Genomic DNA, 288,358 nt, shown 5'->3' on the forward strand with positions numbered 1-288,358 from the left:
AAAACCTCCTAGTTTAAGAAGAGCTGCAACTTGTAACCTGTGCAAATAAAAAGACAGGTAACTGAAAATAGGCCATACCACAAGCTCTTCTGACAAGTGGAGCAAACAAGATTCAGCAAATTTTGACCAACTTGTACATTTTAACAGACTTCCAAATATCTAAAAACACTTGCTCATTCATGTGGAAAAACTTAACTGTCAAGTGGTGATTGCAGTCAAAATGACAAGCCATCTCTAATAAAAAACATTTATTGACAATTTTCATCGTAAACATAACATTATCATGCTTTACTTGGTCCTGCTCAGGAAAGATATTCAAAATCATGCAATAATTAGAAGTTTTTTTTTATTTTTAAAAAGGAGTCTTTCAACCTTGGTCTATTAATCATTCCCACACAGGAATAACAACTGTAGAAAGGCTGTGTATGTTGCCGAGCATGTATCCATCATTCGCAACAAAAATCCAATCTGTAATATCACAACAGCAATTCAAATTATTAAGACAAATTAACACTGATGAAGGAAATGTCCATAAAATAGAATAAATACGAGTTAGGAAACATGTGACAAGAACATAAAAATGGATTCTAATGAAAATTTACACAGGAACAGAATGTGAAGACATAGCTGTTCCAAATAAAACTGCACATAGTGACATACATGCATACATTTTATATATATATATATATATATATATATATATATATGTATGTCACTATGTATATATAGTTCAACAGAGCTCACAGATCTTGCACTTTTCTTTTATCAGTATACACCAAATATAATGTCACTGCAGTCCAACGAAGTTTCATGATGCACTGCAAATAGTCATCTTATAATCCCAGTTAAATAGAAGAATTTTAACATGCACAATTACATTTTCGGTGGTGGTGGTGGAGGAATTGTTGGTGGAGCCTGTGTCATCCACTGACTGTACATCATTGCTTGTTTCTTCAGATCAGTAACATTTCCTTGACCTCCAACTGGTTTTATCTGTGACTGCTGCTGTCCACCTGCTGTTCCATTCATATTTTGGGCCTGCCCACCATAGCCATTCATTTGAGATCCACCTGCACTGTAGCCATTATTGTTGTAACTTTTCTGACTTCCAAACTGTTGCGGTGGTTTACTGTAACCGCCTTGCTGACTGCCCATATTCTGATTACCATATTGTGGTGGCTTATTAAAACCCATCTGTTGAGTGCTGGAATTCTGGTTGTTAAACTGAGGCTTACCGGTGAAGCTACCCTGCTGATTACTTGAATTTTGGTTGTTAAACTGAGGCTTATTGCCAAATCCACCCTGTCGACTGCCTGTATTGCCAAAGCCCTGTGTTGTGTTTCCAAATCCTTTCTGGTGACCACTAGCACCACTAAATCCCCCTTGATTAAATCCTCCTCTTCCACCTCCACCTGCAATGATTAAGAATGGAAACGATGAGTTGTCAACTTTAAACGGATTTATTCATGAAAGAATTTGTAACTGTTTATAAGACTTTAACTGTATGCTTTTCCCAGCAATTCCTGCGCACTAAAGACACCTGTAAACATTCAAACCAATCTAGCTAGATACCAATTTTCTGATCTCGTTTAGGAATACATTCACTCCTGGGGAAAACTACCTCTGAAATGAAATTAGTTCACTGCTTTCTCCAGCAAGTTATCTGCAGCTAGAGTAACACAAGTCTGAATCAGTAAATGCGGACTCATGCTTCACCTTGACAATAAATAGGAGACTACCAACTCCAAAAATTCCACCATATATATCCAAGATATTTAATTTAAAACTCTGAAGAATTATTGTATTGGATCAGAAATATTAGTGAGAATGAAAGAATTTGTAATCATCTAAACCAGAGTTCACAGATATCTGCCACCTCACCCATTGTGTCAAGATTCCTGATGAAAGTATTCTATGGACTGGTCTTGTAGCAATACACAAAATACAGAGAATTCGAAGTTCCAAAAGGCACCTATATGCAACTGGTGCTTTTGTTTACTGGCAGACGTTTTCAATACTTACAACAAACGAGGTTGATTAATGACGAATGTTTATGTGCAATATCTTAGATTTGTTATAATTTTTTTCTTGTACTTGTCGAGTTCCATTAATTCTTATCTAGTAATCAAGTTGAAATATTAGAGTTCTCTATATCCAAATATACCAAGCCAACAACTTCTTCATAGCAAAGCACACACCAACAACAATACTAGTACCATAGTGATAGATGGTTTTAAAAGTGTTCATCCAGAAACAAGTGTGAATGGTGGACAGATGGAACATGACGAGCACTGTGAACACCTGACCTGGGACTGTCTATGCAACTTGTTTGGTTTTTCACACCACAATAACAAGTTTCGGTGCCTTGCACAATGACACCATGGTGGCCAACCCAGAATAGAATAAATAACAGAATTTCAAAGTTAACCAATGAACCACAATGGTTCATGCCTCCAACAGTCCTATGTAGGCACTACAGAATGGTTGACTTGGCAGATCTCTGAACATGGGATAAATGACCCTTGGTCTTGAATTGGACGATTATTAGTCATACTATAACCATGAGCTCTCATCATTAGAGTGTAGAATCTATAGGTTTCTTTATTACCTTAGAAGAAAGGTATTCACAAAGCATGTCAAGGAACTTGCTCTGGAATCAATTTTTTCACCAAGACATTTCTGTCAAGCCAAAACTTTAACCAAAAATCAATAGGCCTTTTCATATCGCAAGAGCAAGCCCTCCAAAAACTTTAGTCAAGACACTAAAGCTGTTTTGCAAAAAGTTTTCTGAGAGAGAGAGAGAGTACGTTACATTTGCCTACTACTAATGGCATCATATTTATATAAATCCTACAGCCCTTCATGCGAAGACTCTTTTCCATCCATTTTTATAGTAGGTTAAAATACAATGGATAAAAGGCCACATGAACTCCATCTCACCTTGTGGCCAGGCAATTTTGCAAAAGGACAATAATAGTGGCCAAATTTATATATATATATATATATATATACACACACACACACACATATATATACCTATATATATATACATACATACATACATACATACATACATACATACACACACACATATACCTATATATATATATATGCCATAAAAAGCCGACTTGTACACCAACGTAAAAGTTATTATTCTGGACCAGACTATTGCTGTACACAGCTTGTCTCGGAGGCAGGTAACGCAAATTGAGCTCAACAATTAAGGGTTTACGCAACCTACCTAAGATGCATGGCTAGTTTATCTTTCAAAATATTATGCACATCAAGGTCAAAATTTCATTTTTTATTTTGGATTGGGGCTATACAACACAACAACAAAAGTAGGTTATTTAGTGCTGGGGGCCATTAGTCAAGTGTCTTGCCTAAGGAAACAGCCAACTCAGGCAGGTCCAATGACAGGTTTGACAACTGAACCCTTGTGGTCTGGAGTCCAGCATGACAACCACTGAGCCATTAGAACCACTGCATTTTCCAGCAGAGATGTAATCAATATATGAAAGAGTGACATGTAATACAGACCTATGTGCATATACAGACACTGCAAGAGAAACTACTGCATAAAATATATATTGGAGTTTGAAAGTTTAATCCAGTTGTACTCTGTATTATACCCATCTTCAGCTGCAATTATTTCGTGCATCAAATCCAAGAATAAAGTGGTTTTTTTGGACCATACTGCTCTGCACAAATTAATAAAGGCTCTTTCTGAGAAGCCAAGATCATGCTAATAGTTTATCTTCTTCCCAACTACACTAATATCACGGCAGATAGAAATTAGAACAGTTTATGGGTAATTACGTGAATACTGAATACTTCAAGTTTTGTGGTACATTTGACCTCGAACTTAAGAGTCTTGCATCAACACAATCAACCAAAATTTTGCCCAATGTTTGTGAGCCATATCTCGTCATAGCATCACACAAAAGTTTATCTAAATTAATGTACATTGTCTTGATACCCATTATATTTACATCTGTTAAGCTATCGCAAAATTTCTAGATGTTGCAGTACATAAACTGACTGCAAACTTTCAAAAATTATTTTTTTGCATAATCATTTTTTCTGGTCAATCTCAAGGATTTTCAGATTCTGTGAAATCTCAGACAATGAATTAAGATTTTTTGGAATCCTTCGAGTGAACTTGAACTGTGACACCAAATAAAATTTTCACATCAACTACACTTCAGTCTTCAAAGTTCAAGTATTTTTCTCAAAGTTTCAACCCTATCTGCCCAGATTTTCCTATGGCTGTGAATCAAATCAGGTTAAGGCACCACAATAACCTTGTGCTCCTTCACCCTGCATTTTTCCACTTTCATAGCTGGAGGAACCCGAGGGTTTTCCAAATCTGGACCCAACACGCGAGCCACTGTCTCTGTCAGATCCAATCCCACCTCTGCTATCCCGTCCACCCCTGTCTCGTCCGCTTCCACCGTATCCTCGACCAAAACGATCACCACCACCATACCTGCTGCGACCTGAAAACAAAGGGTAAGTCTGCTTTGCAAATACTGCATACAACTCAAAACTGGTTTCAAGAGGTTACTAACGGTCAAAACTGAGTAATCATCTTCTGATCTATGGAGAAGAGTTTGTGGTGTGTATTAAAATACTTTATCATTTATTTTCACTGGGCTCTATTTTCATGGTTTTGTATTTTATAAAAGCATTTTTGTGGGTACTTAATTTTGTGGTTTTGCTGTCAAAGTATGTATATCAGTAGGTATTTAATTTCACTGTTTAATCTCTACAAATACTCAAAATAAATACAAAAGAATAAAACTATGCTGACGCAAACGGCAGTCACTTTAATGTTTAAAACAGCACCACCACCTGTACGAGCACAAATCAAAGACTTGGAAAGTTCAATACTTACACCGTACTTACGACCAAGTGAAGTAATCAGTCGAAGCCAACAACACTAGAACAATACTTCCATCTCTATGAGCACAAATAAAATCCTGTAAGATTAATCGCTTTCGCTATATTTATGTTCGAGTGCTCAACATCAAAGGAAGCAGACACAGCCAACAACACTAAGCCAATTGGTTATTAAAGTATCTCTTACTCAAACCGCTGTCCATCAAGTTGCACCATCAGTATTACACGTGTTTAGTGCCCACCAAAGTGCAAAATGCTAACTAACGAAAGACAGTGGAATCACTCCTTTGTCCCTGCCTCTTGTACAGACTGATTTCAACCACCAGTTTAACAGTAAATAAAGATAAAAGTCACACTCCCACCAGTAGTATGCTAAACAGGTCATGGATGCCATTACGGAAAAAGATGTTACTGGCGACGATCAGTGCACAGTATTAGTAAACCTTACAACCAAATTAATCAAGCCAATTCACACTGAATGGATAACTGCCGCTCAGGCGACAATGAGTGAAAGATAGGACCTAATTATCAGTGGTATTGAGAAAGTTGGACTTGTTTAATTCGGCAATTTAGGATTATTTACCCGAGAAGCATTTGAGTCCCATGAGACTTGACTGACATGTTGATATAGTGGCTTTGTCCAAAAAAGTATGAGCTTTAATACTCTGCTGTAATTACTGTATATGCATAGTGTTTCATTAAAAACAGTGTTTCAAGAAATAGTTTTAGTATTTTACAGGATTGTTGTTCTTTTGGATTAAAATTGCATCGATAAAATGAAACGTGCTTTCAGAAGGATTGATTTGAATAAGTATTAATTTTCATACAGTTTTATTTTTTCTTTCATTTGCAGCATTAGTAATGTTTGAATGCGTATGCCTTTTCTCTATTTTCTACCTATCCTTACTTACCTCACATCAGTTTAAGGCAGTGAGTAAAATTACAGCTATCTGATACCTTATCGAACGTATCCACTGATTCTTGTTTCAAAAGGTTAAAATTAAAAATAAAACATTTAGAAGCTACTCAATTACCAGATTACAGTACTGACCATGATGTATCAAATACTAGTAGCCATGTTAGTCTCTAGGAATGAAACGCTAAGAGAACAGGGTGGGGGTGATCCACATCATATGTGGCTCATTTTTCACTGGGGATTTAAATTTGTGGTTCGGGGCAACAACAAAAACCATGAAAATTGTCCCCCCACCCACCCCAATGCTACTACAGTACTGAATTTCAACGAGAAAAAAGCTATTCTTAGGAAGCCCCCATCCCTGATACATAGTTAGGTAGAAGCCGTCTTTTCTAAAATACGGTCAGTGGGATTAATGGGATGTAAATAAAACCGAGAAAATAAACAATTTTTTTTAGAAGATGGATATACTGAAAAAGCTTAATCAATATACGTTTACACGCAAGGCATAATTTAGTGAAAAAAAAAAGCGTAATGGTTGGCATGTATGGTACTGCACTCCTTTTATCTTTTATATCTAGTTTTGCCAGACAATGCCTCTCTAAAAAATGAAAAAAAAAATGGTAAAAAGCTAACAATTTTATCGAATTACATCCCTTGGTAATTCAATACCCATTAAATAAAACTAAATATAAACTAGTAAAAGAATAAAAAGGTTAATAGTCTACACTGAAAACCATCTGGGTCAAAATAGTCAAGTAGAGGAATTAATTTTACACTGCATTTTTAAGTAGAAATCAACTATATAATATTGGAGAAGAGATGGCAATACATACCTCTTCCAAGAAACTTTGCACTATCTGCCAACTGTGCCAGTTTTGGATTTACAACTTGGCTAGCCTCCTTCAATACCTCAATGAGGTCCCTTGCTTGCTTGCTGTTATTGGGTGTAAAGAAAGTGTATGCAGTTCCTGTGTGAGTACTACGCCCTGTTCTGCCAATTCTGTGCACATAATCCTCCGAGCTGTTGGGGTAATCGAAGTTGATCACAAATTTGATGTCCTCCACATCTACATTATGGAAAATAAAAATGCAGAAACAACTAGCATTGGCTCACGACTGTAATTTGTTGCCAAATTATTGAAATCTGCAATAAAAATATATCACCATCAATGCACACTCCCCTATTTATCACCGATCATTCAACAATACAAGGCCTGGGTCTTCATGGTTACAGATTACTTTACAGAACATTACATTTCAGAATTGAGTCTGGATACATAGTGATCATAATACTTAAGTAAAGGAAAAACAATGAACATTGCCATTACATTCATGCAATTTTCACACCTCTACAAGAAACGGTTAATTTCTCATTTCATGCTGATACATGTAATTGGCAATGGATTGCCTTTTTTTTAAGCAGCATACATCACAAGTTCCATTTACCATTATAAACCAATTGTATAAAGGTGCAAATGTGTAAGGCTTTCATACAACAATGTCACAACTTGTAGTCAACAATGCAGGAGTAACAAAAACAAAACTAAAAATCTTCGTTGTGAAAAAGAAGAAAACTAGTTTAAATTTCATCACCTTGATGACCTAAAGCAAGTCTCTGACAGCACTGTAGGTGCCTATATTTCAGATTTTATTTTTATTAACAAATATGCATTCTCCATTTCAGACTTACCTTTCAATTGATAAAAAGACTGAGCAATGGAATATTATCAAAAACATGTGAAAAGTATGTAAACACATCTTAACATCATGGTTACAGCTTTATATAGAAGCTTCCCAGGCCCTTTCTTCAATACCTAATGTAAACTAATAGTAGGGAGCATGCATCTGCGGTACATACTGAGTGGCGTTCCTGACTGCTTTTCATTTTGTTGTGTAACTGTCCTCGACTTAACAGGTCAAGAAGCATGATCAGGAAAATATATTCCAAGTTATTTTTGCTCTTGCTTTTTCTAAAACTTGTTAAATTCTAGGATACACCTCCATGGATAAAGCAGTCCTTGATCATTTCACAACTCAGCAAAAGTGACAACATCCAGTGTACTATGGTAAGATATCCGACAGTTTCTCTCCTGAGGCAGGCCTTTCTCCGACATGACACCATAAATGGACATCTTAAGTGAGGGTGGCAAGGCAAGTAACCAGTCTATCAGCATTTTGTTGCAAATGTTTATGCAGATAAATACTATCTTCAACAAAATCTTCAGTAGGTGGTCTGGCTGCACGTCAAAATGGTCACTCAACTAACGAACTGTGTAAGCATATACTGATTCGCAAGATAGTCACAAAAATAAACCTAAATTGAGCCTTTTTTCCCAATCCTTTCATGCCTGCTTCCTGGCATGAGCTGCTACTCGCCCAAATGTTTGACACAAGGGCATTATATTCATCAGTAAGCATATGTAAAGTTTGTTTAAAGAACAAATTAAACATTCACCTTGTGCTCAACAAAATATCACCGGCAGTCTCCGAGAACATACTACAATATTCTCTGCCATAACACAGCAACAAGGTTTGATAGGTATACAAGTGTTCAAAAATGACCAATAAATTGCTTAACTGAGGCATAAACAGAGAATGAATGGCTTCAAAGATGAAAATAGCAAAAATTATGTTGTTCTCCATATATTAATAAAAGAAAAACCTATTGTAAATTATGATTGTGACGTACAAGATTTGCGCTTAGAATTCTTATTTTTACACAATTCATTAAAGTTGTGCACCACCATCTCAACCTAGTCCCTCTCCAATGCATACTTACAGTGCAAGTTTACATAGAGGGCAGGTTTTAGCGACCACCTATACGAAACTGTTGCAGCTCCTTACTAGCTGCGGCATTCAATCAATTACAAAATGCATCTCCCTCTCTTAGTTACCCAGTTGGTCATGCCGGTATAGCCTGCCGCATTCAAGCTGTCTTTATCAAGCTAGTAACAAGAAAAATGAAAGAAAGTTAATAATGTGCAAATATTAACAAAGACATATCTCTGATGAAACATTGCAATATTTTGAATTTGCTGCAAAAAAGAATTCACATGTGGAGAAATTTATATGGAATCCAAGATTCTTCTCTAAAATTATGATATTTATATATAAGTTTTTAAAGTACTAATACTGATTATTTAATGGCAGTTCCCATATGGGTCTCATCAAAACACTTGAAAATGTTACTTATCCAATGGTAATACCCATATCTTCAACAGTTTCAAGCAACAAAAGCTAAAATAATTTTGTACTAAAATACAGACATATACTGCAAAAGCTTTATGCATTCTGCTAAAAAAAAGTCAACAAAGTAATTATTTTTAACACAAGTATGGCACTTTAGCACTTCAAGCTTTGTCTAATCAATACTGATTTATAAGTAAATTTTAAAATTACATTTAAAAAACTGTACACAAGATATAAACCCTATTCTACATACTTACCCTAACCATATCACAGACAAGAAAACTATACAAACCTAAACCTCGAGATGCTACATCAGTGGCAATCAGAATGGGACATTTTCCAGACCGAAATTCTGCAAAAAAAACAAGTGGTTTTCCTATACTAGAATACTTTTCCGTGCAACAGATTTGTAACATCTTGAAAGACCAAGCCAACTGGCAAGCTAAACACATTTTTATAAACACAATATTCACTCAATGAAAAATAATTTTTACTCTATACAAGTGAAGCTCTAGTTTTATGTTGAGCTTCTGATGTAAAAGATTTAGATTCCAAATTTCTGCCATTATCAAGTAACTTAAAACAACTTAGAAGATATAAATAATCCAAGAATGATGCTTCCTCTTTGACAGATCTCAAGCTAGAATTTTTTAAATATTTTTTTAATACATCAGTCAAATATCTTACCTGCAAGAACCCAATCTCTCTCTGGTTGAGATTTGTCACCATGAATAGACATCACTGGCCACCTATCAAATGTAAATATAAAGTTCATTTATATGCTGCCAGGATTTTAATTTGTTCATAATGGGTCAGGTAGTCCTTGAACTTTATAAAGTTTGCATGATCTATTGGTTCAAGTAAACACAGGCAAAAGTACAAGCTTTACAGGCTACATGACTATGATAAATTAACAGTATATACTGCACAGAGTATACTAGTATATGTGCAACTTTAAATATGCGAGACTTATCACACATCACTGCTCTGAAAGTACACAAATTCATAAATAAAAAAAAATGCCTTTGTGCACCCTGACAGCATCTCTAACAATTTTCTTTAGCATAATGCATCTTCTTGTAACTGCCAAAGACCTTACACATGTTCTGAGGCTGATTTACATGTACACTGATCAAAACCATTAGGCAGGGGCACATCTATGGCATTCAACGGTGCAGTCAAAATATACAACTGGTTCAAATGTTAATTCAAGGGACAAGGATGCACCATTTGTTGTGAAGTGATCCTGCATGGCATGAGATGTAAATACACGATATATAATTAAATCCAGTTTCATTCAACATGTTCAATTGGTAAAGTTATACTCTAGCAAAGTATTTAAGTCACTAAATTCTTCCCCTTACTAATAAGCTTAGATTTCAAAGATACAACACGTGTTAATCAAACAAGTATAAAACTTTCCATTTACCCCAGAGTCAAACAAAAATGGGTTAACTTACCCCTCTCTTTTCATGCGTCTAGCAAGGTCGTCAGCTTTCCTCTTGGTTTCCACGAACAACAAGGTCTTATTTTCCTTTTCCTGCATTATTTCCTCCAAAAGTTTGATCAATCTAGAAATAAAGTTTTCATATTTAATTAAGCATGACATACCTCAGAACAAAAAATACACAAACTACATTTCCTCAAGGGGTCCAAGATGTTTTTGGGTGATCTTCAAAACTCTCTCAAATCTAAAGAACTGGTTGAAATCTGCACATCTCGGCCTATCTTTATGCTCTTTGATTGTAAATTTACTTCTTTCCCCTATGAACCCTCAAATATTGGATTTTTATTTCCACAACTTTTTATTACAATTGCAGTATGTTCTTGAGATCAATGAATACATTTCCAAAATTAGCATGGTTAAATTTATGTTTTTAAACTTGTTATGATTCAAGGTCCTCAAGATCACATTTTTCTTGAATTGACCAAATCATTTTTTTTCTGTGGAGAGTCAGGATTATGTGTGACACATATACCAGACTGTCCTACATAAAACAGAACAATTTATTAGATTGGGATACAATTACCAATTCAAACGAGTCTTCTTTATCACATCTACTTACTTGTAGTCTTTTTCAGGCTCATTGCAGACATCAACAATCTGCAAAATGTTGTGACTGGCAGCTAGAGAGAGTGCTCCAATGTTGATCTGTATGTAGTCCTTAAGGAAATCCTCTGCTAAACCCTTTACTTCCTTGGGCCATGTGGCACTCCACATCAAGGTCTGTCTATCAGGCTGAAGAAGATAGTATCATTCACTAGAATTGCACAAGTCCTTGAATGCTCTTCCAGAAATAAAACAATTAATTTAAAAAGCACTGTTTAAGTATTCTATTCAGGCACTGATAGGGCATGGTCCAATTGGGCAATCAGACCAATAGTAACTGTGACACCGGAATCCAGTTTTCTTTATCATGCAAGTGCAAGCCAACCTAAAATTTAGTCAAGGAACTTGCTTTATTACAAATTATTCTTCAAAAGAAACATTTTTATATGTACCAAATCAAGAGGCCCAGAGCGGCCGAGTGGTCTAAAGCGCTCTCCTTACAGATCACGGCCATCTCACATCTGCCTACGTGGGTTCAAGTCTAGTGGGTAGGTGAGAAAGCTTGCCAGTAGCTTCTCATGGGTCAGTGGTTCTTCCTCCACCATTAATACTGGCCACCATGCATAGCCTATCGTGTGCTGAAAAATGGCATTAAACCCCAGAACAACAATAATCCCAATATCAAAGGGTCTGTTCTATAAAAGTGCAAAATCTCCAGAATACATGGTTTAAAGTACAGGTTTCACTTCTTTTTAAAAAGTTTTTCTTTCTTTCAGTCAGCATTGACATTCAACCTTGTTGACACCAAAATCAACAGCCTTCATTATTAACAAGTCTATGTCGTCCACATGCTGAAGTAAAGATACACTGTCAAAAGCTGGACATTTTTCATCCAGTGAACACTGACCTCCAACCCCAAAAGTACAGATCTCAGCTATCTCAATGCAAGCTATCCAAAAAATTTCAGTCCAGATTGACTGAAAATGAGAGTAAATGTCTGGAGATGCAATGTGATTATGGGTGTGATGATGATGAAGAGGTGTTTGATGGCTCTGAACCATAGGAATTGTGCATTTCACATGTTTTTGTTCTGGATGAAACTCTTAGATCCAAAGAGACTTATTTCATTTTCTGGGGGAGATGTGGACCCACCAAAGTGTTAAAAAGCTCCAATAAGATCTGGAATACTTCTATCTAACCATCTAACGAGGTACATAAATAACTGCCTGTGAATTTTACTCATTTTACCTTTTTGCACCTTTATTTTAATAGTTACAAGTTGGAAATTTTAATGCAAAATTAGAATCACCCAATTATATCGCTAATTAGTCATGCAACGCAACTTTTAACCTTTATTTTGATACGTAATCCAGCCCGACATCTTTAAAATTGGCATAGTCATGTTATTTCAAAATCAACAAGTCGTTTTACTTTACAAATCCAAAGTTACTTAGTGATGAAAGGGTTACAGCAACATTTTCATGAAGGAACAACCAACTTTCAACAAGATGTTGGATACAATGTTTTAGGACTTTCTTCAAATACTCCATAATGCATGTACATATGGCTAAATAGTGTGCAATAAGTAGTAGGTTTGAACCTAAAATCACCCCAATTGTATCGCCATCTCTGCAAAGTTGTACCATCTGTAAAGGTTGGCGATTTCACTTGATCAGATTGTGATAGTAGTGGGCACTTACCTACATGGGAATTTCACTCCAGAACAAGCAGCACACTGCATTTCATTGAAAGTGTCCTCTTGTATAGAACACACAAAGGATACAAGTGCCTTTTGCAAATCTTACCACAAAATAGTTTGAACGAAATGTCAACTGTATATGGGTACAGAACTTGTTAGACCTTGTATGCTCCTCAAATCTTCAACCAATAAAGTAAAAAATAACTGTGCTCACTCTGACTTGTTCCAAAATTTTCCTGATCTGAGGTTCAAACCCCATATCCAACATTCTGTCAGCTTCATCCAACACCAGGTACGAAGTTCTCATCAGGTTAGTCTTTCCAGCCTCAAGAAGATCTATTAATCGACCGGGTGTGGCAATACAGATTTCAGCACCTGGAAGAGAAAATATTGACATCTGCAAATTGACATAAAATCATTCTACCCTAGTATTTAGGAAATACAAATTTTAAAATTGACCGATTCCTTCCTCTTGCTGTAATAGTATGTCTAGTCCAATTTGAATTTATGTATGTAAAATGGATTTAAAAGAATTATGCTCTACTGTCCAAACAAGATTTTCAGGAATTCCAGACACGGCCAAATAAAAAACATGGTTATGGTTACCCAACCAACCCTAGTTTACAGTTGACATTACCAATTTAAATGTTGCAAAAAATGTTGATACATCTTTCTTAAATCTATTCAACTTGGTTGCTCTGGCATCTATACTGGCCATAAGACCTGTACCCTTTAGTTTTCAGAAATAGGACAGCATTAGAAGGTTTTTGGTGAAATTCAAGAAAACATGAAAGATTTTCAATATTCATTTTGGCAGCCATCCACTAGGTCAGATTGGAATTAATTTCTGGACCATGTAGTTATTGCATTTAAAATTCTTGTGAAAACCACATGCAGATAGGACATGACATTCATCAGGAGTTGCAACATGGTTTTCAAAATGGTTCTATGGTAGCCATATTGAATTTCATATTGGCACAATTGTTTACAACAAATTAATCACCATAAATCCTTAATGAAAATTTATGTTGATAGGACTTTCAATTCAGAAGGTGTAACAACAAAATAAAAAGATTTTCAAGATGGGAACACAAAACAGTTGCGTATTACCTCTGTCCAAGTCTCTGATCTGTGGACCCTTGGGAGCACCTCCATACACACAAACATTGCGGATTTGTGATGATCGACCAAACATTGTAGCCACCTCCTGAACCTGTTGTGCCAACTCTCTGGTAGGGACCAAAACCAAACACTGAAAGATAAAATAATTTGGTAATAACTGTTTCACAGAAAAACTACTTGCTTACATGCTGGGGATGTCACAAGGACTAGATGCAATTACTTTTTACTTGTGCATTTATTTAGAACCACAGGTAAAAGTTTAACATTGGACAAAGCAAAATGTGACATGGTTTATCACAAATAAATTCTGAAGTGCAGACAGCAAAAAATCATAAAACAGTACTTTATATGCCTGACCCATGATTATTTTCTATGTAGGCACCAGCAGCACATCCCAGATTAGGAAATCTCTGACCAACGAATTGTGATGACTATGTTCTTAAAACCCAAAGCAATTGGTTCCTAACATGGCCTATAGCTATGTACTAAAACTAATTGTATTGTTTGGTTTCGTCACTATTACCTTGAAACTGAAGCCAACTATCCCAATATATGTATGTGCTGAGATGAACTGAGTATAGTGTATGTATTATATTCTAATGGAAATTACTACATACAGAAAAAGGTACAGCTATTGACACCAAGGTAGCACCAACTTCTGTTATATTAGTCCTTGGACACTTGGAAGAAATATTTTGCAGACAGAATAAATAAACACAAAGAATTTGGGGATTATTTGAGGAAGAACTGGAAGAAACTTGTAGACTGCTTCATTATATAGAATAAACATATACCAATAAAAGAATTCCTCCAGGAACTTAATAACCTGCATCCAGCTATAAAATTCACAAAAGAATGAAGTGAATGAAACATTCCATGCCTGGAAATTCTTGTCGAACTATATGAAACACACGTTATTAGTGATATTTAAAGTAAAATAACTGATACACAATGATCTCAACTTCAAAGCATGTCATGCAAACCATATAAAAGTGAACATTCATTTTAACCTTGCATCAAGAGTGTTGACAAATGTAAAGAATAAACACACACAGAAACAATGACTGGCAGAGTAACAGCAACATCTTCAGAGGCAAAATTACCAACCAAGGAATACACACAAAGCAAAAAAAGGATCAATCAAGGGAAATACATGAAAAACATCGAATCCATCATCAAATGGAATTCTTTTAATTACAACATATAGTCCTAGGAATAGAAATATACACATGGTATGAACATGTGAACAATTTACTCAAACAGCGAAAAAGAAAAAGTCTTGGAAACATTCTGAAACAAATTCGAACAACATCTAAATTTGACTTCATTGAAAGAGGCACAAGTAACCAAATGTGGTACAGGTAGATGCAATACTTGTCGAACTATATGAAACGCACGTTATTAGTGATATTTAAAGTAAAATAACTGATACACAATGATCTCAACTTCAAAGCATGTCATGCAAACCATATAAAAGTGAACATTCATTTTAACCTTGCATCAAGAGTGTTGACAAATGTAAAGAATAAACACACACAGAAACAATGACTGGCAGAGTAACAGCAACATCTTCAGAGGCAAAATTACCAACCAAGGAATACACACAAAGCAAAAAAAGGATCAATCAAGGGAAATACATGAAAAACATCGAATCCATCATCAAATGGAATTCTTTTAATTACAACATATAGTCCTAGGAATAGAAATATACACATGGTATGAACATGTGAACAATTTACTCAAACAGTGAAAAAGAAAAAAAGTCTTGGAAACATTCTGAAACAAATTCGAACAACATCTAAATTTGACTTCATTGAAAGAGGCACAAGTAACCAAATGTGGTACAGGTAGATGCAATACTTGTTCAAATACAATATATGTAAACTCAATAAAATTAAAATATGGTAGAAGTCAAACATGAATTGCAATTCAAGAAATGTGATTTATCCACTAATGTGTGTGAAGTGTGAAACTTTTTACATAGACAAAAAATGAAATAAGCGAATGAAAGTACATAGCAAACAAACAGAAGAACTCTTAAAGTCAATAAATATATACATAATTGTTCATGAGGAAACTTTGAAGTCTTTCCCTTATGTTAAGTTTTAACTAATGGCGATTCTTCAATTGAAGAAAGAAGCTAATTGACAAGTACTATAAACACAGACTGCAATAACTTCAGCGAATTCTTTATAAAGATTAAATTGCGATTATTGGTACAATGTATAATATATTTTCATATCATATGACTTAATAACTTTCCAAGATTTTAATTTTTATGAATCCAATTTTACATATTCCACCCACCACCATCAGACAGCATAGACCTAATATACATTAACTATTTTGCTGTTTTCACTTCACAACAATCTTTCCCAATGGACACTATCACTATATACAATAGTAAAAAGCTTCAATGAAAATGGACAAGAGTGGTATTATTATTGGTACTTACAATTGGTCCATCACCTCTCTCCAGGTAAGGTTGGTGATTGATATGGACAATGGCTGGCAAAATGAACTGTTGAAAAGAAATAAACATCAATTTAAAAGAACTCCAATGGAGAAATAATGCTACTCTTAACTGTAAATTTTGAATGAAAATAGCTTGATGCATACAAGCCACCACCCCCATTATCAAGTAATTATATTTATTACAAGTGGCAAAAGAGATTAATCTGAGCATAAAAAGTACAACCTACATCTTGCACGCCAGAATTACAGCATGTATGAAAAGAAACTTACTTTTGCTACTAACCTGATTCTTCAGCTGGTCAAAATTTCGTTTACTAAATCCATATTGATTAGAACCAGAATACAATCACAAAATATTCTAAAAATTATATCCCTTCAGCACACTTTAACTAGTTTAAACTCTGAATCATTGTGAACTGAAATTCTACAATGAGCATAATCATGTGCTCAGTGCTACATTATATTACTCTCATATTCTTCGTTCTAATGTGTTGATTTGTTCTTTTTCTGACCTTACATATATTCTGAAGCTTGGACAAACTATCTGCTTCAATGTTTTCTGTCAATAACATCTGCAACTTGCATTTTGAAGCATTTTGCTCAACATCTGGCACCATTTTCTTAAAAAGACATGGACTGGTCCACTAAGTAGCTTATCAAACTAACGAACCAGTGAGGCAAATTTTACATCTGAAGAAACTCTTACACTTACTATTTATTTGTTAAAGTAACAAAAAGCGTATTCAATACACAGTCAAGCGTAATTCATAATTTGTGGGGAAAAAGGTTCATGATTATGCCAAAAACATAATGGTTGGCATGTATGCTAATAGGTTAGAATATTCCAAATTGCACCAACATTCAGCACCATTGGTCCAGATGATCCTCGAGACTGTTCAATTGACTTGTATATGAATAATTGCACATTTTGGTTAGCTGTTTTATCCTTTCATCCATGCAAAATTACAAGCCAAGTCCAACATAAAAAGGTTTGTATGTCTGGGCTCTTTTGGTCTATAAATTTCTGTTATTTTTTTCTTCAAGTTCTTGTTGAAATGATCTATAGTAACAGCAACCATATTCAATGGCAGAACAGCATCAAACCTGAACTGCCTTCTAGCTAGGACACTTCTGTCAAATTCTGCTAAGCAGTTATGTCAAGTTGTTCAAGCGTCTTCTATTTAATTTAATGAAATCTGTATGCCTATATGCAACGATGCATTTAGACAAATGATGTCGAGTATGTATGTATTATGTTAACAACACATTGGTACAATCTTGGCTATACAGTGAATACTAGGAGTAGGTTATTCCAGAATGGTGCAAACAACCTCTAATCAATATACAACATTAATCAACCTGACGATTCTGCACAACAATTTTGATGGGATACCAATAGGATGGAACCCACAAAATATACAAGGAAAATGAATATTTTCAAATAAATGTTCATTTTCCATCAATTTACTAGCATCTAGATATCAGGAAGCATTCACATCCCCTCTATCAGGGACATTCACCCTCTGAACCACATTTTTTAGACTAGCCCACAACATTTACCCTAATGGAACCTCAGCACAACCGACGGAAGATTGCCAATTTTTTTTTATTTTAAACTTCAAAACTCCCTAAGTCAAGATGCTGAAAACTAAGTTCAAGTGGGTTAATTAGGCACCAATTTGCATGTTTCTATTAAATGTTACACAATGGCATCTATATCACTATTTCAAAGCTCAAGTACAAAAAGACAAACATAGTAGCTTTAGAGTTTCTCTTTTCAACAAGGCACACTGAGAAACAAAATCGGCACATCAAAAAAAAAAAACAACAAAGTCACAAACATTTCACATCAACGAGACTGAGATGGCACTTACTGATGCAGTTTTTCCAGATCCTGTTTGTGCTATTCCCACCATATCTCGACCTGACAAAGCAGTTGGCCAGCCAAAAGCCTGAATTGCTGTAGGTGCAGTCCAGTCACTCTGTCTGATGACATCATTCACATAATCTGAATAACAATGTAATTCACTAAAATTTAACAACCTATTAGGATTAGGAACATTTAAAATATGATAAAAAGAAGACACAAACCAAACAGAAATAGAGTGTGGTTATGGCAGGGTTGATAAATATTTCCCCAACAAACTTGTACAGGACAAATAGCTTTAAAAGAAATCACTTGTCCCATCTACATTTTCACTTCTCCAACTTTTCTTCTTGTCAACTGTATTCAATGAGGTATGCATTTGAACCCTTTACCTCATGCAAGCGCCTTTGGACACCTCTACTCCATTCGCATGGAAGCACCTTTTGATGTCTGCTGTAAACCTCAGCCATTTTAAGCCGGTTTTTGTAGTGCCACCTTCAGGTAAAAACCCCTATTAAATACTACATTCATTTCTGTGAATGACAATTACATCAGATCACGTAGTCACTGTTTCTGATCTGATCGATATCTGCTATTTAAAGTAACTGGTTCATAATCTCCACTCTCCAAAATGGAGGTCGTAGATTTCATTCAGTATTTACGAAGTTTTCACGATTAGAATCACAACTATGAAAGCTTCAGTAATTTAGGTAAAGGCTCTGATATTGATGTAGACAGCAATTGTTTTTTTTTATTATAAATTATCAAATTCAGATGACTTAGTGATGTAGACGCTGACAAAAAAACTTGTAAATTTAGAGTATGAGAAATGGCAGCTATGACTGGTCATGTGGTCTCGATGACTTGAAGGTGAACAAGTTCTCGAGAGATTTTAAAAGCACAAAAAATTACTCCATGAAAAATAATTACACAGCTGTAACAATCGGACTTTACTCTTAAATTCTTCCAGACATAATAGATGTGTACCAAAAATGTAAAATGGTTAAAATTGCTGTTAAACTAACAAACATTACACTGCTTAACAGTTAACAGACAGGCCTATGCGTCTGGAGTCGAATAGGTAACAGGTGTTCTATTTACAGCGCGCTGCACTGGGCAACTATGCTCTATGAGGTAAAGGGATAATCAATAGAAGCAAAATATTTTTAAGTATTTCAAGATATTTTCCTTCAAAGGGCAAAGAGAAAAAAAGGGACTATCATTGTATCTAGTGGTTTCTTGCTCCCTTATGGTAGCATTAACATTTCCATCAGCAAGCTCAGAAACTAAGAAGTAGTCTAGCATACCGCAATATTTTTCAAAAAGTAATCTAGATTATCTATCAACTTTTTAAGTATTTTGTGTTAGTTTCCGTTTTGTTTTAGGTTCAATCTTTTTCATTTTCTGTTCAGTCTTTTATTCATCCCCCACTTTGATGGGTATCCTGTGTTTAGGTTATTTACAGCGATATTTAATAAATTTTTTTAAAAAATTCTTAATTATTAAAAAGTTTCTAAAAGTCACAGTTTGTGTTGCTGTCTCAACTGCATCATGTGAGCAAGGGTTCAGAATTGAAACAAAATAAAGATTGGGTTCATATACTCTTCCACCTGCATGATCTGCTACAACTGGTTGATAATGGGCCACCAGCAGAGAATTACAATCCCAGTCAAGCCACCAACAAATGCTACTTCACGGCTACAGGCCAAAATCAAGCGGGCGGACATACAAGCTTGCAGTGGCTGATTTATAAGTAAAATGTTTTTATAAAAACTACAATTATTGTTGAAAAAATGAAAGGAAACCAAGATTTTTATTATTAAAACAAAGACAAATAATATCAGTTTTTTTGGTTTACATTTACCTATTATATATTCGACATTGATAGTTGTAATCCTCCCCCCTCATCCATTATTGGCATTCCTTGTCATAACAACCTGCTAGTTATTCATATCTACAATTTCCATGGGTTGAGCAAGAATATAAATACAATTACTGGAATTAAAACTTTCCCATACTTCTTCCAAAACTTTGTAAATTGCCCTCAGCTGTTGTTTTAAGTAGCACCAAGTTCATCGCCATTCTAATCATGAAGACACCACAGCATTTCAATCTCAGAAAATGGTTTTCCAAAGTGAGCAATGGAGAAGGCCATGTTAAGAGTTTGCATTTTATAACATTTTTCATTTCATTCGTGTCCAATTTTTAATGACATTTCTCAGTGGAGTATTTGCAACTCAAACTTGAGGGATTTTCTGTGCACTGGCTGACTAATGTGTTGCATATATTGTACAAGACAGGCTTTAGGAGGTCCAAATTTATTATGAGATGTGACTTGATGAAATCCTGAATTTGTCAGTTCCATAAACAGACTAAATCCATGCCAGCTTGGAATATTATTTGCAACAAGTGCAAAACATCTTTTCTTTGCAGTCTCTGAATTCAAAACCATGGATAATTATCAACCAAATGTAGCTCAAAATTTCTACACCTCGTGGTCATGTTACATTTCATATTTGTTTCCTGTCAAAGTCTGGCTCAAGTTTCTTTCTTTTGAGAAATATTCATCAATATTCAGGCTTGGTGGCAGTCGTATGTTTTATTCCTCTATATTTACATTAATTTTCCTACTTTTAATCTTCCTTATGGCCATCCTTGCTAAAATAATTTATTAAACTTGTTTTATCCAAATAGAAAAGATCAATTTGACAAATGGTCACAAACATTCTGCGATTTGAAGGCAAATACAAACTGCTCCTAGTGTAATCAATTTGCTTCAAACAGAAACAATTTCTAACAGGAGTCTATCCTCTCTGGTCATCTTTGAAGACCTCCTGCCATTTCACCAGTTATACAGTAAATGGACGCATCAGTAAAGTGCTTTCAATAATTTAATTACACAGAATCTAGATTCAAATCAAAAGAATTATCCACTTGCAAGCATCTGGGTCGAATAAACTCTCGGTCATTTAAAAAAACTGCCAATTAATCATACTGAATCTGTTTTGTTTGGTAGAACAGTATGGTTGCTTGGCCCAATATGCAGTCAAGCAGTGATAGAACTTACAAGTTACCAATGGCCACTTATCAAAGGATGCGAATGTGGAGACTTGTTCAAATGAAGTATTCACTATGCAAGTTGGGTATAATTGTCCAGATAAAAGTTGATAAAAGTGAAATTAATGCTTGGGCAACTCATCTTACAAAAAAGAATATAAAAAATGGCAGGTCACTACAGCAAAGGGATACCACTCGATCTTATCAAATTACTGAACTGATCCAAATAATGATACATTTTCCTCCGGAAACCAGTTGAGCAAAAATGTAGCTGTCTGCTGATCATGAATTTGTCAAAATCTTTATCAAACAAAAAAGAAATATAAATGCATGATTTTTTTAAAGACCATCTCAAATTCAATAAATTTACAAGCTTGTAACAACCATGCCTGCACATGAACTAGGTGCCACGACAAAGGATTGTTTTGGTACACTTTTGCATAACGAGTTAATATACAACATGCACCTTAAATTTTTCGCCAAATACCATGCATGCAATTGGAACAATCAAATTATTTTATACATGTATATATTCCAAATACAAAGATAAGAAAACGATACATCGACAAGTAGTTACTTGGGAGGAATGGAGGTTTAAGTTGGGTCCAAATGCAACAATTGCTGAAACCTGGGCAAGTAGAATGCTATTGAAAATTACCATGCCAGAACAAACAAAATTTGTAGCAGTTTACAGAAGTTCCCTAAGGAATTTTCAAAATAATCGTGGCCATAGAGGATGCCAAATAGGAAGGTAGCCATACAGGATGTCAAATAGGAACTATTTGAAAAAAGGTAAAGTCTTCTTCGTGCCTGCATGATAATTTTAAAATTTAGTCATATTCAGCTTTTTAAGCTGTTCAAAAAGCAATTTTCAGTACATTAATATTCATTATGGCTTGAATAATATTCAAAAATATTTACGACATTACAGTAAATATGACAAATTTTAATTCCTATCATGCTTTACAAATTTCAATCTGTATCATGCTCCAACCATATCTCTGGAAAACATATCATTGGCATATACAACGTTAAAGCCTAAAAAATTTCTCAAATCCAAGTCTTATTCAGACATTTCACAGGGATCAGGAGATGTTCAATTAACAGAGTGTGACAGAACGAACCTCCCAAAAAGGAAGTGGTAGTAATAAATCATAATAAATCTCCCTGATGTGAAAAGAGCATCAGGCCAAGTGTGTGGTGGTAGGATGTATTTTCCATATCTAGGGAAAATGGAAATGTTCAAGGCCAACTTAATACACTTGTATTACCTGGGAAATTCGCCTCATCAAATTCTAAAATAGGATTTGGCATATTTCTTCCATGCAATGTCACCTGCTTCTCGTGCTTAAAGGCTTCAATCTCCATCTGTAATTGATCAGAAAATAAACTAGACCATTCAGTACATGGGTGATAATTTGGTTTAGTCATGAACTCAGTTAGCCTTAGAATCTATAAAATAATTCTCATGTAATGAAGTCTCAAATAATTTTTACATATCTCTAAATCCAGCTCACCAAGGTCTGGAAAGAAAACAAAAAAAAAAAACATTACAGCTTTCAGTAGCCATTCCACATAAACAGTTCAATGTACACAACCTAAACAAACACAAAAATGATCTCAAACTATAAGGTCAATTGGGTTTAGCTTTCAAAAGTCCCTCACAAAAGTGTGGACATACAAGGCACTAGATCTGCACCACTGTCATACATATGTACTTTCATATTACTGTTTAACAGCAGCTCAGCACACTGATGGCTATATGGTACAAATTACAAATAATAATCACAAAAACTACAGGTCAAGAATTGTTTTCAAGAAGAAAAAAAACTCTTCATTGCAAAGTTTAAAAACTAATTCATAATAATCTGATGAAGAGAAGCTATCACAATAGTTTCAAGATGGCAACTATGGCGGATTCAAATGAGGTTCTGAATGACACCTTTTCACATCAGGACCAAGCAGGAATCAAATATTTCAGTGAAACCCTATGCCACTCAAATCATCGGCGGAACATCAATTGATGCACCCCAATATTATGTTTTGCCGACAAACAAAAAAAACACAAAGGTTTGGCCTAAATAATGTCACCAGTACGTAAATTGACGCATCTCAATATTGTGATTTGTTCATTAACACAAAATTAAGGTTTGGTCCAACTACTCTAATGGCTAGATTACCATTCTTCCAAACAGTGCAATCATGCACACATCAGTATCTTACACTAATGTTATCATAATACATAGGGTTACAACTGAGTGTGGAGCCTGGAGCTGACCGTAAGTGACCTGTAACAGTCACATTTGTAGCAACAGAATGTTAGAACCGTATACTCACCACACCCAAGAAAGAGGCAGAAAATAAACACTTATTTTTTAAAATATTCTCGTGATAAACTTATTTTATGTGCACTTTGTCAACAACTATTTCCATTCACTCAGTTGTATGCCTTGCATTGTAATGGTAAAAAAAATTAAAACAGATCCAAAACAAACAAAATTAGCTTTTGGACTGTTTATGACCGATCAATAATAGATTTGCTACTAAACCAATGGAGCCTTCATTATCCAAAGATGAGACAAATGAGACTTTTTTTTTTGTTGCCTTAACGACTTGCACGAAGCCATTTGTAGATAAAACACTGCTCTCCCCCACCCCATAAATTGATTTTTGCATCTAATTGAGCATTTTATTTAATACAGACAAATAAAGTCTTTCAAAACCAATTCTGTCAAGAAGACCTTTCATTTTGACTAGCAGTAAGAATTCTTCATCTTAGTGGAAAGGCACCATTTTCATTGCAATCCTTCCAACAGCAGTAGTGACCAGAAACATGCAAACGCACCATGGACAGCAGGCAGTATATCCCCTAGGGGTGCAAGACTGATCAACAACCCCCCCCCCCAATGGAGGTCTCTGATGCACAAATGAGGGTAAAGGCAAACAATGGCAGTTAAAAGACCATCAAACAACTCCAATGGTTCATGAACATTATAGTCAAAATGAACTGCTATTTCATCAAGTTACAAGATAATTAAAAAAGGAATATACAAAAGTGTGAAAGTACTTACTGGTGATCTGTTGACAACCTTTGGGTGTTCTACATAAAAATTCTTCTCAAGTTTTGCCAACTTTTCTACATCCCACTTTGGCTTCCGCAACCTCTGCCCAGGCTGATCATTTTTTGACAGTTTTCCACGACCAAAGGTGCTTCCGCCAAATCCTCCTCCACCACTGCCAAACCCACCTCCTGGCCGACTTCCAAAGCGACTACCACCACCTCTGGAACCTCCTCTACCACGATCACTTCCAAACCTACATTATTGAAAAAACGTGAGCGTGAGTATCTTGTAGAATATCAATTCAATAGTGTTCTCCGTGGTATAGCAATGTTAGGGACCAGATTCGCACTGCTAAAAGAAACCACTATAAAGCTGAGGGGCTTTGGCTTTCTACCAGACTCGCTATTTGTAAATTAATCTATGAAGCCGCCAAGAAGAACGTCACATAGTCCATGCAGCGAAATCAGCACACTACAGTAATAAGATCATGAAAAGTTCCAGCAGCAAAGAGCTCTTCGATATTACTAACAAGCTAATGTCAAGGAACAAATGCACATCACTTCCAACTACCTTCTCTCTAGCCAACACTCCCGACATGTTTGCAAATTCCTTCCATGACAACATACAAACCATTAGCAGGTTCCCATGCTTTTCTAAATATAAGGACGAAATTAATTTCTTCAAGGTTAACGTATGTCCATTCTGAATGGAATTAAAGAACATTTTGGATTATAAAACATGCATTTTCCAAATCTGAAGATGTTTCTCTTTCAAGACACTCGAAAACATGTCAGAAAAGATGATCATGCATAAAACCACAAAATAAGTTGCACTATATTCCTACAAATTGGCATTTAAAGCCATTTCAAGGTACAGAATACAAATTCTAACTTTACTTTGCTGACCTGCATTATGTTGCTACGTGGAAACAACATGAGCATAAATTATTTTGTTTCATTTCAAACCTTTAATTTTAAAGAATTCTAGAGCAATATATGTGCATGTTGTACAAAGTAAACATTTCCTTCCACAGTATGAAAAAAAAACAAAGGCAAAGTATCAGAATCTTATCTTGTAACGAAAAAAGTTTAACCCTAAGTTATGTATGCCAATAAAATCTCAAGATTTTTCAACCAACCTTAGTTAAAGACATTTACAAAACGGTTGATTTAAATTTTGACAAAGACCTTTAAAATTATATATCGTTACATAAACAAGGACTGCATTTTCTGTAAAACCAACTTTTCTTCTTGTTCAATATACCAGTCCCAAAACCAGTACTGATACATGGGTTCCTATCGTTTCTTAATATATAATAAAAAGGACAACAATTTCCCATTTCTTCTAGGTTCTATTTAAGATCTGAAACTAATACTTCAAGCTACATGTCACTGTGTAATAATTCCGCACCAAAGTTCAGCTTAAGAGATTTGACATTTTTCTAATCCGGTTTCCACTGAATATTCCATTTTTTCACATTTGGACATTTAGGATGGAGTGTGGGTTCAGTGCAATTACATACCAAAAATTTTGAATTTGACACCACCATAAGATAGCTTACTAGTGGGCGTCGCAAATTTAAACTAAATCGATAGGAGAATTATTTATTTTCTCAAAAATGGCAAGTATTATATTCGTTATATCATTAATCTGCTGACAGACCAGACGAAACTCGGCATAAATGAAACCTGACCCGGTACTCACCATTTGCGTTAATAGTCACATTTTACAACTCTCAAACGAAAGTCGAATAGTCATGTGATATCAAGAACAAACTCCTTTTTAATGTTGTCGTACAAAATTTCAATTAAATTAAATGACAAGGTAGTCACGTGATACAACAAAACTCCGGAAGTAGGTCTTGGAATAAATATAGAGAATTTTGTGCTCTTTCATATTATTATTACAACCAGTATACGACTTATTCAATATTTTTCTACAATATATGAAAATGAAGGTTGTGAGATTCTGTGTGCTTGTGCGGCTAGCAATCGAAATCGCTAGTACCTGCTCAAATTTCATCAACCCATTAGTTTTATGGTCTTTCAGCAGATTAAAGACGATGATTTTAATACATGCAATTTCTGAGAAAATAATTTTCATACAGATGTTATGCAGGTATAACTCGATTTAACGTTTACGTTTGCTAGCCCATCTACTAAGCGACTATGCTTTAATGCCACAATGTTCTCCTATTGTGATGCTAGACTGGTTTTCATACCTTCCATATCAAAAAACGATACGGATATCAAACTGTGTGTGAAACAAAAAGTCTACAAGACGAATATAATCCACTTTGCATTTGTATTGTCTCAACAAATATATTTATGTCAAGCATCCAAATCACCCATACTGCAACCACCTAATATTCTTTTTAGAACTCGATAAATTTAACTCGTGATCAGTTCAGTTACGACTCAATTACATAACTGTTTCGGATGTCAAGTTGTGGAAGAAAATTCCAGGGGGTTTTCACCGACTTTCGTCAATATTTGCAAAATTCAAGGACTTTTCATGGTCGGGAAAAACAATTACCACTTCTCCCGACTGGGGGAACCCTGCATTAGATAAGCTTGATAACACAAATTCAAGCCCCCAAAAAGCCATTATTAGCCACCCTATTGATAAAAAGAATGTATTTGTCATACTACCCAATGGATTTATAAAGTCACTGACTTTACCTTTTCACAACTAATGCAAGTATCCATTCTCTGTCTTTGACCATTACGTCCTTCAACAATATCCAAATAGAGTCTGGCAAGCCTTATTTAGAAAACGAGTCCCAGCGAAAGTCTCACGTTACCTGTCATGGCGAGGTTAGTGTAACCATGCCAATTTATTTTATCGTGTACTGGTTTAATAAATTCAAAATAAGCCAAACTTCTAAAATAACGTGATTATACTTATGTAGCAGGTTTCTACACCATTCGTTTTTCCGACTTTAGTGAATTTTCTGGGCATTATATCGGACGAGTTCATAGCCTCAACCACAACACATCAAGTTGAGGCTACGACAATGTAGCTATATCCATACATGCCAACCCATGGTGAGGAAAAAGTAAACCAAGTGGAAAAAATGAGTGTCAAATGGAATACTGTCATCTCATTGCTTAAAAGAAAATGACGTCCTCCATTTCTTTATAACTTATTTTCAGTTCGAAAATGAGAGGGTAGTATTCCATTCAGTGCGTTGTTTTTGCATATTAAGCGGTTGTGATCAGGACCAGGTCGAGCGGTACCGTGGGAAAATGATTAAGATATTATGCAAACTTTTGATAGGGATACAGTGGAATGCCCGAGCTAAATATCGGTACCAAATTTTTTTAGCTACTCAATGCATAGCTTGAAATATCAGCATTCTTAAATAGTTCGCGCGAGCAAGGTGTCCTTCCTTGTAGTTATTATATAGTACACGTCAATTGTAAGCAACGATACGAGCCCCTGCGTCAGAACGGGTCATGAGGTTCCGAGGTATTTTTGTCACTATTTTTTTCTTCTTCAGATTTTTTTCTTCGAACAGTGGTATTTAGAGACTGTCCGGGTAAAACGTCGCACTCAAAATCCCGATAAACGATTTTGACTAGGTGACCAATACTAAATAAATAAAATAAACAAAGTCATAAAAACTAAATGATGGCTAACAAGTGTATAAGATTGTTTAAAAAATTCGCACAGATGTATATAATGAAAAAGATGCTATAAAATGTCCAGCTTGTTAGAGAGACCAAGAAACTCCGTCGCCATTTTGAATTAATTTGATCATGAAAAACAAATTTACACCTGTCTCGTATTATCTAAATTAAAAGTTTTGTTACCCTTTTCTTTCTGATCTTCCAGATGAATCAAACATTCGGTCTCTATGTGCCATTTTGTGTTTTTCAAGAGTTTGGTATGATTGTGTTTCAAGAGCTCGTGTCGTCGACTATACTTCTAGGTTCCACGCCAGGAAAAGGGCTTGTCAAAAGAATGACGTCATAATATTAATCCGCAAAGTTATATTAAACTCTAAAGTTCTTTATAACTATTTTTTTTGTCATATTTGCTCGTTTCTTATTATAACAGTTTAAATAACTTCCTCTAAATAACCAAAATATATAATATAACACCAGAAAAAGGTATATTTGATGTCTGAACTATTTTTTTATGAGGAAGCATATGCACTTCGCAGGTATACGTCTTAGTCTGGTACCTAACTATAAATTTCTATTCAATGCATAAGTTTTAAAGATGATGGAACCAGACTAACATACGGGTCCGTTTCGCAAATTTATGCTGTTTGCCTCGAGGGGAATTTCACTCATCCCTCATAACACGCACTGTATCATATAAGCACAATCCTTGAACCCAGCGATGTCCAATGAGATTCAATCAATCACATGTTCATAGGCGATGACACACTCCCGATAGGCTGAGTAATAATCGATTAGCGTGGTAGAAGAAAAAGCTGACTTAAATAGTTTAAGCAGTATAAATATATATCTGTATTATTATTTATCGTAACGTTAGAATAAAATCTGCTATCTGGTGCCAGACAAAAGTAAAGTTCTAAAAATTGCTCATCAAGACATCGAGATTCCACCTGGCTTGAACTTTTGAACTTTGAACTTCTTTGTTACTGAGAACCATGTCAAGAAGAAATGAAAGCGGTACAAAACAATAAACAACGAAGTCAAATGATGAAGAACATAGCAACAATTGAAACAAGTAGTATATTTTTCAGCATCAAGTCGAAGATATATAGTTGCAACAAAAAAGTTCAAGATATTATTCCTGTAGAAACAGCCATGTAAAATTATGTAACCTCAACACTTTTCTGGTTTTCGTTTTGTTTTTATTTTCTTTGTTTGGTCTTGGGGGGGGGGGGGTCTCGGATCTTTCTTTTGCGTTTGCCTTTGAAAAAGACTAACTTAAAGTCGAAAGAGCTGAGCCCGTAAAAATAAAAATAAAAACGTCACACGGTTCATGTAGGCATTCAACACTGATTATCTCAGTAATGGGTGTCATTGTTTACAATTTAGGTGGCAATTATTCACTTCATTTGGATTCGTATACATCCACATTCCTTTTTAGAAGGTCATTATTTAGACGCCCCAGTTGGTGCATACGGCAAAATCAATGTTAAAGTACGTGGACATTTTTGGGACGAAATGAACCTAAAGGTGCGACCCAAAACAATTCGGATTAATTGTCGCGTGCTGTGATGTCACAATCAAAGCTACGCATATTTATAAACAAATTCGTACTATCCTCGATAGTGACGATTCCGCTCGACGCGCTCTTATTTTGACCCAATGGCCACCATTGTAAAAGTCCGTTGCTATTGATAATTTTCAGCTGGAAGTTTCTTGGTGACAGTTAAAATACAGAGCATTCAATAATCAGGATTGAATAGACTTTCATTAAAGAAAATTTTAGCTTTAAATTTAAACAAAAATTATATTTAATTTAAAATGAGTAAATGCACATACATGACCCATGTGACTTGTTAGAAACTAGTCGTTGGCAGTTCATTGCATTTATCTCATTCGATCCTTGACACACGCAATATCTTGATGGATCCATTGCATTTGAAAGGACTGTTATTCGCCATATGATTGTATTTTCTAATATATATATATATATATATATATAGAGAGAGAGAGAGAGAGAGAGAGAGAGAGATTGGAAAATTATTATTGTTATTATTTAAAACGGTTTACCAACGTTTCGAGCTATAGTAAAAGTCATATAGGTCATGTGTACGTTCAACATCGATTATTTCAGTAATGGATGTCATTTTATTATATTAATATACATACCTTTTAATGACAGTTATTCACTTTATTTGGATCCTCATACATCAATATTCCTTGGGAAGGTTATTATTTATTTACATACCCCGAGAAGTACCTTCGGCAAAATTAATGTTAAAGTACTTTAACATCTTTGGACGAGATCGACGTCCAGGTGTCATACAGTACAATCAGGAATGAATGTCGCGCTCTGTGATGTCACAATGAAAGCTACGTATGTTGATAAACGAATTAAACTTCCAAAAATAATCGCACGACCCTATATTGTGCAGATTAGACTAGACGTACTCTTTTCTTGACCCGGTTTAGTAGTACTTGGCCACCACTGTGAAGGTCCACAGCGATCAATATGTTTCGCCTTGAGGTTTCTTGATGACAGTTAAGGTGCAGAGTCGTCAGTGATCATGATTATATAGACTTCGATTAAACAAAATTAGCATTAAATTGAAAAACAAATTAATTTAAGATCAGTTATTGTGCATACATGACCTGTACGACTTTACTATAAGCCATTTCTTCGTCATCTTCTATCTGCCTGTAAAGTCCAATTTCAACTGGATTTCACAAAGCTGATAACATCAAGTTCAAGACCATATACAGAAACTGTTATATGCATGTTTTTTTGTTCTTCGAAATGCAGAACTATGAAATTGCAGACTTTTTATAACAGCTCATTAGATTATTGTATCTGATAGGATTTGGGGTTTTGATGTAGAAATGTCGTTCTAAAAGAGCGGAGGTCTACCTATTGGTCTAGTTGAGACAGTAACCAAATCTATAAGATATATAAAACCGTCATTTTCGCTTTTTTAAGTTCATATGCATATTTACATATATGAATCAATATTTAATAACTAGCACGATTTCTCCGATCCGGCCGCTCGTATGAAAATGCCCTTCGCAAATATAACAAATTCTTCAATTAAATCAATACGGAACCACAAGGAACAGTTTCTTCTGGCTCTCTCAATGTTGAAAAAATAGAAATATTCTTTATTTGGTTTGTGAGTTATATATAATCGGAGTTTACATAGGTATACAATAAATGACTGTCGTAATAATTCATATGCCAAACTCACCAGAACTGTGAATGCGACGTCTGGTAACGATTCATGAGAGATAATTCGAAAAATCGCGAATACTGGAATGTTCCAAGGTGGCAGGGGATACTTTCGTAAATTAGCCCCTTGCAAATTTATTAACAAGGCTTTGAGGCATGTACATGTCATGTAGTCACTGCACAGTATGTAGCCAGTGCAATACCAAGAGTCGGCAAGGAGCAGCAGGGGGGGCGAATCGGACATTTTGTCCAATCGTTATTTTGCTTAATTATTACTTTCTGCACTCAGCGGATCCGGTGTAGTCAGCGCCTGGTAAAAAAAAAACGACGTCGGTCCATCTTACACGATGGTGACGTCATTTGGTTTAATATACGTTCTGCACTCAGCGATCCCCAGCGTCGTCAGCGTCCGGTAAGCACAGCGACGACCGCGTCGATGTCATTCCCCCCCCTGCTGCTAAGAAGTTATTTACAATGATCTTACAAATAGAGTAACCACTTACTCCTCCTCTTGTAGATCTTTTGCCTCGCGGTTTCGTTGGTTGAATATCCTTTTGGACCATTCGATGATATATTCCTCGTCGGCATCAATGTGTTTTCTGGACTCGTCAATTATGCTATCTAGACGCTCTGGTTCTGGTAACCAGACTTCAGTCTGCGCCCGGTATGATATAATCGCGTCACTGACAATCAACGAAACTAGCATGCTACAATCAATCATATACCGTAGCAGCGCTATTGGCAGCCACTTCTTTTCAGCCATGTGTCTACCGATCCAAATATAGCAACAGCGATGAAGTCCTGCTGCGAATTCAAATGATACTATGCGAGCGAATCCGGTTAAATCAAAATCAGGCAGCGGCCCATTAATAGCAACACGAGTCATTTCATGTCTGGGGTGTCCAAATCGTTTGAAATACTCAGCGGCGGATCCATACCCGAGAAAACTCGCTGGATAACAGGCAACCATATCAACGGAAATCATAGCGTCGCGGTTGTATTCAGTGTTCCATAGTCCACCGTGATAGTATTCCAAACAACTGGATTGTATATCCGGTAGAAATTCCTTGCGCGTTGGTCTCCACGCATTTTTCCTTGCTGCAACATGAGCCGCAACCGATGGAATCGTAAAACAATTTGTTAGCAGTTGTTCATCATGCTCTTCAAATTCCATGGCGGTTTTTTTCATCTTGTTGTGAAACGCTTCAGTGCGATATAATTCACCGTTTGGTCTTACAAACTGATCAAAGGTATCCATGTCGTTTTCAGCGCTGCGAAGTAACCACACTGATACAGGGTCATCTTTACACAAGCAAGCAATAGCATCAAATAGTTTCCTCTCCGCGAGAAAACCATCCCGTATAAATTCCCCCGGGATATACTTTACTGTTCTATCCCGTGGAAATATTGTGACCGCGGGCGTCCACGCGTGTTCGTTATGATCAATAATTTTGATTGGGGCTCCCTTTGATTTGTACTTTGATTCGTATAATACTTCACCGGTTATCGTTGTAACGGTTATTGGAAATCTCAGCGACGTTTCTAATTTTGCTATGTCGCTGATGGTTGCTCCTCGCTCGCGCACTGTCTTCTCCCATTGGTTTATTTTGCTACGTCGTAAATCGGTCAGTTTATTTCCTCGACACGCATTTGTAAAATGCTCTATTACTCGTTCTGCTACACAATTTATCCCCGTTGACTGTTTCATCGGCGCTAGTTTTCCGATATCAGGTTTCTTATTTAACGGGTATATTCCATAGACAACTGCTGTTTCAGGATACGCTCGTTCATAGTATGGTCTGTCAACTCCGGTTAACAGCCCTGGCTTGGAGTCGCGGCTAACAATGACTGTTTTCTTATCGCTGAGAACCGGTTCAAATTTATCACGTATGATCCAATTACCTGATTCCACCCGGACAATGAATTTTACTCTGAAGAAATATCTTTTACCGTCAAGTTGTGATATTATCGTTGCTGCGCGGTTGTCGTTCATGGTAGCATCAACAACGCCATCAATTCGAAATGTTGACCAACTATGAGATGCACCATCACGCTTGAATTCATTGATACAGTCGCGTATTTTATTCAACAGGGTTCTATCGTTTATTAACGCTTTTGGTGCGTCCTTGAGGACTCTATCGAGATTGAACTTAATATTTTTCCAGGGCTTAATTGCTGCTAATCTCTCAAACTCTTCCATATAATTAAAACAAGTATTTAAATGAAAGAATATAGTATAATGAATCACTGCAAATGGTTGATGATTGGGTCGACAACCCCGTGCAATAAATCATGTAGAGGTGAATTCTGCGGGTATCATTTACAAAGCGTTCGTAATGGTTCTCTTGGCCCCCTACCGTGCTTGGTTTGCCACGTTGGTGTAAGAGGAAAATCGCAGTTGTGTATCAATTGTGGCGGAAAGCGATACAGAGAGTTAAAACGCTAATTACGACAAGCGAATAAAAAACGCCGTCATTGACCCCACCGCAGACTTCGTCATCAAAACTCCTCAGGACTACATTGCAAGGTTTATAATTAAACCAAATAATGAATTAGACAAGTAGTATTATTATACAAATGAACCAAGAATTTCAGCCGCATCCTGTGCTCGTTAATTACGAGGCATCTCGCGACGGCGTTGTTAGAAATTGTAGACTGAAGAAGCCGGTTGGTACCGTAAATAATCACGGGTATTTGGTGTTTGGTGCCGGGAAAAAAAGCTATTACGTTCATAGAATAATCTATGAAGCGTTTAACGGATTGATCAACGACGGTCTTGTTATTGATCACATTGATGGATGTCCTCAAAATAACAGACTGTGTAATCTGCAAGCCATCTCTCAGAGTGAAAATAGTAAAAAAGGCGGAACTGGTAAATACTCAAAGAAAGCAAAGAGTGTAAAATCATTTGATACAACAACACACGAAGAAAAAACTTTTCAGTCAATGAATGAAGCCAGTAGATATTTTGATATTTGTATGCCCTCAGTACGAAAAGTAGCAGAACGAGTATATCAAACAGCGATCTCAAAAAAGACGGGTTACAGAATTCGATTTTCATATATAACATCAAAGGGAGATAACTCGTTTTGTGATAGCGTCGCATGACAAGAGTTACGTCCCTTGAAGTCCAATTAATGTTACGATTAATTAATCATTTTACGATGAAAACTAATGAAATACACGCTGTTATCTAACAGCTGTATTCTTTTTTTTAATGTTTTATTCAAATATTTGGTTTCATTTAAATGCTGTGAAACACCATTAATAAGTATTCAAGGATTTAACGATTCAAGGGAATTCAAATTACACACACCTTGTGACTGATGCGGTTGTATTAGTCACCTTATATATAAGACGACTCGTTATAAGCCTGGGGCTTTCGAAAGCCGATTCGATCAATCAAAACTAACCCACGTGGTTGTCTTTTGTTCACAATCATGCAACCGGGTTAATTTAATTGGGTTGCTTTTGATTGGTCGAATCAGCCGTAGAGTTCCGCCCCGTCGTTTTATGTTTGTGCTGTCTTGTGCCGTCCCATCATCCCATACCATAATATCATCTACGTCATTGTTTATATACCTACAATCTGCCACAACACTCGAGTGGAGATTTACGGCATTGTATCATCCTTAAAAACGGGTCAAAAAATGACCCCAATAATTTTATTAAAATTTTTGATATTAGAAATAAGATGTTTTATAAGAATATGAATATCGAAGACATCAATAATATATTAACCGAGATTTTAAAATTAAAAAATCAAGGAATTGAATTATCTGATAAGCTTGATAACCAAAAAATATTGTCCGATTATGAAATTATTAACGAGCAATCAAAGAAAGGTCGATATACCTTGCCACGCGAGTATTCTTTTATAAAGCGATTACAATATACGATCAATGAAAACTTGTATGGCAATGACGTAAATGCATTTATTGGACTATTTACTGCCGTTGAGACAGTACGAAAAAAACTCGGACAGGCTTTTGAACGACGTTGAGAAATCTCTAATAAAATTAAAAACATTAGAAGGATTATAGACGAAAACTCCCTGGAGCCCCTGGGACATATCCCCGACACACTCGGCGGGAAATTAGAAATTACGGAGCAATTGCAATAATGGTAGGCGAATCACTTACTACTCGGCTAGCCAGAGAGCGGCTAGTAGCGCTTAAAAAGTTCATACCGTTACGAGACAGGGTTCGAAAACAACTACAAACGCGGCAACAACTACAAACTGATTTTGCTGTTGGAAGCGAACAGCTCTTTGCTCCGGTAACTAAAGCGACCAAAGATGTTACGGCGGCAACTGTGCCCGTCCTCGGTGCGCTTGAAAAGATAGCGGCTCAGACCGAGCAAACAAAAAAGTCTCTGGAAACACTCCCTGCGAAAATAGCGGCTGCTACAACACGGAGGCCGCCACCACTCGCTATAACCGAACCACAAGAACCTTATGTTACAATGGCCGACGAGGAAGAACTAGGCGCCACCGCAAGAGAACCAGAAGAAGAAATACCGGAGGAAATACCGAAAGAAATACCGGAAGAAATACGGAAAGAGGGGAATATACCCCGTAATGTTCTTAAAAAGTCCGCAATAGATCAAATTAGAGACATCGACAGCGACGAAGAATTAATTAATTTTGTTGTTACAACATCACCTAAGAGCCTTCGAGATGAGTATATCAATGAAGGTTACAAGAAAAAAATAACCTCGACGGAGAACTGGACAAGAATAGTGTATTTAGCGAGTAAATATAAAGATGCATTACCACATCGTGGTGATCCCGATTACGACAAATTCCTCGAGAAAGTTAAGAGTAGAACACCAAAAAAAGGAAAAGGATACTCTGTTGGTAAAGAATCCTACGGCGTTACCTGTCCTGGTAGTGTTCTCAGTGATATATCACGGCTGGAAATACTAATCGGAGGAAAACGAGCCGGAAATAACTCTCCGGAAATAATCAGTGAGGCCGCTGATATTTGCAAGCGGTTATTTACGGGCGGTATTATGGACATTAATGCATATTGAACGCTCATAGACGAGTTAGTGGATGATTAAAAAAATTATCGTTTTGTTAATTTTTGACCGTTTTTTGCCATTTTTTGAGGGCAAAAACCCCAGGAAATCATTTAGAGAAAATCGATGTTTTTCTGAAAAATCGAGAAAAAAACGACTATAGGCAACAAAAAACGACCAAAAATCAAGAAAAAACCAGAAAAAACCGGATTTTTATCGAGGGCAAAAACCCAAGGAAATTTTGATAAAATTTATTCCGGTTTTTGATTCGGTGGGGGGGGGGGGTGATCACAATCACTGGTGATCACAATCATTAATTGGAAAACTGGTGTTTTTATAATAAGGATGATTATACACTACAACCACGATAAACCAGTACTCGTCTACGTGGTAAACTCGCGATTACCTGTTTACCGCGCATGGTACGGAGACGGTCTCGGTAGCACCATTGCGGGGTTATTTACAAGAATGGCTCCAAAAGTGGCGCCGTTAGCCAAACAATTAGGAATGAAGGCTATTGATGTTATTCGTGATAAGGGAATCAGCGCTATTGGAGATGTTGCCGGAAAGGCGCTTTCTGCAGCACGAGACAAACTAATGTCGTTGGTAAAATCCAAAGGATTTTCACGAAAACCACCGGTGATGCCATCAACGACAGTGATGCCTGCAAATGTCAGTAAAGTAATAAATAACGCCGTGGAAGAAAAACTAGCGTCGTTGGTAAACAATAATCAAGATGACATCGCAAACATAATAGCGGGAAGTGGTTTAAAACCACGACAAAATTCGAAGAATTTAAAACGACGACGATGATTTAGATGCATCAGCGTATTATTAAATAAAATGTTTAAACGAACAGCTGACCCGGCGTTTGATATGGACGCACCAGTGCACAAGGATGATTCTGTCCGTAATTATCAATTTTATTCCTATCATGCAGTACAACCCAACATACGATCGCGAATTGAACTTCAAGTCCATGATACCAGTAAATATTTTTTACCGTGTGAAGCGTTTATTGAAATCGAAGGAGAACTTGTAACAGAGGCCGATACTCCTGCTGTACCAGCACCGTATCCAGATGGTACCAAAGTTGGCTTAATCAATAACGGCGTAATGGCGCTATTTGAGAGCGCAAAATATCTCATTGATGGAAGAGAGATCGAGTCTATAGAACGCGATGTTGATGTGGCTACAACAATAATCGGGCTAGCAAGATATTCCGACGATTATACAAGATCAGCGGGTCCATCTATGATGTTTGCAAAGGATACTAGAAACACTGCTGGAAACTCGCAATTTGTGGTAAGACGACCAAGAAATAATGCTAATAACGCTGATGCTGATGTTGAGAATATGATTATAAACAGCGATCCTAATTTTAACATCGGAGCTGCAACACGCATATCAATGTTAACAGGGCCGCGTAGATCTTTCTCATGCGCGATTCCACTGCATCATATATTTGGATTTTGTAGGAACGTGCGAAAAGTTATCTACGGAGCAAAGCATACCGTGGTGCTTGTGCGAAAAGGTGATGATAGAAATGCAATTTGGAGGATTCCAGCGGATCTTGCGAATCCAAATAATGACTCTGGTAAAGTCGTTTTAACTAAAATATTATTGTGGATGCCAGTAATGACTCCATCCATTACCACAGAGGCACGATTGCTATCCTTTATGGAGCAGGGAGGAAAATCATTACTAAGTTGGCTAACAACAACAACAGATACTAAGCAATCAAATATCAATGGTATATTCACATGGAACCTGGCATCACAACAAGGCATTTCGGCTCCGCGTCATATATTTGTTGCGTTGCAGGATATGACAAGAGTTGATAATCAACTATCCAGCCATATGATATTTGATCGATTAGGCGTTACTGACGTCTCGCTGAGAATAAACGGACAGCAGGAACCATCTGAGGATATACAACTTAATTACGGTCAAAACCATATTGCACGCGTGTACCATCGGTTGCTGTCGTATATGAGTCGTGATCAAAACGTCGACACTGGTTTGCAAATATCACAACATGATTTCAAAGAACTATATCCGATCTATTACTTTTCGCTGGAACATCTTGATTTAACAAGACAATCCGTCGTTGATATACACTTCCGAGCTAATGTAACTCGCGGCGTTATTGCCGATTATAGAGCGGTTGCTGTCATTCTCAGCGATAAATCAATGCTGTTGGAAGGCGTTGGTGGACAAATGAGAATCGTTGATTTTCCAGTGGAAAACATGTAATTGAAAACATAAACGCGTTTACAATAAAATGTCGTATAGTGTCGTCAGTGTAGAGTTGACTGATGGTCAAGTCAAGAAATTACGATCAAAGTCGGCTAAACAATGTGGAACCACAATAACGCTGAAGCCGTCACAGATGGCAGGTGGTAATCATAAGATATCGTTGACGGCGCGTCAAATAAAACATTTCAATAATGCGATGAAGAATAAAAAGGGTATTCAAATAGATTTCTCGGCCGCAGCGATTAAAAACATGGAAAAGACTGGTGGGATATTTCCGTTGTTAGCTGCGATTCCAGCGTTGATTGCCGCAGCGGCCCCAGCAGTGGCGAAGGCGGCGGCGTTAGGAGCCGTTGGTACCGCGGCGGGAATGGCATTGAAGAAGGCAACCGGGAAAGGCTATAAAAAAAAACGACCCGTAGCCGGAAAGGGTCTAAGACTACCGGGAACCCCGTATTCATGGTACTCGGGGAAGGGTCTAAGACTACCGGGAACCGTTTATTAACTCAAGAGTCAATGACTCCAATGTCTAATTTTGATTTAATAGATGCCGCAAACGCGTTAGCGATAAAAAACTTCAGAGGTGTTTTCATGAGGGATCAATTACCGACAAAACCAAGGAATATTGAAACCGGTATAATTAACCTCGATAAATCCTCCGGAGCGGGAACTCATTGGGTTGCATACGCAATTGATCCGCGTGCGATCGTCTATTTTGATTCATACGGGTTAGCCCCGCCAAACGAGTTCATGCGGTATATCCGGGCGTGTTCAGCCCCGGTTTTTTATTCCACGCTGCCAACACAACAATTAAGTGACCCACCGATATGCGGCCGTGAAGTATTGAACGTACTCGCGGCGATTTCATCATCGCGGAAACCACCTCATGTGGTTGTAAACGAATACACTAGTGGGGTCGTAGAGGCCCGGCGGGTTAATTAGAAACGCTGTTTTTTTTTACAATAATAATGATTGATATCTGGGGACGACCGGTTTCGGCGCTGAAAAAGCCCACGGAAACGCTCGCCACCGATGACATAAAAAAACTAATCGAGGATGAAATCGCTGATACGTTAAATTTAACCAGTGTTGACCCGGGCGAAATAGTTGTATTTCAAGACCGCCAGGGTAAACTGAAATCCAGTAATGTGTCGCTGAATGACGTTTTAACACGAAATAATGATGCCTCCGAGGACACTATCGCGCTGTATACCGGCGACGGACGACTTAAATCAGGTGAATCCATCTTGACGATAAATGGAAAAATAAGTACACTTGACAACAATTATATATCCGTGTCGAATTTGTTAAAAAATACTATTTCGGAGTTTACAACGCTGTCGGGCCAATTTTACACGTTACGAAAAAATTTTAACAGGGCTGATAACGCCATTGATAAATTCTTTGGTAAAAAAAATACCAAACCGGAAGAAATTACAATAACTATAAATAATATCACTGCGTATGGACAGGAAATAGAAACAATCAAAAATGATGTTGAAACGAACAAAAGGAATGTAGACGCATATAGAGAGGAAATAAGAACAATCAAAATTGATGTTTCAGCGAACAAAGGGAATATAGACGCGTATGGACGGATAATAGAAACAATCTTCGTTAATGTTTCATCGATCATAAATAATGTAGACGCGCATACAGGGGAAATAGTAACAATCAAAACAGATGTTACAGCGAACAAAAAAAGTATAGACGCGCATACACAGGAAATAGGAACAATCAAAACTGATGTTACAGCGATTAAAGACAGACTACCGGAAATGACAAAAATAAAAATCCCTCATGAAAACACCATCAACACAGTATACACGATTCATCATGAATCATTCGATTGGACTCCTACGAATAATATAATAAGTATCACCGCAACTGTTAAGGGTATTTATCGATTGACATTGATTTCAGCGATGCAGTTTAATATATCATTGTCGAGTTCATCTGAGTTTAACAATACAATATCAACAATCATTGACAAGAATGCAACCGAACGGTTTATAATTAAAGCCGTTGATAGCAGTCTATTTAGGGCAAACATTACATGGTATGTGGAATTTGTAGCGGATCTAAGTAATTAAAAACACTAGCTCTTTTAAAATAAAAATGACCACCAAGGTAATTGAATCAGAGGTATCACCGACGTCACATCAATATCGATTCAATACCGTAAAAGAATTTGAAAACGCTTTCCGAACAATACCGTGTAAAAATAAAAAAATACCGTCGAAAAATAACCACCATCGACGCGGTCGTGTACTCGGTGTCAGGTATAGTAGCCGGTACCGGTGTTATTTTATCCACGGTGACCATGATGGCCCCGATCGCTGTTCCAATCGCTATCTCCGCGGCGACAACAATTGCTGGAGTCGCCAACGCAATCACTAGAAAGATATCATCGTGTGCTCAGAAAAAACTCAGCGAGTATACAGTTCGCCACCAAATAGTATCCGACGCGTACTCGAAATTATCCGGGTTTATCTCGTTGGCGATAGATAATTCGTTTATATCCGATGCTGAATTCTCCACGATGGTCCAGTTGTATGACTCCGCGATGTCAAAAATCGAGGATTTTCAACTGGAAGCTGGAAACCACGTGGCTGAAACAACTTCAATGGGCTTAAAACATTCTCCTGAAACAACTTCAATGGGCTTAAAACAAGCAGGTTGTTAATATTCGGTGTTGAAATTAAACACTAGAAACGACGAATAATAATAATGTCGCTGAACCCCGAAGGGTTTCAATTGCTTCAACGGATCGCGGAGAACACCACTCCGGTACAAACAAGTATGATATCGATAACGTCAACGAAGCCAGAATTCAGTGTAAACTTCCCTTCTCCGATTCCAGTGAAGGAAATAGCGCTGGCAAAATTGCGAGTATATCACAGTTGGCCTAATATCCGAGCGGAAGCATTTAACGGACAACAACCTAATAACTCGCTGGTTTTTGCATGGACAAATAAACCCGATGGGACCCCAGACTGGAATGAGGTTACAATACCAACTGGGTCATACCAAGTAGAACAAATCAATAAAGAATTCCAACGCAGGATAAAATCGATCACAGGAAAAGAATCAAAAATCGCTCTTACGGTTCATGAACCGACGTTATCGTCGACGATTGAAATAAGCACACCGGGGTATATGGTTGATATTTATAACAGTTCAATAAGAACCATACTAGGTTGGCCCGAGAATCCACCTAATGAAATCCCCGCGGATTTGCACACGAATGCGCAATCGTATCATGAAATTAATCCCAGTTATCGAGATAATTTGTCTATTATAAAAAGCACGTTATTACCCAGTTGGTTTTTATTTCAAAACAGGAATATCATGCAGTGGTTTTTTCAGTATAAGGAAACTCCTGAATCGCAAGTCATATTAACAGTTATTTTAAATGATATCACTAATGCTTTTATCGAGATTAATCATTATTACCAATTGCAACTAGAACAACTACGGAAAACAAAAGCACGAAAACACGTTGAGGTGTTAAATCAACTTATATCAGACATGGAATATATCAATGAACGAATCGTTAAAATGATATCCGATAACAGCGATGGTAATAAACAAAAATTCCTAACCGAGTATAATATCACAGAAGCCGATTTACCCGATTTCAAGTTTCCAGAATACAACGCGCCAGAACTAAGAAAGTCTCTTAATGATTTTCTCGGTCCATTAATTATCCTCAAACACGATAACGGAGATGGTGGTATGCATATTGCTCCATACAACGTAAATATCGCATCGGTGATAGCAACCAATCTAGTGTGTGATGTTATCGAAGGGAGTTACCAGGTAAATACCAAGCAATCAAATCAAGCTCAACAGGGGTATATCCTTTATTCATTTTCACCAACAGCCCCTCCCGGATTCTTAATCGTTGAGAGCCCAATTAATCCGGTCTATATGCGATGCCATAATCGGTTTTTAACGAGAATTAATTTTAGACTTACCGATCAGTCAAATAACCTAATTGATCTACAAGAGGAGGAGTTAGTGGTTACTCTATTTGTAAGATCATTGTAAATAACTTCTTAGCAGCAGGGGGGGAATAACATCGACGCGGTCGTCGCTGTGCTTACCGGACGCTGACGACGCTGGGGATCGCTGAGTGCAGAACGTATATTAAACCAAATGACGTCACCATCGTGTAAGATGGACCGACGTCGTTTTTTTTTTACCAGGCGCTGACTACACCGGATCCGCTGAGTGCAGAAAGTAATAATTAAGCAAAATAACGATTGGACAAAATGTCCGATTCGCCCCCCCCCTGCTGCTCAAGGAACCAAAGCTAGCCACTTATAGTAGTAAACATGTTGGCTCAAGGCAAGTAGAATATCTCAAAAGCTGCCTGGATGAAAACTATTTTGAACTGCATCAAGTTATTAAGTACACAATGTTTTTCCAAATTATCACACAGGGAATGGGCTTGTCTTTGTACTGTGAGCATCACGTGCTCTCAAAAATGGCCTTCGGACATGAAAAATGCGTGTATTTTGCTTTATTATAAGTATTCAAAAATATGCACCTTTTTACCTCACTCATTTGTTTTATATTTGTATGAATTTTTATATTGATGTATTGAACATTAAATTTGTGCATAAAAACTGTCCCTTGCACCCCAATATTCGCAGGTACCGTCTGGTTATTCCTATGCACAGTAATGTTATAACCCTGTTTTTTTAGATGGTCAAAGCATGTTTTCTCTGTACAAAAAAATTATAAAACCCGGTTTCTCCCATCGTTTACTTTGAAAAACTAGGTTTAAAGACTAGCCTGCTTTTAATAATAATAATAATAATAATAATAATAATAATTATTATTATTATTATTATTATTATTATTATTATTATTTTCTGAGAATAATAATACATAATTATTTTAAGGACACAAATGCGACTAAAATATATAAATATAACTGCTTACTACAGTGTCTGACACTCTTACGTAATTGTGGAGCTGGAGTTGTTGGTGGGGTTGATTGGCGGGTTGTACTTTCTTACAAGGTGTCGGTTTAGTTGGTTCTCGTTATCTAGAGGGTGATCTCCCTCGGTGTTGTTGCCCGGATCGAGTAAATATTAATAAAAAAGTGTGAAACTTATGGATGGAATAAATAGAGATCTGAGCAGGTATATATAAACAGAATGACACGAACCCCCGAACAGGAAATACAACAGTTTAATCAATTACATAAACAACTGTGATAACACGTTACATTAGGAAGATACACTTCTCTTTTGATATAAATCATTCACCGAATTTCAAACACAAATATACTTAAATAAATAGCCGATCTGTTTTAAATGATAGAACTGGTTTATCATAGAATCGAGTGAACAGTCAAATCATTGCCTTGCACAACTTCATAACCTGCTTATTTCCGGTTCACTCCAACGTCACTGTGGCTGTTTTTCTTGGTCCTTTCGTTTTTTTCTTCTCCAAACTCTCTATTGTCTCGCCTTTTTCGGCCCTTACACTTTGTGTGAGTTGGTTGATACGTAAGTACGTAGATACTTGGACAAGTAGGTACGTGGATATGTTGGTGGAGTTATTTCCCCTTTCAAACTAAACGGAGAAGCAACCTAAATCTTCTCTCAGATATCCTACTGGGAATAGATCATAACTCCCCACTCGTTATGTCAGATATCGTCCTATCGGAATTCAAACAGATACCAAAAGCTATCTGGTCAAGCCAAATATGGCAGACCATAAACAAACCTAGTTACATAAGATTAATGGACATAGAACACAATTAATTTTACTATATGTTCTCTACATTTGTTTCTCAATACTGACCTTTCCACTGTGTGCCAATCAATACAAATCCTATGTTAATCTAAAATATCTTCAAAGATGACTTCACGGTGAAGTTCTTGTCAAGGGTTGACCTGCATTTTCTTGAGAGGCTGGACAGTCAACAGAGCAGCATGTAAACAGAACACAGATTTCACTTCGGATCATCACCAAGGCCTTATTACTCACCGAAATACACACGGAACACCAACCCTGAGCTCATATTATCAAGAATAAACAATTACCTTTAAATCCCTACAAAAAAGCATAAATATAACTCTTCTATCACCACCAAAATGAGAGAGGAAAAAATGTTCTAAAAATAGACTAGAACTACATTTGTGGGTACTGAACTGGATGTACTAATTGTGACCTGATTCCTAATGTACTTCCTAGCGGCTATTTCATCATTGACTCACATTAACATCACACGAGACATAACACTTTTTTCTCGTCTCAATTACACAAATGAATGAATGAAATTCATTATATGTCTTAACTACGTTATTTTCAGCGAATACACACATTCAAGTCTTTAGCATGCATGAAATCTCACTTCAAGGCTTACAACGTTAATTTCAGTCAATACGCACTCAAGTCTTTATCATACGTGAAATCATCTAAGATCGGAGAATTCACACAGATTCTCGTAACTCATATCAACTAAATTAATGCATGAAATTCTTAGAATACATGATTCCTATAACAATCAAGACGACAAATTCAAACAATGCGTCAAACTTATGTAAAGAAGATCATTGTACGAATTCATATACTCATATCAAGAAAATTGATTTCAGATTTAAACAGATAAATTGATGCAAATATAACCAAATCAATTCAAGCAAATAATTATATTGGTATCAATTAATTACACGAGATTGACGCAAATACCTTGTGCTTTTAAGCTTTGCTCGCTTCTACCGCCAGAATTAAGTCAGTCGGCTTTCCATATATCCGGTCCCTCGGATAAATGTTTTACGACATAATTTCTTCTAAATTCAATCTTGGAGTGTCCTTTACTTTTTTTCCGCTTGCAGAAAAACGTAGACTGACTATATTTTGCGATGGGGACATTTTAAAACCAAGAAATGTCGCGCGGGAAACACGCCCTTTATTTAGCGTAACCAATCAGGATTAAATATATCTACCACCTATTATAACTAGGTGCCAAAATTGCAGTCAGTCTGACTTCTAAAATTACAAATAACTAATTCTGGACAATCTCAACTTGGACATTTTCGATACAAAGATCGAAGTTAACCTTTTCCTTCCAACCTGTCTGACTGGTAAATAAACGAAGGCATAATTAAGAATCACTTCCTCTCACGACACAGATTTAAAAAGCATAGCAGTATAGCGATTTAACAGGCATATGTCCCCACATATCTAATTAATTGTTCTCTTTCCCAAATTAATGTGCTCTTTATAGATCGACAGAAATTGGCACCCTTACCGTAATCAAAAAATAAACATAGACACATATACATATATTAGATTAAAACTTGCGTACGATATACATGCAGACTTGGGAAAAAGGTTGGTTGTGGGGGGTATTCAAGATAGTATCTCTATTTGTATCAGAAGAAATATATATATATATATATATATATATATATATATATATATATATATATATATATATATATATATATATATATATATATATATATATATATATATATATATTAGGTATTAGAGGTTTCAAAGAACCGTTGCTATCGCACAATGAAGCACTATTTTAAAACGTAACTGTCAAAGAAATAATAATTAATGTTTAACAATTACGGCATTTTGAAGTTAGAAATCAAACTATTATTTCTTACATCAGTATACATGAACAAGAAATTCTCATTAGTCTTAACCTAAAGAAAGCCGCTGGACCCAATCATGTCAGTCACAAACTGTTAACACGATAGGTGAAGAAATATCCGTGCCCTTGCAAGAATTATAAAGAAATATCCGTGCCCTTGCAAGAATTAATCAATAAAACAGTTTAAACCATTGTGTTCCCTGAACAGTGAAAGCTCTCATGTCATGCTAAAAAGAACTCTTGTCATCTAATTATTGACCGATTTCTGTAACGAGATATGTGTCCAAGGTTTTTCAAAGAATTATATTAAGACATGTGTAAAAAAAATCGCATGAAAAGGATGTGAGATATAAAAATAAATCTAGATTTCTACAAAGACGTTCAATAACTCTTGCACAGATTGAACTTTATCACAAAATATGTTTTTCTCTTGATTCGAATTAAATCACGCGTTTAACTTTCATTGATTACGGTAAAGATTTCGTGTAGAGTATGGATTAAATGGTTACGTTTTAAGTTATGGAATGCCTCATCTTTATTGCCTAGGCATTTATGTATTACTTCTGACATCTTTAATTTCTCAACGGTGCGTAACGAGCCTCGTGTGCGGAGCATATGGTAGGCCGTAGTACCGGATTACTTTAGGGGGCACTCAACAGACAGTATGATTTTCTGAGTGAGTGAAAGGTGGGAAGTGTCGAATTTTGAATTACAGAAAATTTTAAAGTTGAATGCATTTAGCAATTAAAGTCTTATCGCAGTTAGGCCAGAAAGGTCTTTGTGAAAGGTTACTTCGAACTTTCTTCTTTCCTCTTCCCCCATGTCAGTGTAAACTTCAAAGGAACAATATTTCCGACCCAGAGAAATTGACCAGGGTATCTTAACACGGTCCTTAGAAAGTAAACATTCGAGCTACCAACCCTTACCGATTGGTAGGAACTTATGTCCACTTATCATATTTTCAAAGACAAATGGTCACGCACTGTCGTACACAGATTCTGAGCTGTCTAAATCTGATGAAAGAAATTATTTCTTTGGGAAAGATTAGGGACCACCGCCTACGATTGGGTACACTAAATTAGGGCGTATACTTTAGAGCAATCTGACTTTAAAGTGACGACCCTAATCGAAATTTTTTAGTCTGGAAATTTCCTAGAAGAGGAAACTTTGTCTCGACTCCGTGGAAGCCTAATATTAGTGCTTTCCTCGTGAAACAAGAAAAGGGACCAGTTTGTCGTCGTGTAAAAAAAGCATGTTTAGTGTTAGGACGCACAAGTCCTGAAGGAAAGAAAAACAAAATACAGCGACAAGGTACGCAATTTTAGTTTCACGTAATATTCTATTATTTGATTGCTTGATTTATGCAAATGTGTTTGCTATGAATAGGTTTCCATATTATGTATCGTTTATTCAATTCATGGAAATATGTTGATGCAAGAGTTATTATGCAATATATTTTATTCAATTTCATGGAAAGTGTTAATGATAGAATTGTTATGCAATTTACCTTTTTAATTATACAGTTATAATTTCATTGGTAGAATTGACTGCATGCGATCCAAATGTTCATATGTGCAGGATTTCATATGGTTATATGAAGTAACTTTCTTTGTTATTAGGATGATACAGATCATCGTGAGTTAATGATAATTACCTAATTATATATGATTTTGTAAAGCTTGGATAATCTTATAGTTATGGAATGTCATGAGTTACATTTCTTTTGAATTTCATGCAATAGTAATCGAACATGTAGTATCATATGTAAATTAATACGGTAATAATTAGTAGTCGTTCACGTGGTAATTTAAGACTTGCCGCTGGAAAGCGAGGTCAATATCCTACCGTACTAAGTCAGAATTTACGCGGTGTGTGTATAGAAACATCCTCTGAATAACTTTAAGTGAATTGTATGTACCTTTAAATAATAGGTATACAGTACTATGGGGTAAATTTGTCCTTTAAGGAACAGCTTTCTGTGAGAAGGACGAGACAGTTTGAAGACAGGAGTACGGGGAAAGAAAGAAAGACGAGGCCAGAATAAAAGGACCAAGAAGTCCATGAAGGGGCAGAACCTAGAGTTTAGGAAGGATGAACTAGGAGACGTTGATATACCGTCAAAGTGAATGAAGGTGATGCAATCAGTCGTGGATATTGCGCTCTTTTCACCTCTCGTTATGATGATGTAATAAATCCAAATTGGACACACCAGTTAAATTCTACTTATATAATATAACTCGAATTTGAATTGCCGGTATTAATTTGTTCTAATTAAATTTGTTATTTTCTTGTCAAAGGGGGCTCGTATTGTTTTTTTTAAAATTTATTCCCAGTATTCTCGCTTAGTTCTCTTTTGAAATTCCATTCTTCTTTCACTCCCGCCGGGCTATAATATCGAGGGAGGTCATCCTCTGGATAACGCCATCAAAAGCTAATTAACCACCCCTCTTACTAAGTGGGCGACGTTACAAAAAGTGTAAGGCCAAGTTGTGTGCAATTCAAGACTGAATACTGGAGAGAATTCTGGAATACCTCTATGTTACTTTCATGTACTGTGGTTGAAATTTCTTTAGATATTGTACCTGTGGAAACCGTACGTGATCTAAGCACAGACCGAACTAAAACATGGCTTCTCCAATGTGTTCGAAAATATCAACCTTGGATACAATCCAGCAAAATGGGGAAATCAAATTTTGCCAGATTAGTAGTCTTCTGAAAGGGTAATGAACCAAGTACAAAATATGTACAAAGGAAACAAAATTATCGGCTCTTTTTTTTCTCCCCTTTATTAAAATTTACCACTTAAATCCAGGAAGTGAAAATGACAAAGGAGCTAGCATTGTTTAAAGTGTACATCTAAACTAAAACCAAGCTGTACAGTATACACTAAAACCCACGTGGCAACCATCAAACATACATCAAAATAAAACAAATTAAAAGTTCTTCTGTTAATACCTAAAATATACAAGTTATTTTTTTAAATAGCCAGTATAACCAATGAGAAAAATCTGTTAAATTCTTTTCTTTAAAGGTATGCGAAACACGAAACCGAAGTGTCACATAAGACACGGAACTAGTGAATGTATGTCTATAGCTGCCAATCGGACAACCTCGACTGTTTAATCAAGGATTGACCGAGAAGTTTTAAATGCATCGAAGTTTCTGCTAGATGGTTGGAATTAAAGTCACTTTCAGGTGGCTGACTGAAATTTTCCACGATTTCACAATTAACACACGAACTTTAGTATCCAAATTTCACTATTCTTATGGAGATATACTTCTTAATGGTATAAATCCAACTTATTCCAGAAGTTTCACTTCTGACACCATGTTATGTTTTGCTCAACAACACAAAACAATGGTTTAGTCTAATTACTTTAATGGCTAGATTACAACTGACCAAAACAGAGAAAACACGCGCGCACTAGTTTCTCACGCTAAGGCATAAGGCATATGGGGTTAGAACTGAGTGAGAGCCTGGAGCTGACCTTGGGTGACCTGTAACTGTCGGACCATTTGGAGAGCAGCAGGGAGGGTGAACCGACCTGCGTTTTTTTTTTTAGAAGAGATTTCTTTGAAAATAAAACTTCATACGAAAAAAAAAAATGAAAAATACAAGGTCAATAACGCAAAACCGAAGCCTCTAACTAAAACCTAGAGTTTATCTAATTGGGTTAGCTCATGTTGTTACTTCATTTTTGTCGTTCGTGTTTTCAAATTTGTACGTGTTTTTGGTTACCCGTCGGCCACTCTGGGCGCACCCTCACTGCTGCTGTTTAGATAAAGAATTTGAATTAAGAATTATTATAATGTCTCTTAATCCCAGAGGTGAATCAAGAAATGATTTCTAAATAATTTAGAGATGAAACAAAAGAAAATCATATAAATGAAATAATACGACGAGTCCAAAATTATTCTAAATAAGAGTTAGATAAAGCAAATCGACTTATAAAGATACTGATGAGAAATCTAAATATAATGAAAAACTAATGTCTTTTCTAACCAAAGATTTTATCAAGACCTATACGACATCGCGACCGAGGATCGTGTAAATTTATTGTTATCAATCCGTGTGGAGTAGCTTGTGCTTTTGAAAAGGAATTTTTGAACTTAATCATGTCTATATCCCCGGAACACCAAGTTTGATGAGTGTTTTGCAAAGTATATGTATCAATTCCATTATACACAACTAAAAGATTATAGTTATCTCTGATTACTTTAGGTATTTGTGTATATCGCTGAGTAACATAGATCACGTGTGTTTTTATGTCTGCGTCGAGACAATATTTTAGCTGGATTTGATGTTTGTCCAGCATCACATCATCGTATACTACTAAATTATTAATAAATCCACTGAGGTCTTCTACAGATGGGGCTTTATAAATATCGGTTATAAAATCAATAATATCGTTGCTATCCTCGTCCAACAATTCTGCGTTTTCATTAAAAACTGTAAGCACATCGTAGCATCTATGATCATGTACGGATGGTGCCACAAAATATATCTTATCCCACTTGTGCCATCTCATTATGAGATTAAGTAATAATTGCGTCTTACCAGACCCAGCTGGACCTATGATAATTGCTCTGATAGAATTTGGTTTTTATATTCATATGTATATTCCTTTTTTAGTAGGTTTAACCTCCTATAAATGTCTATTAATTTGTGTTTTGATATTAGATTTTCCAGTCCTTGTTTAAAAAGTTTGTCATTAGGTGTTAGTTCTGTCGTTCTATCAATGTTCTCTCCCACCCAATTAAAATCTCCCTCTAAAATCAAATTATCCATGGAGTAGCCATATTTATACCTGTAAATATTTTCTATAAACTGCTGTTTTTTATTTCTATTTGCTGGAAGGTACACATTTATTAAATTATATTTTTCTATACTTATATGTATCATCCTCCGTTTGAAAAAGTCCCCTTCATCATCTCTTTCCCAACTTATATCCCTTCTGTTTTTTTAAATTATAGTTGCTACCTCTCCCCGTATATAATCATCTACATAATTGTTTGTCAGTACTATAGCGTTTAGTTTGATTTCTATCATATCGTATAGTTCTTTGGTAAGATTATTGTGGGTTTCTTGTATGAAGATAATATTATATTCGGTTTCTTTTATTAGTTTGATGACCTTTTCCCAAGCTAATCCATTTATATTGACTGATACTATTCAGAAGTTTAATTCTTCCATTTTTCCTATCTTGCCAGGTTGCAGGATGGATATTTTCTGTTTCTCTATGTCGATTTCTATTTTTGTCATTTCCCACACAGGGACATCATTTCAACTTTTTTCGAGGTGGGTGTGCAAAACTTGATGTGGGTGGGTGGGCAAAACTTGACGGGCTTGTTAATTTTTGTATATAGGCTACAGCAATTTTACAGCACATGCAAATTTTTTTGTGGGGGGGGGCAAATGCTACTGCCCCACCCATGATGTCCCTGTCCCCACATCACTTCCATTTTCTTTGTCACTGTCCTGGTCAGTTTCACTGTCTGTCTCGTTTCCAAAGTTTCTCCCTCTATCAGGAGTTTATCCCCCTTCTTTTTTTCAAAGCCTATATGCTGGCGTTTTATCTGGCGTAATCCCTGTTTGGGAGACTTGATTCCCCTTTGCCTCAAACGGTGAACTTTCAAGTTCTTGCGAGGAACTTCAGACAGATAGTTATCTTTATTTTTTTGTTTCGAAGTTTTGGCACCGGTATAGACGCTAGGGGCTGAAAGCCTATTAGGTCTACTGGGGCCTTCTTCTGCTGGGTGTGTGTGTGTCTTTTTCCTCTTGATCTGGGGAACTTCCCTCTTCCCCCAGCAAGGGGCCCTGAGTGGCTGAGTGGTCTAAAGCGCTCTTCGTTACGGATCACTGCCATCTCACCTCTGTCTGTGTGGGTTTGAGTCTCGGATTCGGCTAATGTGGGCATGTGAGAAAGCTTGCCAGTAGCTTCTCATGGGTCGTTGGTTCATTCAGGTGTTTTCCCGGGTTCTTCCTTCACCATTAATACTGGCTCCCATGTATAGCCTATCATGTGCTGAAAAATGGCATTAAACCCTACAACAACAACAACTTCCCCCAGCAGATTAAGGAGATAGAATGGATTTTTCTCCAATAGATGTCCCTCATTACCATCATTTATTGTCTTTGTGCCTTTCCCATCTTGTTTGGACTGAGGAAGTTGTCCCATTCAAGATTTTTTTTATTGAGGTGTCATCTTTGTTCTCCATTATTGCCATCAGGTCAATACCGGGGACTTGGATGTTGTAGGTGCTATCTGTGGTGTGCTCTACACTGTGTTGGCTTCCCCCATGTTGGCAACACCTATGTTTGTTTCTTGTATTTCTTTGGGCACTTCCCCCTTTTGGTTTATGTTTCCATCATTTATGACATTTTGTGGTATGCCTTCTTGTTTACTATTCTCTATTAGTTTGTTTATTTCTTTCTTTAACCCATCACTTTCTTTTGTATTCAAGTTGGTGATTTTATTTGCAGCCTTGGCTGCATATGTTGCCACTACAGGTTGATTTTTGCAGTCATTTGGACCATGACCAACCTGTTTGCAATGGGGGCAGAGTCTGTCCATCTTGCATCCCCATTTTGTCTTGAGGAAAAAGTCCATAACATAGAAGTAGGTGTGTTTTTTTCCCACCCCTTCTTTGAGGACTGTAATAATCCTAACTCCTGACTTAACGTTCCTAAACTCCCATATTGTAGCCATTTTGCTAGCTCTTACTTGTGTTTTTAGTTTCTTTCACTGCTGTTTATTTCAAGAGGGAGCCCAGAGACAAATATGTCTATTACTCTGGCTTCACCCTCTCTTATTATTTGTGGGGCAATTGCCACTCTTGCCTTTAGCCCCTTTACCTCTAATTCCGGAGTGTCTAAAATTAGGGTTTACATGTTTTTGGGGTAGATGATAAATTTGTTTCTCGCCCTCATTTTGTAATCCGTCAATTCCATTTATGTAAATTCCTTGTGTTTTTAGTGCCATTAAAATCTCTGACTGTCTCTATCATTCTGGTATATCACCAAAGTCAATGATCTGGCATCCCAGGGGTGGGGTGGAAGGCTATAAGCCTTTGATATTCTCCATTCAGCTCTAACTTTGTACTGAAAAAAGCATTCAGCTTGGTTCCACTGGGTTGGACTACTTGTGCCATGTTGAGTTCCTTGTGTCAGAGTAGAGCTCACTACTAAGTTGAAAATAACTTTGATTAACAGTGTTCATGGATTATATTTAGTTCACTTGTTTACACTCTTGCATACAGCAATAAAGATTAAACATAAAAAAGAAAATGAAAGAAAAAGATAAAAGAAATTAAGAAGAAAATAAAAGAAAAAGGGAAAAGAGAGAATTGAAGAAAAAAATTTGAATATTAGGGACAGTGTGTGTTCAAACTTAATAGTCTGTTTTGTTTGTGCCATGGCAAAATGATAACACTTTCCTTCTTAAGAATGAGCATCAGAATGGCTGGTTTCTTCCTTTTTTTAATGAATAAAGACAAAAGATAAATGACTCCAGCATTAACAGACAACATAGCAATTATATGCTCAAAGCTTTTCTTTCCCCATTTACAGTTTCAGTACCTTGTTTCATTCACAAGCTGACATTTGTCAGCTATTTAGGTCAGCAATAACAGATCAACTGGGGCTCTTGTTAAACACTGGGCCTGTGCTGGGTTCCAAACTACTGCATACTCATATCTTTGTGGACAAAGTAAAAATTAGTTTTACCGCATAAACAAAAAAGACACCATTCTCATGGTAGCCATTTATTAATTTTGCAATCTAAATAACTAGATAATTAAAAGAAAAATATAAAAAATCAGTTCATTATAAGTAGATGAATAAAAAATTACATTGTATTCGTAAGTCTGCAATAGATCTTACATTTATACATGTACACATTACTAATAATATAATATAGTATGCATTTAGGTTATCTATTCAGCATTATGTAGGGAAAAATATAATAATTAATCTTTTTCCACTTTTAAGATTATTTCCTATGGCAGGGATGGGCAAAAGACACCCAACAGACCGGATCACTATTGATTTCTTAAAATCTTCATTAAAATTGACACTGACTATACCTGCAACTGGATTGTGTAATTGCAGAGCTGGGTCTTAAACTTGACAATTTTTGGAAAATTTGTATATCTGCCGATAAATAACTACTGGCCTTTAGGGCAACGCCGTTGTTGTTTTTGGCAGGGTACAAATTAAAATCTACGAAAAGTTTCAGAAGAATAAATTAAACCAACATATTTACAGTCCAATAAAATGGGCTTGGTTTTGGTTTGTTTTACATTGTACATCCATATAAGATTATTTAGGGACCCAATATTTAATTTTCAAGAGTGCTTGGGGTGTTTTGTGGGGAAAAAATGTGAGTCACTCAGTTACCGTGAACAAATATAATTCTTGTATTAATTTAAAGAAACTATTGTACACACTTTATTAGTTTACACATTTTTCATTATTTAGAGATAAAAAGTGAAAAATTTATCCTGTTTCAAAAGATTGCACTCCCCCCATGTCACCTCTAAACGTGTTTGGGCCTACATTCATAAAACTTAAAAGCTGACCACTACATGTTTGCCCCCCCCCACTCAATAATTCTATGGGCATTTCTGACCCAACCCTAGAAAACACAATAATTGGACCCCATGCCAAAGTAATTGGTATAAAATGTGTCTTGCCCCAGTAAGTGATTTGGGCAGATTTGATGGTAGGTAGGATTGAAATTTGCATTCATTTTGGTCACAGGCCAGTGTGAAAATAATAAAAACCCACTGAGCCACTGGTATTTGCACAATGGGTACCAGCCTGGTCTGACAATTATTAATTACCTTTGGGTCAGACTGCTCCGGTGGCCTAGTGGTTAAAGCGTCTGCCTCAGATGCTGGAATTCGCCGGTTCAAACCCCAGCTGAGTCATACCAAAGACTTATAAAAATGGTACTAATAGCTGCCTCGCTAGACGCCCAGCACTAAGAGGGAATTGTTAGGACTGGTCGGTCTGTTATCAGGATAGTGTTACTGGGTGGGACATCATGCTACATGTCTGTAGCATTATCATGTCCCAGTTCTAGACATCACTATTAACTTCCACGGAACATCCCTCAAATCCTTGTATTTTATGACCAACACTATATTTTTATTACAAAACCACAAGTATAAATATAAACAAATATGCACACATGCACAATACTGATTTGAAACTAAATGAAGACAATTTGTATGTGTACTAAAAGCTGGATGAAAATAGGACAAAAAGAAAGTGATATTATAGTAATATGAACTTCAGTTTCAGTTTCAATTAAAGTGAAAATAACATATTACATTAGTGATTCCAGGGCCCTGATTAATCTTCAGATAAGTCCCAAACTGATAAAACATGTGTCTTTAAGTAATGATTCACATATATAGAACAATTTGATTGCTCATCATTTTATTGGATTTTCACATGCAGTAATTCAGTTTTATGTGAAGTTGGATATAGATGTCAAGTCAGTTGGTTCACACAGGTACTCGCATGGGTTAAAGAACTTACATTCAGCTATCAATATAATACAAAATTACTATAATTAATACAAAACTACAATTAGTGCATCTAAAAAATAGCCATACCTTGAATCAGCATATAAAGATACTTTAAAATATGTTAGTACAATATAGCAAAATCAATTGCAGGTCCCATTGAATTGTTCATTTTATCAAGGCATTTATAATAATAAGGTGATCTAACCCTATGCCTTAAGGGTCCAGCATGTGTGTTTGATATACAGTAATAACATGGAACAACTGTATGTCCAGGTTACAATGAAGATTTAGGCTGGTTCAGTAGCAAAGTTGTAGCATTTAACAACTATGTATTAGTTACAACGAAGATTTAGGCTGGTTCAGTAGCAAAGTTGTAGCATTTAACAACTATGTATCAGTTACAATGAAGATTTAGGCTGGTTCAATAGCAAAGTTATAGCATTTAACAACTATGTATCAGTTACAATGAAGATTTAGGCTGCTTCAGTAGCAAAGTTGTAGCATTTACATGTATCAGTTACAATGAAGATTTAGGCTGGTTCAGTAGCAAAGTTGTAGCATCTAACAACTATGTATCAGTTACAATGAAGATTTAGGCTGGTTCATTAGTAAAGTTATAGCATTTAACAACTATGTATCAGTTACAATGAAGGTTTAGGCTGGTTCAGTAGCAAAGTTATAGCATGGAACATCTGTATATACATATTACAGTGAAGATTTAGGCATGATCAGTAGCAAAGTTATAGCATTTAACAACTATGTATCAGTTACAATGAAGATTTAGGCTGGTTCAGTAGCAAAGTTATAGCATGGAACAACTATATATACAAGTTACAGTGAAGATCATCAACAAAGTTATACCATAGAACAACTGTATATACATATTACAGTGAAGATTTAGGCATGATCAGTAGCAAAGTTACAGCATGGAACAACTATATATACAAGTTACAGTGAAGATCATCAACAAAGTTATACCATGGAACAACTGTATATACATATTACAATGAAGATTTAGGCAAGATCAGTAGCAAAGTTATAGCTTGGAACAACTGTATATACAAGTTACAGTGAAGATTTAGGCAGGATCAGCAACAAAGTTATTGCATGGAACAACTATATGTACACAGTACAAAAGACCTCACATGTTATTGCCCAAAAGTTTGAAATAAAATGTAAAATGTATATTATAGCATTAGCATATTCAATAGATATAAACATGCTTTACCTTGGTATATCTAAAATGTCAGGTTTTTATTTGACCATAAAACCATTAAAATGATCTAAAAACAAGAGCAACAATGTGATTATAAAATTTTGGTAAATACAATGAAAACTCTGTCAAAGTAACACTGTTGCAGTATACAGTTAATGTTCACATGTACAGTTAACTGATTTAGGCTCAGCCCTAGTGCAAGGTGAATGAGGCAACCACCTTGGGCCCTAAGCTTTCAGGAAATCAACTCAGCAATGCAATTTTTTTGCTTGGGACCCTGCGATCATCGCTTGCTGCCTTGGGTCCCACATGCTGCCTTTGGCCCCGCACATCCTAGGGCCTGGCCTGAACTGATTTGAAACATTGTTTGAAGAAAATGCTGAAAACTATCCAAACAATACTTACAATTTAAAGCAGATTTTAAAAAAAAGGAAATTTAATCATCTTCTTTTGTAATAGTGAAACATTGTCAGCTTGATCACATTCTGACCTGAAATTTTGAAATTGTATTGTTTCTGTTATTTGTTTCAAAACTCAAAAGTATTGAAAAATAATTAAAGTAATGATTGGAAAAAGTAGAGCATTTGGTATGTCTTGATACAAGTATAGCATCCTAGATCTTGTTACAAGCAGTAATACACTGGTCGATCAGAGAAATAGGTCTTGCCCTCACATCAGTGTGGTGTTTAAAGTGTGGAACTGACTACAGCTGTCCTATATGGTTTATATTAAAAAGCAATGGTCTAAACAGAAAAATCCCTCACATCAGTGTATTTAAGGTGTGAAACCCACTATGGCTGTCCAATATGGTTTATATTAAAAAGCAATGGTCTAAACAGAAAAATCCCTCACATCAGTGTATTTAAGGTTTGCAAACCACTATGGCTGTCCTATATGGTTTATGTTAAAATGGAATAGTCTAAGTAGAGAAAAAGCAAGAGTAATATGACATTAAAAATGCACAAAGACTGAGAATTTCATGGAAAAGTGAAGCCTCTAAAATGCTTAATTTCACAGTGGAGAGTGTGTTTCAAGTTCACCATCCTTACTTCTGAACTCATTCCAACACTAATTACTCTCTAGTCTAATCCAGCTTGCATCTGTTTCTATGAACAATTTCATGCAACACCACAAGAAGTGATTTCATAAAGGTCACTCATAAATTGAACCCAAATGATCCCTCTATTTTTAGAGGCAATGATTTGTTTTGAGTAAATGAGATAAGACTATACTTTGGTTCTGATAATGTCTTACAAACATCTGGTATCCAATTTTGAAGATTTTCAAAAATGTGATGACCAAGAAATGCCTCAAACAACAGGCCACATGACATATAGTGTAGCTTAAAAATGAAACTGCAGGTTAATTTTCATGTTGACACATCAAGTTAAACATGGATTGTTGTCTTCATGCTGACAATAACAGTGACATGCTCAAGGTGCAGACAGACAGTAAGATGGTGCTATCACACATTTACTTCATGCCAGTTTTGTTCACATCTGAAAGAAAACAATCAGACAAAATGTCAGACCAGTGAAGTATTCACTTTCTCAAAATTGGAACTACTGTTAAAATATGAGCTTACATACACATTTTCTTTACACAGAACCATTAATAATTGTTAGAGACGGAACAGATGTACCATACATCTTTGATGACAAGACAGGCCTTTAGGCACAGCATAAACCCATGCTCTCTTAAAATTTCTAACAAACTGTATGGTGGGTCAGAGTCATTCAAACATAAATCCACCTCAACTGTGAGTCCTCATTTGTATTTAATGGTAGAGGCATGCATTGATGAAAGAAATAAGTACCATTTCATTCAGTCAGTACTAAGCTGTTCCATTTTTTTGGTATCAATTAAAGAAAATATCCTGATTAATATTTTGGTTTCAGTTTAATTTATATGCCTCTCAACTCACACTTTGACTTTAGTGGTCTCTGTTTCTGTCTTTTCCATTGAAAGTTCCTCTTTGTCAGGGCTTTAACCAATACCATGGCTGCTCTTACCCACGATTTTCAGCCAAAAGCATCCAATATCAGCCAGGCAATGGAGACATATGCAGAAATTACAAAAATCATATAACTGTGTTTCTGTTGAAGACTTGTAGCAGAAAAGAAATGTTTTGCTATACAATGCAATACATTTGTTCTTATTCAGGTGACTGGTATACATGTTTGATTTATACAGCAAAGCCACATTGGGATAAAAATTGTGGCTTGTTTATGGAGGTACTGGTTTTGGAAAGGTTTGTTGCATTTCATTGTCTTTATTTTGAAAACCTTCAATATATCTATTACCCACATAACTGTCATATAATTTAAACAATGTAACCGAGTCATATGTGTGTATGTGTGTGTCTGTATGTGAGAAAATGTAGTTATTCAAATTTTTTGTTTATTAAGTAGTTATTCGTTGAATAAAACCCTGGCAAAGAGGCTTGCTCTTCTGGCAAAGAAAAGATTTATTCTTTGGATTTACCGGGACTCAAGGTTACAGATCAATATCTCTGGGACCTGTAGTTTTGTAAGTGGCTGATGCTAGATGTCTGGAAGCAGCATTTTCTATGGCCTTTTTCTAAATGTGATTATCTGTCATAGATTTTTACTAGTTCATCATAATGAGAAATCAGAATGAAGACTTTGCTTGTACAAATTTGTAGTCATTGCAGAGCAAGACCAATCAGTACAAGAGTTCCATAAATATATGGCAAAAGTAATAGTATGATAATGTAACCATCATTCGGATTTTCGGACACTGGCAAGGAAAAAATTTAAGTTCATACCAAGGCAGTATTCTTTGCAAGGCTCTGTGCAAATAGTTTTTCTCTTTTCTTACATCCTCAGACCAACTTCATAATTAATATATAAACCTTAGACACTGGAAATTTAATAAAATTTCTTGAAAAGACAAACGTAATGTGATTCATTGGTACTTGAGGAAATTGCTGGGGAACAGCATACAAAATGAATGAAGCAGCTCATTAGATACATGTCAGAAGTGTAAAATTTCTAACTACAATAGGCAATTAGTTGAGAAAAGCAAACAGGGCATGCATGGCACATACAAATTTAAAGCCAATACCAATTCTTTAGTTGTGACAAAAGCAGATAGTAACTAGGTATAAGCGAGTAACAGAAATCTGATAGACTTCTAAATTAAATGTTAACAGATGTTTGTTATTAATTACTAATGTGAAATTATGATGCTTTAAAAAAATTGTAAATGGAAATATTAACATCTGTAAATATGTACAAGGTGGATTTTAAATAAGCTTTTAAACATGCTGATAAAAGGGGGAGAATTTTAATCCTTAATATCAGTATAGAACTGGGATTATAATTTCTTCATGCCTTTACATAAAAGAAGATATTTACCATGTATACATACTAAGATTTTTGTTTTGTAACATAGGAACTCATTTATCACTACTTTGGGTGGACAGGCACATTTAACCTAAATTTCATTTCTAGTAGAATTTGTAGTCATTATGCTTGTCATGTAAGTTTTACCTAATGCATGCTGAAGATATAATAAATCACATAATTATATTGGTAATTTTTGTGACCCACAGAATCATACAGCATTACTCATTGAATACTCATTTTATGAATGCAGTTAAGTGATATTCCACTCATCTTATCATGTGATACTTCCAAAGATTGGCACATTGTATTATTAAATGTGTTGCATAAACTTTAATAAATGTAGTTAAATGATATCCCACTCATCTTATCATGTGATACCTCCAAAAGATTGGCACATTGTATTATTAAATGTGTTGCATAAACTTTGATGAATGTAGTTAAATGATATCCCACTCATCTTATCATGTGATACTTCCAAAAGATTGGCACATTGTATTATTAAATGTGTTGCATAAACTTTGATGAATGTAGTTAAATGATATCCCACTCATCTTATCATGTGATACTTCCAACGATTGGCACATTGTATTATTAAATGTGTTGCATAAACTTTGATGAATGTAGTTAAATGATATCCCACTCATCTTATCATGTGATACTTCCAACGATTGGCACATTGTATTATTAAATGTGTTGTGCATAAACTTTGATGAATGTAGTTTAAGGTTCCTATTTATGCCATAGCTTAAAAAACTTTGTATTACTCAGTGACACAGCCAGATAACTTTATGCAACCTTGCTTGATGACCTTGTCAGACGTTAAATCACAATGTGACATGCAGTATCAATGACACAACATTATGGAGTGTGTGTGTGTTTTAGATTTTTAACATAGCTTTAACAAATTTTAATCATATCATTATGATATCTCAGTGTGGCAGTTTATGATGATGTCTAGCACTGGGCATCATGCTGCAGACATGTAGCATTATGTCCCACTCAGTCACATTATCCATACCAGGCTGACCAGTCCTAACACTAACCTCTTAATGCTGAACACTAAGTGAGGCAATTTCAAGTACCATTTTTATAAGCATTTGGTATGACTCTGCCAGGGATTGAATCCATGATTTCCCACATCTAAGACTGATGCTCTAACCACTCGAGCCACCGGAGCAGTCCACAACATTTCGGCATTTATAAATTTGAACATTATGTGATAATAAAATAGAAGTATCGTATATACTTGGTTATAAGTCTGACTGCAAACTGCACTGACCGAGATATGCCATTGCATAAATGTGCCAGCAGATCTGGGTCTATGCAGTCTTATTAGGAGTAATCAGTAAAACAAACATTACAGACCATGATCTGACTGCACATTATATGAAATCACATAATGATCAATGTAGTTTGCAGTTGGACTTTTGACTTATAAGCTAGTATATGCAGTAATGCAAGTGGAAACTTACACCTTAAGAAGCTTTATATTTTAAATGGCAAGATGATTATCAGTGCTGCAGTCTTGTTCATCCATCATTTTTTGTTATTCATAATTGGAAATCAAACAGTCCATTTAACAGTTTAAACTTGGAAATATCTTTCATCCACAGTACAATGCTAATGACATGACTACCACTTCTCCAGACCATTCATCACAAGGACCAAGGGAATGCACCCTAATATATATCATTTATAATGGGTACCCGGGGTATCTGAGTGTTCTAAGGATCTTGTCTTTAAAGATCATGGCCATAACGCCACTGTCCATGTCAGGGATTAAGTCTTGGTCTGGTTAACATTGGGTGTATAAAAAAGCTTGCCAGCAGCTTCTCACAAGTTGGTGGTTCTTCCTGTGGGCTTCCCCAGTTCTTCCTCCACCAAACATACTGACTGCCATGTATAGCCTGAAATTGCTGAAAATGCAATTAAACCCACAGAAACCAAACCAAATCATTTATCCTATTAAAAAAAAATATCAGTTACCCAGACAACCAATTATCTGGATAAAATCCACATCTCATAATGGGTCCTGATAAAAAACTGGTGTGTTATTGTATAATTCTGTTTTTATTGTTGTATCACAGCAACAGTCGGATAGTTTAAGTTCAGCTAACAAAATTAGACTACTGGTCTAACCAGTGGATGCCTAAGTTAGACAAATGTCTCTAGTTTGCTGGAAAAGACGTACAATACAATGTTTCCAGGCAAAATATGCATATTTTCTTATCATAACATAAGTCACTGAACCATTGGGGGAAAAGAATAACAAAAACTAGTCTGGTTAAATTGGCTTCTTTATCACGATTGCTATGAAAAACAAAATTAACGTGACACTTACGTTCCATGGATTTTATGGAAATCAAACTTTACATACACACAGCATGATTATAAGTGTTTTGGAAAAATGCTTCCACTCCTTGTACACTAAATTTAGATGAATATTTACTAAACAAAGCAGCTGCAAGTGTATAAATATACATGTATATAATTATATTAGGTGTTAGTAGATCAATACAAGCAAATTAAATGAGCACTGTGTTCCTGCTACCAAGTAAAGCTTTTTCATATACAGTGCATACAATGTATAAGGCGCACATTTAAAGCAACTGTTCACAATAATATCAAATAAACATGTACCAGCACATGATTTTTAGTCATGATCAATGCACGGCTATAAGCCTACAGCTTTATATGCTGTAGCATTATCAATGAACGGCTATAAGTCTACAGCTTTATATGCTGTAGCATTATCAAAACTGCTGAACATATTTTGTGACCCAAATGCATTACATGTGGCAGTATAAAATAAAATATTCTGGGTGATTTGCAGAACACTCCATAGAATTTGTTTGTTTCTAGGGTCAACACAGAACATCTAAGTGAATATATGTAACATTAATGCATGTAGTTATAAACTATCAGATCAATGACAAAATCTGTCATACTGATATTATTTTTTTTTTTTTTAATTGCAAAACTTTGACTCCAGCTTGCACTACTGTACAAGTTTGCATTATGTAAAACAAATATTTTACAGTTTCAGTTAAGTAACAGAAGGTACAAGTTTCAACCAATTCATATAACTTAAAATTACACTTTAACTATGCAACAGTAGTTAAGACTTTGATAATGTAACCTGATTAAAATCAGGTCTCCAGGTCCTACATAAAGATGACAGACACCAATAGAAATCCATGTTTAGGTGACTTTTGGAATTTCCAGTCCACTTAGTTTTAGTATCCTATCAGATAAAGGATTACAAATTCATCTTAGGTGGAGTTATTGCTAGTAATTATATGTTCCAAATGACGTGTGTTACTTTCAGAAATCTGAAAGTTCTGATTTGACTGGTGAACCACAAGGTAAATAGAACACGACCTCTTGTTGGTGTCCATCAGATCTCCACGTTGGGCTGCAGATATCTGATTTTAATCAGGTTTATAATAATGATACCCTGTAGTGAAAAAGCAAGGGCAAAGATATTTAAGGTACATGGAACATCCGATTTATAAATGTGTGGTCGCTTTTCTGGTTATCTGTGCAACTCCCAATAATGTGTACCTGATTTTGTCATATTTCAACACAATGTGTACCTGGTTTGTCTTGCATCCATTAATTTTGTATGATGTTATGTAGTCATTTTTTTCCCATGTGGCTTGTTATTAACAATGGAAATAATGATACAAGTCTACTAGAAGAAAGAAGAGACTCCCTGGGCAAAAGTTTTAGTAATGTACATGGGCTGATAGTCATGCTGACATTTGTATACTGTCATATTTTGTTTGGCTAAAGAAAGCACATTGTAAAAATTGAAATATACTGTATTTATCTGTGTACACCAAACACACTCAACTGCACACTGCAGAGATATAAACCTGCAAGCACATTATGTGATAGAAGTTCGGAGTCTGTTACTTTGTAGAATGAAGAGTATAAACCATGCTCTGGATCTATGCTTCTTGCAGATGTATATGCATCATAGACAAATACAAAATACAGAATATACTAGTGTACAAGTTAGACAAAATGCAAAACAAAGACCAAAATCTGCCAATGCATAACTGCAAACTAAACACATCCAGAATTGCTGCCAAATTATGCAATGGTAGATCATATTGTATGCACCTGGATTCAACTTATATGCATGCATATATAGTAACCTTGTCAAAGGGTACAACAATTTGGTTTTATAAAGCCACAACACATCTTATTTGTTTCAACTTATATGCATGCATATATAGTAACCTTGTCAAAGGGTACAACAATTTGGTTTTATAAAGCCACAACACATCTTATTTGTTTCAACTTATATGCATGCATATATAGTAACCTTGTCAAAGGGTACAACAATTTGGTTTTATAAAGCCACAACACATCTTATTCTTGCTATGAGTAGAAGGCATTAAATCCAGACACAAAATTCCTGACCTCTACAGAACAGTCCAGCAACTATAATGGTGATTGGATAAAGCAGGGACTATTTGCTCTTTTTTAAAAAATATGCAAAAGAACAAATTTCATCTGTGTAATTAACACTTGTGCAACAAGTGTCAATGTTAAACCTATCTCTTACAATCAAAAGTAATTCAATAACAAGTCATCAACAGATGGAACAGTGTAAATATTTCTGTTATTGGCATTGTGATTGTTAATTCAAATATCTTCTAATTATTAACACCAACATAATGTAAATACTGTAAAAGCTGACAAATTACCCAGCATACAAAATATCTTGATCATACTCATTTCATTAACATAGTTTAAGATTACGACCTTGGCATTTATTCCATTTAAAACATGAGGAACACAAAGTAATGTGATAGAGTTTGTATATCTAGCGCAAGTATTTCGAAGATAAAAACCAATTAAATAAAAGATGCTGATGATAAGTAAATTAAAAGAATGAGTTGCAGCTCTGCAAAACTGGAACTGACCGATATTTTGAGTTATATATATCGACCAGATTACTGATATATACACACACCATGGAATGCTTAAGACATTTAATCTTGTTGATTAAAAGATTTTGTACACTGTATTTGGATCTGGACTCTTTGTGCATAAAATAAATAACAAACATATCATATCAATCCAAAGCAAGTGCCCCATGATATAATAGTATCAGAACCACCACATATTCTATTTGATAGTCGCAACAGTATTTATAATTTTCAGCATTAACATTTCGGAAGATAAAAATTCCATTTCTTACTTCACATGCTGGGGAACACAGTTGATGAGTTTTTGTATTCTTGCTAATTATCTACTTACTCCACTAATCTAATTAAGATACAAGATTTAGCATGCATACTGTTAGGATACATATCTGATAACAGGTCTGGAGATGGTTAAGTTTTCCAACATTTATACATCTTGCACTTTAAAGATGAAATACATGCACTCATATAAATTAAAAAAACTTATGTCTTCCAAATCTTACATGTACTGAATTTGATCAATGTTACAGAAATATTGACTTGCATTTGACATATTTTCCTCCACAAAAGCAACTACAATAAAGGAAAACAATGAGGATAAAATAGGAAAAGATTAAATATATATTAAATTTAGAGTCTATGTAAACTGAGTTCACAGATATGATAATTTTTTAAATAAATATTTAGGCTTTAAATACTGTTCATGCATAGAGGCATGATTTTATAAAAGTTTCCAGTAATTAATATCTTAAACCTACAAAAATATTAATAGGATTAAAGTAAGCCATTTACAGGATAGGAAATTTAAATCTAAACACAACCCTCCCTCACCAGAAGGCTTTTCATTATTTCACCATTACTATTATAAGGTGATTACAGTAATAGATTTCATTTCATTATGTAGTGTTAATATTATATGTGTAATCTACTTCACTATAAGGCAGTTTCACTAAATGGTGGTATACTCGATGGCTCCCATGGACAGCATTATAATGAGGGAGTACTGTATCATATAGTTCACTTTATGGTGGTCTCACTATAAGACAGTATACTCTATAGCCCTCATGGACAGTGTTATAATGAGGGTTTACTGAATCATATAGTTCATTATAAGGTGGTCTCACTATACAACAGTATACTCTATGGATCTCTTAGTGTTATAATAAGGGGGTACTGTAAAGAATTAGGGAATGTGGAATAATAATTAACCCAAGGGCAAGTAGATCATTTAATAGAAGGATATTTATATATTTACATTACCTACATATGCAATATGTACTGAAACAGATGTCACCATAATGACCAATTATAATATATATATATATATATTAGCATCTACTGGCACATGTATCTAAGAAATGGACATATACTAAATAATGGCCAAATCTATATTATTCACATTATATACATGTGCAAGTACATAATTGTGTACGTATTGAACTCTAATAGAAAACATTATAAACTGGTATCAATGTTCACTTTACAGAAAGAATTATGTGTAAATATAAAACTATGCAAAAGAAATCAATACATGGGTGCTAACCATTAAAAGCCTTAAAAAAAACTGGAAATTGAGAGAATCCGTGTCACTGAGACCACCCTCACTTTGACCAATAATCACAAGTGACTTACTTTCAATACACAAAAATGGATAAGAGTAAATACCATACCTATTACTTGGTATATAGCATTAAAGTTATATTTTGATGATACACTAATGCGGTATAACATCTCCACATATCACAATATACATACTACAGTACATGGAAACTACATACAAGCCAAGTCCAACTGCAAACTGCATTTACCCCGATCTGTCACAGCATAATGTGATATCAGATCTATGTGTGCAATTTGTTTTAGGAGTAATCAGTAAAACAAAAAGCAACAGAGACACTGATCTGTGGGCACATTATGCAATGGCAGATCAGGGTCAATGTTGTTTGGACCTGGCTTGTCTACTAGTATAAAGAGTATGAAATTTATTAGAACCCCACCCCCACCCCCAAAAAAACCAAGAAAGTTGTTGGATTTGCAGACTGAGTTAACTAAAAATGTTTGTGATGAAACTAATTAATTTATGTGATTAATACTGACATTAAAATACTGCACTATACATTCATTTTAACAGACTGAAAGCAAGTCTTATCTACTAAAGTTAGATGACAGTTTAATGTTCTGTCCTAAGAGTTACAAATCTTGTTATTTTTATTAATGAAATATCATACTCCTTTGTTTATGTATTGTCATTTTTAATGATGAACTGTCAGACTGTAGTGATTATATACTGTTGTTTTTTACTGACAAAATTTCAAACTCCTGTCATTATATACAGTAAAGACAAAAGTCAATAAGTTGTTTGTAAATAACCCAGCTGTGAATAATAACTCAGATCTACAGTTGTATAATGCAACAAGCAGACCTGCATCTGTGCTATTTGTTCTTCTTACAATACAGAGCATGATCTGTCAGTGTATTATGTGCTGTTTACATTAGGGTGAGAGTCTATGTGGGTAAATCCAGACACAGAAGCATGTTTGTGTATTAATTTGTGGTCCTAGGAACCAAGTTTTCAAGAGTACCATCACTATTATACAGTTGGTACCTTTTAATAAATTCTTTTCTTACTTTCATAAACATTATTCTGAATTCTGATTAGCTGAACAGGTCACATATTCTCTATGAGATAATGGTTTCTTTACTATGATTCAAGGTCTGCAAGAAAGACATTAGGCTTGCAAGGGGATGATATGAAAGTAATAAAACAATTATGGCTTTTGCTTGCATAATACATTGTAAGCTAGGAAATATAGATACTGGCCTGTCTCACACTGTCCAATATTGTATTTCACAGCTTAATAAAACAATGTATTTAACTCAACAAATGCACTTAATTGTAAAGTCTTAAATTAAATGTCACTAATTTTAATTTTAGAGAATTTCTCTGGTTTAATATTATCAGGAAGGTACTAAATGAAGTTTGAAGTATAAATAAAATAAAACCAAAATAGCTATAGAATACAAAAATTAAATTGAATTAGCCATAGTTTACAAAAGTTAAGACTTTATTCATTATATAAAATCTAATATAAATGTAAATGATTGTAATTATTTAAGTAAATCAAAAAGAAAATCACGACAGTCATTAAATAGTTAGAATTTTCTCTATTCCTCTTGATAACTGTCAGTATTAAAAGTTTCATTTGAAATGTATGGGTAGGTAGAAACAGGCCAAAATAAAGGGCACAAGGAAAGATGGCTGGATGAATGAAGATATGTCAAAAATGTTTAATAATTATATTACAAGTGAAGTATATTCAATAAGTTTATGAACAGAAAACTTGCATTTAGTCATCATCTGATGCCACCCTGTCATTACATTCAGCATGACATCAGTGACTTGGTATCAATCATCATGCCACCCTATCCTTACATTCAGCATGACATCACTGACTTGGTATCAACCATTATGCCACCCTGTCATTACATTCAGCATGACATCAGTGACTTGGTATCAACTGTCATGTGACCCTGTCATTACATTCAGCATGACATCAGTGACTTGGTATCAACCGTCATGTAACCCTGTCATTACATTCAGCATGACATCAGTGACTTGGTATCAACCATCATGTGACTCTGTCATTACATTCAGCATGACATCAGGGACTTGGTATCAACCATCATGCCACCCTGTCATTACATTCAGCATGACATCAGGGACTTGGTATCAACCATCATGTGACCCTGTCATTACATTCAGCATGACATCAGGGACTTGGTATCAACCATCATGCCACCCTGTCATTACATTCAGCATGACATCAGGGACTTGGTATCAACCATCATGTGACCCTGTCATTACATTCAGCATGACATCAGGGACTTGGTATCAACCATCATGCCACCCTGTCATTACATTCAGCATGACATCAGGGACTTGGTATCAACCATTATGTGACCCTGTCATTACATTCAGCATGACATCAGGGACTTGGTATCAACCATCATGCCACCCTGTCATTACATTCAGCATGACATCAGTGAATTGGTATCAACCATCATGTGACCCTGTCATTACATTCAGCATGACATCAGTGACTTGGTATCAACTGTCATGTGACCCTGTCATTACATTCAGCATGACATCAGTGACTTGGTATCAACCATCATGTGACCCTGTCATTACATTCAGCATGACATCAGTGACTTGGTATCAACCGTCATGTGACTCTGTCATTACATTCAGCATGACATCAGAGACTTGGTATCAACCATCATGCCACCCTGTCATTACATTCAGCATGACATCAGGGACTTGGTATCAACCATCATGTGACCCTGTCATTACATTCAGCATGACATCAGGGACTTGGTATCAACCATCATGCCACCCTGTCATTACATTCAGCATGACATCAGGGACTTGGTATCAACCATCATGCCACCCTGTTATTACATTCAGCATGACATCAGGGACTTGGTATCAACCATCATGCCACCCTGTCATTACATTCAGCATGACATCAGTGAATTGGTATCAACCATCATGTGACCCTGTCATTACATTCAGCATGACATCAGTGACTTGGTATCAACTGTCATGTGACCCTGTCATTACATTCAGCATGACATCAGTGACTTGGTATCAACCATCATGTGACCCTGTCATTACATTCAGCATGACATCAGTGACTTGGTATCAACCGTCATGTGACTCTGTCATTATATTCAGCATGACATCAGTGACTTGGTATCAACCATCATGTGGGCCACTCCCGTGTTTGCATGAAAAGATGACCTAACATTTCCCCAAAGATGACTTCTAGTGATGTAACCAAATAAGAAGTAATACATTCAAGTGCATTGGAGGTCCATGGTGCATGTGTCATTATACTTTGTGCTGACAGCTAAGAAAATCAGCCTAAAGAAGATGGTGATTGGGGAGTCAAGCTCAAGACAGTAAAGCTATTACATAAGAGGATAAGACATGATTGTTGCGAGCAATCATGTTGGTTTTGAAACCCCTAAAAAATTATACAGTGTTGTCCAACTCATAATGGTTTCTGGCAGCAAAGAGTAGTCTGAATATCATGAAATGCTCAGTAATACAATAGATGGGAGCTGAAAAAAATATTTTAGAGCCATGATATCTGGCATATACCCAAGAATTGAACCCTATCAGTATTTTTTTACAGGGAATTCTGTCACCACCATCCACCCAAGGCCAACATGCACGTAACTAATTTTTCCTTACTCCCATACTTGATCAGTGCCTAGATGAAGATGATGTTATTAGTACTATACTTTATTCTATGATTTAGGTATAATGATGCATCATATAATTTTAGTGATGAAATAAATGATGTAATGTATCTTGTATTTTGAATATAAAATTTTCCTCTACATACAGTTTTCAAATTCATGAGGTAGAGAAAAAGAGAGAGAAAGAGGGACCTTGATATACAATGTAGCAATCCTCACTGCAGAACTCCCATTCTGTTTCATTACATATCTGGCAGACCTACCAACTCAAGTATAAAGTATATCCAAACTAAATTGCAATATTCTAATACTCTTTATAAAAATATGAATATAATTTGATTAAATACAAAACTCTATCCTAATCTTTGCTTTGAGGTACTACACTAGGCAAATGGGTCACAATGCACTCAGATCACTAATGAAGAAGGCAGCTAAAAATGTGGGCTTGCAGAACAATATCACCAATTACACCATTCATATGATCACTGTGACAATTTTATCCAAAGCAAGGAGCCCTTCAACCAAAACTTGGCAGAAAATAGGCCAGAAGAATACATTATCTATCATTACATACAATTTCCAATTAAGCTTCAAGAATCATAAGTCATATTCTTCCATTCTTTTCCATACTTCTATGCAATATGCTCCATCTAACCTGGCTACCACCATGACAGACAACAAATAAACAGGCCATGCCTTATGAGAAGCAACAAACAATCTTTATTTCTACAACTGCACCTTTAATTTCAATTATAATACACACTTCACAGTGTCATCATCAGTAGATTTGTTTTCTGGATTTCAAAATCATGTAATTGTTGTTTCTTTTTACTCAGCCCTTATACCATATATGAACATCTCCAAGGAACCATAGTATAGTAAATTACTGTACTGTAGATCTAAACTAGTTTCATTCATGAAAAATATGAGAATTAAAATTTTTGGGACAAATTTCAAAAGTTTTCTTGCATTTTTATTTTAAGACAAATAAAAATAATAAACAATTTTTTTCTTTCAAAGTATACAAGAAAACAGCTACTGAATGAGTACTGAGAAATGCTGTGACCTTGCTTGCATGTGTTTTCTGTAATAGGATTGGAAAAAGTGGGGACCGTAGGTAGGTCAGACTAGATGTAAAAATTTAATTCACAAAAATATATATATTTTTCAATTGCTATAATGTAATGAGCATAATTGTTTTATTTTGTTACTGTAAATGAGAGCAAGGATATTGTTTTCAAGCTGCTTGAGAGCTGGAACATTTTTAAAAATAAAAATAGAAGATAACCTTCCTCCCCCCCCATAATGATTTCACGCAAACAGTGCAGAGCTAAATCTACCACTTCACAATGTGAAGCCAGCTTGGGGTCTACACTGTTCACATTTCAATATACATTATAAATGGAACATCAGTCTAATCTTTTGAGCTAGTTTTAATTGTATATAAGTGTAAACTTGAGTGATCAGTCATCCGACCTAGGAATAAAATATCAAAATTAGTTCTGGTCATTAGAATAAAGACAAACGGTTCACAATTTTTGTAAAAATGTGATCATGAGGCTGACAACACAGGAAACATCCCATGATTTAAACTGGGTCCATATAAAAATGGAAAGGAAACTAAGTAGCTATGGCAAATAAAAATATGATTTTTTTTACAATTATACTGCTGGGAAGAAATAAATGTTACCTTTTTCAACTTGAAAGGGAGACAAAATTAAAAAAAGTGAATTTTGCAAGTCTGTGGAGATAATCTGCGCAAGCTGTATGAAAAAGAATGTATGCCAGCAACTTTAGTTTCTAAACATTCTGAAAAAGTGGAAAATAAAGCAAGCAAGGAGATTTTAAAACAACTTTACCTGCGAAGATACCAACTTTGCAAAGTCTTAGTCAAGTAAAAATTCCAAAGAATTTTATGTCTCATTTGCTCCACTGAGGCATATTCCAAATACCCAGTGAAGTCACATAAGCATGAAAAAGTATGTCACTGTGACCTCCTTTTGCATATAGCATGCACAGCCCTCCACGATGAGCGTACCCATCAAGATTTATGACTTTACATGCAACAGTACTGAAGAAATAGCTAATATAAAAAGTAAACATTGACACATGTCATATACAAAAACAATTCTGATTGAAAGTAACATCTTTGAATCAAGCATGTTTTGAAGGCAAGATTTAAAAAATTACAACATACTATGATATATTTGTATGTGCATAAAGTGCAGCCTACTGAAAAAAGCAAAGCCTCATCCAATAGTCACAGTAGATAAAGGTTATGCTATTTATTCATCTATGATTTAAAGAAAAGAGCCAGACCATGGCACAGCAAGCAATGGTAGATCTAAATCTATGCTGTAAGCAAAACAATACAGACACTGATCTACTGGCACGTCAAGCAATTATAGATCTGAATTTCTGCTATTCACATTCGGTGCATCTAATCAGCTGAACAAATAATATGGTAGCTGATCTGCTTGCACATTATACATAAAGAAAAGCCCAAATTAACCCCCAGCAAAATGTAAATTTGAAAACAGTGACAATGAACATTCAGATGCCCATGTCAGTATGCCTTTTTCTTAGATCACATCATGACATCACTGGTGATGTCACAAGTTAAAGTTATTTAACCTGTTATATATAGGTTAAGTGTAATACGGGTAAATTTATCTAGGTAACACAGAAGTTATATTATCAGAGATTTCAGTAAATTCTGTCCCGTCTGATCTGCCGTTTTCCAGAAAATAAATATAGCCACTGCATACTGATGAATTATTTATAAACACATTCATTGATAGAGGATATCTACATTTTTGAATAGATATAAGGAAATATTTTACAGTATACTGCAAACATACAAAATATTTCTAATTCATGAATGAAATATTTCCTTTATCTACAAAAGATGTTGATTTCTTTTTATTATTCATTCTTTTTACAGGCAAAAACCTTTGACGTACATGGATTTTTTCCTCTACTCTGTCAGTGTAGTTAATGGCTGCATTACTATATTGATAAACAGAAGTTCTGATATTTTACAATAATTTAGGACAGAGACTTTTTACAAATTTAGATTGTAATATAATGCACAAAATGTGTATTTTCTAAAACTAATGACTATTTTCATACTAAAATGAAGAGATTTTTTATTTTCTGACATATTTCTTGTGTAGATGCAGTGACCATTGCTGGGGCAGGGGTACTGTAGAAACATGACAGAACGGTCCAATAGTCTTCAGAACGTAACATAATTAAACAACAGATTTAAGTGATTGTGAGTGTACTTGTAAGTAATTTTTTTCTAGTTTTGTATATTTCTGCATTCTTTCATAGATTTTTGTTTATTAGCAAGCTGGCAGCCTATTTCAGTAACAGACACTGCACTCAAATTTAAACTGTCACTCAATTTTGGTTTACAATTGACACCAATCAATGTTTGATTTCTCCATTGTTTCAGACATGAGTATGATTGTGATGACAATCAAAATCACTACTAAAACAATTGTATTACTATATGTAAGTTTTGGTGAAAATGTGTTCCATCTGTAGTTTAGTGTAACAGGAATAATGTATGTGTGACATAGAATAATGAAAGGCAATACGTCATATAAATTTTGTCACTGACAATAATGAAAGGCAATATATCATATAAATTTAGTCACTGACAATTTGTATGATTCATGTGGAAAACTAATTTAAAAAACAGATAATACTTGAGGCCTACTTTTTGTTGTTTGGTGTTCATTTTTAGGCATTCCTGATGGCACCTTCTCATTGATTACACAGATTTATACTAGAGGGTCAACTGTGTTGACCCATTTTAAGATCTATTCATTTTGATGGGAGAGGAAGGGTCGGAGAGAAAAGGAAAAGAATTAAAAAATTAAATAAGCCTAATATGGAAATACAGGTTGAATATAACACGAAAGGGCAGATATACTTCCAAAATAGAAAAAGAAAGTAGTTCCAAACATCACAGTGCCACTTTGGTGATAAAAGTGGTATTGCCACTGTGGCAAGGTAACTTTTCTCCCACTGATATATTTCAGCATGTCATTAAGAGATATTATAAGATACTATTTATTTTAAACAATAAGAAGATACTGATTTGTTGCCTGATGCCATGTACTGGTAAAAATGTATAGTTTTCCATTTTGTATTTGTTATGTTTAACTTTCATATTATCTATTCATTGATAAATTTGTCCAGTTTCATATATTTTAAAAATATAATCTCTTACACAAATTTAGTATAGAATCTTGTTGTATATTTTCTGCTTTTCTTATGATTTAACAAAAAATTAATTTCCGATGCATAAAAACACTGCTGTAAATTATTATTCAACTATTCAGATAATTTTTTAATGAAGATCTTGATGGGAAATAACCATAAAAATGATGTTGATACAAATATATGCATTGATGTACATACTCTAATCATGCAGTCAATAAGGTGCAAAAGAAGCGTTAATGCAAAAAGAAGCTGAAAGACAATTCATTTTATGGTTTGATAGTGTACACCAGAAAGTATCCACATGCAAATTATCCAGATTCTTTACTTGTTTACTCGTTTATCCTAATGGATAGTTTCTTGGACTTGAACCTATTTCATTATATCATGATTATTACTCCGAGCAATCAAAGACTAATGTTTTCTGTCAAGTCTAGATGATTTTAACATTTGACTATACTTAAGAAATTATTCCATTGCTTTAAAGATTCTGATTTTGAGAATTTTGTTCTCTCATCCTAAATGAAAATATACAAGACATTCCTAAAAATGGATGCATGAACTGTTTTTGGTATTAGTATGAAATCAATCAAAAGTACTGAATCACCAAACTAATCAATGCCATGTGAGACCAGTATCAAATACATGAATAACTCTAAAACATGACAGTAATGCTGCTAAAATGTGCATTTTTCTGACAAATATAAATTCATAAGCTATAACTTCAACCTGTCTATATTCATCCATTATAAGCACATACAGTGAGTAACATAGTACATTGTACAGACAGTGTGTAACATAGTACATAGTATGGAGAAGTTAACAAAGCATAGTAAGATCATGGATAATAAGAAAAGTTCTGTTAGTGAATCGGTTTAATAAGCCTCTTCACCATGACACCATTTTAATGAGACAGAAATTAAATCTTTAACTCCATATGCTGATGAAAGAAGAATCAAATTGCAAACCATTGTGTATCATTCCATTATCAAAGGTGTTAAAGGTTTTACCTTGCGCAGTCTGGCAAATCTTTCTGTAATGTAACCAGCATTCAGAATTAAAATGTATCAATCTCAGTTCACTGCTAGCAATGTTTCATGATAAAAAATGTTTTTATATAGGTCTGTCAGCCAAGATTACTCAAAAAAATGTATCATACTTATAGCATCATTGTATGTTAGATAATCCCAAAAAGAGAAACACACATTCAAGTGTTTGAATTTCTACCACCTATTGTGTTATCTCCCAAACATCTCAACCAAATGCATGCTTGCCCAATCCAGCCCCATAACAGACAAGGTCTGCTGTTCCATGCAATACTTTATTACCAAGCTTCATTCCAACTGCACATTCATCTCTTGTAAACTGGAAGGAGCTTTTTATCAGCGTATTTTTCTACAATATATGTTAGTAAATTTAATGAAATATACAATGCAAAATATATTCACTATATTTTGTGAGGTACCAATTTTTGTGGATTTTGTGGCTGCTACAAACAATGGATTTAAAAACAGAAGAAACAGTGATTTCCCAAACAACAAATTTAAGTCCTGATTGAAATGCAATTTTTCACAAAACCACAAAATTTGATATCCAGGATAATAAAAAGAGCTGCAGGATACATTTGGCTGAATATGTTGTTAGACAGCCTGTTCATGAATGCAAGTCTAAACTTACAATCTAACAACATTTGAGTATATAAAAAAATGGATGAGAACCATACACTCTGCTATAAAGATCAACAAAAATGTGGCTGAGAGGACGGATGTCTCTTGTCGATAGTCATCCAATTATATATCTAAAATGTTGTTTTTTTTAAATGGAAAAAAGGTCTGACAAAACAATAATTATTCAAAATGCCTCCATTATCCAAACCTTGATTATTGTAACCAAGATTATGTCTCCTCAATGGAGTCTCCACCTTTTGCAGCTGATGCTCTGAAATACTCTCAAGTCTGTCAACAAGTTTGGATAATGGGAGTTCTACTGTAACACTATAGCACACATTTTAAATCAATCACAAAGGACTGAATTTTTTAAAATGGGAATACATTTTTGTGGTTTTATGTACCAAAATAAGGATATCTGGTACTATATAAATTCTTAAAAGGTCTTACTGGTTCCACAGATGAATCATTGTTCATCAGCTCTCTAAATTCATGGTTCTAGCAATGACTAAATCCACAAAATATTGGTACTCAAGAAAAAGAAGTAAATTCACTGCAGTGCACACACTGCTTTCTTGATAAATTGATATGAATCAAGGACTTTATACTGCTTATGCATTTTTGGTTTTTGTATTATGATTAAAAGTTAGAATGAGTACAGCTTGCTATTTATTAGACAGATAAATCTCTCATGATAACAAGAGTTTCATTCTGATGGTTGATAATAACTGTCAACATAAAACTTGTTATCAATACAGATTTATTGGACTAACTTTTTGCATACAGAAACGACTATTTATTGGCAAGTTCTTATCATATGGATGATACTGGGAGATTGTTTTTCAAAAGTTTCCATCTTTAAAGCATATGAAATACATGAAGCACTTGATTCAATATTATATTCATCAAAATATGATGAACAATGAGCAGTAGATACAGCTCTTGCATGAGGATATCATGATATAACTGTCAATTTAGCTCTTGTGTCAGGATATCATGATATAATATTCAATTTAGCTCTTGTGTCAGAATATCATGATACAACTGTCAATTTAGCTCTTGTGTCAGGATATCATAATATATCAGTCAATTTAGCTCTTGTGTCAGGATATCATGATATAATAGTCAATTTAGCTCTTGTGTCAGGATATCATGATATAATAGTCAATTTAGCTCTTGTGTCAGGATATCATGATATAATAGTCAATTTAGCTCTTGTGTCAGAATATCATGATACAACTGTCAATTTAGCTCTTGTGTCAGGATATCATGATATAATAGTCAATTTAGCTCTTGTGTCAGGATATCATGACATATTATACATTATTCATAAGAAAGTTAGTTATAGCACTTATAATTCCAAGAAATATCAGCATTAAAAATCTAAAAGACATGAAGGAAGCAAAATAATTGCACAAAATAAATGTTAAACTATTACTGGAGATATTATAAAACAGACTAAGCATATCATAGGTGTTGAAATAAATGCTGTGTAGTCCACAGAAGAATACTTACAGAGATCACAGGAAAGATTATTAATGGAGATCAGTTACTACACATGATTCTGGTTGATCAAGGTGGCATGCCATATATACCTGCTAATAAGTCCAATTTAAACAAACAAAGACCTTGATCTGCTGGTGCATTATGCAACAGCAGATCAGTTTATATTGTTTTGTTGTATTAATTATTACTAACTGCATAGACCCAATCTGACTAGATTTTTAAGTGAGTACATACAGTACATTTAGTTATTTTACTGCTATACTAGTTTGAAAGTATGATTCTTACAATAATTTAAAAAATTAATTCCCTGCTAGGAACAACAGAATTAAAACATAGAAATCTTGTGATTGCAAGAAGAGACACAAAGTTAATCAAAAATGTAGGTTTTTAGCCACAGGTTGTCTTCACTTTTGGCTATTCTTTATGCATATGTTCAAAGAAAACAAACTTCTACCCAATTCAAAATGCACTGCCCAAGCAGGAAAGAAAAACATATGTGTGATAAAAATGGAAATTAGAAAGCTTCTTAGGAATATCAAGGGTTAAGCTTTTAATCAAAGAGATACAGTAAGTTTACAGGAATATGCTTTGGGTGGAGTAGCATGGTAGCATTAGAGAGAGCTATGGCTACAAGAGAGCAAATTTATAATAAAATATGTAAATCACAGACTAAATTCAAGATAAATGTACTCCTAAGATTAATCACTGAGGATGTTTACAAATGTGTCTCCTCAACTATAGCATTTTCATGAGGAGGGGGTGGTGGTGGTGGCATTGGCCGAGGGGGTCGGGCGATACTTTGACGATTAATGTTTGGTGAAGCAAGCTTATCTTGTGATAAGAGTTGATCAACTATTTGTGACCCAGGGGAACTATCTTGTTCACCCTCAGAAGTTCGTTGGCTACCTTGGTTTTCGTTGCCTGGTTGGCCCAGAAATAGACTGCCTGAAACTGCAACTGGTGCTCCAGTTGATGCAGACCGGTGATGACCTGGGACTATAGGAGGTGGAACCTTTGGCCTCTCTGGGTGACCATGGTGTTGACGATCTAAGGTGCCTGCTGAATATGACTGTGTTCCTTGAAGGTTGCTGTCTTTCGGAAGTGTGGGATACAACTTTTCAGGAGGAACTGATCGTTTATCAGGGGGCATAGTTTTAATTTTCTCTGGTTGTGCTGCAGTATTTGCTGCTCCTTGGCTCTCTGTCACTGGCACACCAACAACCTGCCGAGGCCAGGTTTGAAACTGCTGTGAGTTTGGTTTTACAGAAGCTGTTACAGCCACAGAAAATGGTCGATCAGGGGGCGGTGGTGGGGCTGGTTTCCGTATTTGGCGTCTCATAGTTGGCAACAAATCAGGCTCACTGTGAAACAAGAAATTGATAAACTGCATGTAAAGATGCTAGTATGTAGGATTTCAAGATTTTTCTATGAGCTTTAATCTACATATTAAAAAAGAATCATTACATACCATACAGAAGTCTCATCTGGATGATTAGCCCCACTATTAAGACAGATGGGTTTCTGTTTTCATTACTATTTGTGTGTGTGTGTGTGTGTGTGTGTGTGTGTGTGATCAAAAAGAACTATTTTACAGAATTTAATGCATGCTTGTATATCAGGAAGAAATGATTAGATTCTGGTGCTTATTCACCAACAAATTCTTGAGTATTACTGTATTAATTATCACTAAATAACCTGAATTCAATATTTTTGTGGGGTACTAATTTTGGTGGATTTATTGTTAGCTACGAACCACAAATTCAGTACGACCCCTTATCCCAATCAAGGAAATTAAATACCACTGAAAATGCTATTTTCACACCTAAAAATGTATACTCTTTAAAGTAAATGAACTGACTGACAGTGTCATGTGTTAAGAAAATATATAGTTTTAGTTACTCTGCCTACTTTGGCTACCTCTAGAAGAGCTGGACTAGATTAAGGATGAAGTAGATTCTGCCCATAAAAAATGAACAAAGAAGCCCACATCAAAGGAAGCCACCACCCCCACCCAATAAATTCTGTTTGAGCTGCAGTATGAAACATTTCTACTGAGTTTACCAAAATTAGATCAACCATTCCAGAGAAGAAGTCTATAGGTTTCCTACCAATTTGCAAATTCTAAAAGTGTATGACCTAAGAAACATTTGTAACATATTTCATAAAAATTGGCTTAACCATTCTGGAAAAGATTTTGCTATGGAAGATGCTGTTGCAGGGGGGATTACCCCAGATAAACATTTGATAGAGCAAACCCTAAGAAACATTCCTATTAAATTGTATAAACACTGACTTAGCCATTCCAGAGAAGTCAAAAACAGAAGTTTTGGTAATGGTAACGGTGAAACTAATCTCAATTAAATAATTAATATTTATTATTATTACAATTCTTTCATTTAACTGGGCACTACTCCTCTGTCCATGGTGAATTCTCTCCTCGAATTAGTGTGTGTGTGTGTGTGATTTGCATTGCTAACATAGCTTTAACAATGTCTGCGGTGAGGCAGTTTATATGATGTCTATCACTGAGGCATCATGTCAGAGACATGTAGCATATTTTACCCAGTAATATTATACTGACACAGGCTAACCTCTTAATGCTTAGCACTTAGCAAGGCAGCTGTGAAGACCATTTTTCATAAGTCTTTGTTATGACTTGGCCAGGGTTTGCACATGTGATCTCCTGCACCCGAGGTGGATGGTCTAACCACTAGGCCACTGGAGCGGTCCAGAACCAGAGGATAGACCATGGGCAGTAAGAACAAACCTAAGAAACAATACTGACAGCAGAGGTTAATTTTCCTTGTCATGCCAAGCAAGTCTCAAGAAAGAAACAAGAAACATGGAGGAATTTGCTGATTTTATAAGTGACTTTATCTTTCCATGCCAGAAATTGTATACATGGTTAAATGGTGGGGAACTAATTGGTTTCCAAGTCATGACCCATGGGCTGTGTCCCTGTGGTTGTGTAGAGATGCAGGGGTATAAAAAGATTCAGCGGTAATGTTGGTTTAGAAAGAAACCTAACTGTCTGTTTATACATTATTCAAAAGATAAAAGCACATGTCATGACAAATGAGCATTTATTTATATCAAAATAGGAAATAATTAGTCGGTGATATCTGACCTCTCATGATAATACAATGTTTCCCACTTCACTTGTAAAATATTTCTACTAAAAAACATTGATATTCTCCATAAATTAAGAATAATGCAACAGTATCTAATTCTGTAACTTAAACTCTTAAACTGACTTTTGGCAGTTTGAGCCCTGCTTGCAGTTTTCACTATGACAAAAGCATTATTCAAGTTGCTGAAATCAACATTCAGACCCCTCCATTATAAAAATGTTAATTTTGAGAGACAAAGTGTTACTCTAGATATGGAACTATTACTTGAAACTGACAAATGTAACCTCTCGATTTGTCGGAATAGTTTAGAATAATATCTAGAGTCGAGTAAAGTTGCGTGATGGAGGTACCAGATACATGATGAAAAGCAGCCAACTAAATGACAAACTCAGCGACAGAAAATTCTACTGATAAAAACTTTCTGATGTTACACTTGGCTGAACAACAAATATGCCAAACTAAATGAAGACAGCAAAATGTCTGCTTGCCACACCTATTTTCTTAATGTGAATAAGACTCATATTTGCCCGAGTTCATTTGTATTTGAGTTAAGGTAACTGTTGGGTTTGTTGGCTACTGATTGATCAATTTAAGATAAGAGCTTCATAACTACAGGTAGCAATGTATGATAAGATGCTTTTAACAAATTCTGAACAAAACTTGATGATTTTTGCATCAGTTTACATCAAAGATTTCTCATCTGGCAAAGTGTTGCATTTTAGGAAATTGTAGGATCTGTAAGTTTGTCATTCACTTACTTATAGCATCAGACAGTTCTTAACAAGTCAAATAAATGGACAAGTACAGTGGTCCCTCCTTATACTGGGGTAGGTTCAATATCAAAACTACCAAAGACTGAGCCCAAATATGGCAACCATGACCAGACCCATGTCATGCATCACCACAGAGTGATCCCAAATATAACACCCATAACCAGACCAATGCCACATGTTACATATATTTGATTAATTTATATTTGATTTAATTTATTTGTTTGTAAGTTTTAAAATCTTTTATTTTTAATTTCATTATATATCAAAATAATGTAGTTTTGTTTACTAGGAACTCAATACTTTTCCAGAAAATAATTTGACCTTGACTGGTTATTTGTAAACACCTAAAGCTGACCTAGTTCCCGACCTTAATTCAGAAATCAGTGAGAGAAGTAAACAACTTTTTATTTTTATTTTATACTTAGAGTATAATGATTGGTTCTTGTCCAGGTCATACTGGGACTACATGCTTTTATACGTAAATACTTCTCGAAGATTCTGGAAAGTTGACCCTCATCTGGGAATTTGTTTTGCGTTTCGAGTTACTGTATAATCACTGTTTATAGAGATTTTTGTCACCTGGGATTTTAAACACTGGGATGTAAAGGTATTTCTTTTGTTGTGTCATTTTGGGAATTACATTTTATTTTTCATTCAGATTATTTCGATTCTAAAGGATAATTCTTTTTCCTGGAGAATTTGAGTGCTCATACAGAAGTCTTGGACAAAGACATTTCATTCAATTTTATTGGGAAATTCAAAACCAGATTATTGTTTGTGAAAAACAAAGAAATGTAGACATTCCAACACCAAAAAAGGATACAGTATAGATCAATGCCTTCCATTTTGGATTTTTCATCGGTACTTGAATTCATTAAAACATTTCATTACTAGGACTTCTAAAATTTAATTTGTGGATTATTCTTGGATTATTTTTGGATTTGAATCTTAAAACAGTATGTTCTTATTTTTTTCATTTTTAAAGTATTTTTCCAGGGAAATTATTTGTTAAATTTTTCAAAGCTTGTTGTTTTCACCCTTTCTTGTGTTACTGTTTATTCGAGCCTAAACAAATAACATAAGACATATTTCAGTCCATAGAGTGATCCAAAATATGGCACCAATAACCAGACCCATGGCATGTATCAGACCAGAGTAATCCCAAATATGGCACCAATAACCAGACCCATGCCATGTATCAGACCATAGAGTAATCCAAAATATGGCAGCAATCACCAGACCCATGCCATATATCAGACCATAGAGTAATCCCAAATATGGCACCAATAACCAGACCCATGCCATGTATCAGACCATAGAGTAATCCCAAATATGGCACCAATAACCAGACCCATGCCATGTATCAGACAAATAGAGTAATCCCAAATATGGCACAAATTACCAGACCCATGCCATGTATCAGACCAGACTGATCCCAAATATGGCACCAATAACCAGACCCATGTCATGTATCAGACCATAGAGTAATCCCAAATATGGCACAAATCACTAGACCCATGCCATGTATCAGACCATAGAGTAATTCCAAATATGGCACCAATCACCAGACCTATGCCATGTATCAGACCATAGAGTAATTCCAAATATGGCACCAATCACTAAAGACTACAGATTGATCCCAAACATGCCACAAATCACCAGACCCTTGCCATGTACCAGACCACAGACTGATCACAAATATGGCACCAATAACCAGACCCATGCCATGTACTAGACCATACTTTTACTTAGGTACTTGTAATGAGGGACTACTATGCTGTATTAATGCACTTCGAGACAGCTGTTTTGAGAGGTTACCTATCAGCCAGTGGAGCCTGGTTGAGATTATTACTGCTACCGGACAGTGATCCTGGCGGTGAGGGTGTTGTAATGACTGGAACTGTTTGCCCTGGACTGGTTGCCTCATGATCAGCATAAGATGGGGTCCCCTGTGATGATGAACTCGTTCTATCTGACACTGACTGGTTCGAGGCAGTTCTTTCCAGTTTTGAATGGTCATAAGACTGGTCATTCTGAGAATCTTTCTTTGTTACAGGGCTAGTGACTTCTGAATACATTGTGCAAGAAAACTCAACTTCTGAAAGAAGAAAAAAAAAAATTCTTTCAGAAAAGAGAGGGAATACTCCTTTATAAACAACCATCAAAAAAGAAGTTATCAAATGCTTGTTTCCAAACAATCATAAAAAAGAAGTATATCTTTGATACTGAAGAAGTTATAGATTGTTGGAATAAAAACTATCTCAGCTTTTTGGGTACTGCAACCAAAATATTTTGGCATGATTCATTTTTTAAGGTTGTTTTTTAAAGCCTTGAAATGCAGACATTTTCATGGAAACATATTCTTGATTCTGGCCATTGTCAATTAATAAGAAAATTTTGATAAAGTTTGTCTGAATTCGTTTTTAAAATGGTCCTATATGAACAAATCAAATGTGACATTCACTGCACCTCCAGGACAAGTGTTAGTTGTCTTTGAAATTGTCTAGAGCACCAAAAACCTGTTTGAATATTTCAAGTTCTCTCTGTATTGCAAGGCTTCATATGGGTATGTGGGACAATGGCCCATTAAGAGTGCTCATTTGTTTTGTTTTTTATCTAAGGAAATACTACCAAATCAATGGCAAATTTCAGCTATGGTTATTTCAATAGTTTTATTTCTTTTATGTGAATACTACCATCCATGTAATTGATTCAGAAGTACTTTTTGGCTGAATACACTGTTAGGTCACCTTAGGTAACATATATTCAACAGTAATCCATCATACAGGATTAATTGCATGGACCCTAAGCTACTGAAGAATATACATTGTCAAGAAGTTGTGTTCTGTATTCCAACATTCCACAAGCAATCATCATTAAATAAAACAATAAGACACAAGAGTGCCTATAATTTTGTCATACACTGCCTCATTAATAAAACAATAAGACACAACATGAATGCCTATTACTTGTTATACACTGCCTCATTAATAAAACAATAAGACACAACAAGAATGTCTATTACCTGTCATACACTGTCTCATTAATAAAATAATAAGACACAACAAGAATTTCTATTATTATATGCTCATTTTTTTCTCCATTAACTTTACATTATCAGAATCATTAAATATTTTACAATATTGAACTCACGCATACTTCATATTGCACTCATAAAGGAACTACTTTCTATTGTAATAAACAATGGATGCAGATGCCAGAACTTTTGATTTGTAAACAAACCATGTACACTCACATAGTAGGCGCTTTATGTTTTGGTTGATTAAATTTCTTTTTTAATGAGCTAAAGCAGACGTTTCACGGACTGCATCATACCAGCTGCTTTGCTACACTGTGTGTGTGTGATTTGGATTTTTAACAAGGTTTAGCAATTTTTCAGTCATATTGCTATGATGTCTGCAGTGTGGCAGTTTATAGTGATGTCTTGCACTGGGGCATCATGCCACAGACATGTAGCATGATGTCCCACCCAGTCACATTATCCTGACACCAGGCTGACCAGTCCTAACACTAACCTCTTAATGCTGAGTGCCAAGCAAGGCAGCTGTTAGTACCATTTTTATAAGCCTATGGTATGACTTGGCCGGGGATCAAACCCACCTCCTACTGTCTTTGCTACATTCTGCATTAACTTTTTTGATACAATGTTTTGGATTTAGGCAGGCAATAGACACTAGATTTCATAAAATTGCTGGGTTCCTACAAATAACATGCAAGTGACAAGGCATAATCTGTCTTCTTTAGCTGGTAATAAGAATGGCAAAACATATACTTACAGTTTTACATCCTGAATTTCCTCAAAATGAACTTTCTTAGTTCTGCAAATTCAAATTACATGTGCCATGTCATGGGTTCTCAAGCTCGATTACACATTTCAAAACTGTACTGTTATTTTGACTATATTCCAAGTGTAATTTCATCCTCCTTACTGCACTCAAAATGAAATAAACATTAAATTCTATAGTGTCTTTTTGATAATTGCAACTGAAAAATTTCATATTTTTCCCACATTATGATTTCAAACATTCAAAGACAGAACAGAAACACTTACAGATGTCTACATGCTTCTCCCTTGCTGCTCCAATCCAATTTATTTTATGTAGAATTGGCACAGATGAATTCAGTCCATAATCACGAAATTTTGTAGAATCAACAAAAATATCAAAATCTATTCATTCCAGATCAAATGGAAAAGTCATTGCAATGTGCATTCATTTAAAATATGACTCCAAATTTCAACTTTAAGTAGAATAAAAAACCATTTTCCTACAAAAGTTTTGTCTAGCATGTGACTAAGTTGAAATTTATCTGGGCAGAGTTACGTGCACATTTATTATGTTGTTGTGTAATGATGAATCTGTGCCTGTGTATTTAGTTTGGAATACGGCAAACATTCAGTTACTTTGTTTTGTGTAGTCTATTTTTATTACATAATTAAGCCTTAGGTAGAATAAGAAAATGAGCATATAATAAAAAGGTTACTGCATCTGTACAGGAAAATATGAACTTTTTTTTGTCGTACAGTGTCACTGCACTTGCAAGGTCATGCAGTATTTCCATCCGAAAAACTTGTTCATATTTTGCCATACAAATACAGTAACCTATAATTACTGGCCATACACTGCCTCATTAATAAAACAATAAGACACAACAAGAGTGCCTAGTACTTATCATACATACACTGCCTCACCAATAAAACAGTAAGACACAACAAGAGTGTCTATAATTTGTATACACTGATCATATACTCCTGATAAATGCTATGTGCTCTCGTTTTAATCCATAACTTTACAGATGTTAAATCCCCGTTTCTGGAAGTATCAGTAGATATACCAATCAAATCACAGTAACTGCATATATTTTGGCCAGTGGTTATTTACATCAGAACATATTATAGCCTATCCACTGATGATCAGAAAAACACCTAGGAATACTAATACCACTGTCCATACATGTGCCTTTTTACCAAATGATGTCATGTACACATTGCAAACCATCATAGTTTTCAGTACAGGTAAATCTAATCTTTATTTTTTACCTAAACATTCTACATTTTCTTTTTTCAAGCATGAACTCAATATTACTGATTTTCTGCAAATAAATCAATAATGGTATCATAATAATTTGGTTCTATGTTGCCAAGCTTGCTTTAGCAACTGAGAAAGTTTTCCACCATTTTCTGGCAATATCCCCTCTTGAATGCTATATCACTCAACCATTTTGCAGAAAAGCCATAAGATGTTCCAAATGTGGTTCCCTATTGACAATGGTGACCTTTTTCTTTAAATGTGTCCTTTTGTTTCCTCCACTTACGAGAATACTCCACGCTTGAACATGAGCAATCAAGAGAAATTAATATAATTTCATAAGAACTTGTAAATCAATATCAGGTAAATAAAGTTTAATTAATTTTAACATGTTAAAATAATGTCTACTAATCTTTCAGAAAATATACATAAGTTATCTGAACAAACAGATTATAATCAGTTATTCCATACCTCATCTCTTTGAAGCTTCTCACAATTTCTAGCAGTCAAAGTAAATGTTAATTATAATTTGGAAAATAAATTCAAACTAAAACGATCTAGAATTACAAAATGACAGCAACTGTGACAGGCTCAATAAGCACCAAACAGAAAAAATAAGATTCTTTCCTATTACAGCAAAGCAGTGGTACTATATGGAGTAAAAAAAAAAAGACTTTATTTTTAAATCACTATTCATGAAATATGCTGAAGCTATTATCATTGTGTACCTCAAGCCCAAATTTACTGAGTGGAAGTCAAACGTTTTGAGTAACTTAGTGGTAACAGCAAGAATGAACACTATTAAAAACATAGTTCATACACTTCAGTAATTACCTTAACTGCTACAGCTGAGGTCTTATATGAAATGCATGTCATAAACTCTTTGAATGCCCACATGTTTACATGTACTACACACAGTTAACCTGTTGATGTACAATGTATACTCATTAATATTACCACTGAATAATCATATTTATTTCTACATTCAACTGCAATGGTCGGAAAGGGGTAGACTAGGATGTATAAAGCAAAAATCTATGAGGTCATACGCTAAACATAAATACTTAACCTATGTTAGTCAAGCATAAAAATATTAATCATAGTGACCCGTTATAAGCATATAAGACTTCAAGAGATTTCTCCACTTATTCAGTTTTGTGATTTTAACATAAACAGTGCCCAACAAACACAAAATTTCGACAAAGTCACTGAAGCATAAAATATGTCATATTGACTTCTTTTTGCAATAAGGATGAAGTACTTATCAAGATAAATCCCCATTATTTCAAGACTCTAGGTAGGATAGTATGCATACACCATCTTGAACTAAATTTAAAAAAAACAAACATAACCAAAGTCAATGAAAGGGAAATAGGTTAATATAGGTTGGAGATGGGGTGGGGTGCTTTTAGTTGTTGTTATATTGGTGTGGTACTAAAAGACATGCACAACATCATCAAATATCATGATTCAAGCATGACAATGTCTGAAAAATGAATATATGGTCAAATTTAACTTAAGTCAGTGAATTGTATAAAAAAAGGTATATAATGACCTACTTTTGCAATGAGGATGATTCCTCCTACCAAACTGTATTATTCCAGATAAGAATAGTATGTATATAGCATGAAAATAAAATGTGATCATGATATAATCATAAAAACTAAGCCAGTAAAATGTATAAAATGTTAAGTTGCAGTTACCTTCTTAAGTTGTAATTAACAGAGATTCATAAAAACAACTAGTTTAGTAATTCTAATATGCCAGTGAAGCATCAATTATAGGTCACAGTGATATACTTTTGGGATTATTTTAAAGTACTCATCAAGATGAATCTCCAACTTTCATCATTTCAGGTATAACAGTGAGCATTCTGGGAGCTGAATAACTATGTGGTCATGAGTTAAACACCTAAGATTAACTTAAGCCAGTAAATGTGCAATGCAAGTCAGTTACTCTCCCTTGACGTATGGGTGTGGTAAACAATAAGGATGAATATTATCGTCTATCTTAATGATTCTAGCATGAACAGTGCTTGAAAAAATTAACTTAAATTATAAAATTCAAACAATGTCAGTGAAGCATGAAATATGGTGACAGTAACCTACTATTGTAATGAGGGTATAGTATGTATTAAGAAACATCCTCTCACAAAGTTTAATAATTTCAGGCATACCAGTATGTATTACAAGTGCTTCAAACCTATGTGGTCATGAACTAAACTTAAAAATTATAACTAAGCCAGCACAATGCAAAATGTAGACCCAGTGACATTTTTTTTGCAAGGGAGTGGCACTGTCTGAGACTCATACAATTATTTAGACTGATGATTATAAAATGAACAGTGCTTCAAAAATAAACTTAAAAGAAGATGCATTCCATCACCATGTTTTATGATTCCTGGTAGTAAACGATTTGGTCAGAGCTAAACACAAAATCTGTAACACTTATGTACAAATAATGTGTATGTACAAAGAAACCCCCTTAGCACTCAATAACTGGGGTGGGTACTGTGAAACCCACTCCAAACTGTTTCTTTGGACCAAAGAAGAAACAATACTGTAGGTTCAGCAAGGACGTCCAGTGCTGATGTATCCACTAATGCCAATAACAAGACTATTACATCAGCTATTCTCTACTGCACAGCGATGACTGAAAATGAAAAACTGTTGGTGATCTGTAATAGCACTGGCATTGCTTGATTAATGCCATGTGTGTACAAATTGAATTTAAAATAAACTGATTCTGGTTGCAACATGGGAAATTAAGTCAGAGTGGAATACAATTTAAGCATAAAATCCGAACAATAAAAGTATGTTCAAAATGCAATACTTTAATTATCAAATTGATTTAATGTGTACAGTGAAACAGTCACTGTTCAACATCTTAAATTATCTTCAATTATAATTTCAGTTGAAAAATTTAACAGAATTAATTTTAACACAGGAATGGTGAAAGTTTTCAAATGTGCTTAATAACAATTTTAAAAATCACCATAAATCTTCTTAAATGTGTCCTACCCATTATACAAAAAACTCGAAATTACATCTACCTATAATATGATTCAATAAAAATATTCAATGCAGCAACTGACACAAGAAGAATCCAGTCTCAATGATCTGGACTTGTAACCTCTAATGAATTGTTATTTTATCCCTTGGATGACCTGTGTACATAGTCTGATAGAAATAGATTTCAACATTTTAAAAAAAAACCAAAATTTCAGCACAAAGTTGAAGTTGGATAAAAGACAGCAGATGAAAGATAATGATGTAATTGCAACATTTTTTGCTGACAAGTCACAAAAACAAAAACCAAGCAAATTCTGGGAACTGATGTCCCCAGCTTTTCTTAAGAGCAGGGAAGTGTATTTCTGCATTTGAAAGGACTAGGTGACAACTGAGCTAAGGTACATTTGTTAGGAAAACAATACTGATGAAACAGAACACTGATGATGCAAACCAGGTGAGATCTCATCAACACAAAGCTGAATACAAAATCTGTGTCCTACATTCAGCAGCCATAGCTACTCTTAAATGATCACACTAGAAACTGATAATTATGTCCTGCATAAGTTATAAAAATACACAGATGCATATAATTTTCTTGAAATGCAACAAAAACAACTAAGGAAATTCTTGAGAAGTAGTAAAAGAGGGATGGTCTAACAATTAGATACCACAGCTATGTTAAATGATGAAGCAGACCAAATGCAATATCAACAAAGCTGCATTCCAAGAGAGTTACTGTGCTGAAAAGCAAGCTCGCCGCTCCAGTCAAAATGAATTAAGCCTGGTGATGAGGTACTGATGCAACTGACAATCAACTCAAATGTGGTCTCATTAATATCAAGCTGCCCACTCAGTTTATTTAAAATCCAACATGGGAGTCATTCATTTACACAACAAAAGTAGCTGAGTCTGACAGTCAAGGACCATAAATCTGTAAATGACACAGAATGCTTATGGCTGAAATCAGGCATGGTCTCACAAATATCTAGCTGCATTTCAAATTTGGTGAAAACCTAAATTAAACCAACAGAGTTAAATGTGCAGAAATGAAAATGATAACAAAAGGCTATAACCTTGCCAAATAACGACGTGTAAAGCTCATAATCATTTTGAGTCAAGATCCTATCAATATTTAGTGTTGAAATCCTATCATAAATCAAGCAGAAGTAGACCTGCCAACCAGGGGCTATAACTCTGCTTTAAGACAGTGATGTAGAATGCTCACCATCAAACTCAGCCAAGGCCTAATCATTATCAAGCTGACTACAAAATTTGGTTAGAGTATAAAGCTAACTAAGGACGTTGTAGTGCAAAAAAAAGTGTGAGGATATATGATAAAGGGCTAATACTGTGCTAAACAATGATACAGAGCACTAACCAAATTATTAAACTGAAATAAAAGTGGGTGGCTGTTGTTTTGGGGTTTAATGCCATTTTTTAGCACATGGTAAGCTGTACATGGCAGCCAGCATTACTGGTGGAGGAAGACCCTGGGTAGACTCTGGTAAGAACCACCAACCCATGGGAAGCTAATACTTACCCACACTGACTGAGCTAAAGAATCGAACCCATGCATACAGAGGTTAGATGGCAGTGATTGGTGAAAGCATTCACTTTAGACCACTCTGCCATTCAGGGTCCCTAAAAGTGGGTGGATCTGACAATCCAGAGCAAAAACTCTGCTAAATGTAGAACATTGAAAATTAAGGTCTCATCATAAATATCTAGCTTGCAAACTGAATTTGGATGAAATAAAAAAAAAAGCAGTTAATGAGCAACAATAGAAGTGGACGAGTCTTACTGTTACAACCTGGGGTTACACCTCTACTAACAATGTGAAACGCTGACAATTGAATTTGGATAAAAACTCATGAATTTCAAGCTATAGACCAAAATTTGATTTAAATCAAATAATAATCAAGGGAGTTAATGTGTGGAAATGAAAGTGTGATGGATGGTAGGATGGAGAGACAGACAGGCTCAATACAATGCCCCCCTTTTGAGCAAAAAAGATCAGTACACATGTGCAAAAATCAAATGCAGATACCCAACCAATGCAGCAAATAAAATATTGATGCCTCTGAACTTTATTTTATGTGGGTCTATCTATCTATATACCTGAAATTAATATGTTACATTCATTGTAATAATGATCTATATATAAATATCTGAAATCAAATGAAAATGAACAGAACACATTAGTATAAAGATGGAAAAACAAGGTAAAGCCACTACAGAACTAAAACTTTATTTCAAATGATTATATGAACAATACATGTATAGTTTCATGCAAATTCCCAGCTTTCCCATCATGCATTGCAACAAAAGCAGCTGTCCTCCTATGACAAAGCAGAGCTACTTCAGGCAGTGAATTCCCAAACCAGAAAAACGATCCAAGGCCATGCTGATAATATGAATGGCAGAATATGAAAATATGAATCCACTTGTCGGAAATGAATATAGCAAGATAATGTCCATATGTAAAGTTTGAGAAATAAATTCCAATAGTAATTTTCAAAGGAGGTGGGGTGAGGGCTTAAACCATTTCTCACATAATTATGTTGGGAAGCAAGCTAAGGGTCAGGGTGCAGGCATGTACTCAACTGGGGAAGACCTCCAAACCTTGAGAAGTAATAATTCCAGGGAAAGGAAAAACCTAGCCTTCAGTTTGTTTCCATTTACATATGAGGTTATGAAAAAATGCACTACTGCATTTCTTTTGAGTTCATTATACTCACAAATTGAAAAACAAAGATATAATGACATTTAACATTTTTACAGTTTTAGGTTATATTATAAATTTCAGGTCTTCCAAGCACATCCTGTTATTTGAAAAATAAGATGATTGTAAGAAGAAATATTATCTGCTTTCTTCGCCACCAAATATCAATGACCTAAGTATATAAATTTGAATAGAAGGTTAGAATTTCTTACACAATTCTTACCTTAAATTTCTCCAAAACACTTCAAAAAGTTAAGAAAAATAAATAAAAAAAGCAAGAGAAAAACAAACCTTTTAAAAATATTTTTTGTAACTTAACTGTTCCATGGTTAAGCACAGAAAGACAACTTAAAATTAAAAATACATTTTACTGGGTAAAAAAATGCACTCAAGAAAAAGCAATCATATATAATCTCATCTGCCATCTTAAATTGGATTTTATATTTAAAAAAAGCTATGCAAGACATGTTTCTGATTGAGAAGAATTAAAAAAGAACAACAATTTTACTCAAAATAGAGTCAAGTTTGCAGAAAAAATTATGTCTCAGGACTTTCCTATACTGAAAAAGATAGAAAACTGCAGACTAGGTATTGACATTCTGCCAAATACTGAACACTGTTGAAAAACAAGGGATGTTTTTTTATGGAGAACTTCATACAAAAGGGTATGCTCCTATAGAGAACTGCAAACAGTATACTGACCCTGACCATGACCTTGAGGCTGCCTGTCACCTCCTATGACCCCTGCACTGCTTCCCATCATGCCTTTGTTACTATTGGTAACCTGTCTCTGCTGAAACTGGTCATCCCACATCGCCCTCACTTTTGTGAGATAATCAGGCCATGATCCATCACCAAGGGAGTGAAGAGCGAATGCTGTGTCATATACATCAGAGTGAATACTTTTTGGTGGAGTTACAGGTGCAGATGGGAGAGGACACAGTCTATTATGAATGTTATTCTGATTTTTATGTCTGTCCATGGGGTTAAACTTGATGATAGGGTTAGTAGTATTAGCAGTGTTAAAGTTACTAAATGATCTCACAGATTCAGGTGAGGATGATTTAAAGGTCGATGAATCACCTTCAGTGTCAGGTTCACAGTTGGCTACATCAACTTTATTTGTAGCTTCACTCAGGGAGGAGACAGAAGATTTAGGGGTGATATCAGATGATGGAAAACTATCTGGCCCACTGGAAATATCAGTCTGCAATGTAAGTGACACCATAGCAGCTGGCAGAAGTGCTTCACATAACTGGTTGGTCATGGAATTTCCACTGCTCTTTTTGACCATGGGTGTGGCCTGCACATGACCTGTTGCTTCCTGGTCTGGTGTTCTGGTTTGATTGATTCCTCCATGTGGAGGGGCACTGCCTCGAGTGGTCATGTGAAAATCAATTTCTGCTCAATGCCAAAAAAGACAGAGTGTTTAACTGTTAATGACAACTATATGACATCAAAGACTTACAATGACTATGAAAGTGGAAAAATCTATAAATAGTTCTTACATAAATCACATAAACATTATCAACATACAAAAAAATGAGAACAGTTTCTGAGAAACCTACACCAAGGAAAATGAATATATATACACACAATATATACCATTCCATAAAATTACTCATGGTGGCTTAATCTTTATCATAATGGGATACATGCAATTAGTAATTATAAAGGGTATCAATTGTTGTAACATAATTCCAACCTGTAGGAGGCCTAAATGGGATAATTGCTGAATCCTTCCATTTACAGTAAATGTTAAACATATACTAAGTAAATACATGTAATACTTAAATGTCTCTGAATTACCTTTGCAATAATATTGTATTCTTAAAACAGTTCTACATAAATCTTCATATAATGAAATCACACACACACACACACAATTTATGTAATACACATTAAAATGAACAATATCAATACAAGATGTGTAATTATCTCTTTGCTATATATACAGTGGTCTCCCTATTAAAAGACCACCCTTTCTGGACCTAGAAGGTGGCCATTCTATCTAAAGGGGCAATCACAATGATGTGAGTTGTAATTAAACGTAAGGTGTGTTTTGGATTTTAGAAAATGAAGTTTAACAATTTTAGTTGCATCATTATGATGTCTGCAGTGTGGCAGTTTATAGTGATGTCTAGCACTGGGGCATCATGCCACAGACATGTAGCATCATGTCCTCCCCAGTCACATCATCCTAACACCAGCCCAATCAGTCCTAACACTAACCTCTTAATGCTGAGTGCCAAGCGAGGCAGCTGCAATAACCATTTTGATAAGTCTTTGGTATCACTCAGTTGGGGTTCAAACCCCCAACCTCCCCCATCTGTGGTGGATGCTCTAACCACTTGGGCTACCAGAGCAGTCATATCAATTAAGAAAGATGTTAACTAATGAAATGGGATCCGTGTCATAAAATTTATATTAATGTTATTTTAAATAATTATGAAATTAACTGCATTAAAAAAAACCATTACAAAACCTTGTAAATTAAATCAGGGTACAAATGTCTGTCTGTAACTATCACTCTCTATCCATTCCATTCTCCCACTGATGCAGAATATACAATTAATGATGTTTATTTTAATAAATTTGTGTCAAATTTATCAGCAGTGATCAAAGAATATACAACTGATGATGTTTATTTTAATAAATATATGTCAAATGTATCAGCAGCGATCAAAGGCTCTCCTTGTTTAGCTGACTGCTGATGAAATTTATAACCTTTCAAATTATTACTTCACAGCCAAGCATCCCCCTTCTAAATTAATTTCTATCTCTTACACAAATTACTCAGAGTTAACAATGGAAGTGGACTTATATTGTGATATATACTTTTCCAGATGCAAGCATATATCTATTTCCATGACTGTACAAGCAACTGTGTAGCGGAAACTGAAAGTAAAAATGCATGTAATCACTTGAACCTAAAAATAAGCTCACTATGACTTGCGTTTGGTACGGTTGTACAGTAAACCTCAGACTGTATGTACAAATCAATTTTCATGTCTGTAGGGATAATAGTGTCTAAGATAAACAGTGTTAAACATAAAATGTGCAGATTTGCTAACACTAACCATGAGGCTGATGCCAATGGATGAATATGACACTAGCTATAGCATAAGTTCTCCTGCACTTAGTACAATCAACAATGTTTCACATATAGAATCCAATGAATTTATTAATTTGATGTTAGTTTTGACACATTTCACAATTATTAAAAGACAAAATATCCTCATTTGGAGAATGCATTCATGCCATTATTTCAATCAAATGATAAAGAAGCAGATGTCTTGGTGAAATCTTTGGCATAAAGAAAATGCAACCACAGAGTATTGGCAATTCTCCATGCTGCTCATGATGGCTGTGGAAAATCCCAGTATAAATGTATAGCTTGCAGCTCAGTTTGCAGAAAAAAGTACATGTATGTCTTTGCAGCTTCTGGTTCCTATGCCATACTCCTCTATCTCTTGGAACAAATACAGGCAAATCTAGTGAAAATTATGTTATTAATGTTCATAGCCACCTAGGTAACAGTGAGATACATAAGATTTCATACACAGTCATACCAGACTGGTTTACATTCTGAACTTTGCATACCGCACATGATTGTGAGCTGCAAGTCATAGAAAACAAGCCATAATGACTTTGTGGACAGTCATCATTTTGGTGAGGCTAACCAGTCTTAATTTCTTAATTCTGTTTGAGACATATCTCTTTAGTTGCCTAGAGCTACGAGAATACTCTGCCTAGTCAATTGTATACCTATTTACATACTCACCTCCAGGGAAGAACCAATCGGCATGCATGATTATCAACTCAATGAGATTACTTAGTACTCCAGTTGTGGCCATGTTTGGGCTGAAAGAAGCAGAAAATAAAATTTTCATAGAAACTTACGATGTCATATTTATGTCTGATTTATTTATATTATACAGCCCAATGTCATGAGTTATCTCTTGTATGCTAAATATGGAATGTCTCATTTTTAAACAGGTTATTCTCTCTGTCTCTGTCTTTGTCCCTCTCTCCCTCAGTAATCAGCAATATTGATGTCTTCATTCAAAATTGTTGAGCAAATGCATACTTAACGTGCATTTACAAAAAAATTCATCAAGAACAATTTGCTCAAAATCGTTCAATCCCTTACAGGGCTAATGGAGCCAATTGCTGTAAATATTCTAAACCCTGTCCATATCATGTTTGTCAAGCTTTATGTAGATATCAAAGAAAAACTTAATGTACCTTAGCTCAATCTGCAAGCTTAGAGACAGTTATCTGTTTAATAGTCATATGGGTGGACATGATCCATACCATGAAAGAATGTTGATTTTTGTGATTGAGACAAAATATCATTTTTTTTGTATTTGAATACTCAGTTTTTGAATTTCATCAAAACTGTATTTACCTAAATATCTTTATGTATATCCTTTAGAGGAAAAATTACAATCTGCTCTGCAACGTACATGTAAATGTAAACTGAAATCAAATTTTTATTATATGCATTTATACCTGAAAAGAAACTTTGTAATATACACTCAGATGAATAATAACCATTTACCTAATTATTTATGTATATATTTTTATATATCACTGACATGCTTATTATTTCTAGATGTTACTTGCATTGTAAAATTTAGACCAGTGGCCTACATTTCCTCAGAAACAATTTTATGAATTAGTCTATTTGTAAATAATCCACTGGTCCTAATGAATAAGATACATGCCATTCAAATCATATGATACACATGACTGATGGAAAATCTCTGTAGGTCCAAGACCATAAGGGCTGATGCAATGGTCCAACATTCCTTGCTGTTATTTTTTATTGCTTCTCTTAAACAACTTTCAGGACAGTCATCACTATTTGATCTTGAGGTAAAGTTGGTCCTGAATCCATCCATTCATGTCATACCTTATTTGCCACATTAGTGTTGTTGGTGAAAAACTGATGCAACTTGAACCATGTAAACATTTTTTAGAAAAAGAAAGTTAAGTAGACTAATAAAGAGCTGACACATTGTTGCCTGCTTTATTAAAACTTGTGCTGAGGTGTCACAAAACAGCACTACATACCTTAATGAAACCGATACTCATCTGAACTCTAACATGGCGATCAACAAAAAGAAATCTTGTTGACAGGAATGGTAACAGTGATTTATAATAAACATACCTTGACAGGAATGGTAACAGTGATTTTTACTAAACATACCTTGACAGGAATGGCAACAGTGATTTTTACTAAACATCCCTTGACAGGAATGGTAACTGATTTATACTAAACATCCCTTGACAGGAATGGTAACTGATTTATACTAAACATCCCTTGACAGGAATGGTAACAGTGATTTATACTAAACATCCCTTGGCAGGAATGGTAACAGTGATTTATACTAAACATCCCTTGACAGGAATGGTAACAGTGATTTTTACTAAACATACCTTGCAATATGTCCTGAATAAAAATAGCTCAGATCTGATCTCCAGAAGTCTTTGCTGAGAATGAGTTCGAAAATCAGACCAAATTGACCACCAGGTCATGACAAAAGTCAATGCTTACATTTTTGTAATTCACTGAGCTTATGAACACGGTGATATGTACATATATAAATGAAACTTGACCAGACTTTGTTTTTATTTGTTTTTAATAAATATGTTAATACTCAGCACTTTGACATGTATTTTTAATCAAAGGTCTTGACTTAGGTTTTTATCTGCAACCGTTTAGAAGCATGATAAATAATAAAAAAACCATACATTTTTATCAAACCCAAGTTTATTGATACATATGAAGAAAATAATCAACTGTTTTAAATGAACTTTGGAACAACAAATTTTCTAAGATAACAAAATATCTTCCACATTACCAAAATAATTTCTTTTGTCCATTTGCAAACTTTATACCAAAATAATGAATTATAAGATCACAAAATACTGGAAACAGTTAACTGAAATTAATGACCAAACAGCAAATTATCTTCTTAGCGTATTGCCCTGGTATACGCCCTGGTATACTTACTTATGCATGCCTGTTTTCTCTGATTCAAATTATAACATTTTCTCAAATTCAAATTAAAACAATGAACAGTATTTAGGAGTTGCTCTTCCCCTGTTCACATTCCTTGCCCCACTGGTAGCTATTTAGACCTCAGTAAAAATAAGTTATTTAATGTAATGACTAATTTTTCTCCATCCACAGTCACTACTCAGAATGAGTTTTATTAGCTAATAATTAAAATGTCTCATCCTGATAGTGGCAAGTTTGCCATTCTCTGGTGAAATTTTGTCTTTCCTGAAGAAATTATCCATCAAGTTACTGCCCTGCACATATGGAGACTACCTCTAAATATGATTCTCATTTTGCCATATATGTGTCAAATAAACTTTTCAAACTTGGACCTCTGATATACATTACAGAGACAGTTCTAACTTGAAATACAAATGACTACATGTCAGAAAATGTATCCTCTATTATTGATATTTTAGAATTGGTAAGCAGAAGTTTTGCAAGTGTAAAATGCCAATGTTTTTTTTATTAAAAAAATCCCCCAAATTTTGAAAATCTTATTAGGTTATCCATATTTAAATACAAATATGCCAAACAATCTGTTCATCTTGAGTGGTTTATGATTGGTTTAATTGTGCTAAACAAGATTTATATCAAAAATGTTTTAAAATTTTCAAAAATTGTCTGAAAATCTGATCAGGTTATTTAAATGTAAATATGAATACAAGCATGCCTACTAAATTATATTTGTCTACCTTTTTGTACTTTTTTGCTTAATTGTCCTATAAACCTTTTTTTTTTAAAGTCTAAGTGTGCAAAGTTAAATAATGTGTAATCTAATTCTTTCAACAACATATCAATAAAAAATAAGCCTGCTGCCTATGGCTTCCATTTAATGATGCTAAAAAGCTGTTTGTTAAAAGGTAAGGCCAAATAAAAAAATATGTGTGGTTCTGGTTACAATGGAACAAAATTAGGGTCAGTACAAACTGGTTTTTTTTTGTTTGTCTAGAGGGATTTAAATTAAGCATAAACTTTGAAAATAAGTGACATTGGCATCCTGATTTAAGTATAATCATATTTACATATCTTTGTAACTAGTTTTTTTTAAAAAGATTTTTAAAAACAATTTTCATTGTCCAAAAAAAGTAGAGTTGGCAGGACAAAATGGGGTGAGTCATGTAACCAGACCCATGCATATCTTTTTATTTGGCCAAAATGTCCAAAATGTCATAGAAAATGCATAAAAAAGAAGAAAAATTGCTGTAATGGCCTGAAAATCTAACCACTGATCAAGTGTTAAAATTTCATGGCTCTAATTTATTAGTTTTTGTACTACCATACTAAAATGGATTCAGGACAGACATGTGCAAAGACAGATAGATTGATGCAAAGATGGAGAGCAGCAGAACAGTATGCTCTCTTCTGTTACTGCATATAGAACATAATCTACCAAATCTTTAACTTTGACTACTATATATATTTGCTTACAAGTCAAATTCAACTGCAAACAAGATAGACCCTGATCTGCCATCACATAAAAATGAGGCAGATTAGGGTGCATGTTGTTTGTTCTATTTACTACTACTACTAACAAATTACAAAGACCCAGATCTGCCAGCACATTATGCAATGGCAAATCTTGGTTTGTGCAGTTTGCAACTGGACTGGACTTATAAGTGAGTATATGTGATACTAGTATACTTATATCAGCTTTTGTCCTTTAATAATGATTCTTGTCTAACCCATTTAATCTGGAAGTTATGGCTTAATCAAAACAACAAAGATGTAAGCACTGAACAGCTACTGTCTTAGTTTTGCTTTCTCAGTTTCATGTCAGTATTAACATAAGACATAAGCACATGTACACAGCAAAATGAAATGTTAATTAAAGCAATGATCCTATTTCAATTTGTTCTGTTTGCTAAATTACCATATATACATGCTTATAAGTGTGGTCCAACTGCAAACAATGATGACCTTGATGTGCTGTCGTACAATGTGCTGGCAGATCTGGGTCTATTTTGTTCTACTGATCACTCCTAACAAACTGCAATGACCCAGATCTGGCAGCATTGTATGAATAGGTAAATCTGGGTCTATGCAGTCTACTGTTGGACCTGACTTACAGGCAATTATACATGTAACAATTGTAAGATTTATTTTCTGTACTTACAGGGAAATCATCCAGTTTCCTTTTTATAAATGGTATTCCTTAAAGCAACCAGACAAAAAAAGAAACTTTATAGGCATTACTTTTCGAATCCAGAAAATAAAAATCTAACTGGATACACTAAAACCTTGCTTATTTTTCTGTTTTTGTATGTGCCTAGGTGCAAACTTAAAAAGAAAAAAACTTTTTCTGGTTTTCATGGCACTTCAACACAAGTGGGTTACTTAGAGATGAGGCCCAAGAGCACACCATGGCAAACATATCTGATAGTAGGATCTCAACCTCTACCCTTCTGGGTGTGAGGCCTGCATGATATGAACTGAGTCCCCTTGGCTCTATCAGATAAATGAGAGTTTGAGTTGTACTGAATTGGCATGTTCATGGGACACATTTGTGGTGTTCATACAGTGATCACTCTTAAATATAAGATCCAGAACAGTCTATAAATAAAGATACTTTCTTTCTTACCCTGTTTCCCCTTGGGACCAGATTAAATTAGGTCCTATCACGATGGCTATGTTACTTGGTGTCATTTTGTTCACATCTGATCTCTCAGCTAACTTGGATAAGAATTTAATCAAATATCTGAAAAACAAAAAAATTGCAAACTGAAAACTGATTACCATCACTATATACCTCCTTGTGGCACAGAGGTGAGTTTATATTATACACAGATAATCTTCCACATGTGAAAGTAGGCAAAATTTGAAAATCTAACCAATGTTGACAAGCCTTGGCACTAGTACAAAATATAAAACATTTAGGTTAAATTTTCCTATCCTTCTATACATATGGGGAAAATTACTTTTCTCAGCCACCATAAACATCACTTTTATGTGTCCAGCATTCTATATATGGACAAAAGCTGTATTTTATTGGATATTTTACTTGTAATTACAGATTTAATGAGGACACCTTTTCCTATTACTAATATGAAAGTTATGTCTGTAAAGTAATAACTATGAAAATAACCTGTGATTGATGTTGATTTGTACAAGTTTCTGTTCATACCTGGGACAACCAGTCACCACTGTCTGACTAAGGGTAAAATTCCAGTAAAAATAGAAATCTCATGAATAAGCAGCTTTATTTCCATGCTTGTCTCAGTCATATATTTCTCATCTACACTGGCCCTTGTGCCTGATAATTTCTTTACTTCTGCCCCAATGATGTCACTGTCTCTGCTGTCCATTTCTCATCTACCCTGGCCCTTGTGGCTGCTAATTCCTTTACTTCTGCCCCAAGGAGGTCAATGTCTCTGCTGTCCATTTCTCATCTACCCTGGCCCTTGTGCCTGCTAATTCCTTTACTCCTGCCCCAAGGAGGTCAATGTCTCTGCTGTCCATTTCTCATCTACCCTGGCCCTTGTGCCTGCTAATTCCTTTATTTCTGCCCCAAGGAGGTCAATGTCTCTGCTATCCATTTCTCATCTACCCTGGCCCTTGTGCCTGCTAATTCCTTTACTCCTGCACCAATAAGGTCAATGTCTCTGCTGTCCATTTCTCATCAACCCTGGCCCTTGTGCCTGCTAATTCCTTTATTTCTGCCCCAAGGAGGTCAATGTCTCTGCTATCCATTTCTCATCTACCCTGGCCCTTGTGCCTGCTAATTCCTTTACTCCTGCCCCAATGAGGTCAATGTCTCTGCTATCCATTTCTCATCAACCCTGGCCCTTGTGCTTGCTAATTCCTTTACTCCTGCCCCAATGAGGTCAATGTCTCTGCTATCCATTTCTCATCAACCCTGGCCCTTGTGCCTGCTAATTCCTTTACTCCTGCCCCAATGAGGTCAATGTCTCTGCTGTCCATTTCTCATCTACCCTGGCCCTTGTGCCTGCTAATTCCTTTATTTCTGCCCCAAGGAGGTCAATGTCTCTGCTATCCATTTCTCATCTACCCTGGCCCTTGTGCTTGCTAATTCCTTTACTCCTGCCCCAATGATGTCAATGTCTCTGCTGTCCATTTCTCATTTACCCTGGCCCTTGTGCCTGCTAATTCCTTTACTCCTGCCCCAATGAGGTCAATGTCTCTGCTATCCATTTCTCATCAACCCTGGCCCTTGTGCCTGCTAATTCCTTTACTCCTGCCCCAATGAGGTCAATGTCTCTGCTATCCATTTCTCATCTACCCTGGCCCTTGTGCCTGCTAATTCCTTTACTCCTGCCCCAATGAGGTCAATGTCTCTGCTGTCCATTTCTCATCTACCCTGGCCCTTGTGCCTGCTAATTCCTTTATTTCTGCCCCAAGGAGGTCAATGTCTCTGCTGTCCATTTCTCATCTACCCTGGCCCTTGTGCCTGCTAATTCCTTTATTTCTGCCCCAAGGAGGTCAATGTCTCTGCTATCCATTTCTCATCTACCCTGGCCCTTGTGCCTGCTAATTCCTTTACTCCTGCCCCAATGAGGTCAATGTCTCTGCTATCCATTTCTCATCAACCCTGGCCCTTGTGCTTGCTAATTCCTTTACTCCTGCCCCAATGAGGTCAATGTCTCTGCTATCCATTTCTCATCTACCCTGGCCCTTGTGCCTGCTAATTCCTTTACTCCTGCCCCAATGAGGTCAATGTCTCTGCTGTCCATTTCTCATCTACCCTGGCCCTTGTGCCTGCTAATTCCTTTACTCCTGCCCCAATGAGGTCAATGTCTCTGCTATCCATTTCTCATCTACCCTGGCCCTTGTGCCTGCTAATTCCTTTACTCCTGCCCCAATGAGGTCAATGTCTCTGCTGTCCATTTCTCATCTACCCTGACCCTTGTGCCTGCTAATTCCTTTACTCCTGCCCCAAGGAGGTCAATGTCTCTGCTGTCCATTTCTCATCTACCCTGGCCCTTGTGCCTGCTAATTCCTTTACTCCTGCACCAATAAGGTCAATGTCTCTGCCGTCCATTTCTCATCTACCCTGGCCCTTGTGCCTGCTAATTCCTTTACTCCTGCCCCAATGATGTCAATGTCTCTGCTGTCCATTTCTCATTTACCCTGGCCCTTGTGCCTGCTAATTCCTTTACTCCTGCCCCAATGAGGTCAATGTCTCTGCTGTCCATTTCTCATCTACCCTGGCACTTGTGCCTGATAATTCCTTTACTCATGCCCCAAGGAGGTCAATGCCTCTGCTGTCCATTTCTCATCTACCCTGGCCCTTGTGCCTGCTAATTCCTTTACTCCTGCCCCAATGAGGTCAATGCCTCTGCTGTCCATTTCTCATCTACCCTGGCCCTTGTGCCTGCTAATTCCTTTACTCCTGCCCCAATGAGGTCAATGCCTCTGCTGTCCACTTCTCATCTACCCTGGCCCTTGTGCCTGCTAATTCCTTTACTCCTGCCCCAAGGAGGTCAATGTCTCTGCTATCCATTTCTCATCAACCCTAGCCCTTGTGCCTGTTGGATCAATAGCTTTGGCCACAAGGAGCTAAATCTCTCAGTTGTCCATTTCTCATCTACCCTGGTCCTTCTGCCTACTAGATCTTTAACTCTGAAGTCTCAACCTCCAATAAGATAGGAGTTGCATGCCATAAGGAATACAATAATAAGTAATGGGACACATCTTAAAACTGATTTCTTTCAATTTTGCTTCAATCAAATTAAAAAACACATTTCCACAGCAAGATATTATGAATATCACACATAAAAATAGATCAACAGGTGCTTTTTGATTGATACACTAATTTTCTAAAATTGTATACAAACTTCCCCCCCAAAAATTTGATTTACAGTAACTTGGTAAATAAAATGTTTCTAAAATTTAATATATATCCTACCTAAAATTATTATAATTAGGCTTTGGCAGTTTATCAATAACACTCCATAGAGCTTGAAGTCTTTGGTCTTGTGGCCTGAAAAAACAAACAAAACATAACCTTGTTTAGATACTTTTCTAATTAAAAATACATGAAAATAGTAGAATGATTCAATAAAATATGTTACAAATTGCCTTCAGTAGAAACCATATTACATTTTGTAAAGAGTTCTAAAGATTTTGTGTAATAAACAAGGGTTAGAGATTTCACAAATCACACAAATGTAACGATTTTATATTATTCATAATTTTATATCATGTTAATATTGTGACATATGATTTTTATTATATGACAATACTGTCGTAAACTATTTCTTGACCCCAGTGATACAACAATGAATTTATTTTGCAACAGAATCTAAGGAAACTTCTAAAAAAAAACTGAACAGGTTTGATGACAGTGCTTATCATTACTTCGAGGAAATACGCCACAACTACAACCACCAAAAAGAGACTTGTTCATTTGTACCAACATCGCACACCAGTTGAATGTGGTAGAATGTACTTAACCTAGCATCATGAATGGAAGAATGTAGAACTTCTGAAAATAAATGTAAATTAGAAATACTCCTAAAATATATCTAATGCTCTGATAATCAACATGTCATCTAGTAACTGAAAACTATGTTGGAGTCACAAGAGTCACATGTGGAATAACTGCTGCAGGACTAATCATTGACTTACAAGTGCTCAACAATGATAACTATGATGATAAGTAATGATAATGCTGATCAGGATGATGACAATGATGATGACAACAACAATAACAATTATGGGAATGTATACCTAAATGTTTCATAACAGGTACACTGTATACATGATGGAAGCTTTTAAAAAAATGATACATTTAAAGACTTACAAAGAACTGAGCATGTTTTTGTGGCTCTGAATTGTAAAAACTGATGCACACTCAACACAATAAGCAACAATGATCCTTTGATTGGTCATCCGATTCTGGGACTATTTTATGGCACATAAGTGTGGGATTCATGCTGATTTTTACAACACCACAAAAAAATAAATACTAAAAAAAAACATACATGATACTGAGAATCCTTACCTGTTTACTTTACATTAATTTTTCAACATTGAGAATTTCATCCTAAATTTTCAGTCCTAAAATACACTTTGCAGATATGTCCAAGATGGCAACAAATAGCATTTTCTTCATGTGTAACAACTGTACATAGAACTAGCCGTCATCGCTAAATACGTCAGATGATTCAAGCTAAGCATAAATAACTGACAGCTGAGGATTCATAATTAGTTAGCAATTTTATCTGACAGTTGCCCTTTTTTTTGCAAGAATTCTCATGGAAAAAATCTGTAGTCACCTACAAACATAAAAGGTGGAAGTAAGCTCTCTGAAATTGGCTAAACAGACAAAAAATCATAACATTCAGTGAAACTGACAACCCAGTAAGTGAGAATGGAATACAATTTCTTCAAGCAAGACAGTGTAGTGTAACTTTATTAGTTGTAAACAGTGTGAAAAAAAAAAATATATATATATATATATATATATATGTAGTTTTGCACCCAATATTTATGCCACAGCACTGGTGCAGGAAAAATCTGAATTCTCCTTGATCAGGAAATATGCAAGCGATTCTTTTTAAACACACAGAAGAATAAGATCTGTGTTTGCAAAACTGCAGATCAAAATCGTCTATGTGAAAAAAAAGTTATAAAATTTAGAATAATTTAACAAATACCTATAATGGAATTAAAATCTAATCAGGTCATCTACAAATGTATACAAACATGCACACATTTGTCTACCTCAAGGTTTTTTGTTGCTTAATTGTGCTAACAAGGTTGTCATGAAGAAAAGTCCAGTTTCAAAAGGTTTAAAAGTCGTGTAAGGCATGTTCCAGTAAAACATACTTGGGAACACATGGAAGGCACTTTAACATGGAGATACAATTCAGAGTTCTGTATTTTTTTCATATGAACTTTCTGAGTAATCAGAGTACCCTGGTATACATATTTTTTTTAAACTTTCTTCCCTGGGTATTGTGTATGTTTAAGTGGAACACCCCTTTAAAAAAAACTTGAAAAAATATCAACAGTTGCAAGAAATTCTAATAAGGTCACCAACATAGGAAAAAATATGTCCACACAATTTCAATTTGCCAACCTCAAGTAGTTTTTGTTTAACTGTCTTAACAAGGTTTTTGTAATTAAAACATATCCAAGTCCAAATGTGTAAAAAAATATATCAATTGCTGCCTAAAACTGCAAATAGGTCATTAATATATGGATAAAAATATGCCAGTCAAATTTCAGTTGTCTACATTTAGAGATTTTTGCACAGTCTCACTGTCATGGTGGACAGACTTGGCAAAATATCAAGATGATGTTGAAAGTAGTGTGGGCATAAAAATGAGACTATACCAAAATATTACAATATATTACATCTTATAAAAATGTAACTTACTTCTGGCAGACAGCCAAAAATTCTGAATAAAGATCAAAGGTCAGCAAAGGTTCAGGAAGCTCACGTAAGTATTGTTTGAGAGCACCTGTAAAAATGTAATATTTTACATAAAAATCATGAAACAAGCAAATTCTTTGAAGATTATAATTCATCACAAAAAGCAAGAATTATAAAAAAAATTCAATGGCTGCATATACAACAATAATTTCAGTTCATGTAAATTTAAAAATATTTTTCACCTAATGGTATTTGTGCATTTAATTTTGTCAAATAATAATGTTCAAAAGAGGAAATTATGATAAAACAAGCATCATGTTGAAATCTTTCAACTCATGTTGTTTTGGTTTTTAGTACATGATAGGCTATACATGACAGCCAGTATATTTGGTGGAGGAAGAACACAGAAAATTTCTGGAAAGAACCATCAATACCAAGGGAAGCTACTGACATGCTTTCTCACATACCCATGTTAGCTGCACCTTAGACTGTGACTTACATGGACAGAGCGGAAATGTCAGTGATCTGTAAAGGCAAATGCCACTTGGCTATCCAGCTCATAAGGTCATACATTTGAATCACCAATTCAAGTACAATGGTTTAATTTAGGTCACAGGGTCCATAGTGGTACCATATTATTTCTGGAACAACATTACAATGAAGGGTGTTATATCAAGGGAGACCTTAATAGATTTAAAAGCAAAAATGCACAGCTTCTGTGAAATGCTAGGTCTTGGAAGAGAATCATGCTTTAATGTATGGTGTTTTACCATTAAAAAACTTCACACAAAATCCAAATAGTGTTGTTGACCGATCCCTTACTATCAGCAAATGCAGGTATGACAATGTATACATTTCCTCAAATAGTTAATCAATCTAAATTGTAACATATCAAACTTAGTCTGGCTCAGATGAAGATCATTTTACAGAAAATCAAATTTTGTTTATGGTAGTTTATATTAATTAAATATCAGCCACATAGTAATTTTACTGATGCCGCATCTTTACACATCTGTTTACACATTTCCCAGATCTGTGTTATTAGCTGCACATTACTGCAGTCTCACAATCATAAAGGAATTAAGCTGTGAATTATATTGCATGTGTTTTCAGCATTAAACATGGTTATATATTTATAATCATAAAGTGCTGATTTCATCTTCTAATTGTTGCATTATGTATCATAGGGTCAACACACAGCAGTCAGTTCAATTTTCACTGGCAGTCACAAGTTCAAACTATTTTACTTGCAATTTGGAGTACTGCAAATTCCAATACTCTTTTTACTTACCTGCTACTGTATGTTGATCAAGGTCTTCAATTTCTAATATGTCTATTCCAGCATCAATTGAGGCCTGTAATAATAACCACAGATTCAACTGCATTAGTTTCAATGAAAAAGCCATTGAAATCCATCACAGTACCAAAATGAGAAAGTGAATAAAGATATCATACATAGTTATCTTATTTCAAATGATTTGTCACAATATGGGAAAGTTTTAAAATATAAGGAAAGTTTTGAGGCCCAAAGAATACAAGCATTAGCATTCCAGAAAGCCCGAAGGCTATGCTATATTTAATTCATTGTTTGAGTGTGGGGAAAAAAGGTACTTATGTAAAGACATGACTCACCTCACCAACAGGACTACATTTGGAGCAACCATCAATATAAAAAATGGTATGGAGGACAGATGCCAAGCCAATGGATGTCAACAGTCTTGCAAACAGATATGCAATGACAGCTAATTCAGGCTGGTTTAGACAGATTCGAGCCCAATACCTTCTGGCCGTTAGCCTAGGCTAATGACCAAGCCATTATTGGAAGGAAGGAAATAGTGATATTGGTTGAATTCTTGTCTAAGTACATTCTTATCACAAAAAATTCCAGATTTTTAACGTTATTTTTGGTGCCATAAAAGGAGATGAACCTGTTGCCAAAATCATTAAAAAAAATATCTATACTACTTCATTAATACATTTTGTCCTCAAATATCATGTGAGTGAACAGTATCCTTGCAACCTATGTTTCTTTCCCACATATAAATTTTTCGTCAGTCATCTTTCAGCCTGTTTAAATTTATGGTTTTATTCTGTGAGTCAATGTGTTAAGTCCACCTATGATCTTCAGTAACAAGTCTCATCAAATTTTTCTCCTTTAAAACATGCTGAAAAAATCATTCCCATGCTTAATTGTTTAGTAAGGCATTAAGTTCACTGCCATTAAAGAGCCTCATTTGTTCCAAACTTTGACCACCTAGACCTACCCGTTACATTCAATTAGAGGTGCCTTAGCAATCTAGATTTTAATTACATTTATTCAATAAAGTGTAGTTTTATTGTTATCAACAGAAAAGTACTGTTGCCCCATGCAAGCAAACATTTGCAGAATTGTCCCTGTGGACACACATTTGATATCTTGACAGAAGATAATTTTTGTAACCATATAACACATATGCAAATTTTATATATGTTCTTGTTTGCGCCCACCACTAACGAGCTGAAAAATGAAGGCAAAATGTGTAAGTTAGACCAACTGACATTTCTGTCACGATAAAACTTTAGGTTATCACTTAATAGTAACACAAAATGCCATTATATGCATCTTTAAACAAAATTAATGTTCAAATGTCAATTTCTATTTGCGTGGGCGATTGTATTTTCTTCTTCTGTTTTGGTTGCATTTTGAGGCATTCTTTAGTGAAAATAACAATTGGAATATCTGGACAAAAAGCAGATAAATATAGAAGTACATTGAGGAATATGTTCACAGCAATAAAAAAAGAAGCAGCTTAATGTACTATTTATTAGTAAAATGGTCTGTTACAATGGAATAATGGTAAGAAATAAAATCTCTTAGTATTTTTTCATTACCTGATCATATTAAGTTGCATTTATTATCTACATGTATATTCTAATCTTCTATTATTTAAAATATAATGGCATTCAGGCAAGCAGGACTGGTCGGCCTGATGTCAGGATAATGTGACTGGGTGGGATGCTACATGTCTGTGGCATGATGCACCAGTGCTAGACATCACTATAAACTGCCACACTGCAGACATTGTAGCAATATGACTGAAAATTGTTAAAGCTAGGATAAAAATCTAAATCACACACATACAGATGCAAGCAGGTTAGTGTCAGGACTGGTCAGCCTGGAGTCAGGATGAGATTCTGGGTGGGACATGATGCCACATATCTGGTTGGGTGGATGGAGTTTTAATAGCAGTTGATAGACACTGATGGGTATATCTTGCCAAGGAAGTGGAAGCTAAGTGCCTTTCCCAATGATACACAGAGACAGACAGCCCAGACAGTGGCTTAGGAAAGTATCATACCCACAACCCTAAGATTATGAACCAGATGCTCTACCAACAAAGCAACCATGCTCACCCACCCCACCCGCCCCAGTGAATTAGTGGGTCCATAAGTCATAAAGATGTGGCATGTGTCTCACGTAAACTGAATTTGGAAAGAGTATTCTTGGCAATTTTCATAAGGCCTCTGCTCAACTGTCAAAAAAATATGGTTATACAAACCCTAACAGGCAAGGTCAGTTGTCATATGAGACTTGGTCAGTTTTAGGTCATAATGATTTATCTGCTTTATCTGTAAAGAGGGAATTGTATTAAACTGGATGCCTCTCTATACATCAGAGGAAAGATATGCCTATACATGAATTTGGGGTATCATACACATGTATATATCCATCAATATTTGATTATAAGCATCTGTGACGAGATAGAGAGATGTATGTATGTATGTGAATGACCCTAATAGAAAAATGTGGTAGTGATGGTCCTTTTGGGGCATATCCTTAGTACTTTGCCAGTGTTGCTGCATTCTGAGTGCCCTGTACATATTTATTTTTGTTTTTATTTATCAATGTGATTTGTATATGTGTGTTGCATATATAATACATGTCTGAGTAGGCAAACATACAAACTGAAATCTTGTCAGTACCAGGCAACAATGTCAACCATAGTTGCTGCATTATTTCAGATTAAACGATAAATGAATAAACTGATTGCTAGCCTAAAATCGGGTATAAATTACATTTATCCTCAAGTATGCTGCTCCTCTGAATAAAAACAAAACAGATGTTCCACAGTCGATGTCATATCTGACGGCGCGTCCTGGTACATGTTTGAGAGTTTATAAATTCTTCTTCTGAATGGATTCCTAATCAATGTAAAAGAAAAACATTCTCTGACATTTATTAGACCTGAAAGTTTCTTTATTTCCTTGTTTCATCATCAAATTGAACATTAAACAATTTGTGTACAGTGGAATCCTGCTATAACGCGATAATTGGGGTAATAAAAATTGGATTGCGTTAATATCGGGGTCATGTTAATGCATTGTTTTACAGTATTTTACTTTTTTCTGAGCACAACTCATTGGCACATATACATGTATTTATGTCTATGTATATGATGAATAGGGTATCAACACCGTTTACTATTGTGCCGTCGTGGCATGCAGTTCATCTATAATGCATGTAATTCCATTGAAAAATTGCACACAGATTTATAATATTCAATAATTTTTTCCCCAGATCATTGTGTCTGAATTCAACCTCTATTATACAGCATGAACAGTATCAACACCATTTACTTGCCATCTGATATCATACCGTCACAGCTTGCAATTAATCCATAATATATGTAATTCCATTGCAAAAACTGCATACATATTTAAACTATTTAATAATTTTGTCACATATCATTATCTGTCTGAATTCAATGGAAAAAATTAACAGCAAAATTAGGTTAAGAAAGACAAAGCATGTGTATGGTTCATTTCGTTCCAGGGTCTATGAACAGCGTCTGTACAAATTCAAACAACGAAAATTTTCTCATATGCTTTTCCGTGCACATTTATCCATTGCAAATTTCCAATAATTAATGCTTGTATGACTATTCATTTGAATCACTACAGCAAGAATAATTAACAATCAACACATGCTTTCAGCGTGCATATAACTTTTACTTCAGATTTTGTGAATATCAAAAGAAACGTGTGAAAACTACTATACTAATCATTGCGCAAAGTGCAGAGAATGACTTTTGGCATAACACTTCAAGAACCTGGTGAAACTGTGAAATTTCAGAAGCTACGCCACGATCATATTATATTAAAATTCATATGTGAACTCTTCCCCAAAATGATAATAAAAACATTTTACACACTATTTCTCGTACTTGAAAAAAAAATTCTACCCCGGTACGAGAAAAATACATGTATTTAAAATTTCAGAAACCACGACATGATCATATTAAATTTGAATTCATATGCGATCTCTTCCCCATTATGATAATACATTTTTTATACACTATTTTATGTCCTTTGAAGATTTTTTTTCTTCCCTCAAATGAATATACGAAATTTTGGAAGCCACGCCACAACCGCATTATATCCGAATTTGCATTATAGCAGGGCACATTATAGCGGGGTTGCACTGTACGAGTATTCAAGGCTTGGTTTTATGTTCAATTTTCTGAGGGAGGTTATGCTGCAATTTTCTTTTGAACTTGCAGATTTATCTTTCTTTAACTTAAGTCATTCTTTTTAACCAATACATTTCATGTAATATTTTTTACTTTGATACATCAGAGCAGGAATAGTTTTTAAAAGTATTTATGACCCCGATTTTTTTGCTGACATCAAATTGGTCAAGTGACAGTAATGACCTTGATGAATTAATAGTGGGATGAGGGAGTGGGTGGGGTACGCCTGAAGCAAATACATTTTCTAATAATCTGTTTTACTTTTGTTTTCCTTCCCATCATTCAGGATATCATATAAAATAAGAAACTGGCACCTGTCCTCTCATTGTCTTTGCAATGAATATTTCAAATCTGAAACCCTCAATATGTAACAAAACCATACTGCTAATATACTCTCTCTTTCATAAAAACAAAAAAAGTTTCCAATTTTGTGATCATTGACCAATATAAGAAATAATTTTATCAAAATGGTAATAAAATGAAGTACAATGCAAGCTTTTACCCACTGATACGTACACGAAACTTCTCTGATCACTGATGTTCTGAAAATTTGGTTTTGGTTCTTAACTATACCATAGAGCAACTTACACCTATTGCTACCACATAAAAGAGCTGTGCGGCTTTTGGGTATTTATTTGTGGTAAAGAAAACCAACTATTATTCTGTGGCAATCAAGAAAGACATTGTTATGATTAGTCGTTGTTTAACATAAATATAGCTGTTTAAACAAAACTGAAAATAGGTGTCAGAGGTAATCAACTGTACTCAGTGTCAATATATACATTATTTCAAAATAAACAGACATATTTCTACATACTATCATTGATTATAAGGCTTACTGTATGCAAATGCTGAATTTTAGATATATCTCCTTCTGAAGCTATTTTCAAGGGGGCATGTTAGTGATATTGTCTATAATCCAAGAAAATAGGTTCCACAACAGAGAATAACAACCAGTGGCTCTTTAATGGTCAAATTTCTTTGTTAAAAGCATTCCTGGATAAGAATGAAATACATATTTTGGGAAGAGAGAGGGCCTCTTTTATATACACTTGATTCACAGGAATCTGATTGGGAGCCAAAATTGTCCCTTATCGAACCATGTCCAATATAAGTTGTCAGTTATTATTGTTATAGCCACTGAGTGTCTCTCATGGCTTTAATTTGATGGTGACATTTTATCCCAGGGGATTTTTATGGATGCAAAGAGAACAGAGTATTGTACTGAGTGGTCAAAATTTCTTCCCTGTTAGCCAGTAAAATTTTTACAAAATATAACAGTGATTAAGATCCATCAAAATGCAAAGTTTCTTCTGTGTAGGGTCGAAACAATGTATGATTGGCCTAGACTTAATAGAGTTAAGGGATACTGAAAATCTAACAAAATGCAAAGTTTCTTCTGTGTAGGGTCGAAACAATGTATGATTGGCCTAGACTTAATAGAGTTAAGGGATACTGAAAATCTAACAAAATGCAAAGTTTCTTCTGTGTAGGGTCGAAACAATGTATGATTGGCCTAGACTTAATAGAGTTAAGGGATACTGAAAATCTAACAAACAAATTACTGAAAATACAAACCTCATTCAAAGTTTTGGTACAGCTGAGTTACCTTATCGAGATGCATCCAAATATAAATTTTCATACATATAGGCAAAACAGGGTCAAAAATACTGAGGGTATAGGGAATGAATAGCCAAAAATACACAAGTCTCTAAAGTGTACAAATTACAAGTGACTCTGTTTTGGAATGAATGAGTGACTTTTGTTGAGATGTACTGACATACCAATTTTCACCAGTGAAAGTGAAATTTGGTCCACTGAAGTGAAATGAAAACTGAAAATACTTCAGGTCTCTCAGGTATTAAAAATAACTAAGTTCTAATAACATTTGGTTACTCTCGGAGATGCTTCTTACATACCAATTTTCACGGATTTTCGAAAAAAAGTCAGGATGATCCCAAGAAAACTGGGATAAGCGGCAGGTCTTTAAACAACATTTTAAATCTAGACTAAAGTTCTGTTTGCTGAAATCAGGTCCTGCTTTGGTAAGAATCTCTGTGAATACAGGTCATGCCACATTTGGCTGTATGTCCATGTTTGGCTGTTAAAATGCCAAAAGGTTCTGCTATAAAGCATTATCCTCATCTCCAACTTCTGTAAGACCCATGTCATGCTATGACGTGCACCTTTTAAATGGATACGGGAGGTTGTGGGTTTGAACCTCAGCCAAGTTATACCAAAGACTTATAAAAATGGTACAATCAGCTGCCTCATTTAGCACTCAGCATTAAGGGGTTAGTGTTAGGACTGGTCGGCATTGTGTCAGGATAATGTGACTATGTGGGACATGATGCTACATGTCTGCTACATGATGCCCCGGTGCTACATCATGATAAACTGCCACCATGCTACATTAAAAATCCAGATCACACACACACACATTTTTTAAAAGGATGTAGCTCAGAAACATATAGCAGGGCATGAGTTGCTAAATTGGACTTGACTTCTTCCTCAGCTCCTGTGCTTACTGAACAGCATTTTGTTACCTTTTCAGCACTCACTACTGCTTTCAATTAATGTCAGACAGACTTTTATTCTTTGTTATCTGATTCCATTACTTTGATTTTCACTCTCTCTCTTTTGTTATTTTCAATCAGATTTAATATTCAATAAATACTGTTGCTAATTTTCACATGCAAATATTTGTCATGGACTTGTAGATATAAAAGTAATGATACATAAGTGACCTGTTAAAAAAAATATCCACTCTGGTTTTTGTTTCTCTGCATTCTGCCTCTGTCACAATCATAGGAAAGACAATACCTGTATTTCTGAACTCAGAACCCTCATGACAATTAGCTACTTGCTTTTACCTTAAGCTTCTTCACCCTGGAGGCAATGCCAGCTATCCTGAATAGTCCCTGTAAAGGATAAAAGTGTTAATTGATATAAATTATGGATAAAATTCATGTAGCATAAAACCTGCTTTAAAGGACTCTCTCTAATAAGAACTACTGCCAAAAATTACAGTCATAACACCCCATGATAATTTCCATCATTATGTATGTAAGACAAATTTCCAATCTGACATATTTAGAATGCCTGATAATAACTAATTTTCAATTTATTTCCAATAATTTCACTTACACAATTAATGAAAATAATTCATTAGTGGATTAATAGTCACAAGATAGCTGTAATAGCTACAATATTCTGCCAGAACAACAAATATGTGGGTGATGCTTATTTACTCATGTCATCTTCACTGATAATACAGCTTTAAGTTTCATCCATTGTGCCATGGTTTTTTCACTATTTCTCATCACATATATAATACACATTTTACACTCTCATGAAGTTAAGCGTAATTGCTTTGCTAACCAAATATAATTACTGAGTTTTTATTGTAAGACTTGAATAATTGCTATGCTGATCCAAGATAATTACTGTATTTTAATGTAAGACTTTTTTTAACTTCTATGCTAACCCAAGATAATTTCTGTATTTATTGTATGACTTGAATAACTGCTATTCTAACCCATGATAATTACTGAGTATTATACTGTATGACTTGAATAACTGCTATTCTAACCCATGATAATTACTGAGTATTATATTGTAAAACTTGAATACTATGCCATCCCATGCTAATCCAAGATAAAAATTACTGTATTTATGACTTGAATTGGTAAAAAAGTTCATGCTCAGCTTGCCTGATAGCAATAAAAAGTTTTCTAGTTAAATACAAAACCCCATTTGCTATTTATTGGGGAAAATAAAATTTGTGATATTAAGATGCAAATTTAGGAATCTTCTAAGATATCCTTCTATATACTGAATAGCTATGTTCCTTGCTTAATAATTTTCCTTTAAAGATAAGCTAACTTTACTCTAAGTATACCTGGTATAAAAGCAATAATACATTGGTGATTTAAAAATAGTGTCAGTTTTATATATTGGTAAAACTTGAAATTAATAAAAGTATTACTTTGATATTATATAACAGAATGTGGGTTGGATAAATTCAAAAACAATATACATATACCTCTGTTGCACACAAGAAGGCACGATAGTTCATAAAGCATTTACAAGATACAGTCAACTCTGCTTATATGTACAGCCTCGAGACCAGACCCAAGCGATGCATGTAACGGAGTATGCATTTAAGCGGAATTCATGTATATTTACAATTTATATGTACTTGTAAAATAGAAAATCATACAAACATGTTGTTGCAGAAGGTTTGCAAGTTACTTGGTAAAAAAGTCTGTAACTGATTTTTGAACACAGACGGTGCAGCCAATCTGGTGGACAATAGTCTGCAAGTTATAAAATCTTTCATACGATTCGCACCTCTTTGCTTCCAGAAACACTTTAATAGTGTCAAGACTTTTAATGGCAGTAGCAAAGTTTGGTGGCAGGACAGACAAATCATTGGTAGACTCCTCCACATCTTCTGAATCTGAATCCTTTTCTTCTTGCTGGACATTTGAACAGATATCAGCATCTGTTTTTTCTTCACTCTGACACTTTTCAAGAATCTTTTCCTTATTTTTCAGAATTCTCGATATCGCACTTTGACTAACACCAAACAACTGTGTAATCGATGACTGACTTTCTTTATTATCTAACTTCTTTATCACTTCCACACAATCCACCAATGAAAATGTCTTACATGTGCGCTTAGCCATTTTAGATTTGGTCACTGGGTTGAATTTACATTGCTTTCTTCAGGAGTTGTACAAGAAACTTGATCCGATGTAGGGTTAGGACTAGGCCGCCAGCCAACTAGGAATTTGTTGAGATTACTGTGGTCATCTGACCGCTGCCAGCTGGCAATAATTTCTAGCTAGCTCTAGAGCCAGTGCACCGGCCTTAATAACGCCTTAGCTGATGAGCGTAGGGGTTGGCCGGGGTACCAGTCTACAATTTTCTACAATCTTTGGGATAGCAGTTTACACGTATACAGCCTTAACCTCCACTTTAGATGTCTGGACCATGTTTATGCAATTAAGCAGTGTCAAATACGTATAAAGTCAATGGTTGAGACCAGCAAATTGTATGCAATTAAACGATTTATGCATTTGACCAATATGCATTTATCCAATATTAATTACTATGCATATTAATGAAGGAAAAATGGGACCATACTTTTGCTATGCACTTACGTGATCTGTGCAATTAAGCGATATGCATTTAAGTGGAGCCGACTGTAATCCACAGATTATATACTTATCAAAAATAATGAAATCAAAGTGAGCACGATATTTATCAAGGACAGTATATTCTCTAGAATACTGGTTTGCTTACTAAAATCATAAACTATTAAAACCATAACTTATTAAAACTCAGTTATTTGCACAAATTTTGACTTAATAACATAGTGAATCTATTGTATTTTCAAAAACTGAATGAAGCTAAAATATTCTTATTAAAAGCATTATTAATTTATGATTATCAAAGTGGACTTATTTTGAAGGCTGAAACTTCTAAACTATACCATTCTTCAATTTTTTTTATTTCTAAGGAAAACTATTTTATATACCTCTTCATCTAGGCCTGTTTCTAACAAGTAACATATACACTCCTCCAGTACCAGTGCTATGTCCCTTCCTGTCACCCGCAGATGTTCCTCGAGGGATGTCCCATAGACTGGTTTGCTAGGATTACAGTCCAAAACTGCCTTCATTTTAGGTATTACATCCTGAAGTATTTGCAATGCCTTTTTGTGATAATTTTCTTGGGCTTCCAATAACTGAAAAGAACAAAGAAAATTAAAAAAAAAACCACTTAGTAGTAAATACAGTTTTTTTAAAAATAGATGAGAAAATGTATAGTACTTTCAAGCTGAAATTAACAGAAACTGACCTAAACTGTGTTTGTGTTTGATTTGGATTTTTAACATAGCTTTAACAATTTTTCAGTCATATCGCTATGATGTCTTCAGTGTGGCAGTTTATAGTGATATCTAGCACTGGGGCATCATGCCGCAGACATGTAGCATATGTCACACCCAGTCACATTATCCTGACACCAGGCTGACCAGTCCTAAGACTAACCTCTTCATGCTGAGCACCTAGCGAGGCAGATGCTAGTACCATTTTTATTAGTCTTCAAACCTGCGACCTCCCACCTCCGAGGCAGACACTCTAACCACTATGCCACCAGAGCGGTTGACGTAAAGTTATTCAAACTTAATTCAGATCTGTGTGTACAGTAGATCATTAAAAGTAATTTTACCTTTAAAGTGAATGACTATTTTTAGATTGTTGTCACAGCTATATTGGATGAAGTGATGCAAATTTAAGTGCATCTCTTATCTTTATAATTTTAAATATTAAAGAAAAAACATGCTGTTGTAGAGATTTTGAGTAATGAAGGTGGCTATCAAACTAAAGACTTTGGAATACTGAAACATCAAAATGCCCTTAGTTTCCAACATGTAAAGTGCAATTCATCATCTGTATTCTACTTTGGTAATTTGTGAAAACAATGTATTGTGTGATATCATAAAAACAAGTTCCAAAATTCCCATCCATGACAAAAATTATTGCAGGCTTCTCTTTCCAAAACTAAAGAATTTATAAATGCCTGTTTCTTTACTTTGGCAATGTGTCAATGCAACAGAGATGCAGCCACAAATATGATGCAGGGCAAGGTCATGTATCAACACATTAAGTTTTTCAAAATTAAATGCATGGATGGACATAAGTGACACTATATATGGCATGGGCAAAAACAATTCAATAAAATTTGTCACAAATTATTCATTTATTCAAATTTAACAGTGAGTAAAATACAGTATTATTTCAAAATAGATGTTTTAAAACTTACTCTTAAAAATTTCAACATTCAAAGAACACTCACCTGGGTAGATGACATATGCCATCTGGTGTAAGTTTGAAACATCTCCATGTCAGGATGTTTTTGCCAAGTTTGATCAAATTCCACTCAGCAGTTTTGGAGAAATCATTTAAAGCTTTTTTTATTTTTAGTAACAGTGGCCATATTTCAAGGGGGTTAGGATAATTTATAAAAATTTGAAAGGTCTTCATGCCAGGAAATTGTGTGTCAGGTTCACTCCAATTCCATTCAACAATTTCAGAGAAAAGGTCTTTCTATTTTTTAAGACAAAAGCCATATTTCATGGCAGATTTGCATCAAGTGTTCAAATTCTGAAAGGTCTAAGTACCAGCACGTATTCTATCAAATATTATCAAATTTTATTCACTAATATTTAGAAGTCATTTAAAGTTCTTTTCTTATTTTTTTAAAATGGTGGCCTTATTTAATAGGTGATCAACACCATTTGTACAGAACTGAAAGCACTCTATGCCAGAATGTTTTCTGCCATATTTAGTCAAATTCTGCTCAGTGATTTTTGAAAAGCTGTTTATATTTTTTTTTATTTATCAACAGCAGCCATATTTCATAGTGGATTGGTATCTTTTTTTTAAAAAAAAGACCTTCACATCTGTGCAAAATTTTATTGAAACTGGCCTGATGTTTTTTTTAGAAGTTTAAAACTGCAATTGTTGACAGATGTACAAAGCATGACAGGCACTAGGACATGCCATAAAATCACTTGGCTTTAAATACATGTGAACCAAAATTTATGAAAACATTATTTTGTTGTTTTTCTTTCTTTTCTTTCTGAAGATTATAAACGTTTTACTCTAAGGCCAGGATATCCCCACTTATGGTTACAAACAAAATTTACTTACAGCAAGGAGCTTTTGGCTGCGTTCTGGCTCTTTGGCAATAAACTTGAACATCTCTGTAGCAAGGGCATCCTGAAAGCAAAAAGCTGACGCTGCTTGGTGGTCACTCACCATAATGCACTTCATTATACCAGACACCCTCTTATAATATGAGCATATACATAGAGACCATGAATTTGTTTATTTTCCATTATTTTTGCCACATGCTTTATTTCAGTTTAATTTAGCTCTTGGCTAGTGAGCAATAATAATAATAATGTGATTTCATGCAATTAAATACCCTATTTTTGTGTTTTTATGCACTATGTTGACACAGTCTTGTTGGAACATCCCTCAGAATGAAGTTCCCTCACTTATAATATGGTTCAAGTTTATGGTTCCCAGGATTAGCATTAAAACAAGATGAATGATATATTATATTATTATACTTCTTTTATGCAAAACCCTCTTTCAATGGTTGGACAATCAGATAGTAAAATATGTCTTCCTTGTCTCAAATGCAAGCTATCTATAGTTTGATCAAAGTAAATAATAAAAAAACTGGAGATATCATGCATAAACTATGTTGCTTCCTACAGCCACTGTGACCTTGACATTGACCTTTTTGAATGTCCTTAATCAATAGTTGTGTGTGTGTGTGTGTGTGTGTGTGTGTGTGTGTGTGTGTGTGTGTGTGTGTGTGTGTGTGTGTATATGTGTGTGATTTGCTTTTTAACGTAGCTTTAATGCTTTTTCAGTCATATCACTATGATGTCTGCAGTGTGACAGTTTATAGTGATGTCTAGCACTGGGGCATCATGTCACAGACATGTGGCATATTGTCCCACCCAGTCACATTATCCTGACACCAGCCTGACCAGTCCTAAGACTAACCTCTTAATGTTGGGTGCCAAGCGAGGCAGCTGCTGGTACCATTTTTGTAAGTCTTTGGTATGACTTGGCCGGGGATCGAACCCACAACCTCCCACATCTGAGATGGATGCTCTAACCACTAGGCCATTGGAGCGGTATAATCAATAGTTGTCTTTATTATCATGAATGCAACAAAAAAATACAAGTTTCATTTAAGGTCCCTGGTATATAAGTCAAATTATTGTGTGGAGTTTAGTTTTCTTTTCTGCTGTATCTTTGACCTTTTGAGACAAGAAAATAATTAGGTTTATTTCTTATCCTAAATGCAAGCTAACTGCACAGTTTTATAACAGTAGATGGTTCAGAACTCAATTTTTGTGTAGAAATTAAAGAGGGAACAGAATGGAAAGGTCAACACCATAATATGATATGTTCCACATCATGGCTGGTGTATTAAAAAGGGATCAGTAATTTACAATGTAACTTCCTATAATGGTTATTAGCCCCTAAACAGTTATCTCCCTTAGACAGCCTAATTTGATCCAATCGATGGGTCACAGCTTAAAATGAGGCTGCATATACTTTGGTAAGGCAACATTTTAAAATCTATCTTACATTTCAGATTAAGGTATGAAGATATTACCATTATATTTTCTTTCTTTATTCTTACACTCAAACAAGAACATAACACAAAGTCTGTGTATTTCAAGACATACCCTTGTCGTATCAGCAGTTCTGGACAAGTTCTGAATTCACAGGGACAAATAATACCTAAGCTGAACCCATGATTTGCCAACAGTCATTTTATAGGATGAAAATTATGTTCAAAGAAACGTCACTAAATTGAGCTCAACTTATATTAGGCACCCTGTTGCACGACTACAGTAGGGATGATTTTGCAATATTAGTTAGGGCTGCCCGGTGACTGCAAATGGTGGCCCCCATGATTTATATTTTGAAATATCTCAAATGAAACTTTGTGTTTTTTGCTTCCCAGAACATTCCTCTCATTCCATTCATATCCATTACAAGTGTTACTGAATCTGAACTAACTGCCTTACCAGAGACCATCCAACTCATGCAACAGCTGAGCAACGCAGTACATTTGTTCATAATATCTCAGAGTCCATGTTGGGCCTTTATATCTAGATGAAATTACTCTCTCACTAGAATAGGTTAAGCTGGCATAAAGGGTGCAGGGAGTTCAAAATGGCCACTTCATGCCAATGGTTTTGCATATTTTCATGCCAGATTATTAAAATTATTTGGACGCTCTAACCACTAGGCCACCGGAGCGGTACACCCCTCAAGAATGGCCACCCCTGTAACGTGACCAGTGGCCAGCATATTAGTACCAAAATGTAAAATGTTCCCCTCACAAGCAGCCACTTTTTATTTCAAATCTGTCCTGAACACATAATTAATTCATATCGTAATGTAAGTAATCAGATTATCTCTACTGTTGATACCTGTCTCCCAATGTCAGGTTTCCGTTACTGAAAGAAGTGTTGGGTAATGTACATGTAACTCTATGATTAATATTATATCATTTTCTATACAAGCTGACATTTACAGGAAATGGGCTCAGCAATGTTGTGATAGAGTTTTGGGCTTCACATATCTGTCGAGTTCTTCTCTTTGATGATTACAACTGGACATAATTGTCAAGATCACAACATGGTCAGCATAGGCTAAATATAGATTTTGTGGATTAACACACACAGAGAAATTAACCTTGAACAAAACAGGGTACCAGACAAAGATTGAAAAATCATGTGGCAATACATCTATCGCTTCCTTTATGAAGATGGCATTTTGTCCACTCTACAACAGTTTCATCTGCATAATTAAATTGCATACAGTTAGCAACATCCAAATAAATTATTACCAAACATTAACATGTCATCACATAAATGGAGACATATTACTTTAGAAAAAAGTCAGTTATTCTACTCAACGACATCGGGGTTGGGGACAGGGAACTTGCCAAACAATCTTATGTAGAAAAGACTAGAATAAAACAATTTTATGCTGAAAAGACTCAAATAAACAACATCGTAACCGATAAGGAGATTATTCAGCAGCAGCTGGAAAATGGAGCAAATGGAAAGAAAATTATATATGTACCAAGATTTAAATGACGTTTCTGAATGTTGCAAACTTGAGAAACACAGGCTAGATTCCAAATTTTCTCCCCTGTCCATTCATAGTTTTAACTTTACTGTCTACAATCATATGGGAGATAATATGACCTTCTTATCCTCTTCTCTGTTAAATACCATCCATTAACAATAGCTCTTGGATCAAACTTTACACATTTCTTGATAACAAGGAATTTTAATGCAGGTAGCAAGTTAAAATTTTTGCTTTTTTAAACTGCTATTTTTGACCCATAAATGCATGAGTAGCAATGACAGAATCAAGACTTTTCCTGCAAAAATAATCCTCAAAAGTTAAAACATGTTACCAACCTTTGCCTGATCTACTTTATTTTTTGCTTCTTCTAATTCGTCTTTAATTGTGTCAGCTTTAGCAGAGGCAGTTGTCATATTTACACCTGGGACTTGTGTCTGTCGAACTGCATTGTGCCATCTACAAAGGAAAAACAAAATGATTACTTGTAAACATGAATCACTTGCTGACACAAGCACATCTAGAGTACCTAACAGTTTACAGGCTGGTATGGAGGATTGATATCAAGGTTATGGGAGTTTAGTACCCTGAATAAAGATATACCAAAAATAAATGGGCAAAACTTTTTTATTCCCCGTCAACTTTGTTGGCAACGGGATAAAAATAAGTGATGGGTGGGCAAATGGCAAAATCAATTTTGCCATAAACAGGCATTAAATTTCAATCATAACAAAATTTCATTGAACTATCTCAAATTCACATCTAAATATTATACAAAAAAGATGATCACCAGCATACAAGGTGTAGTAATTGAACAGGATACACATATCCTTCATAAGCAAGTGTCCTTTGAACAGAAGCATCTACTGAGAGCTCTCTATATGCAATGGTGTACTTTCCCACGACAACAAATATCGTAACCTGAGAAGTCAAGGCACTTCACATTATGAATATAATATTGAATTACCCTCCAATATCGCAGTGATTTGAAATAAAAAAATTAACTTTAAAAATGCAGACATGAAAAAGAAAACGTGGGGAAGATAACTGCAAAAAACAGTTACAAAAGCCCCATTCAAAGGAATACCCTGATTTGGATGTTTTTGAAGCTTATTTAAAATATGAACGTGTTTCACTGCCCACTGTATCATGGACAAGTCGAATGCACTGTACCTAGCACTGATTGGAAAACTGGCCTGGCATATAAACATCACAAAAATAAATCCAGAAATAATTTCAACTAAATTATGTTTTGTGCCATAATGTGGAAGTTGTCTTTGAAAAATGAAATAAAATGTTAATATCAGCTAAATTACAATATTAAAGAAATAGAGTAATACCATATGTACTCGCTCATAAGTCAATTTAAACTGCTAACAACAAAGATCCTGATCTGCTGTAACATAATGCAGTCCTGCAGATCTGGGTCTATTGTGTTTGTTCTACTGATTACTCCTAAAAAAATGCACAGACCCACATCTACCAGTGCATTATGAGATGGCAGATCTGGGTCTGTGAAGTTAGTGGATGGACTCATTATCTAAGTGAGTACGTATGGGAGTTACAGAAAGCTTGGTATGCAGTTTTATTTAGATATACTAATTTTTTTTCTTCAAAGATCACTCTTTTTGGGCTTGAATTCAACATTTCAGGAACATAAAGAAACTATTAGGTCTTTACAACCCCAGCCCCCCCCCCCCAGTCTAGAAACTTGGTATATATGCATTATGAAGTTTTGTAATTGAGCTTCCTTGTTAAAAAAATTTTTCTAAGAACTAAATAGACTAAGTAAACAATTTAATACAGCAAGTAAATGAGAAAGTTTACTCATTGTTTGAAGTTACTGTATATGTAAAAGAGGTCATACAGTGCAGAAATAAGTAGTATTAGCCCATGTGAAGTAAGTGTCCTTTTTTAAAAAAAATGTACATGCATCTACTTAAGAAAGTTTGTTCATTGTTTTATGATAAAGTTTGATGTCCTTGGCCCTTGTGGGGCATGCTTCAATTATTTAACAAACAATAGTACATTTGTTCAAAAGACAGTAAGTACAGTTCTTTGATGTCAAGAAAGTGGCTTATATGATTCTATCCTGAAACTTTCAAATTTAAATGTAGATCCTGCTCACAAAAAATGAAAACTCTACATCCAGGGTGCTGTGCAAAATGACAACACATTTCAACAGTTTGCAAAGGCAAACTGTGAGAAAAATAATCACATGTTATAACTGACTTCATTTAACATATAAGAAGGGAATCCACCACAGTGGTTTCTCCCCAGATGGCCAGACCATTGTGTGTCATCAGGCCCAAAGTGCCTAAGCAAGAGGCCCATATGGGCCTCATATCATTCACCAGGATTACACAGTGAAACAGTTGACCATTTCACTAAGCTAGCTCATGTAGCACTGTAAAAATACAACCAATGTAAACAATCTCCATAACTTTATATTATTTTGATTTTACCTATTTTACTAAATCATGTTAAAACACCTTCTAAAGATAAAGGCATAATTAATATGCACCATCAGATCACCTCTGCATTATATGCCATCTTGACGTATCAGTCCCTAACCCTCCACCTCTATCTGCTACTAAGAGAAACCTCTGTATGATAAATAGAACCAAACTAATGCATGACATCCGAGAAAACCTAACAACTTGCTTACCTCCTACAACAGAACAACTCGATAACTGTCTGCACTCATTGCTCGACAAACATGCCCCAGCTACCAAGTGCAGAGTATCAATTCAAAAGTGTTCTCCATGGTATAGCAGTGTTGGGAACCAGCTTCGCACTGCTAAAAGAGACCGCCGTAAAGCTGAAAGGCTCTGACTTTCCACCAGACTCACTATTCATAAGGAAATCTATGAAGCCACTAAGAAGAATGTCACAAATATAGTCCATGCAGCAAAATCAGCCCACTACACTACTAAGATCATGGAAAGTTCCAGCTGCAAAGTGCTCTTCGAGATTACTAACAAGCTGATGTCAAGGAACAAATCTACACCACTTCCAACTACCTTCTCTCCAGTCGACCTTCCGCAAATTTCTTCCGTGACAAAGTACAAACCATTAGAGGCAAGCCTGACACCACAATTTCAATTGACTCATTGTCACCATACAGATGGGATACAGAATTTGAGCAGCAACCATTAGCAGCATTTGAACCTGTCTCTATGGATTTCATACGTACAATCCTGATGAAGAGTGCACCAAAGTCATGTGATCCAATTCCAACATCACTGCTGCTTGAGTGCTTAGATCCAGTATTGCCTTCACTAACTGATGTTATTAATACTTCTCTCTCATCATGGGAATTCCCATCATTTTTCAAAACTGCCATTGTAAAGCCTCTGCTGAAGAAACCAACACTAGACCATAATGATTTAAAGAACTACCGCCCAGTTTCTAATCTCCCATTCATATCAAAAATCTTAGAAAAGGTTGTTCTATCCCAGCTTGTACCTCATCTAAATTCAAACAGTCTTTTCAGCAATGTACAATCTGCATATCACCCTTGCCAAAGTGCTGAAACTACTCTTCTAAAAGTAGTTAATGACATTCTCTCTGCTTTGGATAGTGGAAAGATCACAGTCCTCACCCTCCTTGATTTGTCCACAACATTTGACACAATAGACCATGACATATTACTTCACCATATCCAGCATGTATTTGGCATTCATGATACAGCCTTACTGTGGTTCAAGTCCTACTTGGTCAACAGGACACAAATTGTGTCTGCAAATGGAATACACTCCAGCCCAGTTGATCTATGTTGTGGTGTTCCACAGGGGTCTGTTCTTGGACCTGTTCTCTTCAATTTATACACTCAGTCACTCTCAAGTGTCATAGATCATCATCCAGTGTCTCATCAATTGTACGCTGATGACACCCAAATATACAAATCTAGTCACCCAACTGAAGTTGATGCTACCATCCAAGGTGTAGTGAGGTGCATTTCTGATGTGAAATCATGAATGACATGCAACAAGCTGCAGATGAATGATGATAAAACTGAGGCCATTCTGATTACAACAAAGACTTTCTCATTCACATCCTTTACCTCAAACAACAAATATCAGCAACACCAACATTAAATTCACACAATCATTACGAAACCTAGGTGTTTGAACATATGCAAGGCTGCATATCTTGAGCTGAGATGCATCAGCTCCATTCACAAATATCTTTCAGTTGATGCCATTAAAACACTTGTGTGTTCATCAGTACTTTCAAGACTAGACTATTGTAACTCAATTCTGTCTGGTTCAACTCAATATCTACTCCAAAAACTTCAAAACACAGCTGCTCGGATCATACTTAGAGTACCATGATCAGTGCACACCTTCCCGCTGCTCTGTACCCTACACTGGCTATCCATTCGATCCAGAATCAAACACAAAATTTGTTCTCTGTGCTACGTTTCACTGACGGACTCTAGTCCAACATACCTATCTGACCTCATCCATGTGTACACACCAGCAAGATACTTAGGCTACTCTTCTGACAATCATATACTCGTTATTCCAAGTATGAAAACAAAGTCATATGGACAGCGTTCTTTTGCATACCAGGGCCCAGCAACGTGGAATGAATTGCCCACTGAACTTAGACACAAAGACACAGTGATCACAATCAAGAGTGCTCTCAAAACTCACTTATTTCGACTGCAAGAACAAACTTAAAGACCTAATAATATTTCCTACCTTAAATATTCTCAGCAAGTTTTTTCTATGTTTTCTGATTTCATGGTGTTTGTGTTTGTAATCATATCATTATATGTTTTTTTATCTTATAGGTGTTGTCTAATGTTGTAAAGCTCTTTGAGCTTCTAAAGATTAGGTGCTATACAAAGTCCTCATTATTATTATTATTATTATTATTATCTTTTGCAATCTAAGACCTCAAAGATCTTGATAATATAAACACATTTACCAAGTTTTACAGAAACTGGATGACAGATACAATCTCTGGATTTAGAAAGGTAACAAGCTCTGCCAATTTGATGCAGTGTATCTCATTCATATACATATATCTCTCTTATTACAAAACCTATCTATGACAATCATACAATAAGTTTATTTACCAAGGTGTAGCAAAATCCAACTGGAATTCACTCTCACGAGTGGTAACAATATCAGCCAATCAGATACATGATCACGAGTGGTAACAAGTTCAGCCAATCAGATACATGATCACGAGTGGTAACAAGTTCAGCCAATCAGATACATGATTACCTCATTAATATGCATAGATCTTGCTCAGTATCACATGAATCCAACATCTTAATAATATCTAAAACTGGGTCAGAAATATACTTGCTGGATGACAAGCTAAGCCAATCAGATGCAAAATACTCAAACAAGATTTTGATAACATAGGTCTATTTGCCAAGTTTAATCAAAATCCTATCAAAAATACAGTTTCGGGAGTAGTGTAAAAAACAACTCTGCAAATCAGATACAAGATCACCGAGTCAATACTATGCAGAGGTCTTGCTCAAAGTAAAAATGATCTTCACAATGCTAGTCTATTTACCAAGTTGGATGAAAACTGGGTCAGAAATACAATCTTTCAGGAGGTAAGAAACTAAGTCAATCATATGCTTGATCTTATTATTACATGGATAAATCTTGCTCATCTTGTTGACACAAGCATACTGACAAGAGTTTGACAGTATCATAAATGGAGTCTCTAAAGTAAACACATGATCAGCAAATCAAATGCAGAATCACCTCATTAATATGCATGGATCTTGTTCATACATGTAGTCATCCAAGATCCTGGTGATTTTATATTATTTTAAATTTCTGATCAAAGTTGGATCAGAAATACAGTCTCTAGAGTGGTAACAAGTTCAGCCAATCATGCAAGATAACCCATGATAACTCAATGCATTATCAAATTCATGCAAGATTTTAATCATATAAGATTATATTCAAAGACTGATCAAAATCAGATAAAATATATGGCTTCCAGAGTGGCAACAACCTCAGCCAATCAGATGCAGGATCAATTCATTAATATGCATGGATCTTGATCATTATTGTCCAAGATCTTTATGATATAAGCATCTATTCCAAGTTTGATCAAAACAGGATCAGAAATACAGCCTCCAGCGTAGTAAAGCTCAACCAGTTTTATGCAAGATGACCTCATTAATATGCAGGGATCTCACTCATTATCTAACTCATTTGAGCTCCTGAAGAATTAAGCAATTATTCCAAGTTCGTTAGATTATAGAGTGGAAAAATGTTAGCAAATCAGATGGAAAATCACCTCATTAAGATTCATGGAGCTCAATCATTATCAAACTCATCTAATATCTTGATATAAACTCATATTTCAAGTCTGAAGTAAATTGGATAAACAATATGGCTTCCTGAGTTGTAACAAGCTCTGCCAATCAGATGCAAGATCACATCAATAGTATGTGTGGATCTTATTCATTATCTAACTCATTTGTGATCTTCATAATATAAACATATTCCAAATGTGATCAAAATCTGATCATAAATTTGTTTTCAGAGTAGTAACAAGCTCAGCCAATCAGATGCAAGATTACCAATTTAATATGCATAAATCTTGTCCATTATCTAATGTGTGTGTTTGTGTATGTGCATGTGTGTGATTTAGATTTCAATGTAGCTTTAACAATTTTAGTCATATTGCTATGATGTCTGCAGTTTGGCAGTTTATAGTGATGTCTTACATTCCAAGTTTTATCAATACTGAATCTAAAATTTTACCTTCAGATTGGTAACAAGCTCAGTCAATAAGATGCAAGATCACCTCAGTAGTATGTGTGGATCTTGTTCATTATAAAAAATTCACAAAACTTTGTCATTTCATCGACTGATCGAAAGGTTCTAACCTGATTGTCATAAAGGGTTCCACACTCTGTTAACTTGTTGGTATTTCAAATCAAACAGAAGTTTCTTCAGCAACATGGTTGCCATATTTGCTTGGGCCAGTCTATGTTTTAAAGCAACAGATATAATGTAGTTCAACATCTTTAATGATCTCAATAATTCTGCAAAATCTGGAGTTAATCTCTTGGAGCATACATATATGTACAAAAGTTCCTCCTATTTATTTGTTAAATTTATCTTAGAAATATTATAACTAGACATTGCAGATATTGAATGCAGAAAACAATTTTTACTGAAACAGACTATTCTAGAAATCAGAAAGGGACAGTGAGCAGTCTGTCTGCTTGTTTACATCAGGAGCTACCATTTGCGTTTAAACGCCTATGAGTCCACAGTAGCCCTTGGCAACAATCAGGTTATAAATCAGTAAATGAAAGGACTAAGTTTTGTGTATTTTTTTTATCCTTGCTTATTGTTTTTGAAATCAGTAGGGTGGTACAAACAAACCGTTGGGTGTGCAAATACATTAATTAACATCAACCCAAAACAGTAACAACTGTATTGCACCAACAAGGCTCATGAAGGAAGTACTCTGCATGTTTTAATAATTCTCCAAATAATCAGTGCAAAAAGTGCACAACATCACAGTTTCCCCTGGGTCATACTTCAACCATTTGTGTTCATTTTTCCATCCTTTCTTGTATTGTCTTAGTCTCTTCTCTTTTTATTTGTAATTACACTCTCTTGTCATTGGATAATTGCTGCCATTTCAGTGGCAGCTGTGTACCTTGCAAATACTTTCATGTGTTTCCAATTCCACATCACAATTCTCTGAAAATGTTTATCAACAACAGTATAAAAATACATTGTTTGGTATGATTCTGGATTGTTTGTTGAGTCAGTGACTACAACCATTTCTGACTGGTCAGTGTCAGTATTCACCTGAGACCTTGTACCTTTGGTTATCATTAGTAATGAATTTGGTACCTGCAGGCAGTACAATAGGCTAGCTCCACATATGCTAATACTGTTTTCACATTAAATTACTTGATGAGTGGATGAGTGATTTAGCACCTGTCCATTTGCACCATAAGCCTATATTGTACCTCATTAAGTGTAGGATGCTGATGGGTACTCAGTTAACACAATAACCATTAAACGGAATTCCAACTCATGACTACTTCTTAACTGTTATACCAGTGACAATCAGCAATTTTCACTCCTAAAAACGGATCATGATGGCTGGGTTTTAGAGGTATGTCAGCAAAATGGCTGTACACTGTAGTGGATAAATATTAATCTTGAGCCCTGAAAAAAGCACATAAGTGAGAAGTGAAAAGTGCTAGCATTCAGCTCAAAGTATCATTAAGGACACTTCAAAACTCTGCCATTAACCCATTTTTGTTTGCAAGGAATATCCTATGTCCCTGGATTTGACAAACTTCAAATGAATCAACTTGTACACTGTTGTACATAAATCTGCAGCCAGCATTAGGGCAAGTAACATCAATTCACACAGAAAACAAGTTTACCAGGAAAATCACAGAAAGAAACCTAACTTAGCATTCACAAGGCTGTTTTTAGTTTACAGTAGTTTAGTAATGGAAGTTTTCTTCTCAATGGCTAAAAGAATTCCATGAAAATTATGATGATACTGTATTAATAATTTTTTTTTACATATAAGCAAAATATTTGATCTAGGTTGTGAACTATTTTTAAAAATTAAACATACAATGTTGGTTGCAGAACATCTGTTGCTTGAATGAACAGTGTTAAAACTAAAAAAAATGGATTTCTTAAATCATTACATTCAAAGTGTATATGGGGACAAAAATATTGAGTCAAACGAGAAAGGTTCTTTTGACAATTTCTTATCATTCTTACCACTATCTAAAAATAATGTAACTAGGTCAAGCTATAACTAATATCAATATTTGTTGAATTCTGAGAGGAAATTACAAAAATTACTGTTGAAATACAGCTGCAAATTTTCCATCAGACAAAAGAGTGAAATACTTTGATAGCAATAAGAAAAACAAGGGTAACAGCACATTATATGCCGGTCATATGGATTCTTGCTTATAAGTCAAATCAAACTACAAACAACAAAGATCCCAGATCAGGATCTATGTTATATGTTCTACTGATTTCTCCTAATAAACTATGTAAATGAACATTCATGTGTATGTCAGCTGCTGAGAAACATTCTAATAAGTCTGGTTAAAGCCGGATCAGCAGATTTTAAAAAGAAGATATGACAGATGACGGATGCATGGTAGTCATATAGAATATCAGATCGGCACACATTTAGTTGTTGTTGTTGTAGGGTTTAACGCCATTTTTCAGCACAAGATAGGCTATACATGGCGGCCAGTATAACTGGTGGAGGAAGAACCCTGGAAAACCCAGGGAAGAACCACCAACCCACGCGGCACACATTTAGGACCAACCAGATGTTATAAGAAGTTTTCTAATGAAAATCTCATGCTGATATGACTAGTAGTTCAGTACAACAGGCAGTGACAAAATTTTTTCAAGACGGCTATTATGGGGACAATACATGATGTCAAACTGGCACTATTTTCATTTAGGTCTAACTAGACATCATTAGAAGTCTTTTAATGAAAAACCCATGTTGATATGAAGGTCAAGAAGTAATATTAAGACTCTGGTGGCCATGATAGCTGTCAAGGTAGCATCAATTTCATTTAGGACAACTAAATATCAGAAAAAGCCTTCTGGCAGAAACATGCCAATATTAATTTTATTCAGGAGGAGTAGCAATAACATCATTTCAAGATGGCTGCTTTAGTGGTTATACTGTACATCAGATTGGTACCAATTTCATTTAGGACCACTCAGACACCATGCAAATTTTTGTGGTGAAACCCCCATGTTAGTATTACAATCTATTCTGCAGGAGAAGTATTAAGAACTTCAAAATGACATTATGGCAGAGAAAGTGGGCATTCAAGTGGAACTATTTTTATTTAGGACCAACTAGGCATCATATAAAGTCTTCTAGTGAAAAATCCATTTCCACATGACTTTCCTATCAGCAGAAGAAGCAATAACAAGATTTACAAGATGGCTGCAGTGGGAGGTACTGGACATCTGATCAGCACCATTTTCGTTTAAGACCAAACAAAACATATTGATGGAGAATAAAAAAAAATATTAAAAGCAGCAACCTGACAGCAGTGGCACTCTCTTCATGTTACCTCTAGTACCATCAGGCATGGAGAGGACTGATGATGTTGAGATATCACAAGAAGTCTTGTAGTGAAAACATAATGTGTTATAAGTCCAAAAGTTTCAGAAGGGGAACAATAATAAGATATTTCATGATGGCTGATATACTGGCTACATGGGATGTTTGAGTAGCACCAGTTTTATTTACAACCAACATGACCTTGTGATGTATGTGTTTGTAAAGTTTCATAGCACTCAAGGAAGTAGTTTAGAAGAAGCCTCAGTAACAAATAAACAAACTCATGCTAAGGGACTGACAACAGATGACATACAACAGACAACAGGCAATCCCACAGGTTCTTCCTTTCTATGACCAGTAGAGATAAAATGAAAGCATACTACAGATCCCGTGCTTTTGTTTCTTCTATGCTGAACAATGCATTTTGTTCTGGATGGTCATGATTAAAGAAAAACATTTTAAGAGTAGTTTAATAATAAACTACGTATCTAAGTTCATATTCTTCATCAACACTACTACTACTACTACTAATAATAATAATAATAATTATTACAATGATGATAATAATGAGAGTGGTGATACTACTACTTCTACTTGTGAAAGAAAAAGCAATTTTTGAAGGAAAAAAAAAACCTGTCACAGAACACATTAATAGACTGGCTTCATGTGACAAGCCATCAGAAAATCCTGTCAAAAATTCAGCATATAAGAACCACTGACCACTGGGAAGCCACTGGCAAACTTTTTCAAGTAACTACATTAACCAAGCCAAGACTTGAACTTACATGGACAGAGGTGAAATGTCAGTGATCTATAAAGGTGAATTTATTAAACCATTCAGACATCCTGGGCCCTTAAATTGTCATGGGTGATAACTATATCTAAAATGGAGTTGACAAGACAACACAAAAGAAAGACACATCTAGATTTTGCCACAATATACACACACTACTGCATCAGATCATGCTGAAAAGTTCTTGCGCTAGGCTAATTACAAGGATTTGTCATCATGGATATTCTGCAGTTGATCAAAAAAGGGCAATAACTCTATCAAATATAGATCTGAAATGATCAAACCATTAAAATGCACACTGACATTTAATAGGCAATTCACCCACAGAAAACAATGGTTACTATTGGGCTCCAGTCTCTCAAACTGCAGCCCAAAACTTTAGATATGTAACAAGCTAGAAAGAAAAGGTTACTTTCAGTTTTATTATTTTCAAACTCTTACTGGGGAGGCATGGTAAGTAAGTTGATTCAGCATAATCCAAAGGTTGCAGGTTCAATACCCACACAGACCAGCCCAGGTCAGCTGCCTTGGTGTGACATTAGGAAAGGCACTTAACTTGCATTTCCTTAGTATGATATAGCCAATATGATTCAAAAGGCCAACAGCATTTACTGATTTGAAAGATAATAACAAAAAGGACTGACGTTTTTCTCTCATATTTTCATTATTATGAATGGGAAACTGTTGTTAAATCAAATAGTACCTATTACATGTTGACAGATAAAGACTGACCACTGATACCAGAAGTGTAAAATATTGGACGAGCATCTGTCATGTTAATCTGTGCCACACAAATTTTAACAAAATATCATTTCAGTCTGTCCAGTCATTTTGCACCATTACGACATTACGACTTAGTTGAAACTGATCAAAGAAATTTACAAGAGCATATATTCATGCAAGAAAATGTAAATAGTCACAGGTCGAGCAGATATTTTTCCCACTGTAAAGAATTCCAGGATCTAAATTCTAAGATACACAATTGTGGGATACTTGCGTATGCTATAAAAAAAACTGAACAACTCTGCAAATAATTATACATAACTTGCAAATCAATGACTATTGACAGATAACTAGATTTATTGCTGACTGATACAATGACTATTGACTTATAACTAGATAGGTCTGATTTATCATGACAAAAAAATACCAAAATGTACAATAACTTTTTTCTGAAAAGTTGTTTTCTGCATGCAAAGATGGATCCAATGACATAGCATAGACTGTTAAACTATATGACATGCTCCCTATATGTATTAAAAAAACTTGTACATTTATTATTCCATGCTTGTTTTCCCTCCACATTCATCCTCTTCATTTTTCACTAGATGGGGTACCCCCCTCCAAATCATCCCTCCCCCCATTCAGATATTACAGAGATGCTGTAATTCTGACACATAATACTGACAAAACTGGGATTAATCCTAAAAATTTATCTGCCAGATATGGTTTTCTATGAACAAAAAGACAAATGACTTGAATAAAAATCTACCCTAGTCCAAAGGCTGTGGCAAAACAGTTGGATCAATATCCTGCCTAAAAGTGGTCTGTCATTTCTATTAGCCATAGTTCTTTTAACAATTCTAGATACTGACAAAGAGAATACTCAATGCAAATCTCTTTCATCAACTGATTATACTGGAGAAGCATACCTGCTTTTGGCAGAATCCATGTCAAGGGTGACTTTGTTCAGGTGTTTCTTCAGTTTAGCTATTGCAGGTATATCAGTCTGTGAATAGCAATACAACTAATTATTAAATTCATGTTACAGCAATCAATTTAGTTCATTGTAAAATACAGGTTTATTTTTGCTCTGTAAATTATATCACAAGCCAAATTAACATTGATAATTTGAAATTAAATACAGTCTTTCCTGCCACCCTCTTTAAAAATAGATGGGACAAACTAGGGATAATCTTTTTTAAAACGTAGTGTAATAGTAGGAGAAAATAGAGAAATTTTATAGGTAAAATAACATAAAATTTATGTACATTATACAAAAATAAAACCTTTGCTTGCCTCAACTTTGTAAACTTGAACAAAGGCATCTACTTATTAATATGCTATCTTCTTAAATAATCACCTCCATATTATTGAAAACTTATATGAATTCGCTTTGCTGGTCATGCAGTAATTGATTTTCAACACAAAACTGAAAAACATGCATGGCCATCTGAAATGGAAATGTTAGAAGTCTGACATAAGGAAATAAAAAGAATGAAAAACCATGGCTGATGTCAGATTCGGCCAATGTGGGTATGTGAGAAAGCTTGCCAGTAACTTCTCGAGGGTCAGTGGTTCTTTCCGGGGATTTCCCAAGTTCTTCCTCCACCATTAATACTGGCCGCCATGTATAGCCTATCTTGTGCTGAATAATGGCATTAAACCCTACAACAGCAACAACCATGGCTGATGGAGATCTCTGTTTTACTCTATTACATCTGCCAACCCTGATGAGACCATCTAAGTAAGGCAGTTCATTTTTTTCCCCATAAGTTTGTCACAGATGTCAGTAAGGGTGGTATTTGAAACATGCGGCGACAGTAAACATTATGTTCAACTAAAAAGTTTGTAAAGTACATGTAGCCCTTATTTACCACTAGTACAGTTGCACAAACTTCAAGTCCAAAACCCTATGCAATTCAATCAATGGCTTGTTGGTATTTCTTGAATTGACATAATTCTTGAAATATTTTTCCATTTCACATGATGAGGGCAATCATATCTCCTGCCACGAGACATATTCAATTTAACACATGATGTCCAATAAATGTAATTGTGTCCCTTCCTACTTTTATCCACAAGAATCTCAATATTCCTTTTCATTCTTCTGTTCTGATTATTAACACTTTTAATGAGGCATATTTTCCGTTTTACCTTCAAAATGCATCACATACTGGACACCATTTTTAAAAATACACTATAATCAACAGTTTTGGTCAAGTAGATGCTCTGCATGAAAAAATATCTGTTGTTTTAAGCATATGGGTACTGCTGTAAAGTTAGTCTGATTGCCTGACTAATTCCAGCAATTTTAATATGAAACCTAGATCCAAATCAAACATGGATGAACCAATTATCCAGATTTTTCGGCAACAGTCATTTTTCAGTAGTTTTTGGTTTTATATGGCAAGTCTGTATTTTAAGGGTCATTTTCATAAGACTTATGGCAAAATCATAAGGGTAGGCAGGTCAGAACTCTAAGATCAAATATTAAAATAAGAGTCCCTTGAAGTGACTGACAGTCTACTGTGCAAAAAGAATTTCCAGGAATTCAAGATAAGACCATTTCTTTTTTTACAGCTGAGTGTTGAAACCATCTCTGATATTCTTCACTGATAACAAGAATTTCAAATTAGTTGATGTTGTGGAGATAGTGGATGTCAGATTGGCACCATTATAAAATTTGGATAAAGTAGACATCATTAGAAGTCTTTAGGTTAAAAAATCAGTCGTAGTAATTAAACATTAATTACAGAATTATATGGCAGCCATATTGGAGGTATGACTGATAAAATTTTCATTTAGGATCAACTAAGTATCATAATAAATACCTCGGTGAAAACCCCCATGTCAATACAACTTTCTCATCAGCAGGAGTTACAATAAGAAGATTTTCAAGATGGCTGGCATTATGGCCATACTGAACTTAGGATCAGCATCAGCTGTGTTTATGAACAACTAGATATCATAAGAAGACCTTCAGTGAAAACTCCATCCCGATATGACCAGCCATGCAGCTGGAGTTAACAAGTTTTTCAATATGACCACTGTGGCAGTTATACTGGACCCATACTGGCAAAAAATTTCATTTGGGCTTGCCTATACATAATCTAAAGTCTTTTAGTGAAAACTCCATGCTGGTAAGACCATCCATTCAGGAGTAATAACAATATTTTCCAAATGGCTGCTGTGGCTGCAATTTTGGTCATCAGACCAGTACAGTTACATTTAAGACCAATTAGACATAATGAGAAAGTCTTTTAGTGAAAACCCAATGTTGATATGACAATCTATTTAGGAGAAGTAGCGATATATATTTTTTTTGGGGGGGGTTGTTAAAACTCATTTAAATCATGCAGTACTTACCCATTGCTATTATGCAGCTTATTACTTTTTTGTTTAACAAATTCTCATCCATTCAATGTGAAAACCAACACACACACAGAGTGGAGAATTGTCAAAGACATAGGTGTACTTGTGCATCTGCTACGCCTGCGCAGAAACAGTCTTTTTTTTCTCTATAGTCAACAGTATGCTAGAACATCCAAGCAGGGCATTCAGTAAGAGTGATGGATAAGTATTGCATAATTAAAATAATTTTCACCCACCTCTCAAAAGACTGCATTTTAATAGCAGAAATATGTTACCCATCGCTATTATGTAGTTGAATTTGTCAGGTAGGTTGATGCTTTAAAACTGAGCAAAATGAGAGAAAAATGGAAAGTACGAACCATTACAGGAAGAGATTCAGTTTACAAATTGTTGGGATCTCTGGGCCACATGTTGTGTTGCAACTATAAGCCCCAGCAAAAAAATTACTACTCTTGTTGTGCTAATGAGTGGAGGTAAAAGGAGAAGAAAGTAGCACAGGATCATCAAATGCTACCTTTGTGATGTCCAACTGGGATAGGTCAGTGAGGCTGTAATAGTTCAAACTGCATTGGGTTCATTAAGATAGAAACACAGTGGCCTAACTCAGCATAATAGCCTATCTTGATCATCTCCACCACAGATTTAACTGGGAATCTTTATAGGTGATGGAGCTACTGAACATAAGCAATATTTGGCTAAAAATCCCTCTTGACAAAGGAGATAAAAGGATTCATAATTCCCACTAAAATAAAGACAGCCTCTGTTTACAGAAAAAGCATGAATATTGTTGCTTTTTCTCGAAGATGCTAGCATGAGTAAAAAAAACAGTACATCTGAGCAAAAGACAGGTCTCAATAGCTCAAAATACTTAATATGATAGGCAAGATGCTGAACCATGACTGCTGGGTCTACAGTGGGATGATGAGAATGACCTGAAGAGTGAAATTTCTGACTCTTGCAAAGCTTAAAGTAGCAGACAGGTTGCTGGAAGTCATATGCAAGTAGTCTATCCAACTGATGGCTGCAGTTGTCTACTGCCCACACTCCCTGAGTGTGTGTTTCGGATTTTTAATGTAGCTTTAAAAAATTTCAGTCATATCTGCAGTGTGACATTTTATAGTGATGTCTAGCACTGGGAAATCATGCTGCATACAGGACCAGTCTTAACACAAACCTCTTAATGCTGAGCACCAAGCCAGGTAGCTGCTAGGACCTTTTTATAAGTCTGACTCAGCTGGAAATAGGTGACAGGAGATGCATAGATGGGAAGCCTGTTGTTAAGCCCTGTCACAAACAGGTCTGATTGATTCCACTAATATGTTCTTCTTTCCTGGAATGTGGCAGACTAGGAGAGTGATAGTCTTCAAGGTGGCACAGCAGAAGAGGTTCCAGTCCACCATGCAAAGAGAAGGAGCTTGTCAGCCTCCCTGATATCATAGAGATGCTACAACAGATGTGTTGTCTGAGGAGATCATGACACATGGAACCCTTACTCTCTCAATGCACCAGTACTACAGTAAAGATAATGCTTTAATTTCTAGGTTGCTGATATAGAGGGATGATTCATCCGGTGTCCAAAGACCCTGGAGAATTATGCCCTCTGGCCCTATGAGCATCCCAACTGAAATTGGACATGTCAGCAAATAGGAATAGGGCTTGGGTGTATGCATGGGGACCAGTCCAGAAACTGTCCCTGATTCATCCACTAGTGCAAATGATGAAGAAACATTGGTACTTGGGGGTGATGGGGTTGGTAGAGAATCTCTGTGCTTTCCACCTTGCCAGAAGGAGGAATTGTAGAGGTCACATACATAGTCATCCTAGGGGAAACAAGTCAGTAGTGGCTTTCTTGGTTCCCAGTAGGCAAACAGAGAAAGGTGTCTCTTCGTAGTGCCTTTAAAGTGCCAGAATTCAATATATTGGCTCCAGTTGAATTTAGACCAAGTTTTGGTTCATTAGGAAGTTCATCCCCAAGTCCTAAGTTAGAACAAGTTCTGTCTACTTGAGGTTGAGCAGAAGATCCATTTGATTTACCACAGACCAATAACAGAAAAGATCCTGATGAATGGACTGAGTACGGTGGAGCAAGTAATCATCAAAATACTGCTGAATCAGTGTTCCCAGTAATTAGAGGTATGCCACTATTACTTCCAGGTGAAGACTCAGGGTGTGAAAGAGATTCAGAATGACAGAACCCAGAAATGAAAAGCATCCTGGTCTAAGCAAAATTGGAGGTATTTATGGTACAGTGGGACTATTGGGATGTGTAAATAGGCATTCTGAAGATCCATGGAGACCACCAATCTGATGATAGGATGTGGAAGACTGATTATTTGGAACATTCTCAACTACCCCCATCTGCAAAGGGTGTGCGCCTTCTCCATCAATTTCACCAGACTGGACTTGATAGAGGGGATTGTTCCCAAACTGGAGTCACTAACCCTCACTCATGATACAAAATACCCAACCATCATCTGTGAAGCTCAACTATAGCACAGAAAAGAGACCTAGACAAGCATCTATAAGGATGTTTGGGAGATTGATGCACGGCAGGAGAGGGTTTGGGTACCTTTGGTTCCCCCCACCTTTCTTTGGGGAGGGTTAAAGAGCTTCATTTTAGTGGTCTGCAGCATCTAATTCCTAAGTGCCATGAACCTGACTGGCATGGAGGTCTAGTCTGAGGTTGAGTGCTTGATTGGGGCTGCATCTGTTTAAAATCTTGGCAGACTGTCCCTGAGGGGCTGCATCTGTTTGAAACACTTGGCAGACTGTCCTTGAGGGTAAGTTGCATTTCCACATTTCCTCGTCAATTGTGATGGCCAGGAATTGTTGTGAAGGACTGATGTTGATGATCCAGCAAGTCTTGAGAAGCAATGTAAAAATGAATCCCCTGGAAGAGGGTCTTGGCTTCAAATGCATCAGTCCTTAGGAGGTCTTTACTATGGTTTAGCAAGATCAAGGAAGAGTCCAAAGCAATGTCACTGTGGAGATGCAGAAATTCCAGCAATGATGCCATTGCAAGAGAAGACACATATCTGAATGTCTTAGACACACACTTCCAGCACTCCTTTTAAGGTAGTTACATTCAAAGATGTAGTTGCGAAGATGCCAGAATATGAAGCTATGGTGATGAGTAACCTGGCTTTCTGTTCCATGGCTTCAATCATTTTTATGGGAAGGCATGCCCAAGCTCCCACTGAAATACCCAATTTTCTCTTTCTTTGGATGAACCAGAGTCCAACAGAGGAGGGTTAGCAGACCACTTCAGGTGAAGTACATGATAACTGGCAGTAGACACCTTGGGTCTCAACATCGAGGAAAAATTTCCTCAATCATGGAGGAATGAGGAAGAAATGGAATGGATCTTCTTGTACTGTGTGCCAGTTGGTCTGGGCACAAATTGATCACAGTGTCACCCACTGTGATCAATTTGTGCCCAGACCAACAGTGTCACCCACTGTGATCAATTTGTGCCCAGACCAACTGGCACACAGTACAAGAAGATCCATTCCATTTTGGAATACATCTCTGGTGCAACTTTGACCAGACCATATTTCTTCCTCATTCCTCCATGATTGAGGAAATTTTTCAGATGTTTGCTGCAGGCCAAAAATGTCACTCTGCAACATTGAAGCCTGTGCATTTCCTTCCTCGATGTTGAGACCCAAGGTGTCTACTGCCAGTTATCATGTACTTCACCTGAAGTGGTCTGCTAACCCTCCTCTGTTGGACTCTGGTTCATCCAAAGAAAGAGAAAATTTTGGAACACATCTCTGGTGCAACTTTGACCGTAGGTAAGAAGTGGTAGACTTTATTTATCACCATGTCAAAGGACCAGACCTCAACTTCATTATCCAACTTAGAGGATGGCATGAGTCTGGTAGGTGTCAGTGGCACTCCCTCTACTTCAAATGCCTGTTGGAGTCAACAAGGATAAAGAGGACATCATCATCAACTAGCATACTCTGAATCAGGGATTGTTGGGCATCAGAGAGGGCCACATCCCATAATTCAGAGTGGTCAGGAGTGGGGAGACATGATCATCTGTCTGCTGTGGGTGATGTGAAACCTCTAGCCTTTCAATTGGATGTGATGTGGTAAGGAGGTTATGGCAACACACCAGCTCACCACCTCAGCTTGTGGATAAAGCCTAGTAGCCCACATGAGGCTCATAACCTATCTCCATACTGTGAGGCCACTGAGTGATAATCAGAGAATACTTCATCCTCAGCTCATTCATTCTTCAGAATGGGTGCAGTGCTAATCATTCCCATCTGATGTGTGCAGCATGCTACCTTTAAAATACTGGGAGTAGTGAACATTCAGTCCTTCCTTCAGAAGGGACCTCAAATGCCACAGAGGAATATGGTCCCATAAACTTCTGGGACCCTGAAGTGCTGAGCTTAAGAACTAATCTTCTTACAGTGCATCTTGTGGCTATGTAAGGCAAAAAGTGCAATCATTCCTGCATGGATACTTTGAACATGTGAGGCAGTCTGGGTGAGTGTCCCAAGGGCCCTTCTTGAGGCCATACTTTCAAACTGTCTCAGAATTGTTCTCTGAAATAGATGTTATATCTGGAAGAGAAAAATAATAACAATGTTATTTGTTCCAGGCAAAACTCACCTGTTTGTATGTACTGTGTGTTATATACACCTCAGTGTCTTTGCACAAGGTAAATGTGTGTGTGTGTGATCTGGATTTTTAACGTAGCTTTAACAAAATTTCAGTCATATCGCTACGATGTCTGCAGTGTGACAGTTTATAGTGATATCTAGCACTGGGGCATCATGCCGCAGACATGTAGCATGATGTCCCACCCAGTCACATTATCCTGACACCAGGCTGACCAGTCCTAACACTAACCTCTTAATGCTGAGCGCCAAGCGAGGCAGCTGTTAGTACCATTTTTGTAAGTCTTGGTGTGACTCGGCTGGGGATCGAACCCAAGACCTCCTGCATCCGAGGCAGACACTCTAATCACTAGGCCACTGGAGCAGTTACAAGGTAAATGATTGTTCTCTGAATTAAAATTAATTGATAGAGAACAATAATAAATAATAATAACAATGTTTTATATTTTTTAAATGTGGAACTCACGTGTATGAATGTACCACATGCTATATACACACCAGTGTAATTGCACTTCAGTTGTTTGTACTGTGTACCAAATACACCCTCATGTATACACAATGGTTAATAAAGAATTAATCAGAACAACTACTGATCTTCTAACTCTCCTTCCTTTTAATAAGGAAGATGTTTATTTAACATTTTGGAACTCAAGGGGCAATGCAGATGCATACAATAACAATGTGATGCATAATGCATGGATTAAAGTAAAATGGTGTAATAGGCCAATAACAATGATTACTTATTAATGAAATTATGAATTTCCATTAAATGTTTTGGTTGGGCTTAAGTTGTCTTATAACTTAAGACATAAGACCTACCCATGAACCAACTGTATTTGAAAAATAAGTGTACCCTAACCCTAAAAGGTGGAATACAATGTTTTAACCCCAAAAGACCATTCCAAAAACTAATTACTGAAAAATGCCTGGGCTTAGCAACATAAGAACAGAAGATGAGATGGATGATTGTAACACTTGATGAAATACTGATGAAGGGAGAACCAAACATGCTTTAAACTCACAAAGGCAATTTTTCTCTGGTCATGATTAAACAACAGAAACTATTAACTTGGTGTTCTTAAAAAAAGATGACTGTTTCTGTGCATATGCTGCATATGGATGAGTGCAGATATGTCTTGGACAATTCTCCACTCAGTGGAAGGATGTATTCATACTGAACAGATGAGATTTTTCAACATGAAAAAGTAATAAGATATGTAATAGTGATGCATAATGTACTGCTGCTATTAAAAACTCAATTTTCAAGATGGCCAATGTGGTAGCCATATTGGATCTGTGAGCTGCTCGATTTTCATCTACAACCAACTTAACTTTTTAATATACATGAGCAATTTAAAAAGAGCTTTCAATACTCTGGTACAGTTCTGTGGAACAAGCTTCCACTACATGCAAAATCTGCTGAAAATATTAGAGTATTTAAGAAGAGATATCATGAGCATGTATGTATTTCTAATAGATAATGGAATTTAGTATTTTAATACTAGACATGTTAAAATAAACAGTAATTATTGCTATCTTCATATAATGTGCATTGTTATAGTCTCCTTAAGACAGCCTCAAGGGAGAATAGTCCTTGACTAATGAGTCACCTGCTATAAATAAAGCATTATTATTATTATTGTTATTATTATTACTAGGCCATGGTATGAATGTGAATGTAAAGTTTCGTGCCAATCCTCCTAATTGTTTAGAAGGAGTGGCAATAACACACTTGTACTAATGGATGGATGATGGACAACAGGTCATCCCACAAGCTCTTTTGTGCTATGACCAGTAAAGCTAATGTCTAAAAGTAACAGCATAAACAAGAATTTTTAGATCTGGAACGAAGAATTCTTATATATTTGCCAGTAGTAGAGCATCAACAGATGTAGAAATAATCAAATATGGCAACTGTACACATGATGTTGATGGACTTGCACTCTGTGATATTTTTCACTTAATGATTACATGTTTATTTATTCATGAACATTTAAGCAACTGAAAAATAAAACTTTGTATTAAAAGTTAAGTTTCTTAACAATAAAATGTATTTTCTTTCTAAACTCAAAGTAAAACAGAATAACTAAGAAATCTATGAGATTTTGTTTTAGCATTTCCAAAGTTGTACCAGTCAAGACCACCTTTGTCTGACGTAAAACATTTCAAATCAAGTACCAATGAAAGCTATTTTTAGGCTGATTTGAGCAAAACCTTCAACACAAGCTTGCTCCTCTCCCTCCAGTTAGAAATGATACTTGGAGGGTGTAAGTTTATTAACAAAATATCTTGACTTTCAGCACACCAAAAAGGCACAATGTAATTATTTTAAGTTACTTTTCAGCCAAGTAAGTGGTTTTTCCAGTTGTCATCTTCAGATTTTTCTATCTTTAGTAAAAATGACTATATCTGACATCAGGACAAAGATGAATGCTTACATCTAAAGTTTGTTCAAGTGGTTCAATCACATTTTTCTCGACTTCTATCTCATATTCAAGCTGTTTCAGGGCCAGACTGTATTGGCAGTCACCACACAACCGAAACATCTGCCTAGAAAGTAAAGATAACAATTCTTATATAAACTGTAATATTTCAGTCGAATGAGCATGCATATATATTTCATTCTAAACATTTTTAAAGTACCCTGATGTCTCTTCCACTCTATCTTGAAATAAAATGCCTGGAACCTTTATATATGGCTAAGTTCACATACTTTAAGTGCTACAGGTTAAAATTTTGGGATTGAGTTTTAGATTAGCACAGAGATATTTAATGAAATATTGTGAATGCCTTTAAATTTGTTGGTATCAGATTTCATAATCTGGTTAAATGTACATATCTGTTTGTACTTAAATGTGTGAACTTGTCAATTAAGAAAGATCAATGAGCAATGATATATGTACCCCTGGAAATGATTATACCATCATTCCCCGTTTTTGAGTAAACAAGAATAATCACTTAGCATAAATGCAGAGATCTGAGTCAAAGATGATGCCAAAATTCTTCTGCATGTATGTAAAAGCAAACAAGCTTAATTCTAAGGCTGTAATTAGGTTTATGAGTGTTTTAAAGATCACTATAAAAACATAAAACTAATGACAAATGGTGATTAGGTGCAAAAACAAAGCCAATGACAACAAAACAGGCTGAGTTTCATTTCTCTGAACTATCACAATATCACTGACATTGGTCAAAGAGGGGGAAAGTTTAAGTAATATCTCTTTTTCGGCCTGCCTGACTCTAAGGAGATCTCTGTTTGCAGACGGGATTCTGATGCCATGTGAACTCATTACATGTCTTGATGTCCAAAAATCATACTTTTATGCCAGCCACATGTACAGAACCTCCAAATTTATTGTCAACAAATCATGTTTTCATCAGTGGGATATGCTTAGCTAACTACACTGAAGCAATCAACACAATGTGGTTTATTTCCACAAATGATGCAGTACCAGTTTGAAAGGATATGATTAAAACAGGCTTCAAGAAAGTGGAATTGATCTGCTGATATTTTATTCAGCAATTAGTTACATGCATAAAATATAATTAGTAACAACAATATTGATTTATGAGGTGAAAAACATGTTATATCAATATAGTGATAAAAGGAAAAGAGCTCAGTTGGATTAATGATCACAACTATTTTACAACAACAGAAATAAGCATATCTAAAAAAATAAAGCCTTCATATTGTCTTGTAACAAACGATATGCACACATGCAGCAATGAATATAAACAAAGGAAACTTGTGACTTTTCTAACCATCCCCTCTAAATCAAATTGAGTTATCTCTTATTTTCAGCTGTTTAAAATAACATATCAAGCCAGTGACACTCTTGTTCAAGTATATTATTTTATAGTAACTTGATGGCAATTAGGGAATAATGTTAATCACCTGCAGCATGGAATGCTGTAACTTAGCAGAATTTGTTTCTCTGTTGATTAGCATTGTAAAGAGGCACTGTATGTACTTGCTTATCAGTTAAGTAAAACTAAAAAACATAGATCCTGATCTGACATTACATAATGTGCTGGCAGATCTGGATCTGTGCAATCTCGCAGTTGGACTCAACTTACAAGTGAGTTATATGGTAGTGCTGTTTTCTGATAAAATAAATACTGGTTCTAGACTTACCCCATGACTTCATCTGGATCAAGAATGTTGGCAGATTCAATCAAGCTATGGCTTAAAACAGCCTCAGAGAGTTTTTTCTGCAAAAGAAAAATCATTTCAATCAACACATATTTTGGTTTGCTTACAGCAAATGAAAAGCAGAGCATGGAATTTTGAAAATAAGTAGTTCCTTCAGGGTTTCCCACCTTTTGTCCAGTTTAACTTCATCTCCTTTTATAAACTTAACTGCCATCCAAACCAACATCAACTTTTCAAGTAGATCCAGCAACTTTCAGTGTTTTGAGACACTCCTGATCCAAGTACCACAATAACCCTTCCTCTCATCTTAAACTTCTTTATTACACCTCTTCCTCATTTCAGCACACCTGGATAACTCACAACACCACTTATAATGTGTGGGGGCAGGTGCTAATCCCCTTTTTGTCTCACAGAAAACATCAAACAATACCAGTTAGCTTTCTATTTTCTGAACATGAAATAACTGCAATCAACATTATAAAATGAAAATCGCTTGTCTAATTTGTTGATGGATGCAGTTAGTGCCTGGAAATTCTGGAATCAACATCATCAAATTAGCAACCTGTATGAATGAAAATCTAGGTTATGCTTAACTGTAGTAACACTGTAGGAAATAAATACAGATTAAATAAGTCTTGACAAATGAAACTGTTATTAAGTCTTATCAAAGAAAAATTTATGTTTCAGTCTTTCTTTTAATACAGTCTCTGATATGCCATCCTGAAATGTGTCAATCAACTGTCAAAACCATGAGAATTATTTAAATGCCAACTATGTTTTGATCAGCAACTTGTAGAAGTGTTTGTTGCATTTTGTACAATCAATTAAAAGCAGATCTGTTTCATATTACATGTACCACATTAATTACATCTTTGTATCAAATCAAGTAAAGGGGAAGAATAAAAAAGTTAAAAGGCATGCAAATCCCACCTGCATATGAGCTAGTTGTCTGTCATTTAGGCTGACCAATCAAACAATTTTAAATACTATTATGTAAATAACATCTTTAAAGTATAATACATTAATAGTGGCTTTCAGAATCATTTGCAAATGTGATCAAAAATAGCAAGGTAAGCAAAAAGCATGCTCAGTGTGTGAAAGCCTCATTTCAATGGAATTGTTCGTCATAGAGATGCAAAATCCAAATACTGCAATGAACTAATAATTTTAAAACTCAGAAGTTTGCTCAAGGATTATCATTCATTTTGTTATTAAATTATCATTCATTTTGTGATGACATTATCATTCATTTTGTGATGGGATTATCATTCATTTTGTGACGACATTATCATTCATTTTTTCATGGCATTATCATTCATTTTGTGATGGCATTATCATTCATTTTGTGATGACATTATCATTCATTTTGTGATGACATTATCATTCATTTTGTGATGGCACTATCATTCATTTTGTGATGGCATTATCATTCATTTTGTGATGGCACTATCATTCATTTTGTGATGGCATTATCATTCATTTTGTGATGACATTATCATTCATTTTGTGATGACATTATCATTCATTTTGTGATGGCACTATCGTTCATTTTGTGACGGCATTATCATTTGTTTTGTGATGGCATTATCATTTGTTTTGTGATGACATTATCATTCATTTTGTGATGACATTTTCATTCATTCTGTGATGACATTATCATTCATTTGTGATGGCATTATCATTCATTTTGTGACGGCATTATCATTTGTTTTGTGATGGCATTATCATTTGTTTTGTGATGACATTATCATTCATTTTGTGATGACATTTTCATTCATTCTGTGATGACATTATCATTCATTTGTGATGACATTATCATTCATTTGTGATGACATTATCATTCATTCTGTGATGACATTTTCATTCATTCTGTGATGACATTATCATTCATTCTGTGATGACATTTTCATTCATTTGTGATGGCATTATCATTCATTCTGTGATGACATTATCATTCATTCTGTGATGACATTATCATTCATTTGTGATGACATTATCATTCATTTTGTGATGGCATTATCATTCATTTTGTGATGGCATTATCATTCATTTTGTTGATGGCATTATCATTCATTTTGTGATGGCATTATCATTTGTTTTGTGATGACATTATCATTCATTTTGTGATGACATTTTCATTCATTTTGTGATGACATTATCATTCATTTTGTGATGACATTATCATTCATTCTGTGATGACATTATCATTTATTTTGTGATGACATTATCATTCATTTGAGATAATATTACAGCATCAATATTATTGCCAAAAGAATGACAAAAAAAATGAAGATCTGATGTAAAGCTGTACCAATGTGAATTTTTGCCAATTATGCCGATACCACATATAGCCGATTATTAAAATTGCCGATACCGATTATGAGACTGATTATTTCATTATTTGTTTTATAACAATGACTGGTTCAGAAACATAACCCTATCAGTGTAATGCAAGCAGGTATTTTGCTGTGTGAGTTATAACAAGGTTGTTTATGCGGCAAGTGAATTTGAACTTCTATACAAAAACAAACAGAAACCCGATAAGAAGTACATTGCTATTTATAGAAAACAATGATCACACAAACATAAAACTTGAAAAACTTTGAAACTAACACTGATAAAACTTATGGTTTGCCAATTCAAGATATAAATGAATGAAAATGTATTAAGCTAGTCTTTTAACTTACGTTCAATGATGCTGGTTACAAGTACTAGATTTCAATAAATGACTAAAGAATATTAATAACGATAGCCCAATAATAATTAAAATTAATAATACACATACTTTAAGACTCAAGTTAGATGTCACTGTTCGCTGGCTGCAGCTAATACTGAAAGCCTAGTGGAGGTACTTTGTATTTAAGCAACAGTAACATTTCTCCCTTCTTGCCAAGTAAAAATCTACAGTGATCAGAAAATATTTGGCCTTGCCACTAAACAGCTGCTTGCTCGGAACGCTTGAAGCTGGTGTAGACAAATAGCATCTAGCTAATTTGGCAAAGTAGGGGAACTGAAATCTGTGAGTGTTCCATCTGCTGTATATGTCTTCTTCTTGTGGCAACAGAGGGCTGGCCTGATACAATTCAAGCATCACATCACCAGCGTCATCCACGTGGGTTGTTTCATTGATGGTATGGATAGATTTATCACAGGCCACAGAAAACAAATCCCAGACATGCGACGTTGATGCCCCAGTGGCATTTGTATCAGTTGCAGCTTTTCTTTTTTTGGTCGGGAGGTTCCTCCTGCTTGTCAACTGATGCAACTATGATGCATTCTGCTCTAAACCATTCTTTGGATCTGGTCACAAGTAATTCTTCACTGAATAGGTGAATTGTGGATCCAAGATGGTGGCCAAGACATGCTTATGGTTGTTGCTGGCAGTGTCAGCAAAGCGTGTGTTCTGTGACATCAACATATCATGGTGCATTGTCTGAATACCTTGATTTGCTTCATGCTCTCTAGCCAGCAACATTCTGAGCATTTTCAGCATAGGAAGAACGATGGATACTGACATCTGGCTATCACTTACTTCCCTGGTGAGGCCCTGAGTGGCCGAGTGGTCTAAAGTGCTCTCTGTCACGGATCACTGCCATCTCACCTCTGTCTGCGTGGGTTCGAGTCTCGGATTCGGCCAATGTGGGTATGTGAGAAAGCTTGCCAGTAGCTTCTTGTGGGTCGGTGGTTCTTCCCTGGGTTTTCCTGGGTTCTTCCTCCACCATTAATACTGGCCGCCATGCATAGCCTATTGTGTGCTGAAAATGGCATTAAACCCCACAACAACAACTTACTACCTTGGTAATGTCCACGAATGGGCCTAATGTATCCACAATATTGTTAATCAAGACCCACTGTTGAGCGGTTAGGCTAGGCAGGTCATACAGAGTAGTGTAAGCCCCCAAAACTTGTTTTTGTTCATATAATGAAACCAACATATTGTATGTAGAATTCCAGCAAGTCTGGACATCCTGGATGAGTTTCTTATGGGCAATGCCAATGTTTCCTGCTGCTCTTCAAGCTGCTGTTGTGCCAGGATGGAGTGCTGGAACTTGCAGACTATGGATCGTGAGATAGCCAAAACATTTTTGACATCAAGTTGCAACAGAATGCCATCATTTACAACGAGCTACAGCGTGTCTGCAAAACAGCTGATGTTGTCGATTTCAGCCAGTCACATTGCTTTAACCATGTTTGCACCGCCGTCACACACAAGAACATGGATATATGTTTTGGGAATGTTGTATTCTTTGCATAATTTGTCCAGTTTGCTTGCCAAATATTATCCTGCGTGTGATTCATCGAGAAACATTGCTAAAATCACCTGTTTCTGCTGAAATATTTCGTCAGCCAATGTGCCATAAGACTCAAGGCTACACCAATGGACGAGTGTGACCATGCATCAGAGGTGAAACTAAGGTCAGATTGGGCAGAAACTAAATCATGCACCTTGCTTTGTGTCACCTTATGCATATCAGGTATCAAAGATATGGAAAAGTACTTCCGTCTTGGAATTTTATAGCGTTGTTCTGCCTTGGCCAACAGACATCAAAATCCAATGTCTTCAACAACAGAAAATGGTTGCACATCTACTGCCATGAACTCTGCAATAGCTTTGTGCCAACGAAAAGCTCTCAGGTCATCAAATGCAAATGGCTAGTCAGAATACGAGGAGTTGCTGCAGCTGCTGAGGTTAACTGCGCAGCATCCTTTTCTTTTCTATCTGCAAGAAACAGGCCATGTTCGACGATGTGCTTACAGCTCAAGTGCTGGAAAAGACTTGATGTCATATAGTTTTCAGAATCCTGTCCACCTCTGGACATGCATTCTTTGCAAAGTGTGCAATTTGCTTTGGACTCGTTGACTGCATTTACTTTGAAGTAATTCCAGACTAAACTGTTTTGAGTTCAACATTTTGCATGGCTTCGTAGTATATTTAACAGTGGACAATCGCTAGTCAATATTAATAATCCAATTGATTCGCGCTCTTGAAACAATGTTTTAAATCAAGTAAGTTAGTACTAAGTTGTCCATGTGGCTGGATGGATGCATGCACCATGCTGAGAGTCATGCGCTGAAGCAGCTCAGCAGCTGGGTATCGAGGGGTAATGTCACTGGCACTGGCATGACAGGATCAATGCTGCATAATATTTGTATGTCAGTTTTCAGCTGCTTCAGCATCCGACCACTAATCATTGATTAGCAGCATTGCAGTACAAGCTAAATAACAGATTAACTAAAGTGAGTCATAGTTTCATAGTAGTTGGAAATTTTGCTAGCTATCTAATCTGCTGAGCTATCTGCTAATGTATATGCTGCAAGTTCAACAGCCACACAAGGCGACATTTACTGGTTGGCTTCTGTGACTGGGATGAGTGCATGAATGGTATTGATAATTTGTTGTGTGTAGACATCAGAAGTAGTTTACAGCAAGTGTGTTAAAAAGTATTTACTTAAAAAATATATTGTCTTTCAATTAACTCCCAAATCAAATGTTTATTCCTTAATTTCCACAATGTCCCTTAAAAAAATTACTCTAGTTTTGTTCTGAATCAACAATTAAACTAAAATGAATCCATATTCAAATTCAAAAAGCAATGACATTCTAGGGAAACTTCTCTAAGAAATGTTTAAAACAATCCTTCAAAGATAGGTCATCTTGAAAATAAATGTATTTTATGCAGAAAAGCGAACAACTTCAAAAGAAAAAAGCTAGTTATTGAAAGTTATTCCCAATGTGATTATAAAATGTGTTTTCAACCATACAGCCACCCACTTACCCACTCTATCTTCACAGTCAATGTCCACCACTTTCTTAATTTTTCAGTGGTAGCACAGTAACTCATGGCATCACTTATGCTGCAGTCAGTGTTTTGAGACCTCACTGTGTGTGAGTACATGTAATTGAGGGAGCATTGTAACATGCTACCATTTAATATAATACATGAGCATTGTTTTTGAAGGGTTTAGAGAAGAGGAATACAGTAACCATGGAGTCCTGGCCTGGAGACCATAGAGTAAATATGGAATCCTGGTCTGCAAATCATATAGCAACTATGGAGTCTTGGTCTAGAGACCATGCAGTAACCATGGAGTCTTGATCTGGAGATCATACAGTAACTATGTAGTCCTGGCCTGGAGACCATGCAGCAACTATGGAGTCCTGACACAGAGATCATACAATAACCATGGAGTCCTGGCCTGCAGACCATACAGTAACCATGGAGCCCTGGCCTGGAGAACATACAGTAACTATGGAAAATTTGTCTGGAGATCATACAGTAACCATGGAGTCTAGGTCTCGAGACCATACAGTAACCATGGAGTCCTGACATGGAGATCACACAGTAACCATGAAGTTCTACAGTAACCATGAATTCCCGACCTGTAGATCATACAGTAAATATGGAGTCTTGGCCTGGAGACCATACAGTAAGTATTGAGTCCTGACCTGCAGATCATACAGTAACTTTGAAGTCTTGGTCTGGAGACCATACAGTAACTATGCAGTCCTGGTCTGGAGACCATACAGTAACTATGCAGTCCTGGTCTGGAAACCATACAGCAACTATGGAGTCCTGGCCTTGAGACCATACAGTAATCATGGAGTCTTGGTCTGGAGACTATACAGTAACTATGGAGTCAAGGTCAGGAGATCATACAATACCTGCGTTTGGATATGAGATTTTGTTTCAACCAGTCACAAATGACTTAACTTTTGAAAGGTTGTTCATAACTGATGTTGGAAACTCAATCACACACTGAAGTTTGAGGATCTCCTCCAGGACTGAAAACTAACATACAAGACAATTATGAGGCATACATAGATAATGAAGTTTTCTGGAAGCTTGTCTCATCTCTTTAGTATACAAAAAGGCAAAGATATATCACATAGTGTGATTATTCAACTTTCTAAAGATCCTGAAATTTATCCTTATATCAAGTGTATAATTTTATTCACTGCACTGGCAATACCAACTATGTATTCTTTTAGGTTCATTACTGGCATTCACTTCTTTCAAATGTAGCCTCAACATGCCATAATATGCTAATTTGTTGTTGTTGTAGGGTTTAATGCCATTTTTCAGCACAAGATAGGCTTTACATGGCAGTCAGTATAAACAGTGGAGGAAAAACCTGGGAAAACCCCAGAAAGAACCACCTACCCATGAGAAGCTACTGGCAAGCTTTCTCACATACCCACATTGGCTGAACCTGAGACTTGAACCCTCGCAGACAGAGGTGAGATTGCAGTGATTCACAATGGTGAGTGCTTTAGACCACTTGGCCACTCAGAGCCCCATGCTAATTTGAAAGTAGCAATTTAGATAACTCTCTACCCAAAAGATCTGCAAGAACATTGGGAATGTGGCTTTATTTGACTGGAGCGAGCTGTGTGCATTTATCACACTATAGGTAGACTGAGCCTTAAGAATGCCAGTGATGTTGATCAACATCAGCTGGCCCATAATTCAACATAATAGGTAGGATTGGCTTCATTACTGACCGTATGCTGTCCTATTCTGATGGCATAGTTCAATTCCTTATGTTGGAAGTGGGTTATAGGTTCAGTATACTATAAAACCAGTCCCTGTTGCACCATGTAAGATGACATCTGAGGTGCATACTTACAAGGGGTTTGCCATTTTCAAGTCTGCTATTTCTGTAATGCTCTCCAAGTCAGCCACTCGACCAGACAGCAAGAACATTTGAACACTAGTTTGTCTCTGCTGATTAGGATGTCAATAAATGCTGGAATACTGGACCAAGCTTTTGACAGAGACGGAGGAGAAGAGTGATACTATGGTGAGATATAGAAAAGATGATGGAGCTTGTGAACATGTCTTTGTGAATGTGGCAATGCTGATGACTCCTGTGCCGAAATGGAGAAGACAGTCTAAAAGAGTGGTACATCATGCTCACAGAATAAACTTATTGTGATCAGATCACTATGCATGTGTTCCCTTTGAGTGACAAATTACTTTGTGAACTGTGGCACTAAATTGGAAACAGGGTGATTTGAGTGACATGTGGCTTATCCAAGAAAGTGCCTTGTGGTGTGGAGTAGGAATCCAAATGAATACATTACCATATATACTTGCTTATAAGTTACGTCCAAACTGCAAACTGCACAAATGGCAAATCTGGGTCTATGCAATTTGTTAGGAGTAATCAGGAGAAGAAATAACAGAGACCCTAATCTGCCTGTGCATTATTCCAATGGTCTATGTTTTCTGTTGGGCTTGACTTATAAGCAAGAATATATGATAGGTAAGAATTTGGACTTAACAAATATTTTATTATTTTTAGTGTGTTTTAATATCTGAAATGATAAATACAGAAAAAGCTGTAATGTTAACATGCATAACTGGCTTAGTTTAGTTTACTGTTGTACCAAGTAAACGAAATTGCACATGGATTTCAGTGTCATGGGAACAACCTATTCCAATTAAATTATATACTTCCACATCTTAACCCTGGTAGTGTGGAAGCCATATATTTACGGATGACATCATCTGGTTGTGTCTGTGAGAACCATATATTTATGGTCAAACCTCACCTAGCTCTTTGTGCAGATACCATTTTTTTTTATGGCACAGGACAGCGATGTCTATGGATGTCCAATCTAGGCCAATCATTAATCATGTGCTAATAATAACAGGGAGACAGCATATGTAATTGTCTTGACAGTCGCGGCTCTGCATCACTGTAACAGAACATCAGTGAAACAAATATTCAAACAGACTTATTTGCCCAGGAAAGTCTGTTGTCAACAGTGGATGTTGATGTAAACAATACAGTGGCTGTTAAGTAGCTGCAGTCTCGCCGCTGTCCCATACCCAGTTGGCGCTGATTACTGTATATATGTATGGGATAGTCCAAATTAGAATAAAGTTTATTAGGGCTTTGTGTAGAGTAATAAATAGCAATACACAGTCTTCCAAATTTTGAGAATTAATCTTCTGCAGGAATATACCATGTGTTGATACGAAAGTGCTCTGACAATATTGTATTGCATGTTGATATACAAGTGCTATGACATGGCCATGCCATTCAGTAACAACTTTAAAGTTATACTATATTGAGCTTAAACTATATAGTAGCTAAGTTTATCAACATGTCTGTCATGTACAGAGCCTTTTCTTATATTGGGTGATACATTGTATCATCAAGAATGAGAACTGTATGAGCTTGAAAGGGAACAACCATTCATTTTACGGGGGGGGGGTCGACTCCAACATATTTCTTCCTTGCCTATCAAAAAAACAAAAAAACAAAAATCACAATATTTATATTGCATTATACAGTTCATTTTGCTCTGCTATTCTATCTCTCCCTCTCTCTCAACAATCAAGTAGGAAAAGAAATGGACGAGAAAGTGAGAGAGATTCACTTCTTAATTAAACTCACTCTTATGACAGCAATGTGAAATGTATGTGACTTTGAAATCTAATAACCAAGACCTTCATCCAATATCTGAACTTTCAACCTAGTATAAATTTTTTCTTTTTTTCCCTTTGTCAGTTTGTTTTAACAGAGCTAGTTTCCGAGGTAGGCCAATGAACATAAAAAGAAAAATTTATATTTGTTTCATTTACATGATGTGATGAAATAATAAGAGTCCAGTGCAGTCGATAACAAACATGCAGATAGATTTTGTGTTAGTTATTACATTTGTACATGTACAGAGATACTTGTATTCATCAAATTTATTCTTGCAACCAAAAGTAATTGCTTATAATAGTAATAATAATAATAATAATGAGGACTTTGTATAGCACCTAATCTTTAGAAGCTCTAAGCGCTTTACAACATTAGACAATACCTATAACATAAAAAACATATAATGATATTATTACAACAAAAAACACCATGAAATTAGAAAACATAAAAAACATGCTGAAAATATGTAAGACATCTGCCGTTCAACAATTTTCAAATGAGATAACTAGTTTTCCATCAGTTTGACTTCATTGCATAAACAGTATTCTCTTCACCCTAAAACATGACAAATATAATTGTTCTACATTACGATAATTATTATTTTACCTTCATAATCAAAGCAACTTGATAACATTGAGTTCTTTGAACAATGAATGCTGTATTTAGTTGGATAAAAGATTATGCCAACAATATTATTTTAAACAGTTTTTTAAACCTTTCAAACAATAACATTAATTTTTGGTTGCTATGGCAACCAAAGTAAATTTATAATAATTTATCATTTTCAGTGTGATTACTATTTGTTCCTTATCAATGAACTATATAAGTGAATAGAATCATATTTTATATGGATAAAATTTTGGAATAATAACAACATAAATATTGTACCATCTAAATATTGTACCATACTGAAATGTGGAGACATGTTTGAAAGTTAAGTTTTAAATGACCTATCACCACTTGTCAATCATGCTGATCAATTAACCAATCAGCGAGTGTAAATTAAACACACCTCCAGGCATTGCTTACATCCACTCTTTTCCTCCGACATGCTGCCTGTAGCAAAAATGAATTGATTATGATAAGTATTTCAAAAAAATTGGATGATTTTTTTGATTTATTGATTGATAAGGGAAAGAAGTCAAGGGGAGCTTGTAATTCTGACTGTCGATATCCAGATCGTCTGAGTGGAGAAATTTTAATGGATAAAGACTTTTTTTTGTGGTCGTGTGTATGATTAACTGAATATAGAAACAATTTATGGCAATTTTACAACATGTTTGTTTGCGTAAAAATATGTAGGAAAGCATGTCCCATCGATGTCCTGAAGGGAAAAAATTGAAATTGAAAAATACATGAAAAAAAAAATGTTTCTAGAATATGGGTGGAGAATCCCCCAACTTCTGGGCTGTGATGTATATTATTTTTCTTGTATTGGAAGCACTGAACCCCAGACTGTGTTATTTTAAAGTTCAAAAATGTACACTTTACTGTTGGTTTGTCCCAAAAACAATGATTTATCGTCTTGATCTTTCAGACACTTGAGTGACTCTTTAGGAGAGATGGGGATATAATAATGTAATAATAAAGAAATACAAAAAACAACGGTTTCAGATAATAATCGTCCAATATATTAATCGTGCATTTACAAAGTTACATTAACAGACAACACTGATCTAAATTCCATCTGACGAACATAGTAGAACTTTAAAATTATTATTTACAACAGTATACTTCTAAAGAGTAATTATTTACGATTTTTTTATTAAGTTTTTATTCATTTACTTCCATGGCAGCATGAACAAAAGCCAGATAAAATTAATAAGGATAAGATTATATACTAAATACATTAGAATCTTTTGAGGCGAATTTCCTTGCACACGAATAAGTTCTCAAGCAGCTTTAAAATTGATTTTTATTATTTACTAAAATAAAACACTTAGGTTATTACAATACGAATGTGAACTACGAATATAAATATAGTCTACTACAGTATAATTTATGCAACTTTGTAATTTTACATTGTTAAGAATAATACAAATCATTTTCAATAACATTTCACTTAAGCAGAAACATTTCTTTGCCAAGTACTGCATGTTTGTTGGAGGTTAGCAGGGCATCATGTCACAGGTTTTGGTAGGTGGAGCAATCTATCATCTCGCATAAGGTAAATTATCAAGCATAGGCCTAAAATTAATGAACTGAGGATATTTAATATGTAGAAACAAATTAACTGTCCATGTACACATTCAAAATAACTGTATTTGATGGAAAAGTATACACTATATTCAATTTTTTTTGGTCAAAAATTAATTTTCCACCCATTTTCTCTATTTGGTTGCTATGGTAACCATGAACACATTAATTTCACCGACATTTTTAGTGTTTGCAATCTGCATGCATATATGCATCTCTCTGTATTATTTCACAGCAATCTGATTATAAATACTAGTTTGGCAGTTGTTATATGGATTTGGCCCAAAAAGTCTGTAATGTTCTGAAATAATTCACCATACATAGAGAGGGCAGTTAGAAACAAAACAGCACTGGTTTCAAGGTCATCCCAAAACAATACAGCACTACCAGGGTTAAGACAACAGTTCAGTAAGATTCTTCCATTACTTTTTTCTTAAAGTATGGATGATTTTCATATCAAATGGGACATCACCTGGAAAAACATCAGGTTGATTTACTGATCTGGTTGACAGAAATCTACTGAACTATTTACCTTTGAAAAACATATCTGCTAACAGAACCTTGGATTAGTAATGGTGTTTTTTTAAGAGATGCCATTTCGACTCCATAAGCCACTGCAGTTTCCTATAGTTACTATAGATCTTAAATGAGTATCATAGAAGCATGTCCAGGGCAGTAAGTCCAGTAACATTATAAAACTTTTCCATCATATACATATTGTGGAAGTAAGAAACACTCTCATGATGATCCTCAGAATGTTCTACTCAATTGTCAGGTATATTTAACAATGACTTGTCTTAAAGACTAAATAATGTCACAATAAAAGGTAAAAGAGTTGTAGTAAGTGAAGCAACTGCCAAGCTAAGCAAGGTATGGCATACACTCTGTAAATAATTGACATAAAATAGCTGTCAGGTGTAGATCTTCTGCAAGCCAAAGGAAAGGATGAGCTTCTAATCAATTTGATGAAACAGAATTATTTTTGGTTGCTGTTTACTGTGTATACATTTAAAAATTTTGGTCAAAATGTTGCAGCCTTAATACAGAAACTTACATTTGTCTTTATTCATCTAAAACTTATCCAACAAGCTAATAATTTCCCTTTAAAGCCTGAACAAACACTAAAATCATGAAATGCATTGCATTAACTTTACATGATATGAGCATTCATTTATATGGTCCTATATACAGCAGTTATGTACCAGTCTCTTTTCATAGTCAGGTCCAGTGCCCTGAAGAGTGCATGCAATTTTCTTGACTGTTGTGGTGGTGACATTCTTGATTTGATCAACCTGTTTTTCCACCAAAATGAGGTCATCTGACAAAACCTCCGACTTCTCAGCTCTGCCAAAAAAATAAAAAAATAAAAATAATAATAGTGATAATAATAATAATGTTCATAACAGCTGAAACCTCTTTATTGTAATATCGATTACATTTCCTGAGAACACTAAACACTAAGATACTTCAGCATGTAATCTATTGCTGCCCTGACAATATTTTTTTTAAAGATTGTGCTAATTCTTTAGTACCAGTAAAATACTGAAATGTCACTGAGGGCTCATCTTTGAAACTGGCAAATGTTATCTTCAATGAAGTTTAGTGCTGAATATACATCATATTTTGATGATGAGATTATGTAAATTTACCTCCTTGTAACAAAGGTTTTAAAACTGCCTGCCTTCCCAAAGCCAGTTATATATTAAAATATTGATATGTCCTTGTAACTTCCAGCTATTTTTGATTGTTTGTTTTCACTCTTGTTTTTTTTTCTGTTAGGATAACCAAGTGAATAGCTTAATGCAGGGTCTATTCTAAAACACAGAATCTGAAGACAATCCTTCCATCACAATCTACAAAAAGGGGGAAATAAAAGAGTGGAATGATCTAAATAAAGGAGGAATGTAACGAGTAGTAACAGTAATAGTAGTTGCAGCCTCAGCACAATAATGACTCATTGCCCTTGCAAAATTGAGTTCCTGAAATTATGAACAGTTCGTGAACAATATGAACTATTCTTCAACTTCAGTTTTTGAACAGTTCATGAATAACTTAAAGAACAAACAAAAAAAGCCATTCAAGAACAATAATATAACCTACCAGTAAGAGTTCAATAACTGTTCTTGAATGACTTCATGAACATATCAAGAACAGTTAATGTACTAAAATAAATTTAAATAGTTCATAAAAACTCATGAAAAGTTCTTTAAAGATTTCTGGAATATGTCAAGAACAGTGAAAGAACTAAAACAAGGGCAGTCAAAATTCATGAAAGTTTTAAGACAGGATTATGATAATAGTTGGAACAGTTTAAACATACACAGCTGCAGCTGAAATAACTGAAACCTAATAAAATGTATGTTCTCTGATTTTGAATGCTCCATGATTCAATGAAAGAGGCTACTTTTCATTTTAACTGGAAGCTCACTAACTGTTTTAACATTATTTAAAATGAAACCAGGCAATTATAAAACCAGAGAATGTCTAAAAAAGTTAAATGCATATCCTCACAACTTGTAATTTTTGACGATTTGGGGTTACAAGGTCACTACAGGTTTGATTTATCAATAAATTAGACATTATAAATTTAAGGACACCCTGGGTTAATCATATTCATGTTTCTACTATGGGCAAAGATGTATAGATTTTTATTTTTTGTAGTTTTTCACCTGTGTACATTTTTGTACACAACAATGCCAGACTGATCCAATTTTATTGAATGGGAAATTGACAGAATTACTGCACTTTGTATCGGGGAAACCAAAACTTGTTAAGTTTGTAAAGTAGGATATTTGTTTTAAACAAACATATCTTGCAAATCAAACATTCATATTTTCTTCTTCTGTTAATTGAAATTTATTTGTTTTGCTGCTGGAACAGTCAATAGTACAGTTTCATCAGCAGTACCATATTTTACTATCTAAATCAAGGAGATGCCTGAATTGCATGGCTAATGGGCTATACTGGTTATTAGTAAATATCTACATAAATAGATATTTTCCATTCTTTGATTTTTATAAAATTTCAATAAGTCTTTTAATGAAATCAGATATTGTTTCTTGTGAAGCTGCATTAATAAATCAATATTAGTATTTGCAACACAGAGGTCAAGCCAACAGATCATGCTTTACATCGCAGAAATAGTCGAGGTTGTTCTGAATGATGGTTGGAGATGCAGTTGGTCAATTCGAAATCAAATGCAAGCTATGCTCTTTACAAAACACTAAAAAAAAAATGGATTCGTTCATAGAAGGTTGAAAATGCTGTTTTGGTATTACAATGAAAGAAACTGATCAATACAATCTGTCACTACATTACTGAAGCCATGCCATGATGAGTACAGGACAGAAAATTTCATAATGGCAAACTTTTAAAGGAAACCAAACCATGTGGCCATTGCGGGAATTGCAGGTAAACTATTTTTATCATAAAATAGGCCTAACTATAGACCCTTTCATGATTACTGCCAGTCTGTGATTCTGACTGGTAAAATAGCAAGATTTTATGTAAAAATGAAAACGTCATAGTCCTAAGTGATTGTTTTTTGACATCTTTTTGCGTGAAAAGGTATTGGTCATAACATCAAGGGAAAATAAACAACTATCCTTTTATTAAATTTACAATAATTTTTTCTCTCTGAATTATCCATAAATTGTTGTAGAACGTATGTTCATAAAATATTCACAAAATGCACATGAACATTCAACATTTCATGAATGGTTAATGCACATTAAATGGCCAAATTTTCAAGAATTTAAGTTCATGAATTGTTCAGCAATATTAGTTCATGAACCTATGTTCTAGAACTTATGTTCTAGAATATGTAAACAATATCATTTTGGATAAATAGGCCATTTAATGTTCATAAACTGCTCAAGAAATGTTCATTTGCATTTTATGAACAGTTCAATAACGTGTATTCTAGAACAATTCATTGACAGTTCAAGAATTGTTCATATTTTCACAGGGGTGGTGATAACGAAAAGTAAAATTAAAAAAAAATGTAAATATAGACTGCACACAAATTTATGAAGATAACGCTTCCAAATAAAATTAGACATGAAGTACATAAAGCTGTGAAATGTGTAAAAAGTAAAAGATAATGGTAACAAATATAAAATCCATAAAACATATAATCAAAATTTAAACAAATGTCCCTCACAAAGTACAAGATTCTGCCAGTTGGTACATCATAATACAGTTTCATCACGCAGTTCACACAAAATTACTCCTGTCTGACATGGTATAAGTCAAAACACTTGACACAAAATTACTTCTGTCTGACAAGGTATAAGTCAAAACACTTGACACAAAATTACTTCTGTCTGACAAGGTATAAGTCAAAACACTTGACATGAATGTGTTCCACTGTCAGTGGGCATTGGCTTGGTATGCACCATGGCTGAGGCTCAACTTTCATAAGGTATGCAAGGTCAGGTATGTATGTCCAATACATGATTAGCTTGATATCAAGTCATCTCTCCAATTTGTTCTATACGAGGGAATCCACTCTCCAATAGTGAGTTTAATGTTATTATGTCTGTGACATTTTCATTCTCATATTTTCACAAGTATGAAGAACATGCTGATTCATGCAATATTGAAGACAGTATACGGAATCTTAAATTTGAAACCAGATGACTGCAGGAGAGTTTTCATTACCTAAACTGCATTTTCATTACCCTTTACACCAATGTGACTAGGCAGACAACAGTACAGAATACTTTTCCCAGACTGAATGAGAAATCCTATTTCTTTAATATCGATGCATCAATGCCACTCTGATAAATTAAATACATCAAGATAAATGATAATACAATCTTTCTGCAAAAAAATGGCATGAAAAGTCTTTTATTTTATTAACAACAAAATTAGAGAATATATCATGTTCTTTGCACACAGTCAGAGTTCATATGAAAATTTTATATCAACATTACTTTCATAAAATTCCATACAGTTCTTGATGCAATACCAGGAAGTCGGAAAAACACTATTAGAAACACAAGGAAGTTAGATATGCACTACATGAAAAAATAAATCTTCTCAGGAAGCAGGAAAAAAAACTAAATTTTTTTTTAAGGTTATACACGTGTTAAATAAACAGACTTACATTTCAAATAAAAACTATTCACATGAAGATTGGGAATCAATATTGCCTCCCCTTCTGCACTAATGTGGACACTGGACTTGAGAGTTTTCAATAAAAAGTTCTCCAAGGAATTCTGTATACCAATAGGAGATTGTTTAAATGAAAATCTCTCAATCATCCCTATGTACTTTTTCATTTTTTGGGATCTCATTTTATTAAAATAATACATATAAATCTGTCATTTTTTGGGATCTCATTTTATTAAAATAATACATATAAATCTGTCATACTGATTATATTTAACAAAAGATACCATATTATTTGGAATTAGAAATCCAACAGAACAGGAGATCATTAATGTATGCTTCATTTGTAGGAAAAAAGTTCATGTATACTTGAAAAATTAATAATTGCATTTCACGTTTTGTGGCTTGCATAGAACCAATCAAATCTGATAAACGTCTAGAACTATATGGTACATATTTGTATACTTCAGCAAGGCCAGAAAATGTAATGGATGGTGGGAAAAGACTAGCAGCAGAGACAGCTTTTCAGTAATTAGTTATGTCACAAACATATGTGTATGCAGGTTTATGAGTGTATTGCATATATCTGTTTATAACTGTATCATATATATATATATATATATATATATATATATATATATATATATATAGACACACACACATGTATATAGTACTAATCTCTGAATTGATACATGATTATACTTTGACCAAATAAACAAAAATGTTCATGTAATATTTGGAATATTAATGGGCTATCAGCTTTCATTGTGGAAATGAAATCCGAAAGGATAATGAAATTTGTTTTTGAGAAAGTTCAACATATTTAAAAAGCATTTAATATAGCAGTAATTTCTGTCAGAGCTTCAACTTGGTCTCCTTCTTTTAAACCATCTGTACACAGGGATGTATGGCTCCAATCAAAGACTTATTTTTAAATTTACTCTGAAAAAAGGCTTATAGAGGACTTCTTGTTTTGGCAATTGTCAAGTATTATTTTGGGAAGTTCTGATAACTATGGAGGTGACTTGGGAAGACTGAATTTTACAATATTTGCAAAACCGATATTGGCAGCTTCTAAGTGCCAACAAGTGGAATGAAATTTAGTTTCTGAGTGTACAATGTCTGGAAACTGGACCTAAAGACGACATCATGTGGGGTTGGATGGATTAGAAGACTCTATGGTAACATACTGATGAGCCAATTTCATTTCTGAAGGAGAAGTTCCAAATGCACCCAGACAGTCTAAGTCCCTGATTGTATTAATCGAATGAAGCATGACCCATACAATCATGCCATAGTATAGTTTAGATCTTATTAATGACACGTATAACCTGAGCAAGACCATCTGATCAGCTCCTCAATCTGTTTTGCCATGATTAGTATTAAATCCAGGGCATTTTTTACATTTGTCCCTGGCATATCTAATATGTCTAATACATGGAAGAAAAGTTATTTTTATTGTTGAAAAAGCCAACAAAGTTGCTCTCCTCCATAACTGGAATATGACAACAATTGAGACTGAGAGCTTTGGATCATCATGAATATGGTGCGATCAGCAGAATTTTAACATGTTTTCTTCTGCCCTTTTCTGAATTCTATTTAAGTTGAGCTGTAGTTGGCAGTCATTACTATGCATAATCTTTGATCTATAACAGATTTGAAGGTTTAACTTGACAATATGCTGCCCTAACATACACCCATCTCCTGAGGATAGCTTTCAGAAAGGGTGCTGCTTATCTTAAGTCTGCCTACCTAACTGAAGTTTCTGTCTTTTAAAAACCTGGAGATAAAGTTGTGAAGGCGTCCACTCAAACATAGGTGGATGGGTTGATTTGGACCATTCTAGGTTGGGGTTCTAGTATCACCATTGCTTCTTGCCAGGACTGAGAAAAGTCACCAGTTCCCAACTTGTATTGAAAATGTTTAGTACTGTATTTAGTACAGTGTCCGGTAAGTGTTTCAGAAATTTTGGTGGATATCATCTGGGAAGTATCATGGGCTCAATCCAGAAAGTCTTATTACACTCTGACAGTAAAAGGTTTATGGTAATCTTCAGCATTAGCAGATCTGAATCTTAGTGGAACCTTTTCATTTGGGTTTCGGACAAAGAGGACAGTTTTTAGAATAATTCTCTTCTGAGAAGTTTTTCTAAAATGATTCAACCAAAGTATTGGAGATTTTATTGTGCATTTTGTGACCATTTCATCAGAGTCCTTTATAAGTTTGATGCAGTAGCTTGTAATTTTGACACTGATTTTACATTCCTTATTTCAAACTGACTAGAAGATGAACAAGAGTTAAACCTAGAAACATAGGATCTTCATGTTTTCCTCTATTGATAAAATGAACTTTAGCTTGGTATATATTCAGTTTTCACTTGTAGGATTGGCCACAGTCTGTAAAGTAGTAGTGAGGTTAATTTGGCTGTGAGGAGATTTGTTACAGTGGTGTGATAGACACTCCTCCAGCAGCCTCATCAGTATTTCTTGAAAATCTGCTCTATTTGGTGAAGTTTGCAAGATTAATTCCATCACATTCTTTTCAAAAGATGTATTGAACAGATACTGCATTTGATTTCAATTAGAAATCAATTTCATAAATATCCGTCTTTGACCCTCATCAATTCCATTGTATTATGGTGTCAAACATATTCATGAAAAGTGGTGTAAGTACTTTCCAAGCTATAATATCAGTAGTCTCTCCAGTATCGACTGGTGCCAGTGGTCTCTCCAGTATCGACTGGTGCCAGTGGTCTCTCCAGTATCGACTGGTGCCAGTGGTCTCTCCAGTATCGACTGGTGCCAGTGGTCTCTCCAGTATCGACTGGTGCCAGTGGTCTGCAGCTCTTCTGGTGGACCAGATTTAACTAGTTCCTCCTTACGAGAGTTGGGAATCTTCCGTGGCACATTGATTCTATGTCCACAAGAACCAATGGTTTGCTGCACTTTTTGGTGGCTGGATTTTTGTGGTTTTTCATCTCTAGCATTAGGTGTCCTAATTGCTACACTATCATACTGATTATTTGAGGTATCTAATTCGCTATTATTTTGGGTAGCTAATAGCATGAGTTTTGATGGTGTCAATTTAGTGAATCTTGGGTTCACCTAGTGGCCATATTATGTTTTGTCTGGGTAAAGACAGCATTTGTGGAAGATTTCCTTTCCACTTCATGTGTACTAGCATAGGATTTGCCAGTTAGCTTCAGAAAGCTGGTGCATTTTTCATGTTTTACATTTGGATCTCAGGGCAGTCTCAGGAGTACAAGAAATGGTCTGCCTGGCAATTTTTTATCCGAGGTTTTCTGAGCTGGACAATCCACTGTGACCCTTCTGCCACATCTTGGACAGGTGGTTTTCTCTTGCAAGCATCTCTGTAGCTGCCATATTACTGTCAGATAAAACACTGCAATGGATTAGGAATGAAAGGCTTGACAGGGTCATTCCAGAACCCTTTGATCAAGTGACACAGTCAAACATATGCCATGCAGCATATGTTCATTCACTTCACTTGTGATACATTATGAGAGCTGTGATAGTAAAGCATCTCAGCCAAACTGTGGGCAGCCAAATCACTAGATCGAACTACACCTCTTGACAAGCTGAGAGACTTGTCTTGAAATACCTCAATGGGTATCTCCACAAACTGCTTTCAGCAAAGTGGATTATGGTTTTTTTTCCACGCTGAGGTGCTACTGCTATCATAAAAGGTGATATCATTGTTAGTTTTTGTTTCTCATTTTGGAGTCAGTGATAAAAAAGTCTTAGCCAATTTCCCTGACTCAGAGGAGTTTCTTCATCCATCTTGCTGGCTGCATTATTCCTTGTCCTTCAGAGACCAGGTCAAACTTTAATCGTTCAAGTATTGGTTGGTTTTCCCACAATGTCAGATTACTTTTTTGTTGACTAAGCTCCCCACCCACCTTTGCACTCAACAAGAAGACATAAATTTATGCTCATTTATTACATTTCTCCTGTCAGGAAAAAATGGGTATATTAAGCTAAGAAGAAACTTTACTCAACTGACTCTTGTCTCTGCCCTCAGAAGCTATGTCCTTTGTAAGGTTTTGCGAGCAAAAATATATTGATTAATCGTAAAGATCACTTTTAAACTGTATTTAAACTGAATATCTTTAACATAGCCTCTAGCCAAAGTAGTGTGTTGCATTGAAATAGTAACCATCAGCCTCTCCTCCACTCAAGTACGATGATCTTATTCTCCAACAACACAGGATTAAATACACAGCAAGCAGGTTGACTCCACTCAGTCACCTAATATGACATGCTGTATGGACACATCAGGCCTATTCTACAAGGGGAGTGGGGATTTAATGAAGAAACAAATGTAAGGCTTGAGAATATATTTCCATGCATTTGGTTGACTTGGGGCGAAATGGGGGATTAAAACAAAAAAATGACTGTAGCATGAATCCTGCTACAACAAGTCCTAGAAGAGACACACCCCCCATTAAACTCCAGTAAGGTGCCAGCAGATCTGAGTCTATGCTGTTTACTGATGGTTGCACATACATGTATAATGGAAATGAGTAAATATGGCATCTACTATAAATCTATGCATTAGTATAGAACAGTATTTGAATGTTCAAGCTTTGAAAATTATTTGGGAAAAAGGTATCTTTCAAGTTGTTAATACACGATTTCCATCACTGGGGCCCCGAGTGGCCAAGTGGTCTAAAGCGCTCTCCATTACGGATCACTGCCGTCTCACCTCTGTCTGCATGGGTTCGAGTCTTGGATTCGGCCAATGTGGGTATGTGAGAAAGCTTGCTAGTAGCTTCTCGTGGGTCGGTGGTTATTTCCGGTGTTTTCCCGGGTTCTTCCTCCACCATTAATACTGGCCGCCATGTATATTCTATCGTGTGCAGAAAAATGGCGTTAAATCCCACAACAACAACAACAATTTCCATCACTCTTTGAATGATTCTGAAAATGAATGTCCTGGGCCACATTTAAAAACTATGAGTCCTATATACAAAAAAAAACTGTTGAACTAAATCAGTGTTCTTATTATAAACCAAAAACAATGTAAATTATGGTTCCTCTGTGCAGGCATCTCTTTTTCTGCCTATGTATCCTGGAATTAATCTTTCCTTTTTGCCTAACAAGTCAAAAACTCTTAACCTCTCAAAACATAACTCCGTTCTCGCATGAATCAGGAATATCTTTACGCAAACAGTATTTCGCCAATTTAGAGTATTTAACTTTTGCTCACACTATATAGCCCTGATTATACTCAAGTGCTTTTAAATTTCACTTCATTGCACCCATGGCCCACTTCCAGGTATTCTATGTCTGGCTAATACAACTGCAAGACCACCGTCCCCAGTCTGGGAACCTACATGTATGCCCTATATACATGTAAAATAGATCTGCAGATCTGATACAGAATATTTAACTTTGGTACTGTACTATATAGCAAGGATTGTAATGTGTTATTAACCCTATACATACATTGTAAGTCAACAGTTCAGGGTCTATTCAGGGTCTATCTTGTTTATTTAGAATAATAAAAGTGCTAGCGTGACAGTAGGTCTGAGTCTGTGACAGGGGTAGGCAAAATACAGCCTGGCAGGTGATCTAGTTTTATCCGTTGATTTACATCATATGGTGTGGCCTTAAATGTGACCTATCTGACCCACACCCTGGAGGAAGTTGCCCATGCCCCGTCTATACTTATTGCAGCTTGGTGTGTGTTAAACACTGAAAGATTTGTTACAATCAATAAAAATCACATTAATGAGGATGAAAATATAAGTGTATATCTCAGAAAAGCCTATCTCATAAATGTATAGTTAACTGTTAACAAGAACTCAGAGGTTGGATGTTTTCTTGTCATAGTTGAGAGAAGCAGTACATCTTTGAAGAAAAACAGTGACTAGGAATAAATTAGACATCAGACAATGATTCAGACAGTGTAATTCAATCAAATTACAAGGAAACAATGCAATGAATTGATATACATCTCTCAACTGTATCGGGTCAGTGTTCATTATTGACTGCAGTATATATGGCAGACTACAAGGTTCTTTTTACTGGTGGCACCTATATGCAATAAATATTTTTTTAAATACAAACAATCCAACACATGCAGTCAAAATGAGTGTTGTGTATAAAATGACACATCATTGTGGAGTCTACCAGTATTTTGTAATAAGGTGATAAAACAGGCACAGTTTCCTAACAGCTGTAAAAGTAGAAATACATCTTACTACATGTATCTTTGTCTGCTAAAGTGTGTGTGTGATTAGGATTTTTAACATAGCTTTAACAATTTTTCAGTGGTATCGCTACAATGTCTGCAGTTTGGCAGTTTTATAGTGATGTCTAGCGCTGGGGCATCATGCTGCAGACACATAGCATGATGTCCCACCCAGTCACATTATCCTGACACCAGGCTGACCAGTCCTAACACTAACCTCTTAATGCTGAGCGCTTAGTACCATTTTTGTAAGTCTTTGGTATGACTTGGCCGGGGTTCAAACCCACGACATACCGCTTCCAAGGCGGACGTTCTAACCACTAGGCCACTGGAGAGGTTTGTCTGCTAAATGAAAGATGGGAAGATGGAAATTAATTACGTTTTGAAAATGAATCAATTATTTGCTTCATTATATCGATTTTAATGAATCATCCTATACCAGATCATTTTCTAATTTGTTTAAACAATATTTATTCAAGAAAACAATGTCACATATAATTCAAAACAATGCAATATCTTGGGATTCATTATAAACTTGACAGCTGATTAAAAACTATGTACCCTGTTACAAATGAATTATAAAAATCCTTAAGGACTACTGACTTAAAGTCAATTGATTGCTAAAATAAACATAGTAATAAACTGAAAAATATGCAAAGAGCTTTGGTTGTGATCCATGTATTAGTATGAAATATGTCTTGATAATGTTATGAAGATTTGCACTGCCAGAACATTTAATCTGATGAATATCTGCAATGCCAGAATATTTAATTTTATGAATATTTGCAATGCCAGAACATTTAATTTTATGAAAATTTGCACTGGCAGAATATTTAATTTTATAAAGATTTGCAATGCCAGAACATTTAATTTTATGAAAATTTGCACTGCCTGAATATTTAATTTTATAAAGATTTGTACTGGCAGAACATTTAATTTCATAATGATTTGCACTGGCAGAATATTTAATTTTATGAAGTTTGCACTGGCAGAATATTTAATTTTATGAATATTTGAAATGCCAGAACATTTAATTTTATGAAGATTTGCACTGGCAGAATATTTAATTTTATAATGATCTGCACTAAATACACAAGTGCAGATTCATCATTATACATGTACAACAACATTATTAATGCGCACATAATTTTGAAAGAAAATGGCATGTATAGTTAAACTGAAAATTGGAGTCATATTGTGACTGAATGCGCATTGCAACAACTTTTCCATTTGATCTGGAATGAACAGATTTTGGTATTTTTGTTGATTCTATGAAATTTCCTGAATATGGACTGGATTTGTGTGTGACAATTCCACATGAAATAAATCGGATTGAAGAAGCGAGGGAGAAGCATGTTGACATCTGCAAATGTGTTTCTGTTTCTGCCAATGAATGTTTGAAATCATAATGTGAGAAAAATATGAAGTCTTTCAATTGCAATTATCAAAACGACGCTATGGAATTTAATGCTTATTTCATTTTGAGTGCAGTAAGGACGATGTAATTGCACTTGGAAGATATTCAAAATTACAACACAATTTCGAAATGTGTAATCAAGATTGAGAACCTATGACATGGCTCATTTAATTTGGATTTGCTGAACTAAGAAAGTACATCTTTGAGGAAATTCAGGATGTAAAACTGTAAGTATATTTTTTGCCATTCTTATTACCAGCTAAAGTAGACATATGCCTTTTCACTTACATGTTATTTGTAAGGATCGAGTCTGGCATCTACTCTATATCTAGCCTAAATCCGAAACATTGTATCAAAAATATTAACGCTGAATGTGCCAAAAGCAACTGGTCTGTGGCAGTCCACAAAACATTTGCTTTAGTTCATTCAGATAAAAATTTAATCAACCAAAATGTAAAGCATCTGCTACACGAGTGTACATGATTTGTTTACAAAGTAGTTCCTAATACACTATTGAGCACACATGTCCTGCACGTGAGTGCAATATGAAGGTGTGCAATATCGTAAAATACTGAATGATTCTGACAATGTAAAGTTAATGGAGAAAAAAAATGAGCATATAATAATAATTCATTTTATAAAGATTTGCACTGACAGATTATTTAATTTGATAAAGATTTCCTATGCCAGAATATTTAATTTTATAATGATTTGAGTTACCAGAATATTTAACTTTATAAAGATTTGCACTGCCAGAATATTTAATTTTATGAAGATATGCACTGCCTGAATATTTAATTTTACGAAGATTTGCACTGCCTGAATATTTAATTTTATGAAGATTTGCACTGCCTGAATATTTAATTTTTATGAAGATTTGCACTGCCTGAATATTTAATTTTTATGAAGATTTGCAATGCCAGAATATTTAATTTTATAAAGATTTGCAATGCAAGAATATTTAATTTTATAAAGATTTGCACTGACAGAATATTTAATTTTATAAAGATTTGCACCGACAGAATATTTAATTTTATAAAGATTTGAATTGATGAATCATTTATGTATTAATATCATCAGTTTACAGAACCGCTAAAAAATAATATCTTAATCCTAAGTTTATACGGCAATGTGAAAAGAACAAAATGTATAAGCATAATAGATAGTTTAGCTGTCCTGACATTCTAATAGAAAGTCTTGAACTCTTTTGACATTAAAATTGAAAGTGCTTATCTGTTTTGACATTCAAATAGAAAGTCTTGAACTGTTTTGACATTCAAATAGATTTAAGTAAGATCAACTTCTACACCGACACTGGTTGTTTTGGATCACTTCAAGGAGTGTACGCTCTCCATTGTTCTCCAGCCATAGGGGTAAGTGTTAAATTTATATTTCATTTGATATGCGAAGCTAATTCGGTTTGTAATGTCTTATCGCGTAATAATTCATTTATTACAACGCAGATTTGAACTTTGAATTACAAATCACTATTAGAGGTTAATGTATTAGCATATGTCTAGAGATTTTACAGAAACTATTATGACCAGTTTGGTTTTATTGTAGCTGATTGTGACTATGACTAGAGCTGACCAGAGTTGACTAGAGCTGTCTAGAGCTATCTGAAGCTGTCTGGAGACTCCAGAGTATTTAAGGTTGCGTGCTGTAGATACGTACGTACGTACGTACGTATGTATGTATGTATGTATGTATGTATGTATGTAAGTATGTCTGAGCCATGGACGTAGACGTAGCTAATTCAAAAGGGGCCTGTATGCTGTCTGTACGTGTGTATACATATGACTGTACATGTGGTGGATCCATGAACGGTGCGAGCGGCCAATAAGAATGTGGGCCAAGCCAAGAAATCGTGCGACTGTACAAGGGGTCTAGAAGCATTCATTTGGTTCAATTGTTGTTCCAACTGGGTGCATTTTTATGTTCATAAGATCATTTTGAATCTTAGTTGTGTTCCAAGAGATTATGTGAATCTCTCTTATAGTTTATAACATTATTTGGAAACACATTTGAATATCATAAGATTATTTTGAATCTTAATCGGAGTCCATACTTGAGATTATGTGAATCTCTCTTGTAGTGCATAATACTGTTTGAAATGTATCTGCAGTCCATGAGGTTTCTTGGATCTGTATTTCATACTGAATTCATATTTTTGGTTTATGTTCAATGTGTGCATGTTTGTGTAGAGTGATTGGGTCAATCGTATGTTGAGAGCATGAGAGAATCATTGTATTATTACATCATATATTTTTCTTTATTATTTCATTTCATAAATTTCCATCTTTCACACATTGTGTTTGTCTTATTCATTTAGTCCAAAAACACACTCGGTTTGTATTCTGCGACAGTTTTGTCATTCTAAGAGAAAGTGTTTAGCTGTTTTGACATGCCAACATGAACAGTATCCAATGTCAGAAAGATGAATAAATCATTATTTGAACTATTCATTTGTTGTAGCTGAGCGGTAAGTAACATACAATGTGATTATTATGCAAATGAGGCTCCCACTACACACCCAGATCATAAGGCTGATTTACTGAAAAAGCCAGAAGTTTATGCATGGTATGTGTTTTATAAACCACACTGCTCTTTCATTTCATCATTGGCACTGGAAATAAATTTATCATTTAATAAGTAAAAGAATTTAATGAGTAAAAGAAGTACATGCAACAGTGCTTTGGTGTTATTTATTTGGACACACAAATTTGGGAAAATGAGTGGTAATAGAATTATTTTGAATTTGCATAGAATAATTAAACCATTGCTTTTGAAAACCACTTGACAAACAGTGTACACAAGATACATTAATATTGATATTTCTGAGGAACCTGAAAAATGCAATAAACTTAACTTAATAAACTCATTTTTGATACTTCAAATTTTCAAATTATGGATAAGAAAAGAGCAGTTGTTACAGACAACATCTCAGTTACTATCTTTCATAATGGAGGAGATAAACTAATGTTTAACCTAATTTAAAATGGGAAATGTAGGAAATATAAATTAGTTTCCAAGAGATACCTTTAACAGCTAACACTAGTCAGTAACCGAGATAAGCACAGCTAGGTTTCTAACCTGTGGGAAAATTCACTGCTGCTGTGCCTTAGATTTTACTGTTCAATGTACCATTGGAACCTCATTTGTATTTTAAATGGGGATAGATGTTACCTGGCAGCTATCTTATGTTTTCGATGCTTGTGTTATACACAGGTAAAGGATATTAGTTATATCATGTTTTAATGATGGCTATATAAAAATACAATAATCAAAAAGGTAACATACATTCTTGTGTACAAGTCCGATCCAACTGTACAAACTGCACAGACACTCACAGATTTGCTATCTCTAATTTACTAATCTGAAGGCTTTCATTGTCTAAAAAAATGTGATCCTAGCAGAAGATATTAATAAGAAAATTCAACTTATGAAAGGTTTTGAGCAAATTTCTACCTCCATTATCCCCATCTCCCAGCCCAATGCGTATTTGTAGTTACTGATATCTCAGATTCAACAATAAACTTCATCCCATCTTCCCCACACCAACCCCTTTTATAGGACATCTAGATTCTCAAAGTTGTGGATGAAATGTAGCTTGGGGAAGGGGCTAAAACTAATTTAGTTATGAATTATTACATTGCTATCACTTTTCCTGGTGCTAGTCCCTAGTCTAAAGTGAAAATTCATTCTTCCAATTTGCAACTGGACGTCTTGAACAAAAACAACACATTTCCAGCTCAACACCTTGGTCACTTCCATTCATTCAAAATATTATCTTTAACTTGGACAAGACAAAAGAACTCCAGAGCGAGGAGGGAAGAGAGAATCCAGTAATAACAACTGGTATTGCATAATTAGTTTTACCCCCACCTGAAAAAATGTAACATCATATTTCAGGTATTATTTATACATGAAAAAAAATATAAATATATAATTTGTAACAAATTAATTATCATATTTGGGGAAGAGACAGGATACTACTTTACACTGGAAGATGATTCATCTGAGTACATACTGGACTGATAGAGTCAGGCCTAATGCATAAATCCTCTGTTTCTGGTACACTACTGGAGAGAGGCAAAATGAGGAGGTGAAATAGAGCATACCACCAGGCAACTTTCTTGACATCATACACAGCGGATTTATTTTTTAAAAACAAAGATGCAGCATTAGCCCAAACTTCATGTACCTTGATTCTGATGAAGGAAAGACAGTAAACGAGTGAGAAGCTCTTCGATAGTCAAACTAATCTACCTAGAAATTGTGGTTGATGAGATATTAGCGGAAGCTCTGAGAGGAAGACAAACTACCAACCATTGCTTTTTTCCTTTTGTTAGTCAAATAGAAATATAATGCACCAAGCAAAAGTCCTTCTTGATTATCCCTTGCACAAATGTGATTCAGACTAGGGTAACTGGTTAAGGATCTATTGACAATACCGTATATAAGCTGAATAATTTAGGAAAAAATAAAAACCTGGAAGACAGGCAGTATCTGCATGACTAGGTCTAAACTTAAATTTTCTTGTTGACTACCAGTATATAAATACTGTAGATCGCCAAAGACGAGATCGCATGCAAAACCTTAACCCCCATGACCTCCTCTATTGAAACCAAATGTGACTATGGCCATCCCTTCAAATGTAGTAAAAATAACAAGATTTTCAATATGGCTGAACTTATGGGTCATGCACTTGTTAATGTTTAACCCATTCTGTGGGTAGGTGGGTGTCGGCTTATATGTGAATGGATTATACATGAGTATATATGGTAGCTGATTCTTGGTCAGAAAGCATAGCTGGCACAAAAGAAAGACTGAATCGCAGTTCCCACTGAAATGAAGGAAACCCTTTTTACAGGTAAGGCATGGATTTCATCCCTTCTGGCTGATGCTAATGAAAGAAGGAAGACTATGCACTCTGCATTTTAAACCTTATAGGTCAAATGCATCCTAATTTGTGTGATGCAGTTCACAACCCTGCTCAAAAATTAATATTCATGGATAAATAATTGGATATGAGCCAGGCATAAAGGTGGAGCATCTATGGACTACTGTGCATGAGGGACCCTCATGCTCCGTCAGCATATCCCTCCTTAGTAATAACCCCCTGGAGTAATCGACCAACTCATCATGACTGTTGGACCATGACTATTGGCACCACATCAGTGTTATCTGGGTGAAACAGGGTGATGTCCTGGGTCTGTGAAGAACTTTAGGGATTTTCTTGAAAGGTGTGACAATGAAGGCAAAAGGATAATCTCACTTCAAACTACCACCACTATCCCATGCACTCTGATCTGTTAGTGGGGAGACATACAGTAGCAGTTTGTTGTTGAGACTTGACACAAACAAGTCTACCAATGAATTTGCCCAAAGATGAAAATGACTCGATGCTACCAACTGAGTCTCTAGACCATTCATAATATCTAAAGATGCATGGTATTACCAGTATACCAGTGTACCGTGGTAATATTTTCCAGTGGTACAACCAAATTGCTGATGAATCTCTTTATGACTTAAAGGATAATAACATTATGTTTTCATTTTTCATGATGAAATAACTTCACAAATTAACTTGCGTTTTACAAAATGGCTGTATGTGTCACATATTAATTTTGAATATTACAAATATAATTTTATTACATACCCATTACTTGGCTGATCTGGAATGCAATAGAGATATTAAAATCTGTGATCCTTATTGCATACTAAAAATTCCATATCACACACAGAGACTGGAACTACTTTTACTTTTAAAACTTGAAATATTAAATAATAGTCCACTTATAAAATATCCAGAATTATTTATTGCTATACATTTTCAATTATTCAAAAATGTCTACAGACATTTCTAATTTTAAGAAATGCAGTCAAATCTGGTTAAAATGGACAGTTTTGTCACTGTGAATAAGAGTACAACGGACAGTGACAAGCAGTTAAAGTGAATTTCACAGTATGAGATAGTTGAGGTGGACAACAACATCTTGGACAAAGTGCTTTACATTGATTTCTCATATGTTGCCAGTGTGCACTATTATAATAATTTTGTAGCTAGTACATTATAACTTTAGTATCAACACCTTCTATTTTTTTTATCAATAGACTCAAAAATGTCAGCATGATGTTTTTTTAACAGTATCAGCTACAGTGTATGCTTAATCATCCCACTTTAGTTATAGCTTTTAGACTGCAACTTAAACAACAGTTAAACATAGCAAACTCAAGTCCTATGAGGTGTTGGCCATTTAATTATTGGGATGGGGGTGCGGTAGGACCACAATTCTCTTTCAAACTGAAATATTTTATTTTATTCTTTTCACAATTAATATCCTTTTTCCAAATAATATCATGGATATAATATGGTGTTATGTTGTTATAAATCAGAGCAAATTTGTTTTCCCAACTACTGACAGACAGAAATTAAACAAAAAAGTGTCAGGCCCCTGCCCCAGAACATTGAACTGTTTGTCCTTAATACTGTAGTTGGATTCTCACAGTGACTTCATCCAAAACTGTCCATCGAAGGAGGTTCCATTCTTCCAAGAAGCACATCAGATACCATTATCACTGTGTTGTTGTCCATGATGACCATAACAATATGACTTCCAAGACTGATGCACTCTGTAGGTTGGTGATACGTAGAGAAGAGTCCTGCTTGAATCAAAAGCCCTGAAAGATTATCCCCTCTGGTACAGGTGAGCATCCCACGTGAATCTGAGGTGTTGGTATACAGGAAGCAGTGAATTAAGTTCTGTAGCATGTATCAGAACTCCAGCCAGAAAACTGTCCTGATTTATCCACAGCTAAAATGGTGAAGAATATGAATTCCAAAATAATCCAAGTTGAATGGAGGGGGGGTCCTTGTTTGATATCCAATTTGCTAGCAGCAGAAACTGGAAAAGCTGCATCTTAAGTCTTCATAGGTGAATTAGATCCACTGCCATGTTCAGGTTCCACAACAGTGAGAGGTACAAGCAATGAGGTCATCTCAAACAACCGTTGTGAGAGACAGTATCTGTATGATCATGTCAAGAGAAACACAAGCCATCTGTTGATATGTGAAGAAATTAAGTTATGTAGGGGAAATTCTGACTTCTCCTGATTAGAAATTCAACCCAGGCAAGCCCGTCTTCTATTCGAGTGACAAGTCTCCGAATAAGATCTGTGTGAGAATGTGTATGAACCAATCAGTGATCTTAATAAATCTGCTGTACCTCTAGAAATGCTGCTAGGAATTGCATAAACCGGGGAGGTCCTCCACTTGTATCGTGTGTGGGTGGGGGACAATATATAATTTTCATTCATGTAAACAAATGGTATTCATATTTCTTTCAAACTTTATGTATTCAAGTTTAAATGATTATACTCACATGAATTTAGTCCTCAATTAATGCACCATATATATACATGACACAGAATTATCTAAACAATAATTTTGGTTTGTTTAACATATTTCCAATCCTTTCATAACAGAAGCCTTACTTATATAATCAAATGTCAACAAATATAAACCCAAACCAAAAATGCAATATTGTTATACTGAAGGTACAACTTTTAATCTGAGCATAGTGCAAGTGAAATGTGACAGCCAGTTGTCTTTTTAACCATTTCTTTACAACAATATAAGTATTTTATGACCTGTTTCTACTCTGTGCATTTGTTTTTATTAAATTCTAAAGTAAAAGCTAAAATAATGGCGGTGAAAAAAATTGGGTATCAAAATGAATTGTTCAAGCATCCTCGATTTAAAGCAATAGTAAAGATTATTTTTAAGTCAGTTCAAATAAGATGAATTGATCTGCAACAGATATTGGCATACAACATTCCATTATCTTTTTCAATGCAGGTTTTCTTTGAACACATTCAGCTAAATTCCACGGTAAAACTTGATCATAAAATCTCTTTTAAACTGTAACATCAGAAATATTTCAAGCAGCATATTGTAAAATGCTAATTTCTATCCATTGTCAATGAAAATTAGATTCACTTAATTTACCAAGGGGTGTCTTAGTTGCAGAGGTCTGGGGATTTACCCCAGCAACTTTGCTGATAGCTAATACCTATATTCAGTAAATTAAATGTTTCTGAAGTAAAAAAATTATAAAACTTATACATATTGTAAAACATATTTTTTAAATGAACTCATTTCCATAAGTAATAAAAAAACTGCCATTTTCAAAGCTATTTCGATGTCAATTCACTATTGTAATTACGGTGTCATAAAGATTCCACGCTTGTCAGATTTACTCGAATCTATGAATGAAAATGCTTGTGGACAAATTATTATTAATTTATCACCATGCACCTGGCTGATTTCATTAAATTCATAATTTAATTTTTAAAACTCAATCTAAAATTGAAAGAAGAAAAGCAAAAACACAAGTTTAAAGATGATCCATGTTCTTGGAAATATGTCATGAGATTACATGTTGTTCAAGTTAAATTACCAAAAATTGTAACAGTAATGCATCTGTTCATACATGTGTTGGCTGTACCAATAACAAGATATGAACTAGCAGAACTTGTTATAGATCAAATTCTTGTGTACTCAAATGCCTTTGACCTGCCTTCTGGAGATGAGCTTGAAGAAGATGATGATGATGAAGATGATTGCTTTTTCTCAAGCAAGCCCCTAGTCATGACTTTTTTTCAATGTGTTTGTTGTTTGAAAATTGGGGGGAAAAAAATCATGATTGTTAAAAAAAAATTACAATAGAATTATTTAGTTTTAGATCTGTTAAAAAATAGCCTTTTTATACCAAATATTCATGTCAAATTCTTTCCAATATTTTCCAAAAAATGATTATTTGCTTTCAGAATATATTGATTTTGCCCCCTGCAATTCTCTGAAAATCATTTTCAACAGAGGACTTTGCCCCTGGGCCCTCAGATGTGTTGGTACTGTCTCTGCAACTCTTGCAGGAGGAGGTGCCCCAGACCTCCTCCAAGTTTCTGTGAAAAACCTCTCTGTATGTGTACAGACACACACACACACACACACACACACACACACTCAAACTTATCAATGTGTATGTTATTTTAATATGAAGTTGTGTAGGTGTTTTCCTAAGTGTGTGTCTATGTTTGTGACAAAGTGAGTCAATAGAATTGAAAGAAATATGAACTGGAGATGAGTTTCACTTGCTAAAAATGCTTTTTCAATATGTAGCCAATATTCAACTTTATTGCATAATGAGTAATATAAAAGGATCAGTGGTTTTTACTGGAATTTTCCCTCTTCCAGTTATATTGGTCACCATGTATAGCCTATCACGTGCTGAAAAAATGACATTATTCCCACAGCAACAAATGAGCAATGGAGCTATTTCCACCTTTTTATAGTGATTCTACAACTTTTTGTTTTACTTCTTAAGTTCATTATAAATTAAACAAGGATAGAAACATTAAAGTAGTAATAAGTGGAAAGTAGATATGCAGAAATATGTTTATAAACACATAAGAAAAGTTTTCATGACATTCTAAAAATTGTGTTATTATGGTTTAATCGTAATGAATGTGGGGTCCGAAAATTGTGTTAGGTTTAATGAAAATGAATGTGATCCTGCAAATATTTTTCTCTACTTTTCAAGTTCACTCTAACTTAACCATGAATAGAAACATGAAAGCAGAAATAAGTAGAGACTGAAAAGCAGAACAAAGTTTATAAACATGTATGAAACAGTTTCATTGACATTCTAAAAAATTTGTTAAGGTTTATTCAAAATAAATGCGAGGTCAGGCAAAAGGTAGGCATACTCATTTACTCAAATGACTGCATTCAAATGTGACCTGCTATGTTTCATTCTTTATCCTAATTAAAAGTGCAATTACAAAAATGTTTTGGGGCCCCAAGTGACTGAGTGGTCTAAAGCGCTCACCATTCCAGATCACTGTTGTCTCATTTCTGTCTGTGTGGGTTCAAGTCTCAGGCTCGGCTAAAGTGGGTACATAAGAAAGATTGCCAGTAGCTACTTGTGGGTCAGTGTTTTTTTTGGAGTTTTCTAGAGTTCTTCCTCCACTAGTTATACTGGCCACCATGTATAGCCTATCTTGTGCTGAAAAATGGTGTTAAACCCTGTAACACAAATGTTTGCAGCATAATCATGACTTTTTTTTCCAGAGCATCCATTTTCATTAAATTATTTGGGACCAAATTCTTCTGAAAAATTATAAAAACAAAGTTTCGATTTCACACGCCCATTCACTTCAGTTACAGAAACTACGCAAAGTAGTATACATGAAAGAGTTCAGACGAGACTTGTATCTTTCATGGATGCATCTCCATTGAAAATAACTATGTATAGTTGCAAAAGCTGGTACTTCACTATGTATATCCTACACCTGATTCCGTGGTTTTGCATGTTCATGAGAATGATAACCTCTGTATTATTGTAATACAGCAATAATAAACCTATTATTATTAACTATAAAATAAAACTTGCCCACCTTCCAAGGTTTTGGTCAGCAATTTGCTTCACCCTCAGGAAGTTCTTCCTTATATTCTCTTTTTTAAACATTTTTATGGTTAAAATTGTTTCATTATAACAGTGTCCAATTTCCCGTATGACAGCATCATATGATCTTCTATTGTTTTCTTGTTTATGATGCTACATTATTTAATTATCGACCAAAACGCTTAAAGACGGAAGTAAAGACACCGTACCGGAAATAAGGGCAACCGTACGCATGTTTTATAAAATACAATTTCATTGGTCATTGTTTCTATGTTTAGCTAATCAATAAACCTGACACAGTGTTCTAGGAAATGGCTGACTTTATAGCCAGCGTGCTTCAATCCGCTGCTGAAAAGGAGGCAAAATATAAAACTATCGAAGTTGTTAAAGATATTGATGTGGACATTGACGAAGGAAATCTTTTAGTATCAGACACAAACCCGTTTGATCTTAAAAAATTTCGGTACTTATTGAGGTTTCAATTTGTATGGTTATTTTGCCAAAACAATTTGAATTATAACATGTTTTCGAGGAAGTGTCGCACTTCTTGAGAGGCTGAGAAATGCTTAAATATTCAATTTAGATGATTCTTCGATCTTGAATTGTTGAACTATTGGTGCATAACTTGTTTTGGTGTTTTTTGTGTTGTTTTATTTCAGCAAAGACAGAAGCACAATTTGCACACATCTGCAAGTCCTACAACATAAGACGTATCACATGATATTTTTGTTTTGATGCTACGTCTTATTTCCTAAATAACGGTCTTGTGTAGCCTGCTCCCAAGTAGACAGGAGAACGAAAGATAACATTTTCAGGAATATCTCATTAGCAACCTCAGTCATTTTTCTGATATTGAAATAACTGCAAACACTTGATTTCTTCATGTACAGCCTGACTATACATCCCCGTTTTTTTGTAAACCCCCCACCACCACTACCGATTTCAATAATAGAAAACTTTAGTGTGATAAAAAAGTGCAAGGAACTTAGTCAATTCATTCACTGATTTATAATTTCTAACCCGACTGAGTAGAGTGGCCCTAACACCATCAACGTCTGTGCGTTTCATGCTTAACAGAAGTTTTCAGTATAATAGGTGGACATGCAGGAGATCAATTTCCAGTTCCTGGACAAGTCCATTTTCAGCAAAGGGGTGTGTGCACGATACATACATATGTTGTCTACTTCCGATATTTACATTGTTGAATAGAATGATGACAAAAAAATTTGCCTTTCACGTGGATTTAACAAGCAGTTTAATTTTTATGTTCATTTGTGCAAAGGCAAAAGGATATAATTCCAAACTCTCAATGTTCTGGTAATTTACAGAATTATCCGGCAGTTACTGAATAGGATGAACTAAGTTATTATGTTGTCAGATGGAAATAAAATAACCCATAGTGTACACAATATGGCACAATGTTAGTATGGAAAGTCTGTTAAGCATGAAAGGTAAAGGGGATGCCAGTATTAGTACCAATCTGGTCACAGTCAATTTAGAAATTATAAATCAGTGATTTAATTGACTTAGTTATGTTCACTTTTTATCACATTAAACGTTTTCATTATTGAAATTGGTAGGGGTACAAACAAACTGGGATGTATAATAAGACTATAGATCTGTTTGACATCATTCCAAAACAGTTTAATTTTAAAAAATATCTGTTAGAAAAAAGTTATGCAACTTTTAAGTTCCAAAATATTTACAAATTTCTAGAATTTGTTTCTTATATAAATGTATTTAGATTATGTGGCAGTCATGCAACCGAAGTAAAATGTTCTTTCCATAAAAAAATGTTATAACTTTCTTTTTTGGGGAGATATTATTATTAAATTTGATATTCTGGTTGCATTTTTTCTGCTGAATTCATTATCTCATTAAATCTCTTGTCTGACTTCAGTATTTTCATTCATAAGTGAAAAGCTTATAAACAATTCAGAACTTTTATGACATTCAACTTAATACAAATATATCACATTAACAATAGCTCCAATGTATGTAAAACATCTTCAAAAACAAAAAAAATGTAATGTTTATTCATAATTATAATTGTCATTGAAACAATGTTGCAAGACCTAATTTCATGAATAGAATTCATGTTGGTTTCCTTTTCTAAATCCTGTGATATTATATTTAGCTCCTTGCAGAATGGACCAGGGAATGCTGCCATCTTTCACTTAGAACTAATGTTTCACTATCATATACCTGCAAAATAAATTATCACTTTCAGACTTTGTATTTTTTTTTTGTATTTTGAAAACATTGATCCTATCAAATGTTATCAATGCATTGGGAATTTAAGAACCCACTTTAAGTGTGCATGTAGTTACTTTGCTACGCTCGTCAAAGTAAAAAAACCAGTCATACTGTAACTTTGCATTTGTCTGATAGTGATGCAATTTTTTTATCATTTCATCAGACAGTGTCCCATTACAAAATTTAAACAAATGCAGTAACACAATGAATATAAAGTTGAACATATTTTAAAACTGATGACAGTTTGTCGTTCAGATTATTACAGCATCGACAACTTGAGCCTATTTATAGTGGATGAAAATCTAGGCTTTGCATGTTCATTTTGAGACTATTCTATCTAACCATACAACAAGCGTTAATATGATAAAAACTATTTTTTAAAAATCATTTTAGCATGTTCTTCTAGCAAACCAATTTGTACGAAGTTAATAATAAGTTTCATTCTTAAACATCAGTTGTGTAAACGTTAACATCATTATCAGCTGTTAGAAATTTCAGATATGGCATACAATGTCGACACGAGGAGATTCAAATGTTTTACAAATTTAATGCTCTTTATGATTGGTTTATAAACGTTTCTGATATATAAATTTGGTAGCAAAATAAAGCTTGGAACAGGCCGATTTTGATGATGTATGATGCATTTTTTTAAATTGCCAAACTTTTGGTCAAATCTGCATAAAGTTTGAGGGATTATTTCTTTGTGTAGGAATATCATAGAAACATGCCACAACCACTGATCAAATTGTTTACATCTCCTCTGATTGGATTGAAAATATAATGAATATTCATGAAGTTTTAATAACCCGCATTTTGTAACAAAGAAGATAGGTATCATGTGACCATGGCATAATCAGCGCTTAATTTAAAAGGACTTGTGAAATCTGTTACTTTTGATGTTCATAATGTACTAATTCCATTAATATAGTCAAATATAAAAAGAAAACATGCCCATTATAGATAATTTTATTTGCTTTTACAATTTGATGCTGCAATGAAAATTCTACACTTGGTCAACAGTTTCATCAGATTTCCAGGTAAACTGTACATGGTAGACTGGGGTTACTAATCTCACACACTGCAGCCCGTATAGATGCTCTTTCACAAATTTAAATCTAATTGATTATACCACAGGAGTCTGATGTTTTATCAATAAAGTACGACGAAATCTCTGACAACATTAAATCACCTTATCAGTACTATAAATGAACACAAGGAGTGCAGGCATGACAACAACTCTCCGCTCAATTCAACTTTTCTCATGCATCTTAAATAGCTTCAGAATCGCAAGAAGACTGAAAACTACCCATATCCATTCAAAAGACAGTGACATACCAATGCATAACTCTCGGAAAACCATTACATGATTCCAATCTGGTGAATTAACCTTTATTTTCACCATTATGATCACAAACCCTTTCTAGCAAAATCCGTTTGACAGAAGTAGCCCATTCTACCATGGGCTGAATAATATCATGAAAGTATTTTCACAATATAAAATGTTTAATTTGCTTTGCATTTCAGATTGTATTATTTGGTAATTTTATATAAATTTCCAGAACAGAAATATGTAATTAAAGTTTGGATGGTAGAAATAATGGTTGATGACATCATCACACTTCAAATATTAAAGCCTAGACAGATACTGAACCCAGTAGATTTAAAAATGTGTTTGATTGACTGTGTAGAGGTTGCCACCTGGTAAGATCATTTGTTGTTTGTATTGAGGTTTTTTCATAACAAAAAATAATAGTGAAGAAGAAAAAATGATGTACTATTTATTATGATGATGATGATAATGATAGAGGGGAAAAAAAATAGGAAATGAAAAAAGCTGATACTTTATACCACTGATTAACCATTGATGATGATGGTGATGTTTGTGTGTGTGTGAGAGAGACATACAGACAGACATATGAGGCCGGTAACTCAAAATACTAAAATTATCAGGATTAATTTGTATACAATGCGAGGACAGTCTGAAAGCTATCAGCAACTGCATGTATTTGCAGAGTAAGGTCATTTTTTTACAACTTTTGAAGATATTAGTAATATAATACTGTAAATAACATTTTCATGTTGCATTCATTATTCTGAGCAAATTCAACTAATCGATTGATTCTGCACTATTAATTTTCTTGTACTAAAAAATAACACTGATTCTGTGCTGTGTTTGGTAGGATTATTAGACCTTAACTCATACTGCAGGGTAGAAACTGGTAGAATGGTCTACTTCCATCTGGTGGATTCTGCTAGAAAGGGTTTGTGACCATAATGGTAAAAATAAAGGTTAATTCGCCTGATTGGATTCATGTGATGGTCATCTGAGAGTTATGCATTAGTAGTTTACTGTATTTTGAATGGATATGTGTAGTTTTTCAGTCTTCTTGCAATTCTGGAGCAATAAAATATGTGTGAGAAAAGTCGAATTAATTAGATGGTTAGGATCACGCTTGCATTCCTTGTGTTCATTTATAGTTGTTGTTATAGGGTTTAACGCCATTTTTCGGCACAAGATAGGCTATACATGGCGGCCAGTATTAATGGTGGAGGAAGAACCAGGAAAACCCCGGAAAGAACCACCGACCCACGAGAAGCTACCGGCAAGCTTTCTCACATATCCACATTTGCCGAGCCTTGGACTCGAACCCACGCAGACAGGGGTGAGATGGCAGTGATCCATGACGGACAGCGCTTTAGACCACTCGGCCACTCGAGGCCCCTGTTCGTTTATAGTACCAATAAGGTGATTTCATGTCAGAGATTTCGTCATACTTTATTGATAAAATGTCAGACTCCAGTGATTATACTTACTTTGCTATCTTTATCCTAATGGAATCAAAATCTGACAGCAACAAATTGACTCATGTTCTGTTTAGCTGGTTGGAATGTTGTGGAAACTAGGAATGCCTAAATTGGATTAGGTTATATTATTAGAATGTACAGATGCAGTCATTTTTTTATTTTTGTTGCAGGTAGTAGAATATACTTTGTTAATCATCTTAAGTCGGTAATATTGTACCACCAGGATTTTTTGATATTTGTTAAAATATAAATTAATTTTTATATCTGATGAAACATTCCTCTATTTTTTTTTTCAGGTCAAATAAAGAAGACTTTTTCAAGAACCTTGCAAGAGATAACACACAGCTACTGATAAACAGAATCTGGCAGGTAAAATTTCGCAAATGCAAGATTTATTATGAGCAATCACCTTTGGAGTACAATGATTCACCTATTTATTAGCAACCCCATCTTTTATATTGAAATAACTGCAAAGACTTGATTTCTTCATATAGATCTGTTTAACAGCATTCCAAAACAGTTTGATATTTTAAAATATCTCGATTAGAAAAAACTTATGCAACTTTTAAGTTCCAAATATTTACAAATTTCTAGAATTTGTGTCTTTTATAAATGTATTCAGATTATGTGGCAGTCATGCAACCGAAGTAAAATGTTCTTTCCATAAAAAATGTTATAACTTTCTTTTTTGGGGAGATATTATTATGAAATATGATATTCTGATTGCATTTTTCCTGCTGAATTAATTGCTGTCATTAAATCTCTTGTCTGACTTCAATCTTTTCATTTATAAATGAAAAGCATATAAACTTTTCGCAATTTTTATGACATTTAACTTAATACAAGTACATCACATTAGCAATAGTTCATATGTATGTAAAACAACTTCAGAAACAAAAAAATGCAATATTTATTCATAATTGTCATTGAAACAATGTTGCAAGACCTATAATATGAATAAGATTCAAGTTGGTTTCATCTTCTAAGTCCTGTGATGTTATATTTAGCTTCTTGCAGAATGGACCAGAGAATGCTGCCATCTTTCACTTAGAACTAATGTTTCAATATCATATACCTGCAAAATAATTTATCACTTTCAGACTTTGTATTAATTTGTTTTGTATTTTGAAAACATTATTGATCCTATAAAATGTTATAAAATTGCATTGGGAATTTATAAACCCACTTTAAGGGTTTTGCATAGTTACTTTGCTACACTCGCCAAAGTATAAAAAAAAAAAACATTGTCATATCGAAACTTTGCATTTGTCTGATAGTGATGCAATTTTTTATCATTATTTCATCAGACAATGTCCCATTTCAAATCTAATTTATGCAATAACATAATGCATATAAGGTTGAACATATTTTAAAACTGATTACCGTTTGTCAGTTCAGATATTTACAGCAATGGCAACTTGAACCTATTTATAATGAATGAAAATCTAGGCTTTGCATGTTCATTTTATGACTATATTGTCTAAACCATAAAACAAGCGTTGATACGATAAAAACTGTTTTAAAAAATCATTTTAGCATGTTCTTCTGGCACACCAATTTGTACGAAATTAATAATAAGTTTGGTTTTGAAACATCATTGTGTGAAAGTTAACATCGTTATCAGCTGTTAGAAAATTCAAGTATGGTCGACAATATCAACACAATGGAGATTAAAAAGTTTTACAAATTCAATGCTTGTTTATAAACGTGTCCAGTATGTAAATTTGGTAGCAAAATAATGCTTGGAATATGCCAATTATGATGATATTTGATGCATTTATTTAAATTGCCAAACTTTTGCTCAAACTGTGTAAAGTTTGAGGTATTATTTCTTTGTGTAAGAATATCATAGGAACGTGCTACAACCACTGACTGAATTGTTTACATCTCCTCTGAATGGCTTGAAAATTTTATGAATATTCATGAAGTTTTAGTGACCCGCATGATCAGCGCTTATTTTCAATGACACGTGAAATCTGTTACTTTTGATGGTTATAAAGTAATAATTCCATTAATATAGAGTCCAATATAAAAAGAAAACGTGCCCGTTATAGTTAACCATAGTGGTACTTGATATAATGTAGCTAAAACCTAACATTGGGAAACTGACATCAGTAGAGATAATCGGATTACTTAGCTTACCTTGGTTTTGGATACCTATTAAAATAAAATTTGGCCACTTGTTAGAGGTCAGTTTGACATTTTTGCCAAAAAAATGCTTGCCACATGCTGGATCAGAGGGGTAGCTGTCTGTGAGGGGTACTTTTATACACAGACAAGCCGGTACTCAGAAAACTGGCCATGAAGAGGAAGTAGCCACTGATGAGGGTGCTGTATAAGATAGGGATCACTGTAGTGTGTATAATATATCCAGATCTTTGGTAATGACAAAAGTTAGACACAGATATTTGCAAATATTTTACATGAATTGATCTAATTTTTCATGAAATATCAAAAATTGAGTTAAATGTTTGCCAGGACAATTCAGGATATCCTTATGTTTGAAGTAAGCTGCAGTCTTTAATTATTTATAAAAGCTTAAGATGGCGGAAGTTGCAAGTGAGTTACTTGATCTTAGACTAAAGTGAACTATTAAGTATAATTACCAAATGTAATCACAATACTATTCATTTATTGTACATTATTAGAAATATTTATTCACATTTGTGTGTTTCATAGTTGAAATCATAAAGTAGTTGTGTGCATCTTTTCCAGATTGAATGAATGACTACACTGCACCAACTATAAGTAGTAATACTTATGAAAGAACCATGATGTAAAATGAAAAACAAATGCATGTGCTGTTTGATACCATGTGAAAGCATTTTACTTCCAATAAAGCTGACTTGCTTTAAAAAAGCACTCACACACATGCACACACATACACCCATGCACACACATACATGTACACACACACACACACTCCAGTAATATCAGACTTCATTTTATAACAGCTGGTATATGACCAATAATTCATTTCCAATGGGTGTCTTTTATTTTCAACCGTACCCATCAAAGAAATTCCATGAGTTGTTTTTATTAACAATTGTCACCTTGTCACATTGACTTTGGGAGTCTGCAAGCTCAGCACATATTGGAGCTCAGGAGATGCTTGTGGCTGGGATAGGACTTGGGTCTACAAATCCCAATTACATACAGTTTAATTAAATGTATTAAGTTAAAAGATAAATATTTATTTCCTGTGGTCAAAACTCACTTCAAATAGTAAATAGTCACATTTTCACATGTGCTTGACCAGTAGCAAGGTGGACCTTGACATTGACTACAGGATGGAAATGATAGACCTATATGGTTTGAAATAAGGGATAAATAGATAAAAGAAACTGCACAATTATGTAAAAGAAGAATGTGGTACATACAGACACTAAAGAAAGGTGCTAATATATGGAAAGATCACAGAGTATATAACTTGCATAACATTATAAAGCATAACAAACTGAAAACTCTCTTTCTCTCTCTCGTGTCCTTGGCCACAGCAACAGAAGGATTTGTAAAGTCATGTACATTTTTGGCATTTCTTGCTGTGCAGAAACAGATTGTGACTATTGAAATAGCACCCAGAAAAACATTGTCAAAACATTTTGGTACCAAATGCATGAGAGCAAGGCACTTAATAACCTCATGGAGGTCAAGGGCTATAATAGTACATGCCAACCATTACGCTTTTTCACTAAATTACACCTTACACGTAACTGTATTCGGATTACGGGTTTTCGTTATATCCCCCTCTAAAAAAAATTAATAATATGTTTTCTTATTTTTATTAACATCCCATTAATCCCACAGACCGTATTCTAGAAAAGATGGCTTCTGTGTAACTATGGCATAAGAGTACGCTTGCCCGAAGCCTTGCATGCACTTTCCTAACAGTATTATATTCTATTTATAGCAGCTACCCTATTTCAGATAAACATGCTGGTTTCTACTTTTGACCTCGGTTTCTATTTATAGTAGCTGTATGCCTTAGTTAGGAGAGAACAGACTGGTTTTCTAACTTTTAATCTTTGCTTGCAGATTATTTGTTCTAATTCATATCTGGTACAGAACCATCTGTAGGTATTTGACGCTAAAAGTCAAGTCAGATTTATTCTAGTCGATGCATGTGTTAGAGCAAAAATATTTTTCAAATAATTTCACAGATGGATTAGGAAAAGACGAAAAACTGATTCAGAGATGAATACATGAATTACACAATACAGTATTCTATTCTAGGGCAGCTTTGCGCCCCTTGCAGGCTACGTGGAAAGGATTTTAATATTGGTCATGGTGGTAAAACAAAGAAACCTTGAATTAGCTAGTTTTACTAACTCCAATATGAAAGTAACTTCTTTTTTACAGCAGAACTCAATTGCGGACACAAGTATTATAAATGCATAGGCGTTATCTACCGAGTACTTCATAGAACATGGACTACCCCTAGTGGTAGAAGACTACATTGGTCTTTTGTTCAAATGAATGTTTCCTGATTCCAAAATTGCAGAAAATATGTATGTATGTGCAAGAACAAAATCATCTAATATTGTTAGGTATTTAGCAGAAGATACTTCACTTAAAATTGTAGAAGCCATGAAAATTTGGCCGTTTAGTATTGCAACAGGCAGGAGTAGTGATTATGATAAAAAGTTATACCCAGTCTTTGTAAGAGACTTGGACAACGAAAAGGGCGAAGTCAGAGTGCTCTTCTTTCATTACCAAAATTAACAGTGATTTCACTGGAGAAAACATTTTTTTTATTTGCTTGATAATTCTTTGAATAAACATAAGTTGGCAGAACTGTATGGGGTTTTCAGCTGATAATGCATCAGTGATGACTGAAATTCGTAAAGGAGTTGCATTCTATATTTTCAAAAATGTCTCCATCACTGTTTATATCAGGTTGTCTCTATGATATGATGCACCATGCTGCAGGAAAGGCTGCTGATAAATTAGAATGAGAACTCCTGAAGTATCAAGTTGGCACTCTACCTGACAATGTACTTCATGCAGACAGAGTTGATTTTTTTAATCTTATTTCCCAGCTAAAAGACCCAATAACTGTAAGATATCAATTTCCTCTTGTTTGTCAGGTTATGAAAGGAATATTGGTTCTTTGCTATTCTAACGCTGACTGTGAGAGATTGTTCAGTATTATTAACAAAAATAAAACTGAATTCAGATCCAGGTTCTGTACTTAGTGCTCTAGCCTCTACTGGTGTGCAAAACAATCATAGTCTCAGCTGGTACAAAGTGTTTGGAATGCAATATGAGAGTCTGTTGCTTTTTAAAGCTCAAAGTTATATATACGAAAACTTGAAGCAGTAATTGATGTAAAATGTCCAGAGGGATAAATAAATCATGTTGTACATATGCTTATTGAATTCTTTTATGTTATATGTGGATTACTCTTTTTCTGCTCAGATTACTATTTTTGTTCACTTGGAGTACACTTTTTCCTCGCCAGGGGTTGGCATGTATGATAGTATTATGGAGACCAAAGCACATAATAGCATCATGGAGGCCAGAGGCTATAATAGTGTCATGGAGGTCAAGGTACGTAATAGTATCATGGAGGCCAGGGGCTGTAATATTATCATGGAGGCCAAAGACTATAATAGTATTATGGAGACCAAAGCACATAATAGCATCATGGAGGCCAAAGGCTATAATAGCATCATGGAGGCCAAGGCACATACTAGTATCTTGGAGGCCAAGGTACGTAATAGTATCATGGAGGCCAAAGGCTATAATAGTATCATGGAGACCAAAGGCTATAATGGTATCATGGAGACCAAAGGCTATAATGGTATCATGGAGGCCAAAGGCTATAATAGTATCATGGAGACCAAAGGCTATAATGGTATCATGGAGGCCAAAGGCTATAATAGTATCATGGAGACCAAAGGCTATAATGGTATCATGGAGGCCAAAGGCTATAATGGTATCATGGAGGCCAAAGGCTATAATGGTATCATGGAGGCCAAAGGCTATAATGGTATCATGGAGGCCAAAGGCTATAATGGTATCGTGGAGGCCAAAGGCTATATTAGTATCTGGAAACGAAGGGGTATAATAGAATCATAAGAGGAGTTCAAGACTGCCTGAACATTTTCATTACTGGTGTTTTTTTTTTCCTTTAATGTAATGTCAGGTCACAATGATATCAGAGTTCTAGATTGATCCGTAAACACTTTCGCTGTATATTGGGTCTAATTACTTTTTATACAGGATTGTTTGGTTTCCTTAAACTTTTCTTTTTTAACTTTTTAGTATGCCATTTCTTTTACAGTTGCCAACAGAAAAAGCAGATGATGTTATAGTGGCAAAGGTAATTATCAACAGTACCAGGCATGGTGGTGGCTTTAAAAATAGTTGTTGCCCAACAAAAATGTCAACCTCAGTATTTTATTGCCAATTTTCAAAAAATGTCACCATTTTCATAATACAGTACTATCCAATTATCTTGACATCCTCGGGACCAAGGTAATATTGTTGACTTTAGCGGATGTTTAGATAAGTAGGGGGAGGGGCTGAAAATAAATTGAAATTTAAGATACAAGTGAAATTTTTTAGAGATGAACTGTCGTCAGTGACTGGGGGAAAAAATGGAAATTTTTATTAAATGAAGACAACTCATCTGAAATACACTTGTATATTGATAACTTACATTTGTGTAGTGCACTCTACAATGTGTTAAATAATATGCATATGAAAAATCCATGAATTCGAGTATTCGATCATATCTTAGAAAATTCATGTATCAGTCAAATCCCTTTTGAAAACAACTAAAATGTATATAAAAAATGTTTGTCCTCATTTGATATATATCCCATTGTTAACAGACATGTTTTCCAAAACAATTCACTCTGATATTTATTATCCTAGTAGCATGTGGTTGTATAGTTCATGCTACTTGTACATGTACTTAAATTGCCCTCGATTTTGGTCAGCCAGAGACAACTACCATGATGCCCAGACTACCAAGGGAATGAGGCTATATATAGGGAAATGAAAACGTGAACATATTAAAAAGTTTCACATTCTTGCTAGATGTCCCACCTTCATTTAACTCAATGGCCAGGTATCAAAATAATAGAACTTTAATTTGGGTTTTAAACCACCATTGGTAGCAATCATAAGCTTGATCTTTTTTGTTGCAAACAGGAAACTTTCACAGCATATTAAAGATGTTCCAATCACTATGAAAAATGAAACAATGCTTTTATTTATTATTGTTGCCGACTTTCTTTGATAAAAGGTCTTTGTCTTACTTTGATGAAGGTTTTTGTATTATTGAAGGCGCCGCTAAAGGCACTCTTTGAAGGACGAAACGAGTCCCCATTTATTATTTCTGTGGCAACATCAAATAATTGTAAATTATTGACGGAGACAGAACTTTTTCTCTTCATTTGCTTAGTGTATATACAGAACGATCGATGCTTCAAAGGTAATCAGATTTCTTTGAAGTTTTGCCAAAACTATTTTTTTCTGGTAGGTTTTTCAAAAAGAAACAAAATTGTCATTGTCAGGTAGATTGTAGTCATTCAGTTCCTGCCTTCAGAGGTGGTCGATTGTAGCTAGTCAGATAGCATGACTATTTGGGTTATATTACAGCACATAGTACTAATGCCAGACATCAGCATAAGTGATTATGAAATAACAATGTTGTGTTAGGGTCGTTTGTCAATATGAACAAAGGATTTGTTTATGTAACAGTAAATTCCAGTGCAGATTTCTAACCAAGTTTATGGCTTTTCCTGTGATGATGCCTTTGAATTTCTCAACTCCAAACCCAAGATTTTGTTTACAGCCAAAAATGTTAATGATATAAATATCGCCAAATGGTATATTTTATTGCCAGTAAGGAAAAATTTGTGACATTGGCAAAGTCCTTTACAATCCCTGCAGTGCAAAGTCAAAACCTATCTGTCTAGAATTCTCAGGTGACACAGAAATTTACTTATTAATGGAGGTATGGGCTGTACTAGACTTCATTGGAATCCTTTCCAAACTTTAGCTTAGCTAAATGATAGTACCAAGATGGCAACACCAAAGTTGGGACAAGTCAGGGACTATTGTCATTAACTGGAAATTTCATCAGTAATCTAATTAATTATTTTTATCATTTAAGTGGTCAATTAGTCAAGCTTGTCCTTATGGACAGTTAGCAAATCAAAGATTATTAAAGACTTATAATGGTACAATAAAAGGCATTATGTGGTAAAATATATGTAATTATTTAACAGTTATGAGCAGTGACTTAACAGATGATGAAAGTGAATCACCTACCTGCACAAGTGTGAATAGACTCCATGTTAGCTGAATTTTCTTTATCAAAGCCATTGGACAGTTGTGTTCAGTAGACCACACATGAAATGGCCATTCATACTTTATGACATTATTCAGTCAATCCAGATGACTGATTGCCTGGACAAAATCTGTTTACCTCTGGATAATCAATGTTTTACTCTGTTTGTGTGTGTTGACTTTACTAGAATATTTCTTTAGGGGTAGACATTGATAATAGCTTCAGAAGCAGATTTTAAAAACAGCAATTTGGATGACAGTTATTCTCTGGGGTTTTATTACCTCATTACAGTACCTCTATGGACCGCTCTGGTGGCCTAGTGGTTAGAGCATCACTATAAACTGTCACACTGCAGATATTGTAGTGATATGACTGAAAAATTGTTAAAGCTACGTTAAAAATCCAATCACACACATACACGGTATCTCTGTGATGACATGATAGAAATAATTGTTCTGTTTTATTGTTTGTATCTTTTGTCTATGTCAAGAGGGGCCAACATTCTAAAGTTTAAATGTTATAAGGGGCCATCATTTTATAAGGCAGTATGACATTAGTCCGAATTTATTTTCTGCATGATGATTTAAATTGCTGCTGGTGAATAATAATAGCTTCACAGAGAAGATATAAAATATCTTCATTACTTTCTTATTATCTTAACAACATTTTGTTCAAGGTGTATTAACAAAAGAGAAGCTTTTTCTTTGTCCTTATCAAAAATATGGAAACTTTTACTATTATTTGCATTTGTATTATTTCAGCTTCCAGAGCCAAAGACAAAAATACCACGAGAAAAACCAGTAAGTTCTTTTTACAATCTCCTGGACAAATAATCTTTCAGAAGACAATATTCATTTATTTATCCCTCTTTCTATCATTCTTCTCAGATTTCTTTTCCTTTAATAACAGCTTTTGCCTATGTCAGTTTAACAATCATGTTTCATCAAAAGAAAAATCTGAATTGGTACAAACTAAGACCATAATTTTCATCAGATAGAAGCCATATTTTTTTGCCAAAAGATGAATGGGTACAATGTATGCAGCTGAAGTGGGCAATCTGTCCTTTCTCCTGCAGCTCCTGTTATGTAGTGAAAGTTCCATTCCAGTAATTTATTGGAAGGAGAAAAAAATCTCATAAATAACTTATATCCTCACTTTCTGAGTCTAGTCCAACTGCAAACAACATAGACCCTAGTCTTCTATCATATAACCCAGCAGTAGATCATGGTCCTTCTTTGTTTTATTCATTATTCCTAATAAACTACATGCACCCAGATCTGCCAGTACATTACACAGTGGCAGGTCTGTTTCTGTGTTGTTTGTTCTATTCATTACTCCTAACAAACTACACAAAAACAGATATGCCAGTACATTATGCATTGGCAGATCTGGGTTAGTGCTGTTTGGCCGAGTACATATGGTAGATTAAACTAAATCAGATATTGGTGCAACAGTTCACTTAATTTATTTATAAATTATGATGGTAAGTCTTGGGACACCCTTATTTTTTTTTAATGACCTTTAAAAGTAAAGTATATACATGAAATTAAAGCAATTTTTTCATGTACTATGTAAGTCATTGGAAACAGACATTTTTGCACTAATTAATTTACATCTTTTATTGATCATAACATCAGATGGAAACAAATATCATTTATTTGAAAAGTCAATAAATATATATAATTGTCCAGTTTTGGTATTTCTGCTTAATTCAGATATGTACAATTTGATCAGACAATTACGAGAACAGAGCATTATCAGGATATTGTATCCTTTTATTAGAACATTTGCATTTTGTACTCTAGTTTATTGTCAGTTTTAGTTCATTAAAATTGTCTAAAGTCACCAGTGTGATTAGGTGGGAAGGGTGCCTTGTAATGTAAATTCATAACTCATTCATATATGATACTAGTATGACAGCAACGAAAATAGTGTCTGGTTTAACACTTACATTAATTAAGCATGTTTACTTCATGGCATGACCGTGTGTACATGGAAGATTTTAACTTGTGCTGAATGAAGTATTAAATAGGAATCAAATCATATGCATGAAACTTAAATAATATCTCTAAAATATCAGAAAGAAAATTGAAAATAATGCTTTGAAAAGAAATGTAATATTAAACACTGGTAATTTGATTTAATGTTATGAACCTTAAATATATGAATGTTTACTTAGCTACAGTAATCATGCTAATATTTTGGAGGCAAAAGGCAATTACCAGACAAAATTCCCTACTTACCCAGTTTCAGGTTTAAACAATTATTTGGCATGGATTGCTGTAAGAAAACAAAAGACAAACCAACCAATTATAAACAAATGAGAAATGGAAACCAGCAGCTTGCCAGTGTGGAAAATTACAATTTTGTTAAGGTGAAACAAAACTAAAGTGTATCAGTGATGATCTTTGTCAACCTGTATTCATAATTTTAACCTATTTTATTATCTTTCTTTCTTGAATATATGACAGTTACATGAACATATCAGTTACGTGAACATATGTTGGTTATGTGCCTTGTATATTGAAATTGGTATGTCTTTTGATATAGATTACATCACTTTATAGGATCGCTTATATCACTGACAAAAGCAACTCTTCAGAATGGGGATCAAAATAAAGCAAGATCTATGTATAATATCCTTTGGGACTAAACAAGGCTATAAGTGACACTAATACTTTATGCTTGTTTTTTCTCTCTATCATTACTGATCTCACAACACATTGATTTAGGTACTGACTGGAATCAACAGTTACTGGATACAATATAAATATGTGTAAACTGAAACAATATAAAATGTTCTATAATAAAACATTTTCCAGAATGGTTCAGGTAATACAAACAAATGTGAAAGATGAGATTTTATTGCAATAATCAAATTCAATTAACAAATAACCGAGACCTTTTAATAACTAAAAAGATATAAATAAAAAATGTTGGATGGGGTTGGAGGTTTATTTTTAGCTGGGTCTTTAAATTCATGGATTGAAGCAGCCATGAAATCCACTAAAAATAAAGAAACAGAAAAATGATGATGGATTAAATGTCAGAATTATAGATTAATAAATGACACAATATGCTTATGTCGCTAAGATTTGTTGTATGCCATCAAACATCATGTCATTCCTTTTCCATCCATGCATACAGCCATCCATCTTTCTCTCAGTCATCAACATTTGCTGGTTTGGCCACTAACGTTGGAACAGTTGAAGAGTTTTTCAGGAAATTCTGAACAAGTATATGCCATTACTAGATTTGTATAACTTGCCATAACTTGAACTAGGTTATGGCAATGGAAGATGCAGTTTTGTAACTTATGTCTTTGTCTTAGGCATAACTGAAGGTATGTTAATGAACTTTTAGCCAATTATATATCAGGTGTTGATGATGTGTTGCATATAATAGCCGTGCTCTCTGCCTCAAGGGTTAAGATCACAGCAAAGGAAACTCAAACTCAAACTTTTATACTTGTCTGGGGTTTTGACTTTTGAACTGCTGAAGATATTTTAATGGCATTTTAAATAGTTATATATCATTATTAGGCGTTGTGTCATATACCATAACGATGCCTTCTACCTTGGGGTCAAGGCAATGCAAGGAAAAAAATAAATCAATACCCACTGTAATTGTATTGATACAAGTTTAAACAGTTGTTATTTTAATGAAACTTTAGCCTTTTATGTTGACTTTGACATTGTATCGCCTGTTCAGTAAAAAAAAACAACAAATACCGTAAGGTCAAGGTCACAGAATGGGATAATAAAGTCAGTGACCTATGTGTTTGTTCAGGCTGTTCCATTTTAATCACTAGAGATATTTTTAATAATCTACCCAGGTCCAGATTTATCAGAAATTAGGCAAATCCCAAGTTTGGAGTTCAAGATCATTAGTAATGAAAAAAGTCCTGAGATGGTTGTATCATGTTCTGTTTGTGGTACTCTTTATTATTACCATGAAAAACTCTAATTATAACACAATGGCCGGGGTCCACAGAGTGGGACTGTCCTATGTACCATACCATGCAGTAAGCAAACAAGTCAGTTAACTGACGGAAGTGAGGCATGCTTATCCCCTTGGCTCTATAAAAGTGGGATGGCATAATAGGAATGGGCCCAAAACTACATGCTTTATTGGCACGGTTAATATCTATAAAATCATTGCTTATTAAATGAGAAATAGTTAAAACAGACAGCATATTTAATATTTTACTTTATTGCAAGACCATGCATTAGTACATACCGTACATTAATAGGATGTGCATATCTGTAGCATGATTTTTTTATAGTTAAATTATCAACATTTGTACAAACCAATCTCATTGCATCTGTAAAAGTGAATCCATAATAATTCCATTGTAAAAATGCACAGAGAAGTATAATTTGTAGTCACTTTGACAAGTTGTATCTAAATTCAGTGCATACACACAAAAAATGGAAAATTACATAAGGAAACATGAAGCACAAGTAAAGTTCTGTGTATCTGCATATGTAAGTCCGCAGGTTTATTAAGTGGTGTTGGTATAAATTTCATACTGCTTGAATATTCTCTGCTACAAATTAGAACTTTAAAAAATTATTGAAAGCATAGATCTCTTTTTTTACTAGAAGCATGCAGAGATGCGCAGTAGTGTACTGACAGTGCTTTTTTTTTAATTTATTTAAAATTTGATCAATTTTCAATGGCTTCCTGCTACAGAATTGTGCTGGCTTAGTGGTCTGAAACATAGGGATTGCACTGGGCTTCGCCAGTGTCGCAAATTGCGATTTGTTTCCCTTATTGGTGACAAAATATTATCTGGCGATTTTTTTGGGGTGACAACATTTTTGGCTGTTAAAAATTGTGCATACGGTCTTGGGTTTGGAGTGGAGAAATTCAAAAACACCATGCTAGGAAGCTGCAAACTTGGATATAAAATTGCACTGGAATCTATTGTTCCATAGACAAATCCTTTGTTCATATTGACACACCACCCTTACACGGTGTTGTTATATCAAAATCCATGTATGCTAATGTCTGGCCTTAGTACTGTATGCCGTAATATAACCAAAATATTCGTGCTACCTGACCAGCTACAATCGACCACCTCTGAAGGCAGGAATAGGAATGACTACATTCAACAAGACATGGCAATATTTTTTTCTTTTTGAAAAATATACCAGAAAAAAAAAGTAGTTTTGCTGAAACTGCAAAGAAAACTGATTACCTTTGAATCATTCTGTATATATACTAAGCAAATGGAGAGAAAAAAATTATATCTTCAATTATTTGATGTTGCCACAGCAATAACAAACGGGCATTTGTTTGGTTCTTCAAAGATGGCCTTTAGTGGTGCCTTCAGCATGTGCACCTTCATCAAAGCAAGCCAAAGACCTTTGTTGAGATAAATGGATCGTACTGAATTATGAAAGTGTTGACAGTTTTTTAAAATTGGCAACTTAAATATTGAGGTTGGTGGGTTTTTTTGGGCGACAACTTTTTAAAGCCAGCGCCAACCCTGAAAGCACTCACCATTACGGATCATTCCCATCTCATTGCTATCTGCATGGGTTCAAGTCTAGGGTTCGGCCAATGTGGGTATGTGAGAAAGCTTGCCAGTTGCTTCTCATGGGTCATTGGTTCTTTCTGGGGTTTTTCCCGGGTTCTTCCTCCACCATTTATACTTGTGCTGAAAAATGGCATTAAACCCTACAACAACAACAACTGAATTGTGCTTGTTTAACACTGAACTTCATCATTTCCAGGGCTTCAGGCTTTTCTCTAACAGTAAAAGCTATAAGTATATGTGTATGATTATCCTTTGTAAATACCGGTACCCAATAATTAACACTTTGCACTTTGGCACCTGTTTGTTTGAATGACTACACAAAAATAATTGTTAATGAACAATGCATTCATTTTTATATGGAGTTGATGATATTATTTCACTGGTTATTTGAGTGCTTATCAATTGTCTAACAACACCATCAAGCCATGTGCACATGCTGGTGGCTTTCATTTCTTTGATAATTTTTAAATCATTGCCCCATAATTTGAACAACCTTTAGCTGTGGGCTTGACTTTGATGATTAGCAGTTATTTTAATTGAACAAGTTATAAATTCACATGAGAATCTTTTTTCACCCACTGCATTGTTGTTTGATGCTTGATTCTTTATGCCAGTTGAGCAAACATCTGTCACCTTACATCTTGCCAGATTATTAAATCAAAATCTTGTTTATTTTTGGCACAAAAGTTTGCAGTACTTCAAGACATCAGTGAAATTATTACAGAATTTCAGGTGCCACACCACAACCACGCTGTATTTGAATTCATGTTATAACAAAGTGTGTTATAGTGGGATTTTCAGCCTGTTCTCTCTATCATTTTGGTGAGATCTTATAAGAGTGCTCGTCTCAGCACTGGCATAATATTAAAATAGAATATGCTCATTAGGAAAAAACAAACTTTTGGGGTAAGTCATGAGTTTTTGTAGCCTCCTGTTAGTGGTGAAGAAGCATCTTAGTAGTTATTAGAAAGATTTATTGATGAAGTTGAAGTTGGTATATATGTAAAGAATCCCTTTAACATGTTCTTTTTTCAGCAGATTTATCAGTTTCTGAACAACTCATGTATTGCTGGTTTACATGTCTTTTTGTATATTTCAATGTAAGATTCCTAAAGCCAAACATGTCACAAGATGGGAGCACTATGCCAGATTGAAGGGCATTGCCAAGAGGAAGAAAGGAAGGATGGAGTGGGATGAACAAGCTAAGGTAAATAGCCCAAATTGACTCATTTTTGTCTCATCTGCATAAACAAGGTGAGATAGTTGAAAAATATCCCTGATGTCTTTTATCACACAAAAACCAACACCATTGCATTGAGATATGATGTTTAGTGTTAGTGTTGTCCATTCAACCTGCCACCTAGTCTGTCTTTTGGAAAGGCCCTTTACTTCCATTTCCTGAAAGTAAATGATGTTTCTTTGATAATACCAGCCCAGTCATAATACAGTCACACCTTTCTTTGAACTTCCCTCAGTTGCATCCCTTTTGAGTATCCATCTCTGCTTCAGTCACTGTATCCAAGGGGAGACTACTTTTATCTGATTTCCTGGTTAAACAAGCAGATTACACCTCTCCCTCGATAACTTGCGCACAACAGGGTCCACAAACATAGACTGCACTGTAAGTGAGGCACGAGTTACCAAGTGACCTCCAAAAATTGAAAAAAAAATCGCTTTGACATCTGGAAAATCGTGGTGGGTGGGTAGCGGCATTAGGGAACTGGGCTGTTTAATGACTGAATCCTCATTTTACAATCACATCGGTAATAATTTTTAATAATAGGCTTTTTTGTAATGAAGTTGTTCATTATTCTGTTTAAATAACATTTATTTTCAAAATGTCCAACATATGAAAGATCGTTCCAACTGGTTTCAACAACCATCACGTGTACACAAAAAAATCAGTGTATTACGTCACTGCTTTTTGTTTTCTTGATGAGTCTGGTTCCCATAATTGTGTTTAATATTATCCTGCCAAATCGAGAGTCTCTGAGCATGGAACTAGACTATCTGTTGATACACCACCAAACAAGATTCCTTTTTTTTCAAAAACACGTGACATATATTTCCTGTACATCAAAACTAAATTTTTTTTATTGTTCAGTTAGTACAGTATTGATGTCGTGATTCATTTGAAAGTATTAATGAAACTTCTTATCATCCTTGAGGATAGCTCTAAGTGCCAGTTCAAGAATTCTCTGAAACTCTCTTGCCCACAATGGTTCGTATCTGTGAAATCAAGCTCTTTATTTTACAAAGTATTCATTTTGCTTGGCTGCCTTGTTATCTTTGATAACAGTTTTGAAAGAGTTGGGTAATTTAAGGTAGTTTATGTTACATACACAATAATATTTATAAGTGTTTGATTGATCAAATGAAGTGAGTTCACCCAACATACAAGGGCCACTAGATTTTAAGTTTGTAGGATTTTGGTGCCTTTTAACTTTTCTTTTATTCCACCTCCTTTATTTGAGTTAAAAGACATACTTAACATGGTAATACAATGGAGGCCAGCTTTTAATTCATTGCAACAATACAACAAATACTTCCGGAAGTCAGTTATCAAAACACAGTCGGCACTTAATTAGGTTCTCAGAGAAACACTTGCAGTCATAGTTGTTACGGTAGATTGATGCATTTTACATTTAGTTACAAGAGGACACATTTCATTTATGACAATTACATTTAAAAGGAACTAAAAGATAGAACTAGAACACAAATTTCAATTGATAAAAAAATTATTTAAATTTTGTTTTTTTTATTAAAGTACTGCCTCCACATGGCGTAAGTGACATTTTCATTGATCTAGCATTTTCTACGATAAAATGAGCGATATATCAAAGTTTCCGTTACCAATTTTGATCACGATTTTCTTCATATTCAACAAATATGGATCAATTTTTGGGGTATTTTCTGGTTTAAAAAATGGGAGCCATGCCTGACCCTGAGTTATAAGTGAGTTCGCGAGTTATCAGGGTGCAAGTTATTGAGGGATTGGTGTATATTGGACCATTGTTGCTAAACCAACTTGAGATGATTGCATTGTTTTATTTGGGTAGGCTGGATTTTTGAGGTTGTTACTGTACTCTTACTGAACCATGAGCAAGTAAGTATTATCAAATAAACATCTTTTACCCATTTTTTTTTTCTCATTTAATTATGGATAGTCAAACTTAGTATGTGAGTATATGTTGATGATATGAAGCAAGTTTGGTGATTTTCTATCCACTACATCAGGATCATGGCCAGAGACCTCAATATAGCTTTTTATACTGCACTTTTCTTGTGTACATGTTAACTTAAACATCTGCACTTGTCTTGTGTACATGTTAACTTAAACATCAGCATTTGTCTTGTGTACATGTTAACTTAAACATCAGCATTTGTCTTGTGTACATGTTAACTTAAACATAAGCATTTGTCTTGTGTACATGTTAACTTAAACATCTGCATTTGTCTTGTGTACATGTTAACTTAAACATCTGCATTTGTCGTGTGTACATGTTAACTTTAACATATGCATTTGTCTTGTATACATGTTAACTTAAACATATAGAAAAAAAATTATTTTTATATTTGGTTATGTTGGAGTTTCTCAGGAATATCTGAAATCATTTCAACACTAAGAAATTATCAGGGATACAAGAATGGAAGAAACAGAATTCTCATGAATTCTTCTACATTTTTTTGCAGTAGAGGGTGTTCTAACTGATTTAAAGGTTTGTTACTGGGGCATTTGCATTTCACTGGCTGTTGATCTGACAAAAATTCTGTTTTCAGGAGTACTTTGGTCCCCAATTTTGAAATGCCCATCAGTAGCAAGGTTACCCCCTGGTCAGAGGTCATCTTGACTGACACCAGCATAAGATATATCTATATCATTTTGTCCTCTCAAGAGAGGTTACCTTGTTGTTAAGGAGCATAGTAAACTGCTGGATTAAATACATTCCTTGCCATGCATGACAGACACTAATTTATCAATATTTGCAGGAATGGAGACCTAGATGGGGATACAAACGAGCTAATGATGAAACTAAGGACTGGTTCATAGAAATTCCTGACAATGCTGGTATGCTCTGCAGTGTCATATTTTTTCTTTATAAAGTCGAAAATGTTTGTTTTCTTTATCAATATCTGTATTTCCATATATATGTGCTTATAAGACAGGTCCAGTTGGAAACTGCACAGACCCAGATCTGCCATCACATAATGCTTCAGCAGATCTGGGTTTGTGCAGTGTGTGAGGAGTAACCAGTAGAACAGACAATAAAGCCCCTGATATGCATACACATTCCAACTTATAAGTGACCACACCAGTGGCCTAGTGATTGGAGCATCTGCCTTGGATGTGGGAGGTCGCAGATTCAATCCCCAGCTGAGTCATATCAAAGACTTATAAAAATGTTACTGACACCTGCCTTGCTTGGTGCTCAACATTAAGAAGTTAATGTTAGGACTGGTCAGCCTGGTGTCAGGATAATGTGACTGGGTGGGACAGGATGCTACATGTCTGTGGCATGATGCTCCATTGTAGACATCACTATAAACTGCCACAGTGCAGACATCTAAGCGATATGACTGAATTTTTTTAAAGCTATGTTAAAAATCCAAATTACACACACACATACAAGTTACAAGTGAGTATATACAGTCCATGCGCATAGAATGCTCCTGTGGCCTAGTGGTTAGAGTGTCTGCCTCTGATGGGGGAGTTCACGAGTTTGAACCCCAGGTGAGTCATATCGAAGACTTATAAAAATGGTACCACCAGCTGCCTTGCTAGGTGCTCAGCATTAAGAGGTTAGTGTTAGTACTGTTTGGCCTGATGTCAGGATAATGTAACTGGGTGGAACATTATGCTACATGTCTGTGATATGATGCCTAAGTGCTAGACGTCACTATAAACTGCTACACTGCAGACATCATAGCATTTTGACTGAAAAATTGTTATAGCTACATATAAATATCCAAATCACACACAAGTAAGGTTTATTCTTTTCCTAGGAACTGATTTTTTTTATTATAATGGGCAGAAAACACAGCCAAGTGATGTTTGAAGGTATCTTTTATTTTGTGATTTTTTTAATATAATGTATAGCATTGCTCTATTAATTTCAACAAAATTTCACTGGGATTGACTTTTAAAATTATTTGCAATTACTTAATTATGTAGGTAAATTATCTGAAGTATCAGTTTGGGGATAAACTTATTTCAGTCATTGTATGGTGCATGGTTATAGTAGTTTTCAGTGGGATATTCTTTGACTGGAAATGTGTTAACTAGCAAAGTTATATAGCAAATTGAAATTGCAGATTTTTAGCGGTAATGTTAGCTGTTTGCAATTTTTTGTTTTTTTTTCTCTGTGTTTTATGTACATTCATAGAGAAATATATGAGCAGTAACATAATTCTCTCTCCTAAATCAAGGTAAGAGTGCGCACACATAGAAATAAAAAAGAAAAATATTAAGTTCAAAGTTGCTTTTTAAACATGATTGTATTGCATAATAGGTTGATATCTACTGTGTCACTGTATTTCTTGCCCTGCCTTACTATTTTTTCCCCGAGTGGCTGAGTGGTCTAAAGCGCCGTCCGGTAACTTCTCGTTGGTCGGTGGTTCTTTCCAGGGTTTTCTTGGGTTCTTCCTCCACCATTAATGCTGGCCACCATGTAAAGCCTATCATGTGCTGAAAAATGGCGTTAAGCCCAACAACAACAACCATTTTTTCATTGGAAGGTGTAGGCAACTCTGCCACATGTTTTTGGTACTCGCTGTGAAGCACCTCTGCAGAGATACCACTTTGGAGCCGTCTAAGGTCTTGCTTGATTACATCAAGAACCTTTTGGGGACTGCACCACTTGAGGCAGAGACACTCCTCGCAGGTCTTATCCTGTCTGTAGTATCACAGCATTTAAGAAACCAGCAATACCAATCCCTAAGCGTGACTCCAGGCCCAATGAAACTGGCCAGGAAGCACAGAAACCCTAACCAATGACAGTGACATGTTCCTTAGGTCCTGACTTATACCTTGGCCATATGATTCAGTGATATTCTCGATCTGTTGATAAACCCAGGAAATTGAATTGCTAGGCACAGTCGTGTCTGTGCTGGGGATGATTAAGATAGGCTTTGCCCAGTTGGGGCCCTAATAGTTTTTTTTTTTTTGGTCATTCACAACTATGTATAGAAGAAACTGTTGAGATCCCCACACTATAAATGTACAGGTGATGCTTGATTTATGCACTTTCAATTTAATGCCATTTAATTGAAAAAATAACATTTAATTTGCATAACTGCTCATTTTTATGCCATCACTGGCAGCATGTGCTGTGACTCACATGCAGTTCATAAACATGCATTTACATTACCATGCATACCAACCATTATGCTTTTGGCATAATCATTATGCTTCTTTTCACCAAATTATGTTTTCCACTAAACGGTAAATGGATTACACTTTTCTTCTACATTAAAAAATTGAATTGGGGCCCCGAGTGACCGAGTGGTCTAAAGCGCTCTTCGTTACGGATCACTGCCATCTCACCTCTGTCTGCGGCGGTTCGAGTCTAGGATTCAGCCAATGTGGGTATGTGAGAAAGCTTGCCAGTAGCTTATCCTGGGTCGGTGGTTCTTTCTGGTGTTTTCCCGGGTTCTTCCTCCACCATTAATACTGGCCGCCATGTATAGCCTATCGTGTGCTGAAAAATGGCGTTAAACCCCACAACAACAACAACAACAAAAAAAAATTGAATTAAAATAAAGCAATAAAAAGTTTTTTTTTCTTTAGTTTTTATTGTCATCATTAAGATCGCTTTCCTTATTTGCTATTTATAGCAACTGTATATGACCCCTTTCCAAGAAAACTGATGGGTATCTTCAAAAGTGAACTTTCTGTAACAAATTTATTCCATTGATATGCTGGTTAATTAGTGGACCAGGGTATAATTTTAAAGAAATAGCACCAGATGTTGAGTGAAACACTTTCTGGTATGAGTTGTGGATGTTATATGATGGAAAATATTAGAGTAGATGGATCTTTTCAAACTTCAAAAAAACATGTCAGATCAGAAAAAGGGACAGATCAACACTGCTTTACAAACTATTAAAGAAGAATATGAGAGTAATGTAAATTAGCACTCAGAGCACCTCAACATGATCATTGCAGGATTCCAGTTCACGATCATTCAGCAAAGGTTACTCATGTAGACTAGTTGAAGTGAGTGCAGAATATAAATAATTTTTCTGTATATATTATATTTGTATTCTGGTTCTAATCCATATGGCATTTGCCCTTTGTGACAAGAATTTTTACCAGCTACTAAACCAGGTTAGTAGTAAAAATGTATCTTTTTCATACATGCTTTTTTTTATGGCAATTAATATAAAAATTACGTTTTTTACACTCAAATTATGCTTTTTTGCCACTTAATAATAACAGTAATACACTTATACCTCTCGGGAGGTTGGCATGTATGCATTACTTTTGTTTACACCGTAACTTGAGGAATGCATTTATAGCATCAATCAAGCAAGGACTGGTATATACAATTACTGTGAATAACAAGACTGATTTTCATTGTTTATATATCTGAGGAGATTGTCACATGTTCAAAATAATGCAGTTATGCTGTTTTTAATACAATAAACCAGACCCTTATGAGGACCAGTTTGAGAAGAGAAAGAAGGAGAAGAAAGAAAGAACTGCCAAGAATGAGCTCCAGAGGTTGAGAAACATAGCTCGAGCACAGAAAATGAAAGGTAAGATCTGGGCTTGATTTTGAAAGGAAAGAGTACATTAGTTTTAAAATCATGGATGTAGTATGTTTGTGTACATGGTAATAATATCATTTTAAATTTAAGCATTGTTGTTTTGTTTTTTTTGTCTTGAAAACACATGTGAAATTAATGTAATAGATCATTATACAGTGGTGTATGATAGGAAAATCTCACCCAAGGTGCCATAATTTGTGGTCAGAAATAAACATTTGCCTATTTTCTCCCCATGAATTACAAACCTGAGAATTATTTTTCTTATTCCTGGTTGCAAAACATTGGGTTTTAAACCAAATTTGACTCAATTGGTAAATTTATTTGCTTTAAAAAATCAAAAGTAAAACATCTATTGAAATGCTTTGATTTTCAGAAATGGCATACTAGATCTGGTTTAACTGAAATATAAATACAGAAGTGTGCTTCATTACATCGCATTTTTTCTGTGTAGCATCAGTTCAGAGTCTAATTTTTCCAAAATGTTTGATCTCTAGTAGAGATAGTGTCATATTTAAGCCAACACTGTTCAGTTTGACGATTCTCTTTATCAGAGACGGCATCAGATTCAAGTCTACACTGATCCTAACTCTTGGATCTCTGGTAGCAGTAGTATGAGATTTAAGCCAACACTGTTCAAAATTGTATGAATCTCTTTCATAGAAATAACACATATGCAGGCCTTTTGTTTTGTAAAATACAGGACAGCTGTGAACAGCTCTCCTGGTAGTGTTGAGTATAGTTATTCACTCTCCTCAAATTATTAAAATATTAAAGTTACAAGTCACAATTTCTTCTCCATCCGTCTTGTTTGTATTGTATCCAAATACATGAACATTCCATCTTTGAAATGTGAGCCACCTAACTGTATTGCCTTCATATCTTTTTAGCTGATGACATTTTGGTATTTATAAGTGCAAAGCAAGTGATAGCAGTTAACATAAATGTCAGCAAAGAAAAATTGCACATTCAAAAAATAAACGCTGGTTTTATATGATGATGTCACCAAATAAGCTAAACTGTTAGGAGTAATAATGAGTCATCCTTAAGCTAAACGTTTTAATGACTTTTTTTGTCATCATCATTTATGACATATGACATCATACATCACAATGGCAGAACCTGTAAACATATCAGTATTTATGAAAGGCAACTGCCATTAAGTATAGGATGAAAATTGTACCCTCAGAAAATATCGGGAAATCTTTGGTTTGAACAATAAAGTCGGAGAGGGTTATGAATCGCTCTCTTGGAAGCAATTTTAAGGAGCATGATGGCACGGGAGAGTGATTATATTCCTGGATAGAAGTCTACTCTGTAGTTTAATTGATGGATCTCTCACAGAGATATCAGTTTTACTCTTTTATTGTTCATAACTGATTTCTCTGTTCACAATTTATGGATAGCAGAGATAGCATGAGATCTAAGTCTGCTTTGTTCTTCATTGAAGTATCTTGCAGAGAAAGCATGTGTTTGTGCCTTCACTGTTCATAATTGATAGATTTCTATTAGACCTGAGCCAACACTGTTCACAGTTGATAGATTTCTGTTAGAGATTGCATCTGACCTAAACAAACATTGTTCATAATTGATGGATCTTCATAGTAGAGATTGCATCAGGTCTGTGCCTGTACTATTCTCATGTGATTTATCTTCATAGCAGAGATAACATAGCCTGTACTATTCTCAGGTGATTTATCATTATAGTAGAGATGGCATATCCTGTACTGTTCTCATGTGATTTATCTTCATAGCAGAGATAACATAGCCTGTACTATTCTCATGTGATTTATCTTCATAGCAGAGATAGCATAGCCTGTACTGTTCTCATGTGATTTATCTTCATAGCACAGATAGCATAGCCTGTACTGTTCTCATGTGATTTATCTTCATAGCAGAGATAACATAGCCTTCACTATTCTCGGGTGATTTATCTTCATAGCAAAGATAGCACAGCCTGTACTGTTCTCAGGTGATTTATCTTCATAGCAGAGATAACATAGCCAGCACTGTTCTCAGGTGATTTATCTTTATAGCAGAGATAGCATCAGGTCTGAGCCTGTACTAATCTCATGTGATTTATCTTCATAGCAAAGATAGCTGCATGTACTCATTTGACTTAATTTCAGTCAAATTCAGAATCTTTGTTATGGCAAAACATCCATTTAAAATAAATACAATCCTTTCTTAGTATATAATGAGATTTTGACCAAACAATTGATGGCATCACATCAGAGCCTACAGATCAGAGTTCAAATGAATCTCCAGTGCAAAGGTAGCACCAATTCTGATTTATTTCACAGTTGATGGTTTGACATATCAGATCCAAGCCTTCACTATTCCAGTTGCTGGAGTTTCAAAGCAGAGATAGCATCAGATGCGAGTCTTTACTGTTCACAATTCATGAATCTCCTTAACAGAAATATCTCCACCGAATAATTATCATAGCCATTGATGTAAAATTCAGTCTTTATTATTCCATTTAAAGTATAATCAGTTATTAGTACAGTGGTGACTCTATTACCTTCCCACTTTTGTATAAGTATCAAAGCGACAAGTGATCAAGGCTGGTGAATGATCAAGATTAATCTGATAGACAAGTAGATAATAGGTGCAGGTAAATTCAACCAGGTGATTGCTAAAAAAATGATACATAGGTCAATAAAATAAATTTTAATAAAATTATGCTTCTTACATATTTACAGAGATTTTTATAAGGCAATGATTTTACTTTTAATTAATCTAATTACACGTGCAGCGGTCCTTGTTGCTAGCATTTTGTTACTGGCTGTTATCACGAATGGTCTTAAAGACAGTCAACCTAGATAGTGTCTAGCTGTAAGCACTGTGCCATGCACTTTTGATTTCTCTAGATAACTTGAAACCAGGTTCAGATGATACTAATCACCGCTGCAGGAGGCATTCAGTAATTGATATCACTAATTGAATATATTGTTTCACTGACAAACATGCCATATGTTTGAGGTTTGAAATCATTATAAATCATTTTTATATTGATTAGGCTTGGTAGATTTCAGATAATGATGGTGGCAAATGAAAGGAAAATTAGTGAGTGAAATCAATTGGACATTCAGGTTTTAGAAGTAATTGAAGATGCTGAGAGATTGGGGACAAGAAATCAGGGGAGCATTGTATGTACTGAAAATGGCAGAAAAATGGGATGATACATTTATAAGTTGTGACAGTTGACTTTGTGTGTGTTAAATAGTTGCTAGCATGAAAGTGCAAGAGCTGTCCCAACACATTGGTGACAAGCTCTCAGCCTGGCTGTAATTATGCAATTCTCACAAATAGGCATTGTCAGTGGACCAATGTTTTTGGTGTAATCTGATTAAAGTTTGCTGATGGGTAGGTGGGGTCAGTGTTTCATCAATTGCCTGCATACAAATTGGTAAATACAGTATGTGTAATTTTGCAGTCCCTGGTGTAGGGCTTACTCCTACAGAAAACCCCTCCAAGGAGCATCTAGGGAAGGCCCTTGCTATGGCCAAAAAGTCTACTGCTTCAATAGGAAAGTTTACTGAGACACTACCAATGGAAAAAACATCAAAATATGCAGGCAAAAAGAGGAAGGTGAGTTGATCATCACATAATTATTTATATAAGCTTTTCTTTCTTTGCTGAAACAGATTTTTTTTATGTAATCTTATTTTGTTTTGCACTTGTAAAATTTCACTTACCTTCGTCTGAAACAAATAGCACTGAGAGAGGTAAACAGCAAATTGAACAGGCTCTTTTTAATTGAACAGGCACTTTTTAAATAAGAATAGTGATAAATTAAAGAATGTATGGACATGCTCACAAAAAGAAGTTTTGATCTTTGGTAAAATTTTAAATTGAATGGAGAGGATTTATGATAAATGTGGTAATTAGAGACAAAGATGAGATTTATTTATGTTCTTTGAAGATAACTAGATAAAATGTTAATGCTTTGTCTCTTTTGATCATTTTTTAAAAATTAATTGCACTGGTTTTTTTTATAGCTCAACTAACCATAAGATCACGTGAGTTTATGATATTGCCTTGGATCTATCATTCATTGTGTGGCCATCAGCAAATGACTATTCTAGATTTTCTCTCAAGCACCACTGGATCAATTTTGACTTCATTGGCAGAAAGCTTGTTTCTTTGAAGAGATTAAAACTTTTTACTAATGGTGTCCAACTGCTATCATATATGACTGTCATTACTAAAACATAGGAAGAAAAATGTTAAAAGACTTTGTTCTCCAAAATTTGTCAGAAAGAATCCTGGGATGAGGAACTCTCCAGTACTTACAAATGATGCCAAACCTCTTTTAGATATGGTTGCTATTACTAACAGTAGAAGAATCCATACATCATTTGTCAGTAATTGGTCTCCTCAGCTTTTTGTCAAACCCAAACCAGTTTCGGATGGACAAATGACACAGAGCATCATGGCATAAATGCTTGTCATATTTGTTTTTATTAAGCCAATCTCAAAACCTCGTAAAGGAATTTGACCACCACTTAACAGAAACATCTTGGCATGAAGATCATTAGAATTCATACAAATAATGCTGATCTACCATTGAAACCTTAATGATGCATGAACTTGAGTAGAGTGCCTTGCCCAATGACACCATGGTAACCATCCCTACCTTATCCATTGGTAGAATTCAAATATGCACCCATTTGATCATGAATCTGGCACACTAACCACTGATCCACCGTGGCTCTTACCTCCATTCTGTAGTCTCATATGACTTGCCTGATATACATCCCAGGGACTACAGGGGGTCACTGAATAAAATGTTACCATGTCTGGCATGAAGAACTTTCAGGTTCATACAAATAATAATGCCAGTCTGCTATCAGATATGGACACAAAATTATAGAAAAAAACTTTAAATGACTTCTTTCCAGATTTTGTTTGGTTTGGTGTTTTACCCATTTCCAGAAGTATTGTTGCTGAGGTTTTAGCTATACTGGTCATAGACCAAAAGAGCTTATGGGACTGCTTTTTCATCGTCTATCTGTCTGTTAGCACAATTTTGATATCACAAGTTGGTCCTAAATGATAATGGTGCAGATCTGACATCCAGTATGGCCAACACAACAATCAGTTTGAAAATTGTTATTGGTCAAGAATGTAAATCCTTTTGAAGGACTCCTATTTAAAGTAAATGTTTGCAGCAACCAAAAATTATACCAAAATGTGTTCCTCACATTAAAATCATGAATGCCAATGTAAAAGCCATAAATAATGAAAATAAATCAGTAGTCATAGTAAGAGACTGAACATCATTTTATTCAAAGAAAGATTACAACTTTTCCAGAAAGAAAATAATACTTCCTTGAATCATATGTACTAACATAATTTCTTTTCTTTTTGGTTCTGCAGTTTGAACCCAATTATGGAGATATCAAGAAGGAAACAAGTAAGCAGTTGGAAATTTTGAAGAATCTTCACCGTGACCAGCCTGTTGTAGATGTAAATAAAGCATCCAACTTGGTAATGAACCAGGAAGATACAAACAGGTAAAATATTTAATTTCTCATGTGGCAGTGTTGATAAAACCTTAAATACAGTCATTGTACATCTCATATTACTCTAGTGTTGCACCAGATCTCGATTTCACAAAAGGAAAGGGTTAAATCAGCAGTATCCTAATGCATTTCTAGCCATAATCTCAATTTTCTTATCATTTCCTTTTTTCTAAATATCAAACTTGTATCCTGCTGGACTGTTACATACCATAAGGTGGAACATGTTATTAACTATTACCAATTTTGTTTCCACATAATAACTCCATTTCTCCACCATCTAGTTACCAAATTTTATAACCCTATAAAATTTGAGGCCAAAAGGTAAAAGGTCATGGTTACCATGGTGAAATGAAGAAAAACGATTTACACACAGAACCATAAGTCCACCACCATCTACAGTTTGCAAACATTATAGATGGTTTGCACTTGGAGGTAAGGGAGAGCCCTATTAATTTTTTTAGTCCAAAGGTCAAGGTCATTATTGTTTAATGAGTAAAATGGTTTTAACACAGTAATGTTAGTTCAACAGCACATAATGGATACAGTCTTTATGAACAGCTTACACTTGGGTTAAAGAAGAAGCCTTTTGATTTTGAGGTCAGTGGTCAAGGGCACTGGCTGAAATAATTAAAAAAAACTAGTTTGTGCTGAATAACATTAGTTCTGCATCACAGACTTAGACCAGACTTTGTGGATGGCTTGTACTTGGAATAAGGAAGAAGTGTATTGATTTGGGGATCAAATGTTAAGGTCACTGATTGAAAGAATAAAAATTGTTTTGCACAAAATTGTTAGTTATCTACATGGAAGACTATTAAGTATGGTTCTTGTATATAATGTGCCATTCACAGGACTCTAGTTATCTTTAGTAAACCAAATTTGACAGTTACTATCCCTTTTTACTCTGATGTTCTACCCTACATATATATTAACTATGACATCCACACCCCAAGGACACATTTTTGCAATGCATTAAAATGGCTGAGATTTTATGCAATGCAGCTTGGAAAGGAGGTATCTTGATTTAATCCTGTCTAGCTTAGCTGGCTGGCTGTTCATATGCATGTACTTCTGTGTGTCCATCTGGCCATCATGAACTCTAGCAGAACTGCACAAAAACTACTTGGTGAAGACAAATTAAATTTGGTACATATGTTTTATGCAAATGCAGATAACCTGATTAGATTTTCCAACCTATAAAGCATTTTTGCTGTTTTTTTTTTTTTTTAAATTGAACTATACTCTTTGTTGAATATCTTATTAGAACAAATGAGCAAAAACCATTTGTTATAGATAAGTAAAATTTGGCTGGCATGTTGTTAGTACATTTTCATAATTGTTTTTTGTTTAAACCACCAAAGCAATTATTCTGTATATTTTATAACATAGATTTTACAGGTTAATACCTTGTTTGAGGATTGTTCAAAAACATAGGCAAATAAAGTGTGTGTGCTTTTGTGTGTCTGTCCATGCTTGCTTAAAGTGTAAGTACCACATTTTACCTGGAATGATGTCTAAGTTCATACTGCAAAATGGTAACTGTTGTTCTTCTCTTGTATTAGGGCAAAGTGGAAGAAGGAAAATCCCTTTGGGCCAAAGAAGAGCGGTAAAAGGAGTAAAATGGGAGGCAGGGGTTATTACAAAGGAGGGGGCAATGCAAAGAAGGGCAAAGGAGGAGGGAATATAAAAGGTGGAAGATGATATTTTTTCAATAAATAATGTGTATAAATAAATGTCCTTGTTTTTGCATGTTACCCTTTTTTGCATCAGATGATAGCAAGTTATAATTGTTCTGCCAGCAGTAACAAGAGTGTCAGCAGTCATTGTCGTGTAATGTCATGTAACTTATTAAGGCTGACATAAAGATGGCTGTTGCTACACTGAGATTGGTTACAGTGAAGACTTATTTTTCATGCACGAGGATACACAGATAATATAGATGTCAGTTTTGAGTTGAGTACAAGGTTACACAGACAATATGTCTAAGTTTGAATCTGAGTTTAAATTTTTTTGTTTAGCTCACCTGGCCATAATGTCAGATGAGCTTGTAGCATGTCCCTCTATCAACAATTGATTATTACCACTCTAGAGACCATATTTCATATCCATTTTTCATCCAACTTGTAATATGGGCTTATTTTGTCTTAAAATGCCTTACAAGCATAATACATTATGAGTATATTCACTGCCACGCAAATCAAAGGCTGCAGATTAGATTGATTTGCTTATAATGTTGATAACAATTTACATAAATATATTTTACTTTTGAAAGCCATTTGTTAACAGAACCTTTGATCAGTAGCATTTTCATTTAACGAAACACATTTTCACATTTTTAAGCCTCTGATTAATTTCAAAATAGTTGCGCATCCTTTAAAAGCATTTACATGCATATGTCTATGCCTTTTCCTATACAAATATTATTTCTCTTTGTATTTACAAATAAACAATTCCTGGTTGCATTATCAGTTTTTAACATCATCAACATTTAAGTAGTAATTCAAAACAGTATCACAATGATCCTATAAGACGTACAGCAAGTGAACAATGGCAGGTTGATCTAGATCTAGGTAGAATATGGCAGGATAATCTAGGTATGGCATGCAGAATATAAGAGCTTTTATCTGTTCACTAAGCCTAATGGGAAGATGGGGGGAAATGCTGAGTTTTCATTATTGTGAACCATTTACATGTTTTAAAATTTTGGTAAACTTTGTAGACTTAATTGGGTGCATTTATGGTCAGTTTGGCTTGAGACACTACCTGCCAGCAAAACAAGATATGACACAGTCTCAGTCTAGTTCTTAACTCCTTAGACATGATACAGGGATCAATTTTCTTGGTTCCAGACCTCATACACAGATATGTACCCAGTCACAATAGTTCCAGCACTGGCTTTGACCTGGACACCAATTATATCAGTTTTATCCTGCACTGGAATTGGGTAGAGTGATCTATTTGCCCACTCTACCCAGTCCTGGTTTTAAAGCACAACACTTGGCACCCAGCCATAAAGTTAAAAGTACCAACAATCCCAGGAAAGATCACCCTTGCTTGTACCAGGGTAAGTCTATGTTGACTGCATATTTTACTGCTGGACTGGATGGGTTTCTGTATGATGTATGTACTGTTGACAAAATCATAAATGCAGACATGGGGAGAAGCATCAACAGTGATGGCATCTTGAGTCTGCATCCTTAATCATGCATTTCCTCACCCTCTCATTCAAAGCCAGTTTGGCAATAATCCAGGAACAAAACATTATCGCATATGTGAAGTCATTCATGCTACCCAGGAACAGATCAATGGAAACATAGCAAACAGACACTCAATAGTTCCATCTCAAGTATGAGCTCAGTTATGACTTGGTATAGGCTGTGGTTCCTGGACACCAGATCCTGAACTATAGGTGGTGCATTTCATATAGTGAATGCCTGGAAATAACCATGTCCCAGCATTTCATATAGTGAATGCCTGGAAATAACCATGTCCCAGCATTTCATATAGTGAATGCCTGGAAATAACCATGTCCCAACATTTCATGTAGTGAATGCCTGGAAATAACCATGTCTCAACATTTCATTAGTGAATGCCTGGCAATAACCATGTCCCAACATTTCATATAGTGAATGCCTGGAAATAACCATGTCCAAACATAAAAAGTCTAACATCTTATGTTCACTGTCCCATACAGCCTGTTGTGCCTGCTCAGTTGCTGTACCCCTCACTTGCAGGCAGTACTGTACCCCACTCAAAGATTAACTCTCACAAGCACAGTTTTCTTGTTTTGATCTGAGAATGTCCACAGAAGGCTCACCACAGTTAGATCCAAGAGTTTTTCTTGCTTCTACCAACATAGCTCAGTCTGTTTATGAGTCACCTAAAACCTCGCTTCCATTATCTGTTGGTCTCTTAGCGAAGAAAGACAAGCCATCCTTCAGGCAGCTACCACAGTCCAGACATTTTGCTGACATACGTTGTTGTTTTTAAAGGACACTTCAATATCCAAGTCTCAACAGGCCTTTCTTATTGCACTGGCAACTTTTTGTATTATTAATCCACTCGGCTACAAGACACAACTAATCAACCATTTGCCTTGTCATCCCAGTTGTCGGACCAGAGACTAGAACCTTCCTCACTATATAGGAACCAGAACTGGTTCCTCACCATACAACAGCTGCTTCAGAATGTTGTAGCAGTAGGTTCCGTGTTTGACTTGATTACCATGGGTATTTTTCTGCAATATGAACATTGCCGCAGCTGATGCTCACACTTGAAAACAGTCTGTGGTATGGCCTGTGTGCTAACATTGAAGTTCAAGACTTGATTTCACAGTGCCATGGCTGTATCTGATACTCTTCATCTTGCACAAAGAATGTGCTGTATATTTATCCTACAGAAAACTTTAAAACCATTTATAGATCACAACTGGTTGCATAAAAACAAAATTTTATTGACGAACAACCCAGAGCCCCACTTCTTTCCTAGGAGAAATCACAGGTTGCATCTATAGTACAAGTCACATGGGTCATATATGCACATTTACTCATTTTAAATTAAATATAATTAAATATTATTATTTATTATTAATTATTAATTATTAAATTAAATATAAATTGTTCTTTTAAAATTTTACAATAATTTTCTTTAGCCAAAGTCTATTCAATCCTGATTACTGAATGCTCTGCACCATAACTGTCACCAGGAAACTTTCAGACGAAAATTATCTATCGCTGTGGACTTTTACAATGGTGCATAGCTGCCAACCCTCACGAATTTGGTGTGAATTTCATGACTTTTTCAGCGATTCACGAATTCACGCCATTAGCCAAAAATTCATGAATTTTCCAATCCTCAATTATTTTAAATCTTCAATAAAATAACCGATTTCCCGTTAAGCGCTAGTCGTGATATTCGCAGTTGCCAAAACGGTCCGGTACTGCTGGTCACGATATTAGTAGATCTACAGCCGATTAGTAGTTTGCCCGGTAGCAAGCATTTTAGCCTATTTTAATCTATATGTATAAGAGTAGTTTTACAAATGCTTTTGAGAGAAATTGGGGCCTAACCGGAAATTTGCTCCGCGCATGCGTCAAAACACTGATTTGAGTTACCATTCAGCATCGCATGTAAGATCTTGAAAGTGTCTTCACCACCAAGGAAAAAGAAATGTATTACTCAAAAAGTGAAGTTTAATTTGGAATATATAAAAAATTGGCTGTGCATTCTGCCATTAAACATTGATATTCATTCATGCATTTTGCACTCTGTGTGCCATCGCAGAGACGATGTGAGGAAGAATGTCGGTTGCAAAAAACACGCAGAAGTTGGGAAAATTAGGAATTCGCAGATTTCAGCTCTGGAATATTTTAAACCATTGGCGGAAGACCTGCAGGCTACCAACACTGAAGCATTATTTGTGAGTTTTCTTGTTGAACACAATCTACCTTTATCAACTGGAGACCATGCTAAACATTTGTTCTGACAAATGTTCCCGGACTCGAAAATCACTTCCAAATTTTCCTGTGGAAGAACCAGAAATGCTGCAGCTCCTGTTCATTCCTCCCAGCAACAGTGACAGCGAAAGAGTATTTTCTTTAGTGAGGAAAAATTAGACAGACTTTAGGGCCTCCTTAACTGCAGAAAATTTGTCAGCAATTTTAGTCCCCAAGATCAATCAGCAGGCAAGAAGTCGGAACTGTTTAGAAAACAAATTTACGATCAAGCAGTTGAGGAAGTTCAAGTCTGCCACAGTATCATGTCTTGATAAATAGATATTTCTGCATATATGTAGTGTTTTATTTTTATTTTGCGAACTTGATATAGTGTAGTATTGATGGTCGGAGTGGATGGAGTGGTCAGAGTAGATGGAGTTATTGTCATGGCCTTTTTCACGAATTCATGTCCAAATTCACGACTTTTTATCCCTGTTTTCACTAATTGTGAGCCTGGAAGTTTGGTAGCTATGATGGTGGCCATGTACTAAACTTGGGTCAAAATGAGAGCATGTCAGGTTGAATCATTTATCAATATATGTAACTTTCATTGTGACATACAGCACGCTACATTAAATCCAGATTGTACTGGATCACACCTTTCATCCAAAAATGTCCACGTACTTGAATATTGATTTTGCCATATACACCTTTTGGAGTGTCTAAATAATGACCTTCCAAAGTAATATGGATGTACATGAATCCAAATGAAGTGAATACTTGCCACTAAAAGGTATGTAGAATCAAACTGTAAAAAATGACACCCATTACTGAATTAGTGTTGAATGCTTATATGACCCTTATGACTTGTATTATAGGATACTCAATCATGAAAATCTACCCAGAATTAAAGATTTCCCACAATACATTAAATTCTATGTGGAAAAAGGTGTGCAGAAAAAGAATTGTGCTCATCATATTGTAGAGAGTAATGTGTACATATATTTTTATTTACATGTAAAAATCTCTTTCACTATCAAAGGATATGCAGTCCTTGTTTAGTTGTGAATCATCATCACATTTTCTGTGTCACATGATCAGTTATGATTGGTTACTAAGAGAGGTCAGAAGAGTAGATGTTGGATGCTGAGGGTACCTTAACAGAACAGTGCATTTATTGGCAAAACCAACTCAAGCTCTGATACTTTTTCATTCCTCCAGCAGTAAAACTATAATAACAATGCAGATGTTTGTATCAATAGGCACAGTGGCAGTGAACAAACAAATCCTCGAGCTAATCTTGCATCAGACAATGCTAGTGATGATTTGCCTAAAGATGGTGGTGCTGACACTAAGGGTTTGACACAGCATCAAGAAAAATAAAATGCTCTTTCGATTCCGACTGGGAAAAAGATCGATCATGGCTGGAAATAGATGAGGATAATGAGATGCTTTCATTTGTGAAAAATCTGGCATAGAAAATACTTCACTCTTGGAAATATTATTTTTAGTATCAATCCTTGATCGACTCATTGAATTACCCACTCACAATTGGGCAATTCAGGATTGAAACTAAGTAAAGATCTTAATTCTACATGCATGACAGCTACATACGATAAAAGGATGGACAGAGTGACACAATTTGCAATCTATGGATTGCTTTTTTAATGGTAAGGGTGTAGAGAAAATATTAATATTACAGAACATAAAACTTCAGATTTTAAGTGTTATGCTGTAATATGCAGATCACATTATATGCTTGTAATGTTATTCCTCTGTTTTAATATGTTGAGGTTTTACTGGGAGGACCTTCTTATCACTGTTTTGGCCCCCTGCAGATTCAGTGGGAGAAAGGCACACATGTACCAAATCCTAGGTACTACCCTGAAATATAACCAAATTTGTATCAAAATTGAAGTCAGAGATGACATATATTAGTCTTGACCTCAAAGAGCTTGCATCGCCTAAGGGTCTGTTAGACTTGTTTTGGATATACACTAGCAATACAACAGGCTACCATCCTTGGTTGTATTAGCAGCCTTGTAGTGATATGGGTTAGTCTACTTCACTGGACTTAGGGCAGGGATTTTTATTTTATCTTCTCCAAAATGCACACATGCATAAACCATGTACTTACCTAACATATTTCTAACATGAGATTCAAATCTACTTCATATAAACTAAAAGACTTGAGACAGGGGCCACTCAAAGGTAAATTCCTCCTAAAATCTATTAAATTATCATTATCAGGTAACATGCCAGCATAAGAAACCCCTTTTGGAAGTAGAATGTGTTTCTTTGTTAATACTTACCCTATTGGAATATGGATACACCCTTCATGCAGTTTTTCACTCACAGAGCATGCAAATCTCCTTCAGTAGTAACTGACGAACTGAAGGGATTTTTTAATCGACATCGACCTTGGCAAGCAGATGGCATTATAACATTTTTATTGCTAATACATGCCTGGGAGTGCTGGATTTTCAAGGTAGTGCATGTACTTCTTATGTATTATGATTGGCTAAGTATTATCAAAGAAAGACATTTATTTCAAAACTTGGCATCATCAGGATCAAGACTGCTCCAGTGGCCTATGTGGCTAGAGCATCAACCTTTGATGCAGGAGGTTGCGGGTTTGAACCTGCGCCAAATCTTACCAAAATACATAAAAATGGTACTAGAAGCTTCCTCATTTGGTGCTCAGCATTAAGAGGGTAGTGTTAAGACTGGTTGGCCTGGTGTCGGGATAATGTGACTGGGTGAGACATGATGCTATATGTCTGCTGCATGATGCCCCAATTCTAGACATCACTGTTAAAGCTACGTTAAAACTCCAAATCACACACACACACCTCATCAGGATCTCGTACAAGTTCAGTAATGAGCGATATCTACACATAGTGATTAGAAGATCCTGCTTCTTATTGGCAGAGCTTGTTAACCCTTTCTAGGCCATGTTTGTGATTTGGATTTTGATAAAACTTGGATGGAGTTATAACAAGATCTCAGATGAGTTCGATAAATGAGCAAGATTTGTACAAATTAACAAAACAATTTTCATGTGTTTGATAGGTCGAGTATGTTACGTCTTCTGAGATGATATTTGTATCCAGTTCTGAAAATTGACTTTCAGCATCTTTGAATAAGTGATGTCATGAGCAAAAACCATATTAATTAATGATACATATTAATTAATGATACATTCAACTGAGAGAACTTGTTACCACTCCATTGACTATTTTAAACTGACTTTGATCAGACTCAGTAAATATGCATTTATCATCAAGATGTCTGTCAGTTTTTATTGTAAACAATTTATTTACATATTAATGTAATTTCTTTGCATTTGATTGGCAGAGTTGCTCATCACTCAAGGGTCTACTTCTTGCCTGATTGAACCTGGTAAAAAAAAGCTGATATTAAAATGATGGACATGCATATAACCTGTGTAGATTAATGAGGTAATCTTGCATGCATATAACCTGTGTAGATTAATGAGGTAATCTTGCGTTTGATTTTCTGAGCTTAATCAGTCTTCATAAATAGGCTTATATCGTCAGGGTAATAGAAGAGGATGGTTGTGAGCAAGATCAACCTAAGGTATTCTTGCATCACATTGACAGCTTGTCAACATTCTAGCAGCTATTTCTGATCAAATTTTTTGTCAGTGTTAATTAAGATAAAGATCTACACAAATATGTGAGACAGTTTTGTATAATAAGCAAAATGTATGAAAATATTGTTACAAGCCAGGGGTCTTTACTTGACGGAGCAGTGTAAAACCCTGGCACAATTCCCGCTAGAAGTCATAAGTTTGCCCAAAATTTCCAATCCAGGCACATTTTACCAGTACTACAGCTGCGATACATTAGCCACCATGGCGACATAAACGGTATCTGCTAAGTCCCTTCTTGTTGATCCTATTGCGTAATTTACAGGTTTCCTACCGTAAATACTGCCACTGCTGTCGCGTTACCAAATGTACACCACTAGATTTTAATAGGGACTCACTCGGGTATTCAAGGGACACTCATTCGGTTTTGACCAGAATTCACTACTAGTAAACCATGGCATCATGGAAACTCACTAACACTTCACTCCGTGACGTTTGCGCCTAGTAAATGGCTAATTATTTAGGGCCAAGGAATATTTCCATTGCACTGAAATCCAATAATCAGACAAATAATCACAAAGAATTCCTTAAAACGGGGCGATATAAGCAAATGGGGATACTCCAAATGTATTACAATATCTAACTATACCCATCACAAACGGTGATTCCCAATTCAGCTCGTATGGAAAAAAACTTGCATGTGACCTCGAAAGGCAGGTGACTATTATATACAGGACATTTACATAAGAAATTTGTCTGAGGGGTTGGGGAAATATGGCAGTAGTAGTGAAAGGGGTCACTTTACGGACAATGGGAATTAGCATTACAGGGACCACTGGGTCACTTTACGGACAATGGAAATTTAACATGGCGAAAAATCGTGGGTCACTTTACGGACAAGGGGAATTAACATGGGAATAAATCGTGGGTCACTCTACGGACAAGGGGAATTTAACATGGCGATAAATCGTGGGTCACTCTACGGACAAGGGGAATTTAACATGGGATTTTTTTTTTTTAAATTTTTTGAAAAAAGGGGTAGGCAATTCAAAGACTATCTCTTTTCGAGAAATATGGCTGGCCCTGAAAAGGGCCTTTGGGTTTTCTTCTTCTTCTAATTTCTTCTTTTTCTCCACCAAGTTCTTATTTTATCTCGTACACTCTTTTTCTTCTTTTTCTCTCCTCCTCTTCTTTCTTCTCTTCCTCCTTCTCTTCTTTCTTCCTCTTCTCATTTTCTTCTTCTTTTTCAATTTTTTCGTTCCATTTTGTGACGATCGTCGATAAATACCTATGTATCTATAATCAGCTGAAATTCCTATGAAATCCCACTATCTATTTATAGCTCCAACTTGTGGGTTTTTCCTTTGGAAAATCCCACTATCTTTTTATAGCCTCAGATTGAGTGACGTTCCTGTTTATGAATTCTAGTATATATGTATAGCTACAAAATGTGGAAATCCCCAAGTCGATATTTATAGTCTCGAAATTTCCAGCGTCAGTGACGTCACTGTACTGAACACTAGGGATAAAATATCAACAGTGTTGCAAGTGGCTGACCTGAATACGCGCTACTGTAGGTAGGTAGGTAGAGTGTATCTGATAGGGATAAAGTGAGTTTTATACGGACAAACAGAGACCAATACACACACCCACACAACGTACGCGCGCGCACACACACACACACACACACAAACACACACACACACACACAACGTACGCGCGCCGACATACTCACACACACACACACATACTCACACACACACACACACACACACACAACGTACGCGCGCAGACATGCTCACACACACACACATAAACACACACACTATAAAATAGATAAAATTAGTAACTACTTACAATATCAACTTCTGTGACGATCGTCGATAAATACCTATGTATCTATAATCAGCTGAAATTCCTATAAAATCCCACTATCTATTTATAGCTCCAACTTGTGGGTTTTTCCTTTGGAAAATCCCACTATCTTTTTATAGCCTCAGCTTGAGTGACGTTCCTGTTTATGAATTCTAGTATATATGTATAGCTACAAAATGTGGAAATCCCCAAGTCGATATTTATAGTCTCGAAATTTCCAGCGTCAGTGACGTCACTGTACTGAACACTAGGGATAAAATATCAACAGTGTTGCAAGTGGCTGACCTGAATACGCGCTACTGTAGGTAGGTAGGTAGAGTGTATCTGATAGGGATAAAGTGAGTTTTATACGGACAAACAGAGATCAATACACACACCCACACAACGTACGCGCGCGCACACACACACACACAAACACACACACACACAACGTACGCGCGCCAACATACACACACACACATACTCACACACACACACACACACACACCGTACGCGCGCAGACATACACACACACATACACACACACACACACACAACGTACGCGCGCAGACATACTCACACACACACACATAAACACACACACTATAAAATAGATAAAATTAGTAACTACTTACAATATCAACTTCTGTGACGATCGTCGATAAATACCTATGTATCTATAATCAGCTGAAATTCCTATGAAATCCCACTATCTATTTATAGCTCCAACTTGTGGGTTTTTCCTTTGGAAAATCCCACTATCTTTTTATAGCCTCAGCTTGAGTGACGTTCCTGTTTATGAATTCTAGTATATATGTATAGCTACAAAATGTGGAAATCCCCAAGTCGATATTTATAGTCTCGAAATTTCCAGCGTCAGTGACGTCACTGTACTGAACACTAGGGATAAAATATCAACAGTGTTGCAAGTGGCTGACATGAATACGCGCTACTGCAGGTAGGTAGGTAGAGTGTATCTGATAGGGATAAAGTGAGTTTTATACGGACAAACAGAGACCAATACACACACCCACACAACGTACGCGCGCGCACACACACACACACACACACACACAAACACACACACAACGTACGCGCGCCGACATACTCACACACACACACATACTCACACACACACACACACACAACGTACGCGCGCAGACATACACACACACACACACACAACGTACGCGCGCAGACATACTCACACACACACACACATAAACACACACACTATAAAATAGATAAAATTAGTAACTACTTACAATATCAACTTCTGTGACGATCGTCGATAAATACCTATGTATCTATAATCAGCTGAAATTCCTATGAAATCCCACTATCTATTTATAGCTCCAACTTGTGGGTTTTTCCTTTGGAAAATCCCACTATCTTTTTATAGCCTCAGCTTGAGTGACGTTCCTGTTTATGAATTCTAGTATATATGTATAGCTACAAAATGTGGAAATCCCCAAGTCGATATTTATAGTCTCGAAATTTCCAGCGTCAGTAACGTCACTGTACTGAACACTAGGGATAAAATATCAACAGTGTTGCAAGTGGCTGACCTGAATACGCGCTACTGTAGGTAGGTAGGTAGTGTGTATCTGATAGGGATAAAGTGAGTTTTATACGGACAAACAGAGACCAATACACACACCCACACAACGTACGCGCGCGCACACACACACACACACAAACACACAAACACACACACACACACACAACGTACGCGCGCCGACATACTCACACACACACACATACTCACACACACACACACACACACAACGTACGCGCGCAGACATACTCACACACACACACACACACACACAACGTACGCGCGCAGACATACTCACACACACACACACATAAACACACACACTATAAAATAGATAAAATTAGTAACTACTTACAATATCAACTTCTGTGACGATCGTCGATAAATACCTATGTATCTATAATCAGCTGAAATTCCTATGAAATCCCACTATCTATTTATAGCTCCAACTTGTGGGTTTTTCCTTTGGAAAATCCCACTATCTTTTTATAGCCTCAGCTTGAGTGACGTTCCTGTTTATGAATTCTAGTATATATGTATAGCTACAAAATGTGGAAATCCCCAAGTCGATATTTATAGTCTCGAAATTTCCAGCGTCAGTGACGTCACTGTACTGAACACTAGGGATAAATATCAACAGTGTTGCAAGTGGCTGACCTGAATGCACGCTACTGCAGGTAGGTAGGTAGAGTGTATCTGATAGGGATAAAGTGAGTTTTATACTGACAAACAGAGACCAATACACACACCCACACAACGTACGCGCGCAGACACACACACACACACACATACACACACACACACATACAGAGGGAAGAGGAAAAAACAAACCCCAAATATACTATCAACACAGAAGGGAGATGATACAAACCCCAAATAAACTATCCACACAAACGTACGCGAACGCATACAAACCCCAAATATACTATCAACACAGAAGGGAGATGGTACAAACCCCAAATAAACTATCCACACAAACGTACGCGAACGCATACAAACCCCAAATATACTATCAACACAGAGTGAAGAAGTAAAAGATTTTTGAAAGCACCTAAGCCCTCACCTGCAATGACCAACTCTGCCAAACACCTACACCCCACCCCACCCCCACTCCCAACACTACAAAACCCATTTAACCCGTTATTTTATGGCATCAGTGTGTGATTTAGGAAACATCAAGACACAAAATAATGGAGGAATAGACTGACTATTGTTTACCGACTTGCATGCCTAAAGAGCGTGCGTGAAGGAAAACATCCTTCCATTTCAATTCTAACTAAAACATGATCCAGAGGGATAGAGATAGGTGAAAGGGCACAATTTCATAAAGTGTGAGTAGAAAACAAAACACGCCATCCTTATTATACAATGTCAAGACCAAGAGACACTTACGTGTTCTTTCTGGTCTATTCTCTTTTAGAAGGTAGTATGAAATTTCACATCAGGGCCAACGCATCGGCTCACATTGTCAATTTTTCCATTTCCATGTCTTTACTGGCACAAGTTCTTCATCATCTTCAATTTCTTCTTCTTCTGAATCCCTCTTCTCTGTTTCGTCTTGTTTTTGTTTATTCTCTTTTCTCGTAGGGCACTCTGAATTCCAGTGTCCTTTCTCCTGACAACGATATTCGGTATCTTGACTTTTGTCTCTCTTTCTTAGACGAAGCAGGTATTCTGGAGACAAATACCCATTTACCTTTGCAGATATAGCAAACTTCATTAGCACTTACACACTTTCGTATGACTCTCATCAAATCAACGACCAAAAGAGTAAGTTTTGTTGCCACTTTCGCATGTGAATTATGCTTTCGTATGACTTTTAGCAAATATTTGACCAGCAGGTCGATCTGTGCTGACTCTTCCATCTTTGATCGTTTGAGAGCGGAATGAATACTCTGACGCTAAGACACTCTCCTTATATACAGAGACCTGCTGCGTATGAAACCTAGTCAAATGTAATTTTGCAATAAGATGAAACGATTTCATTGAGGAAGTAAAAGGCAATGATGTACCGTATCGCCTCACACAAAACCTGAAGTGTTAGTTCAAATCCGTGTCAGCGATTTCGAAGACGACATAACTGGGCTTTAATCAATGCTCTCCATTTCTGCCACAAAACCACGAGTCCTGATTCACGCCAAAAGAAATTTCGTTCGGTCCATAAAAAATAGTATCACATCTGAGAAACGCAAAAACGAACTTCCAGAAAACTGAGAACGACGGCTTACACCTACAACGTAAATGTATGAGTTCAAGTAGTGCGTAAAACTTAGTCAAATTAAATTTTTATAGTCAAGACGAAACGATCTCTTTTCGAAGAAGAAAGCAGACACCAAACGACAATGGCGATCCGTGTCACACAACACTTTTCAAAATGTGTATGATCAGAGGTTTATTTAGCGATCTGCACGGTTAAATTAAATGTTGATGTATTTTGCAATAAGACGGACACAATTTCCATGGGATCGCCCATGGTACGATTGTTCGTGCATTAGTTTAATTTTTAAAAATATTTTTTTTATATAAATCGCCTATAGGATAGACCCAGTAAAGCATGGCCATTCTCGTCACTGTCTGAATAGCTACTCAAGTCAATTCGAAGCGAACGCGGTAAGAAAATAAGTATAGCCAATGAAATGGCTTACAACGGGTGATGCATTGTTTTGTTCTAGGACTGTGTGGCATAATAATCCCTATGTTCTTGCGTTGTTACCATTACAGTGCAGACACTGAAATGTGAACTTACAAGCCCTCTTTGTGTGTGTGTGTGTTGTACCATTTCCTCTTACCACATCAAAATACTGAGCGTCACAGTATTGGTTCGCGTTTTCAAGCTGACCATTTTTTTATATCTCACTTAAACATTTCGACATAAACACTCACACTCACATCGGTAGAATCAGAACAGACGTGTTACAGTATTGAGGGGCATGTTATCTTTTTTTTTCAAACCAATAAATTTGGGGTTTGTATGAAGTAAAGAACCGAAAGTACAGTGAAACTCAAGGATGATGACCCAATCTGTCTGCCTATTGATGCATGTATTTACTTAAGAAGAAATATGACCTCTAAAACACAAAGAGATACGGCAAGCATGATTAGATTAAACACAACGATGTTTTTCCTTCACGCCTGTGTAATTTAGAGTTTCAATCGTCTTTGAACACAAACTTGGTCTCCTTTTGTAGGGCTTGAAATAATAAAAAAAAGCTGAAAAATCTTAAGCACTTTGCTATAGATAATTTCATCAACAGACTAAACAACATAAATACCGTTACAACAATAGAAAACCTTAAATCTTCTATCAAAAAGAAATGCATGAAAAAAATTAAAGATTAACGATAACTAACCAATGAAACCGAATTTAACAAAGGCAATGACATGTGAAGAAATGCCTCTCACTTTGGAAAGGTAGGCGAATGTACTCTGTCATGCACCATCAACTTGAAAAAAAATTATAAACAGAAAGAAACCTGAATTCAAAATTCAGTTGTTTTTTTTCTTCAAAATTATTTCGTTTCTTTTTTCTTTTTTTTTTGGAACAAATCTAAGCACTAATATAGAGTGGAAAAGGGAAAATGCACATACAAGCTTTGATATTTCTGAAAAAATGAGGGGATATTCCTAACGCTCATAACCACCTATATATGCTTGGACTTGTCTGTGACTTATCCACAAAACAAGATGTACATATTTCTGATCAAGCTGCAAGTGTGTGCGTGTTTTTGAAAATGGTAAAAACTTGGATATACAATTTTCTCGTGACACTTATAAAGTGAAGAGTCTGTGCAAGTGTCAAAAGCCAAAGTCATATAAGTTTTGTATTTTGTACGGCTTGTAAAGATTTCCACTTTAGGAAATGTGAAGTATCACAAGTTATTATCACAAACAGAAGTGGAACATAGGGGCTTGCAAGAAAGAAAATAACCCAGACAGTTGGTGTCATCAAGAGTGCTAGAGACGGTACCCGAACTTGCTTGCTTGCTTACTTGAATTAAAGTGATTTTCGCTCTAATGGAGCATGTATCACTGGTTTAATAACGCACCGCGTGATTTTTAATTACTCCTGGGGAAGGAAAGAGAGCCTCATCCCCCAGGCTTTTATGTACTCACAGACTATTTTTAAATTTAGCCACTCAGGTGTAGGACTAACTAGTCCTTAACAACCTGACTGAAAGGCTTTACACATGAGTGGGAATTGTCTCACCACACACTCATTTTTCTGTCCGAGCGTGGTAAAGGAGGAAAAAGGTGCTCAGCAAGACAGCCATAGATGTTAAGTACTCACCAAAACGCTAGCCCGTACTTATTTCAAATCAAGTCCTGTTTTTGCTAATCGACAATAATAAGTACCAATAATGTGTTAACCACCTGTGCAATTAGTTCAAATCTAACGAGTCTGTTAAATTTCCTACTTCCTAACATATCTGTCTAATATTAGTACTTAGTGTACATAAAAATAGCCATACTGATCTTATTTTAAATTATTATGTCTAAGCGACATATACCAGTTTGGTCACTGTTAGGTTTAAAAAGTTAAGTTTGTTGCAGTGTTCCAATGGGTCAAGTTTGTTTCGAGAATAGTTTAGTCAAGGAGGGATACCAAGCCAAATATGGTTCCCTATTTAATAAAAAGCAATCTTTTGGAGCCCTAAAAAAAAGTCTGTTTTTTCTGTTAGAAGGTAACACGTCTCTCTTTTGCTTTCACGTTCTTTCCCGCACTCCTAGTCACATGATTCTTGATAACAGGAAATGCGTAGCCATGATGGGCGGTAATGTAAGCAGCGGCTTCTACGAGTTGACTGAGGGGGTATCCAGTGTAGGTTTGTCTGTAGAATTGGGGAAGAACTCTGACCCCTAATCCCCATTGAGAAGGTCTTGGTCTAAAGGTGTCTAGAGATCTGTAGGCAACGTATTGTATGGCTCTAATAAACTGCCCTGCTATATTGACGTCATACAATGCTTGATCTAGCCCCATTTCGGTGTACTTTTCAACTAGTGTCAGCGTCCCCCTCCTCCTCCTCAACCGCCTCAATTTCTTTTTTCTGGTTCTGATACTAATTCTTCAGATAGTTTCAAATCCGCCGCTATGGTGTCTGTCGCTGTTATTGTTGTTGTGGTTGTTATTTCAGCTGAGATTGCCTGTAGTATCGGAGTGAGAAAAGAACGTAGCGCCTCCGATAATTACATTTGAGTTTGCCATACCGTTTGTCTAAGATAATTGGACCTTTGTTTTGCCACCACTCTTTCCGGGACGGGTTGTTTGTTAGGTATAGTCGGCTGTTGACTAGATGTTATTTGTGTTCTCGAGGTGGGTGGAGTGCTAACTGGCTAGGTCTGCATTTCTTGCTCCCGCTGCTGTTGTGTATATTTCTTCCCTCCACACCGAGTTCTGGACCTAATTATTTTAATTTCGTTGTACCCGAACTTACATTATCCATATTATCACCAACAAAAAAAAAACAAAAAAAAAAAAAACGCACAGACCTAAAAGAAACATTCACTCACTTTTTTACAGAATATTACTATTTTTAAAATTTTGATAATCGACGGAAACGAACAACTTAGAGTCACACTTTCTAACCAAGATAAAGAAATCATGTGCTGATAGACTCACTTTTGTATTTTTTCTTCTAACTGACTAACATATCATAGGCAATGGAATGTTATTTCTTTTCGAGAGTATGGGGTAGCCCTGAAATTTTTTGGGAACTTGAAGCTATGGCGATCGCTTAGGTTATAAGATGGCGGCCTCCTCTGACGACAGGCTTTCTCATAGGATAAGGTCTGCTTCTTCGGAAAAGAGAAGAAGAACTCTTTGGTGTCGATACGACAATCGACAAAGCCTCTGTCAGGTTCATGCTGCTGCTGTTGCAACTCTCTCTGCCGTTTATGAAGTCTGTACTTCTCCATCCATTCTTCTTTCTCCTTCTTGAATTCCTCCTTGAAGAGCTCTTCTTTCAGGTCTTCAGTGACTTTCAACATTATGCTATTGTCTATCTCTTCAGGTCTCGGTATCAGACTTGTCATGACCCTATGCAAATTCACATAGGCTTCGTGCAACTTGGCTAATCTTGAGCACATCTTCGTAGGAAGATAAGTTAACAATGGATGGGCAGACTGGAGACTGCCCCGTTTTTATGGTCAAAGCGCGGACGTGAAGGAAAACATTACTACACGGTTTTCGAGCCGGAACGTTCAAATTGTGTTATGGGAGGGATAGAGAGAAGTCAAAGAGCATGAATCAAGATTCTTATAACCAAACAAACCACAAAGGCACTTTTTTTCTTCAAAACACAACATTTTTTTATTCATACTAACAAACAACTCTAACATTTTTTAACAATAATCTAACACTATAACATCAAACATTTTTTTCAAATACCAAACGTTTTTTTAATTCACACTCTACTTTAAACAGGGCTGACAACGTTGTGAATGAAATTGTGATTTCCACTGTTGGAAATCATTAGGCCATTGATGGACACTACGTTTCCTAGTTAGAGACAAAAGATAAGCATACTGGTCACAAAACCATCGATCTACTTTCACATCGTTTCTTGAAGAAGAACGAGGATCGAAATGAGTCACTAAATGTTCTAAGGAATAGCCCAGGCTGCGATGATGCAGAAAATACACACAGTACTGTTCACACACCAAGGAATCTGTGCCTTGTAATTTCACATTATTGAATCGGGTGGTCTGAGCATTTCTTCTCATAAAGTCGATGATATCGTCTTCCAAAGGGGGCAATCCGTACGAATCGAAATATTTCACACATCCTTCTTGAGGAAAGTAAACGGCTACCCAGTGGGTTCCTGGGAGATGACTGTCGTCCGTGTTGATCACGTAAGCTTGATGGTCTTTAGGTTTGCGATGAGGGAGTTCATCTTTAGCACAGACGACAGGATTCCAAGAAGCCGTATACGAACTGTGGTTCAAAAGGTAATAAAGTTCTCAGGTATCCATTTTTTGTTTTTTTTCTTAAGTCATCAATTCGATCCTGACATTCTGCTTGAAAATGTCTGACAAGTAATCGTTTTCTTCGCCTTGTCTCCCAACTCTGATCCAACAGAGCTTCGATGCGATGGATCTCTTGAGTTGTTAATGGAGGACAATAATGTTCACGCAAGCCTTTATACCACTGTTGTAACACGTCTTCTTCCGAGATGAGACTCCAAGCTTCGTCCAGATATTCGTCCAATTTTTCTTCTTGACTCAGCATTAGCATTTATCGTGTTGAATTTGACTGGGATGATCGTTATGACATCCATAGCAATCTTTCTTGATCAATTCCTTAATTTTTTTCTGTCAAGACTATAGCATAACAGGAAACTATATGTGATTCTTGTTCTGGCCATCTAGACTTCATCATGATGACTTCTTCGTCTTTGTCTTGGGGTTCTCCTTCCTCAGGATCTTCACATTCCATGTCCAAAGAATCCCTACTATACAAACATTGATAAAAGTCTTCCATGACTTCTAATAGTGTAGAATGACTTCTCTCAAACTGTTGGCTTATATCGTATTGTCCAATTCAGCATACAGGAGGACGTTCACCGTATTATCTGCGCGTAGATTTTCTGCAAACTGAAATTCCACACGGATCTGGCCGGATTTTATAGGGTGAAAATGTCACTCGTCGCTGTCTTGACTTACAATTCGTTAGAGAACCGTTTTCGAAAATGGAGTTTCACTGTAACTTTCCCTTTGGAGAAGGGAATATTTTGTCCCAGATCTCCTTTTATAGCAATGTTGACAGTGTCTAAATACGACTTACTGACGGGTAAATAGTGAGGATGTACAAATTCACGGTGTACGTGATAGGTGTTTGCACCTTCCTGGTCATTGTTTGTGGTACTATCCACTTTGAAAGGAATGACACGCAGTAACGGCACAGAGGTGTGTCCCACCACGTTGTACTCCACCACATCGGAATACACAAAGATCAAATTAAGTCCTTGGTTCAGTTCTACCGGGTTTCCAAAAGCTCTGTAAAAATCCATATTACTTTTGATCTTGGGGCTCATATTGTTTGCGACCATTTCTGCATGTCCACCCAAAATTTCAAACAAACTAACATTGAACCTGAGGGACAATGTGTCCGTATCTTGAAATTTGATCACGAGACGATGAGCCACTTTATGGTACTCAATCTTCACACTTTTTTTGGCTCTGTTCAGTGCTTTGCCAAAGGCTAAGTTGAACCTGTCCGCAATAGTGTCCACCAAATGTTCACCACTAAAATAATAACCTGAAGGAATTTTCAAGGTGTAGATAATGAAGGCTGGATGGCTGGCTGCTCTTGTGTTCCCTAAAAACCCGATTTTGTTGATTTCTTCCTCCAATTGGGCATTCAGGATTTCCACCTCGAAAGTGTTTTGCTTTTCGGTGATGTTTTTGATTTGTGTTGGGTGAATGATTTCCACTAAAGCCACTTCCCAATGGGCTTCGTGATCTAACTGGATGGTCTGAGGTAATTTGACCGTGTAACAGCACAACGTGTTGTTGGGAAACACCTCCATGGAACTGTCACTGGGTAAGGTTAAGTAAAATTGGCTGTTATTGCTCATAATTCCAGAGTTTTGTGGCTCTCCGAGGCGATACTGGAAGTCAGAGGAGTGTCTCCGCCCAAAATGGAGTTGTTGTTGGAGTGGTGGCTGGCACTGACACTGGACACAAGGTTCCCGTGGTTCCCGTTCGAGGAGAATTTCAGGGAGGGATTGGGAAGCAGGTAATCGATGTAACTGCTCAATACAATGGTCCACAATTGTTTGTCTCCTTGTTGCAAACTCAAATTGGCGATGGCTGCCCCGATGACACAATACACCACGAAGATTTGGCAGAAAAAGACGATTTGCGTTTTAGGCACACGTTCTCCACACTACACCCACAAGGGTTGTTTTTGTAAATCTTGCAGAGAAGAATTGGGTGAAGGAGTGATCGCAGTAGCTGAATCTGTGTGAAAGGGAATGATGGTCACTTCTTTTTATAGTCGATGACGTGCGAAGCGTCGATCCAAGAATGATAACTGGTCGGATATCCTTTCCAACGTACTTTGACTTCTTTGACGTCGTTTGCCCACTTTACGGTTTCTGCCAGTTAGCACTCCACCCACCTCGAGAACACAAATAACATCTAGTCAACAGCCGACTATACCTAACAAACAACCCGTCCCGGAAAGAGTGGTGGCAAAACAAAGGTCCAATTATCTTAGACAAACGGTATGGCAAACTCAAATGTAATTATCGGAGGCGCTACGTTCTTTTCTCACTCCGATACTACAGGCAATCTCAGCTGAAATAACAACCACAACAACAATAACAGCGACAGACACCATAGCGGCGGATTTGAAACTATCTGAAGAATTAGTATCAGAACCAGAAAAAAGAAATTGAGGCGGTTGAGGAGGAGGAGGGGGACGCTGACACTCGTTGAAAAGTACACCGAAATGGGGCTAGATCAAGCATTGTATGACGTCAATATAGCAGGGCAGTTTATTAGAGCCATACAATACGTTGCCTACAGATCTCTAGACACCTTTAGACCAAGACCTTCTCAATGGGGATTAAGGGTCAGAGTTCTTCCCCAATTCTACAGACAAACCTACACTGGATACCCCCTCAGTCAACTCGTAGAAGCCGCTGCTTACATTACCGCCCATCATGGCTACGCATTTCCTGATATCAAGAATCATGTGACTAGGAGTGCGGGAAAGAACGTGAAAGCAAAAGAGAGACGTGTTACCTTCTAACAGAAAAAACAGACTTTTTTTAGGGCTCCAAAAGATTGCTTTTTATTAAATAGGGAACCATATTTGGCTTGGTATCCCTCCTTGACTAAACTATTCTCGAAACAAACTTGACCCATTGGAACACTGCAACAAACTTAACTTTTTAAACCTAACAGTGACCAAACTGGTATATGTCGCTTAGACATAATAATTTAAAATAAGATCAGTATGGCTATTTTTATGTACACTAAGTACTAATATTAGACAGATATGTTAGGAAGTAGGAAATTTAACAGACTCGTTAGATTTGAACTAATTGCACAGGTGGTTAACACATTATTGGTACTTATTATTGTCGATTAGCAAAAACAGGACTTGATTTGAAATAAGTACGGGCTAGCGTTTTGGTGAGTACTTAACATCTATGGCTGTCTTGCTGAGCACCTTTTTCCTCCTTTACCACGCTCGGACAGAAAAATGAGTGTGTGGTGAGACAATTCCCACTCATGTGTAAAGCCTTTCAGTCAGGTTGTTAAGGACTAGTTAGTCCTACACCTGAGTGGCTAAATTTAAAAATAGTCTGTGAGTACATAAAAGCCTGGGGGATGAGGCTCTCTTTCCTTCCCCAGGAGTAATTAAAAATCACGCGGTGCGTTATTAAACCAGTGATACATGCTCCATTAGAGCGAAAATCACTTTAATTCAAGTAAGCAAGCAAGCAAGTTCGGGTACCGTCTCTAGCACTCTTGATGACACCAACTGTCTGGGTTATTTTCTTTCTTGCAAGCCCCTATGTTCCACTTCTGTTTGTGATAATAACTTGTGATACTTCACATTTCCTAAAGTGGAAATCTTTACAAGCCGTACAAAATACAAAACTTATATGACTTTGGCTTTTGACACTTGCACAGACTCTTCACTTTATAAGTGTCACGAGAAAATTGTATATCCAAGTTTTTACCATTTTCAAAAACACGCACACACTTGCAGCTTGACCAGAAATATGTACATCTTGTTTTGTGGATAAGTCACAGACAAGTCCAAGCATATATAGGTGGTTATGAGCGTTAGGAATATCCCCTCATTTTTTCAGAAATATCAAAGCTTGTATGTGCATTTTCCCTTTTCCACTCTATATTAGTGCTTAGATTTGTTCCAAAAAAAAAAGAAAAAAGAAACGAAATAATTTTGAAGAAAAAAAACAACTGAATTTTGAATTCAGGTTTCTTTCTGTTTATAATTTTTTTTCAAGTTGATGGTGCATGACAGAGTACATTCGCCTACCTTTCCAAAGTGAGAGGCATTTCTTCACATGTCATTGCCTTTGTTAAATTCGGTTTCATTGGTTAGTTATCGTTAATCTTTAATTTTTTTCATGCATTTCTTTTTGATAGAAGATTTAAGGTTTTCTATTGTTGTAACGGTATTTATGTTGTTTAGTCTGTTGATGAAATTATCTATAGCAAAGTGCTTAAGATTTTTCAGCTTTTTTTTATTATTTCAAGCCCTACAAAAGGAGACCAAGTTTGTGTTCAAAGACGATTGAAACTCTAAATTACACAGGCGTGAAGGAAAAACATCGTTGTGTTTAATCTAATCATGCTTGCCGTATCTCTTTGTGTTTTAGAGGTCATATTTCTTCTTAAGTAAATACATGCATCAATAGGCAGACAGATTGGGTCATCATCCTTGAGTTTCACTGTACTTTCGGTTCTTTACTTCATACAAACCCCAAATTTATTGGTTTGAAAAAAAAAGATAACATGCCCCTCAATACTGTAACACGTCTGTTCTGATTCTACCGATGTGAGTGTGAGTGTTTATGTCGAAATGTTTAAGTGAGATATAAAAAAATGGTCAGCTTGAAAACGCGAACCAATACTGTGACGCTCAGTATTTTGATGTGGTAAGAGGAAATGGTACAACACACACACACACAAAGAGGGCTTGTAAGTTCACATTTCAGTGTCTGCACTGTAATGGTAACAACGCAAGAACATAGGGATTATTATGCCACACAGTCCTAGAACAAAACAATGCATCACCCGTTGTAAGCCATTTCATTGGCTATACTTATTTTCTTACCGCGTTCGCTTCGAATTGACTTGAGTAGCTATTCAGACAGTGACGAGAATGGCCATGCTTTACTGGGTCTATCCTATAGGCGATTTATATAAAAAAAATATTTTTAAAAATTAAACTAATGCACGAACAATCGTACCATGGGCGATCCCATGGAAATTGTGTCCGTCTTATTGCAAAATACATCAACATTTAATTTAACCGTGCAGATCGCTAAATAAACCTCTGATCATACACATTTTGAAAAGTGTTGTGTGACACGGATCGCCATTGTCGTTTGGTGTCTGCTTTCTTCTTCGAAAAGAGATCGTTTCGTCTTGACTATAAAAATTTAATTTGACTAAGTTTTACGCACTACTTGAACTCATACATTTACGTTGTAGGTGTAAGCCGTCGTTCTCAGTTTTCTGGAAGTTCGTTTTTGCGTTTCTCAGATGTGATACTATTTTTTATGGACCGAACGAAATTTCTTTTGGCATGAATCAGGACTCGTGGTTTTGTGGCAGAAATGGAGAGCATTGATTAAAGCCCAGTTATGTCGTCTTCGAAATCGCTGACACGGATTTGAACTAACACTTCAGGTTTTGTGTGAGGCGATACGGTACATCATTGCCTTTTACTTCCTCAATGAAATCGTTTCATCTTATTGCAAAATTACATTTGACTAGGTTTCATACGCAGCAGGTCTCTGTATATAAGGAGAGTGTCTTAGCGTCAGAGTATTCATTCCGCTCTCAAACGATCAAAGATGGAAGAGTCAGCACAGATCGACCTGCTGGTCAAATATTTGCTAAAAGTCATACGAAAGCATAATTCACATGCGAAAGTGGCAACAAAACTTACTCTTTTGGTCGTTGATTTGATGAGAGTCATACGAAAGTGTGTAAGTGCTAATGAAGTTTGCTATATCTGCAAAGGTAAATGGGTATTTGTCTCCAGAATACCTGCTTCGTCTAAGAAAGAGAGACAAAAGTCAAGATACCGAATATCGTTGTCAGGAGAAAGGACACTGGAATTCAGAGTGCCCTACGAGAAAAGAGAATAAACAAAAACAAGACGAAACAGAGAAGAGGGATTCAGAAGAAGAAGAAATTGAAGATGATGAAGAACTTGTGCCAGTAAAGACATGGAAATGGAAAAATTGACAATGTGAGCCGATGCGTTGGCCCTGATGTGAAATTTCATACTACCTTCTAAAAGAGAATAGACCAGAAAGAACACGTAAGTGTCTCTTGGTCTTGACATTGTATAATAAGGATGGCGTGTTTTGTTTTCTACTCACACTTTATGAAATTGTGCCCTTTCACCTATCTCTATCCCTCTGGATCATGTTTTAGTTAGAATTGAAATGGAAGGATGTTTTCCTTCACGCACGCTCTTTAGGCATGCAAGTCGGTAAACAATAGTCAGTCTATTCCTCCATTATTTTGTGTCTTGATGTTTCCTAAATCACACACTGATGCCATAAAATAACGGGTTAAATGGGTTTTGTAGTGTTGGGAGTGGGGGTGGGGTGGGGTGTAGGTGTTTGGCAGAGTTGGTCATTGCAGGTGAGGGCTTAGGTGCTTTCAAAAATCTTTTACTTCTTCACTCTGTGTTGATAGTATATTTGGGGTTTGTATGCGTTCGCGTACGTTTGTGTGGATAGTTTATTTGGGGTTTGTACCATCTCCCTTCTGTGTTGATAGTATATTTGGGGTTTGTATGCGTTCGCGTACGTTTGTGTGGATAGTTTATTTGGGGTTTGTATCATCTCCCTTCTGTGTTGATAGTATATTTGGGGTTTGTTTTTTCCTCTTCCCTCTGTATGTGTGTGTGTGTGTATGTGTGTGTGTGTGTGTGTCTGCGCGCGTACGTTGTGTGGGTGTGTGTATTGGTCTCTGTTTGTCAGTATAAAACTCACTTTATCCCTATCAGATACACTCTACCTACCTACCTGCAGTAGCGTGCATTCAGGTCAGCCACTTGCAACACTGTTGATATTTATCCCTAGTGTTCAGTACAGTGACGTCACTGACGCTGGAAATTTCGAGACTATAAATATCGACTTGGGGATTTCCACATTTTGTAGCTATACATATATACTAGAATTCATAAACAGGAACGTCACTCAAGCTGAGGCTATAAAAAGATAGTGGGATTTTCCAAAGGAAAAACCCACAAGTTGGAGCTATAAATAGATAGTGGGATTTCATAGGAATTTCAGCTGATTATAGATACATAGGTATTTATCGACGATCGTCACAGAAGTTGATATTGTAAGTAGTTACTAATTTTATCTATTTTATAGTGTGTGTGTTTATGTGTGTGTGTGTGTGAGTATGTCTGCGCGCGTACGTTGTGTGTGTGTGTGTGTGTGTGTGAGTATGTCTGCGCGCGTACGTTGTGTGTGTGTGTGTGTGTGTGAGTATGTGTGTGTGTGTGAGTATGTCGGCGCGCGTACGTTGTGTGTGTGTGTGTGTGTTTGTGTGTTTGTGTGTGTGTGTGTGTGCGCGCGCGTACGTTGTGTGGGTGTGTGTATTGGTCTCTGTTTGTCCGTATAAAACTCACTTTATCCCTATCAGATACACACTACCTACCTACCTACAGTAGCGCGTATTCAGGTCAGCCACTTGCAACACTGTTGATATTTTATCCCTAGTGTTCAGTACAGTGACGTTACTGACGCTGGAAATTTCGAGACTATAAATATCGACTTGGGGATTTCCACATTTTGTAGCTATACATATATACTAGAATTCATAAACAGGAACGTCACTCAAGCTGAGGCTATAAAAAGATAGTGGGATTTTCCAAAGGAAAAACCCACAAGTTGGAGCTATAAATAGATAGTGGGATTTTATAGGAATTTCAGCTGATTATAGATACATAGGTATTTATCGACGATCGTCACAGAAGTTGATATTGTAAGTAGTTACTAATTTTATCTATTTTATAGTGTGTGTGTTTATGTGTGTGTGTGTGAGTATGTCTGCGCGCGTACGTTGTGTGTGTGTGTGTGTGTGTGTGTGAGTATGTGTGTGTGTGTGTGAGTATGTCGGCGCGCGTACGTTGTGTGTGTGTGTGTGTGTTTGTGTGTGTGTGTGTGTGTGTGCGCGCGCGTACGTTGTGTGGGTGTGTGTATTGGTCTCTGTTTGTCCGTATAAAACTCACTTTATCCCTATCAGATACACTCTACCTACCTACCTGCAGTAGCGCGTATTCAGGTCAGCCACTTGCAACACTGTTGATATTTTATCCCTAGTGTTCAGTACAGTGACGTCACTGACGCTGGAAATTTCGAGACTATAAATATCGACTTGGGGATTTCCACATTTTGTAGCTATACATATATACTAGAATTCATAAACAGGAACGTCACTCAATCTGAGGCTATAAAAAGATAGTGGGATTTTCCAAAGGAAAAACCCACAAGTTGGAGCTATAAATAGATAGTGGGATTTCATAGGAATTTCAGCTGATTATAGATACATAGGTATTTATCGACGATCGTCACAAAATGGAACGAAAAAATTGAAAAAGAAGAAGAAAATGAGAAGAGGAAGAAAGAAGAGAAGGAGGAAGAGAAGAAAGAAGAGGAGGAGAGAAAAAGAAGAAAAAGAGTGTACGAGATAAAATAAGAACTTGGTGGAGAAAAAGAAGAAATTAGAAGAAGAAGAAGAAAACCCAAAGGCCCTTTTCAGGGCCAGCCATATTTCTCGAAAAGAGATAGTCTTTGAATTGCCTACCCCTTTTTTAAAAAAATTTTTAAAAAAAAAATCCCATGTTAAATTCCCCTTGTCCGTAGAGTGACCCACGATTTATCGCCATGTTAAATTCCCCTTGTCCGTAGAGTGACCCACGATTTATTCCCATGTTAATTCCCCTTGTCCGTAAAGTGACCCACGATTTTTCGCCATGTTAAATTTCCATTGTCCGTAAAGTGACCCAGGGGTCCCTGTAATGCTAATTCCCATTGTCCGTAAAGTGACCCCTTTCACTACTGGCAGTTATGAGCAGGTGACCACTCATTAAAAGGTACAGTTCAGACATCTTTCTCTCTCTCTCCAGACACACGCATACACACACACACACACACACACACACACACAAATATGTCTTTGTAAACCCTTCAGTTTTGTTTGCAGACTGATGCGTTCGCTGTCCGTGCCCCCACACATTTACGCATAGTCTGCCAAAAGCCACGCTTGCTTAAGCAAATCTGGCATTAGGTCCATCACCGATATCATCTGTGCCTGACATTGTATTGCATAGATATATGAACTTGTGAACTGCAAGAAGGGTTTTGCCATTTGCTGTGACGGTAGGTTCTGTGTAAGACATGTATGGTACATGTTGGAGAATCACCTATGTCCTTTTGATAGTGGTCGTTAGATCAGACTTGTAGCAAGCTGAAGGGAAATGGCCCATGCTCTGTTGTATGTCAGACTCAGATTTGGCACTAAGCGAACAGTCGTCAGCAAACAGGAGATCACGAACATGCACGTTTTACGTGTAACGTTGTCCTTGTCTGTATTCTCACCAGATTTAAGAGCTTGCCATCAGTCTGGTATCTGTCAGTCCCATTTTCACTGTTTCAAAATGCATAAGTAAGTATGGCAGTGAACATCATACTCAAGAAGGTCGGGTCAGCACACAGCCTTGCTTGACTCCAACGATGACTGGAGATAGTTCAGCTGACTTGCCGTTGTCAACGCCACGAGCGAACAAGCCATCATGGAACTGCAGAGTGTGTACCTACCTACCTACCTACGCTTTTTTTGTTACGCTTTAATGTCACTGTCTGAAGAAAGGCTTGTTTTCTTTTCTTCACCACTGATAGCTTTATGGACTGATTTCAATGACATATGAAGAGAATGCTACAGCTGTCAATTCATTGTATTCCACGACAACATGAAATTCTACAGAATGAGAGTTGTCAAGAGTGTTCCAGGGCAACTCCATCCCGCGCGACTGCATTGAACTTAATGACCCAATAGCTATATTACCTTCTGTTTGCCGGCGACGGGCCTATCTATGTTCAATGCCTTACAGGTAGTATAAATTATACTGACAACAGTATGCTCTTTATTTCGATCAAATATCAAGTATTGTAATTTATACTTCAGGTATAGCTACTATTTATGAGATCTTGAAATTGTTTAGCTCCGGCCTCGACAAACTGCCGTAACTGTGAGGCAAACTTAACAGACCCTTTATGTGCAATATAACAAACGATGCTGACCATTTTGGCATTGACACAACAGTAGAACCTCCTAATCAAAACTGGCCATCAGTAAAAGTGGTAATACTTTAAAGGTGGTTTCATTTGACAGGATAGGTTTTATCTTCTGCGTTGTAAATGAGAATAAACAAACACGAAACCCTTCAGGAAATGATCTTTGGTGAGCGAATGGTATTTACTTGGTGTTGGAACGGTCTTTATTTAGTGTGAGAGTGGTCTTTATCGGGCGCAGTCACTGTGTAAGGTTTTGCATTACAACTATTCAGAACACGATAGTTACTTCATGTAGACAAAGGTTTGAATGAATTGTTTTAAAAAAATAAAATAATAAGACCAATATGCAATGAAATTCCTTTTAAATATATAAAAACGATGCCCATGAACCAACCAATATGGCTGCTGACACTAAAAAAAAAATTTAAAAAATGTTTAAACGATTATGTTCTTTGTCTATTCCATTTCCCTGAAGTTGGACATTTCTGACATTTGTCTATTCAATTTCCCTCGAGCAAGACGTTGCAGAATTTTAGAAGTACGGAAACTGGGTTTTTAATTCCTTCCATTTGTTCGACGTTCGTCGTAACACACACACACACACACACACACACACACACACATATATATATATATATATATATATATATATATATATATATATATATATATATATATATATATATATATATATATATAAAGACAGTAAGCGATGCAGATCAATGAAGCAGTAAAATATTGTTCAGGCCGAACAGGGTAATGGATATTGTAATACAATATTTTATATTATAAATTAAAATTAAAATGGCAACAGATGCAATAGTGTGACTATGTAAGCCACAGGAGTGCCATACACCATACAAATTATATCTACTTTTATGAATATCAAGAAAGCCAGGTGCGTGTCAAACAGGTAAAGTAATTTTAAAAGGACGCTAACTGTTCACTAACGCAGCCTTGACTTTAAATGTGACAAGACTGTGAAAATTTAATCATGGAGAGGGCTACATAATACGCCACCTTACAGGTATTCTGCGTGCAGGACTTGTGTGCAGCCACCCAACCCCGTGTCGTAGTCATCATTCTGTGCAACGAAGACAAGATCCAGTGAAAACCATATCTTCATTATTACCCATATACGCTACCACATATCCAGTGGCGTCACTATGGCTGGTGTCACCCAGTGCGGTAACTCATGGCGTCACTCCCATGGACCTCCTTCATGCAGAAAACTTCAAAAATTTTATAGAAAATTATTTTGATGACACCCCCCTCCCATGGTGTCACCTGGTGCGGTCCGCCTCCCCCCCCCCCCCACCCCGTGACGCCACTGCACGTATTATCAATAATTTGCTATAAGAAGAACCGATTGACAAAATATATACATTATGCTGCAATACTTTGTGACACATTCAGTCGTAAATATTCTTATCATGATAAGGTTAATGTTCGGGACACCTCAAATAAAAGGGGCACTTTCCTTGGCGTGTAAGATCTTGTGTCATTGTCTTTTTCATTACTTATTTTTGATAATGCATATTTATGAACACAATAAAATCTTGTCGCAGCGCAGACAGTCAAGGGTGAAACTGGATCGTAATTGATTTTCACCCGTGGCCTACCATGATGAGTAAAACTTAGGTCTGTTGTTACAAAAGATTATGTTCCACATCAATTGGATGCATGTAATATGTGCAAAATCAATAAGGTAGCAAATCGCGTCGACCTGTGTTTACGTGTCCAATTGTAAATGCACAAACTCAAATACTGACTTTATTAACAACCTGGAAGCTAAATAGCTTCTATTTAATGCCTTGGAATACTGACCATGCGGCTCTACGGAAAAAAGAAATTTTTTTTATTTCTCCTTGTTTTGGCTGGATTTATCGTTATTATGGCGTCATCGTTGTGCTGGACACTGGGTAAGTGTGCAAGTAAATATTTCTTGAGCTCACTGAGAAAAAAAGATCCAATATCCATTTATCTTTAGTTCTTTAGCTTGTTTGTAGATAATTAGATAGCTAGATTGTATATGAGTGATAGGCAAGCTGATTTCACAGTAGACTTGTAATAGATGCGACTTGTAATGAAGAGTAAATAATTTAAAACGACATAAAACAAACACACATTTAAATAAAGAAACATATTGGAATAGGTATATACCTTTTATATTCTCTGCTCCAAGAAATATAACGCAAGCGGGGTATATGTTTGACATTATCATCTCCAAGAAATATAACGCAAACGGGGTATATGTTTGACATTATCATCTCCAAGAAATATAACGCAAGCGGGGTATATGTTTGACATTATCATCTCCAAGAAATATAACGCAAGCGGGGTATATATTTGACATTATCATCTCCAAGAAATATAACGCAAGCGGGGTATATGTTTGACATTATCATCTCCAAGAAATATAATACTAAAGGTTAATATATTTTAAATTGTCAGCTTGTAGAAACGTAATGCAAGAGGGAAATAGGTTTTAAATTTTCAGCTCCAAGAAACACAATGCAAGATTGATACAAGGTTGATATTGACAGCTCCAAGAAGTATAATGTAAGATGGGTACATGGTTGACACTGTCAGCTATGAGAAACATAATGCAAGATGGATGCATGGTTGACATTGTCAGCTACGCGAAGCATAATGTAAGATTGATACAAGGTTGACATTGTCAGCTCCAAGAAGTATAATGCAAGATGGAGACTTGGTTGACACTGTCAGCTACAGGGAACATAATGCAAGATTGATACATGGTTGACATTGTCAGCTACAAGGAACATAATGCAAGATTGATACATTGAGCCAAGAAGTATAATGCAAGCTGAAAACTTGGTTGATACTGTCAGCTACAAGAAACACAATGCAACATTGATACAAGGCTGATATTGTAAGCTACAAGAAGTATAATGCAAGATTGGTACATAGTTGACAATGTTAGCTCTTAGAAACATAATGCAAGATTGATACAAGGCTGACATTGTCAGCTACAAGAAGTATAATGCAAAATTGATACATGGTTGACATTGTCAGCTACGAGAAGTATAATGCAAGATTGATACATGGTCGACATTGTCGGGTACAAGAAACATAATGCAAGACTTGATATATAGTTGGCATTTTTAGCTGAAAGAAGCACAATGCAAGATGGATACATAGTCGTGTCAGCTACAAAGTAAAAGAGAGATCTGAACAGTTAAACATTATTATAAAGGAATTTCAAAAATAGTTAATATCAATATATCAAGTGATTGATTTCTTTTTTGTGTTTGTGTGTTTGTTCATTAGTTTGCTCTGAGAAACGTTAACTTTGTATGAGAACCTTCATACCTCATATTTCTTTCATTTATGACTACGTTTTTCACGCAAATGACTACATTCATCATATCTTAACAATACTATCATTATTTCGGGGACCAGGCACGCAATTCATTTCTGGATCATCAATTTCAACTTGCTTTCCTATATAAATGTGCATTAGAGTGTATTTTTATACAATTTTTTTAGTGAAAGTGACTATTGTGTCTTCAAAAGTAAAATAGAGGCTAAGACAACACAAGTACCTGCTTATTTTTTGTTAGTAATAGCAGATTATCTAATTGCGTACGAGAATTAGCAATAAGTGTAGTGATTGATAATGTAGTCATTTAAGAGGTAATTCCCTATGTGCATGTGGCGATGGTCTATAAAATGCATACCATTACATATGTACTCGCAAATAATATATTGAACAGCATAGGAAATTGATTCCAAATCTACATCAGCGACTACAAGTAATTTGCTGTACGGATCATCTGATTTTACAATGTTACGACTCTATCGTCCTAAGCTAAATTATAGAAAGAAGCAAAACAAATAAGTATTGTAAATCGTAACAAATAATTTAATTAGCAAAGTTATAAATGAAAATGTGAGAGGAACTTACAGTAATGTCAAGTAATTCCAAAATAGGTCTGGAAAAAGTTATATTAAAGTCCAAAAGAATGAAAAATGACATAAATTTCAGAACCGGAAATGTACTGGTCCGCCAAGAATCTTGACGTTGTCAAAATGGCGTTGTCCAGAACTCCTTTGAATAATTCACAACAGTTTCAGAATAATGTTATAGTCCACTGAGCACTTTCTTTTTCCACTGACTAAGCCTGACAAATGCTTTTACTCTCAAACAATATCTAAATACAACATAAAACAGTTCTGCGAACTTGATTTTACGACAAGAATACAAGAAAGCAGAACAATAAGACTGCCCAGTCCGAGCTACTTTTATATAGGCGAGAAGGCTAAAACGTGCATATCATCATTAATACTTATGTGAGAAATTACAAATTTCCAACATCGTAGAAGAACTCACATGATTTAAACATTCCAATGGGAATTTACTTAATTCTTCTAAGGTACCTCCTGACCGACCTGTCCAATGGGAAAAGACCGAATCTCGTAAACATATTTACTAATAATTCTTAGTAACTGTCAAGACCTAGCGTCTGTTTATGAATCCTATGCAATTTTAGGTTCTTTAATATTTTAAACCTAGATCCTATGCACGTACGCCAAATCCAGCTATTGATAATTACTACATTTTACAGTAATGAATAAAAGTTACAAAAATTAGACAAAATCATGTACCAGGAGTTACAGAAAATATAGATATACATAGCAACTACGAATGTTATTTTTTCCTTTTCTGACTTTTGTTCCAAACATACATTTTAGACACGGAAACACTTTATATAATTAAAGAGTACTCAAAATTTGATATCCATACTCAATTAATTATTGCCATTTTGATAAATAAAGACATGGTGTTCTTAATTCTTACCTACTGTTCAGTTTCTCCTTCGGATGCGGGAGGTCGTGGGTTCGATCCCCGGCCGAGTCATACCAAAGACTTACAAAAATGGTACTAACAGCTGCCTCGCTTGGCGCTCAGCATTAAGAGGTTAGTGTTAGGACTGGTCGGCCTGGTGTCAGGATAATGTGACTGGGTGGGACATCGTGCTACATGTCTGCGGCATGATGCCCCAGTGCTAGACATCACTATAAACTGCCGCTCTGCAGACATCGTAGCGATATGACTGAAAAATTGTTAAAGCTACGTTAAAAAATTCCAAATCACACACACACACACACAAAGTTTCTCCTTTAATCAGTAATGCATTCATCGCGATAGTGCATAGTAGCCACTAGATAATACATAATGTGGGACTATTTCAATGGAAATGAACCACTAGATAAAAATTAATTATAAACTATTTCGGTGCAAAGAAACCACTAGATAAGAATATGAGACTATTTCGGTGCAGAAAGAAAACCAATAGGAAATAATTTCAGACTACTTCGGTGCAAAGAACCACTAGATAAGAATTTTGAGACTATTTCGGTGTAAATTAGCCAGTAGGAAAGAATTTGGGACTGTTTGATAAATAGAGACTTTATTTCCCTCAAAAAGCAGCACACACTCGGCGAATAAGACACGATTTTCTTGTAAAAATGAACAAAGTGCTCAGAACAGATTTTTTCTCGCTTATTCCTGAGGAAGGTTAGCAAGATTTGTTTTCCTAGGATCTTTGTCCAATTATTTTAAAAAATTTCTTTTTACAAATATCCCTACGACTTTTATATGCTTTTTCCTACTGTTACTACTGCATATGGATTATTATCTCTATTGGTACTTTACAAACATATTAAAATTGGCTAATTTAATTATTATATGGGATAAAGTAAGGAATATTTACGTTATATTTAGACGATGTTGTTTATTGTCTATAAAATTGCATTGCAAAGGATACTAAGCACCTTTTAGTTTTCAAACATTACTGTCACTTCAAGAATCTGTATCGGCGATAGCCTTTTTGGCGACTGATTAAGTTGTTGTTGTTGTTGTAGGGTTTAACGCCATTTTTCAGCACACGATAGGCTATACATTGCGGCCAGTATTAATGGTGGAGGAAGAACCCGGAAAACCCCGGAAAGAACCACCGACCCACGAGAAGCTACTGGCAAGCTTTCTCACATACGCATATTGGCCGAATCCGAGACTCGAACCCACACAGACAGAGGTGAGATGGCAGTGATCCGTAACGGAGAGCGCTTTAGACCACTCGGCCACTCGGGGCCCCGAATGATTAAGTAAACGATGCATAATGTCTTACGCGAAAGGTTAATGTCTTACAGTGGAAGTTAATATCTTATGGGAAAGACTAATGTCTTACATAAAAGATTTGTGCCCTTTGAACTGAACGTATATGGTCTTTTGAACGAAAACAAAAAGATATATACAAGAAACAGTCCAAAATTCCCACCTAGTTGGTAACTTCGCATCGGAAATTGCAGTAAAAAACTGTTTTTTGAGTTCCAGTAATGATTTGTTTGCGTTCCTCCGTATCTCTATAGTAAGAGATTGTACGTGGTGATTATTGAGGAACTTTAAATGGAGTATTATTCGTTATTAAGTCAGTGACAGTAAACTTTAATTTGAGATACCTTGCCTTTAATGTCCACAATATGTCTACGGTAATTAAGACGATTTGTACCTAAATTGTCAGAAAGAAATAGATGTTAAAAAAAAACGAAATGATTCAGTAAAGAAAAACGGGATAATTAAAAATACCAGTGTTTATATTATTTAAATTGTTTTAAATATATTAAGAAATCAGATTTTTAACATTTGGTTCTGCTATTTTGTGCTCATTGTTACGACTGCTGTGGTCATCAACTCAGTAACAGAAAGAAGCAAAAAGAAACGAAACCAACAAGTTTAATAAAAATGAACAAACTATTTCCCTAAGTTATAAAGAGAAATTTTAAGAGAAAGCGTGGCAAATTAAATCCCAAATAATCCTAAATGTCTAACACAAATCCAAAAGGTTTAGAGTATTCCCAATCCTAAATGCTCTATCACAAGTCCAAAAGTTTGGGATGTTCAGAATAAATTCAGATACTCAATGTGCTGATCTGCCAATATTCTCGATTGTACCGATGGTATTGGCATATCATAATTATATAATCCAGAATGGCTTTAAAAGAATTTTAACAAATCCCAAATTATCATTTTATTTCAAAAAGTTAATGAGCACTTTTTAATTCCAAGGAATACTTTAAATATATAATTCTTCTCAAATTATACCTGAACACAAAAGTAAATGATTATACAGACTGAACTTAAAACAGTAATGAATAATTTTTTTACAAAAAACTCTTTATACAGACTGTCACCTGACCTATGAAGCAATATTATTTTCTGGAAAACTTCACTAACTTGTATAAAAGGTCAGGATTCTAGAACATTCTAAATTCATAAATAAGGTTCGGTCTTGAATTCAAATCGAAGTAAACATTTTTTTTAAAAATGACAAAAGTCAGCTAGGCCATAACTCACTCTCAGTCATCGACAAAGATAAAGCACACAAACTATATATCCATAACATCAAATAAGCTAAAGTTTTCAGACAAGCTGACATACTGACTATTGTTGAAAAATAACCAGCTCTATCCGGTATAAAATTATATACATCTTTGAAACATTTATTCCAACACAAATCATTTGCAGATGCGTTTCGCATTCAAAGGGTTATGAACTGCAAAAGTACAAATAGTGAAATGCATTTACTTATCATTCAGATAAACAATGGCGTACTCCTCACTAATAAAGAGCTTGGTTGTACAGGACAATACTCTTCAGAAATGTTTAAGTACCCCTTATATTTTTTCTAGTCCTAGCGATATTTAAGATCGAATTATAAGGTCGAAAATCTATATTCATTTATTTTATATATGCTTTTACCTTTCAGGATATTCAATACCGAATTATTTTGTCTACGTTCCTACATGTTGACTTATGGGGCCGACGATTCAATTTTCGATAGGGGCGTGGGTCTAGGATTATTTTGACAAAATTTCAGGGGCCACAAATAGCTCTTAAATTACTCTTGCTCTTATCTGAAGAAAAAATAAGAACTAATTATGTTGATTTAAAAGGAAAAGGTCCTTTAAAATCCCCGTCATTAGCTTCGCCGCGCCCCGTCCCCCACTTCCACCTCCCAATTAAATGATCGGTTCCTATAAGTATAGATTTCAAGAAAAATAGGGAAAGGGGAAGTTTAAAATTTTAATTTTGGTGTTCAAATACAATGCAAGTACATGAGATTCGCGCATTCTTGTTTAACAATATTTATGACTGTCTTGCCCACTAAACAGCTTCACAAAAGCACCTGATATCGTGACATCGTTCGCATTAGCAATGCCGTTCCCATTCTAAAGGCACCTTGCTCAGTTGACTGATTTCTTTATGGGTGTCGCTAAAAGATCGAAATTGAAAGGATATACCCACCAAAATCAACAAGATGAATAGAAATTAATCCTTTTTCCAGGGTATACAAGGTAAAGAAAAATATCTTAATGGAGGAGAGAACTTAGTTATTCATTTTGTAAAAAATTAATGTTCATTTAATATTTTCATTTAGAAGATGAGCTTTGGAAGGTAAATGCATCATATATCTGAAGACTGTTACAGCTAACCACGACATGGGACAGCTGCAATTTATAGCAGGATGACATGCTAATCCTTTGCTTTTTCTTATATACAAGGATTAAACATACCACTGTCAACTTTATTTACATACAAAAACGGAACCGGTGTTATTTGAGAGCGTTGTGGAGTTTACAACCCCATAAGAATCTTAGGCCCAGCTTACGCCCTTTCTATGCGTTCAAGACAGCACAAAACGAAACGGACAAATCAGTAGTCAGATCGACAAATGGACAAACAAATACATAAATACTTACCTAGTTATGTCCCCAATTGAACCAGTAAGGGGCGACAGCTGATGCAAAACTGTAGAAAGTGCATCCGCAGAATAACACTGCTGAAATCAATGTCACAAATATTTATTAGAACAAGCATGGCATAATTTGTTTCGATAATATTTGACCTTGCACAAAACGATATATATATATATATATATATATATATATATATATATATATATATATATGTATATGTATATGTATATATCTATATATATATATGTATATATATGTATATATCTATATATATATATGTATATATCTATATATATATGTATATATCTATATATATATATGTATATATATGTATATATATGTATATATGTATATATATGTATATATATGTATATATATGTATATATATGTATATATATATATATATATATATATATATATATATATATATATATATATATATATATATATGTATATATATGTATATATATGTATATATATATGTATATATATGTATATATATATGTATATATATATATATATATATATATATATATATATATATATATATATATATATATATATATATATATATATATATATATATATATATATATATATATATACATGCTTTGAGAAACGAGTCCATTTCAACCATTTGTAACTTTCGTAACTTTCTTGGACTATTTCTTACTTTCTACTTTTTGTAGTTTGGACAAATGTGGGTAAGAGGCACACATCCATACAGATGTACATGCAGAACAGGAAAGAAACTTCGAAAATAATGTCTTGATGTCACATTTGTGCTCATAACTAAAAATGGCACAGATGTTTAGAATCTGTGAACATACACAAGATACATTATTTTTTCCAATAATACTTTACAGTATACAAAATAGTACCACACTCCTTACACGCTGTGTTATTTATTAGCTTGTTTCTTCGTCTGAAATTAGTTCTCTTTATTAAAGATGATAAGCTTGGTAAGTAGTGAAAGGGGTCACCCTAGCGACAATGGGAATTAGCATTACAGAGATCCCTGGGTCACTCTAGCGACAATGGAAATTTAACATGGGAAAAAACCCTGGGTCACTCTAGCGACAAGGGAAATTAACATGGGAAAAAACCCTGGGTCACTCTAGCGACAAGGGAAATTAACATGGGAATAAATCGTGGGTCACTCTAGCGACAAGGGAAATTAACATGGGAATAAATCGTGGGTCTGTCTAGCGACAAGGGAAATTAACATGGAGAAAAAACCCTGGGTCACTCTAGCGACAAGGGAAATTGAATATGGGATTTTTTTATTTTTTTTTTAAATTTTAAGAAAAAGGGGTAGGCAATTGAAAAGTCATTCTCTTTTCGAGAAATATGGGTGGCCCTGAAAAGGGCCTTTGGGTTTCTTCTTCTAACACTTCCACTTCTTCAACCATCTTCTCACTTTTGTCACTATTCCTGTCTTCTTTTTCTCCTTTTCTGGCATCCAGTCTGGATGGCCCAAGGCTCTAAACTTTTCCTGGACTTTGATTTTGATTTAGCCTTTCAAAATCAGCCTGTTTCTTTTTGTTTTCCTGATCTTTTCTTTCTTTATACCATCTCTCTTTAATCTTCTTTACCTCTACCTCCATCACTTTTCTCATCAACTCCTCTCCTTTCCTCAGTCTTTCCTGACCTCTCTCCACATAAGAGCACTCTGTCCCATGTGACATTTTTTCAAGAAAGCACCTGACTTTGCTTGCATTGTCAAGTGCTTCCTTTAGGCTTCCCACTCTGACATAGGTGGGATTTATCATACCTCTCAATCTCTTTTCCTCCTCTTCAATCATTCCTGCTATCACTTATTTTGCTATGTTTAGACATTTAGCGTAGTCCAGGTACTCTGCTATCTTCTATTCTTTTTCTAGTCTCTCCACTACATAGATACCATCTATTATCCAGTTGTATATATGTACCAAATTGTTGAACAAGTCACTTGCAACCACCATCTTCGTTTTTATTATTCCGTAGAATGGTTCGAACGACGAACGTGGTGGGTTCTTATAGTGAAAGTGCGGACGTGATGGAAAACATCCCCCTAAAAAACATAAAATTGATCTTACCTATATCATGACCAAACAACGCGCGGACGTGAAAGAAAACATCCCCCTACTTTCTCATTTCATATAATAAAACCCTAACTATACTCTCCACATACGCTAAGAAACAATAAAGTAACCCAGAATCTACTATTCACACAAACGTACGCGAACCCTTACAAACACAAACACATACACTCACACTATTAATAAAGAGTTAGTGTTTATATTCACACTACTCTACCTACACACATTGGCAAATCGATCCTTATTTCTTTTCTAAAGTATTGGGTAGCCCTGAAAAGGGCTGTTTTTTCTGGAACTTCATGGACACCTGGTTAATGGTGGTACCTTCCAGGCCTGGCGCCATATACACATCTTGTCCCCCAGTTACTTTTTACCTTTTTGGGGGAGAGAGCAGAGGCAGGATATGTGGCTTCAGAATCCCAATTTTCGGTTTCTGGGATTCTGAAATTTCTTCTTCTTCTTCTCTCCTTTTCCTCCTCCTCCTCTTCTTTGTTTCTTCTCTCCTCCTCCTCTTCTTTGTATTTTCTCTCATCCTCTTCTTTTTTTCTTCTTTCCTCCTCCTCTCTTATCCTTCCCTCTTCCACAATGGCCTCCGCCGCCAGTTCGTTCAACAGGCGCCTGGCATATTCCAGATGCACATGAAGTTCCAACAGTTTCTCCAGTCTCGTGTTCATTTTTGGTGTTGATGAATCAACAAGGGTAGCTAGACTGCCGAACAAGTTTCAATTTATAGTGAAAGCGCGGACGTGAAGGAAAACATCCCCCTAAAAAAACTTAAAATTGATCTTACCTAGATCATGACCAAAAACAAAAACGCGCGGACCTAAAAGAAACACTCACTCACTTTTTTATGCTACCCATCACTATTTTAAAATTTTTTATAAATCACTTCAATACACTATCCACATACGCAAAGCAATCCAATCTAACCCCAAATATACACCTCAAACGCCAAAAAAAGACATCATTTTAATCTACTATCCATACCAACGTACGTGAGCACTTACAAACACAAACACACAAACACATACCCTCACATTTTTAAAAAAGAGTTAGTCTTTATATTCACACTACTCTACCTACACACATTGGCAAAGTGATGGTCATTTCTTTTCTGGAGTATTGGGTAGCCCTGAAAAGGGCTGTTTTTTTGTTTGCTATGGCAATCTTTTTTAGTTTCTAAGAATGCGATGTCCTCTGAGGATAGACTTTCTGGCGATAGGTCTGCTTCTTCGGAAAGAGAAGAAGAACTCTTTGGTGTCGATACGACAATCGACAAAGCCTCTGTCAGGTTCAGGTTGCTGCTGCTGCTGCTGTTGTTGTTGCTGCTATTGCTGCTGTTGCTGCTGTCTCTGAAGTCTGTACTTCTCTGTCCATTCTTCTTTCTCCCTGTTCACTTCTTCTCTGAAGAGCTCTTCTATCAGGTCTTCAGTGACTTTTAGCATTCTCACATTCTCTATTTCTTCTGGCTTCGGTATCAGACTGTGTCTGACCCTATGCAAATTCACGTAGGCTTCGTTGAGCTTAGCTAGTTTGGAGGACATCTTCGTAGGAGGATGAGTCAACAATGGATGGTTAGACTGGAATCAACCCGGTTCTTAAAGTCAAAGCGCGGACGTGAAGGAAAACATCCCCTACACACGGATTTCGAGTCGCAACGTTCAATGAGTGTCATGAGAGGGATAGTAAGAAATGAAAGAGCATGAATCCAACATTCTTATAGGTAAACAAAAGACAAAGGCATTTTTTTCAAAACACAACATTTTGTATTCAAAAATCACTTAACACTAAACAACAACTCTAACATTTTTAACAATAATCCAACAATATAACATCAAGCAATTGTTTCAAATGACAAACATTTTTTTCTTAATTGACAGTCTACTTTAAACAGGGCTGACAACGTTGTGAATGAAATTGTGATTTCCACTGTTGAAAGTCATTAGGCCATTGATGGACACTACGTTTCCTAGCTTGAGACAAAAGATAAGCATAATGGTCACAAAACCATCGATGTACTTTCACATCGTTTCTAGAAGAACGAGGATCAAAATGAGTCACTAAATGTTCTAAGGAATAGCCCAGGCTGCGATGATGCAGAAAATACACACAGTACTGTCCACACACCAAGGAATCTGTGCCTTGTAATTTCACATTATTGAATCGGGTGGTCTGAGCATTTCTTCTCATAAAGTCGATGATATCGTCTTCCAAAGGGGGCAATCCGTACGAATCGAAATATTCCACACATCCTTGTTGAGGAAAGTAAACGGCTACCCAGTGGGTTCCTGGGAGATGACTGTCGTCCGTGTTGATCACGTAAGCTTGATGGTCTTGAGGTTTGCGATGAGGGAGTTCATCTTTAGCACAGATGACAGGATTCCAAGAAGCTGTATACGAACTGTGGTTCAAAAGGTAATAAAGTTCCCAGGTATCCATTGTTTTGTGTTTTTTTTCTTCTTCTTCACAGGTAATAATAAGTGATCAATTCGATCCTGACTTTTTGCTTGAAAATGTCTGACAAATAACCGTTTTTTCGTTTCGTCTCCTCACTCTGATTCAGGAGAGCTTCGATACGATGGATCTCTTGAGTGGTTAATGGTGGACAAGAATGTTCACGCAAGTATTTATACCACTGATGCAACACGTCTTTGTCCGAGATGAGACTCCAAGCTTCGTCCAGATATTCGTCCAATTTTTCTTCTTGACTTGACATCAGGCATTTATCGTGTTGAATTTGACTGGGATGATCGTTTTGACATCCATAGCAATTTTTCTTGATCAATTCTGTCATTTTTTCCACCAAGTGTTTGGCAAAACAGGAGACTAAATGGGCTTCTTGTTCTGGCCATCTCGACTTCATTATGATCACTTCTTCTTCCACAGTCTCCTCACATTTCATGTCCAAAGTTTCTACACTAGGTAAAGAGGGATAACAGTCTTCCATGGTTTCTAGTAATCTAGGATGACTTCTCTCAGACTGTTGATTTCTATGGTATTATCGAATTCTGCATACAGGAGGACGTTCACCGTCTCTGGTAGAGCACTCGAAAACTGAATTTCCACACGAATCTGGCCAGATTTTATAGGGTGGAAATGTCCCTCGTCGCTGCCTTGGTCAGGAGTGAAATCGAAAGCCCACAAAGCATAGCCTCCTACATAATCCTCGTACGTAATGCCGTGACTGGTGTTGGTTCCTAACTGTCCGGTGGCTTCGTACAGGGACAAGTACGATCTCAAATAATTCTTTGCGGCACCAAAGTTAGGTTCGAAAGGTCGGGTACACAAGGTCTTGCCGTCGCGACTGACTTCGATCTTGGACACATTGTAATGTTGAAACTCAAAAGGATTTTGATCGTGGACTCCATTGAAGGCTGAATTCCTGACGATACCAATAATCAAACGTTTGGGTAACTGTCCTTGGAACAGATGATCTTCGATCATAGATCGCTGTCCAGTGGGAATGGTGAACGTTTTCACTTCCACACGTCGTATCGGATACTTGGCGGTCGTTCTGCTTAACGTCTGACTGACGTCGTTTCCCACTTTAGGTAACACTTCCACACGACGCACGTAAAGTCGGGCTTCTTGAATGATAGTTTTGTATTCATTGGCATGGGCCATCAAATGGAAAGCGACACTGCTAAGATTCAGTCTCAGGCGGATATCCACCCCGTTGAGCAAATACTTTTCTTGTAACCACATGTCCAAATGCAAACGATCCATTAGTTCTAAACTTCGCCCTTGCAGAATTTTCTGTCGTCGAGCCATATATCCCGCATTGTGAGGATTGTCATCTTCTGCTGCAATAGCTAGGTCGTTAAACTTGTCTATACCTGCCGTGTCAGGTTTCCATACTACGCAAGCATCCAGATGAGTGTTCTTGGCTTCTTTTCCGTACGTCAAGAGATTTTCCAGGTAGGCGCGATAAGGGTAAGTATCCATGCTGCTGCTGACCAGTTTGTTATTCAAGTACAGGTCTACTTCGCTGAACAAGGAATGCATGAAATTGTTGACAGGAGCTACTCTAGCAACGTCTGCAGGATTAGTGTTGTCCACCGCTTTGACCACTTTGACTTTCAAGTACAGGTAACTGCTATTCAGATCGATGTAATCTTCGGGCTGTCCTTTGATTTCAAACTCGATGGGGGCGGAATCGGTCAGTGAGGAGACGGGGTGAAATTCCACCCACTGGGATTCTTGCATCGTCATCATGGTGGGGGGCATGGCAAACAGATCCAGTTCCGTCTTGGAACAAGCGCAAGACTCTCGGTGCATCATTTTTTTGTTGCTGTGTCTCAATAATCGAAAACGTCTAAGTCTCGAACGGTTCTTCTTTTCTTGGCGTTTCTAGCTTGAAGTCTGGTGAAAGGGTGTTTTCTTCGTCGTCTCTTTCTGCCTTGTCCTTGCTGAATGCCTGACTCGGTAGCGTGCAGGGCATTTATAGGTGTGTCTCGTCGGCCCAAAAGGTCTTTACCCGTTTGCAGCAAGACATTTTTGCCAGCCCTCATGAAGGCTTCTTTAGGGTTTTGTTTGTCGATGATGACATTTTGGAGAAATTCTTTGCCTTGCGTCAGTGCCGCATCTTTCAAGGCGTGCATTCCGCGTGTCACCATCGGTTTCAACACCGGGGCCACCGAACGAAAGGCCGATTTTAACATATCTCCTAAACCGTGTCCTCGCTGTCGTGCAACCCCTCGGTACACTGGATACATGACTTACGAGTCGTGAGAGAACCGTTTTCGAAAATGGAGTTTCACCGTGACTTTTCCTTTGGTGAATGGAATATTTTGTCCCAAATCTCCTTTTATAGTAATGTTGACCGTGTCCAAATACGACTTGCTGACAGGCAAATAGTGAGGATGTACAAATTCGCGGTGGACGTGGTAAGTGTTTCCACCTTCCTCGTCAGCGTTCGTGGCAGAATCCACTTTGAAAGGAATGACACGCAGTAACGGCACGGAGGTGTGTCCCACCACGTTGTATTCCACCACATCGGAATACACGAAAATCAAATTCAGGCCTTGATTCAGTTCTACTGGGGTACGAAAATACTTTACAAAAGTCTCGTTGTCGTAAACGATGGGTAATTCGGGTTTTTGTTCTACTTTCTTCCTCAGCTCCATGTCTCCGCCCAACATGTCAAACAATTCAGGACAAAATAAGAAAGACATGAATTTGCCCCCCCTCAGGAAATTTCATCAGGAAGCGACGAGCTATTTTGTGGTATTCCATGGTGACACTTTTTTTGGCAAGCTCAAAAGCTCTATGAAACACGCCATTAAACCTGGTGACTATGGTGTTGATCAAATGTTGACCGCTAAAATAATAGCCTGCGGGAATCAACAACTGATAGGTCCACGTTCGAGTTTTGTCATTATAGGTTTTCTTTTCATATCTGCCAATCTTATCCAACTCTTGTTGCAATTGTTCGTCATGAATTTCCACATCAAATTTATTTTGATTGGGAAGGACATTGAGGACTTGGGTCGGGTGAATCATTTCTACTAAAGCCACTTCCCAATGGGCTTCGTGATCTAAGGGGATGGCCTGAGGTAATTTGGCCGTGTAAAATATAATGACAACACAACGTGTTGTGGGGAAACACCTCCATGGAACTGTCACTGGGTAAGGTTAAGTAAAATTGGTTTTCGTGACTCATAATTCCAGAGTTCTGTGACTGTCCGAGGGGTTACTGGACGTCAGAGGCGTGTCTCCGCCCAAAATGGGGTTCTGGTTGTTGCTATTGGAGTGGTGACTGGCACTGGCACTGGACACAAAGTTCCCGTGGTTCCCGTTCGAGGAGAATTTCAGGAAGGGATTGGGAAGCAGGTAACCGATGCAACTGCTCAATAAAATGGTCCACAATTGTTTTTTTTGTTGCAAACTCAAATTGGCAATGGCTGCCCCGATGACACAATACACCACGAAGATTTGGCAGAAAAAGACGATTTGCGTTTTAGGCACACGTTCTCCACACCACACCTACAAGGGTTGTTTTTGTAAATCTTGCACAGAAGAACTGGGTGAAGGAGGAGTGGTCGACGTAGCTGCGTCTGTGTGAAAGGGCATGATGGTCACTTCTTTTTATAGTCGATGACTTGCGAAGCGTCGATCCAAGAATCAAAACTGGGTGGATATCCTTTCCAACGTACTTTGACTTCTTTGACACGTCGTTTGCCCACTTTACGGGTTCTGCGTTCGAGAATGCTTTCGATGTCGTACACGTCGTCTTCTTTTTTGGTCACACGTTGTGACTCAGGCAAATAAAACGTTCCTTTGAGCACTTCTCCATTCATGTCTTCCAATTTATAGACGGCAGGATGACGGCCATGCACTCGTCCAGTGACACGAAACAATTCGGTCGTCCAGTTAGGTAAGTAACCTTTGTCAAAAGTGCGTTTGGTTTTGCCAATGCGCACCCAATCTCCTACGGTCAACATTCCACTTTTCTTGGGGACAGCCCTTGTCGGGGACGTACCAAACAGACTCTCAAACACCAGCACTTCGTTCTCGGGAGTCACGTCTTGCGGGGCACGTCCGATGCTTCGATGGTAAGATTGGTTGTACGCTTGCACCAGGTGCGGTAAGATGTCGATGTACTTCAGAGTGTGGTGATGCGTAAAATATTTCCACATGCGTTCTTTCAAAGTGCGTTGAAAACGTTCCACGATGCTGGCTTTGGTTTCGGGATTCTCGGTGGTAAAAAAATGAATGTCACGTTTCTTTAATTCTTTTTGGAAAGCTTGGTTCAGAAATTCGGTGCCTTTGTCCGTTTGCCATCGAAGAGGGTGACGACCGCTTTGTTTCAACACTCGTTGCAGGGCTCGCACTAACTCACTGCTCGATTTGGAAGTCAAGGGTACGACCCAGGCAAATTTGGAAAAAACGTCGATGACACAAAACAAATATTTGTAGCCACGATTGTAGCTGGCCAAATGAGAGACATCGGCTAAATCGGCTTGCCATTGATGATCGATGCCTTCTCGGGTGCGACTTCTGGCAAACTTGCGTCGAATGGGTTTGTGTAAAGTGTAGGTAGCTTGTTCTTGTAACCATCGTTGCACTTGAGGTAAATGGAGACTTTTCAGTCGAGTTTTGGCAGCACGATACAATTTTTGAACTCCTGCGTAACCTGCAGGATGGGAGGGATCGTAGTAAATGCTGGCTAAGACTTTTTCCATTTTTTTGGTGTGTTAATATGTCACCCACTCTTCGGTGATGCTACTTTGGGTGGGTCGAAAGGGTGGTTTAGAAACGGATTTACGTGTCCGATGGGCTACGGGAGTAGAAGTCGAAGGTAGTGGTGGTGGTGGAGGTGGCAATGGAATGGCTTTGGTCTTCTTTTCTTTTTTCACTTCTGGTTTCCCTTCTTTCTTTTTCACTTCTGTCGAAGGAGGCGTGGACATCATCTTTTTAACCCAAGCTTTCATTTCTTCTCGTTGGGGTGTGGGGGCGGGGTCAACAAGGATGCTGCAATCTTACTCGAAATGGGAGCTGCTGACGGTGTTTGAAACACTTCTCGCATCTCTTCTTCCTCAGGTCTTCGTGGGGTAGCATCTCTGGTGACCCCTGGGGATGGTAGTAGTGGTGGTGGTGGTGGCGGCGGTAGTGATGATGGTGCTGAACTTTTCATCAAGGTCTTAAAATCTTTGAAAGTGGGTAGAGCTGTTTCGTCTAAAGCTTTCTGGTGAAAGAGTTGCAGTCGTTGCAAGAGTTGACCGTACTTTTGCGATTTTTCTGTTTCGGACAAATCTTGGCGATCCATCAAGGACTGCAATTCGTGTTGTAACTGGGACATCTCGCTCAAATTGGGATTGGGAGGTAAATGCGGGGTGCGTTGTTCTTGCCACCGATGGTATTCCATCCATCGTTTGTAAGGCACTAAAGCTAGTTTTCGTCCTTCCATGGGGTTGTCAGGGGTCGATTCTGAGATCTTGGGACTTCCGAGGGCCTTTTTATCTTGCTCCCACCAATCCTCCCAACATGGTTCCCAAGACTCCTTTCAGTATGGGGCCTAACAAGAGGGGTAAAATGCCTCCACGTTGGACCAACATCTTCTTTTTTTGACGAATGGGAATTTTCTTTTGAACCATTTGGCGAAGAACGTGACGATGTTTGCCTAAGCATTGTTTCTGGTGTTTGGACAAAGGGATCGTGCCTTTCAAAACGTTCAAACAACATTCGCACACGGTATCGATGACCTCTTTGGAGGCCGTTTGAATGAGTTTTTTTCGTAGGGGTGGAGAAGCTTTGGACAGGACAGATAACATGTCCCCATGTTTGGCTAAACGTGGTGGCAGTCCTTTCCTTTTCTTTCCTTGGGGTTTTCTGGAGGGTGACGTCTTTGAGTCTTCAGGAGCACCAAAAAAACACTGATACCCTACTTTCTCACAGGCCTTTTTTATACTGGAACGCGTCGCCAGATTGTCTTTACGTCGTATCAGTTTGAGGACAGGCATGACACGTCGTGCAAGGGTACGTAACGGACTAAATCGAGCCAGTTCTTGTTTGGACAAATCCAGTAAACTTTGTAACATGCCCGATCTTTCATGGACTTTGATTTTGGGAGAAGGTACTTTGTGAGCAGCAGCCACTGCCACTAAATTGGAGGGTCCTGCCACTGGGGAAGTTCTTTTGGGGGTCATCAACGGAGAAGTTCTTGGTGTGATCAACGTCTCCAAGTACTCTTCAGTTCTGGGTGTCATTAACGGAGAAGTGGATAAACGTGAGGCTGCCGGAGACGCAGTCATCGCTGTGGCAGGTCGTGGTTTGCGAGTGTAAGGTTGCGTCCTGGCCGAAGTGCCTCTCTTGCGACTAGTTTTCTTCTGTGGACTTTTCTATTTCTGGGGACTTTTTTTCTGTTTCTTTTTCTGAGGGCTTCTTTTCTTTTTCCGGGGTGGTGGTGTCTGGTAAGAGGAGGGTCCTGCCACTGGAGAAGTTCTCCTTTGGGACCTGGTCTTTTTCTTCTTCTTGGGGCTTCGTTGGACTTTTTTCTTGAGTATAACTTTGGGGGCATTAGGATCCCATCTTAAGAGAGAGCGAATGATGACCCCTCGTAGAGTACCGCTCCCTCCAGGTTTCAAAATGATTTGTTTTTTGGTTTGAGTGTCGATGCGGGGATCGGCCAGTTGGACCAAAGCAACTTTGTTTCGATCGAAAAAGCGTTTGGTTTGATGAGGAATCTGAATGATTCCTTGGAGTATTTGACGTGCCGTCACCGTGAACCATCGTAAGACTTCTTTGAGACTAGCTTCTAAGACACGAGCTCGTGTTTGTGGATTTTTTTCTCGACTGATGCCATACAAGGCACGAATCAATTTGACGGGAAGATGCGACTGAAGGGACGTCATGTTCACACTGTGTGAGACAGACGAAAAAGGGTCTGAGGTTTTTATAGATTTTTTTATGGGGAGTGAAATGAAGTCGAGGACTGAGACGTGTACAGGACAGGCCCTCCGTCTTTGCACCAGTGGTGAAACAAGTGGGTACGAAATCGCAAATCCTCGGGAGTCGTAGGTTTCAAATCGACGAGTAAATAGGCGTGTGGTGTTTGAGTGGCATCGTCGTACGCCTGAGTCAGCCAAGGCGTTCCTAACTGTTTGGCTAAGACTTGCACTTGCGATTTATCTCGAGGGCTTTTAAACAAGACCACGTAATGAGCATTGAGACTGATGGTGCGATGGGCTTTACTTTGTTGAAACAAATTTTGGGTGATGTAAACGACACTGGCATTACGGTGATGCCCTTTACGCGTGAACCACAGTTTAATTTCTTCTTCGTCTTCTCCTAACATGTCGTCGAAAATGACCAAATGGGTTTGACGGGAGTCAGAGACGATGCCGTCGTCTTCTTTAGGAATGCCTTCCACAAACACGATGGAATCGCGTTGACTTTCTCGCAAGAGGCTGTACGCCGATTGCCACTCTTTGTAACACCACACGATCCGCTGAGGTGGCCGATCGATCAAATGATGTTTATGTTCGATCAAACGTTTGACGAATTCGGTTTTGCCTGAACCGCTAGGTCCAGCAATGAGCATGTTAAAGGGATGGCGAAGATACAAAGCCTCCCAACTGGCACGATCTAAGTGTTCGTCGATGACTTTGACAGTAGAGGAAGAGGGAGCAGAGACAGCAGAGGTAGCCATTGTGTGAGAAATGTCACTTGTGACACGAAAACAAACAAGACAAGAGTTTATATACTTTTTCAGAACACGTTTATTGAATGTTTTTTTTTTCAAACATGAATACGAAAGACAAAAATACATAAAAGCCAAAGGCTTAAGTACAAGGATAAAAGGCGCATGATAACCATTAACGTGGAATAAAAACAAGTGTCTGTACAACATGTTTTGGGTAATGTTCTAACCAGTTCTATAGTAGGGGGTAAGGTCACACAAGTGTCCTCCCGAAAGGGTCTTTCAGGCCTGTCCACGACAGTCCTGTCCTGGGTGACGGGTTCTTCTGGCACCGTCACTAACACGGGTTGAAAAGTAACTTTTTTCCTTGAAAAACTCTCGTGCATACTGGACCACTTCTTGGGTCCAAGCCTCAAAATCCCATTCTTTCCAGGCACGGACATCTGTCCAATGGGGATGTAAGTCACAAGCTACACACACATCGTCATACACGTCTTGAGTAGCTAAAAGTTGACGAATCTTTTTTTCCCGTAGAGGCCGAGAAGTATCCAGATGAAACCGCAAGGCTTTGAGCAAAAGGAGTTTTTCGTGACCATTTAAGGCCATTGAGGTGGTAAGTACTGATCGTAAAGAGTCCACAAAGAATCGGCTGGTAAACGAAATCCCAGAAAACAAGTCACTAAGACACACACCACTTGTCGTCCCAAATTGAATGGATACAGTTCTTGTAATAATCGATGGTAATGATCCACGATTTGAATATGGTCATTGAGTTCCTTCCACGGAATCTGTTCAATGACATGTGACATAAGCCGTGGCATGGCAGCCTGATTTTATAGTCTCTTTGTTTCGGAAGCAATACAGCTCTCGGTGAATCCTTTCTCTCAACTCCTCAGGCAAGCCCAAAATGTTCTCTTGTAAAGTATCCATAAGTATATACACTGTTTTTGGAATCGTTGGGTGGTGGCCAATAGCCTCGTTTAACTTTGTGCCTAATGTAATATCCACTCATAATCAGTCTTCTTGTACTTTGGAACAGAGCATAATTTAAAAACGGTTGAATCACTTTGAGTTTGCGTTTCACTTGTATCTTGATCAGTTCTCGGTAAATGCGTTCTCTCAACTCCACAGGCAAAGCACGAATGTTCTCTAGCAAAGTATCCATGAATAGGTCAGTCCGTACAATTCACAATCTTCTCCTAGAGCAAAAGTAATCCACATAGTGAGTAATTTCTGACCACTGCCATTCAGGGTAACGTCCAAGAATCTCACTGAACTCTTTTGATGTAAACGGTCTAGAGCGATACAATAGGACGAATGCACACTTGACCCAGAGAAATCTAACACACTGGTTGACTTTTTTCACTTTCCTCTTGTGAATTTCTCGGTACAAAAGTTCTACAGTCACCCATTGAGATTTCACTCTGGCAAACCCCTGCCAAACTTCTTTGTAAATCTTCTCTTGCAGTTCTTTAGGTAATGATTCAATATCATTTTTGAAATGAAGTTTAAATACTGGTCTCGGTGATGTCCAACATTTGACTCCTAACCAATCTGGTTTCTTCGTCAACGACATGGTAAGTTACTTCAATGTCTCGGTCCCACTAAAGGTAAGTAATGACAATTCGGCGACCATCGAGCATGTTCTACGTAGGCCGAATCTTGCGGTTCCCAGTGGTGAAGTGACACACCGCAACTGAAGCACTTGACTTTATCTCCTTCGCCCAAGTAGAAAAATCCGGTTCTGGCTAATTCTTCGGGGGTCGGTCCTCCCAGATGCTTAGGCCATTTTCCTTTGAACGATTGAAGACGATTTTCAAAGTCGCAGTATTCCGACAAAGGCACAGGGAACGAATATTCGTCTTTCACAGGTTCGTTTCGATGAGGGTTGGGTGACATGGGCAGGAGTTTGCTCAGGGCTGGATGACATCCGTAGGGGGGTAGACGTGAAGGTGAACATTCCCCTTTAAACCCAGTAAAATGTCCAAGAGGACGAGCGGCATCACTTTCGCATCCCTCAGGTTTGACACGCACAGCATCCCTTTCCATGATAGGGGTAGTGACACTAAAGTTCCCATGATGCTTTACGGCATCGCTCAGGTCACAACGTACAGCATCGTACCCATCGCAAGGCTCACAATCGCATTCCACTTCCGAAGCCTCACACTTGAATTGTGCCTTTCTAAACAACTTGTTCTGTGTTTCTCTGAAAGTATTCATCTTGTTCGCTCGGTCTTGGTAGTCACAATGAACTATCGATCTTGCCTAGGTTTCCTTTTTATATACAGACCAATACCGACGTGACCGTACGGCAACGTAAAGTGATTGGGAAGTCTCACTCGCTTCTGGTACACGATTTGATAGACTTTTTCCAAGGGTCGACTGACGATGTGGTGAGTGGGTAAACGTACGATCTTGTTCGATTGATAGGTGGTCACTTTAAAGTTTCCATCCTCTCCCGATTGCAAGGCTTCTTTCAATACCCCAAAGTTGACCACTCGACTGGTACGATAATTCAGAGTCAGTCCTTTCACTTTGCACGTCGTGTGCACTTCTTGTTTGTCCCGGTATTCGTAGCCGTAATTTTTGGGTCCGCCACTGACGAAACTTAGAATCTTGTCGTCGGGATGCTCGTCTGTCCAGGCTCCTAAACGGTCTCCTTCGATGTCAGGGTGATGTTGAATCGGGTGATGGATGTAAATGCAACTGTCCGTGTCAAAGTACAGGACGCGTTCCCCTAACAGTTCTAAAGCTTCGTACAATTTTAAGTGAGCATGAGCTGTCACGTAAGCCGCAATGATGACATTTCCAAAAGGGTCGGCTTGTACAAAGTCCAAATCTTCTTCGTAATTGACCAAGATCAAATTCTCTCGAACGACGTCCACATATTTCATGTATTTGGTTTTGTCGTGAATCATCTGGAAGTAGCGGGAAGGTTCTGTCAAATATTCCGTCTTGGGTAAACACGGTCGTTGTGCCATTTTACCCCACAAGCAATTTAACATCACTTTGGCAAACGATCGCCTGCCTTCGTTTTTTTCGATGTGGTCTAAAGAGATGCCTTCTTGTTCATAGTATTTCTCTTTGAATTGTATTTGGTCTTCGGGAGTGTGACACCAGGAAGGATAGCCGCTAGCTTCTTGTTTCAGTTTCAAAAAGGCATCCACGTAGTCGGCGAAAATGCCTTTCTGACTGGGGTCACCCTTGTGGTATTGTTGTGTCTTAGGAAAGTGGCAAATTTCGTACACTTCTAACAGTTGGTATCCCATGTCCATAGCTTTGAACAATTCTACGCTGACCCAGGTTCCCGTCAAGGCACGTTCTTCCTGGGTGTGCTAACAAGGTTGGTCTTGGTTGCACGTTTCGGCACAAGTACGGCACAAGGGAAACATCAGTTTGCCTTGACAATGGTGAGGTAAGACGGGATGGTACAAGTCCGTGGGAGGCAAAACTTTACACTTGATCAAGCCTTCGTATCGTCGAATGTTTTTCAGGTCGATGTGTTCCGTCAACAATTGCGGGTGCCCTGTAGGAAAGCGACAATATTTGCACACGTAGGGATACAGCGAACACACATCCAAGTATTTGATTTCTTCTCCTTTCTCTTCGTCGGCTTGGTACAGCAAACAGGTGGCATTGGTCCTTCCTCCGTACAAACTATCCCTCGGGTTCAGCGGGTCCATGAACTGGTAACTTTCCACGAGGCGTTTAAACTCGGGATCGGTTTTCATACGGTGATCGTACTCGTGTTCCCACATTTCCACCACTTGGTATCCTTGCTGTTCTAACTTCAAGCGTCGCTGACAAGTGTCCTGGTACAAGTCTTCCATGGTTTGTTGCAAAAACTGATTTTTAGTGCACGGTCAGGGTAACAGACGGGACATCCGTGAAATAAGCAACCGTTAAACTCGTACACGATCTTGGGGTTTTCTAAGTCCCAGCCATCCACCGAATACGTTCCAATGGTCTTTTCGCCCCCTCCGTTGCGAGCATGCTGAATCCACTTGTCTTCCTTGTCGCACAAGTAATGTAACCAGCGTAGGGCTTTGACCGAGTATTGACGTTTGACAAAGTGGGTCGTTTGAGAACTGATGACAGCCACGGTGTTTTCAGGCATGAATCGTTGTCGATACACTAAGGAACACGCTTTGGCAATGGTGCAAGCTTCTTTCAAAGGATCGACCCCTCCGTGTTCCATGAACAGTTCTCGAAATTTTCCACAGCAACGTCGTAAAATGTCCACGTCGGAACGGCAATACTTTAGCATTTCTTCCTGAAAGTCGAAAGGGTCCGAGGCGTGAGCTTGGTACCAAGCGTAGAAAGCTTCTCGTTGTTCGGTACGCATGTTGTCGGGGTCGTAATAGTGAGACTCGGGCAAATGGGGTAGAACGGCGTGTTGATTGGCTTCCGTATTGAAAAAGTATGGAAAGTACCCTTTAGCCATTTCTGTCATTCCAAACGTTTTAGGCATTCGACTCAAAGGCATGGCCAAATAGCTCATCGAATCTTTAAACTGCACTTGTCCCACTTGCATGAAAATGATTTTGGCTCCGTTCAAAGTCACTTTAGGACGTTCGGTGCCTTGTTCCGTATAGTATCTCAAAAGAAACTGTCCATCGTATCCGGAGAAATTGTGAGCCATCACCGTGGCATGACGATGACAATCTCCGTAACGTTCGATGTCCTCTTGGCTCCACGTCTTGTCGATGGGGTCTAAGACCCATCGAGCGAAATCGGCTAACGTGTTCGGTCCCCGAAAGATTTTTTCACGCCCTCCAGGAATTTTGCTGCAGTGAGGGCAATGACTGAAGATAGGTTCTTGAATGCACTTCTCGCACGCTCGATGAGCCACGCAGAAATTAGGAATGTGAATGCCAGTCTCTTGCATGCATTCGAAATCGAAAAAGATGAAATTGCCTTTCTTCTTGTGACCGTCCTCTTTCTCTGGTGGGGGTTGGTATTTTTGCACGTAGCATTGGTGTTCCAAGTCCACGATGTGGTGACAAATGTGACATTTTTTCTTTCCTGAACATACGTGTGCCTTGGTATTATTGGCACGTAGGCCTTGTCCACACGTAGGGCACAATCTCAGGAGTTGACAAGCACATTTCTGCTGTGAACCTTGCGTCTTCAGAAGTTGTTGGTAACAGGTAGGGCTGACAAACGTGCGCAGACAAGTTGAACAAGGCACTGGTTCTTCGCTCAGACAGGGTGGAGAGGCCAAACATCCTGGGCATTTCCATCCACAATGCTTGTGTTGCTCTCGATTGTTATAACCATAATCACATTTCTCACAATAATAAACATATCCCAGGAATCCGGTGATAGTGGTAATGGTATCGAAATGGTCACCGTGATAATAAACATGAATGTATTTTCCGTCCTTAAAATCTTGACCTCGAAACAACAGAGGTCCGTGCATTTCTTGAGGGTGCACTTTCAAGGTGTAGCGTGGAGCTAGGGCATCTTGCAATTTTTGCATCTCAGGAATGCCACAGGGTGTGTCTTTGGACAGGCCAGCTTGTTGCAACAGGAGTTCTGCTTCGTTTCGTTGTTTGGCTCGATCGGATCGTTGAATAGTTTTCCAGGCTCTTTTCCATTCTGCCGTGTCGTTCTTGTTGGCATAGGTTCGTCCCACCACGATGGCTCGGGCTAAACACATCTGGTCTTGAGGGTTGTTAATTCGGACGAGACTTGTTTTGGTGTTGCGAAGGTCGTCCACCAATAAGACCTTTTTGCGTCCAGTCCCTTGAGGAGGAGAGACGTGGGCCATTTTCAGTGTGGCTTTACCATCGGTGATGTCAAACTGGTCATTAGATTGTTGTACGTGTTGAATCTTGTCCATGACTTTGGAAGGGGTTAGTTCTGCGGGTCTGCTAAACTCGATCCAAACAGGGGATTTCAAGCTGTCGTGATCTATGGATAGTGTCAAGCGATCGTCTTCTTTGGGTTGACATTGTCGCTTGAGTGCGGTGAGCAAAGAATCCCACATCTCGGTGATAAACCCTTCTGCTTTCTCCAATGGTACGCCGGACTTGAAATCTTTAAACTTCACCGTGTAGATGTAAGCCGTGGAATGGAATAGTACTTTTCAGGGTTGACTAAGAGTGGTGAACTTGGTTTAGAGGTTTCAAATTCTGGTTCACTCATGTCCTCTTCAAAACCACTGGCATGAATTTGTGCCAAGATTTCAGCCCTGGTACGAGGCGATAGATCACGTTTCTGCCTCTTACTTTCTTCTTCTTCTTTCTTCTCGAATGAATAGGATCGTTTCATCTTGAGTGCAAAACGTCAAATGACTCAAGTTTAAACACCATAGACTAATTTATAGTCATGGCAAACCAGCGTATATAAAAGGGTGTGTGTCTTGTCGTTTCACTATTCATTTCACTCTCAAGCCGAGCACAACGATGGAAGAGACTAACCAAATCGAACGTTTCGTCAGAGCTTTGCGAGGGGTCATTAGAAAATTCTCTTCAGACCAGCCGACGGACTACTCTCCTTCCTTTCGAGATAAAAGTCAAGATACTTGCTATATCTGTCAGAAGAAAGGGCATTGGTCTTCAGAGTGTCCAGACCGTCAAAAAACAGGAGCTAAAAAAGACAAAAGTAAAGATACCTGTTATTATTGTAAAGAAAAAGGAACATTGGTCTCCAGATTGCCCAAAAAAGAAACAAGAGGAATCAGAAGAAAAGAGGAATTCTTCAGAAGAAGAGAGAGATTCTTCAGAGGAAGAGAGGGATTCTTCAGAGGAAGAAAGAAGACAGGTGAAGAAAAAGAAACAGGAGAAGAAAAGAAGAAGGGAAGAAAGCGAGGAGGAAGAAGAAGAGAAAAAGAGTGTGACGGTGAAAAAATTCAAAAAACAGAGAGAATAAACAAGGAGACAGAAGAAGTCAATGAACTTTTAATTAAAGTGTTCTGTTGTGAATTGTGAATTGGATTGTAAAAAATGGAGAAAAGAATAAATTAATGATACAAGGTAAGTGTCTTTGAGTTTTGATTTTAAAATAAGAAGCTACACTCACGCACTCATACACACAAACGTACTATAAGGGTAAAATGGGTGGGTTATTTTTTTGAGTTATTGGCAAAATTGAAGGGCTATCTCTTTTCGAGAAATGTGGGTGGCCCTGAAAAGGGCCTTTTTATTTTGGTGTAGGGGTGAGTTTAAGCAATCAACTTTAACTGCCTTAAGCCTTTGCCACGGCCAAGGCCTACTTCTGGACTTCGTAATGATGATGATGATTGGGTTGAAATCACTAAGGGTGGTACGGTAGGCTTAGTCACAGGGTTAACGTGTTTAGCTCGGGAAGGTCGTATTCTCTTCGGTCGTAATAAAGAAGTCTGATACATTTGTTTCAGACTTCTTAACTCCGCTAAAATGTCCAACAGTACCGTGACCGTTTGATTTTCACCCTCTTGTTTCTTTGCTGCTACTTCTTCTTGCTGTTGTTGCTGTTGTTTTTTTCTTACCTCTTCTTCTTGCTGTTGTTGCTGTAGGAGAAAAGCTTGTTCCGCTTCCTTTTGTCGTTGTATAAATTTCTCCAATTCTTCTTTCTGTCTCTGTTTAAAATTCTCCACTTGCGGTAATGAAGAAGGTAACGAAGGTTCCGGAACAAATTCTTGCGAGGAGAGAAAATCCACAAAATCCCAGTTCACCTTTTCTGAAAGTAAGTCCGGGTTCCCTTGGGCAGTCTCCCCTGTTGGTGCACCCCAATGGATCGTTTTCTGAGTTTCCGTCATGTTGAATCACTGTCGCATAGATTGACTGCACACAAGCGCTAGCGAATCTATATAGACTACGTGACGTCACAGACTGCTCTCTTCGGATTGTATGCGGGCTGACTGAATTTTGTAACGCGTGTTCGGATTGGCGAATGAACTCAATCTGTTTCAATCCTACCTCTACCTATAAATAAGCGCAGTTCACTGCATTGATTCACCTGTTCTCGTCGCTTCAAGATGTGGACCGATGTGCAATCTTCTACGCTTGTGTCTTCCATGATGTTCAGGACGGACATGCTCATGTATGTCCGATCCAAGTGGACCGTTGTCCACAGGACAAACACCAGCCTGTGGATACGTAGGATCTACGTTGAAAGACAATGATGCCTGAAAAGAGTGCTGATTTACGGGCCAACAGTGAGACGCAGCCTAAGGACAAGAAGAAGACCAATGCGGTGCCATTTATGTTAATGAATACATTAACATAAACCCAAAGGCCCTTTTCAGGGCCACCCATATTTCTCGAAAAGAGAATGACTTTTCAATTGCCTACCCCTTTTTCTTAAAATTTAAAAAAAAAAAAAAACATCCCATATTCAATTTCCCTTGTCGCTAGAGTGACCCAGGGTTTTTTCTCCATGTTAATTTCCCTTGTCGCTAGAGTGACCCAGGGTTTTTTCCCATGTTAATTTCCCTTGTCGCTAGAGTGACCCAGGGTTTTTTCCCATGTTAAATTTCCATTGTCGCTAGAGTGACCCAGGGGTCTCTGTAATGCTAATTCCCATTGTCGCTAGGGTGACCCCTTTCACTACTTTGGTATGCACAAAACAAGTACATTTTGGCCGAGGCGATTTCCTGTAAGGAATGCATGTGTATGATTGACGTCAGCGAGCAGTGTTAGTCTATTTAATGATGAACGAAATGTATTTTCAATCTTATTCTGTTGAAAAATGACGAGAATTACATGGGAGTCTCTTGTGCATTTATTCTATCTGTGTCCCTCTCTTGTGATTACAGAAAATTAGGTTAAATTCATCGGATATCTCGGATGCGGTCGATTTTGAAAGTCCATAAATTTATTTGATGAACCTCACTACGCTTTTCATCGGCGCGATATTTTATTACCTCAAAATGAAACACCTCCTATAACTGGATTCCCACCAACTTTGACATAGAGCTCCGATTCCAAAGGTTCTTGCAATATTTTAAGCATGAAGATCTCCTTTCGTGTGATAGATATATGGGCTTTGGAACCTATAATTTGAACCCTCTCTACATTACGTTTTTAATCAAGAACATTTGGAGAAGATTGATACACATATTTCTGCGTGCGTGCTATCGTTTGCTTGAGAACGAGGGAGGGGTTTAAGCCCGAGGGTTCGAAGTCCTTACCAGGCACATTGGTAAACGTTTGAATGCAGTAAACAGTGTGTCATTTTTATTCTTTGATAATATATACATTATATATAAAACCTTTAATAATGTGCTGTTTATGAAAAATATTTTAAAAAACAGAAAGTGTTCAATTCGTCATATTATTCCACTACTGAATCTGTTAAATGAATAACACGTACAATTTTCAAATCCTGGTTAATAATTCTTTCTCTTTTCATCCGATTTAAATATAATTTCGTGCAATGATTTCTACATACAAAATTCGAAAATGAAGTAGATTTTGAGTTTAATTTTATATTTTTTTACAGAGCCGCATACATGGTAACTAGCTTTATAATTTAGGAGTTTGTTTCTTTTCAGTATTTCTATCCCTTTGTTTGAATCCTTGGTAAATGGTAAATAGGTCAACTCTGACAGTTCTTGCGTTTCTCTTTCCCTCTTACTTTAATATATTTTCATTGTGTTGTCATACTCTAACTACATAAGGTTAGTGACAACATAACTACAAGGACTAGTGTCACTCAGCAGTTCAACATCTGCTTTAAATCAAAGTTATGTTACTCATCTCGCTAAATTTACGACTTAAAAAGCGATACGATGCTTTGTGAATGCGCAATGTATGTTTACCTGAATTTCCGGATAGGTAGGATGGTAAACGTAAGATAAAATAACCCTTAAATAAGACCAGTACACAGGGCATGAATCACAGCTGGTACGTATTTTCTTTGATGTCGTCCACTGATTAACGTACGATGCTGTGGTACCAGAATATTTAATTGTCTTGGTTATTTGATGTTCTTTTTATAATTTAATAATCATGATTAATGCTACCAGACAATGTATGTAGACATATATAGATACACGAATAACGACAATGCATGCCTATAAAAAGAATAAATATATTACAGTTCAATCGTCGGCCAACATCACATGTTGTAATTATGCATGTACGAAGGTCAAAATCGACTCAGAATATTACAGGTAATCTAATGTCATCCATTAGGTCCGGTTTGAGCTTGACATTATAGATAGTTCCCGAATGACGCCATCAGCCGCCATGCTTGTGGTCAGAGGGCAGATTTACCGTTTACTTTATATGGTGTTTGGAAGTTGAAAAAAATTAATTGAACCTCAAGATAATTTTAAGAAATTTACATATATAAAAAGAGCGCACACCAAGCTTTCTGTTAGTATCTATATTTTAGATTTATAAGTTGACTTTCATTCAGTGTGAATGCATATAGGAGAAACTGTCAGGTTTGCCCATCGTCAAGGTAAAATGGGCAGGATATCGTCTGCAAGTGACCGGATTGGGAAGCATCTATTCCTATATAAAAAATTGTGCATGACTACCGGCAGGTTGACGGTATTCTTTAGAATGTATCTGGTCAGGAAATATTAGCTCTGAGCCAATATTCTGTTTCGTTTTGAGAGTTCAAAGGAAGTCAAACGACACAGCGTAATAACTTATTCAAGATACAAGTCTGCTATTGTGTATCACAAACTATTTTTAATAAAACAAAATTATGTGAAGTTTTTAACATTCTTTTACCCAGCACTTTATGTGAGATTTTTACCACACGGTTTTAACAAACAATTTCACGTTGTACAATTGAATATGACGATACACTAACGAAAGAGGTTTCTGAACATTAAAAAAGCTTGTTGAATAAACAACTGTTTTCTATTTTACGTTTTTTTTTGTACTTTTATTTTTTTTTTATAGGCGACAGGTATGGAAGGGATACGCTCAACTCAAGACCAGTTCAAGTAAGTGACCGAATTGAAAAGGTGGGTTCTGCATTTGAGTTTTGGACTATTTTATTAAATAGTAGGCAAATAGTTGACATTCAGCAGTTAATTGCGTTTCTCCTGGGATAAACATTCTTGTTGGAGATAAAATAAAACGTTTGTTTTTTACACTTCTATGCACTTGTTCGCGAAGGTGTTCTTCTTTTCTACACTTTTATGCACATTTTCGTGGGTGTGTGTGTTCTTGTTAACTTTGAATCTCCTTCCGCATTTGTAATCAGCTCTACTTTCTACGTGTATACTTTGAATGTAATAAATAAAATTATGTTTACTTATAATTACTGCATTTTATTTGTCATACTCATAAAACTTAACATTACCATATAGGAGAGCCAATGTCTTTAGCTGTCACAAATTTACCAGACTTTACATCGCTGACTTATATTTATCAGAAAGAATCATATATTTAAATCAATAAGCACAAACAAAGCAATGCATACAATTGCAAATGGATGTAAACAGATAGATTGGGACAGATCAAATATTATGAAAAAATAAATTGTATTTAAAAGGAGTTTAACGTACTCTTTTACGTAAATGATCTGACTGGATTTTGAAATTTTTCATGGAAGTTGCGATGGGGTTATAAGCTTTTTTCCCCACAGAATACGGGTAAGTTTCTTGACAGTGATAGAGAATGTGTTTCACAAACTTATCTTAGCTCCATGCTCTATGTTGACTTCGAGGTTTGTTTTCCTCAAACAATTGTTTTTTACAAAAAATTATCACTTCTGACGTTATTTTTTGTGTGATACCTTTTATGCCATTCTTCTCTGTATTCTTACCTGACCTTGCCTTTAGCTTTGTTTCTTTCACCACTTTTGTTCCCTACTACATTTTATTTATTCAACTTTTATCCTCTTTTTTCAATACTATCACAATGTTCTTTTGTTTTATTTTTCTCTTTTCCAATATATATATAATCGGTAACTCAATTGCCACCGGGGTTTTCTCTGCATTTTCTCTGCTCTTGATTTATGCACCAATTTTTGTCGCTATAGCTACATGGATGACAAATTAAAAGATTATTATAAATTCTCGTGAATTACGGGCTCAATTTGAACTAAATACGATCAAAATGGGGCTATTTATGTCTTTCAAATTCCTTTTCATCAAATTCGAGAGGGTTGGCTATTATGCTAAATATTAAGTTTCAATTCATGATACACAAAACCATGAAAATTAACAATGTAATACAATAAATCTAGATACATGTATATGCATTATTTAGACTTACTGTGATTGATATGTATGGTCCATCAATTATATATATATATATATATATATATATATATATATATATATATATATATATATATATATATATATATATATATATATATATTGTTATTCTAATATGAAATGATACCCATTTTCCAAAAGCTATAATCATTCGATCTAGTGGCACTCGTCACGACTGGAGTCAGTCAGTCTCCTCATCTGGGACTATGTTCACTGTGTCAGTAGCTGCATTTATTCCATTTATTGTGTGTTTTTGATCAAGAATAAAAACAGAATATTTGAGCTAATCTCATTGCAGATGTTGGAGTGGGCCCTGATGAGCTCCTAGAAATGTAAATCTAATAAATTTTTTTCTTTTCATGATCCAGAATACACACTTCTTTTCATTGTTGGACCCATTTTTAAGCAAACAATGCCAAGAATAAATGCTGCTCATAATAAACTTTTGAAAATACGCTACTCACGGAAAAGCAGACGATTGGTCAGTAACATTTTGTCTTAAATAGCCTTGGACAATCGTTTGCGTGAGGGCGGTATATCGTGATAAACAGACTGACGCAGTAGACATGGTTCCTGTTGAAGAGACTAACTCCAGTCATATCGGATTCCAACGTCCGGATTCAATATGTAAAGTATGAAGAGTCTTCCTTATTTTTAAAGGGAATTTCTAAATTTTGTCACTGTTACTAAACGGACTACTCCTTATAGCCAAAGTGGATAACACATTTCTTTATAATGTAGTTCTTGAAGGTGCTCTGATTGTAGATTGCCAGTTTTAAATAAACTCGTCATTTAGATGTTCTTTGGCCAAGAATAAGTAAACCTTTATGTTCCCATCAGCCTCATTTATCGATATCTTGGACAAAGTTTGTCCGGGATTCATTAAACAATTATAGTCTGGGGGAGCGGTAATAGTTCTGGAGAGAAAATTGGACATAGTTTGTTCGGGATTTATTAAACAATTATAGTCTGGGAGAGGTGGTCTAGTGGTTAGAGCGGTGGCCTAGTGGTTAGAGCGTCCGCCTCGGATGCGGGAGGTCGTGGGTTTGATCCCCGGCTGATTATAGTCTGGGGGAAGTTGCCTAGTGGTTAGAGCGGTGGCCTAGTGGTTAGAGCGTCCGCCTCGGATGCGGGAGATCGTGGGTTTGATCCCTTGCCGATTCATACCAAAGACTTACAAAAATGGTACTAACAGTTGCCTCGCTTGGCTCTCAGCATTAAGAGGTTAGTGTTAGGACTGGTTGGCCTGGTGTCAGGATAATGTGACTTGATGGGACATCATGCCACATGTCTGCGGCATGACGCCTCAGTGCTAGACATCACTATAAACTGTCACACTGCTGACATCGTAGCGATATGACTGAAAAATTGTTACAGCTACGTTAAAAATCCAAATCACACACACACATGAACTGATTTCTACATTAGTAATCATTAAGTTCTACATGATATATATAGTTTCTGTTATCAGAGGAGATAAGCCGAGTCACGTATGTTAGAATGCGGTAATATTTATTGATCTAATAAATATTGATCTGTAAGGGTTTATCTCTCCCCCACCCACCCCCCGTTCAGCATATCAAAAATTATTTTGAGTAGAGTTTTCAATCCCAAGGTTTTAAAAAAATTGTTACTTCAAGGATTCAACAGTATTTATTTCAATAAAGCAGCATAGTACTGATCCATAATTAAGAACTTATGAAAAGTGTCTCAAAAATCTAACATCTAACCTTTTGAAGAATAGGTCCATAGTCTTATGAATATTTATCCATTGCAAAAGATGCCTTTGAAGTTTACGCACCTTACGTTTCTTGAGCTGTGTGAAAGAACCACCTGTTGCGAAAACGATTCGAAGAAAAGCAAATTTGTTAATGACCTCTAACTCTGAACCTTTACAGGATAATACATTTTCATCTGTTATTCTTCCTTCCTTACGGAAAATCATACTTTTTTGTTTGTATTGATTTTAATGCGCCACTTGTCACAATATGTACTCTGAGCAATTAGGTCCTTTGCGGACAAAGTATTGAGTTGGTAAATGTTACTAGATCATCTGTGTATAAATTCATAAACAGCCGTTTTGTTCCAACGGAAGTACACTGAGCAATACTGTTAATAAATCTTATTCAACATGAAAAAAAAAAAGGCAACAAGCAATTTCTTTGATGGCCGACATTTACACATACAAATTCTTCCGAAAGGATATTATTGAATCTCACTCTACTTTTAACATTTACACACACTGAATGTATAATATTCAATATTTAATCTTTTATTCCTAAGTCAAGTAATTTATATCATATAATACCCCTTACAATTGATTCAAACGCTTTATCAAAATCGTGTAAAGAAAAAAAGGTTATCATGTGTGGTGATATTTTTCAAACACCAGCTTCAGCTTCGAAAAAAAAGTAAGATTATCTTCCCAGTTAACGAGTATATTATTTGAAATCTAAGTTAACAAATTACGTATGACGATTAGAAGGGTTATACCTCTATAACGTTCTACTTTATTTATTGTATCTCCTTACGAATAGTTTAGCAATACCCTTAGAACAAATGTCTGTGAAGCAACCAGTATTGAAAATTGCATTCAAATATTGAGTAGATATGACTCGAAAACATCATGACATATATCAAACATTCATTAAACAGATTAGCAGTAGTTTCTCTAACTCTTTAATTGCTCTTTTCAATTCACCTATCGAAAGAGCAATATTTAATTCATGAACATTTTCGCCCTCATCCACACCAAATCATTGATCATCAATCTGATACACTTAAAAACTTCTGATTTATCTCTTTATATAGCAGGTATTTGCATAGGAACACATCCCCTCAAACGCTGACAATATTTTTTAACATTCTGTCTTCAAGTTTCGAGTAGTTTATTATTTCGGCCATTTCGAAATCTTTCTCGACAAGACCTTTTCTTATGGATATAAGAAACTCCTCTTATCTTTGTCCACTTTCGCTTGCTTTCATTTCCAATTATTGAATATGTTTTTCCTCAGGATGACGGTAAACACTGGGAGACGGTCATGGATGGTCGACATACTCATCTCAAAAACGCCTGCTACGCCTCAGATCTGACGAAGCTAAAGGGGATGACACCCGAGGGTCATATTCGCAATCACCTTGTATTGGACAGGAATCACAGTCTCGTCTATTGTGGCATAGAGAAAATAGGCTCAACATTCTGGAGACGATTTTTCCAAGTTCTTGAGAATGAGAGACTAGGTACTCCTTTTGACCTCCTGCCTACGCATGCACTACTGGGAGGAGAAACGTTTCAAAAACTTTCGCTGTACGAAAGTACCTTCTGGTTGTCGAGTTCGAAGTACCGATTTTTGTTCGTCCGTGAACCATATTCGCGACTTTTTAGTGGATATATAGACAAGTTCATCTCGCCAAATCCGTTATTTTGGAACGGTTTAGGGAGATACATCATAGGAACGTTTCGTAAGAACCCGTCGGAGTTAAGTTTAAATTGCGGACATGATGTAACTTTTCCCGAGTTCGTGAAATATGTTATCCATGCAGAGGAAACAGGCAAACATCGAGACGGACACTTCCTCCCAATGTTCGACCACTGCAAGCCATGCTATATTGATTATAACATTATCGGCAAAATGGAAACGTTCAAAGATGACACGTTTTATATTCTAGACAGACTTAATCTTGAAAAGATGAAACTGAAACTTTCCACCTTTTCTGTCTTGACCTTGGAAGACACTGTTAAAGACGTGGCATCAGCGGTGTTCAGTGTTAAACAAAACGTGTTACATTGCGTCAGTGCTTGGGAAGCTTTGGACAGAATTTGGACCAAATTGCAAATTCGAGGAATAATAGATTCACGAGTGCCATTACCGGTTTCCGATAACGAAGCTAGCATACTAAAGGAGGAAGAATTCGTTCAACTAATTATGAATGCATCAATGAAATCCAATCTAACTGCCTTGAAAGCGCAGAAAAGAGCAATACTTGTAAATGCATATAAAACCGTTCCTTTGTCTGATTTAAGAAAGGTTCAAGCTGCATTCAAGCCAGACTTTAATTTGTTTGGATATGAAGAAGAGCCGTCGGATATTTTCTTTGGAAAACAATAATCCATGTATCCCCACAAATGTATCCCCCAAAATAATTAATATATATATATATATATATATATATATATATATATATATATATATATATATATATATATATATATATATATAATCTGCATTTAGGGAGTGAGGTATGCATGCTTGTATAGGGTACTATTCATACAAGCTGACCAATTCGGTCTCGACTTAAAAAAAAACAAAAAAAAAACAATCAGTGCATTACCAGTGGTGAATTGCTCAAATGAGATGACATTTATAGTTTCTATGATCCTCTGTTTGTTTACTTCGTCGATGAGTTGTTAGCTGGTATAGTCTACAGGTTTTGAGTTAGCGAAAATAGGGAGTATCAATGGAGGCAGCTGGCATCCTTGATAATTTGATTAATGACTATTTCTAGTTAACCGTTTAAGATTGTACGATATATACTCAATGTGTTTATAGCCCCTGATTTTTCATTTGTATACATCTTCGTATTTAAATTTGGTTTTTCTCTTCGTTATTTCTTTGGTACATACACATGTTGACTGCCCTGTCATGAGGTCTACCGTGGTAATATTGTAACGGTGCATAACAGTTTCCGAACCATTGCTATGAGCGACAGCATAACACGCTTGTGCCGCGAAATAAAAAACTGATTTTTTTCTTTCTTTTCTTGGGGAAATACAATCGCAATGTAACAATGTGTAAAATATCGAGTTGGCAATTTATATAAATAATCATTGTGAAAACTGACTAAATATACAATGCAATACTAGCTCATGCTTGTTTGAATATTCCAACAAAAATTGTGGGTTTCGTGGGCTTTCATGTTCGTTGTGGGTTTTGAAGGTTTTGTAAGAAATGTGGGTTTTTTGGGCGTTGTGGGCGCTGTGGATTTTGTTGTACTTTGCATTTCACATATTACAATCAAGTTTCTCTTCTGTAGTAAACTTTACTGCAGCTAAATCCAAATATGGTAACTCTTGTATAAGTTTAATTCATCAAAAGAAGTAGTAATATAATGAAGTAATAGTATAGTACTAATGTGTACCCTGACCTTGTGAGAAATTATCATATACCATGCTGTACCTCAAGACAATGATAGTATTTTGGCCTAGCGCACAAGCAACAAGACTGTCATAGTTATGAACTGACTTTATTCAATCATTCTTAATAAATGGATCATCTTGTGATACGGTTGAAAAGAAATCAAGAGTTCGAGTTTTCTCCATTCTTTCTCCTTAGGCAGCTGATATGAAGCTTACTTATCCCTGGTGCCGTACTCGAAATTAATATTATCTGGACCTAGCTCGGCTGTTATAATATATATATATATATATATATATATATATATATATATATATATATATATATATATATATATATATATATATAAAGAATACAAATCATTTGGCGAATAAAAGTCCTTTCATGTGCACAAGGTCCAGCAAGGGATCGCGAGTGTCAAGGATTGATTAAGATAAATGCAATAAACTGAAAACGAACAGTGCAAAACTAGTATCTAACTATCCTAATGAAATCTTTAACAAATTAGTAATAAATTATCTTTTTAATAAACCTAAAGTTTTCATTCCTGTATAAATAGTCATGTAAACGTTTGCAAACACAACAGTTTTTCAATTTTACTTGTTTATCTTGTCAATGTTTTGTAATTGCCTTTGAAAGAGACTCATTGAGAGTCGATATCGCTCAGGTTAATTAGATATTAGTTTTGAACTGATCTTAATATTATTTTCTATTAAACTTGTTAAAATTTTATCATTGCTTCCGTTTACTCTGATGCTTCTTTATTTTACTTTACAGCATGATTTTGTTGTTTTATGAAAATGTTACACACTAATTTTGTGCCAAAACTGGCCCACAAATAAATACCAGGTAAACTATTATTATTATTATTATTATTATTATTAATGCTACTTCAACTTCACGAGCCTTATTTCCCTCAAAAAGAAATAAATATGGCAGTCACAATGACACAAAGTCTTCATCAGGAACATGCGACCTCAAATTGAAAATAATTTAGTTACAGTTAAATGATGGAACTCCCGATTGGCAGGTTGTTGGAATACCATATGTCAGTTATCAAAATGAACAAATCAATGATTAATTCCAGCGCAGAATAAAATCTATAACTGGAAGAGAATCCAAAATAACTATGACAATTCACGAGCCAACATTATCATCTGCAATTGAAATATATTCTCCAGATTACGTTGTAGATATTTATCAATCGTTAATTAGATCTGTTTTAGGTTGGCCTGAAATTCCACCAGAGTATAAAACACTGCCAGAACCTCAACGAGATGATTTCTCTATTAACGAATTTTTTATATATATATAAATGAACCACAATATCGAGATGTATATCCATGGCGTCATTATGCAGATAATCGTATTAAACTTTCTGATGGTAGAATATTTCCTAAAACACCGTTTTCAATAATCTATTTTGATAGAAAAACTTCCCATCATACCGTTTATGAAAAAGATTTCAGATCATTGGCTGATGAAATTAAAACTGAACATATAACTACATTCACGATATTAGTGCAAATATTTAAAAATTATATCCTTGAGTATCCTATTAACAATCTAAAAAAGAAAATCATTGAAACGATACAACATTTCAATCAAATTGTGTCAGATCTTGAATTTACTAATCGAGTTTTTTTTATTGAACTGTAAATGCAAGCACTTATGATATAGGAAGTAAAAAAAAACAAGCATCAGGCAATTATATATTAATCACTATCAAATAGATGAAGTGAATTTATTAAAATTTGTATTACCGGGATTTGAAACTAATTAAAAAACCCTCTCAGTAATCTCATCAATAAAAACTTTCCTAAAATACTTGAAGCATGGAGAAAAACATCACCACCAGCATCTCTTCTAAAATATAACAATGATCCATACGGTGGCGTCAGACATATTTCACCAGGAATTGTAAATATAACTTCAACGATTGCAGTCAATCTTGTGTGTAATGCAATTGATGGCAGCTATCAAATAGATCCTGAAAAATCTAGTTATGCTCAACAAGGATATATTTTATATACATTCACACAGCAAGTACCTCCTGGATATTTAATCGAACAAGAACCGACCAATCCGGTTTATCTACGATGTCACAATAATTTATTGTCAAGAATACATTTAAACCTACTGACCAGAGCGGACACTTAATTGATTTAAGAAATAAAAATTTTAAATATAAATATATAAGTAAAATCTTAACGATTTTTGATCATGTAGAATGTTTTACAATTAATTATTTAATCAAGTGGTATCATATAATGTACCAACATGTGAGAGTTTTCATACCCGCTAAAGAGGTACTTGAAAACGCCATCAGAACAATAATGACACCACCCCTAGTCAATACAGAACAATTTAGTGTTAATATAATTATTAATAAATACGGCAATGAAAAGTTTTTGTTGACGCAGGAACAATTAAATGAACTGCAGCGAGAACATAATATTATGATTACATGTGATACAGATCAGATTATGAATTATGCACATTCTTGTATTGAATTAGATCAGCTTAAAAATACTGTCTAATTCTTCAGACTGATGGGTATTTTACCATAAACTAAGATATAAAAAAAATGTTCAAATCAAGTTAATTTTTATTATTATTTCTCAGGTAGAATAAAAGTCAGAGGATAATTAACTACGACATTGCCGTAAGTTTCATTTCATCAGTGACGTTGTTATTAATACTTTCATTTTCAAAATGCTCTTTACTATTTTCACCTTCGTTACTACTTTGAAAATCTTCTTTACTATTTTCATTTTCACGATCTGACATAATCTTTCTTAATGGTCTCTTGTTAATAATTTTTTTCGTTTTGTATTCGTGAGCTAATTCTGATCTAATTTTTTTATCACGCTCGAGAGAGATACGAGTTTTTTAACTTCCCTATCTTTCACAGTAGCCAAAGATTGGAATATAGCTTGTTGGATGAGTTTTATAAATCTGTACTCTGCTGGTAGTGTATATCTATCTTCAAATTTACGCGTTTGCAGTGATTCAAAATCACAAATAACATTTTTTGGATCAAGTTGAATTTTTTCTGGATCAAGATGAATTTGTACGCTCTCTTCTTTTAATTTTTTTATTGCAGAAATAATATCATTAATATTTTCATAATTAATTATATAGTATATATTTACACGAACATTACACAACACCGAGTGGCTGAGTGGTCTAAAGCGCTCTCCGCTACGGATCACTGCCATCTCACCTCTGTCTGCGTAGGTTCGAGTCTCGGATTCAGCCAATGTGGGTATGTGAGAAAGCTTGCCAGTAGCTTCTCGTGGGTCGGTGGTTCTTTCCGGGGTTTTCCCGGGTTCTTCCTCCACCATTAATACTGGCCGCCATGTATAGCCTATCGTGTGCTGAAAAATGGCGTTAAACCCTACAACAACAACAAGAACAACAACAACAACACAACTCCGATGTGAACCTCTAGATTGACAAACGACATTCTAGCAGGATCAGAGGATACATATATAATCATAATTCTCAACGCCCATGTGAAATCCTAGATTGTCAAACAACATTCTAGCCAGCTCAGGGGATACATATATAATCTTAATTCTAAGGACGGCACACACCCATGTGATTCCCTAGATTACCAAACGACATTCTAGCAGGGTCAGGGGGTATGTTTTCTGTTGAAGTTCGAGTTTCAATGCAAAATCGCCACCGATTGCTACAGATGATTATTATACAGGACTGAGTAAAACTTCAGCGTGGATTTTATTCTGTTTCTAAACACGTTGTATAAACTAATGGTATATATATATATATATATATATATATATATATATATATATATATATATATATATATATATATATATATATATATATATATATATATATATATATATATATATATATATATATATATATATATATTATATATATATAACAGAAATATCTAGAAATAACTGAACTGTATTGCACATTTAACGGCGTGTGTGAACTGTTTTTTCTGCCATAAGTTAGAAAGTACAAATACCATTCTACAAATATTGAAATATTTTAAAATTGTTACTCCACTGATATTAATTATCACATAAATGGTTAATAATTACTTAAAATAATAAGAAAAATTAGGCTCTACCGGAGAAAGATATGCTACAGAGTTATCTCTCTTTTTGAGATCAGTAACATAGCAACAAGTGAGGTAACTACTGAATTACTATGCCGGAGAGAGTTTTAGTTTGACAGAGTTATCTCCCTTCAACTGTGGAAGCTTCAGATTGAAAAATGGACTGTTGTATCTTGATTATTTATAAACACAAAAATACTTCGCATATTTTATGACTGGTGAAACCATACAAAATTATTATGTAGATAATTGTATACTTTCACCACGAACGAAGCCTCAGATTGATAAAATAACTTTTGTATCTTGATTATTTATAAATACAAAAATTCCTCGCATATTTTGCGACTCTGGAAACTATCCAAAATATTATATTATATAGTTTCCACATCAACAGTGGAAGCCGCAGATTGATAAAATAACTGTTCTAACAATAATCATTGTAACAATGAGTGAAATAGCACAAAAAATTACATTAAATAAATAGTAATATAATATTATCAACAACATTACTCGATTACCCTACCGGAAAGCGATAGAGTGAGTTATCTTCTTTCAACAATAACAAAAATTTATCTTTTCTTTATATTTCTTAGAGATAGCAGATCTGGTAATATTATTGGCGACAGACTGTATTGAAGACTTATAAATATCGAAATATTTTTCAGCTGCGTTTATGGATTGAAATATCATTTCTTCACCAGTCTCTGTATTTATATATATTACTGCTATTTTTGCAATTGTTTTACACCTACCAGTTTTACCAGTTCTACAATTTTGGCTCTGTGTGATAGTTCGTAAACTATCTAAAGCGTTATTGAGTTTTTCTCCATCAATATGATCCATCACAAGACCGTCATCGATTGCACCCAAGAAACAATCGTATACAAATTTATGACAAAGATAATTTTTCTTCTCAGCACTAAACATGACATAACCAGTATTGGTGACAAAACCGACTGTTTTGTAGTCGACAATTTCTGATTACACCATCACGGGATGCTTCATAATCCTTGATGATAGGATGTCTCACAAATTCTCTTTGCTCCATTTATATATAATATCATTTGTTTAAATGATTATTTGTCTAAATTATTATTTTGAAAATCTAGGCAGCTGGCATTCGGTGTTTCTTATAACCTTGTCATTATTATCGGCGTTATTTTTTTAATCATAATATCTTTTGAGCTCTCTGTACTTTTTAACAACAATTGCACATATAATTTTGCTTTTCCTCTAACTCCAACACCAAACTTCAGACACGGTTTTGGTCCTAAACTCCCCTCCGCATTTATTCTTTGTTTGAATCATTGTATGTATGTATGTATGTATGTATGTATGTATGTATGTATGTATGTATGTATGTTTGTATGTATGTATGTATGTATGTATGTATGTATGTATGTATGTATGTATGTATGTATGTATGTATGTATGTGTATGTGTGTGTGTGTGTGTGTGTATGTTTGTATGTATGTATGTATGTATGTATGTATGTATGTAAGTATGTATTTATTATTAAATTGATATTGTATATTAATTTAAATATATAATTGTGATAATTATAATATGAACGAGATACTATCCATGATTAAAATTAAGCCTTCTAAAAATAAATTTAATCTTGACAGAATATGCCCCGACTGACCAATGCGAGCACTGGTTGATCCTACGAATAAAAGTTTGATTAATACTATTCATGACGCCAAGAAAGAATTTAGCAAGGATTGTGCATCCCATGTGTGGTCGACGTTCAAAATCATAAGCAACACCGATGGTGTCGACATAGTCAGCGATGCTACAATGAACGACAAACAAGCATCAACGAATATTAATTATCTCGACGATCAACGATATATTTTTGAGAGTAAAGTTTATTGTATTAGCAGAAACAAACAATACTTGGATTATCAGTGACAAACTTAACCCTGTCGTACATAATGAAAAAATTGACGTATTAAGTAAAAATTACAAACCAGGAATGTTGACTGGTATTGACAAACCGTATTATGAAAGAACGTATATTGTAAACCGCTGTTATTTATGGAATTTATTAGATGAATGATAAACCTAGCGTCATTAATCTAAAGCCGATGAAATTTTCAAAACTAAATTGTGTAGCCGAACGAGTAACGGAACATTTTACAAACGCGATACGTGGAAATGGTTTAATGGACAAAAGACGTACAATAATAAACGAGCGGGGAGAAATAGTTAAAGATATCGGTGCATCTGTCAAAGACGTCGCTTAGGTAGAAAAGAAATTAAAATTCCCGATAATGGTAAGAACAATAACCGGAGACATTTGTACGAATCATATTATAAATCGAAAGGAGCTTTGATTGAAATTATTGATGATAATGCGCATGCTTCGACTAACGCGGTAACAATATTTCCACGAAATCGAACTGTTAAATTTTATCAAGGATATATATTTGCTTTTTATTAAAGAAATAAGTAAAAATGATCCTG

General features: G+C 35.9%; 4 protein-coding genes across 11 annotated transcripts; 2 read left to right on the forward strand and 2 right to left on the reverse strand.

The window, feature by feature from the left end:
- Window positions 1-233: 233 nt before the first annotated feature.
- Window positions 234-28,314, reverse strand: LOC149802609 (putative ATP-dependent RNA helicase DDX5). Of its 3 annotated transcripts, none has more exons than XM_089951909.1 (14): window positions 28,158-28,314; window positions 24,352-24,595; window positions 22,552-22,648; window positions 18,231-18,364; window positions 16,337-16,402; window positions 13,870-14,011; window positions 12,974-13,134; window positions 11,077-11,249; window positions 10,471-10,581; window positions 9,698-9,759; window positions 9,303-9,362; window positions 6,655-6,888; window positions 4,416-4,499; window positions 234-1,412 (listed from the first exon to the last, which is right to left on the reverse strand). In XM_089951909.1, the coding sequence occupies exons 1-14, from the start codon at window positions 28,208-28,210 to the stop codon at window positions 874-876; spliced, it is 2,160 nt and encodes a 719-aa protein (XP_089808035.1). In that variant the 5' UTR covers window positions 28,211-28,314; the 3' UTR covers window positions 234-873. The 3 variants fall into 3 exon arrangements, with proteins under 3 accessions (XP_089808035.1, XP_089808034.1, XP_089808033.1); XM_089951908.1 differs by having other exon boundaries at window positions 4,320-4,499; XM_089951907.1 differs by having other exon boundaries at window positions 4,305-4,499.
- Window positions 28,315-53,565: 25,251 nt separating this feature from the next.
- On the reverse strand, window positions 53,566-181,963 carry LOC149802610 (rho GTPase-activating protein 44-like). Of its 5 annotated transcripts, none has more exons than XM_089951912.1 (19): window positions 181,760-181,963; window positions 159,753-159,894; window positions 146,896-146,972; window positions 145,199-145,310; window positions 135,684-135,760; window positions 123,491-123,611; window positions 120,171-120,239; window positions 117,992-118,201; window positions 115,320-115,367; window positions 108,228-108,291; window positions 106,940-107,024; window positions 104,462-104,536; window positions 101,177-101,293; window positions 96,310-96,389; window positions 93,609-93,926; window positions 83,563-83,842; window positions 78,747-79,201; window positions 75,678-75,700; window positions 53,566-58,357 (listed from the first exon to the last, which is right to left on the reverse strand). In XM_089951912.1, exons 1-19 carry the CDS (start codon window positions 181,828-181,830, stop codon window positions 58,352-58,354), a joined length of 2,430 nt encoding a protein of 809 aa, XP_089808038.1. In that variant the 5' UTR covers window positions 181,831-181,963; the 3' UTR covers window positions 53,566-58,351. The 5 variants fall into 5 exon arrangements, with proteins under 5 accessions (XP_089808038.1, XP_089808037.1, XP_089808039.1 ...); XM_089951911.1 differs by lacking the exon at window positions 75,678-75,700 and adding an exon at window positions 75,996-76,062; XM_089951913.1 differs by lacking the exon at window positions 75,678-75,700.
- A 105-nt stretch (window positions 181,964-182,068) lies between these two features.
- Window positions 182,069-215,709, forward strand: LOC149802611 (ribosome biogenesis regulatory protein homolog). The gene is made up of 10 exons (XM_089951915.1): window positions 182,069-182,230; window positions 187,125-187,197; window positions 193,115-193,153; window positions 195,895-195,933; window positions 201,784-201,885; window positions 204,669-204,747; window positions 208,329-208,436; window positions 211,885-212,039; window positions 213,831-213,967; window positions 215,539-215,709. Exons 1-10 carry the CDS (start codon window positions 182,079-182,081, stop codon window positions 215,675-215,677), a joined length of 1,023 nt encoding a protein of 340 aa, XP_089808041.1. The 5' UTR covers window positions 182,069-182,078; the 3' UTR covers window positions 215,678-215,709.
- A 29,446-nt stretch (window positions 215,710-245,155) lies between these two features.
- On the forward strand, window positions 245,156-282,648 carry LOC149802612 (carbohydrate sulfotransferase 11-like). Of its 2 annotated transcripts, none has more exons than XM_089951916.1 (3): window positions 245,156-245,391; window positions 275,326-275,390; window positions 279,668-282,648. In XM_089951916.1, the coding sequence occupies exons 1-3, from the start codon at window positions 245,298-245,300 to the stop codon at window positions 280,760-280,762; spliced, it is 1,254 nt and encodes a 417-aa protein (XP_089808042.1). In that variant the 5' UTR covers window positions 245,156-245,297; the 3' UTR covers window positions 280,763-282,648. The 2 variants fall into 2 exon arrangements, with proteins under 2 accessions (XP_089808042.1, XP_089808043.1); XM_089951917.1 differs by having other exon boundaries at window positions 245,157-245,391; window positions 275,326-275,369.
- The last annotated feature ends 5,710 nt before the right edge of the window (window positions 282,649-288,358 follow it).

Source organism: Sinohyriopsis cumingii, chromosome 3 (genome assembly GCF_028554795.1).
Source record: "Sinohyriopsis cumingii isolate HCF-2022 chromosome 3, ASM2855479v2, whole genome shotgun sequence".
Lineage (NCBI taxonomy): Eukaryota > Metazoa > Mollusca > Bivalvia > Unionida > Unionidae > Sinohyriopsis > Sinohyriopsis cumingii.

Coding starts and splice junctions, on each gene's coding strand:
- LOC149802609 (XM_089951907.1), bottom strand. CDS start 28,210: ATGGCACATAGAGACCGAATGTTTGATTCATCTGGAAGATCAGAAAGA. Junction 22,649..24,351: donor AGGTTGTCAACAGATCACCA/GTAAGTACTTTC, acceptor GATCAATTACAG/ATGGAGATTGAAGCCTTTAA. Junction 10,582..11,076: donor GAGCCTGAAAAAGACTACAA/GTAAGTAGATGT, acceptor CTTTATTTCTAG/ATTGATCAAACTTTTGGAGG.
- LOC149802610 (XM_089951910.1), bottom strand. CDS start 181,830: ATGTTTAAAAAAGAGAATATAAGGAAGAACTTCCTGAGGGTGAAGCAA. Junction 123,612..135,683: donor ATGGATTCTGCCAAAAGCAG/GTATGCTTCTCC, acceptor TTTCCTTTGTAG/ATGGCACAATGCAGTTCGAC. Junction 118,202..120,170: donor GCAGCCAAAAGCTCCTTGCT/GTAAGTAAATTT, acceptor TGTTCTTTTCAG/TTATTGGAAGCCCAAGAAAA.
- LOC149802611 (XM_089951915.1), top strand. CDS start 182,079: ATGGCTGACTTTATAGCCAGCGTGCTTCAATCCGCTGCTGAAAAGGAG. Junction 187,198..193,114: donor TGATAAACAGAATCTGGCAG/GTAAAATTTCGC, acceptor TTTCTTTTACAG/TTGCCAACAGAAAAAGCAGA. Junction 201,886..204,668: donor AGTGGGATGAACAAGCTAAG/GTAAATAGCCCA, acceptor CAATATTTGCAG/GAATGGAGACCTAGATGGGG.
- LOC149802612 (XM_089951916.1), top strand. CDS start 245,298: ATGCGGCTCTACGGAAAAAAGAAATTTTTTTTATTTCTCCTTGTTTTG. Junction 245,392..275,325: donor ATCGTTGTGCTGGACACTGG/GTAAGTGTGCAA, acceptor TTTTTTTTATAG/GCGACAGGTATGGAAGGGAT. Junction 275,391..279,667: donor TAAGTGACCGAATTGAAAAG/GTGGGTTCTGCA, acceptor GTTTTTCCTCAG/GATGACGGTAAACACTGGGA.